Source organism: Halichoerus grypus, chromosome 1 (genome assembly GCF_964656455.1).
Source record: "Halichoerus grypus chromosome 1, mHalGry1.hap1.1, whole genome shotgun sequence".
NCBI lineage: Eukaryota > Metazoa > Chordata > Mammalia > Carnivora > Phocidae > Halichoerus > Halichoerus grypus.
In genome coordinates this window covers 76,039,699-76,320,482 of record NC_135712.1, presented here as the reverse complement: position 1 = coordinate 76,320,482, position 280,784 = coordinate 76,039,699, and the positions used below count along the sequence as shown (strand labels likewise).

General features: G+C 39.5%; 1 protein-coding gene across 2 annotated transcripts; it reads right to left on the bottom strand.

Annotated features, from left to right (window-relative positions):
- Positions 1-38,714: 38,714 nt before the first annotated feature.
- P3H2 (prolyl 3-hydroxylase 2) lies at positions 38,715-204,056 on the bottom strand. 2 transcript variants are annotated; one of them, XM_078068016.1, is made up of 16 exons: positions 199,517-199,586; positions 161,759-161,823; positions 78,158-78,310; positions 76,979-77,168; positions 64,352-64,483; positions 61,993-62,135; positions 61,573-61,662; positions 59,787-59,827; positions 58,611-58,705; positions 51,966-52,093; positions 51,295-51,390; positions 50,616-50,766; positions 49,641-49,758; positions 48,632-48,707; positions 43,854-43,994; positions 38,715-39,703 (listed from the first exon to the last, which is right to left on the bottom strand). In XM_078068016.1, the coding sequence occupies exons 3-16, from the start codon at positions 78,263-78,265 to the stop codon at positions 39,611-39,613; spliced, it is 1,602 nt and encodes a 533-aa protein (XP_077924142.1). In that variant the 5' UTR covers positions 78,266-78,310; positions 161,759-161,823; positions 199,517-199,586; the 3' UTR covers positions 38,715-39,610. The 2 variants fall into 2 exon arrangements, with proteins under 2 accessions (XP_077924142.1, XP_035963837.2); XM_036107944.2 differs by lacking the exon at positions 161,759-161,823 and having other exon boundaries at positions 199,517-204,056.
- Between the last annotated feature and the right edge of the window lie 76,728 nt (positions 204,057-280,784).

Here is a 280,784-nt window from a genome sequence, read left to right as displayed (position 1 = left end):
AAAGAACTGTGACAATGGGGAACTCCCAATTACAGCTGGGAAATAGCCCTTGGCTTAGAGATCTGATCTGTTCTTTCCACCTTCTTCTGGATTCCCTCCCAGCATCAGAAACTCCACTGACATCTACTCTGGCTTCTGCTTGATTGGCCATTGGCTTACCAGAAATACCAATCGTATTGACGAAAAAAAGATTTAGTATCAACAGCCCATGGTGTGTATGGAAGTGGTTTTTTGTTTGTTTGTTTGTTTGTTTTGTTTTGTTTTATTTTAGCATACCTAGCATTTGTACTTGTAAAAGTATGGACAGGTTTTAAAAATAATGTGATACATGTCCACGGAAGTATACCCCAGAAATTATGATTGTTAGCATTTTTTCATAATTGCTACCAACCTCTGTGGGTGTGTGTGTTTATTAATGAGACAGTCCAACAAAGTTAAAGCCCCCTTATTTACCTCCCATCTAACAAGCCTACACATCTCTCCCTGTGACCTCCTCCCATTACCTTGGACCAGAAAAAATCTGAATCACAAATTTAGATCCCATCCATTTTTATGCCACTTTCTGTAGTACAGATAAAAACATTCCATAGAGACAAACAATAATCATAAAAATAATCATAGCATCAGTTACCATTTATTGAGGTTTAATTTTACATCAGATTTTCTACCCTCACGCAGTCCTGTAAGTTTAGTGATGATATTGCCATGTTACAGATTGGATGTGGATTTGTTACAGAGCTTTGAATATTTACAATAATTTGAACAAGGCCACATGGAGAGTAAATAGGAGGACCAGGAGTGAAACACCACTTTTTTTACTTTAAAATCTTTGTTCTTTTCTTCTGATTCTTGTTGCCTCTTCTAAAATAGTTGGATAAAACCTGTGCCAATACTACTGAACTTGAAAGCCCATAACTACTAATGTGTTCCAGGCTCTAGGAGGTATCTTTAGCAACAAAATAGGTGTAAGACTTGGCCTGTGTCCTTTAGGTGCATATAGTCTAGAGTTGGGGAGAAAGTAGTCGAAGATACAGAAACAAACAAATATCTGTAAGACTTTTCAGGGAGAAATTATAGTATGAACTACTTGGGAGAATCTGGAGGAAAGAGAGATGTAAGGCATTGTTGGAGAAGCAGCATTTGGATTCTCTTGTGTGGTAAGTGTCAAAAGCAAAGCCATAACAGCATGAGAATATAGGGAACCAGTCAATCCGTGGCTTTCATGAAGCTAGGGACATGAATTGGTCCCCCCAGTGTCATATTTGTATATGACCAGGAAAGAGCCGCCACTGCATCTATTTCGGAACTTTTGCCTTGGAAAGGATTATAGGATTTTAGAACAAGTCTATTTTCCTGGTACTCTATAGCTCAGTTGAACATTTAAAAATTGCTAGTGGGGGCGGGGGGAGGGGGCGTGGGGACCTGGTTGGCTCAGTCAGTAGAGCATAGGACTCTTAATCTTAGGGTCGTGAGTTCAAGCTCCACATTTGCTTAGAACTTACTTAAAAAAAAAAAAAAAACTAAGGGGGCTAGACACCCTTCAGAACATTTGGACAATTGCTCAGTTACTCCTGGATCAACTTGACAGTTTTTATTCTTTCCAAGATACGGGGCAAAGAGTAGCAAAGCTCCAACGCCCCAGGGAGAATGCCACATAAGGAATTTCCTGGTCTTCTGTGCTGAGGCTAGCTGATACAGGAACCACCCAATGTCCATAAAAACACTGGATACCACTGAAAGAAAGACACGATCATAGAAAAGTGACAATGGTGAGCTGATGGGGACCACTTCATTCTACAGGTAGGGACCCCGTTGCCCAGGTAATTTGAGTCAATCTCCCAAGCTCACGCAACCCATCAGTGATCAACCTAGAGCAACTTCCCAGGTGTCTTCTTCATGTTCACTGCAGTACCCTTCCCATCACTCCATGGTGACAGCATTCCCAATTGCTTCTCTGACTTTCTTGTGCAAAGCATGTCCCAGTTTGGCTTAAGCCAAATAATAGCACACCAGCAAGATCCTGAGAGTGAAAATTACTCCCCAGGATGTTAGGTGAGGGCAATCTGCCCTCGGTGTTCAGGTCTTCCACGGTAAAGAGGCAAGTCTGCTCTTCTTTAAGCCTCCCTGATGTTTGGGAACCCCACCTGGGCCTGGCCCAGTTATCTGATGAACTTAGCTTCTGTCACTGCCCCCATATACTCGCTATTAGGCAGTTAAAGGCACAGAGACTACACAGGGGAAGGTGACTTCCGCGAGCCCCACTGGAGAGACAGTCCACTCAGAGCTCCAAAATACCTGCATTGTTCAAAGGCTTTAAGTGTTCCTGCTGTTCCAATACAGCCCAAGGCCTGCCTTGAAAGGAGACCCAGAATGCTTTTTTGTAGCAAAGTTAATCCCATTGAATGTTTCTTCAATTAAAGCAAGCTCAAGGGGCAAAGAAAAGGACAAGTGAATTAAGCCGCGATGACTCAGCTCTTCTTTCTTCCCTGCACTTGTCGAGGAGCCAGGAATACGGGGCGGAAATGAGTTAGGTCAAATCTGGGCTTGAGCTCCAGGAAGCAAAGAAATAGAATCTATACACACCCAAGGTGATTCTCCTACAAAATGCTGTTTCTTTACAGTGAATCCTCCCTAGCACTTGGCTCCAGTGAGTAAGAATCTCACATTTACAAGTCTGGGAAGAACGTGAGTGGTGAGAAAGGTATGGATGCCTACGGAAAGGCGATTTAGGTGTGGCCAAAGTAGCCTCATTTGCACTAGGGGGGACATGGGTAGTTCACTATCTGAGGTTAGAGTCCTTACTATCAGACCCAGAAACAAAAATTCATAATATACAAGCGAGTTGTTGACAAAGTGCTCCAAGGGAAAACAGTAAGAGAGTGGGGGAAGCAGGACAGGGAAGGGAAGAACGCCAACCAGGCGGGGGTTCGGTGTTAGGCAAAGCCCTGGGCAGAGCAGCTTCAACTTGAACTTGGAGGTGAACTCTGGAATGTCAGGTTGCCTCAAAGAGGGCCCAACCTGAGGCCATGGAGTTTGAGTTTCATAACCTTGTACCTATCAGTTACTGGTAAACGGCAATCCAAGGAGTATATAAACTCACAGGCACTTCTAGCCATCTATGTTTTCCAGTAAAGGGCCCCCTAACCAGGAGTCGTCCTCCAAAAAACAGCCACAATTTCAGACTGTTGGAAGTGAAATATTCCAAAGCCCAGGGCATATATTTAAGAACAAAAGTATCTTTTTTTAAGTCTGCAAACAAACAAAAAACACCTGAAACCAGTATTACACTATATGTTCTATATGTTAACTAAATAGAATTTAAATAAAAACTTGGAATACAAAAAAATTTAAAAAATTAAAAAATATCATTGGTGATGCCAGATATCCACAACAACAACAATAACAAAAACCATTGTTCTGGGGGCTTCTAGACCTTAAACAATGGCATACGACCAGTTATACTCCCCAAAGCTTTCTTTTGACCTGGGGATCCGTGTTCAAGAGAGTTAGCTACCTTCATTTACTAATTTGCAGGCACTGTGCTATCACTCATGTGGTATGCTATTATACAGCATGGTAGTTCCCATATACACTTTATGGTAATGCAAGACCACTGGAGCTTAGCAGTGTTTAACTCTTGATTCATCCATTGCTAGCTGAGTAACTTTACGAAAGTTACTTCATCTCTGAATGACTCAGGGAGTAGGGGAGTGGTTGTGAGGAATAAATGAAATAACTAAGTACAGCCTTTAATGACCCAGTCATGGCACATGGGCCAAGTCCGAATCAATACTGGTTATTACAAATGATGATGATAGTGCTGAATTAATTGAATCACTAGATTATACACCTGAAACTAATGTAACACTGTATGTTAACTCTACTGGAATTAAAAATTAAAAAAGAATGATGATAGCAATAATGATATATTTTTCATTTATTTATTTATTCATTTATACGACAAATATTTATCAAGCCCCTACTAGGTGTCAGAGCCTCTTCCAGGCCCTCAGGACTTAACAGAGGCACTAGACAAAGGCCCCGCAGAACTTCCTTCTAGTAAGAGAAATAAATAATAAGCACACAAATAAATAACTACTACAGTGTCAGTTACTAATAAATGCAATAAAAAATACTGGAGCTAGGCAAAAATAAAGTGAAGCAGTGGGCTTGGAGATGGAGGTGATGATTCCATACCACAGCCAAGGAGCATCTCTTGAGGAAGAAGAATTGAGCAGAGACCTGAATGAGTCGAGGGATGAGCCATGGAGAGATCTGAGGAGTGTTTTGGGAAAAGGTCACAGTTAGAGCAAAGGCCCCAGATGGGAATATACTTGACTTGTTAAAGAAATAGGAAGAATCCAGTGTGGCTACAGTGCAGTGAAGCAGGCCGGGAGTACAAGGAAATCAAGTCAGAGATGGTGGCAAGGGCCAAGCCAGATAGTAGAGAGCCAAGTAACCCATGGTAAGAAGCGAGACTTTTATTTAATCTGACTGTGATGGGAAATCAGTGTAGGGTCACAGTGACACAGAAAGTGACAAATGGGTGTTACATTTTTGAAAGGGTACTCTTTTCCCCATATGCCCACATAGGGCACAAAAGCATCTATGCAAAACGCTTCTTAGGGACAGCCCTGGATCTCACATAATCCCCAAGATCCATGAGCAAACTAAACTCTAATAGTAAACATGGGTTACTCACTCATTCACATGGCTATATTGTCTTTTAGACAATAATAGTAATGATCTGTAATATTTGCAAGACGAGTCTACAGAGACAATCTCTAATATCAACATAAGGCAGTGGATGTACTATCAGAATATCTTTCATCTTTAGTTCCTCTTATTTTGCTGGTTTCCAGTTTGTACTTTCAGTTTTTTTGCCTTTTTGGAGTATTGTCTCTCTCATCCAAATGCTGTAGGTTGATCTTATAGTAACAACGCTGTCTGGTTTGCTAGAAGCAAAATTGCATACTGTTGGAAATTAATTTTTTGACGCATTTCATTTGACAGAAATTCCCTTTACTCAGACACCTCTGATGGCTCCTCACTGACTATGGATTGAAGTTCAGTCTTCAATGGAGTGTTCCACACCTCCTCCTCCCTGGACCAGGCAGACTTCTCCAGTGTGCCTTAGCTCTAGCTATGTTCTAACACATCTGCCAAAATACAGCTATACTCCACAGTCTTTCAACACAACATACACAATTTTACTGCCACATCATTGTTTTATTTGTCTCAGTGTTATACCTCTTTCATGGCCAAGGTGAAGTCCCATCTCTATTGTAGGGCTTTTCTTGACAACTAGCCTTCACTGGTTATTCCCTCATCTGAACTTCTTCTGCAGTTGTTACACTTAGCATATGATCCGTTGGATTATTCCTGATCTTCTAAAGGACACATTTATCTCTACAGGCCTTCTGTGATCTTCTTGAAGGTCAGGATCACATTTTACATGCCTTTGTATGCCAGGCCCTCTGCATATATCACTTGACTTTCCCAACAAACTCATCATTTTTCAGTCATGCTAATTTCACACCTCTTTCCACCATCAGCACACCTACTCTTTTATTTTCCTTTTGGTAGGATGCATGTATCTCAGCCCACAAACTTGAATGTGCAAGAAATTTATTTTCCTTTATTGTTATTAAACCCTGACTCAATTTCTACTTCAAGTTCCCCTTTTGCCAACATGGGAACAGACTCAGTCAATTCCATTTTTTTCTCTTCCTTTGCCTGGTGCTTAGTCTAAATTGCATTGGTGTGTGTGTGTGTGTGCGTGTGTGTGTGTGTGGCACGGGGTGGGGGGGAGGGGGGGCGTTGCTCAGGTACATTCAATCACCTGCCCAGTCTGATATTCACTAAGGACTCCATGATCCCATTTGGCCCTTACTCAACCATCCATGAGCATTACTTATGAGAAGTTTCTCTCTGCCATGCCAATGTCCATCCCTGGCCAGCAGCTCTCTTCATACCAAGCTTAGAAACATGGTAATCTCTCTCATGCTATTTAGGGCTCCACCTGCCAAGACTCACACACATTATTCATACTGAATTCTTACTACTTTCCCAGAGCTCTGTTCTTAAAGAAGGAAGTACATCTCCTTTCTTCAGTACCCACCAATGCCTATATTTTCATCTTTCACATCATTAGATAGGTCCAGGAAAGCCTCTCAAGGAAGAACAATAGAATAGATACCTAACTGAGTTGAAGCGTTGATCCACAGAAAGACCTGAGCAGTAGTGCTCTGGGAAGAAACCATAGTAAGAGCAAAGGGAATAGATGGGAATATACTCTTGCTCTCTCAGTGAGGAAAATCTCCATGGTTTGAAGGAAGCCAAATCTCAGCATTTTTCAAATATTTTGTCTCTGCCCAAATTCTCTGAGTTACCCTTAGAGATTTATAATCAAATCCAGAAAAACACTAGTGCATGGTTTTCTAATTTTACCTTGAAACATCTCTTTCTTAAGTCAAGAAGACTAAAATTAACTATTGTTTTGATTAGGAAGGTAGATGAACATATAGATAAATTGCCAGGAAAAAATAATGATCATGGGCCTAAATTGTTACATTATCACTATTATTTTAATAATAAAAGCACCAACTTTTCTTCTCTTCCACTTAATCCATCAATTTGGGAGATAATTTAGACTTTTTCTTCTTACCCATCAACATTGGTCTTGTTGCGCATAAAACCAATACCAAAGATAGCTCTGTGGCCTAAAATTTGGTCTAGTATTAACACTAAACCCCAGAAGATTCTGCTTGAGAGAAATACATAAATAAACTAATCCAAAAATTCAAAGTAGATGGAGATAAACTATAAATAAAGAAGAGATAGTGTGATCTAGACATTCATATGAGGAGAAATCAATTCCATTGTATGGTCTCTTGTCTTCCCTAAGGCTGACACAACTGCCTACATATTCTAGACATTCAGTAGGCATTTGTTATTGATGATGATAATGACCTTGGTGTCCATTTGAGGATCAACTTGTAATTTTCTATTTTTTTTCTTAAAGTAGGAATCTCGTATTGTTGATATTAAAGAGCATATTATCTTTCCAAACGCCCACTGCATCTTAGAGTTATGAAGATTGAGCCTTGAACACAGGCACAGAATCCATAGTTGTGACCTTGACTATAGACATCAAGACATCATATACCTGTATATTTCTTTTAAGATTTTATTTATTTATTTGAAAGAGAGAGAGAGCATGAGAAGGGGGAGAGACAGAAGGAGACAGAGAAACAGACTCCCTGTTGAGCACGGAGTCCTACACGGGACTTGATCCCAGGACCCTGAGATCATGACCTAAGCCGAAGGCATATGCTTAACCAACTGATCCACCAAGATGCCCCTACCTGTATATTTTTGACATCAATTATGAACAGCTAGAAAAAGAAAGTGCTTTGTTCTAACAAAACCCACATATAATGGCAATTTCCCAACAGGTAGAAGTAAAGGGCAGCATTTTATAATTCACACAGTTGCCTTATGGTCTGAGGGCTATTCTTCCTCCTAAGTATCAAAGAGCTCTCTAATTTGGTCCTCAAAATTTTACTTTTAAGAACCCCTGAGCCTTTGATTTTATTCATACCAGCAGATATTATGAGTACACCATGGGCCATCATTTTTCAGGGACGTCCTCACCTTTTCTCTCCTTCCACAATCATATATTAATCTATACAAAACATGGTATTAGGTAACCACCCAAAAGGAGCCAAAGTAAGATTATAGAACTGCATCAGAACTTGTGTTCACCTCAGAACGCTCACAATCTGATTTATGAAATACCTCAAAGACAAATAGTTACAGCACGATGTGATGAGAGGAGTAACTGGTACAAAGTGCTGAGGAAGCACCCGGAAAGAAGTGACTAGCTCTGCCTTAGGGGATAAGAGAAAGCTTTGGTAAGGAAGTCACATTTGCCCTGGATATTGTGGAATGAGTGGGGACTTTCCAGGCAAGAAAGGGAGGGAATTCTTCCCAGAAAAAGAAAACAGAGCATGCCTATTTCAGGGAAGTGAACGTTGCTTCTATAAAATACTAACTGAGGCTGGACCTTGAGGTGCATGGGTGTGGACAAGAGCAATGAAAGACAAAGCTGGTAAAGCTGGTTGAAGGCTGCTAGAATCACAGAAGGGCCTATCTGCTGGGACCTCGAATTTGATATGAATAGGGAGCAGCAGAATGTAACCCTGTAAAGGAGAAGCTTCTTCAGGAGCCGCTGGGAGGAGTGAGGAACTCTGGGAGCTGAGTTTGAGAAATGTCTCTCTGATGGCCTTGTGGAGATGGAGTAGAGGAATAGAGAGGACTAGTGGAGGTACTATTTGAGGTGGGAGAGGGACAAACCTAACTTCAAGAACCTCCTAGGAACCTCCGGTCTTGCAGGACATGATGGAAAAGCCCTTACTGTCTTGAGAACAAGAATCTAACTCTGACTCCTGTTCTGTCCCAGCACCAAGCAGCTCAGGGTACCCATTTCTGATATGCCATCTACTCCCAATGCCCACAAACAGTAGAGATATTTATTTACCATCCCTTTGTTATTGGCTTTTACAGAATTGTGCTTAATTTTCCACAGCATTTCCTCATATTTGGAATTATTCTTTCATATGTGTACTTGTTTGACAACCATCTGATGATCCTCACTAGACTCTCAACTCTGAAAGATCAGGAATTGTGCCAGTCTTTGGTCATCCCTGTCTGTGAAGGCAAGCAGAGAGCCTGGCATATAGTAGATGCTCAATAAATGTTTGTTGAAGGACTATTGACTGACATCTTAAGAAACAGTTGAAATGACAGCGTTCAGCTTGGGAAAATGTTTGGTTTTCCTTGTTTTTCAAAATGTCAAACAAAATATTCAGCCTGTGGTTTAATTACTGTTTGATCAAGTTTTCCCCTTCAGATCTCAAATTTCCCTCGAACACTGCAGGTGAGCACTAGCTCTGTGCATTAAATTCCAGATCTGAACTCACTTGCAGTGAGAAGTAAATTTGACCAAATTATTTGATTCTCTGGACTTAAAATTCCCAGATAAACTAATACCAATGGCTTAGCTTGGCTTTGATTATTAGTATTTTCTTTCCTCTCTTTCTTTTTTTAATTTTATTTTCTCCTATAACTAAGGAGGACATTTTTTTAACCTAAGGCAAGCAATTTTTCAATCATGACTTTAAATTTGATGAGGTTCCATTAAGAAACTCCGTGCATGTCCTACATCTAACAGGCATACACATAAAGAGACAGTCAAAGCACTTCATTAAAGGCAGAAAGATTAAGGCAAAAGATTACACAACAAAACCACCCACATTCAGTTTTGCAAGTCTAACAGTCAGTTGAATCATCACCCTACAGCGGGTTGCATTCTGTTCCAACTCGTGGCTTAGCTTAATATTCAAACCCAAGAAAGTAAAATATTAGTATTGGTGACCAAAAAGGCAGGTGTGTTTCTCTTTTCCTTGGTTACTCTTGGTGCCCCGGAGGCACCAATTGTTTCTTGTTTTTGATTTAGTGAACACAGCTCTTGGGAGGTAATTAAAGAACTAGCACAAATCTTAAGATCACCAAAGAATAACACTCGGTCCTTTTTCAAGCAATAGAATCACTGGCTTAAGAATCCCAGAAACCAGTGTTTAAATCAGCCTTACCCATCCCCGCTGACTCCCATTAACAGTATCTCCCACATTATTTATCCCATCCTTTACCAGACTCTTCTCTCAAAATACCAGATTTTTCTCTTCTACCTAGTCATGTTGTTACCTTAGTAATGCCCCCTCTCCTGGTAATCCAACTCATTCTTCTCATGCTTACTCAAATGCCACCCTCATGTTCTCCATCATCATTCTAGGCAAACTGCGTTATTCCTTTGTCTTCTTTCCTATGGCACATGGCTTATGTACTGTTAGCTAGTCTTTCTACACTCACACATTCCACTCATCTGTTTGTTATTTTCCTGCCATTAGATTGCAAGCCCCTTTAAATCAGAAACTGTGGAATTCATATGTATGGGCCTACTTAGAGCCCAGTTTGTGCCCTCAGTAGTGTAGACAGGTGATACTAAATGATGAGTGAATGAATTCTAAAAAGTATTTGAGAATCTTTACATTAATAGATAAAGGTACAATAAGAGAACTAAATAAAAAATACAAGAAATATTTGTTTATAAGAATGAAGGACAAAATACAGAGCAAATCGGGGCGCCTGGGTGGCTCAGTCGGTTAAGCGGCTGCCTTCGGCTCAGGTCATGATCCCAGGCTCCTGGGATCAAGCCCTGCATCGGGCTCCCTGCTCAGCGGGAAGCCTGCTTCTCCTTCTCCCTCTGCCTGCCGCTCTGCCTACTTATGCTATCTCTCTGTCAAATAAATAAATAAAAAAAAATACAGAGCAAATCAATATAGTTATTATACTTGAGCATTAAACTGAACATGAACTTCCTGGTGACCAATTGGAAAAGGAGAACTAAAGATTACATTACTCACGTGACTTGCTTAGGAGTCAGGGGAAACTGGAAATAACCCAGTCCTTACAAAGGTTGAAACTGAGCCTCAAGTTATCACAATCCCTTACAGAATTGAGATGATCTATCTATCATCTATCTATGAGCTAAAAGAAAATAAATACCAGTCAGAAGAAAAAAATATACAGAGATGCAATAATTTTAATACACAATGTCAAACTATGAATTCAAAATTACTAGTTAGGCCAGTAATATGATAAAATAATGAGGAGAGGGGAAAAACACTATAAAAAATTTACCAACAGGTGAATCACATTTTAAAAAAAGTATTTTCCAAAACTGACAAAAGAAATTATCCACAAATTCAAAAGGCTCTATGTTTCTCAGTCAGGATAAGTACACAACACAAACACACACCCTCAGACACATCAGAGGAAAACTACTAAAAAACAAACAAATAAACAAAAATCAAAAAGAAAATTTTAAGAGCATCCAGAAAAATAGACACATTTCTTTCAAATATGTAAAAAACTGATAAGGTAGCTCTGTAAAGCAAATGATGAAACCCAGAAGACAAGAGAATGGGATTGTAAAAGTACTAAAAACAAAACTCACAATCTAAAATTTTATACCAAACAAAAATATCTTGCAAAAGTACATTAAAAATAGAGAAAATTTCAAATAAATAGTACAAAAATTCTTTGGCAGCAGACATGCACTAAAAGATATACTAACAGGTGTCCTTTGGGCAGAAGGAAACAATCCTAAACTAAAATGCAAAAAGGAAATTATCCCAGACAGAAATGTAAATAGGAGAGAATAATGAAATGAATACCAATAATATAAAACAATACTGGTGACATAAGGCAGGGTTTAAAATATATCAAAATATTTGACAGTAATATTAAAAAAGGTTGAATGGGGAAAATCGAATTTAAGTGTCTTCAGTTTCTCACATTTTCTAGAAATGGACAAAACACAAATTTTGAGTAGGCACTAATAATTCAAAAGTTCATGTTGTAATTCCTAGGGTAAGCAGTAAATCAAGAGAAAAATAATGTATAACTCATAAGTTAATAGATGGGAAAATGGAATGATAACTTTAAAAATGATAAATCAAAAAGAAGACAACTAAAGAGAAAAAAAGAACAGATGGGGCAAACAAAAACAAATAGCAAGATGGTAGATTTAAACTTAAAAATATCAGTGATAAATAGTCTGTAAACAGACTACATATTTCAGATCTGATAAAAATAAAAATGCACATTCAATTTATGAGTCACACCTTAAATATAAACATGTAGAGAGGTTAAAAATAAAAGAGTGGGAAAAGATATAGTATGCAAATATTAACCAAAATTTACCTACTCCTTTTCTATGACTATCAGACAAAGCAGGCTTTACGGCAAAAAGCATTGTTAGAAATAATGAGAAATAAAATTTGTTAACAATTATACATTTGTCTATATCCAATAGCAGTAAGACTACAAACTATAAATTATTGTTAATGTGAAAGATTTAAAACTTTCCCTCAATAATTGGTAGAATAAGCACACAAAAGTCAGTACAAATAGAGAAGTTTTGAACCATATTATTAACAAACTTGATCTTAATATTTCAAAGTATTAAAATAATATAATGTTCACTAGAATAATATACTACATAGTATTCTAACCAAAAAAAAAAAAAAAGTAAAAATTTCAAATGTTTCCATATCAGTTGGTGTCCTTCTCACATAACTCATGGACTAAATGAATAAGTCACGATGTAAATTACAAAATACTTTAATGGCATGCAAAAATGTGGCATATTAAAATTTGTAGTATGCAGCTAAAACTGACATAAAAGAAAAACTTTTGGCTTTACAGGCATATACTAGAAAAGAAGAAAAGCTGTACATCATGATTTAAGTTTTCATCTTAGGATGCTAGGAAAATAACAGTAAAAGGGGTTTTCCCAGGAATGCGAGATTGGTTGGAGATTAGACATTTAGTCAATGCAATTCATATTATACACAGAATAAATGAGAAAAGATTATCATTTAAACAGATGCAGAGATAACATTCGACAAATCCCACACCTATTCATAAATAACTCTTCTCATATTAGCAATAGAAAACAATTTCCTTAATTTGATGAAGGGCATCCAGTGGAAATAGAAGATAACTTTATGGTAAAGGAGAAACTGACAAAACTGTACTGGTTATAAAGGATTTGAAGAAAATTGTTTTTTTGTTTTGTTTTGTTTTGTTTTGTTTTTTTGTGGGTTTTTTTTTTGTTTGTTTGTTTGGTTTTGTTTTAAGGCCAACTGAGCACTTTATTCACTTCAGTGGGAATATAAACTGGTGTAATCGTTCTGGAAATCAGCAGAGCAACATGTTCAAGGAGATTTAAAATGATCATACCCTTTGACCGAGAATTTTCACATCCTAGAATCTACTAGAGAATCTTATCATAGATATAGGTAAATATTTATGTGTAAGAAAGTTCACTGAATAATTTGTTTTTATTCATAGAACCATATATTGAACTTGAACTTTAAAACTGTGGTAATTAAAGTTCCTTTACTTTCCCTTTAGAGAATACAACCTACTTTCAGAATTATTTAGGAGAGACTCAGTTATTTAGGTACTCAATTATTCCCTCCTCCTCCCACAAAGAGAAAGGAAAGGCGTACAACAATTCCTTTACCTGTCTTTAAACTGACAAAGTTCCCAATGGGTGACAAAACTGGTCAAGGGAGACTCGCAGCTCATAGTCAGATGGGAAACTACAACAAAAATATCTATACTTCTCGAAGAAGAATGTAGCAGGAGGGGAAGAATGAAGGGGGGGAAATCAGAGGGGGAGAAGAACCATGAGAGACAATGGACTCTGAAAAACAAACTGAGGGTTCTAGAGGGGAGGGGGTTGGGAGGATGGGTTAGCCTGGTGATGGGTATTGAGGAGGGCACTTTCTGCATGGAGCACTGGGTGTTATGCACAAACAATGAATCATGGAACACTATATCTAAAACTAATGATGTAATGTATGGGGATTAACATAACAATAAAAAAATTAAAAAAAAAATATCTATACTTCTCGAAGAGTTTCAAAGAAGACTGTCTTCTGTGAAAGTAGAAGTAGCTCGGAGTAACTTGATCAAAGTTTTTGTCCATTCAGTTCAGTAAAGCACTGATGTGACAAGTGCCAACCAGAAGCTAAGCTCCATATTTTACCAGTTGGGTTTTCTCTGTTAACATTAGGGTCCTTTTCTCTCTACATGCTCTTGTGATCACTTTGTCTCTCTTCTTTAGATTCTAGGCACTATCTCAACGTAGTGGCTTACATTTTAACTAATGCTTTTCTTTCCACCGTCTTAGATTGCTGATAGATATACACAGTCCATTAACTAAAATAACTTTGTAATTTCATAATATCAAGCAATATCACACACACACACACACACACACACACACACACTAATTTTATAGCATTGCTAATTGCTTAATGTGAGGTGTAGGCTCAAAGAACCCAGAGAAGATCCTCCGAGGTATGAGGATTTTTCTTCAGATCTTACTCTAAAATAATAGCAACAACAAATGCTAGCAATCTAAATAGTCATTAAAGAGAAATTGGTCATATTGCAGTATTACTATATAATAGAATATTTTTCATCCAACAGTTATGTTTACAAGTAAAGACTGGGGGGGAAATTTCACTATTATGTATAATAGGTGCTTAAAAATATTTGTCAATGTGTATTTCATGTAGTTTATAATATCAATAATATTGATATAATATATGTCAATATAATACTATATATACAACTTATATGCTGCTTTTTTCCCCATTAATCACCTTGAGCATATCTGTAAGCAGTCTTTGAAAACATGACTGTTAAGTGATTACATATTTCATTATATGTTAGTAAACAAATTAGGACTAACTATAATAAAATATATCATGTTGGTTCCAGGATAAAAATATAGCTAACAGTTTTCCAGATTCTACCATATTGATAAATGTTATCAAAGGAATTTTCTCTCAAGATTTACACATCCATCTCTATAGAAAAAAAGAAGAGGAAGAAGAAGAAGAGAAGAAGAAGGAGGAGGAGAGGAAGAAGAAAGAGAGGGAGGGAGGAAGGAAGGAAGGAGAGAAGGAAGTCAGAAAGAAAGTCAGAAGGAAAGAAACCCACTGAGAAGCAAATCTCTAATTCTCCAAGGCCACCAAAGAAGACTCCACTGTGTCTAGTATAAAATAATCATATTTGCACAGAAATAATTGTACAGAATTAATTAGTTTAAAACACCCTTTCTACTGAGTATATCATTTGAAATTTACAATAACCTTGTTACATTGGAGTGGAAGGAATTAATCCCATTTTAGAAATGAAAATACTGAGATCAGAGAAGTTAAGTGACTTGCCCAAAATCATATGGATAATTAATGGTGGAAACATGGCTCAATTCCTCTGACAATAAATTCAATCAATGTTTTTTTCACTATATCTTGTGATCTGCCATGGTACTGTTCTGTAATAAATAAAAAACGTCATTAGTAGTTTTGCATAAGAAACATAAAGTATTTCTTGACTATGTATAACCAGTACTTGTATATCAATATGAAGACTTATTTTGGTTTTGCTGCAGTTCTGTTTTTTACCAGATTTGTCTGTCTGATCCTCAGACATATCGAAATTCTAGGGGAATATTTCTAATGCCTCAACTGTCAGATTTTGAGGAGTGTTCTAGGTTCTTGCTTTACAACAGAATTGCTAGAAAAGCTTTAATGGATTGCTAAAACTTATTCTAAATTCCAGTGCAAGGAGCCACTAGATTGCCATTGGGACAATGGGCAGCTCTGTTTGAAAATTTCACTGTGCAATGTTTCTCTAGCTTCAGTGGATGTAAGAATCACTGTAAAGAACTTTAAAATGCAGATTCAAATGTACCATCTCTGATTGACCATATCAGATTCTCTTGCATTTGGGTTTAAAATCTACATTTTTTAAGATTTTATTTATTTGAGAGAGAGTGAGAGCAAGAGAGATCACAGAGGGAAAGGGAGGAGCCAACTCACTGCTGAGCAGGGAGCCCAATGCGGGGCTAAATCCCAGGACCCTGGGATCATGACCTGAGCTGAAGGCAGCTGCTTAACCGACTGAACCAGCCAGGCACCCTTGAATCTACATTTTAACAAGATCTCCAGATGGATTTAACACAGGCACTCATTAAAAACAATTCTCTGCTAGATTTTTTTTTGAATATGGAATGTTTGACAAAACAGTAAAAAGGCTTCAGAGTTTGAGTATTCCCCCACAAAGAGTAACTTTCATATAATTGTGTCCTTTTAAGCATGAACACCGCTGTCTAACTCTTGTCCATCATTCTCCCCCAGGAGAGCATTAGCTATTAAATAGAAAAAGGTGTAGACTTAGAATGAGGATATTGGCTGCTGACTAGATGTGTGCCCTTGATACATTCGGAAAACGAAGGGAGTAATCTACCTGGACCAGTGCACATAGTAGTTACAGCAATGAGATTATAATAGAAGTGTGACAGCTTTGAAAACCAATTCCCACAATGAAAGGTATTCGTTAAATTAGTTCTCAAACTCTGCTTCATATTAGAACCTGGGGAATCTTTCAGTTTCTGATGCCCAGGCATTAGTAATTTTTTGAAACTCGGCTTTTGATTTCAAAATGCAGCCAAGTTCAAGAAGAGCACATTAGACCAATCTTTGCATTTTTACCTTTTTGAATGGTTCAAATTCATTAGAAATTACCAAGCATTGATAAATTACCACTGTAAAATCAATTCATCGGATTCTTGGGATCAGCTCCGCTCTCACCACAAATCAGCAATGTTTTATGATGGGCAAGAGCACAGCTGCCAAACAGGCCATTTTCTTAATGTCTTTTATCATCGTTTTAGGTACTGACTGAAGTTGGATTAAGGAAATTGGCAACCAAATCAGTGGAGTCTCAGGAAAACAACGGCCATACTGTATATTGCCACAGGGGAAAAGATCAGCCCTCATTTCTGGGAATGCTTAGTCACAGACCCCATGTCATCAGCCTTACCAGCCGCTCAGTTCCATTTCCCTTTAGGTGAGACTGAGTCACTTTTCTAGAACGATGACAGCAGCAGAACATGGGGCGGAAAGAAGAAATGTGTTACCAACACCGGGATAAGGATAGCTTATCGCACTTAATTTATTCAACGTTCACGCCTCTGGGTACAATTGGTTCAGAAAACCATTAAATTTTTCAGGCACCAGCCTAGATAAGGTCCTTTACCTCATAAAAGATTCATTTAAGTTTAAGGGAGGCAATGGTTTGTTTCTGATAGAGATCAACACATAATCCCCAGCCCTATCTTGAAATTAAGAAGAAGTGCCATGTGACTGAGGGAGCATGTCGAACCAGAATGACCTGGCAGGAGAATTTATCACTCTCTGCCTTCTGATAGTTTCAAAGAATTAGGACCTGCAACATTGCTCCAACTTTCTCCATATTTACCCACACCAGAGCATCAATTTTACAATCCACTCCCCTCACTGTTCTGGCAGCTTGGAACCATCCCCAAATCCTCTACCACCGCCACCATCACCATCACCATTAACTCTCATTGCAACACCACAAAATGGCTGCTCTCTTTTCCATATTCTCTTAAAATTTAATTCCAACTAGGAATGTGAAGAACTACAGTTGAATGCGGTCTTAATCTAGCTATATCACTGTTAGTAGTTTACATACTGTTTCTGAGTCTCATTTTCCTCATCTGTAAAATGGAGCTAGTAATTCTGATTCAATGAGGCGTTGGGAGCCTTCAATGTCACATTAAAGGAAAGGGGCCACTTTCTACACAATAAACCTGTTACAAATGAAATGATTATTATCACTATCAAGACACCCAGATAGATGCCCAAGGACTTTCTCTCTTCATTTGGAATATTATCCTTTCATCCTGTCTCCTAAAGGGGTCCCAGTGTGTCTGATTCTGAAACAGAATGCCTCCTGTGTTTGAAACTCTATGGTCCCTTTTGTGCAAGGTGAAGTTAGTATGACATAGAATAAGAACATTGGATAATATCGGAAGATCTGTGGTTTACTCTTTATTATTAGGAATTTGTTTTCTGACTTCCTATTTTCTCACCTGTGAAAATGAGGAACAAGAGATCTACCTGAAAGACTTGTTTTAGGATTTACGTGGGAAGATGTACATGAAAGTGCTTATAAGTCATATTTTAAAACTATGCGAACATCCGATGATGATGCAGGGTAACTGTTCTTAAACATTCTGCTGCTGGATGCCCAGACCAGTATCTGAGATAATCATTTCAAATATTTGGGTTTGGGTGATTATAATATTGAGGGTTTAGGACCCAGATATGGGGTGGTATAGAGTCAAAGTGAATAATCCTTGAATAGTCCCAAACCCACATTCACAGATACACATGCATGCCTTTTACTTCACCAAGTGTCTGGCTTTCTTCTTCCTCCCCTGCTTCCAAGACACACTCAGCATTCTCCAACATCCCTGTTAATCTCTTCTTCCCTGACATTACTTCTTTTTGCTCCCTGAAAGTAATTCTTAACACAGAGTTTGTCTTTAACCCTTTTTTTCTTCTCTTTCCACACTTTTTAAATTTTAAATTAGAGATGCTTAGTTTCATAGCTTTTATTAGGAATGTATCAGCCAACCCTTGTGCTTTATGTAGGTAACTTCTAAATCTCTATCCTTAGTATTTTAATTTCTCTTCTTTTCTACTCTCCTAATTTAAACTCCATGGTAGACATCTCAAATTCCCTTAAGCACTAAAACAAATAAATGAAAACATAAAACAACCCTTAGGATGCCTAACTTGAATCTTCTCCCATGCTGACTTTTTTCACCTCCTGCTCTTCTGTTAGTGGTCCTACAACTTTCCAGGTTATAAATGCATTTTTAATTTAAGTGGTTGCCAAATTTTGACAAGGTCTCCTCCATGATATGTCCCAGACACATTCTCTCCTCTGCATCCCCCCTGAAAAAAAAACTTAATTTATATCATCACTCCCTCTCCCCCAGATTACTGCATAGGCACAGTTAGATCTCCCTGGTTTCAGAATCTTTCGATCTTATTCATCCTGCTCAGATGCAGCAAACTAGAGAGAGAAGTATGATGATTTGATTTGCTAATATAGTCTTGAAAAATTTTGCATCTGTGTTCATGAATGTTAACTACCTTTTGATATAGATTTGAAACTGCAGTTGTAACTGTATCATGAAATTATTTCAAGTAGTGTGCAACTCAGTGTGGATGTATTTTTCCACTAGTCTATTAACAACACAGGAGCATTAACTCTCATGTTCGTTTTTGTGTTATTCCAGAATGCAGCAAACTGTGTGGCAGATAGTAATACATTAATAAATGTTCATTCAGTCAGTTGACCAACTGAATGATTAATCGTATTATAATTAAGTACATTTAAACCTCATGTACCTTATGCCTGGAATGGGGTTAGCTAATGGGGACTAAAGGTAAATAAACCTGGACTCTGTCCTAATGGGCATCACTTGCTATTATATGAGTCACAATAACTTAGAATTGTTATAAATATGATAAGTACCCTAATTTCAGAGTATTGGTAAATGTAAAAATGGGCCAATCAACAAAATCCTTGTTTGAAAGCTAATTCTCTATAATGAAAAGCAAATTTTCCAGTAGATATTCAGGGTATTCAAATAGCACAATTTATGAGTGAAATATTTATCTAGCACACAAATAAAAGAGTTAAAAAGTGCAGCTTGTGCAGTGAGTGTGGGATTTTTCTTTACTTCCGTAATCACTCATTTTAATTTAGTTCTTTCCCAATCTCCCCATTTCACCACTGACATTGATCTAAACTCCATAGTAAACAGTGACATGAATACTTACAATATGAGTAAAGGTCTGGTAAGAAGTGTTTGCAGTAACAAAGGTACGACAAATGTCTATTGCGGGCTTTTCTATTCAAGTGCAACAAAGAACCTTGTCAGGAATCTGAAGCATAGAGACAGAAAGCAATTATTTAAGAATGAAAAAGGTATTGGGTGGGGTTATTCGTTTGTAAAGATATTCCTTCATTCAAGATGTCATTTACTGAACAAATGTTTACCGACTTCTTACTATGTGCTGGGCTATATGCTAAGTACATCAGAGATGAATAAACCACGGGGTTTTCATGCCTTCAAGGAACACACAGTCAATGGAAAAAGGTAGGTATGCACAAAGATAACTAGCAGTGTCTAGCCTAACATAGGTGCTCTTTCAATACTTACTGAGCATCCATCTCTTGCTAGATACTGTTCTAGGTGCTTGGGATATGGCACTGAACCAAACAGACAAAAGTCCCTGCCCCCAAATTACTTCTATTCTAATAGGGGAAGAATTTAAGGGTACTAAGAGAGAGAGAAATTCTAATACAGATAAAATGAGAAATACAGATAAAATGTTACTAGCCTCCTAGGAATGAGAAAGCTGTTCCATTGGATTGGGAAGAGTCAAGGAAAGTGAGCCATAAGTTACAACTCCAATATATGTTGTTCTCTCTTCTTTTTTGGAGATTCAAAAGAAATGCAATTCAAGCAGAAAAGAACAGGTGAGTCACAGTCTTCAGTGAGGCAGGCAGGTGCGTGTGTACTGGATCGTCAAGCCTTTATTGTGGCTGGGTGGGTTGGGGTATGTGGCTGGGAATATGGAGACATAAAGTTGGAGAGTTACATGAGAGTCTAGGGACTTTAAGTGCATGACTATGTAGCTTGGATTTTGTCTTAAAAGCAGAAGAAAGCTAACAGAGATTTTAAAACGGAAGAATGATGTTATCAGGGTGTTGTTTTCAGAAAGATGGATATGGTAGTACCACTGAGGACAAGAGAAAGGGATTGGAAGCCAAGACTTTCTTTCTGTTTATTTAAAATGATGAATAAATGTGCATACGGACCTATTTTAGCCTAAGAACTGAAGCTGATGTTTATCTCCATGGACTATGCATCAAAGTTTTGATCTTGGAGAAGGCACCAAGATGCTGGAGAAGAATATTCTGGAAAGGCATCACTGCCTCCTTTGACACTTATAAAGTTCCTGAGGAGGTTCTACTTTCTCTAGGGAATAAAATAACAGTCATTTAGGAGGATGACTTCAAAGTTCCCGCCGTCTGCTGAGTTATGGGTGGCAATGGGTCCATGCTCAGAGCGGTGTGTGAATATGATGACTCTACCTCTCTACTCGTATCTACCTCTGTGAAAAGGGAGCGCATTTTGGTCTCCCAAGTATCTAGCTCCTTTTCATCTCAGCAGTTATTCCTGCCCCTTATTTTTTTTATCTCTTTAAGCTGAAAAAAGAAGAAGGAAGCATGGAGAATGAATAGAAGGTACCACAGCTTTTCTCGTGATAGTTATTGTCAGGAGAGGGGGAGAAATGGAGTGGAAGCAAATACAGACAAGGTAGTGACAGGCATAATAACTGTCTCCCATAGGTGCCAAACAAGAAAGTTGACACCTTCGTACATACCCAAGGCCAGGGTAAGTTGGGAAATAAGAAAAACAAAAACAAAGCAAAAGATAAAACACAAGGAATAACAACATTAAAAATACACAAACACACAGATGGTTGTTAGGTTGTTCCCAGCCAGCTTAGTGCAAAACCGTATCAAATAATTGAGTTGGCAGATGGAGCGGAAGAATCACCCGAAGCCAGCTAAGGCTAGGCTTCTGACACAGCCTTGAAGATAGAGCGTCCTGGAGCCTTGAGTGAAAGATCTTGGGTTTTGTTTCTTTGTTTGTTTTGTTTTGTTTTGTTTTTTGAGGGTGCCTCATATTGCCCAACTCCTATTTTTTTGTCCCTTTCTCTCCCTCAATTCACTGGACTAGTTTGGGAGACCAATCTTCCTGTGGGTTTTAGGTACAGAGAAACTTCCAAGACAATTTTAGAGAATGACATGGCTGTGGAGAGCTATAGAATATTTGGGAAATGATATTAATTTTCAAAAACTGGATCATTTACTCTGTCTTAGTTGTTCTTATTTACTGAGGCACACTTGTTTCTCTGGCATGCTTTCCACTGTGTGGTGAACTCCTAGACATTCTTCAAGACCCAGTTGGGATTTAACTCCCACGTGAAGCTTTCGATTTCCCTCTCAGCCTAAAGCTACTCCTGATTTTGTAATTCCCAGGCTTTTGTATATATTTTCATTTCTAGAAATTATAAGGCATGTAATATTTAAGATCTATCTTTCCCTCTAACTAGACCAGAGGGCTAGGGCTATCTGATTCATCTTTGTTTTCCCCATAGCAAATAACATAGCCCTTGATACACTAGAGGCAGACAATATACACTAATAAAATAAACAAATGCATAAATAAGTTGATTGATCTCCTCCTTTCTCTTCCTGTCACTATATGTGTAACTAGTACTTTCTAGAGTACTTTGAGGACCTGCCACTCCCATGAACCATCTTTGTGGCTCGTCCCGTGGGAATTTGCCTGGTCTTTGCCATGCAGGTCTCCCCTTTTTTTTGGCTGGAGAGATCAGACCTGGCTGTTGGAAGTCAGCTTTACCACTGAGTCACAGTGCCTCTGGGCACTGTGGTTCTTCTCCGTGTGAAAGGTCTTTCTGCAGCATTCTTGTGAGGTGAGCTTTCTAATTAGCTTTCCCTTATAAGGTGCCAGAGGGGACGATTGGTCAGCATTGGGGCCCACAGATGGGGAAACAGTGGCCAACAGACTTCGCCTAAGGCTCTTGGGTGGGCTGAAGCCTCACAGTTAACGTGTGGTGAGAATGGAATGACTCAGTGTTCTATTTCCCACCCTGGGTGTCCTCACCCATCAGCTCTCTTCATTCCGCCAGGCCTGAACCTCAAGAACATGGAACAGGGTGAGGTGAATCTATGACTGAGCTACCGGCTACATTCTGCACTGGTACAAGGACACACAGGTTACATGACTTTGTCTTTAAATGGCTAGAAGAGTATAGGATGCTTCACTGAATCCCTTAGATTCCTTGCTTGGGACTTCTCCCTAGGCAAAGAGTACCTCAAGGCCTAAGAATTTATAGAATGGTAGAGAAAAGGAGTAATAACTGAAAGCAGTAACACTCTTGCGCATTATACCTTTTGACTATTTAAAAGACTTATATTCCTCTGTGTACAGCCTTATGAGATATGAAGTTTAAATATTATCTCTTTAGGATAAAATTGATAAGGACTTTTGTGTTAAAAATTGGAAAACAAAAGAAAAAAAAAGTTTACTTATAATCCCACCATTTAAAAATAACTACTGTTGGTTTTAAGGATTTTTACTTTACATATTTTTAGCATCGTTGTTCATAGCATAAGAAAAGGATAATTATAATCCTCCACTAATGAGTTACAGGAACTAAGACTGTAAGGTGCCCGGAAGAGTGGTTTAAGAATGGAAAGATTAAGTAGTCCAATCATTTACAATGTGATACTGGCTACATCTTAAAATTTCTATTGACCCTCAGTTTCCCCCCCCCCCAAAGAAGGTAAGAGAATTCAAAGCCAATGTCAGCACTAGCTCAAAGCCCTGAGATGAAAGCTGAGCTTTAAATTCCAAGTATTGGTGTGATGGAAAATTCATGTACATTTAATGGGCAAAGACACCAGCTAAATTAACCTTTAACTTTAGACATGCTGCCAGGATTCTTATGAATTAAGGGACTGTTTTATGAATTATTTACCTGATCCATATCCCCTTCCATCTGGCCCCAAATTTCGCAGTCTAAGAAGGGAAAGGCTGGGCTGGGGGTGGGGATGTAGCTCAAAAGACAGTGAACCAAGTGGATTGGCTACCATTTTGATCCAGAAAATAGCCAATGAATGGATCATGACATTAAGCAGCCATGCACTAATAGTTAGCTGTAGCATAAAAGGTAGTTTTCTGCTTTCAAATGACCTCACATCTCATGATTTGAACACCCATATTCTGTGGGGTTCACACCCTGTCCTCTGATGTCCAGACATCCTGACAAGAGAACTCCACCTGAAATAGGCAGAGTTTGCAAGAGATGGAGCAATGTCCACCCGTGGTCAGAGGAATGGCACCCACCTTCAGTACATACATCTCCAGACTAGGAAAGTGGCTGAGGTAGGAAAAGAAAAGTGTTCTGGGTTCTCATCTTTTCATCGCTGGTCTGTGATCTCTTGAGATTTCTTTCTTTCTTCTCTTTTTTTTTATTTTTTACCATGTATTTATTTTGGTTAGAAGTTTCCTTCTATTTAGGAAGGAACTTTGATTCTGGGGGGGAGGGCAGAGGAACCAGAGTAGGATGTGGAAGAAAAGGGCCCTAGCCCACAACATTGGCTTAGTCCTGGGCTCTGGGCTCAGAGAGAGAGAAAACTTCCTATCTACTACTTGGTGTAGAACTGAGTTTAAGGTGAAAATCAACAGGCTCGCAGGGCAGAAGTTCCATCCAGGAATAAAGACATTAGCTGGGGCATTCTTCATAGTGTATCATATTGTGGATTGGCAGCAAACGGGAGGGAACATCTCAGGTCTTTAATTTACAAACATACCCAAACACTGTTGTTTAAACCGAACTCTGTGGAGGAACCGTGATGACAATGATGGGAGTGCCTATAATTATTCCTAGCCTATCTGGTGTGTTCCATATGCCACTTGACAGGTATCATCCCCTCTACAACTCTGTGAGATCAGTCTTGCATATTCACTTGCCCAGAGGAGAAAGATGATGTTCATATAGAAGGTGAACCAATCTCCCAAGATCTCCCAGCTCCTTAGTAACTGGGCCAGAAAATGGGGTTTTCACAGCCTGTGAACTTTCTTTCATTACTTGCTCTCCTGGTTTTGGGTGAGAGCCTTGCGTCTGGCCCATTGTCTCTGCTGCAGCCCCTCAGCAGAGAATGCAGGGTGCAAAGTCTGGGGTCTCTGGAGACTTCTGCACCTCAAGTGTCAGGGTTATGGACTTGCAAAGCCCTCAAGAACAGATCCAGCTGCATCGGGGGCAGAGCTGGGGTGCAGCACAGGCCACAGCCTGAAGGAGGGCATGTGCCCTCGTCAATGGCAAATTATTTCCTGAGGTGTCCTCGGAGCGGGTGGTGAGGTGGTGGGGGTGGAGAAGGCAGGGGCAGAGTGTCAGACTGCCTGCCTGCGGCGGGGCCTGGGTGGGATGCAGGAGGCCTACAGCTATTTCCTGTATGTGTCAGGGCAGATCAGCGCTCACTTACTGCCTTCAGCCCCAAACAAATACTTGTTTTATTATTATTTAGAAAAGAGATTACCTTTCAACAAAAGTGGCACCAATATCCTGCCACCCTGATTAAAAGCAGGATGAAGATGAAATGATTTCTCTATCCCTTCTGTCCCATGAAGCCGACACCCCCCAGGGAAATGGCCCTCTCCCAGCAGCAGTCCGGCTCACCACTTCTGAAGCTGCTCAAAATCTGTTTGCTTTCAGCGCTGCAGTGGGATGCGCAGGCCTGGAAGGCTGTGGAGCTGAGACCCTGGCTGGCTTCCCTGGGGGGTGAGGGGGTGGAGGGGGGAGGACCAAGACAGTTAATTACATCAGCCCAGTTAGCAGCAGCACTCACCTTGGGCCCTGTCTGGAAATGTCCCCCCCCTGGGCCTTGGTGGAGACGCTGGTGAATTGAGAGGTAAATGTTCAACAATGACCTCCCCTCAGAGCCCTCCTGTCTTGGAGCTAAGTGAGGGAACTGGAAACAGATCAATCTCTTACAGCGCAGTCTGCAAAGCGGCCTGCCCATCATAATGGTTTTCAGATCATTCTATTGGGTAGGAACACAGTCTTCCCTCAGCACCTCGTGAATGATCAGAGGTGGAGCTTTATCAGATTCCGTCTTGGGTAATGAAGCTGTGTTTGCCTTATCTCCATGGAACATGGATAAAGGACAGGGCCCTGTCTGCAGAGGTGGGAGGTGGCCCAGGGAATGAGACAGTTTTCCTTGGCTCCACACTCTCACTTTCCACCCTCACAGAGAATCAGAAGTCCAGGTTCAAAGGCAAAATCCAATGGCCCACTAGCCGCTTATCTTGAGTGAGTTGCTTAAATTCTCTGAGCTTAGGTTTTGTATTTGTTAAAAAATGTGATTATGCAAACTACAGTGATGGAAAACACCCCGTGCTAGGCAGGGTGCTGGGGGGAGGGGGGCATGGCTACAAAGGGTAGCCTGTGGAGGGTGCTGGACCCCTTCTGTGTTGCAATTGCAGTGGCAGCCACAGGGCCTGATGTGGTTGTCAAAACCCATAAAACTGTACCTGGAAAAGGGTGTGTACATTTACAATATAAATTGTAAAAGAGTGATGAAAATACCTTTTCTCAGGTCAGTCACAAGGATAAAGATGATCAACATTTTGAGAGTACCTGGCACAATGAATGGCCCATGTATGTCCCAAATATATAGCATGTTTGGGGTGTTTTTCCTTTCTTTCAGAGGCTTTTTTCCTCATCCATAAAATGGGCATTAACATATTACTTCTTATAAACCTAACAAGTCTTTTCTTCTTCACAAGCATGGTACAATGATAATATGAGATTATGAATACAAATACTTTATCACGCTCAAGATGTAGCCATTCATTCATTCATTCACATTTTTTAATGCCTTTGCTGTGTTATGTCCAGTTGGAGGCCCCACTGGATCAGCATAATAGAGTCAGTCCCTGTCTTAATGCAACTCCCAGTCCAGGGAGGGAGACAGACACGAAAGCAGTGTAGTGAATGTTTCACAGGTGAAGTCCCAGTGGCTACAGAAACATTTCTAAGGACATGTACTGTAGTCCCTTGCCTAAATATTTTCTGAAATGAGGCTTGGAAGACAAGAAGGAGATAGGCCCAAGAAGCAGCTGGGGAAGAGGGAGGGTATTGTAGGCTGAGGAAATTATATGTAGAAAGATCTGGGAAGTGAGGGAGACTAAGGCTCATTCAGGAACAGAGCATCTTTCAGTCTGGTTGGGGTTGGGGATGGTTCATTCTGAAGATTCAAGCCTTGGTCGTGGGGTGGACTGACTATTAAGAAGCTTTCTAATCCCATGAGTATATATTTCTTTTTTTTTTTAATTTTATTTATTTATTTGACACAGAGAGAGAGAGAGAGAGATAGCTAGAGAGGGAACACAAGCAGGGGGAGCAGGAGAGGGAGAAGCAAGCTCCTGGCTGAGCAGGGAGCCTGATGCGGGGCTCGATCCCAGGACCCTGGGATCATGACCCAAGCCAAAGGCAGACGCTTAATGACTGAGCCACCCAGGCATCCCCCCATGAGTATATATTTCTATGACCATCCTTGGCTTCCTCTTTGCACCCACTTGTAGGCAGCTGGGGCCTTGGTTCTCTTTTCCCCTTATGTATCTGGGTCAGAACACAAGAGGACTCTCCCTTGAGGAGTGTGACCTTGTAGTTTCCTTGCATTTGCTTTTGCATATCACCCAGCTTCCAGCCTGAGGTTTTCACCGCCAGGTGGGAGGTAGCAGGAGTCATGGAAGGGATTCAAATCCTCTAAGGCTGCTAGATGATGTCAACCCAATTACCAGAGACAGCACTATCTGCCTGGTGATGGCTCTCAGGTTTCTGCACCTGTGGGGATCTGGGTGGAATTCTTTGATGTGACACTGGGCTGGCAGAAGTTCGGTTCCTCTCTGCCTCTTCTTTCCTCTCCTGGAAAGGAAGCAGCATCAGCAGTGGGACAAAGCCCCAGTGACCTTAATAGAGTTTCAGCAATTCCAAGGAAATCCTGCAATTGTGGGTATTCTGCTGACTTCATGCTTAAAGGTGAGGACTGTTATTCCACTCTGATGCACCACAGTGGATAGACTAGCTACTAAATGCTTCTGCTATTTATAAATAGACATTTCCCCCAGCCCAGCCCCTGGACCACCCCAAACCCTACCACCCTAAGCACCTCAATTCCTTTTCTAGAACCCCTGGGGCAGCCTCATAATCCAGCAACTGATGGGGTAAAGCCTGCCATCAAGAATTTCCCTCAGATCCTGCCCCAACATTTTATTTGCTCCGATTGGTTAAAGGACACTAGTTGTTATACATTGTAAATATCACCTCTCTAAAAGACAAGAGGACAATTGATCAACTGACTTCCCTGTGCAAATCATTCCTTCTTTCTGGACTTCTGTTAGTCAATAAAAATAAAAATTATTATCATTTTATTAGGTATGTGGGGTCTAGACTTGATTTCTCAGTTCTTTTCCACCTTTAATGTTCTATGATTTTGTAAACTTATGAAGAAATTCAGGATCCTGTATCCGCCATGTCTCACTGGTTCCAGAACACGTCCAGGGGAAGGCGTTGATAGTCTACATCTGATATATGTAGGAACTTCTCAGAATCATAGATTCATAGCACTTCAAGCTGGGGGCAACCTGGAGTCCACCCAGCAGGCTATTTGGAATGTTCTAGGGAGACTACAGAGGCAGATGAAGGGGGCGAGTGGACAGGGCTCCAAAGTCCAGACTCCTGCTTCAACCCAAGCAGCCTGATATTTCCTATTTTATACAGTGGTATTCTTCCGAAGAGTTTATTTAAATATGTTTCTATGTCTAGGAAACAAATCCTAAAATCCTTACATCATGGCTTGGCAAGCTGCTTTCACTATGGTTTTGACTAGATTATTTAATGTCTTGGAGCATCAGTTTCCCTATCTGTAAAATGGAACCAATGGTACTAAGCTTAAAAGGTTTGAGAGCACAACAAAGCATTCAACACAAGGTCTGGCACGAACGAGGGGGTTTGTTATCTATTAGTTGGATCTAAATCCAATCCATGCTTACTTCCTTGAGGTGGGATCCAAGTTCCTAGAGCTGCTCTGAGAAGACTCAGAAGGATGGTAAACACACACATACACCGGCACGCGCACACACACACATACACACGCACACACACACACGCACACACATACACACACGTGCGCGCGCACACACATACACACACACACGCGCACACACACACGCACACACATACATACACACACACACACATGCGCACACACACACGCGTGCACACACACACACACACACACACACACACAGAGGTATACCACCAGGAACTGCCAAGAGCTCATTTCAAAAGTAACAATTACACTTGCAACACTTGCTATTGCTGTGTTACCAAACAAGATGACAACAGCAAAAACGTATTCAACCACAACTGCAGAGGGCGATCATGCTGATAAGCACCGCAACACCGTGGATTTGGTTACTGCAGAATAACTGGCTGACCTTCCTGGGCTCAGGTTTGTAGCCACACGGCAGCTGCACAGGAGAGCTGAATAACCGGTCCGGTCCCCCACATGCAGGGTGTGGTGGCTGCAGCACCTTAAATGTCTCTAGCACCTTAAGTGTCTCCTTTGAAGGGACTAATCCAGGGCTTTCCACCCTCCTTCCAAGTACCCTCTCCGAGATGGTCGCTGACTTGTTTCTCCCACCAGAGATAGCGTGGCAAAAGGCACAAAAATGTGCGCATCCTGAATTACTTCCCATTTCTGAAGGGCTGATGCATTCATTTCCCGATGGAACAGCCTAGAACCTCCTAGAATCTCCCTTCTGTTAAACCCTCCGTTCTCATATGACTAATTTGAGAATCCACCCACTCTGGGGGCCATCTGGAGGAAAGATTTGCAAGCGGTGTTCTAATCACAAATTGTATCAGTGCAGGGCTTTGTAATCTGATGGGGATTGGCCCGCCCTTGGTGTCATTTTCCAGGCTGCTGGGACAATTTATCCCTGGGCTGAGGCTCAACGCTGGCCCCGTAATGAACTGTCTGTGTCAGCTCAGCTCAATCATCTGCTCTCTTTGTATTTCCTCACCTATGGAATCCTCAGGTCTCTTGTATGTATTGTATTTTTTTCCTCAATTGTAACTTGCACAGTGCTTCTCTTTGCCTGTCAATGTTTTCTAGCTTTCAAGCACAGTTTAATAAGAACTCTGGATTCTGCTTCTTCCCTAGCATTGACTGGTGGAGAATACCACTGCCTGTAATGTCCTGAAAGACTGAGTTCAGTGCCTTCACTCCGCAGTTGTTTTGATGTCAGCGGAAGGGGTTTAAATAAGGAGTGGTAACACTAATAATTTGGTAGTTCTCTCTCTCTCTCATTTTCTTACTTGTAAAAGAGCTATAAAAAAAAAAAAAAAAAAAAAAAAAAAACATCGTTTGTAAGCTTTTAATCACAAGTGAAGAGCAAGAAATCCATAACCAGAGTAGGAAATAAGTTTGTATTCCAGCTGAGTGTTCAGCAGCGACTGGGAGTCCTCATGTCCCATCAGGTCATCTTCTCTATGGAACCGGTTTATTTTAACCCCCTTTTTTCTCTATTTGAATCACTGACACTGTTTTCCTAGGCTCAAAATCTCAGACTCATGATTTTAATCTTCTTTCCTTGGTGACTGTCAGCCACCAAGTCCTTATTTCTTTTTCTTCAACATGTCTCTCCTTAATCTTTTACCCTTTTGTCCCACTGCTGCCTGCCGGATTCAGGCTGTCCTCATGTTGTGCCTTGGCAGTAATGGACTAAGGGTGTGTGTGTGTGTGTGTGTGTGTATCATGGAGGATTGTGGGTATGGGTGTGGTGGAGGGTAATGAGATTAGACCTCTCCGGGTGCAGGCAATAAGGGGACGTGTTGTCTATAGGGAATTTATTTATTTATTTATTTAAAGATTTTATTTATTTGAGAGAGAGAGAGAAGAGTGTGCGAGAACACGAGTGGGAGAGAGAGGGCGAAGCAGGCTCCCCGCTGAGCAGAGAGCCCGACCCAGGTTAATCCCAGGACCCTGGGATTCTGACCAGAGCCAAAGGCAGGCACTTAACTGAATGAGCCACCCAGGCGCCCCGTCTATAGGAAACTTAAAACCAGTCATTTTAAAAGTCAGTCGGCTTTGTTTCATTTCTACATGCCAGGAATTAATGACAATCATAAAATCTCCTCCCCGCTGGAGCAGAGCACTCCCATCTACTCCCCACCCCTGGCCTTAATTTCTGTAACATCTTCTTCTTTGGTCTCCCCGATTCCTGTCCCTTTTCGTTCAATCCCTCGTATGCAGCTGCAGCATCTAACACCCATCTCTAGCTTCCCCAAACCTCAGAATCCTCCCTGAGATTTACAGGATCAGCCCCAAGACCGCAGTCTAGTCTAGCTCAGGCCCTCGGTAACCTGAAGCCAGCCTGACAGCTGAAACTGATCCTATTACTCTGCGTCCCAAGCTCTCTTTGCTGTAACAGCCTGTGTCACAAGAGCCTTGGTCTCCTGCTGCATGAGCTGGGATGAGATCGAGTTTTGGATCCCAGCACTACCAGACACTGCATGTGTGACCCTAAGCAAGTCACTTTTCCTCTGAGGGCCTCAATTTTCTTATTCATCAAATTCGGATCATCATAGGGGTAAAGCTGAAGTCAGAGGATAGCAGTAAGGGCCAAATGAGATCATGGTTGTGAGAGTGGCCACCCACGGGCGGCACGAGGCTCACGCAAAGCGAGGGAGGTCAGATCTGCCAGGGATATAGTGTTGATGGCCACAGCAGCGGATGACTCTTTGCTTTTACGGTCCATTTTACATTCCTGCTTTGCATTTTCGCCATTCCATATTCTACTCATCCTTTAAAGGAACAGCTCTAGACCAACTCCCTCAAAAATTCCTCCTTTGCTGTTTAAGCCTGCCCCAATCTTGCTCTCTCCCAAAACCACTAGAACATACATCCTCGGCATTTACACAGGTCCCGAGGATCCTCGTAGAGCATACCTCTTCCCACCTGCCCTGTAAGGACCACCTCTTCTGTTTAGTGACCCTCTCGAGGTTGAACACACATTCGACATTAAGTCGAGACTTGTCAAAATGAATGAATGAACGAATGAATGAACGAATGCATCTCTTTTTACCCCTTACTGCAAAGTATGCTGATAGTGCCATCTGCTGCTAAGCTTTGATTCTGTGTTTTCTACACCATGGAAAAGAAAGTGAGAGAATGTTTAGGAAAAGGAATAGGGGGAAAAAATGTGCTTTCCAAAGTGTTGGCTCAGAAAAGCCACTGAAATGTCCCAGTGCAGAGAGGCGAGGAAGTCAGAAGGGCCCGACGAGGTGGCTGCAGGAAGGCCAGGATCTCCTTCTAGGCTGGTGCTTGGCAACCAATTTGGAAATAAAACACCTTTTCAATTTTATAGAACAAGTTTCCCTTCTCCTGTGCCCCTGCCCCAGCATGAAGTGTGTTGTTTGTGGCCAGAGATCATTTTTAAGTCTAACTGTATGAAAATTAACTTTGAAGATTCCAAGATGCTTCATGGGAGAATGCATTAAAAAAAATATCATGAGAGCTGAAAAAGCATTGCTGGAGAAATCATAGTCCTGTTCGTTTTTCTTCTTTTTACGTGTCCTCATGTAGTAAAAATAACAATTGCTTTTTAATGATTGCCTGGGAGGTGTTTGACATTTTCCTCCTACTGGCTCAATTAAATCTTCGGATAACTCAACAGATAAGTATTACTTGCTCTTTTACAGACACAGACATTGAATATGAGGGGATAAGAAACGTGTCCGTAATCAGAGAGCTGGGAAAAGGCTGCAAATATTCCATGTCTTGGTGGCACAAAGCCTGCACTCTTCCTTGCTGCTCTACCCTGACTCCATGATGGAGCTCTGGACCAGGAGTCGGGTGACCCGGGTTTGAGTCCAGATTCTACCAGTAACTTGTGTAGAAAGTTGGGTAAATAAATTTCTTCTCTGGGCCTCCGTGTCCCCAATTCTAAATTATATAAGGGATGTTGGACCTGATGCTCTCCAAACCCCTTCCAACTTGGAGTCTGCTATTTGCAGTGGCCTTGATTTGCTGAATTATAAATAAAGAACTTAATTTTGTCTGTGATTCTCCCTTAAGCTTCCACCACTGGCTTCATCTTTCTAGTCTAAACAGCTCTGAACAGGTCAGACAAACAATGACCAAAAGCACCCTATGCTGAGCTTTGAAGGCCACTCCGATCTCTTTTCATTTGATTTGTAAATCATTCTCCATGTAAATGATGCATTTTTTCCCCACAGCGTTCAAAGCATGATGTATATTCTATGCTGATTCTGAAGGCTGCGTGGTTTGAAGCTTTCAGTATGCCAATTTGTCACCTTTGACACATTTGACAACGGGTCTTTAGTGGTAGGTGCCTTGGTAGGCACTGTGTCCCAGGTCGATGGGCACACCTCGACAGAGCAGAGTCCCCAGAAACAGAAGCTCCATATGGTGCCGAGCCTTTGAAGTGGCTCACTGGCGCTTCAAAGCCAAGTTCATGGTACAGGGAGCAACATCTGATGTACTTTTATTACCCTTAGAGACAAAAATCATTACACAGATGCCAAATGTCTACAAGAAAAATCTGTACCCTGTGCTCAGCCCTGCGGCCTGGAAGTTCAGAGGAGGCTCAAAGTGCTCCCTGGAAGGAACCAGAGCATGTTTGAACAGAGCCATAATCATACCTGGCACACTCAGAGTCAGGGTAGCAACCATCTTGCTGAAGACAGTAGCTTCCTTCTAGATTTCCACTGGGATGTGAGGGGTGGTGAGTCCTGGGGTCACATAGGTCCATATGAGTTCCTCTTGCCTCCTAGTGATTCCTAAAATAAATGGTCAGGACTGCAGAGTGTCCTGAGAGAGTCCAACCACTTAGTTTCCACTCAAGAAACTCACATCTACTGTGACTTTGACTTAAGGCAAAGTATTCATCTACTCCGGGCTTCTTTTTCCCTGTATGTGAATCACGACCTTGTCTACTGGAAGGTGGCCAAACACTTAGTGACCATCATGCTATAAACAATGAAGGAAAGTGGACATTCGTCCAGGAATCTTGACCCTGCCCAGTCAAGGGAGGGCCAACAATGCCTTCAAGCCTGTTCTTCACTTGTACTAAGTAGCTAAAAGCAGGGCATATTTCAAATCATGACTACTCAGAACCCAATTTGCTAAAAAACGTTGTTATAACTTTATTTTGGACACTGAGGGGAAAAAAAGCTAAACAGGCCTCATTCACTTACCAATATTCACTGCAAAGCAGTGTACTTCTAATTCGTATTATCTTGTGAGAATAACAGGTCTTAAGACTCTGAACTTCAAATCGAGTAGAAATACTGGTATCTGTTCAGTAAACGTTGCTGAACGTTGGAGTATCACGAGAGCCCAGGATCTTACTCTGGTGACCAGAAGCCTTGAAGTTGGCTTCTAAGACTCGGGGCTCTATAATTTATTCTGAATCTAAGCAGTGTAATTGCCTAAGACTTTCAAAGACATTTTAAAAGTTGAACAAACCAAAAACAGGTACAGGGACCAGAGTAAGTGTGATTGGAGACTTACAACATGATGTCCTATTCAGCCCTTTGGTTTGAAATGAGGCAAATGGGCCTCATTAACTCCTGTTGGAGATTGCTTGCTTCCAAGGATTCCCAAAGCCTCTGAAACCCTGTTCCCTGTCCGACATTGGAAGAGATGTCCTCACTAAAAGTATTGCATAAATTTCCGGTTTTGCTAAAAGCTTGACTAATTTTACCAAATGCTTTAGGTTTTTCAGACAATGCACCTGACTATTCTCAGGGGGACTGGGATATGCTCATTATTCCCATTTCTGAGATGAAAGGTGAAGAATTTGAGAGCGTGGACTGCCTCCAGGGCATGTGAGTTAGGAAGTTTCTGGGACTTGCAGGCAGAGGGCTAGGCCACCGGAAGAGCCCCCTGAAGGACGCAGTTCACTTCTGCTTCCCCGACACTCGTGGCTCCTCTGCTTTTCAGTAAGAATCATGGTCCTTGGCAGCTTCGCCCCACCCACTTAAATATACCTCCTCATAAGGAAATAAAATAAAACTTAAACTGGTATTTATTTGGATTTTCACAGCATTCATTAAAGTGCTTTCCCAGGCCGATCCGCAGTAAAGATCTCATTCCGCCCCCCTCCCGAACACCAACTTTTATATGAACTCCTCTCTGACAGCCTAACGTTTCAGAACCCCAGAAATCACCCAGGTCAAATCCCGTACTTTCTCGGTGGAGGACACTGTGGGGGAATGAGAGGTCACATGACTCACTTCTGCTTACCGGTGGCAGAGTGCGCACTCAAGACCCAGCCGAAATGTCGCCTTTTCTGTGAGGCTTTCCCTCTCTGCAAACACTCCCTTGTCTCTCCCTTCACATGGCCTTCTTTTGGTCCCTGCTTCTATTATAACCCTTTATCACAGCACTCACTCACCTCATTTTGTATTGTTTCATTTGTTCGTATGTATTTCTTTTTCTACTTTACTTTGAATTCCTCAAAGGGCTGGAATCTTAGTCGTTTTTGAATACCCCCTTAAACCCACTGCGGAGTAGCCACTCAAAGACCATCTGATTAATGAATTCATGAGTGACCAGAGCTTCGCCATAACCCTCCGCAGCGACTGTTCATTTGCCCTGTTCACAAAAAGAAGGTTGCACTGATGTGTCTCTCAAGATAATTGTGTAGTTACATATGATTGCCAAGTGCTTCGAGACCATAAAAAGGCTTTATAAATGCCAACCATGATTACAACCCTTTGAAACAATGGGATGTATGATTTACAAGTGGAAAAAGATGAGACAGAGCAGGTAATGCCTCTTCCCTGGTTCTCATTTCTATCCCCGCCTACCATCAGCTAGTAATTCGGCGGTAGACACGTCAACGTGGGAGAAGAAGGCAGGGTTTAACTACAAGCTGGCTAGGGATTCCAAAGCCTCTACCATCACAGTGCCATCAAGAGGGGAAAGCCCCTAAATCTGACAAGAGGGGCCAAGGGCAAGAGTTCCCAGATAGATGGATGACACCCAATTCACTGCTGAAGTGGAGACTGGCATGAAGAAAGCAGGTGGGTGGCCCTTCCAGAACAGATGACATAAAGTGGAAAGGCTCTCAAACTCTGCCCTTGTCACCTTTTGTCCCCTCCTCTCAGGTACATCATATCAAGTGGCTAGAAAAGGTGTGTTGTATATTGAATGAAAGGAGCATTCAGATTTTCCTCCTAGCAATGTGTGGCCGGGAAAGAGAGGGCAGGAACATTCTGTTTGGTTATTTTTCTTGTGAGCCCTTAACCAGGTTTTTGCAGGCAGAGGTGACTCGTCATGCCAATTTTTTACATGGCGGATGCCATCCATTGAAGAGCAAGCCAAGCTCGATGATCAGATTGTTCCAGACTTGGCGTTGTTTGGTCTCAGAGGTCAGCAGGGGGTACAGAGAACATGGTGATTTTCCCGGGGATAGGAGGTAAGGGGGAAGGTCTGACAGCATGAGTCTGCAGCTCCAGCCCAGCAGTGAGCTCAAAGAGTGGTTGAGGTTACGTGTCTCAATGTGTCTGAAGAAATCGACCAGGTCCCAAACAAAACAGCTCTATGTCTCAAGTTGGAAACATCAAATTATCCGGGAGTAGGGGATTTGCGGGTGGGCTGTGGGACTAGGTTGGGAGGTCACTTCACATCGCAGGCTTCTTGGCAGGAGGAGGAGAGGGATCGTAACCAAGGGCCCGAATTTAACTTGTGGTTTGGAGATTTTGCCAAATGACTCCTGTTTCCCTGAGGAGTTCTGGATGTGGGAACAGTTAAACTTTTCCCCACTTCTCAGCCATACTACTGTCAGTCACCTCGGAGTGTTTCATTATTTGGCATAAGGAATTGGTGAGGTGGCCCCCATTACCTCCTTCCTTGACGTCAGTGAGGGAGCTGTTCCCTGTGGCTGTCTTACGTGAAATAATTCAGCATTTGTACTTCAATTAAAACTCACAGGTATATATTATTAAATGGTAGTGACTCATTCCGTGGCTTCTCCTCAGCTGAATAAGCGCCAAAAAGTGCTAGGTGCCCAGTAATGATGGAGACTGCACTAAAGCTAAAATTTCTTGTCAAATAATCTATAATCAGGGCTCTGAAGAAAGCACCTCACATATCCAAGAATATCACTCTGTCCCGTGTCAGTGTTTCCTCAAGAAGAAATTTGTGCTCAAGATTCTCTCTGCTTTGAAGGAAGAGGAAAAAGACACCTGACTAGAACCCTCTTTCCTTTTGGAGCTTCATGAAGGCAGAAAGCCTCTGGCACATGGTATTTTTTTGGAAGTGGGGCTGATCTCATTGAATTACACAACCTGTATTCAATACACCTCTGAGGAGAGAAGGGGAAATATGCCTTCACATATCACTCAGCAGGAAGATGAGAGAGGAGCAAAAGTTCAGATTTTATAAAAATCGTAGTTTTCTCTTCATATTATTGTATCATTTTATATTTAATATGCCTGAAAGCATGGCCAAGGGAGCAAACAACCCTGGTACTTTGTTTCTCCGTCCTCTTCAAAAGGCTGTGCTCCTAGCTCACACACAGACATTCCAAGCTGAGTGATCACAGGCTCCAACCTCCCTTCCCTGCTGTCCATTTCCTCATCTGGAAAGTGGGCCTCAGGATCTGTGCCCAGAACAACTCCCCGAGTACTAGCGTGGGAGCATGCTCTGTGTTATAAGCACCCAGCGCAGTAAGAGGGTGAAAGTCAAAGCTTTGTGAAACTGCAGGCTTTTCACCCAATGGTCATCAGACAAGTGGTAGTTTCCCAAGTGCAGTTGAGCTGAAGAGGCCTGGGCTTGAGGTCCTAGAATGTGGGCCTTTCAGCCGGGGCTGTCTCTAGCACACAGCACTGCTGAGCGAATCAGAAACATGCACCCTTTCTGTATAGACACAGCCCTCCGGGTCCAGAGACTGGGGAGCAAGCACCTTCTTTGGCCAAATCGAAAAGGGCACCCTTTCCTCTAGCGGCCGCCGCCCTGGGCCAGGACCTCAGTGCCCCCACGCCCCTGGCGGGCCTTCTCACATAACTCCCCTCAGCAGCCCTGGCTCAGATTGGTCTCAAGTCCTCCGCAGACACTCCCTAACTATCTGAATACAATTATGTATGGTTTGATGGGGAGCAGATTAAAAGGTAAATGCTCTAGTGGATACACGCTGTCCCAGGGGTACAACAGCACGGGCAACCTGAAAAACAGGAATCGCTGCTCTGTGCAATCAGCACATGGCACAAGATGCGGACCCGCGCCACAGCTCTGGAGGCTGTCACCCACTTTCCGGGGGGCAGAATCTCCACATCTGTGCCCGAGTCCCTGCCTCTGCCGGAGCTCCCACGGCACCCAGGAAGCGGGAATACACGGAGCCAAAGCCTGTTTTCTTTGTGGATGCCTCGTTGCCAGAAAACAGAAATTAGATCTTGCCCAGATTCTCCTATCAGCAAATCTGCGTGCCAGCAAACACTTCTCGGTGAGACGGCAAACAGAGATCTACCTTTTCAAAGCTCAGGGAGTTTTAGCCCTAAAATTGGGCTAAAGTTTTAAAAATCACAGACACATAGGGAACCCATTCACAAGTCTCAAAATGTTTGCAGAAGTAAATTTGGTTGTATCAGTGCCTATTTCTAAAATCGGCTTTGTTTTTGTCTTTGATTTGCTTTGCGTTGTTATTTATTATTTATTTATTTTTAAATTTTATTTTATTTTATTATGTTATGTTAGTCACCATACAGTACATCATTAGTTTTTGATGTAGTGTTCCATGGTTCATTGTTTGTGTTGTATTTAAAGCAAGAGGCGGAAGGGCTTTTGGGAGCAATTTAACCTGTTATGTCATTTTCAGATAAGGAAACTGAAGCCCAGAAAGGGAGAGACAGTAGCTCCAGGTCACACAGCAGGGCATACTGGATCCAGCTGGGATTACAACCTAATGCTCCTTCCCTTCTCCCAGCTGAAGGTTGAGTGGAAATCAGATGGAAATCACATAACTCACTGTGACTCAATTTTTCAGTCTCAAAGGATGAATGTGCTTAACCATCAACCAAGATCATAAATGGCAACCAATAAATGTGATTTTTCAGAGAATGTTTAGATCTGCTGGTTTTCTTAAGAACTACTACCCCTACTAGAGCCCCTCACAGAGGCAAGTAATCTCCCACCGGTTAGCGGGCTTCCCAAGGCCAGAACAACCCCAGCCCCACCCCGAATAATGTCTCTGCAGGGCTTCCTTAGAATTCTGGCCAAGGACCAGATGTTCTCTGGACGAACACCTCTGCTAACCATTTCCGTGCCTTCAAAAGCAGTGTTTCCACTTTCCTTGTGGCCCTGAAGCATCTGCCAGCCAAACAAGTCAGAGCCCAGTGCTGTCCCTGGGCTGCCCCGAAGTCACAAAACCATTACCTGAGGATACACCAAACGTTTGGGAGAAGAAAAATAAATGCCAGATGTTAGGATCAGGCTCCCTGTATTAAACAATCAGACCCAAGCACGAATCTGTGAACTGGATAGCAGCCAAGATGAGGGGGGACCAAAATACATGTAGCTGAGGATGGGAATCAGTCCAAAATCCATTTTTCTTACAAAATGCCCCTACCCATCAATGGGCCCCACACTCAGGCAACGTGTCGGTGATGCTCCGAGTCATGTGGGATTGGAGATTTTCTTCCAAAGGCACTGGGGTGAGGAGTCTTTCTACTTCAACCCCTTGAACAACCTTTTTTTAAAGACACAAGTCTTCAGGCAGCCCTTTCTGGAGCACCGTGGAGGAGGAATCGAAGCTTCCAGTGTAAATTTGTCCTCAGGTGAAAATCCCAGGGCCAGTAAGTCCACCAAGGCCCTGGCGAGGCTGGGCCCCTCCATCTCCTGCAGCGTTCTTCCAAGTGGATCCAGGGACACGCGAGGCAGTGCAGACCCTGCTGGGGGATCCTGGAACTCCAGCTCATGGCCCCCCCACACTGGGAGAGGGTGTTGCTGAAGGGCACGGGGCCAGAAAGACTTCTGAGTCCAAATCACATGCTAACTTTAGAACTGGAGCATGCAAGAGAAGTGTAGTTTCGCCAAGAATGAACTTATTCTTTCTGCTTGAGCTCTTGGATCTGCAGCAAACGACATGCACGCGTGCGTGCGTGACTGTGCACGGAGGGGAAGGGGAGAGACGACCTGATGAGAAACCAAGACGGACAGGCTGAGGGAGGCAAAGCGAGCGTCCTCAGGAACGGAAGGGGGATCTGGCGACTCGGATTAACCTGTTAATTTATACCGTGGCTCTGTACAAAAATAAAAGGGTTCTCATAAGATTAACAATTTAAATAAATATCTGATAGAACTTTTCTTTCCCTCATCTTTATAGCTCATCTTTGGGGTTGATATTCAGTTCATGCTTCCCTTGCTGTTCCTGATCCAGGATGGCGATCACTTCATCGGCCTGTATTCGCTCCTGCAAAACAGGTAATGGATACATTTCTGTTACAGGAATCATGGTCAGCCCCCGCGGCAGGTGCTTCCCAAACACTTCCGGGCATCGATCTGTGCAGAGATGGGTGCTAGATCCAGTTCAGGATTGACCCTCATCCCCGTCCCTCCAGTGCTGGCTTCTCCTGACTTCGTTATGTCCTAAGCAATAACTTTCCAAGATTTCTCTCTTGCCTGGAAGTCTTGTGTATTCAACTGATGAACACCCTTTCTTTTTTTTTTTTTTAAGATTTTATTTATTTATTTGAGAGAGAGAATGAGATAGAGAGAGCATGAGAGGGGGGAGGGTCAGAGGGAGAAGCAGACTCCCCGCTGAGCAGGGAGCCCGATGCGGGACTCGATCCCGGGACTCCAGGATCACGACCTGAGCCGAAGGCAGTCGCTTAACCAACTGAGCCACCCAGGCGCCCTGAACACCCTTTCTATGCTGGGGTTCAATAGGCATCTCCGACTCAGTGCTCCAATCAGCGTTCCAGCTGGAGTCAGCGTTTTCTGCCCCACACACCTATTCTGGTCCAACTCGCCAATTCTCTCTCTCAGCAAAGACCGCCTCTGCTCACCCATTTGCCCTGAAAGCCCAGCCCATCTGATAAATCACCAAGTTCTGTCTGTTCCACCTCCTGTTTCCACCCCTTTACAGGGCCCATTACTGTTGTCTTAGTTGAGGACAGATTTCTCGACCGTGGCACTCCTGACCAGAGAATTCTTTGTTGTTGGGGGCGGTCCTGCACCTAGTAGAATTTTTAGCAACAGCCCTGACCTCTGCCCACTCCAGGGACCTGGTAGCACCTCCCTCCAAGTTTTAACAACCAAAAACGTCCCTAGACCTTGCCGAACGTGCCCTAGGAAGCAAAATCGCTCCCACTAGAGAACCACAGGTATGGGTTCTCACCATCTCTTAGTTCAACTGCTGCAGCTTCCAAATCATACCCCCACTGCATACCCCACTTGCACATGCTTCTAAGGGGTCCTCTGCATTTCAGTCCCGACCACGTCACTGTCGGGTTTATGCTCACAACCCTTGCATGGGTTCCTGTTGTTTGAGGTTCCAGGCCCAGTCTCCTTGGTGTGCTTATAAGGAGTTGCCTGATTTAGACCCTTCTCTCTTCTTTGGTTCCCCTTTGCCTTCTCTTCTCACCTCACCTTATACTGTAACTTCCCGACTTACCTCAAGGCCCCTTACTCTCAAAGAAATCCCTAGCCCTAGTCTAGGTTAAAGGTCCTTCTGAATGTTTCCATCATATCCAATGCTTTCCCTTCCCCCTACATCAAACCATCAGCAGGCCCAGTTGATCTACCTCCAAATGGCATCTCAAACTTCCATGTTCTTTCACCTTCTCTATCACTACTGTAGTCCATGACATGTAGTCTAGATGCAGCTTCCTATCCTGTACGTACTAGAGGTACCATATTGTCTGTCCTATCCTGTAACTTCCCAGAATGGGGGGAGGGGGAGCAGGGGAGGGCGCATGGCTTTCTTTCCCCAGTTAGAATAGAATTGGTGTTTCTTAACTAGTTTGTCGCATCTTACTGAATTTTACCTTGTGTTTTAATTACTTTAGCCCTCACCTTATGTCTCCATTTTGACCTCAAGCTCCTTGAAAATAGGGGTATGTCTTACGTAGTCCACGCCCCCTATTGCTAGTCACTAGCACAATGCCAGGTGCAGCAAGTTATGGAAAAACTGTTTTATCACTTGAAAACAAGCCCTTCCATTCAAGACCTATCATCGAAAATGATGCCTCCATAAAGGCAACCAAAGGGACTAAATATACTAAACAAGAAAGCTAAATTGATGTCATGCAAAGTAAGATGCCTGAGGACTACTTTATGAACATGGGAACGACAACTTGCTGCTTAACAAACTGATGTACAAAACTGATACAAACTCTCAGATCTGACTGCTGCAAGAGACCCTTACAATCATGTCTCTCCCGAAAGGGAAGAAGTTCCTGAGCTGGAACTCCACGTCCAAAGAACTGAAGCTTCTGTATTGTGCATCTTTCGGAGTTTACAATGCTAACTACACTTTGAGAACTGATAACCTTTAAAACAATCTAGAACAAGCAGGGAAATCTGCCAGCTCTGTTGACTCCTCCATAGGCTTGCTCAGGAATTCAATCTGAGAAGAGGCACCTAACTCAGGACTCCCAAAGTTTATTGCACATTCGAATTACCTGGGGAGCTTTTAAAGCTCTCCATACCCAGGTCACACTCCTTATCAATTTAGCCAGAATGTCTGAGGATGGAGACAGATGTCAGTAGTTTGTAAAACTCTCTAGCTTATTAAAATGCGGAGCGAAGTCTGGGAATCCCATAGGCTAAATTTTCTGGTAGTTGCTGAAGAGGTTCTGGTCATTCCCTCCTGTGACCACTAGATGCCACTACTGCCTGGATTCTGGAGAAGTTTCCTAACACTCTGAATTAGGAAGGAGCCAAGAGAATTTACTTTGTGTCCCTTTATTTGATGGAAAATATCTTGGAAGAGATGGTTGGGATCCTGAGTAATGAAACGGACTCAGTGTTTGCTGAATTGAACACTAAAGGGAAAAGAGTGTGGTGATGTTCCAAGAATTTATCATCTTCCCCATCTGCTCGTTTGCCTAGATTCTCTGGTGCAAGAGCACAGTTCGGGGGCGGGGCGGGGGGGGTGGTTTGCTGGTGTTTTAGAGTGGACAAGCACAAGGAAAGAAAGGAATCACAGCTGAGGGAGGCTGTTCAGTGCTCTTTGAAGTTTTCAGAACTGCGTGCTCTGCCAGCAGCCCTCTCACCTCCAGCCAGGACCAGGAGGACACTCTTGCCCCTTCAGGTGCCTGGCTGTCTCCTCGGTGGGGAGCGAGCCTCTATCAGTCAGTCTTCCTTGATGCCCCCTACAAAATGCACACTGCTGTCCTAGATCTATGTCCTTGTCGACCTCTCCAAGCTCCTCGTGGTCATGGACTGTGCTTTGTCACCCTTGTACCCCCAGGGCCTACCTAGCAGAGTTGCCCAGGCACAGAGATCTTCCATAAACATCTGCAAAGTACGTGAAAGAATGCTTACGGAATGCGGCCTGAAATCTGTGTGAGCTAGATCCAATGGCAAAAAGCATGAGACAGAGGAATGAATTTTAAACAGTTTCTGACTAAATTGGATCCAATTTAGGTATCCAAAGAGAAAACTCGATCGAATGCCATTATAAAGACTAGATTTTCATAGCTCGTCAATACCCGGGGCTGGAGGAGACTGAAGACCCCCAGTTTAGCCCCTGCCGTGAAGTTTCAATTTCAACGTCAGCATCCCATGCCAAGCTGTTGCTGAGGCTTTGACGGGAGTGAAAATGAACTTGCTACTTCTGAGGCGGACGATGCCACCAAGCAGTGGCGACAATTTGAAAGTCATTCCTATGTTGAGCTGACATTTTCCTTCCACGGGCTTATACCCATTGGTCTTAACTCCTCCCTCTGCAGCCTCACAGAGAGAGACCATAAGCTCTGGCCAGGGGCATCCAGGAGGATGGGATCCAGGTTAAGAGTCTACTTCCAATATGATAATAACAATATGTTAATATGCAATGTTTAAGTTAATAATAGTAAATAATAACAAACTTTCAGGTTGACTCACTGTCTCCTACATGTGTCTCATAAATGATTCAGTGCTCTTTTTAATGATTTATTGAGAAAATAAAACAGTCTTCCTGGTGCCCAGTAGAAAGTGGTTCCTCTCTCCTGATGCCACAGTTTGGTAAGAAGCTGAAGACTAACTAGAGACTGCCAGACATCACTTCAATTTCTATTTCCACAAACATTCCCTTATTAGAACCCATCTGATCAAGAGTTGCCTTCCTAGCCCCTCTTCGTTCTCTCAAACTCACACTACACACAGCAGATGTGTTAATTGCTTCATCGTGGATCTGAACAGGAAAATCTATTCTTGCTTAGAAAACACAGCCAGTGTTGGAAACCAGAAAGAAAGGACTCTGTAATAGTTTGATTGATTGATTGATTGACTGATTTTTATGATCTCTAAGATCCCTGAAGGGTTATGGATCAATTCAAGGACTTTTCAGATAAATCAGTTTACAAAGCAGGTCTTTGGAACATCTACTTGGCCTTCTGGGTGGGCCACAGACTCACCAGTTCTCTATAAAGTGGGTCCAAGGTAAACCACAGAGCCACAGCGCACCTCTGGCCCTTGGTTACCGCCTTCACTCCATGTGGGTTCTCTCCTCCAGACGAGAAGCTGATCATACGCCCACACTTTGGTTTGATAGAGGCCTAAGGAAGAATGTGAAAATTAGACTCTCCTTTCCATATTATGAGCATTTCTACAATCCCTTTCTCTATCCTTCTATGGGATTTTTTAGGTCAAGTTTTGAATCAAAGAATAATGGAATCCTGGGACTGGGGTAGATGGATTGGTTCAATTTCCTCACCCGTAAAACAAAGGTAAGTTCAGAACAATGTGTGATTCAGACATAAAAGTGTTCAGGTAAAATGCCTGGCTCCCGGCCTTGAGCCCTAGCACGGTATCTGGCCTATGGCAGAGGCCCATTTAATATTTGCGGAATGACAAAAACAAATTAAGGAGTGCAAGAGTGCTGGTACATTTTTATTATTGATCTAGGTAGTGGCCCTATGGGTGTACCCTTTCCCATGCCTGAATCGTACGTGTTTGGCTTGTGAGCCTTTCATAACACAGAGATTTTTAAAAGCCAAGTCTAATGTCATATGCTACTTTAATTCGTACTACAGTATTCCTGCCCAATGGTCCTCAGTGAATGCTTTAATACCTCCAGTAATGAGAACACTCTCCTCCTTGGGGAGACCTAGTCCGTGGCCTCCAGGCTCTGAAATGATTAACACGGTCCTGCCAACCCTGTGCAGTGCTCAGGTGAAACTGCTCACTAATGTTGAGTAGAAGACAGCAGAGAGAAAAGAAGCACCGCTAGGGAGCCAGCGTGGGAGATCACATGAGCGGGCTCTACGAACGGGGGAACTGAAGCAACAGAAGATAAGGGGCCTGGCGTCTGTATTTAAGAAGTGTCTGGTGTCAGTAGAGTTCATTTTTCTTTCTTGAGAAACACAGACACATTACTCATTCCATAGCAGAGCTTAGAAAAGTAAAGTAAAAGAAAAAAAAAAGTGGTACCATTCTACCATTTGATGAGATGAGCTCATTTTATTTTTTTTTTTAAAGATTTTATTTATTTTGAGAGACAGACAGAGAGTGAGCGAGAGAGCACAAACCAGGGGGAGAGGCAGAGGGAGAAGCCTGTCGACTCCCCACTGAGCAAGGAGCCGGATGTGGGGCTCTATCCCAGGACCCTGGGATCATGACCTGAGCCCAAGGCAGACGCTTAACCGACTGAGCCACCCAGGTGCCCAGGGCTCATTTTATTTTATTTTTTATTTTTTTTAAAGATTTTATTTATTTATTTGAGAGAGAACGAGAGAGAGCACGAGAGGGGGGAGGGTCAGAGGGAGAAGCAGACTCCCTGCTGAGCAGGGAGCCCGATGCGGGACTCAATCCCGGGACTCCAGGATCATGACCTGAGCCGAAGGCAGTCGCTTAACCAACTGAGCCACCCAGGCGCCCAACCCAGGGCTCATTTTAACTAGTTATCTTCTGCATTGACTTGGATTGATACATGCTCATTAGAAAAACCTTTGGTTTCCTTCACCATAAAAGGGGATGGCTATGTGTTTCCACTGCCAGCTTCAGGAGCAATATTTGGAAAATTCCCTGAGGTCCTTGGATGCTACCTAACACGGGGACCCCTAGACGGTAAGATACACATGGAAGGTCAGAGGGAGATGGAGGAGTCAAGAAGTCTGAAACCTGTGTGTGTGTGTGTGTGTGAGACGAGCAGAGAAAAGCAGTCAGCTTCTGGTTACTCTTCTATTCACAATAATTGAGAAATGATTTGTCTTTGCTGGAGAGAGTTGCTTTACTTCTGCAGCTTTGTCAAGGTGACTTCGGATGCAAATCTAGAGAATTCACTCCTTAAGGGTGCCCTTGGTACCAATCTGATTTCATTTTCCTGGAGAAGGAATTTGTTGTAAGTTTCCACATGGAAACAAAAAAAATAAATGATGCTTGAAACATATGAAGTAGGTAGGAAAGCCTTGGTCTACTCGCAGCTTTAAGATCCAGTTTCGAGTTTTCTGGGCAGCTCATTCCCAGGTGCTGGTCAGGGCTCACTCAAGCACATGTGGGCACCATTGCTTCTATGTGATTATCAAGTGTCAGCAGTAACATTTTACAATATTAAACACAGGGTGTGGGGACAACTTGATGCTTTATCTCCGATGGAACTGGATGAACTCAAAGTATTTTTACACATGAAGAACTTGGGAAAGTTTAGGAGAAGAAGCTATCAGCTACCTGAAGCATTTGGAATTGATCATAGGTATGTAGGTTCACAGAAGTCTCTATGACCAGTCTTACCAAATGGAGAGCGTCACCTGTTATACATCAGCCATGGAAAGGAATAAACAAGCTTCATGCATGACATAACTTCTATAGAAAAATATGTCCTGAAGTTTAGATGATTGTAAACATACTTCTGGAGCACAGTTCTACATTGAATTTGATTTTTTGTGAAGCAAATAGAAATTATTTTTTTAAAGATTTTATTTATTTGACAGAAAGAGAGACAGCAAGAGAGGGAACACAAGCAGGGGGAGAGGGAGAGGGAGAAGCAGGCTTCCCGCTGAGCAGGGAGCCCGATGCGGGGTTCGATCCCAGGACCCTGGGACCATGACCTGAGCTGAAGGCAGACACTTAAAGATTGAGCCACCCAGGCGCCCCGCAAATAGAAATTATTAAATTTCACCTCTCTCAAACTTGTACAGTGAAACCCAAATCCCAAAATACTCATGTTTCACAAATATGCTGCTGTTGAACATAATCTATGTATCTTCCAAGTATGATAAAAAAAAATTCCTTTTGCTTTCCATCTAACTGATGATTCAAAGTCAGAGAAGCCTTTGTGCTCTACTCGTCTTGAATGAATGTAAATCTTTAGCCACCATTCAGTCAGTTGTGTAATTCCCAGATTTTTCCAAAGTAAAGAACTTAGAGGACTTTTTTCCTTGTGTAGCCCCAAGTTGGGCCACTTCTCTGCTTCATTTGTCCCTTATGTCAAAGAAAGGAAAGCTGAAAAGTAAAATTATCCATTTCTCTTTGTTATTGGGACTGATTACCTAAGAATTTTAATTATTTACAAAATCCTCTAAAAACTCCACCATATGTATTAATATGAAGTAGAGCTAACTTGGGAAAATGAATCTATCAACTTGGAGCTTTTCAATCAAAACACTGTTTAAATCAGTTTTTCTATTACTTTTTTAGGGGTGGTGGTGAGGGTTAGATTCAGTACGTTTTAAAATAGTTACACCTTTCTCTTAAAAGTACAGCTATATGAAAGCAGTATTATCTGCTTTCACATCTTTAAACAGCAGAATTACAGTTAACTTGCATTCAACAATTAATGAATAACTGATTCTTAATGGTATTCCAGGCATCACTTGCTTTCAAACATTAAGCATTTCCAAATACGACCACTAGATGGAGTAGAAGCAAAGAAATCTTTCAACCACCTGTCTGATTTTCTTTCCAACTGTGTGAGCTGGAAGCATTTTAAAATCTGTTCTAGTGTTAGCAGAGCTCAGAGCTTTCTGCACAGAGACTTTAAAAAAAAAAAATAATTTTGTGTCGGGATTAGAAGCAACCCGGATCATCAATCTTGATTTAGTTTTCCAGATAATGAATCTGTTGATACTTAAGCTTTTACAACAAAGCGTGAGGCATCATAACCTTTTAGATACACATTATTGCATAAAATGGTATGAAATATTTTTTCTTAATTATTCCAATGTTTCTGGACAATTTTAACCTGAATCTCCATAGGGTTCCCTTTTAAATCCAGTAGTACAGAATTTTTTATATCATCTGCTTATACCCCACCAGTATGCCATAAATGATATATGGGTGTCTCCTACAAAATAGGAGAGGGAAAACATAATACTCAGAAAACGTAGTGAAAATAGTATGTATAAGACAAAATCCTTGAAGTTTGTCAGGTACATGCCTCAACTATTTAGATTTTATATGGAGGAAAGATATTTCATAATCTATTTACAATTCAATTATATCCTCAATTGGAAAATATATTTTTCTACCATGGTTTATACTCTTTGGCTTAAAGTCCAAAAGATGCTGGCTAAATGGTCTATAACTCAGTGGACTGGTTTTCCAAAGTCACTGGTTTGCCTAGGAAGACGGTAGTTGAAATTAACTGTTGATTTTCACCTACAAAGGTGTGTTTAGAATCTCATCTATAGTGTGTGTGTGTGTGTGTGTGTGTGTGTGTGTGTGTGTGTGTAATGTGTATGTATCAATTTTCATGTACAGGATTACTTGCAGCCATAAGCATATATATCCATACACACATATATAGTAATTTTGATAACTAGGGGTCTAGAGCCCAATACTCAGTATAAGCATGGAGAACACCAAGTTGCTCGAAAACTATCCTATAGAACCCATTTGTCTAGTCCTAGGCATGGATGACTTAGAAATAGGTGTTTTTATGTTTCCATCAGACTACCTGACAAAGAATCAGAAGACCTAAGTTCTGGTTGCAGGTCTAACACTAACTAGCTATCTAATCATGAGCAGTTGCTTCATATACCTATTCTTTAAATTACCCATCTGTAAAATGGACTGGAAGATTTTATTGATGAGTCCATCTCTAACATTTTAGGATGCATACATTTGCTGGGCCCCTGTGCATCTCTTGAATTCTCAAGCTCAGCTATTAGAAGTCCAATAGTCTGTGAATCCTTGGAAAACAGCAAGCTTGAGATGAAGAAATGCTACAAAAACTTGCCTGTATAGGTTTACTTACGGTCACAGTCTTGGCATCCATCTCAGTGAAAATGAACTCTCCTCCTTCAAAGTCATCATTCATATACAGCAGAGCACTATAAGAAAAAAAATAGAAAACCATTTGTACTATTATGTGCTTACAACAGCTTTGTCAGAGAATACCAGAGATGTAATAAACTGACCAGCCTGATTGGTTAAGTTTCCTTTGAACTGGACATTGAAATTACTGACCCTCCTAACCCTAAAAAGATCAGATATAGTTTGGGTCATACCCCTGAAGTATTTATTTGTTTCACTTATGCTAACATTTTAATCATATTTCAAATTTTATCACACATTTCACTTTTTCCCAAGAAAACCTAATTAGATTTAATCTACCCCTTCGAACCTGCCCATGCTACTTATCATTCTCTTCTTCCCTCTTATGCTTGTAACTTTAAAGGATGTTATTTCCTCCCGAAGGAGCTAGAGAGCTCCAAAAGGTGTAGTCTTGCTTTGTAGATAGGGTTGTTCAATAAATGTTTTTTGTATGGTGCACGCTGCAGTAGTAATTAACCACTATTATATACATGGTGACTTCTCTTTGGGCACTACAATATCATCTAATTTTTCCTCCGAGTTTCCAGTTTCTTGTTTATAAAAGGCAGACATAGGTGAGTGATACTGTAAGATCCCTGTGTGCATTGGGACAGCATATCCTTGGGTTCTCAGACTGAGATACGCAACCCACAAGGGATACACTTCAGTGAAAGCCAAATGATCAACAAAGAAAGCTTTACTTTTTATATGAAAACAAAATGGGATTTTGTGGATTCCGATGCAACAGAATGTGCTTGGCTTTTTAAGGTAAAATCTGAGATGATCAAGTCGCTTCCTGGTTGTGTCAGCTGCTTCAGGAGGGTATTTGAGAATCTCTGCTTCATCAAGATGAATATGATGACAAGCCAAACATATCAGTTTTCTAGTTTCCATGGGTAGTTGGCAACTGTTGGACAAAAGCTTGGTTGTGAAGGCAGTGCTGGTTGTACCTATAGTCCCGGAACGTGTAAGCAGGAGGCTCCTTCCAGCATTCGTTGGCCTCAGGATCCAACAGGCAGTTGTCGGCATGGATGGGGTGACTGAGGTCAGTTCTTCTATCCTGCTGACCTGCCGGAAAAGGGAACTGGTGAGAATGACAGGAGAGCAGGAACCTCCAACAGCAAAGCTGACAACCTGTCTTCTCCCATCGCTGCTGCCCTTTGCAAATTTGAGACACAAGATAGACCCACAGAGATGAACGAACCGACTAAGCAGTCAAGAGACGGGTCCTGCTCTGGTGCAAACTTGATGTAAAACCATGGACAAATCATGCCTGCCTGTTTTACTATAAAAGTTTCTTGATATGAAGATACATAGTAGAAATTCCATGCATTCCATGGGTTGGACCTCATGTGGGGCAGGGAAATGAGAGGGGTGGAAAGAAGATGTAAAAAGAAAAGTCTGATTCAGCTGAAAGTTCATGTGTCAAAGTCTCCTCCCATGACATCCTTCCTCCCCTCCTACTCAACAGAGTGTGGAAGAGAAGATCTAGGGGAGAAATCATGACAGCCGGGAATGAGGCGGTCTCTGCCTTTTTAAGAACATTTCTTTCAACAATCCCTTCATCTTCTAAGTGACCACTTAATGCTTTGGGGCGTGATGGGGGACTATAATAATCTTCAGGTTCCTGGTTCCCTGGAAAGTAAAACCTAAAGCAGGAAAGTCTTTCTTTGTGTGACTTTAACCAAGTAAGGAAAATAGTTTTGAAAGGAAAGACAGGCAGAGCAATGGCCTTCTGGAACTTGAGGGGGCCAAAAAGGAGAAGAGGAAAGGGTGAGAAAAGAGTGAACAAGCTTCTTCTGTTTTGGGAATTTAAAACTTTGCTAAACCATGAGTATAAAATGTAACAGAACTTTGTTTTACATTGTTTTCTTTCTCATTTCACCCTGGGTAGGAGGGAACAAGTTCAGACTCTGGAATCTTACCAGACAGAGCAGTTCGGCAGACCATGTGTGTATAGGAAAAATACAGGGTTGAGTTCAGCATGAAATAGGATTCTACAATCTTTCGAGCCTTCTCGCTGATGTCATAAAACAGACGGGCACTCTTCAGTGGGACTCGGCCTTCGTAACCAAACTGAAGACAAAGAAGAACATGAGATTGCACTGGGTTGATCGGAAGGCTTGAGAAAAACAGACACTAGGTTTCAGTAAGGCAATATAAGGATGGTCAAGTCTGCGTTGACCAGTGGGAATACGACCACATGCTCGAGGATTTTGGTTAGTAAAATAAGCCATTGAAATTCATCCTTCCTAATCACAGCGAGAACACTGAAAGCTACCTCCCCAGCAACCCTTGGTGTGGTGCAGAATCATCATGTGGTTCAGTATGTTTTCGCCATTGCACCAGGAGCTCCTTGAGGACAGGGGGGACTATGTATTATTTGTCAGATATGAATTTAGGAGATAAAAAGTTTGATGAGTTGATAACTCAGTGAAGGAATCAGGAATGATTTAAAACAATGGAGCTGTCATTTCATACTTGCTCCCTTCATCTCTCCTGACAGGTCTACAGCCTGGACTCTCCTCTTTTCTGTACCTGCAATTCACAGAAGGTATCTGATGATGCTTAGGAACCCAAACCCAAAAGAAGCTACGACTTTACTTTGAGTGCTTTCAGGACGGTTGCACCTTCAAACTTCTCATTGGGTGTATGGGGTGAAGTTTTTCCTCTGTATCCATCACCAACAAGCATGATTCCCTGGCAGCAAAATATAAAAAGATGCTCTATTAATGACAGCAATGACTTCATCAGCTTTCCCTTTTTGCCTTGACTGCCAGGAAGCTAAGGACCGCAGTCAATACTCAGAACCATCCCTGTTTTGTACCAGGATCCTGGTAGCATTAATCCTTCCAATCAAAAGAGATATCTTCATTTAAATTTCACTCTACATGTTCATCATGAAATACCAGTTTTTGTAGAAATAGGTAGGCTATAAATGATTAATATATTGGTTAATTATCAATTAAAATAAAGAGATTTCCCAGTGACTTCATCAGGTAGGCAGGGCACATGCTGAATGGCCATTGTCCTATGTATTAAGCCACTAACTATTCCAGATCCATGAGCTGTGTCCAGATCTAGACGAAATTCAAATCAGCCCGAACCAGGCTATGAAAATGCCCCCACATCGAGGTCCTTGTCCTAAAGAAAGTGACGTTTCAGGCCTGGTTTCCTGACTCCAAGTGAGACTAGGACCAGAGAGCTCCAGGGCTCCCACCAGGCTGGCACCCTCAGGCTCCCTCCTCCCCCCACCCCACCTCTTGGGTCCTCACACTGGCCACACTGTGGAGCTCCCGGCACTGTTCTTCCGACAGGACGTTATCCAGGAGAACCCGCTGAGTCCCGTTCAGCTGCTCCGAGTTATAGACAAATGTGATGTTCTCATAGAGCAGAGGGCCACCTGAAGAGACAGAACACATCATCTTCTCTGTTACCTCTGTTCCCAAGGAGGGAAGCACAGAACACCCGCCAGTTTTTAATGAGAAATTCATGAGAATCAGTTTGCTCATGAATACTTAAGAATGCAAAGACACATTGGAAGCTTGCTAAGTACAATATGGATTCAGGGAAAAGACAGATGTCTGAAGACCAGATATCTGAAGATGTTTCTCCATAACATCACAATAATGTCACATTTGTATAGTATTGTGGGTTTGATACACTATCTTTTCATTTGATTCCAGGGATGATCTTGCAAAGCAGACTGGGAATATCACAGGATGCTGCTCGGAGAAGACCTTACAGAATTCTCTCGGCAACTGCACACACCCTTCTCCACAACCTTTGGTTCCTAACTCTGCTACAACATCACATTACTGGATCATGTGTTTGTGCCCCCACATGTGACATACACACCACAGTCTCACTGGTATGGAGAGAAATATCTTCACTAGAAAACTCAGCTGGTAAATGCACCATTAGGACAGTCACACCCAAGCCAGCCACCTCCTTCCTAGTCTTCTTCCCACCAACTAACTGACTCTACACAGTCTTGTTTGTGGAATATTTATCTTTCTCTGTTTTCTGGGCAAACCTTTATATCGCTTTCTTTGCACGGGAAGGTTTCCTATAGGCACCTGTTCTCTCCCTGGATGGAGCCCACAACTTTATGAATTAGCGCATGTAGGCTTTTCAGAAGGTGATGCTTTGGGGTCATGCTTTAGGTGGTTAATTACAAAATCTAGACATGACCAGGCTCTTTCCTCACAGAGGATAGGACAGAAGGACAAAGCCTCTGTTGGTGAGGAAATCTCCAGCTATAACACAGTGCAACCAGCTTGAACTAAAAAACTGAACAGAGAGGAAGAAAGTTTTTCTGCTCTTTATAAGACTCCTAAGGGACCTGACATGTGCCTGTTAATAACAACAGTTCGCCCTGGAGGGAGGCAGTGGGAGGGCTCAGCTGCTCCCTTCTTCCCCCAGTCAAGCAATGGTCCCCAACACACTGGCCTAAAACACATTGGTGAAGAAGGAAGAAACCAACTGAAATCGATGTCCCCTCTAGTTCTTTAAAACAAATTAGTGAAACTAAGGAACAGCATCAAGTTTATTAATAGTCTAGTTAAGATGAAAGATTCACTACAGCCCACAATTAGTGGACTATTAAGATAAAGAGACAGTGTTTCCCAATCTTTAATAATAGATGGTTATTTGTTAAAGGAAAAGTTCCCTAAGGAGAGGCAGTGCAGACACATTACTTTATCACAATTTTATTTCCATACTTGCAATTATAAAACTATGAGCACTGTATTTATTTATCTTTAGAGTTTCATATAACTCTAATACCAAAAGCAATTTACAAGATTAAATAAAAGCAAGACCATAAAACTAAATTTTAGTTAATATTAATGAAATGGTTAATGTTATTTTGCAGAAACCAAAAAGCTACATTCCACATGAATGTTCTACTCACTGATCTGGCCCAGATTCTTTTGAGCCAGCATTCTTTATAGTATTTTTTTTTTTTTAAAGATTTTATTTATTTATTTGACAGAGAGAGAGATAGCGAGAGCAGGAACACAAGCAGGGGGAGTGGGGGAGGGAGAAGCAGGTTTCCTGCCGAGCAGGGAGCCCGATGTGGGACTCGATCCCAGGACTCTGGGATCATGACCTGAGCCGAAGGCAGACGCTTAACGACTGAGCCACCCAGGCGCCCTCTTTATAGTATTTTTGATGTGTAATGACTCATTGCACTGCAACTTTTCTCTACTGAAATTATTATGAAGTCATAGTGTACCATGATAAATTTGGGCCTTTATCTGCTCCTGATACATTATTTATAAGTTTGTTCGACTTCATTTCTTGTTAGTCTTCAGCCCCCGAAGTATCACTAACCGGTGCCAACAGGATAGTAGCCTCACCCACCGTGGTGTGAAATCTCATGGTGGGACTTGACTATCAGGTGGTTATTTACATGACCCACTAGTTACCCCTATTAATTTTTTTTTTTTAGATTGTCATCAAAATCTATAAATACAGAATTTCTTGGATTCCAGGAATATAACCACATGGTATAGTTTCAGTACCAATCTTTTGGATGAATAGAAAAAAAATACACACACACACATACACAATTCAGTGTTTCTCAGCCTTTATTCCACAGAAAGTTTTTGATGAAAAAACAGTTTCTTGATCAAATGTGTTTGGGAAGTACTAGGTTACACAAAATTTAAGAGGACTTCTTAGAACTTTTAATATGTAAATAGGCATTAAGAATATCCTGAGTATTGAGACAGTATAAAGCAGTTCTCACCCTTAATCGAGCATAAAACCAACCTCCCTTCCTCCCTCCCTCCTTTCCTTCCTTCCTTCCTATGACAGAGAGACTCTAAAATGACCCCCTAATGATCACTGCCTCCTGGGATTCATGAGCTTGCGTAATTTGCTTTCCTCAAGTGTGAATGGGGCTTGGAATTTGCTTCCAACAATAGAATATGGCAAAGGTGATGGGATATGACTTCCGTGATTGTATTACATGAGATTGCCACCTCCATGTTGCTAGCAGACTGTCTATTGCCTTCTCAGCTTGCATTGCAATATGTTGCTGCATTAGACAGACTCGTGCAGCAAGGAATGAGGCCTCCTCCAGCCAACGATCAACTAGGAACAGAGGACCACTGTCCACTAAGACTTTAGGAACCAAATTCTATCATCTGAGCTTGGAAAAAGATAGTTCCTCAGTCAAGCCTTAGAAGAGACCTCAGCCCTGATCAACAATTTGAGGGAAGCCTGTCACAGACCCTGAAGCAAGGGACCCCACCAAGCTACCCCCAAATTCTTGACCCCCAGAAACTGGGTGATAGTGAATGTATGTTATTGTAAGCTGCTACATTTGTGCTCCCTTTTTTTTTTTTTGGGTAGCAATAAAAAAACAGTAGACTCACCCTCTCCCCAACACGACCTCTTAACATAAAACACAGGTTATTTGGGAAAAGTTGCTCTAATCTATATAGCTGATTAAGAACCATAGCCAGATTAAGGCAGTTTCTCAAATATTTGGAAAAGTAAACTGCATATTCCATTCCCACTTAGAAAAGTAAAAGAGATGTTCTTTCAACAAGAAAGACAAGATACTTGTTGGTTCACTGAAAAGCAATTTTCTAATATAAAAGTCAAACAGAAATGGATGACAGACCAAGGGTTTAGTGAACTGGGTTGGTTTCTACTATGTCATATTTTTTCCTTTCCTCTCTTGAGAGTATATGAACTTTAAATATAATTACCCTATTTTCAAAAGACAACTTTAACAGTTACTACAACTAAAACATTTAGAAAAATGCCTACCGTTCTTAAGTTCTGTATAAGTATTTGCTATTACTATGTTGATTATTTAGTATTATGTAACATATGCCTGGTCTATTGGGTTAAGTTCTGAGTGAGGTTTCTTAATAAGCATAAAGGAGTATATTTTAAAAAAGGCTACTGGAATATTGCCAATTCCTCCAGTCACACCACATGGAACGTACTAAGATCAGAGGAAGGGACGGAGTGCAACAGGAGCCTTAACTACCTACCCACTCACAGCTTCAGGCAGAATCTTCTAGAAACCTGCCTTTCATGTAGTTAACACAATCACCACTGAGCATTGACTTTTATACAGAGGTTTCCCACACATGCATTTCACAAACCACAGCCAACTACCCGCCCACTAACCAAAAGGAAAAAAGAAGAAGAAGAAGAAGAAGAAGAAGGAAAAACAAACCCTGCCATTGAAACACTCACCTCTACCAGCCTACAAATGACTAGTAGCACACCAGACAGAGGAAAACATTAAAATAAAAATAAAACTGTAGTCCAATAAGTTGTGGTTCCTGGGGCCTGACTTGATGGCTTCAGCCAACTTCTAACCACAGCTCAAGGAGACTTAGCTAAACAACTTAATTCTTCTCTCATTCATAAAGTATGTGCCTCCAGTTGCAATAAAGAGGGATCGTCTAGGAAAATACTCCTTTGTGCTCACCGCCTGTGGCTCACCGGGCAAGAAGGGGCATTTTACTATAAATATTACAGGGTGACACAAGTCACAACAGGCATGTGCTAAGTAACAAGTCCTTATGTGAGCACAGCCCATAATGGTCTACAGAAGACTTTTCACACTGTTCCTCAGCAAAAGGTCGCTGTCCTTCTTTTACAGCTGAGGCTCACAGAGCCCAGAGACCTCGAGTCTCTAGGTGTTCATCACACCAAGTACATCAGACTAACCAATCCTGGAAACTCAGATTCCTGATTCCAAGTTCAATGTGATTTCTACTATACTGACTGGGATGATTATGGAGCAGGACCTTTGGAAATTGGCAGTTGAAAAGAGAACAGATAAGTGATGGGTGTTTTTAGTTTGATGATATGCTTATTCCGTGGACTGGAGTCCATCTGGGACGTGGTCTTGGGTCACTCCCGTAATGCTTCTGAGCCGTCCAGTGTGAATACTACTAATTACTGTTAGGTAACCAGAGTAGATGACAATCCCTTTGTGAAAGAGGACAAAAGCTGAAATATATTCTACTCTGTGAGCATGCATCCTTTCTTGCCTCCCTGACATCTGCTTTCAGCCAGACTAAGATAAGAAAGTGTTTTCTGGTTGGGAACTTGGCCTCTGTCTACCACTGTTTTTAATTTAGAAACTATTCAGATCTCTAGTGACTCCACAGAAGGCTTTCCAGTGGTTTCCAGAGAACATCCTAAGATGCAGTCACCCATTTAACTAAGCAAATTCTACAGAAATGATAAACTCTGGTAGCCCAGCCAATCACGGCCTCTCCCCATACTGTATAGTCTCCTGCTCTATTCTTCGTATTAGTCTTCTTAGTCAGCTGCTCTATATCAGAGTCCCAGGGAGGCAGGAAAAAAAAAAAAGAAGCTTTGACGTTTGGCAACCATCCTGGAGTTTCCCAAACCTTTACAGCAAAGTGCTGGCTTATTGGCACGTACTTCCTGGGTGATTTCTCAGCTTAAAAAGCAACACGAGGGGCGCCTGGGTGGCTCAGTCATTAAGCAACTGCCTTTGGCTCAGGTCATGGTCCCGGGGTCCTGGGATCGAGTCCCACATCGGGCTCCCTGCTCAGCAGGGAGCCTGCTTCTCCCTTCCCACTTCCCCCTGCTTGTGTTCCTTTTCTCACTGTGTCTCTCCCTGTCAAATAAATAAATAAAATCTTAAAAAAAAAAAAAAAAAAGCAACACGAACTCTGGCTGACCATGAAACTTTCTGGCCTTTGTAAAACAGCTTGGGCTTTGTGGCTAAAAACTGAGGTCCAGGTCAGATTAGATGAGCATTTTATCCTGTTCACTGCCTCAAACTGACTTGGAAGCTGAGGAAGGAAAGGGCTGGGAAATGTGACAGCTGTAGAGAACCAGAAGTTTTCATATCAGCTGGAGGAATGTGCTGACACACTCTCTTGTGGGGGAAAGGAGTACTGTACTCCTTCTCAACGCAGGTTTCTAAAACCTTCTTATCTTGCCGTTATTTAATCAATAAAGGATACATTTTGGATCTCTAGACACTTTTATGTTCCATCTCCAGGTGAGTAAGAGAAAATGGGATCTGGATTCAAAGCCTGGGTTCGAATGCCTGCTCTACCCGTTATGAGCTATGAGACACTGGACATGTCACTATATCTCTGTGAGTCTCAGTTTTCTTGCCTGTGAAGTGGGGGCACTTGTCTCACATGATGCTTCCAGTATTCAAATGGAGTGTGTGTAGATTTGCCTGAGGAATTATAAAATACACAGATACCATAATAATTGTTAAGGATCACTACTGAGTTAGTACCACCACTGCTAATAATTTATTATTACAACGTTTAGCTGTATTTAGAAATTACTTTTGACAACATTCGACATATGTTTCTGTGAATTTTGATCTGACATAAGTATGTCATGTTCTGCTCTCTCCATCTCTGTGCCTTTGTTCCACTGTTTTAACCACTAAAATGGGTCCCTCCACACCTCTGTCAATTCAACTTAAATTCTACTGATCCCTCAGAGTCCTGCTCAGATATATGTGCCTCAGGCACTGTAGATGAACTCATCTAATATCCATGTGACCTGTCTCTTCAAGTTCCTCTGATGTGCAATCTATTCTGCACTAGCTAGCACTCACTCACTAGGTGACAGAAGCCCCATGACCTCTCCAAGCCTCAGGTACTCAACTGATCATTCAGTCCCTGCCTGATTCACAGGACTCTTGTGGGAAACAGATAAGGGAGCGAATTTGGAAGTACTTTTGTTGGAAACCAAAGGCGATGATACACAAATCTGAGATATTGTTTTTAAGCCTTGCTTTCAGAACGTTATGAAACGTAGTTACTTAATCTTGTTCTTTAGTTTCCAGAGAAAGTGGGCTCTTCCTTAATTTAAATAACAAGTAGCCAACTCCCACCTCCTCTTTTCCCTTCTTTAAGTAAAAGTGCACAGATACTTACCCTCTCTTAAGTCTCGATCTATCTTGGGTGATGACTTTTTCCCCATTGACAGTCCATGAACTTCTGCCCCTTCCACGTTCACTCCTGAAGGGACCCTGCCCATTAAAAACAGTTGAAATGGAATTTCCCACTGAATGAGGATGTTCAAAGACAAAGGACACCTTACTCAGGTAGTCTTCTTAGCACCTTTTTTTACAGTTAATTGTATCCATAACTTTACCCCCTTGAGATTAGAAATTAAGTCTCCAAAGAGCAGAAAAAAATTATCATGTGCATCTTTATAATGCTCAGTGTTGTATTTTTGTCTTGAGCATAGAGTGCAGCCCAAACAATGATTGAACTGAAATAACCCATGACCTCAGGTAGTGGTTCTTTACTATTCCAAGAAATATGACACAAGTTTCAAACTTGGCAAACATACAAATCACAGCATGATATCCTTTCAATGCACACAGAGTGAACAAATCCAACTGTGCATGTCCACTCTTGGATCTGTTGTAATAAATTTAGGCCACCCGGGGTTGAGGTCTTAATGCCTAGTGAAAGACCATAGGATTTTGAATAGGAATCCACCAGTCCCTTGTGGTGACACTCTAAAAGAGTCCTTTGCCTTGTCAGAACCTCAATTTCTGAATTTGAAAATGTACAGCCTAGACCAGGTCAGCTCAAACATGTAACTCCAACATTCTATGATTCCTCGAACTGCTCATAACATGCAAATTGATTTTTTACTTCTATCATTTTAAAAAATGAGGTCCCTTCATTTCTGATTGAGTTAATGACACCTGATATTTTAGCTTGCAGTGAAACTCTTTGAGCTTCCTGCTTTCAAATGTAGTAAGGGAATTCAACATTAACAAGAAAAAACTAAGCTCTATTCTAATCAAAAACAGAGTCCACAGAATGTGTCACCTTCATAGATCACCTGATCCAACCCCTTACTTGGAGGAAAAATGTAAGATTGGAAAGGATGACAAAGCACTCAAGGTCACACAGAAGTATACAGGAAGAGCTGGGACCAGAAGGCTGAGCTCCTAATTCCCAGTGTGGAACTCATTTAACTATGTATTTTTACCTATCTCATAGAGCTAAGGTCCTTATAGTGGGTATGACTCTTAAGTATTTCTTCTCATTAAAAGTAAACGGAACGGATTGTATTCTGAATGAAGAACTCACCGATTCTCATCCTGTCGTCCTCCATATCGGATCCAATAATTCTGTTTTAAATTAAAAAAAAAAAAAAACAACTCAGTAGCTTTGTCACTAAAACATAATGCACAGAAAGAAAATATACATTTAAAACACTCAAAAGACCTAAAACATTAGGAAACTTGCATACTGTATCAAGATACAATATTTTTTTAATTAATAAAAATAAGAGCTAAAGCCAATGCAATTTTGGCAAAGAAGAAATGATGCACAAATGGGTTTTTAAAAATAGCATGGAATTAGCTTAAGTATTTATATTTTTTGTCCAAGAAGTGATCTGGAATTTAGTGTCAGGAAGACACTTAAAAGATCATTCAGTCCAACTCCCTTATGTTTTTGAATAAAACAAACAAAAAAGTCCAGCTTGATTAATCATCTGTGTAGGATCATAAAGTAACTTTTTCTGAAGTCTCCTGGGAGAATGCAATTAAAAAAATAATAAGTAGGGCTGGGTATAAGCATATTAGAAATGTTATTGAGAATTAGTATATTTAAAAATTATCCTAATTTTTAAAATATGCCAATAAAAACATGACATAACTAAGACAGAAATGAAAAAAATGTTACAAATAGGATACATTACAAGTAGTGCTTTTTATAAACATATGACATGTACATATATGAAGAACTTACATAGTTAACTAACAGATAAAAGAAAAAAAGGCAGGTCCAGATAATTCAAATCACAGGAAAAGTAATTAATGACAACATGTGAAAAGTTTATTTTTGTTGGTCATCAAAGGAATACAAATTAAAACAACAATGATATACCATTTTGTACATAAGAAATATGAATGATTTTTTAATGTTATTTCTCATTGCTGAGATGTTTATTGTCAACTGGTACTTTTATGCATTTCTAGAACCTTCACTGAAGGTATCCGAAAACTCCCTTAGAAAAGCAATTTCAAGAACTTTAGAACTTCTAATATCCTTTGATGGCAGAATAATCCCATTCCTGGTAATTTATTCAAAGGGCATAGTTCAATACAGAGGGAAATGCTTCGTGCATTAAATATGGTAGAAAAAATCAGAAACAAATCAAATATTCAGTGTCAAGAAAAGAGTTAATTTATTTGTTGCACAACAATTCTATATATCTAGCTAAAAATCATTTTAAAAGCTGTAAAAAGGTAGAAATTGCTTATGATACCTTAAATAAAAATCAGAATAGAAATCTATCTATACCATAGTACTAGTTGGGCAAAAGGTGTGTCTTCATATGAAGAACGACCAGAAGTCTACATAGACAAGTGGAGAAAAGTCAGCATGGTAAATAGTACAATTGAGACTGATTTTGTTTTGTATGAAGTCCTTTTAGTTTTTAAAACATGTAAGAGAAATACAAAATGTTGTATCCAGAATTTAAGACATAAAACAATCCTGAGGCAAATGCATCAGGTACAAAACACTTCTCTTCCCCCCAGATATATTTGCTTTTGACTTTGGATCTCAGTGATATGGAGATATATTAAAGTCTTTTAATGTTTATCATATATTGAGTAAATATCCACCCCCACCTCCCCAGGTTTTGTTAATATAAGGCAGGAGATAAGAATCTTCAGTAAACTATATGTTGGCTAACTAAACATAATTAAAAAGTTTTAAAAAATAATAAATAAATAAAATTGGCAAACGGAATTTCAAAAAAAAAAAGAATCTTCAATAAATCAAGCTGGGAAATAAAATCATAAATATGAAGTCCATTGAGTATTCTTTTAAAATACATTTCCTCTTCCATCTTTGCTCTTACCGGTTCCGTGTATGAAAATCCCAGACCCTCTGCAGCTGATTTTATTAGTTCTGATTCCATTTTATGACGCTTCACGAACATTGCCAAATCCTAGAGGAAAAAAAAATGAATGAAAATTTATATTTAAATAACAGTTAAGAAATATGATAAATGTTCAAGTGGAAATATTTTTCAATAGACAGTGACAAATGAGCTAAAAAATATTCATTGCTGCAAAAAAGTCTCCATCTCAACAGATCTTCACAAGCTCTCATGTAGGAAAAAAATATGCTTCTGGCATTAATAATTTAAGTACAAAAGAACTGCATTCTAGAACCTTGACTCAATGGCTAGATAACTTTAGGAGCAGTGCTACATTTTTACCAATTCTGCCCAGAGCATCTAGCAGAATGCAGTTTCTTCTCAGGACCTTGGTCTCACCTCTCTGGCCTCAATGGATGCTGGGTCACTGGTATCATCCAGGAGACTCTCATAGTAATCCATATTGTCTAGGACATCCTCATCATCTGGATGGAGGAGAAGATAGGCCTTGGCACACTCCAAGGCTTTCACATATTCACCAACTGAAAGACCAAGGAGCTGTAGTGTTAGAGTCAGGCTAGGTCCACCTAGGGGATTTTTTTAATTGATTTTTTTAAAGATTTATTTATTTATTTGAGAGAGAGAGAGAGCACAAGTAGGGGAAGCGGCAGGCAGAGGGAGAGGGAGAAGCAGGCTTCTTGATGAGCAGGTAGCCTGATGTGGGGCTTGATCCCAGGACCCTGGGAACATGACTTGAGCCAAAGGTGGATGCTTAACCGACTGAGCAACCCAGGCGTCCCCCATCTAGAGGATTTTTAAGCAATACTTCAACATGTCTGTAGAAGGTCAGCATTAAGCCTGAATAAGAGGGAAGATAAGGTGAGCCAAATAGCATAGGCAGAAATAGTCACAGATAAAAACAGATTCTCAAATATGGAGAACAAACTGATGGCTGCCAGAGGGGAGGTGTGTGCGGGGATGGGGGAAATTAAGGGGATCTAGGAGTACAAACTTCCTGTTATAAGATAAATAAGTCACAGATCTGAAGAGTATAGCATAGGGAATATAGTCAGTAAGACTGTAATAACGTTGTTTGGTGACAGATGGTGACTACACTTATCATGATGAGCCCTAAGTGATGTACAGGATTGTTGAACCATTATGTTGTACACCTGAAACTAATATAACACTCTGTGTTAATTATATTTCAAAAAAATAGCCACAGACAAAAGGAAGGACGTGATTTCAGGTGTTTAAAAGGTACTATCTTTGGTCTGCTTTGGTGCTAGATGTTTTGCATCAATTATTAAAAGTTTCAACCCGAAGATGTTTGTTGACAACTTACATTATTTAATACAGATAAGCAGAGCAGAATTTTGGGAGTTAATTCTGTTTTTGTACTGAGTTTGACAACATGATATTGAAAACTGATTTCAGCAATCCCAATTCTATTAATTGTTTTTAAACATAAGGAAAGATGCTCAATCTCTCTTTCTCAATTAGATAAATAGAAATTAAAACTCTACTGAGAAAAAAATTTTCACCTAATGGATTGGGGAATATCTAAAATTTTCACAATATATTCTGTTAATGAGCAATGAAAAATGTACTATACATGGTAGAAAATTGGGTAACTTCTATTAAAATTTTAAATGAATAAATGATTCCACACAGCAATCTTACTTCTAGAAATTCATCCTATAGATATTCATGTGTGGATGTGAACTAACTTACATAAAATATTACTCATTTGATCCTTGATTGAAATACCAAACAGTGACTAACAACACTATGCCCATGAGTAAGGAGACACTTAAAATAAATTATAGTACAATGATATGTGGATGTAAATAAAAATTAATGAGGAAGATCTCCATGTACCAATACAATTAGGTTAATTAAACCATACAAAATTGCCAAAATTTGGCCTTTACTGACCTAAGCAAATGGTCATTTCATAGGTCCAACCTACTAAAAAAATATTTTTCAAAATTTTATTTTTAAGTAATCTCTACACCCAACATGGGGCTCGAATCCACAACTCTGTGATCAAGAGAAGAAGCTCTACCGACTGAGCCAGCCAGACACCACTGATGTATTATTATTATTATTATTAATTATTATTATTATTAGAGAGAGAGAATCTTAAAAGCAAGCTCAATGCCCAGCACGGAACCCGATGTGGAGCTCGATCTCACGACCCTGAGATCATGACCTGAGCGGAAATCAAGAACCGGATGTTTAACCAACTGCACCACCCAGGTGCCCCTTCCCCACTCATATATATTATTAAGTGAAGAAAGCAATGTAAAGAACAGTGTAAATAATATGCTACCTTCTCTGTATAAGAAGGTGAAATAAGTTGGGGTGTGTGTGTGTGTTTTAAAGAAATATAAATCGGAAACTGGGCTGTAGGGCATGAAATTGGGTTGCAGAAAAAAGCAAGAGAGGGAGGCTTTTATGATATTTGGTCTTTGAACTTGTAAATATATGACCTTTTAAAATTAAGTTGAAAAATCATGTAAAATGTCAGTCTAATAAAACCTTCAGGACATTATCACAGCATTTGCCCACTTGTGGTTTTCACCTGCTCTCCTTGGCCTGAGTTTCAGTGATGTGAAATGAGAGAAAAAAAAAAAAAAAACCCTAAACCCCCATTGCCTCAGTGGTAAAGTGGAAATGCAGAGGAAAATTCAATGTCTGTAATGATGAACGACACCCCTTCCCCAAAGGTCTTCCGGGACGATCCACACTTTACCTCGATAGTAGGCAAACTGTAGGTAGTCATAATGCAGGGGAAGAAAGTTCTCAATCGGAGAGAGGCGGCCAGGGCGAGTTGCAAGCTCCCTCACGCATTCGTGCTGACAGACCAGCACCTGCATATAGTGATCTGGAAGACAAGAGAGGTGTGTCCCTCCCGTCTGCTGGAGTGTCCGGACTTCAAGGTCAGAGCCCCAGTGACACAGGGCATTCCTCACCTCGCCACACTCTTAGCACCATCTCATTATCTTCACTTCATGAGCAGAAACCTTCACAAAGGAAGTAAGTGACTTGCCAAGGCTTCCTGACCAGATTCCAAACCTTGTGGCCCCTGGGCTTTCCTCCAGGCAGCACTTTTGGCTGCTGTTCCCCTTTTTCTACATTTCCTGAAAATGACACAGGCCATCTCAGCCCACTCATGCCCATCTGAATAGATGCCTTCCCTACTGAAGAATTCCGGGGCCTCCCTTTGGATATGTTGGGTGGCTTGAAGTGACCTGGATCAGGATCAGAAGTTCAGATCCCAGTTATGCTAAGGAGCAGCTGAGAGAAAGGACTGCCATGCATATGGGGAGCTTTTTCTCCTTGTTAATATTTTCAAGAACTTTTCCTAAAGGGGAAATAGAAACTATATATATATATATATATATATATATATATATATTTTTTTTTTTTTTTTTTAACATCTATTTATCAGGAACCTATTCTACCCAATTACAAAATAGTCCATCCCCTGAACATTGGAAATCCTAATACTGTAGGACTAAAATAGGATATGGAGTAAAGCTCAAGAATTTAGATACACATTCTGCCTCTTTCTCTTTGTTCCCTTTTCTTTGTCCCCATCCTTCTCACTGTAAACAGGTGAGGATTCTCAAGTGTAGGGCTGTCACGCTCCCTTTAGCTCTCGGCTCTCGCTCATCCATGAATGAGCTGAGGAAACTAAAGTAGCTACTGTCCCAGAGAAGCAAACACATCCTACGTTTTGCTCCAACTTTGATTTTTACAAGGAAGATGGAGATAGTCTTCTCCAGAAAGAGAAGATTTTATTCATGCTTGTGCAGAGTAGGCTTTCTTGAGAATGATGATAAATGACTTAATGACTTTACACTTTAATTTACCACAACTGCCTCCTCTCAAAGGTTCTCTGTTAAGCAGAGTTTGGCTTGCCTCTTGATGACTTGAAGAGGGACCCAAGAGCACAACAGAAAGGGCGTGTGTGTTTTCTGGTGCGTAGGCAAATGGGCCAGTTTTTGCACGACCTGGCTAACTCAACCCAATGCAGCACAGCTAACAGAATCCTTACAATCCATTGGTTCTTAACTGCAGCTGGAAGATGGGAGGGGAAGAAAGAGTTCTGTTTATTTGTTTAGCATGTAGCTATACAAATAGCCAATAAATAGCTGTTTTATTTCTTATGAAAATGACAAACAACCTTCAACTGTTTTCTCCTACTTAGCTGGCCATTGGCATTCCTCTTTACCTTCTAACACATGCTCCTCCTAATTCCAAATGACAAGCAAAAGGAAGAGGTGGAAAACACACACAATAAGAACCCAAAATCTGAATGAAGGTATTTTTCAACACAAGATAAACAAAGAGCAACAAAATGAGAGTCACAAAATGATATTCTTTAGGGCTTCAAGGAGCACAGCCGGTTAATAAATAACTGCATTGAAAAGCCATTTGTATTTTTAATGTTCGTCCAAACTCTAAAATTCAAATATTCTGGCTTCCTAAATACATTCCATATTTTATTTTTTCATTAATTTTTAAAAATTTTATTTATTTATTTGTTATAGACAGAGAGAGGGAGAGAGAGAGAGAGCATACACACAGGGGGAGTGGCAGGCAGAGGGAGAAGCAGGTTCCCCACTGAGCAATGAGCTCGATGCGGGACTCGATCCCAGGACCCCGGGATCATGACCTGAGCCGAAGGCAGATGCTTAACCGACTGAGCCACCCAGGAGCCCCAAAGCAAGTTTCACTTTTAATTTAGAACAGTTTTGTGGGGTTTTTTTCGTGTTTTTTAAAAAATATTTTATTTATTTATTTGACACAGAGAGAGAGCACAAACAGGGGGAGGACCAGAGGGAGAAGGAGAAGCAGGATCCCTACTGAGCAAGGAGCCAGACATGGGGCTCGATCCCAGGACCCTGGGATCATGACCTGAGCTGAATGGCAGATGCTTAACTGACTGAGCTAGCCAGACGCCCCTTAGAACAGTTTTGAATGAGACAAGCATTTACAGAGTTATGATAACACATTTTATAAGTTGTATTTCTTGTCTCCTTTCTATATCAAATGTTATTGAGCAATTACTGTGATTTAATAAGTTTGAGATCCAAGACACTTGTGTGGGAATACTTTTTAAAATTTCCTTCTCATAATAAATTGGATATCTGTCAAATTCTCAAGAAGACTTGCCATATTTCTGTAATATATAATATTTGATTGAGCTTCAGGAGCCATGACTTTTTTTAAATCACTTTTCTTTATTGGAAGTGGGGGTATTGTGGTGATAGTTGTATTAAGTATTAAGATCCTGGAGCAAGATGGCGGAGGAGTAGGAGACCTGGATTTCGTCTCCTCTCAGGAATTCAGCTGGATAGGGATCAAACCATTCTGAACACCTACAAACTCAACAGGAGATCGAAGAAAAGAATAGCAACAACTCTCTGAACAGAAAAGCGACCACTTTCTGGAAGGTAGGACGTGCGGAGAAGTGAATCCGAGGCGATATTCAGGAGGATAGACGGCGGGGGAGGGGCCTCCGTCGGCCGCTTCTGGCAAGTGATAGAGCCACGGAGCACAAAATCGGAACTTTTAGAAGTCAGCTCCGCTGAGGGACGTCACTCTGGTGGCGAAGTGGGGGGTGGAACCCTCGCGGGACAGTGTGGTCTCAGGACCCTCGGGGTCACAGAAAGACCGGGGGTGCCTGAGTGCGCAGAGCTCCCAGGTATCGGAGCAGGGAAGCCGGCTGCAGAGACGGAGCCCAGGCGCGGGCTCTCAGCTCGGGGTTGCCATACACCGTGATCCGCGGCACAGTCGGGCCACTGCTCCTCCAGCAGGGACCCAACAAGCGGCAGATCCGGGGAGACTCACCTTCTTCCCCCGGGAGGAGAGGTGCGGGAGCGCACCGCGGGGATCTGCTGGGTTTGGAGACTCCACCCGGGGTCGGGTGCCAGATAGAAAGGCGCGGTCACAGGCCGGGTGAGCGCGGAGTGTGGCCGGAGACCGGGGAGACGGGAGTGACTGACTGCTTTTCTCTGGGGGCTCGCTGAGGAGTGGGACCCCGAGTTCTCGGCTCCTCCGGGGCGGAGACTGGGAGGCCGCCATTTTCACTCTCCACCTCCAAAGCTGTACGGAAAGCTTTCAGGGAAAAAAAGCTCCGGAGAGCAAACCCGAGCAGATTACTTAGCCCGGACCAGCAAGGGCGGGGCAATTCTGCCTCCGGCAAAGACATTTGGGAACCACGGCGACAGGCCCCTCCCCCAGAAGATCAGCGAGAACAGCCAGCCAAGGCCAGGTTTACCGATCAATGAGAACGGCAGAACTCCAGCGCTAGGGGAATAATGCACATAGAATTCATGGCTTTTTAACCATGATTCTTTAGTCTTTCAAAGTTAATTATTTTTTTTAACTGTTTTTTTTTTCTTTTTTCCTTTTTTCTTTTTTTTTGAATTTTTCTTTTTCCCTTTTTCAACCAACATCTTATCAATCCCTTTTTAAAAAAAAAACATTTTTATTTTTCATTTTTAAAGTCATATTCTATCCCTTCATAGTAGTTACCCATATTTTTGGCATATATATATAAGTTGTTCTCTCTTTAAAATCTTGAGATAGTTTCTTCTAACAGATCAAAATATACTCTAAATCTCTAGTGTATGGTTTTTTTCTACTCCCCTGCCTGATCACATTCTCTCCCTTTTTTCTTTCTTTCTTTTTTTTTAATCCTCTTCTTTCTTTTTTCAAACAACTTATCAAATCCTTTTTTAAAATTTTTTATAATTTCCATCTTTACAGTCATATTCCATCCCTTCATCATATCAACCCTTATTTTTGTACATATATAAGTTTCTCTTTCTTTAAAATTTTGGGAGGGACTTTCTTTTAACAGACCAAAATACACCCAAAATCTAGTGTGTGGCACTGATCTATAATCCAGCCTGATCATATTTGATCACATTCTGTTTTTGTTTTGTTTTGTTTTGTTCTGCTTTTGTTTGTTTTTATCTTTATCTTTTTCTTTTTTCTTTTTTTTCTTTCCTTTTCTTTTTTCTCTCTTTCCCTTTCTTTTCCCACTGCTTCAGGTCTTTTCTGATTTGTTTAGAGTATATTTTCTGGGGACGTTGTTACCCTGCTAGCATTTTGTTCTCTCATTAATCTATTCTCCTCTGCACAAAATGACAAGACGGAAAAAATCACCTCAACAAAAAGAACAAGAGGTAGTACCGACTGCCAGGGACCTACTCAATACGGACATTAGTACGATGTCAGATCTAGAGTTCAGAATCATCACTTTAAAGATACTAGCTGGGCTTGAAAAAAACATGGAAGTTATTAGAGAAACCCTTTCTGGAGAAATAAAAGAACTAAAATCTAACCAAGTAGAAATCAAAAAGGCTATCAATGAGGTGCAATCAAATATGGGGGCGCTAACTGCTAGGATAAATGAGGCAGAAGAAAGAATCAGTGAGATAGAAGACCAAATGATGGAAAATAAAGAAGCTGAGAAAAAGAGAGATAAACAACTACTGGATCACGAGGGCAGAATTCGAGAGATAAACGATACCATAAGACGAAACAACATTAGAATAATTGGGATCCCAGAAGAAGAAGAAAGAGAGAGAGGGGCAGAAGGTATAATGGAGCAAATTATAGCAGAGAACTTCCCTAATTTGGGGAAGGAAACAGGCATCAAAATCCAGGAAGCACAGAGAACCCCTCTCAAAATCAATAAAAATAGGTCAACACCCCGACATCTAATAGTAAAACTGACGAGTCTCAGAGACAAAGAGAAAATCCTGAAAGCAGCTCGGGAGAAGAGATATGTAACCTACAATGGTAGAAACATTAGATTGGCAACAGACTTATCCACAGAGACCTGGCAGGCCAGAAAGGACTGGCAGGACATATTCAGAGCACTAAATGAGAAAAATATGCAGCCAAGAATACTATATCCAGCTAGGCTGTCATTGAAAATTGAAGGAGAGATAAAAAGCTTCCAGGACAAACAAAAACTAAAGGAATTTGCAAACACGAAACCAGCCCTACAACAAATATTGAAAGGGGTCCTCTAAGCAAAGAGAGAGCCTAAAAGCAACATAGTCCAGAAAGGAACACAAACAATATACAGTAACAGTCACTTTACAGGCAATACAATGGCACTGAATTCCTATCTTTCAATAGTTACCCTGAATGTAAATGGGCTAAATGCCCCAATCAAAAGACACAGGCTATCAGACTGGATTAAAAAACAAGACCCATCGATATGCTGTCTGCAAGAGACTCATTTTAGACCCAAAGACACCCCCAGATTGAAAGTGAGGGGGTGGAAAACCATTTACCATGCTAATGGACACCAAAAGAAAGCTGGGGTGGCAATCCTTATATCAGACAAATTAGATTTTAAACCAAAGACTGTAATAAGAGATGAGGAAGGACACTATGTCCTACTTAAAGGGTCTATCCAACAAGAAGATCTAACAATTGTAAATATCTATGCCCCTAACATGGGAGCAGCCAATTATATAAGGCAATTAATAACAAAAGCAAAGAAACACATCGACAACAATACAATAATAGTGGGGGACTTTAACACCCCCCTCACTGAAATGGACAGATCGTCTAAGCAAAAGATCAACAAGGAAATAAAGACTTTAAATGACACACTGGACCAAATGGACTTCACAGACATATTCAGAACATTCCATCCCAAAGCAACGGAATACACATTCTTCTCTAGTGCCCATGGAACATTCTCCAGAATAGATCACATCCTAGGTCATAAATCAGGTCTCAACCGGTACCAGAAGATTGGGATCATCCCCTGCCTATTTTCAGACCATAATGCTTTGAAACTAGAACTCAATCACAAGAGGAAAGTCAGAAAGAACTCAAATACATGGAGGCTAAAGAGCATCCTACTGAAGAATGAATGGGTCAACCAGGAAATTAAAGAAGAATTAAAAAAATTCATGGAAACCAATGAAAATGAAAACACAACTATTCAAAATCTTTGGGATACAGCAAAGGCAGTCCTAAGAGGAAAGTATATAGCAATACAAGCCTTTCTCAAGAAACAAGAAAGGTCTCAAGTACACAACCTAACCCTACACCTAAAGGAGCTGGAGAAAGAACAGCAAATAAAGCCTAAACCCAGCAGGAGAAGAGAAATAATAAAGATCAGAGCAGAAATCAATGAAATAGAAACCAAAAGAACAGTAGAACAGATCAACGAAACTAGGAGCTGGTTCTTTGAAAGAATTAACAAGATTGATAAGCCCCTGGCCAGACTTATCAAAAAGAAAAGAGAAATGACCCAAATCAACAAAATCATGAATGAAAGAGGAGAAATCACAACCAACACCAAAGAAATACAAACAATTATAAGAACATATTATGAGCAACTCTATGCCAGCAAATTAGATAACCTGGAAGTAATGGATGCATTCCTAGAGATGTATCAACTACCAAAACTGAACCAGGAAGAAAGAGAAAACCTGAACAGACCTATAACCACTAAGGAAATAGAAGCAGTCATCAAAAATCTCCCAAAACACAAAAGCCCAGGGCCAGATGGCTTCCCAGGGGAATTCTACCAAACATTTCAAGAAGAATTAATACCTATCCTTCTGAAACTGTTCCAAAAAATAGAAATGGAAGGAAAACTTCCAAACTCATTTTATGAGGCCAGCATTACCTTGATCCCAAAACCAGACAAAGACCCCATCAAAAAGGAGAATTACAGACCAATATCCCTCATGAACATGGATGCAAAAATTCTCACCAAAATACTAGCCAATAGGATCCAACAGTACATTAAAAGGATTATTCACCACGACCAAGTCGGATTTATCCCTGGGCTGCAAGGTTGGTTCAACATCCGCAAATCAATCAACGTGATACAATACATTAACAAAAGAAAGAACAAGAATCATACGATCCTCTCAATAGATGCAGAAAAAGCATTTGACAAAGTACAGCATCCTTTCTTGATCAAAACTCTTCAGAGTATAGGGATAGAGGGTACATACCTCAATATCATAAAAGCCATCTATGAAAAACCTACAGCGAATATCATTCTCAATGGGGAAAAACTGAGAGCTTTCCCCCTAAGGTCAGGAACACGGCAGGGATGTCCACTATCACCACTGCTATTCAACATAGTATTGGAAGTCCTAGCCACAGCAATCAGACAACAAAAAGAAATCAAAGGCATCCAAATTGGCAAGGAAGAAGTCAAACTCTCACTCTTTGCAGATGATATGATACTTTATGTGGAAAATCCCAAAGACTCCACCCCAAAACTGCTAGAACTCATACAGGAATTCAGTAAAGTGGCAGGATATAAAATCAATGCACAGAAGTCAGTAGCATTCCTATACACCAACAACAAGTCAGAAGAAAGAGAAATTAAGGAGTCGATCCCATTTACAATTGCACCCAAAACCATAAGATACCTAGGAATAAATCTAACCAAAGAGGCAAAGAAACTGTACTCAGAAAACTATAAAATACTCATGAAAGAAATTGAGGAAGACACAAAGAAATGGAAAAACGTTCCATGCTCATGGATTGGAAGAACAAATATTGTGAAGATGTCAATCCTACCTAGAGCAATCTACACATTCAATGCAATCCCCATCAAAATACCATCCACTTTCTTCAAAGAAATGGAACAAATAATCCTAAAATTTGTATGGAACCAGAAAAGACCCCGCATAGCCAGAGGAACGTTGAAAAAGAAAAGCAAAGCTGGCGGCATCACAATTCCAGACTTCCAGCTCTACTACAAAGCTGTCATCATCAAGACAGTATGGTACTGGCACAAAAACAGACACATAGATCAATGGAACAGAATAGAGAGCCCAGAAATGGACCCTCAACTCTATGGTCAACTAATCTTTGACAAAGCAGGAAATAATGTCCAATGGAAAAAAGACAGTCTCTTCAACAAATGGTGTTGGGAAAATTGGACAGCCACATGCAGAAGAATGAAACTGGACCATTTCCTTACACCACACACAAAAATAGACTCCAAATGGTTGAAAGACCTCAATGTGAGACAGGAGTCCATCAAAATCCTAAAGGAGAACACAGGCAGCAACCTCTTCGACCTCAGCCGCAGCAACTTCTTCCTAGAAACATCGCCAAAGGCAAGGGAAGCAAGGGCAAAAATGAACTATTGGGACTTCATCAAGATAAAAAGCTTTTGCAAAGCAAAGGAAACAGTCAACAAAACCAAAAGACAACTGACAGAATGGGAGAAGATATTTGCAAATGACATATCAGATAAAGGGCTAGTATCCAAAATCTATAAAGAACTCATCAAACTCAACACCAAAAGAACAAAGAATCCAATCAAGAAATGGGCAGAAGACATGAACAGACATTTTTCCAAAGAAGACATCCAAATGGCCAACAGACACATGAAGAAGTGTTCAATATCGCTCGGCATCAGGGAAATCCAAATCAAAACCTCAATGAGATACCACCTCACACCAGTCAGAATGGCTAAAATTAACAAGTCAGGAAATGACAGATGTTGGCGGGGATGCGGAGAAAGGGGAACCCTCCTACACTGTTGGTGGGAATGCAAGCTGGTGCAGCCACTCTGGAAAACAGTATGGAGGTTCCTCAAAAAGTTGAAAATAGAGCTACCATACAATCCAGCAATTGCACTACTGGGTATTTACCCCAAAGATACAAAAGTAGGGACCCGAAAGGCTACGTGCACCCCGATGTTTATAGCAGCAATGTCCACAATAGCCAAACTGTGGAAAGAGCCAAGATGTCCATCAACAGATGAATGGATAAAGAAGATGTGGTATATATATACAATGGAATATTATGCAGCCATCAAAAGGAATAAGATCTTGCCATTTGCAACGACGTGGATGGAACTGGAGGGTATTATGCTGAGCGAAATAAGTCAAACAGAGAAAGACATGTATCATATGACCTCACTGATATGAGGAATTCTTAATCTCAGGAAACAAACTGAGGGTTGCTGGAGTGGGGGGTGGGGTGGGAGGGATGGGGTGACTGGGTGATGGACACTGGGGAGGGTATGTGTTCTGGTAAGCGCTGTGAATTGTGCAAGACTGTTGAATCTCAGATCTGTACCTCTGAAACAAATAATGCAATATATGTTAAGAAAGAAAAAAAGAAGAAGAATGTAGCAGGAGGGGAAGAATGAAGGGGGGGAATCGGAGGGGGAGAGGAACCATGAGAGACAATGGACTCTGAAAAACAAACTGAGGGTTCTAGAGGGGAGGGGGTTGGGAGGATGGGTTGGCCTGGTGATGGGTATTGAGGAGGGCACGTTCTGCATGGAGTACTGGGTGTTATGCACAAACAATGAATCATGGAACACTATATCTAAAACTAATGATGTAATGTATGGGGATTAACATAACAATAAAAAAATTTAAAAAAAAAAAAAAAAGATCCTTAGTTAGGAGATCTCTATTCTTTTCCAGCAACGAACATGCTCTGGTGACCTCGAGCAAATTGCTAAATATTATTCTGGGGGAATCTGTCAGTTAGTTTTCCTAAATCAGATGTAGGACACTTGCCAAAGCTGTTTGGTGGCCACTGGTAGAGGCAGGTGTAGAGGAGACGGAGGGGGTAGAGACAGGGCACATATCCTTACACAACTACAAGATAATAAACTATAATAAAGGAAAAGCATTCCCAAATAAAAGATTAAGTATAAAGAAATACTTAACAGCTGATAAGTGAAACACGCATAAAACTGACATTGGTATCCATCAATCACATTTCAGATTAAAAGGATCAATAATACTCCATGTTTTAAAAATATAGGTCATAAATTGTTAAGGTCTTTGAGGGGGACAATTAGAAAACATCTTTCAAAATTTAGATTAAGAAGTAGATTGAAAATCAATTTGTTGGATGACCTAGTTGTCATCCATGTTGCCACATACTCAATTACCCAAAGCCAACTTACTTCACCTAAAATCAATACCAATATCTGAATTATTGAGGACGTTTTCGCCAAAGGTTTTATTTTGCTAGACCTCTGGCAGACTCATTTCCCTGCATTTTTGTGAGCACTGTTCATCAAATGTCATTTAGTGATTTGCTCGAGGTCACCACAGCATGTTGGTTGCTGGAAAAGAATAGAGAGGGAATGAAAATATACACAAGTGCACAATCATGAAAGTCTTTATTAAAGGTCCTGGGTTTTATTCCAAGTGCAATGGAAGCCTTTGGCGAGGGGTGGGGGTGTTCTGTGAACATACTTTCTTTTTTTTTTTTTTTAGACCATTTTGTCTGCCTACAGAGTAAAACCTCATCAGGACTGGAGGACCAGCTAGGAGACTATCACAGTGGCTTTGTTAAAATATACTGTGGATTTGAACCAGGGTGGTAGCAAAAAGGATGGAGAGAACCAGGGAATCTCACATGCTCTCAGGAGGTAGCACCTATCAGCATTTGGTAACAAATCAAAGAAGAATAGGAATTAAGGGAAATGTTGGATTGGAAGATAATTTTTTAGGACTTGGTTTGAACTGCTAAGTGAGGGGTGCTTTTCATGGAGACCGAAAACACTGGCATTTGGGGAGAGCAAACTCACTTCCTTAATTTGCCATTCTACACCTATGGGTGAAGTTGAACATTGTTTTTTGTTTTTGTGTTTTTTTATATTTATAACTCAGAACTCAATATGCACTCAACAGATATTTGTTAAACATTTATTACTGAATAGGTTATCCTTTGCCCATTTTTTAATTATGTAGACCTTAAAATATGCACCCTAGACTGAAAAAAGCATCGATTTGATTCCTAGCTTCACCTTAATCACATTGCTCTGAGGTATAAATTCTTCATTTAAAAAAAAGAAGACAGTGGATAACAATACCATCTACCTACCAGAAGTTGTTTAGAGGATTAAAAGATATATAAATATGTAAAATGTTTTGTATATTAAAACTGCTATATAAATGTTGCTTATTATTATGACTACCAATAAATCAGAAATAAATTACTACTAATAACAATAACTTACAAGTTCTGCTTAAATATTATGGATATTAACTCTTTGCCTGTAAATGTTTTGCAACTTTTCCACTTGTCATTTGTAATTTGGCTTGATTTATTGTATTTTTTGTATTTTAAATCTTATGTAAAGTCTATCTTTTTCCTCATATTTCTTGTCTTTTGTCATGCTAAGAACTGGTTTTCCTCTCCTCCCATTATACACATATTTTCTTGCATTTTCTTCTTCATTTTTTTAGAAGATTTATTCACTTATTTTATTTTTTTACTGTGTTTTTTTTCTTTTTTTTATTATGTTACGTTAATCACCATACATTACATCATTAGTTTTTGATGTAGTGTTCCATGATTCATTGTTTGCGTATAACACTCAGTGCTCCATTCAGTATGTGCCTTCTTTAATACCCATCACCAGGCTATCCCATCCCCCCACACCCCTCCCCTCTAGAACCCTCAGTTTGTTTCTCAGAGTCCATAGTCTCTCATGGTTCATCTCCATTTTAAAGAGAGAGTGAGAGAGAGAGCAGGAACACAAGTGCATGCAAGGGTCGGGGAGGGGCAGAGGGAGGGAGAGAATCCTCAAACCTACTCCCCGCTGAGATCATGATCTGAGCCAAAATCACTAGTCAGACCCTTTACCAACTGAGCCACCCAGGCGTCCCTCTTGCATTTTCTTCTAACAGTTTTATTTTCACACCTATATTATTAACATAAATAGAATTTATTTTTGTATGTTTTTCATATGCTTCCCACCATACATGGTTAAGTAGCTAATCTCCCCAATTAATGTATAATTCACATTACCTACTATTTTAAATGACACTTTGTAATATATTAAATTCTCATAGATAACAAAATCCTCTTTTAAGTAACTGAAGAAAACTATACAAAAGTATTCATTACTACATTGTTTATAATAATGAAAACCTGTAACTTCCTTAATATTCATCAGTAAGGGGACTGCTCAAATTAATTATGCTTTCCCCATATACTGGAACATCACACAACCATTTAATACAATAAGGTAGATCTACATGTATTACTTACATGAGAAGTGGTCCACATTATATTGTTAAGCATAAAATAAAACAAAAACAAAAATATGCTCAAAATCAGTATTCACAGTATTGTCTCATTTTTATAAAAAAAGAAATAATAACTATAAATAAATACAGAAACATTTACATATGCATCTGAAAAAGTTTAGAAGCACAGTCACCAAAATTTAAAATAGGTAGATTTATTTACAGGACATAGGATGGGTTATATATATATCTTTCAGTTTTTATAATTTAAACTTCTGTATTGTTGGAATAGTTTTACAGACTGCATTTCCTATAATCAGGAAACAAATAAAGGAAAAAATCAGCTTTACCTGCAATGGCTTCATAGAGACCAGCTTTGTACCCTAGGTACTCATACTCTTCAAATCTATGAGGCCCCTCACACAGGGCTCTGCACTCTGTATCTTCACTGAAATATTCTCTGAGAGCTTGCTCAAAGTACTCGATAGCAAGCTCAAAGTCATCAGCCTCATAATGTTTAACTCCTGCACTGTAACTCTCCTGCAAAGAAGCAGAAAAAAAGAATATATATATATATACATATGTATTTATTTTTTCCAAAGAGCACCTCTGGGGCACGTGAATAGCAGGATTCAGGCAGACTCAGGATCATTTGGGCAGGGGGCCACTGGGCTCTTGTGTTGTAGAAGAATAATGAAGGGTTTTACTGGGAGATAAAAAGTAACTTCCCTGGTTTCAGGGAATTATAAATAAGAACAGAGTTACCAAGCAAGCTGAACGCTGTGGCACCAGTCAATTTCATATTCTTCCTGAACACAAACATGCAAGACAATATTTTCTAACCCCATCTGAATATAGGTATGGGCATGCAACAAAGCCCAGGTAGATTGATGTGGGTGGCCATGACACATCCATTTTCCAGTCCTGGCCCACTTTAATAATAATAATAATAATAATAATAAGGCTTCTATTGAAAATCTTCTCTTATCCTGTTCTTCAATCATCTTGGAAGTCACATGTCGAGAATGGGGACATCTCCAATTGAAAAAAAAAAAAAGCCCTTCCAACTTATTGTGATTTCAAGTAAGCTTTCATTTAAGTGAAAAATTATGTAGGTTTAAAATACCAGAATTTGAAAAGTACAGGTACAATGGAAAAACGATGGACTGGGATTTGTGAAACCACAGTGTGACCTGAGCAATTCATATTGGCTTCAACTCCCATGTGTAAAAATTAAAGGGTTGGAGGTAGCATTGAGGTTCGGAGGGGGCGACAGATGTTTATATCATGTTCTCCTTTTCACCATATCATACTGCTTTTCTAAGGGTATTTTCACCTTCTCTCAATTTTTTCAACCCTGATATTGACAATATTTCATCTGAGAACTCTGAAAGCATACAACTGTTCCTGTATTAGAAATCAAGAATCAACCTAAGACACCCATTCACAGGAATCTGCTTTGAGTCCAGTGAAACTTAGAAACACCTAGCTCCTTCCGGTTAGGGCAAGGAAGGGTCCCCGGCACTCACCAGATGAGGTTTGGCTTCTAGATCTACCAACTGGAGTGCTTCAACACCGGCCATCGTTCTGTAATTCTCGATGTTCTGCTGCATTTCCATGTGCTCGGGGTTGGCCATGAAAAATGTGTGGGCTGCTTCCACTGCCTTTTCCAGCTGGTTAAGCTAGGGAGAAAAAAAGAGGACCAAATGAAGGCAAACATTTCTAACCTGCCTCAGAACTAGTCCAAGGGCTGATGGCTATAGTGGCAGGGCCAGCTTCCAGCTTACATTCACTATGCGCAATCTCTATACTCTAAAGTGGGAGGTTAATAAACAGGGCTCCTAAAATGATATGTGGATATTCAGGTTTTGGTGAAAATAGCTACATGTGCTCTATTCTTTTTTTTGAGCCATCTACATTTCTGGGAAATTGAATCTTTCTGCTTCTGTTTGTTTCATGATTGATCAAAATATAAAGCTGCCAAAGCTGTGCCACCTCTAATTCATATTTTTGACATTTCTTTTATTTTCTCTTTTCTCTTTGTTCCTTTTGCCTTTGATCCTGACAATGGCAGTATAAACAAACCTATGCCTTTCCAAAGGACGGGAATGAGCCTACCTCCCACTCCATCACATTTATCAGGTTTTAGAATGTGAAGAATACAAAACTAAAAGGAGTAAACTGTTCCAATGCATAAGAAATGCTGAATACAACACACAAAATGCTTTACCACACTCCTTTGATTGAAATGTTTGATTCCAGACTTACAACGTTGATGCTCATTAATACAAAAGGAAGAATTTTTAATAACCACTACATAGACACTACAAAATCCTCTCCTAAACCACACAATACACTGTTCTCCGTGTAATGCAATGATGCATTTTTTTAATAAAATAGAATTAAATTTTTTGTATTCTTCACAGTCTAAAGCCTGATAAATGTGGTGCTGAATACAGCACATAAAATGCTTTACCACACTCCTTTGATTGAAATGTTTGATTCCAGACTTACAACTTGATGCTCATTAATACAAAAGGAAGAATTTTTAATAACCACTACATAGACCCTACAAAATCTTTTCCTAAACCACACAATACACTGTTCTCTGTGTAATGCAATGATGCATTTTTTAACAAAATAGAATTAAATTTATTAGATTTAAGACATCGTGCTCTGTGCTTTAGACATAGAGAATGTTTATAGACAGATGTGTTTGCCCCATATCAGAAAAGTGAATATTCATATTAATAATCTTTTTCATGGTAAAATCCAAATTACGTTTGATCTATTTTGGAGTATGAAGACATGAAAACCCATCGTTACTAAAAAGTAAACATAAAATCATGGAACAGCCTATCAGATTCAACAGAGTCTGTTTTTGACAGTCTCACCACTCAGGTTATTAGTAAGAAATAGAAGTACTGAGTTCCCAAGTCCCCAGTTACCGCTATTTGGTGGTATATAAATAATCTTAGCCCTCACCACAGAAAACAAAAACTGCTCTATTTTAAGACCTGAGATCCTTAACTTTCTCTAATAATAGTAAAACCTTCCCTTTTCCCCTTGAATTTGCATACTCTTAGCTACTGGTCTTCCTTCCATTAAATCTTGCCTTGTCAGCTTTCCCTGCCATTTTTACCTAGGTCCTCAATTCTGTGCTCCCAGAATGATTGTGGCTGGCAAAATCACTAATTTTGGATGTGGTTTCTTTCTTAATTTACATTTTGTCAACTTCTCACTCACTAAATATGAATTGTATGGACATCTACACAGTGATGAGTATATAGGTATAGAAGAAAAACAATAGGTTCTAAACTAGGTGTGTGTCTACACTTAATGATCAAGTAAACCTGAAAAAAGTCATTTAAACATTTATGGCTCAGTTCTCCTTTAAGAAAAAGTGCTCATAAAAACCCCATACTACCATCTACTGCATAGGATTTCAGAAGGATTTAATTATGTAAAATATACAACTGTGCTTCAGAAATCACTAAAATCCTTAAAAAATAAACAATAGAATACAAAAGAATACAATTTATAAATGATCTATCCATTTCAAAGATGTAAATAACGATAGTATAAGATGAATGGATAATGAAGATGTGGTGTATATATACATACACAATGGAATATTACTCAGCCATCAAAAGGAATGAAATCTTGCCATTTACAATGATGTGGATGGAACTAGAGGGTATTATGTAAGTGAAATAAGTCAGTCAGAGAAAGCCAAATACCATATGATTTCACTCATGTGGAATTTAAGAAACAAAACAGATGAACATAGGGGAAGGGAAAGAGCACTGAGGGTTATATGCAATTGATGAATCACAAATTCTACCTCTGAAACTAATTTAAAAAAAAAGGAAAAAAATGATGATGGTATAATCTATAACTCCCCTGGACACATAATTTATGAGGACATAGTAAGGTCTTTGTGGTTGGTGGAAACTGTCTTTAGTTAAGAGTAGAACTATAAATTTTGAACAAAACAGATTAGCACTGATACACTCTGGTTCTATACCATAAGCCATTAAAATTGATAGAACATAAACTTATGTTTTTCACTTTCTTACCTTCATCTTTTGCTCAGGCTGTTCCACTGATCGAGAGAGCCTCTGTCCTTTGGTCTTTTCTTGTTGAAACCTAACATATCCCATAAACCCAAGCCTAAATGCTGCCACTCTAAGAGATCCTTTCTCAGCATGATAGCAACATTCAAGTACAGCAATACCATTGTATCCCTATTCCTCTATGAGCACTTATCATACTCTGCTGTGCATTGTACTTCCCTGAGTATATTTGTTTTTTCTAGGAGAGCGCTATGAGAATAGGGACCAGATGACTTCTTTTTGTCTCTTTGTTTTCCACCTACTTTACATATAGATGATGTCTATGATATGTCTGAAAAAAGAGGAAAAAAGAACTTTTTTTTAAAAGAATTTTTTATTTATTCATTTGAGACAGAGAGATACAGAGAGAGAGAGAGAGTAGGAGCAGTGGGGAGAGGTGGAGGGAGAGGGAGAAGCAGACTCCCCACTGAGCAGGGAGCCTGATGTGGGGCTCGATCCCAGGACCTGGAGATCATGACCTGAGCCGAAGGCAGTCGCTTAACGACTGAGCCACCCAGGCGCCCCGGAAAAAAAGAACTTCTAACAAGTAAATCTTTTGCACACAAACCAAAAAGTGTATTACATGTGAGTGTGCTTCAGAAGCTCTAGTGGACTTAAAGAATAGTCAGTTTACTAACAACATCTCCAAAGTCACCATTCACAGAGAGCTTCCAATACTGATTATCAACGAAGACTATGTTTCAATAACTCTTGAAAACTGTCAACCCCCACTGACAAGTTGACAAGGTTCCTTTTCTTAAATTTTACCACAGTTGTTGGGTTTTTGTTTTTGTTTTTTGTTTTTTGTTTTTTTGCATATTTGATGTTTTCCCCATTTATTTTTTTTTTGTTTTCTCCATTTATAACCCAGTATTGAGCATCCTATCATCTTCCCCAATATAAATAATAAAAAGATTCCATGACTTAAAGTTAAACCATAAAACTTATTTATGAACTGGTCATGGCTTTTAAATCACTGTGAGCCAGTTTAGGAAACTGGAATTGGCTGCCAAAGTTGATAAAACAAGCCTTTTTTTTTTTTTTTTTTTTTAAAGATTTTATTTATTTATTTGATAGAGAGAGATACAGCGAGAGAGGGAACACAAGCTGGGGGAGTGGGAGGGAGAAGCAGGCTTCCCACGGAGCAGGGAGCCTGATGTGGGGCTCGATCCCAGAACCCTGGGACCATGACCTGAGCTGAAGGCAGACACTTAACGACTGAGCCACCCAGGCGCCCCAAAACAAGCCATTTTTTTAACTGTGATCTTGATATCTTTGTACTCTATTTTAGAAATCAGATAGACATATCTGAAGTGATAGGAAAAGTCCAGGTGAACACGTGTATGCTGCATATAATGCCATATTTTGGATGGAGATTATTATAAGGCCTTGTAAGTACTAGTTTTCAGTGAAGGAAGGATCTACCCAACACTTCATTGAAACAAACAAAAAGCAAACTGCCCTGAAAGGCTCCTCACTGGACTTCCTTTAAGACCAAGATAAAATAAACCACAGGAGAGGGTAACTCTATACATTAGAAAAATACATTGCAAAATAAAGAGCAACTGAGGAAAGGGGAATGATTTGACGACAAGATGGTATCAAACTTTGAAGGGAGCCGACCGATCTGTTGAAATATGAGAAATACTGGCCAGAAATGCCTGCAAGATGCACTGGGTCATTTCATCTCAGGCTGTGAAGAACTAAGGCAAACATTTTCTCCTGCCAGACCAGAAGCAGGATTGTACGTGGCAGTCATACTGCATGGAAAAAGAAATGAATGCTGATTAAATCAACACCCTGCTGACATTCACAAGTTACTCTTTCCTCTGGTGAGTGAATGAAATTCTTTTGACGCACTAATAGTTTTCCATAGCTAGTAATAAAGAAGCATTTCAAAAGGACACATTGACTATTTAGAAACCTCCAGTAGCTATCCATTGACCACAAAAGAGATTCCAGAAATTATGTACTATGACATTCACAGCCTCCAGGATTTGGCCTCAACTCACTTTCTAGCAGAACTTCCTCATCTCTGCCATTATGCAAACTCTTCCCAGAAAGGTTCTAGAAGAACGTCTCTCTCTTTTTTAAGATTTTATTTATTTATTTGAGAAAGAGAGAGAGAGCTCGAGCACTGGGGGGTAGGGGAAGGGGAGTGGAGGGAGAGGGACAAACGACTCCATGCTGAGCAGGGAGCCAGATGCAGGGTTGGATCCCATGACCCTGAGATCATGACCTGAGCCAAAATCAAGAGTCAGATACTTAACCGACGGAGCCACCCATGCACTCCTAGAAGAACTTCTAGATGTTTTATAATTTACCACCTTCCTGTTCAAGAAAATACACATTAGGCCCAGTGCTCCAGTCATACCCAAATTCTTCATTTCACTCATTCACTTATTCAGCAAATATTTATTTTGTACTGAATTGGTGCCACACACTGTGATAGTTGATAAGAATACCTACATGGCGAAAGCAAAGACCCTGCTTTCTAGATCCTTACAACCTCATCGAAGGGGACAAGTCTAAAGTAAGTAAATCATTAATTAAATTAATTTCAGATTGTGCTGAATGCTATAAAGAAATAAATGAACTAACAACACTATAAGAGCTGACTGGGGTGGGAATGGAAACAGGACTCTATTAGGTAAATTAGTCAGAGAAGGTCCCTCGGCTATATTTTTCAGCTGAGACCTAAATATTGAGAAGCCAGTCACGAGCAGAATGGGAGGGAGAACATTCCAGCCAAAAGAAAGTCAAGTGAAAGGGCCCTTTCCTGGCAAAAGACAGTCAAGTGGAAAAAGTCTTGACATGTTTTAAAGAAGAGCAGGACTAAAGAGAGATATTTGAAGAGCTGGAGAAAGACCAACCACTCGTAGGCTATGGTAGAGTTTCTTCTAAGTGCAAGAGGAAACCTTTAAAGAATTTTAAACAATATCTGATACACATTTTAAAATGACAGTTCAGGGGCGCCTGGGTGGCTCAGTCGGTTAAGCATTCAACACTTGATTTCAGCTTAGTTCCTCGTCTTGGGGTCGTGGGATTGGCCTGTGTGTCAGAGCCTGTGTGGGATTCTGTCTCTCCTTCTCCCTCTGGCCCTCCCCCCACTTGCATGTGCTCTCTTTCTAACATAAAATAAAATAAATAAGTCTTTAAAATAAATAAATAGGGTTAAGCGTCTGCCTTCAACTCAGGTCATGATCTCCGCGTCCTGGGATCAAGTCCCACATTGGGCTCCCTGCTCAGCGGGGAGTCTTCTTCTCCCTCTGTCCTTCCCCTGCTCTTTCTCTCTCCCTCAAATAAAATATTAAAATAAATAAATAAATAAATAAATAAATAAATAAAATGACCATTCAGACTGCTATGTGGAGAACAGATCTTTATTAGCAGTCAAGAGAGCACGGCAGTAACTCAGATGAGAGATAATGCTTTTACTTTCAAAATAAAAACAGGACAAGCATGGGTCAGTACCCTGCCTTTCCCCCCCTCTCTCTTCCATTCCTTTCTCTTTCTCCCCATTTTGCCTATTCTTGCTATAGTGATGTTTCTCAGTTCAGACACATAGTACACAAGAAAACAGTTCTAAAATTTCCAAACATAGTTTAAGGAAAATATGCAAGTTCCCTGTCTTCTGAAATAAGAGAAATATGAAGCTCAAATATTCTGAATATGAAATGTAGGACAGCTTGTAAGACATATGCAAGAAAGCAGATTCTAAAGCACATTTAAAAATATGAAGAACACTGCACTCTGAGACAGAATATTTAGGATCACTTTCTAGCTTCTGAAGTCGTTTTATATAATCAAGGTAAGACATAAAGCCCAAAATAAGTAATTTCCATTCTCTTCTACTCAAACATCCGTATTTTCAATAAAGAAGGGAATTCTCTCTCTGCTTTTACCACCCTAACTTACGGAATTCATCCAACATCATGCATTACATTTTGATGAAGTGCTGTATTTTTTTGCCTTGGCTCTTTACTTAAATTTTACAATATAGCAACTTCAGAGAATTTTTAACCCCATATGAGGTCTCTTAGCGACTGAAAAGCAAGTAAGTAAACACTAAAGACATCTGGTTTCTAGGCCACAGCAGAATTTTTAAGTTTTAGTTAGCAGCATAAACACACTAGCTCGAGGAAAAGGAAGTCACTAGATTATAGCATGTACATCAGGCTAAACACTGAAAATTCATGGGCTAAAAACTAAATGTTCTTTTATGGAGCAGAAAGGATTTTTGTCTTTTGGTGATTTATTTGTTTTTTGTCTGTTTGTTCAATACATTAAAGAATTCACCCAGGGATGCCTGGGTGGCTCAGTTGGTTAAGTGTCTGCCTTCGGCTCAGGTCATGATCCCAGGGTCCTTGGATTGAGTCCCACATCAGGTTCCCTGCCCAGTGGGGAGCCTGCTTCTCCCTCTGCTTGTCGCTCCCCCTGCTTGTGCATGCTCTCTCTCGCTCTCTGTCGCTCTCTCTGACTAATAAATAAAATAAAATCTTTAAAAAAAGATCTATTAAGTTTTGAAGCAAAATTTGAAAGCAATGTTTAAACTACCAGATTAAACTAAATCCTATGAATTACAGTGCTTCAAATGTAAAGACCAGGCTGTTAATGAGAATTCAATTTTATTTTAGAAAATTCCTACACATTTCCATATAATGTAGTCAGATTCTGAGAGAGTCAAAAAACAGCTATATGACAGCAATGTCCACAATAACCGAACTATGGAAAAGAGCCAAGATGTCCATCGACATGAATGGATAAAGAAGTGGTATATATATATACAATGGAATATTATGCAGCCATCAAAAGGAATGAGATCTTGCCATTTGCAACGACGTGGATAGAACTGGAGGGTGTTATGCTGAGCGAAATAAGTCAATCAGAGAAAGACATGTATCGTATGACCTCACTGATATGAGGAATTCTTTTTTTTTTTTAAGATTTTATTTATTTATTTGACAGAGAGAGACACAGCGAGAGAGGGAACATAAGCAGGGGGAGTGGGAGAGGGAGAAGCAGGCTTCCCGGCGAGCAGGGAGCCCAATGCGGGGCTCGATCCCAGGACTCTGGGATCATGACCTGAGCCGAAGGCAGACGCTTAACGACTGAGCCACCCAGGCACCCCGATATGAGGAATTCTTAATCTCAGGAAACAAACTGAGGGTTGCTGGAGCGGTGGGGGGTGGGAGGGATGGGGTGGCTGGGTGATAGACACTGGGGAGGGTATGTGCTATGGTGAGTGCTGTGAATTGTGCAAGACTGTTGAATCACAGATCTGTACCCCTGAAACAAATAATGCAATATATGTTAAGAAAAAAAAAAAGATAGCAGGAGGGGAAGAATGAAGGGGGGGAAATCGGAGGGGGAGATGAACCATGAGAGATGATGGACTCTGAAAAACAAACTGAGGGTTCTAGAGGGGAGGGGGGTGGGAGGATGGGTTAGCCTGGTGATGGGTATTAAAGAGGGCACGTTCTGCATGGAGCACTAGGTGTTATGCACAAACAATGAATCATGGAACACTACATCAAAAACTAATGATGTAATGTATGGTGATTAACGTAACAATAAAAAATTTAAAAAATAGCTATATGAAAAACAACTTTGCATTCTTATTTCACAATCTCTGGAGATGTTACTTTCCCTTAATGTTATTACTATAACTTGTAAAAAGACCCATACATGGAATTCTTTTTATAATTAAGTTATAGAAAGTAATTGCTTGTTTCTCTTGACAAATTGATAAAATTAATTTTACCAGACATTTAGGACTACATAATATAGTGCATTGCCCTTTTTGTCTAAGAAGCTCAGAGCTAAATTTTATTCTCAAATACGGTTTTTTTTATGCTGGGTTTTTAGTATATCAAACTAAAGATGGTATATTTCTCTTTTTTCTTTGACTTTGTTTTTTATTCCATTTCAAAAATCTAATGATATAAACAATTGCTTTTGCTCGGTAATTCAAAGTCCTTTTGGACACAGGAGAGGTATAATTTATTCACAAGATAAACCCTTGTAGTAAGGGACATTTCTAGTAATTAAATTCTTTCCTACATCTTAATGTAGAGTATTTAGAAATTTCTAGCTTTGAAGAATACACATGAATTCACAAGTTAGGTGCTGTGTTAATGTAGAAAATGAACTTATCTTTGCATTTATGGAATGTTAGTCTAAAATGTAGTCATGGATATAAGTAAATATTTATAGCTTTCAAAATGCTATTTGGTAAGGATTAGATGGGAAATGACATTTCTAAAGAGTAACGTTTTCTCTGTGGAGTAAGTTGGAAAGGAAAAATATGTATTTTTAAAGCATTTTCTTTTGCCAAACTGCTTATACTCTTTCCTTCAATCACTTATGGTTCTGGACCGGATTAATAGAGTCTTGCTCTTTGTAAACACTGGTAAGTTTCAAGTTGATGTTTACAACTTAATGTTAAACCCTAATGGTGAGTAACCACTGTCAAATGAGGTTAACCTCGTGAGCTCAGCGCAACAACAGATCCTATCAGCTGACTTTGCGGGAAGGTTTCTTATCTAAATAAAAATCATCTTTTAGGGTAAGGAAACACTAAAGTGAAGAAGCAGGACTTTTAAACAAACCATGTCAGATTAGAGACTATTTAAAACAAAAAGTCCTTGAAGTTTCTGAAAAAGAAGAAGAAAACCTCAGAATATTAGCCAAAAAATACGTGTGTGCTTAATTGGACAAAATCCCCCAAGCCATCTGTGGACTGTATTGTCTAACTTCCTAACAAGAGGACAGCCAAGACTTGGATGCTCCCTGGTAAGGAGAGAGTATACTGTCTTAGTGATGGAATGTGGGCAAGTCATCTCTGCCACAGAGCCAATGAAACTAGAGTGTGTGGCTTATTGGTATGTTACTGTTGTTTTTGGTTCTAAACACGAGGACAGGGTGAGATTGAATAACTGGGCAGGCATCTAAACCTCTGCAGTATTGTCCAGAAGTCTCCCTTGAGGTGTCAAGAGGATGACTAATGGTTACCGAAAAGAAGGTTCGGGCCAAGATCTATCTGACATTTGCTTCCTGCTACTGTTTTTGGAAACACAGCTTTAATCTTCTTCAGAAATTTCTTTGAAGGGCAGATGTCCCTCATTTTGTATTACAGTTTTGCCAGCATCCCATGACTATTTTAGTAGTCATCCCTTTAACTGGTAAAGAATCTTATTTGTGTCTGATTATAAAAAATAAACAGAAATCCAATGTCCCCCTTTTGTGAGCTCAGAACTGTTTTCCTCTCCTTTGTGACCCCCATGTTGATGAGCATGATCTTGTTTGTGAGGTTAAGCAGAATTTACCCTCTGTACTGTTGTATAGTTTGCAAAGCACTTCACAATACAACTAAGCAAAGTAAAAGCAGTAACAACGATCATTTATTGAGTGACTACTCATTTCTTATTTTGAAATTCTTCAAAAAGCTAGAGGATGAATCCCCTACCTCACCTCGGGCCCAGTGCAGAAGTACTTGATCATTATTTTACAAGGGCACATTATGATACAAACAGTGAGCCGTAGTACCATGAGAAGCCAGTGCTGGGATAGACGGAGTGGCCCTTAATGAACTTCCCGGTATGAAAACAAATTTTGTTGTTATAACAGTTCACTCATGCTTTGCTTCTGCCTGGTTTTCATTATGATAAATGGAGATGAATGTTGTCTTTCCCTAGTGACCCATTAAAAAAAGTTCTAGCTGGTCATGACATCCCTGGAGCCAGCAGCCAGCTCCCTAATTGCTCACTCCCAGAGTGATATCTCTGCAGTCATTGGCAGCCAGAACACATTGCCCCCTCCCCGAACTGTATAAACTTGCAATCGTTTGACTTAATTTGTCAAATATGATTGCAAAATGCAATTAACCACGGACTTGGGCTTTCTAACTTCTAAGCGATCCTTTAAAAATCAACAGTGAAATAGCTTAATATAGACTTGGCACTGATTTTTCTGCTCTTGAGAACGTTAAAAAAAAAAAAAAAAAAAGAAAGAAATTTCAAAGCCTTATGTGCCTGCAACATTGTTTTGTGAAATAACAAAGTGATGGGCATAAAATGCTTGTCATGGGCAAGAAGGAACAGGAGCCCCAGGATTGAGACTCAAAGTGCAGGTTTACTTCCTGTTTCTCTCCTAAGTGCCCACGTTTCCTGAGTGGATTGCGGCTGGGGGCACACAGTCAGGGAAATGAAGTAATAAATTGGGCCTTGCCTTGTTAAAAAGTGTTAAAAGTGCTAGGGTGACACTGGAGATAACCTGGCAAAATTGATGATTTTGAGGAGAGCTTTAGAGTTTAGTGACCATACAGAAAAATTGCTGTCATTATAATTTCCAACATATCCCTTCTACTTTGTGTTTTTGAAACAAATTTAACATTCCACCCAAACCACTCCACTGTAAGCAGTATAAGAAAAGCAAACAGGCAAATCAAAAACTTTTCCACTTGTACCTTTTGGTATAAATATGCCACATTCCTCTTTGAAGTACAAACTCTCTCTAGCCCCAGTAAGGGTGGGGAGATTTACTTCAAAATGTATTTCAAAACATTTACTTCATCTCACATCAAGGAATGTACCATGGCTGCAAGCCAAAGGGAGTTTCACTCCAAAGACCCTTCTCGGAGGGGACTTCAAGGGGACTTCAAGAAGAGACTAAAGAGTCCCTTCAGGTATTCAACCTATCAAGCTGACTAGTGGGTGTTCCTAACCTGACAGGCCACATGGTCTTATTAAAGGGGTGGTTTTGATGATCGAGTTCTTTCAGTGTTCCATAAGCTCCCCTGGCATCACACCTGCACTTTTTAAAGCATTCAGCCACAGCAATAACCTTCAGGCTGTATTGTAAATTCAAGATCCCTGCCATATACACAAGTTAAATATAAACACAAGCATTTTCTCTGTACCTCAGCCAAGAGCCTGTACTGGAAAGAAGTTCCAGTCCATCTGAATATCTGAGGAGGTTAAAGCTTGGAGGAAATTCACTTATATACTGAACTTATCAGGTAGCATCAAATCTTGGGTTACTTTTGTGACACCTGCATTGGTCTGTGAATACTAATTTCCATTAGCCATAGATAACCAGGGCTAGAAAAGCTCTTTCAATTATTTACTACCACGGCCTCAAGTGGAAAAAGGATGAGCACAGAAAATTAATGGCAAGGCTGTGGTTAAAATCTAAGTCTTTTATTAAAATGTTCACAAACACACATTTGGGATTTTAATCCCTGTTATTTCAAAGTCGAGGTGAACTCATGTATATTTGGTCCATGTGACAAGTGTTTGCTGATCACCTCTGCCATAGAAAGAACTAAGATAGATGTTCTGCGAGGATATAAAATATTTACAATATCGTCCTTGATCTTTTATGAAACACAGTCCAATAGGTCAAGGAGATGTACACAAACTATTAATACTGAGAACTAAGTTTCTACCAGATTAGAGGGCAGAGTAAGTGGGTAACAGGCAACACAATGCTATAGAAATTAAGTGAAATTTGAAATCACAGTAACCTGGGAGGTTCAGGGAAGGCCTCACTGAGAAAGTGGGACTGAGGCCAGGTCATGAAGAATGAAAAACATGTGGATGTCTCAGATGCAGAACTGGGTGAGCAGCAAGAAATGAGAATGATTCATGTTTTTATAGAAGTCATTTGGCTAACCTGGCTCATATGCAAGGTCTAGATTACAGAGTAATGGGGAAGAAGGATGAACAGGGATATACTATGGGGCTCTTTGAACACTAAACCAAGGTGTTTTTATTCTTGGAAAAAGAGAAACAGATATATCTATGTGTGTATGTACGTGAGTGTAGTCATGAAAATCTCCCCTGCCTCATTCCAAAAGGGATTTGAGAAATACAAACTACAATATTTGAGGAAACTATGGATAACCTTTTTCTTCAGACTTTATTTTTTTTTAGGGTAAGTTTAGGTTCACAGCAAAATTGAAAGGAAAGAATGGAGATTTCCTGTATCTCCCTTACCCCCACATGGACGTAGTCTCTCCCATTATCAACGTCCCCACGCAGAGTGGTCAACTGCATTGACACATCATAACCACCCAAAGTCCATAGGTTTCACTCTTGGTATTGTACGCTCTGTGGAGTGTATAATGTATAATGTATAATGACAGGCATATATCAGTATCATACAGAGCATTTTTGTGCCCTAAAATTCTCTGTTCTCCATCTACTCCTTCCTCCCTGCTCCAACCCCTGATTTATTTACTTTCTCCATAGTCCTGTCTTTTCCAGAATGTCATATAGTTGCAATCCATACAGTAGTGTGTCTTTTCAGATTGGTGTCTTTCACTTAGTAATATACATTTAAAGTTCCTCCATGTCTTTTCATGGCTTGAAAGCTCATTTCTTTTTAACATTAAATAACAGTCCATCATCTGGATGTACCACAGTTTATCCATTCACCTACTGAGGGACACCTTGGTTGCTTCAAAGTTTCCATAATTGTTGAAAAAGAGCTGCTATAAGCATCCATGTGTAGCTTTTTGTGGGTACACAAGTTTTCCTTGGTATTTTCCTTTGGGTAAATACCAAGGAGCAAGATTGCTAGACGGGTATATAAGAGCAGTGTAATTTTGTAATAAACCGCCAAACTGTCTTCTGGAGTGGCCTCACCATTTTGCATTCTCACCAGCAGTGAATGAAAAGTGCTCACCGCTCCATGTCCTCACCAGCATTGATGTTCTCAGCATTCTGGATTTGGGTCATTATAAAAGATGTGTTGCGGTGTTGTTTTAATTTCCATTTCCCTAATGACATATGATGTGGAGGATTCTTTTCATATACTTATTTATCATCTGTATATCTTCTTTGGTGATATGTCTGTTAAGATCTTTGGCCCATTTTTTAATTGGGTTGTTTTCTTATTTTTGAATTTTAATAGTTCTTTACATATTGGATAACAACTCTATCTCAAATGTGTCTTTTGTAAATATTTTTTCCAAGACTGTTTTCTTTTTTGGCTTCTAATGTTCTTGACATTGTCTTTTGCAGAACAGAAATTTTAATTTAGTCCAGCCTTCAATTATTTCTTTCATGGATGGTGCCTTTGATGTTGTATCCAAAATCTACTGTCATACCCAAGTTCATCTATGCTATCTTCAACAAGTTTTACAGTTTTGCATTTAGGTCTATGATCAATTTTGAGTTATTATTTGTGAAGGACATATGTTCTCTATGTAGGCTCACTTTTTGCATGTGGATGTCCAGTTGTTCCTGCACCACTTGGAGACATTGTTCCATTGTACTTCCTTTGGTCCTTTGTCAAACATCAGTGGACTATTTGTGTATGAATCTATTTCTGGACTTTTTATTTTGTTCTATTGATCTGTATGTTTACTCCTTTGCCATACTGCATTGTCTTGGATACTGTAACTTTATAGTAAGTCTTGAAGTTGGATAATGATAGTCTTCCAATTTTGTTCTTCTCCATCAATATCGTGTTGGCTCTTTTGAGTCTTTCCCCCCTCCATATAAACTTTAGAATCTGTGAGTATCTGTGGGTATCTGTGAAATAAACTTCTAGGATTTTGATTGGGATTATACTGAAGCTATAGAACTGACATCTTCCCAACTGACTGCCAGTAGTGAGTTTTCCTTTCCTAGGAACATGGAATCTCTACTTATTTAGTTCTTTGATTTCATTCATCAGAGTTTTGGACTTCTCCTCATCTATATCTTGTACACATTTTTTCATAATTACACCAAAGTATTTCATTTTGTGGGGTGCTAATGTAAATGTTACTGTGTTTTTAAATTTCAAATATCACTTATTCATTGCTGGTATACAGGAAAGTGATTGATTTCTGTGTATTAACTTCGTATCCTGCAACCTTTCTATAATGATTTATTAGTTCCAGGAATTTTTTTTCCAATTCTTTCTTATTTTCTACATAGATGATCATGTCATCTGTGAACAGTTTGATCTCTTCTTTCCCGATCATATACCTTTTATTTCCTTTCCTTGTCTTACTGCATTAGCAAGAACTTCCAGTAAGAAGTTAAAAGTAAGTAGTGAGAGGGGGCATCCTTGCCTGTGTACCTGATCTTGGTGGGGAAGCTTCAAATTTCTCACTATTAAGAATGATGTTAGGGGCGCCTGGGTGGCTCAGTCACTGGGCATCTACCTGGGATCGAGCCCCACATCGGGCTCCTTGCTCAGTGGGAAGCCTGCTTCTCCTTCTCCCACTCCCCCTGCTTGTGTTCCCTCTCTCGCTGTCTTTCTCTCTGTCAAAAAATAAATAAAAAATCTTAAAAAAAAAAAAGAATGATGTTAGCTGTAGGGTTTTGGTAGATATACTTTAGCAAATCACAGAAGTTCCTCTCTCTTCCTAATTTACTGAGAATTTTTATAATGAATGGGTGTTGGATTTTATCTATTATAAGATCATGTGATTTTTCTTTTTTAGCCTGTTAATGTGATAGATTATATTAATTGATTTTTGACTGTTGAGCCAGTGTTTCATACCTGAAATAAATCCCACTTGGTTAAATGATTAAGGTATCATTTATTTCCCAGAATATGGTCTATCTTGGTGAATCTTCCATAGAGCTTGAAAGGAATATGTATTCTGCTGTTGTTGGATGAAGTAATTTATAGATGCCCATTATATCTAGCTCATTGATGGTGCTGTTGAGTTCTACTATGCCATTTCTACCTGCTGCATCTATTTCTGTTAGAGGGATGTTGAAGTCTCAACTGTAATAGTGGAATCATCTATTTCTCTTTACAGTTCTATCAGTTTTTGGCTCATGAGTTAGATGTTTTGTTAAGTGCATACACATTAAGGATTGTTATGTCTTCTTAAAGAATTAACCCCTTCAGCATTATGCGATGCCCTTTTTTTAAATCCTTGATAACTTTTCTTGCTTTGAAGTCTGCTCTGCTTGAACCTAATATGTCTACTCCTACTTTCTTTTTTTTATTTTATTATGTTAGTCACCATACATTAATTACATCATTAGTTTTTGATGTAGTGTTCCATGATTCATTGCTTGCATGTAACACCCAGTGCTCCATTCAGTACGTGCTCTTTTTAATACCCATCACCAGGCTAACCCATCCCCCCACCCCTCTCCCCTCCAGAACCCTCAGTTTGTTTCTGAGTCCACAGTCTCTCATGGTTTGTCTCCTGCTCCAATTTCCCCCCCTTCATTTTTCCCTTCCTGCTATCTTTTTTTTTTTTTTAACATATAATGTATTATTTGTTTCAGAGGTACAGGTCTGCGATTCAACAGTCTCACACAATTCACAGCGCTCACCATAGCACATACCCTCCCCAATGTCTATCACCCAGTCACCCCATCCGTCCCACCCCCCACCACTCCAGCAACCCTGAGTTTGTTTCCTGAGATTAAGAATTCCTCATATCAGTGAGATCATATGATACACGTCTTTCTCTGATTGACTTATTTCGCTCAACATAATACCCTCTTGTTCTATCCACGTCGTTGTAAATGGCAAGCTTTCATTCCTTTTGATGGCTGCATAATATTCCATTGTATATCTACACCACATCTTCTTTATCCATTCATCTGTCGATGGACATCTTGGCTCTTTCCATAGTTTGGCTATTGTGGACATTGCTGCTATAAACATCGGGGTGCATGTACCCCTTTGGATCCCTACATTCGTATATTTGGGGTAAATACCCAGTAGTGCAATTGCTTGGTCATATGGTAGCTCTATTTTCAACTTTTTGAGGAACCTCCATACTGTTTTCCAGAAAGAGAAATTAAGGAGTCGATCCCATTTACAATTGCACCCAAAACCATAAGATACCTAGGAATAAATCCTACTTTCTTTTGATTAATGTTACATGATATACTTTTCTCCAGCCATTTACTTTTAATATACATGTGTCTCTAAATTTAAAGTGGATTTCTTATAGACAATATATAGTTGGTTCCTGCTTTTTTATTCACTCTATCAATCTCTGTCTTTTAATTGGTGCATTTGGACCATTAAAATTGAAAGTGACTATTGATATACGTTGAAGAATATCCATCATATTTGTTGCCCTTGTTCTTTGTTCCTAATTTTGTTTCCACTCTTTTTATTCTGCCTTTTGTGGCTTTGAGTATCTTATGTGATTTCATTTTCTCTCTTTTCTTAACATATCAGTTATGTTTTTAGTGGTTGCCCTAAAGTTTACAATATACATTTATAAAAAATTTAAATCCAGTTTCAAAAACACTGTGTTACTAACAACAAATGTTGGTACCTTATAAAAACAAAATAATCCTAATTCTTTCCTTCTGTTCCTTGTATTATCACTGTCATCATTTCACTTATATATAAGCATACCGAACCACACACATATATGTGTAATATATACATAAGCATACATAATCACTATTGCTATTGTGAACAAAATGTTATTTGGTCGATCAATTATGAATAAGAAAAATAAAAGTTTTTATTTTACCTTCACTTATTCCTTCTTTGGCAATCTTCCTTACTTTATGTAGACCTGAGTTTCAGACATATATGATATTCCTTCTCTCTAAACAACTTTTTAAAACATCTCTTGCAAGGCAGGTTTACTGGCAACAAATTCTCTCAAATTTTGTTTTTCTGGTAAAGTATTTCTTCTCACTTTTGACAGCTAATTTTGCAAAGTACAGAATTTTAGGTTTTTATCTCTCAACACTTAAAATATTTCACTTCATTCTCTTCTTGCTTATACAGTTTCTGAGGAGATGTTGGATGTAATGTTCATCTTTGTTACTCTATAAGTAAGGTGTTCTTTTCCTTTCGTTCTTTCAAGATTTGTTCTTTTTTTTTTTTTTAAAAGATTTTATTTATTTATTTGACAGAAAGAAACACAGCGAGAGAGGGAACACAAGCAGGGGGAGCGGGAGAGGGAGAAGCAGGCTTCCCACCGAGCAAGGAGCCCGATGCGGGGCTTGATCCCAGGTCCCTGAGATCATGACCTGAGCCGAAGGCAGACACTTAACTGACTGAGCCACCCAGGCGCCCTTAATCACAGTTATTTTAAAACCCCAATCCAATAATTCCAACATCTCTGCTATGAATGGTTCTGATTCTTATGCTGTCTCTTCAAATTGTGTTTTTTTTTTTTTAGTTGTTTCTTTGTAATTTTTTCTTGATAATGGAGACAAGACATTATATATCAGGTAAAAGGAACTGCTGTAAACAAACCTCCAGTGATGTGTTTGAGAAGTGTAAAGAGAGAGGAAGGATTCTATAGTCCTTTAATTAGGTCTTGGTCTTTCAATGAGCATATGCCTTTGGACTATGAACATCACAACTCTTTCTCAGTTTTCTTTTTCTCCCTTCCTAGGTGGGAGACAATGGCTAGTGTGGGCTAGAATTGGATATTTCCTTTCTCCCACATGCAAGGGTAGAACTAACTGGAGTTGGATATTTCCCTTCCTCCAGGATGGTTATGCTCTGAAAATACTCCAGTAAGTTAAGCTCTGGTTAACTAGTTTCTCAGGGCAAGTCTTATTAAGAACAGTCTGGCCTACTTCACAATGGTTCCTTTTCCCCTTCTCTTGCAGGAAGCATGAAGGGATCCTTCTCTGATATTTACTGTGAAAGCCTGGTCAAGTTCTTAGAGGTAATTCTCACAATACTGAGGAAGACTTCTATGACTGGGTCCCCCTGGAGTTTTTAACTCTTAGGGTTCTCCAAACTGAGCTTACAGCAATTTGTCAATTAGAGTTCAAGTTTCCCTATCCACCACCACCCCAACTTGTTCTTGCAGTGATTTCTGCTCATGAGTCATTGCTCCATAAGCCATGATAACTTGTATTCACCTCTCTCTTCAATCCTGAGAGGCAGTGGTTTGCCCTGTGTCCTCACATCCTTTATGGATCCTAGAAGGGTTGTTGATTTTTCAGTCTGTTCAGCTTTTTGCTTGTTGTGAGGATATAATGGCAACATCCAAGCTGCTTATATGCAGAACAAGAAACCATAAGTCTGAGATACTTTTCATTTCCCAGAAGGACGAAGGGTATGAGAATGGGGGTATATTATCAACTCTATCTTCTCCCTTTTGGAAAGATTAGCCTGGTTATTGTAGCATAAACTGGGAGTAAGGGGAGAATGGAGAAGAGGCAAAATTCTCGGGGAACATTGTAATACTCTTTCACATAAAGCAGCAGCAAATTGATTATTCTAGTCAGCATGGACCACCATAATGAAATACCATAGAATGGTATTTCCATATTTATTTTCTCACAGTTATGGAGGCTGGATGTCTGTGGTTGGTGTGCCAGCATGGTTGGGTTTTCGTGAGAACTCTCTTCCTGGTTTGCACATGGCTGCCTTTTCATTGTGTCCTAACATGGCACAGAGTGTGCAAAATCTCTTGTGTCTCTTTTTATAAGGGCACTAATTCTATCATAAGAGCCCCACTCTCAAGGCCTCATCTAAACCTAATTACCTCCCAAAAGCCCTATCTCCAAATGCCATCACTTTGGGAGTTAAGGGCTCAACATATTAATTTTGGGGGAAACAATTGGGTCTATAGCATTAGTCCAGAAAATGTAAAAGTTAAGGTTATCTTTAAAATTTCAATGCCAGGCAATTAGGAATATGATAGAAATAGCAATGGAATTCACTATTTCTTAAAGGTGGTTCTGAAATTTGGTTATGGGATAGAGAAAATAATTGTTTCATTTTGAACTAGGTTACATTTGATATAATGGGAAGGCATGCAAAAGAGTACATCTTTTTAGCAGTGAAGAACCTTGACTGGGGAGCTAATGGATTAAGTGTTAGGCAAAGTCTACACCTGAGGCACACCTGAGGTCTTTGGCCCACAGAAAGCAAGACTTCCCGACTTTCCAGAGTGAGAGCATGAACGATTATTCTAATTGGCTCAAAATAACCCAGAAGGACAGGGAAAATGTCTTTGGGATTGTAAGTAACCCTTGCTAGGAAGTGTATTCCCCTGGATGGTCATAAGACTTACTAAAAGAAAAAAAAAGTTTTTATGTGAATTAAGTGTAAGATAAAAGTTAAACATATCTATTTAGGGTAAGACTTTTTAGATTTCCAATTACCATGATAGTTAATTCCCGTGAATCAGATATTGTATTCTATATTTTTCAAACTTTTTTTGACCTGCTTCAGAGTGGCTCAATAGACTAATCACCTCTCTGAGACTCTGCTTTGTTGTATATACACACATACACCCACACACACACTTTGGGTAAACTTCATTAACTTTGATGGAAGAATGGCTTTAGTTTTAAAATCATCACCTAAATGATCCCAGAATCCCAAAATGCTAAGGCTGAAATTGTCCTTAGACATAGTTTGGTATAAGACTCCCTCCTCTGTTACACTTATGTAAATAAGATAACTAAAATACAGAGTGAGAAATTTTTCTTAGGGCCACATGGATCCTAACAGAAGTGCTGGAACCCACAACCTGGTCTTCTAATTCCAAAGTTTCTGATTTTTCTAGTAAACTTCATTGTGTTTAAGACTAAGTGGCCAATCCTCTTCATTCAGCAGGAAAATGAAGACTGTACCATTTTGGACAAGTGCATATAAAAAACACACACCCGAAATACATCCCTCCAAAAGTCATAAAGGAATACCTTTCTCTATGCCACCCAGAATAAGGCAAATTAATGTGGCAAGATGGCTGCTGATGAGTATAGAAGAGAACTGAGCCTGTGTTCAAATGAAGAGACTGGTTTGAATTGAAACACAGCCTAGAAAAATCATATCAGATAGACTGTAAAATTATATTCAGTGGTTTCAAAAACTCAGGCTTTCTAATTTTGACTTTACACATACTGTGAATTTACATTGGCTTCCTTCCCTGGAGATGTTATATTGTAGTTTAGCAGCTGGATGTTTGGTCTGTACTAAGAAAAGAGTACCACTATGATCTTCTATAAATGAAGTCCAATGTTCCCACTTTGTCTACAGAGGGTACTATAAGCTTTGTATATCTAGGAATTCTGAGTCTCAGGCTACTCTCTTTCAGTTCAACCTGATCAGCATTCAATGAGGGTCCTGTGCTGGGTACTGGGCAGGTAGGAATGGTAGAGAGAAAACTGAGATAGTTCTTGCTTTTTAGTAGCTAATCTGGGGGAAGATGTGGGAAATCAGAAAAATACCTATAATTCAGGGTGGAGTAAGGGACCACAAAAGAAGTAAAACCAAACAGTGTAAAGATTCAAAGTAGGAAAAAACACATCTAAATAGGTGGTTTTGGATCTAGAAAGTCTTTATGGAGATCTTATAAATATGGTATTTGTAATGGAGCCTGAAGGATGGATGGGATTTCAACAGGCATAGGTGCCAGGAGTATCATACCAAAAAAGTGTCATCCGTGGGTGAGGATTAGTTTGTTGGGAGTAGAAGTGTTGAGAGTGGGGTTTAGAGTAGCCGAGAATATTTAAAAAGCAGGTTGAGACCAAAGTCCTGTTGGCTTGGAGCTAAGCACATATTGTGTGATATTAGGGGAGACTTGAAAATTTCAGAGGACTGGAGTAAGCTGAATCTTTTGAAACTACCTTCCAGAAACATCACTGTGTCACTGTAGAGGAGTAAGTCTACATTACTAAGTTATACTAGTAACATAGGATGGTCTGGAGTGAGACAGATAGATTAAATCAATCCCGCTGAGCCGCAGGTGCCAGTGTTCTCTACTCCCTGTAGTCTAATTCCCAACTGGTCTTGGATCCTGAGCATTATGGAACCAGGCCACATACTCACATGCCCAGGGTAGTTGGTTGGGCATGCCAATAAAATGCTGAACTGCCACATATCTCGTTTCTGGAAGACCCACTTTCTGTTAATCTAAAGCCTTTTATGTTTTACAGACTCCATAGCAAGTCCAGTTTTCAACCAGAAAGAAATCTCAGCCAAGTCATTAAAATGAACATAGCCTACCATCTGGGAGTTGCCACCTCTACTCTTTCTACCCAGAGGAACATGTGGTCCTATTACAAAATAATCTAAGCAGTTTCCATTCTTTTTATTTGAAAACACTCCCATGAGGCACTAGAAGAATTCTCACTTGCCTCTACCCACAGACAGCAAGGCAGAGGGAGTCTGTTATATTTCCATTCATCTTTGCCCCTTCCCTCATGTGAGCAGAAGTCTTTATGAGAATGATTATATGAACTGACAATTATTAACCGTGTGCTTTCCTATTCAGGAACTGAGGATGATGAGACCTATAAGAATAAAAGGAAGATCTGGGGTGCCTGGGTGACTCATAGGTTAAGCAGCTGCCTTTGGCTCAGGTCATGATCCTGGGGTCCTGGGGTTGAGCTGCGTTTCAGGCTCCCTGCTCAGTGGGGAGTCTGCTTCTCCTTCCCCTTCTCTTGTGCTCTCGCTTGCTCTCTCTTTCCCTCTCAAATAAATAAATTAAATCTTAAAAAAAAAGAAGAAGGAAAGGGAGACCAATGGGAGGCTAAATCCTACTGTTCCTACTCCCAGCTCTCACAGAAAAGAAGCCAAGAGCAAATGCTAGGGGCAACGTGCATATATTCTCAAAGAGAAGAAAGTAAGTGTGTATGTGTGTACCTAAAACAAACAACAGTCCTCTACTAGTTATTTTACAAAGAAAGTTAACATAAATTATCTCAGGTCATCACCATATATAGACTGGGCAAATATTAATATCCCAATTTTATCATGACAAAAAGGAAGCTCAGAGAAGCTAAATACTAAGAGTTTATACCATTATTGAGCATATAGTATGCCAGAGACCTGAAATAAATGTCTTACATATATTTCCACATGTTATGGGCTGAATTGTATTCCCTAAAATTCAGGTGCTGAAACCCTAACCCGTACAAGTACCTCAGGATGTGACTGTATTTGGAGCTAGGGCCTTTCAAGAGGTAATTAAGTTAAAATGAGACCCTTAGTGTGGGCCCTAATCCAATCTAATGTCTTTATAAGAAAAGGATATTAGGACAGAGAGAGAGAGAGAGAGAGACACCAAGTTCACTGGCACATGGAGGAAAAGACCATGTGAGGACACAGCCAGGAGGCAACCATCTGCAAGCCAAGGAGAGAAAAAAACAATCCAGCAGACACGTTGATCTTGAACTTCTAGCCTCCAGAACTGTGAAAAAATAAATGCCTGTTGTTTAAGCCACCCAGTCTGTGGTATTTTTTTATACCAGCCTTAGCAAACGAATACAGCACATTTTAAAAATAAAAATAACCATGAGGTAGAAGTCAATAACTTCATTTACAATTGAGAAAACTGAAAAACCATAAGTAATTGAATCTGACTCTAAACCCAATGATGTCTTATACCAGAACTCAGGCCCTTAATCTGTCTGTTCTATTCTCTCAAGTGATAAACTGATCAAGACAGTGCTGGCAACTTAACTAGGACACTCTAACTTTTAAGTCAAGTTCACTCCACTGACATTATCTCAGTAGACCCTTTGACATTAAAACAGGATGGGAAACAAGATTAAGAAAAAACAGAGTTCCAAGTGAAAATTAAAATACCTGCTCTCCTTTTTATTATTTCTTAGGATAGGACTAAAAATTTCAGGGCAAATGAATCTTCTCTTCTAGGCATTCTGGAGTGGCACATCTGTTTTTATTTATGGTACTTAAACCTCCCATTTTGGTTTATTCTGAAAAGGAGTTTGATCAAGACTCTCTTCCTCTAAGCATCTCCTTTCATTTTTATTGTAAGTAAAAAGTTTTCATAACACAGAAAGCTCCCAAAGGGAAGATACTTTCCTAGTATTATTTTAATTAGCTAGTAAAGTTCCTGAAAAATGCTAAAAACCCATAACACCAGAGAAGTCTGCCTGGGAAATGTCATCTTAATTTTGTGAAGCAGACTTTCTAAGATTCTACATAAACTGATCTGATCAAATTAAAAGTGACGTTTCTAACAACAGGGATGGACTAAATTACAGCACAATCATATGGTAGGATATTATACGCCCACGGAGAATAATAAGACATGCAAAGATGTTCATAATATACTCTTGAAAGAAAAAAGCAGACTGCATAATACTATGTATGGTATGAATCCATTTATACAACAGAAATTCACAAGAAAAATGGTATGCACCAAATGTTCATATTAGCTGTGTTCAAAGCACAGTCAGGGGACTTATTTTAGGACTTAATAATTGTGATTTTTTTATCTTGTTTTCTAATTCTCAAACAAACATATGGTATGCGTGTGTTTTGAAGAAACAGAAATGGAAGCAAAATGAGAAAGTAAGCAAAAGTCTAGGTTTACCATGATTTTCTGAATAAAGAAATACTCCCATCAAGGAAGGGCTTAATCTTGGAAGAAGGTCTGTTAATGACACCAGTGAATTTGATTTATATAATTTAAATAAGTGGAGTTCTGAAAAAGCTCTGTTGTGTGTGTGTACATGCATGTGCAATGTCTGCATGAAAGGCCTAACATCTAAATGCACAAAGGAAAATGGCTGTGGGGAACTTTCTGGTGAACTCCTGCTCCCTTTAATCTCTTTGCCACACTGAAGCCAGAATGATCTTTCTAAAATACAAACCTGATCTTATCCCTCTCTGATTTAAACTTTCAAAGCCCCCCCCCCCCCCCCCCCCCCCGCCCCGGTATGAGAAGAAAGTTCAAATTCCTTAAATGAGTCACCAACTCCTGCCTGACTGGTCCTGGTTTACCTGCCCAGACTCACTTCTCACTACTCTGTTACTTTCTTTTTTTTTTTTTTAAAGATTTTATTTATTTATTCATGAGAGACAGAGAGAGAGAGAGGGAAGCAGAGGGAGAAGCAGGCTCCCAAGGAGCAGGGAGCCCGATGCGGGACTCGATCCCAGGACCCTGGGATCATGACCTGAGCCGAAGGCTTAACCATCTGAGCCACCCAGGCGCCCTATTCTGTTACTTTCTAAATGTGGTCTGGTTAACATTTTGTCTCAGTTCTATTCACTCTCTTCGAGTTTATAGTGTTCCTTTTCTTGGGAAATTCACCTTTCAAATCTCTCCCTGATTGTTTCTTATTTATCTTTAGTAGTTTGCTTAGACATTGTTTCCTCTACTGTGTCTGCCATGAACAACCAAATCTCACATGCCAGTTAGATCCCTGAACTTCTCACAGTACTTCCCTCATATTATTACAATCACCCATTGACATACCTGAATTCTCCATTGGTTCTCTGGAGACAGTTCTGAAGACATTTTTTTTTATCAGCATACAGAAGATTAAGAGATTTTGTGAAAGAAAGAAAGAAAGAGACAGAGGGAAAGAGGGAGAGAGGGAGAGAGGAAGGAAAGAAGGAAGGAAGAAAGAAAAGAAAGAAAAGAAAGAAAGAAAGAAAGAAAGAAAGAAAGAAAGAAAGAAAAGAAAAGAAAGAAAGAAAAAGGGAGGAAGGGAGGAAGAGAAAGAGAGGGGAAGGAAGGAAGGAAGGAAGGAAATAACGAATGGAGGAAAGAAAGAAAGAAAAAGAAAGAAAGAAAGAAAAAAGAAAGAAAGAAAGAAAGAAAAGAAAAAGAAAAAGGGAGGGAAGGAGGAAGAGAAAGAGAGGGAAAGGAAGGAAGGAAGGAAGGAAGGAAGGAAATAATCAATGGAGGAAAGAAAAAAGAAAGAAAGAAAGAAAGGAAGAAAGAGGAAAGAAAGAAAGAAAGAAAGAAAGAAAGAAAGAAAGAAAGAAAGAAAGAAAAAGAAAAAAGGAAGGAAGGAAAGAGAAAGAAAGAAAGAAAGAAAGAAAGAAAAAGAAAGAAAGAAAGAAAGAAAGAAAAAGAAAGAAAGAAAGAAAAAGAAGGAAGGAAGGAAAGAGAGAAAGAAAGAAAGAAAAGAAAGAAAGAAAGAAAGAAAGAAAGAAAGAAAGAAAGGGAGGGAGGAAAAAAGAACAGAACTCATTTGTGGAAAAACAAAAGAGAAACATCTCTTTTTTTTTTTTTTAATTTCAAGGTATACTCAACTCACAAAAAGCTGTGCTTCTGTCTCTCTGATTGGTTATTGTATTCCTGGCAATTAACCCTCCTGGGCACATTTTAGGTTCTCAATAAGAACTTGATGAAAAACTGTTCGTGTAGTTCTTCACTCATGGAACACTTATTGTCACTGTGGGCTAGCCATGGATTGTACATGATAGGAACATAGGGCATGAGTGTGTATCTCAATATACATCAATATAATAAGAGATTATAGCATTGTGAGGGCTACAATAAGTAAGTAAGCAGACAAAAATCAGACAGTGAGTTAAGTGCAAAAGACAGTGATGTGGTAACACACAGAAAGAATGCTTAATTCAAAATGGGTGGCATTTATTAGGTCACCAAATTGTTAAAATTCTGGTAGCTGGTGAAAAAATACAACACTCTCCAGACAACTATTTTTCAAAGAGTTTGATTAAATTGGAACTAGTAGATCATTCTAAAGCATTTTTAAAAAATAAAAATAAACTAATGATAATGTTGAGGCTCTGTTAGCAAACTTTGATTAACTGAAAGACATCTACTTAAGTTGGCACAGACTTAGCCAGCCAATCCTAGGAAGGATGGATTCATCAGTGGAAAGACAAGCAGATCTGTCTTCTAGCCATGTGGGATGGGGCAAGGGTAAGACATGTTAGAAGAGAAAAATAAACAAATAAAATCTGTAAATTCCAGAAAAAAACAGATTCTCCCTATAAATATTTCCCCTTAGGATTTCTGACATCCTTTAGGGAATTGATGGTTTTAACAACCCTGGCTTTGCATGCTGCTGCGTTTTCAAATATCTTTTCCAGAACCAGAAGGTAAATGGAATGGTTCTGGCTGCCAAATGCTGATGGCTTGAAATCCTTCATGAAGAAAAAAAAAAAAAAAATAAGAGTCAATTAAATCATCACCTCATAATTTTTGCTTATGAAATATTGTACTGAGACCAAGATTTTGGTTGTAAGGTATCAGTAAATCTGATTTAATCCCATTAAAAAATAGCAAAAAATGATGTGTTATCTTTTCTTCATATTTTTCTCCAAGAAAAAGACTACTCTGGGAATTTACTCTTTACTGGGGGGGGGATATTTGGTGGCAAAATATAGACAATACATAGCTGATTTATGAGAAACATTTCTTACTTACAGGTGAGGAATTAGGGAAGGATTCATGAAGACTAGAATAGTTGTGCTGGTCTTTGTAAAAGAGATGTGATTTGGATATGAGGAGTGGGTGCTCACTCAGAAAAGGTTTGTTAAACTGAAAGAAAGAATGAGTGAATAAATGAATACCTATTTCATGTCTTCATGAAGTTAGATAATTCCTTGTACTTTCTTGTCATTGAAATTACTTTCTCTAATTTTTATCCAAATAATTTTTATTCTTTCTGAGAAGAAAGTAGACTGGGGACCAAGAGGTATGGCTATGTGAGAAAGCTTATCATTGGGGAAAGAGAAGTAAGACTCCAAAAAGGAGGGGATATTTGGTATGAACCTTGACAGATGGATAGGGGTTGACAGCTGAGGATGGATAGAAAAAGGTGTTCTAGGTGAAGTTACTGTAACTGAAAATAGCATGCTATGCATTGGGAAAGGAGTTTCAGTTGGCTGTAGCTGAGGCTGATGATGGGAAATTGGGCTAAAGGAGAGGTTTACGTTGTGAACATACTTAAATGAACATAGACACCAACCCTGACCCACAACATCTTCCATGGCTTGAGTCAAAATAAGGGGCTCACTGTCTTCTCTGCCATTTCTTGGGGTCTTGTGGCATCTCCAAGACCTTGGCCATAGTATGGGAGCCTTCTTTATCATTCTGATCTATACCACTCTTTCCAATAGACAACATCATGCCCTCAAGTCGATGTCTTCAGAGCTGCAGAAAAATTTTTTTCAAGATTTTATTTATGTATTTGAGAGAGAGAGAAAGAGCATGAGTGGGGGAGGGGCAGATGGAAAAGCAGAATCCCCACTGAGCAGGGAGCCAGATGTGGGGCTTGATCCCAGGAACCCAGGATCCTGACCTGAGCCAAAGGCAGATGCATAACCAACTGAGCCACCCAGGCACCCCAAGAGGTGCAGAAAATTATTTACTAAACAGATGAGGCAGGAGCCACTCACGTAATGAGGGAAATGTGAGGCAAGAGCCATGGATCCTAGTTCTGGCTCTGCTGGTGGCTTGCTGAGTAACCTTAAGCAAGCCAATCTGTATCCCTGAATCTGCTACTTCCTCTGCTGGACAAGATGATCTTTAAGGTGATTCTAGCTTGCTCTGTTTATATATCTAGATTATATAAATTCTAAGAATGAAAGGCATAAATAGTATAATCAAGTTAACCCATTTTAGATACTAAATTGAAAATTTTTTCAAGGGTGCTTCAGTATATAACAAGCCTTACCCAGAGACCCTTTGGCTGTCCCTATCTTGCTTCACTCACTGAAGAATAATTCATTCCCATCCCAGGATCTTCCTCCCATGCCAATAAGAGATTGTGTTCTACAATAGAAATAGCAGTGATCTAGAAGTCAACACTTCAGTCTTTTTTGGGTATTCCTGGAATGAGCTAGGGTTCATCCAGAACCTTCGGAAACCCCTTTGGGCAAGATTATGATTGCTAATTCTTGCCTGGCTTGAAACCCTGCCCCAAGGATAAGGCTCAAGATAAAAAGTCCATTTGAAGTAAGCAATTAGAAAAATTTAGAGAAGTGTGTGTGTGTGTGTGTGTGTGTGTGTGTGTGTGTGTGTGTGTGGTGAGGGCAGGAGGGGCATTTGCTTTCTGCTTCTTGACGAATATGAATATTCTCCCTTAGAGTTCAGGTGTGATGGTAAGTCTCTGTGAAATGCCCTGCTCTTTAGTTTGATGCCCTTTCAATCCTCTGCCTCAATCACCAGTCATTACATCTATGGCTCATTTATCCTGAGGGGAGAAGAAATCCACAACAGATCATTGGGGGGATTTCCTATTCTACTGCTGGCTTGTGTATGTGATAAATCCTAATATGTCTTAATTTAACTGCCTCATATATACAATAGGAATAATAATATTGGTTATTATTTATATTTTATTTTTTAATCTGGAATGTAATTTGTAGAAAGAATGACAAGTTTGTAAATTACAAATCTAACATATATTTACTATATTCCCACTGCTTTTTCCATTCAATCTCAGAGACCAAAAAGACCTTAAGAGTCACTTGGCCAAACCTCCACCCTCTCTTCTGGTGCTTGAATCCTCTTCAAGGTTCCATCAATGGTCATGTGACTTCTTACTGACTACCTCAGTGGCAGGAAACTCACTATCTTCCAGAGCAGCCCATTCTAGCTTTGGGCAGTTTTAGCCTTTCCAATGCCCTTTCTTATGCTGACTAGAACGTATTGTAGAATTTGTAGCAACTGGTCTTCAATCCACTCGTCATGGTCATGACCATTCCAAATAGGTCTTCCAACACGGGGACACTGAATCAATGAGTCCTTTCAGTAGAAAATGTTGTTCCTTTAAGAACTGTTTTATCATGGGCCACAGACTCTTAGATCTGAAGGCAGAGAAGGTGGCCACACTCTCTCTCGTGGCATCTGCCCCATCTTCTCTCTCTGTTCCCTTGCATTTGTTCTTTAGATCCTTTCCAGCTGTCCTGTCAGTCAGGAATGGCCTCTCCATCGTCTACGGGATTTTGTTCAAGGAAGCAGTGTATCATATGGCAATGACATTTCTTGTTCCTTCATAAATCAGACAGCCATGACTGAAGCAGTGAAATTCTACTTAGTAGTATAAATTTAAGCCACCTCAGCTGCTCTCTCAGGAAAGAAAAAAAATTTTTTACTGTTGGTTCTTTAGTTACAAAAGCTTGGGGATCATCCCAGAAAATATTCCAAAAAGAGGCATTATTTCCAGAGACTAAATAGCACACACATGGGATGCAAAAGATTTGTTGACTCTGTGGAGGCAGCAGCAGCGGCATGGTAAATATATCTGACTCCTGACAATAACCAAAACGAGTCCCTCACACAGCTTGGATAATGGGAAATAGATTTTAAAAGAAAAAATTATCCTCTGGATTTCTCCTTAGCTCACTCGCTGCCAGTAGTACACAGTTCTGTGTTTGTCGTGGAGCCACCCCTCTAACGCCACGATGCATTGTGCTGGTGGGGTATGAGATGCTGAGTCCCATGGGGGCTGCAGCCCCTGTTAGTCTTGGAACCGAAGGTAAGTTTTGTTTGTGGATTCACAAGCAAACAATTGAACATTATATCTCTCGACAGCCTATTTCCTGAACGCTTTCTCTCTTTGACTTGAATGATCTTGTCTTTGTGATTAAAGCCAAATGACTCAGGACATTGGAATGGGGCAGACTGGCCCCAAGAGAGCAGAAAAGGGCTTTAATGCCCAAGAAAACTTGCTAATGTCATAGATAGATGCGCCCCCATATACACACACACATTAACCTAAGTATAACAGATAGCGACAAGTCAGTGAAAATAAATGTGTTTAGCTTATCTTTGCCACGAGTTGTCAGGTGTGTGAATAGACAGTGGTCAATGCTACAGATATTTATGAATTGATCCCCTTATTATGAAAGCTTTTACAGGTAGCTGTTCAAGAATTATATGAAACTATGAGGAAGTGTTCTACTCAGCAAAGAGAATTTCTAATAAAAAGGCAGCTACATTAATTTACGCTATTAGACATTGTATTCTGTCTTACTGAACTAACTATTCACACATTCTCAGTTCAATATCACTTGCATACAGATGCACATTTCTGCAAAGTAACAATGATAATAATAGTGGTCACCATGTACTGTACCCCTGTGCTCAGCACTTTAAATACATTGTCCTATTTAGTCTTCCTAACATCACGCCAAGGCAGGTGCTAATAATCTCATTTTGGATGAGAAAACAAAACCTTCAACAAGTATTTCAGGCCTTTCTAACTCTATTCCTTCCCATTGCCAGTTTATTTTCATATAGGCATAGGAGGGAATGAACTCTTAAGTGGTTATGGATATATGTCCGCCTATTGGGGATTGTTGCATTCCCCTCTTTAAATTGTTCATTATTTTAGGACAGAGTAAATATTTTTAACTTTCCCTCTAATACAGATGTCTGCAAACTTCTTACATGGTCATGGGCCAGACTATTATAAAAATAGATGCATAAACCTTAGTGCCGCTGTGACTTATGTAGGAAGAAACTACGGGATTCCATACCACTCATCCGGATCCAAAACACACATAGGAGACCTGGAATCCAGTTTGACCGAGGCCTCCCTTAAGAAAGCCAAGATAACTGCCATTCATTTCAATAACTGGGAAGATTCAGTACAGTCATTTAAGGAAAGGCTAGTTAGACAAACAGAGGAGAGGAAAACCCCAGGGGGACCGGCCCTCCCAGTGTCTATGAACACAGACTCCTCTCAGGCAACAAAGATGAATGATACTGATGTTCCTTTTAACCACATTTTCCCCTGGAAGAAATTTTTATGCCAAAATACAGGTATTTCTTTCTAGTCCAGAAGTACAATGTGAGGATTTCATATTCAGAATACTTGGGAGAGGTGAAGTTTAGTTTCCAGAACTGAAAAATTGTCAAAAAATTCTCATTGGTATTGGTTCAACAATTTATTGACTTACTCTTACATGAGAATGTCCTTCTATCGCCACATCCATACATGTCAGGATGCTTACAGTCATTTCCAATACTTTTATTTATTTTTTTTTAAGATTTTATTTTTTTATTTGACACAGATTCAGTGAGAGAAGGAACACAAGCAGGGGGAGTGGGAGAGGGAGAAGCAGGCTCCCCATTGAGCAGGTAGCCCAATGTGGGGCTCGATCCCAGGACCCTGGGATCATGACCTTAGCTGAAGGCAGATGCTTAGGAACTGAGCCACCCAGGCGCCCCCATTTCCAATACTTTTAATTTGGCACTTTGCAACAGTAAGCAGACAAATGACCTGAGTCTGTCTTCCATTTGCAGAACCTCAGCCAAGTTGCTGCACTGGCCTCTTAGTTTTAGTAACCCCATTAATGAAGTAGCAATGATGATCCCTGCATGGCCTACCTCAAGAAGTTGCTGTAAGGAACACACGGAAAAAATCTATGTAATATTACTTAGAATGTGTGCACGTGCGCACACACACACACACACGCAACTGATGTTGCTATAATTATTTCTATTAAAGTCTGTCTTCTCCACTGTGATGACAAGAACCTTGCATATCGGGGCGCCTGGCTGGCTCAGTTGGTTAAGCGACTGCCTTCGGCTCAGGTCATGATCCTGGAGTCCCTGGATCAAGTCCCGCATCGGGCTCCCTGCTCGGCAGGGGGCCTGCTTCTCCCTCTGACCCTCTCCCCTCTCATGTGCTCTCTCTCTCTCATTCTCTCTGTCTCAAATAAATAAATAAAATCTTTAAAAAAAAAAAAAAAGAACCTTTCATATCTTTCTTGTTACCTTGAGTGTTTAGGAAGGGTAGACATTCAGCCATATCAACGACAATGATGTAAATGGAATTTGCCACGCCTTGCCTGTGGGCACAATTCTCCCACTGGTTCCAATCATGACCTGAAGACTTTTGATTAGAAAGGTTCACAGTTGGTCTACTTCTATAACAAAGTAAAAAGCTACCAAATCAGTTCCAAGTGTTTTCCATTAGCTGTGGTGCCTGCCACCTCCAGAAAGGCTATGACATTCAACACCAGGTTTCTGGTGAAAACAAAGGGTGTGATTTAAGAAAACCTGCATCAGGTATCTTGACAGTACTGGACATGAAATCAGCCCACAAATGTGTCATCTTAATAATGTGAAAGTCAAAGAGATTTAGGAAAAAGTAAACTCAATTAAAATATTCTTTGGTGGGCGGGGGGGAGACCTGGAAAACTTTCTTAATTAAGTGTGCCTCCTCTTCTTTATCTTAATCCAACCTTTTTTTTTAAAAGCAGCTTACTGGATTCCCAAATATAGTAACAGCGGTAACTCCAAAGAAGCCCTGATGAGTCCTTCAAGGACTTTCCTTCATAAGCATCTTTTTCACGGCTGACTAGGTCTGACCTCGGGTCTCATCTTAAAAGTCAGAGCTTTCCCCTTTCATGAAAGCCTGCTATGTCTGATCGGTCTCAGATACACAGCAAAGATAAATAAGGTCACAGTTAAGTATGGGTCTCCAGTGTGAAGCCCATCCAGGGGTGGGGTGATTTTTCCTGCACGTGGTCTGGCTGGGCAGCTACTACAGACACATGATGATTATTTTAAGCCCGCTGAAGTGCCTGAAGCCTAGCTGGCCTTTCAGAAAAGCCTTCCAAGGAGTGATTTTCCAAGGAGGAGTGGACTGCGTCAAAAATGCAAAACAAAAAGGAAGCAATGTCTACAAAATCCCAGTTAAAAGGCTGGAGTGAAAATCGGCTGGTTATAAGGCTGCAAGGAGGTTATGGACATCATTTAGTCCAAATTCCTCAATTTTATAAAGAAGAAATTGAGACCCAGAAAGGGAGAATGATGTTCCTAAAGTCACTTGGGAAACACCAGTCCTCAAGACCCTAACCAGCGATCTTTGCCTTACACCAGGTTGGAGTCCTCCAAATGGTTAGCCTAAAATAATGCCGGCATCTGGAAACCCATGCTTGCACAACACCCAACATGAAATGTTTCCAAATAATCAGAAATTTGAATTAAAAAGTTAACATAAGAACAAAAAACTTTTGGGTGATTTCAGAGATTTCACACCATTTTTGTAAATGCTTTAATCTGGTGGAAAAATAATCAAAGTACAAACGTGATTTCTTTTCTTATGCATCTTTGTAGCTCATGAAATAACAATAATTTGCCTCTGTCTCTGTTTACTTTTTGGCATTTCTTAAACCTGGAAAAGTGAAATTAAATTGGCCTATGTCACTTTGTTTTTCAAGTCTTCCTGTTTATTTTTTTTTTTTTTATAACAATTAGATTTTCAACACTGTTATAATGCATACATCCAAAGAAAACACATTTCTTTCTTTCATAATTTCCTTTTTTTTAAAGTAGCTTTATCTTCTCTGTAAATGTGTTGTTCCTAGATCATATAAACTCTTTCCCATCCAGTTTTTAAAAATAAAGCCCATACTTAAAGCTCAAATTGTACAGATCTGTAATATTCATTCCAACAAACGCCTATCCACCTGGCTATCCATCTTTCTGCCCATCCATCTATCCATCCATGTATCCATTCATAAATCCAACTGTTCATTGACTTCCTTTCTCTTAGCCTATTTACTTAAAAATGAGATTCTTTTATTATTATTATTATTGTTATTCTTGAGAATTCTTACAATTCTTTCCTCACAGTATTGTTGTACTGAAATGAGAAGAATTTTGTAAACTGAACGATCATATAGATATTAATTATTCTATTATCTGGGTGTGGTTTTTCTTTTTTCTTTTTTTAAAGATTTTATTTATTTATTTGACAGAGAGAGACACAGCGAGAGAAGGAACATAAGCAGGGGGAGTGGGAGGAGGAGAAGCAGGCTTCCTGCAGAGCAGGGAGCTGGATGCAGGGCTCGATCCCAGGACCCTGGGATCATGACCTGAGCCGAAGGCAGATGCTTAACGACTGAGCCACCCAGGCGCCCCGTGGGTGTGGTTTTTCAATCAGTGAAAATGCATGTCCTTATCAGAAGCTGAATGAATAAGCGCTGGGTATTTGGAGTGGTAAAATGAAAAAGTTTAGGTAAGAAGAGAATCTCTATGTCTTTTATTTCCAGCATCAGCACTTTCTACAAGCCAAGCAGAGTTTTAAGTGATTTATAAGCACTAACTCATTTAATCCACATAACAATCTTATAAGATAGGTACTATTGCCAGCAAGTAATACTGTCAATATATTGTCATATCTATTTGGGGAAACTGAGGTGCTGAGCACTAAAAAGAAATTTACCAAGCTAATGGGTATAGGGATTCACAGTGCCTGGATAGATACAACATGACTTGTATATGCCTCCCTGGATGAGACTAATTGAAAAGCAAAGGAGGAGTGCCTGGACGATGGGCCTCCTCTGAAGTTTCTTGGCTGAAAGCTGCCAGATTCTTACTATGGCTCAAGGTTCTCATCTAAGGAGTAGATGTTTAAAATACAGGCACCTGTAATGGTCATGTACTTCATGAACTCCTTGCCTTGCACGTGGTGTATTGATTAAACTCAATAAAAGCGGAGACAGAGCATGGCTCGAGGCCTTTTGTCACTAGAGTGTCTGGTCCCCAGGTCTCTCCTTTCTTCTCCTAAGGTGTCAGGAGTAATCCTTTCATTCACCGTCTCAGGGTTTGCTGGCCAAACCGGACAAACGGGGTTAGAAATAACAGAATATAACTCAAACGCAGCAGTCTGGCTTGGAGGCATGTGATTTTTAAGCTATGATGTCTAACTAAATTCTAGCTACTTAGCTCTGGAAAGAGAAACTTCCAAACAGGTAATACCTTACAATGAGGTCGGGAGGAAATAAACATGCCTCGTGGTATTATCCTTCTGTATTCTCCCACAAGGGCAACCAGAAAAAGGATATCACAACCAGCTAATTCCACCCCTATGTAAAATACTGTAATCCTGGATACCTAAAAAGTATTAGAACAAAAGAATTCATTCTGACCTTATAATGTAACATCAGGTTATAGGGAAGGAGGTCATTAGTTGACCCGTAAAAGTGTTTATAAGTATTAGTGATATTTTCACTAAAATAAAATAGATCTCTAAATACAGTACATACTGTTAATATTTAGTGAATCTTAAATGCATAATAGACTACCTACTATTAATTCCATTCATCATTCCTCTCAGGATTTCACTTTGCTGCTCTCCCCCCTCCCAGTGTGATCCTCACCCCCATGCTGGTCCATGTGTTTTGCACACAGGACATCCTCTGTGCTGGGTCTGGGCATCTACCCTCCTCTGCCATCACAGAAAACGGTTCTAAGACCAGGCTTCCGCCACTCTCTCTCCCTACACTGCTCTGTGAGCCCTCTGTACTCTATTCTTTGGCCTTTCATTTGAGGTGGCTTTTCTATTCCTGTCAACAAGTTCCATCTATTTGCACACATTTCTAGAAGCATGATTCATAATTCTCACAATTTCTATGATCTGGAAGCCAAATTTACCGTACCATGCCTAATAAGAGACAAATGATAAATGTGACCCTTATCCTCAAAGGGATAATTATACTATTTAGCAAGAGGAGTTGGAAAGCCATCTCACCCAGGGCACCCCAAAGCAAAAACAGGTGACTGGGATTCCCTTTGACTCCTATTCTCACAGAATGAAAAGTCAGGGTGAATGACTTAATGCAAAGTCAGGATTTGGAGGAACAGGGAAATTCCCATCTGAAGAGCTTTTCCAGCAAAGCTCTGGAATCCAGAACTCCTCCATTCCTGCTTTGCAGTTGACACACTTGAAGAGGAATGTTCTCTGCTACGTGTTTCCACGTTGAGATGTTCTCACAGCTGCCACAGCTCAGACCAATGGTCTTTTCAACCTAATCTTTATAGGTGTCTTGGCCTGATCTTTGTGGGGCCCTGCATAGGGTTTGGTATTCAGTGAATAATACCACCAGAATTAACTGAAATTCTATGATTCTTAGAACGGGAACACTGTGTTCTATTGTGATTGTATTGTTATTTTTATTTTGGTTTGGATTTCTTTTAGTTTCCTTACAAAGTCTATTCTTTAAAAGGCCAAACATATCTCCGCTGATATGAGAGAAGAAAATGATGATGTATCTGGACCTCGACTAAGGGAGAGGAGAAGGAGGGAAGAGAGGGAGAAATTTCCAGGAAGCCCAGATGGAGGTAGAAAGCCTGAAATTATCACTGACTCACAAAGTCATTCACAGGCCTTTTTAATTTCTTAGGCTCTTGCCAACTCCTAAAGTGCTGGCCTGTGCTTCTTAAGTAAATATTTGATTATCTCTTAAGAGCTGGAGTGGGGGTAGTTAATATTTATTGAATGTCTATGGTAAATGTGGCATATTGCGGGTATCTCTTGTACATTATTATCTGATTTAATGGAGTTCTCAATATCTGAATAGAAGCTCATAATCCCCACAGCTAGGATTCAATTCACTATGAAGTTCTTATATCAAGGTAGACCTGTCATTTAATCTCTTACTGATAATTACAAGAAGTAAAGTCTGAGATCACAGAAATCCAGGGATTTTTAAAAACTGCACACTGTTGCCTGTATTTATTCTAAAATAACCCCAACTTGACAATTTCATTTGGTGAGGACTATATATTAACGTGCCAAGTTGAGGTCAGTCTCTCACAACTGATAATCCTCTAGAAATGCCAGTAGGCAAAAGGAAATTGGTGAATTCCTTTTTTCTCTTTTTTCATTAAAGTACCTGATCTGTGCCGTACATTCAATATAGCTTCCGACTCAAAATCATAATGACAAAATATTAGAGAAATCCTTATCCACAGTGTTATTTAACCCTGTTCTAGAAATTTGACCAATAAAACAAGATATGACAAAAAATTATAGAAAAGGAGAGACAAAATTTATCATTATTTGATAAAACCAAGAAAATTTGAATTATTAGACTTATTAAGAGTTCAATTAAGTAGCTGTATAAAAATAGATAACTATATAAAAATGTGTAGCTTTCTTTTATTACTTTAATAAACATTTTAAATGCATAATGGGAAAATAAAATGTCTGCAGATTACATGGACAAAACTTAAAAACTGACCATTATAAGTTATATATTATAGCTACATGAAGAAAATGATAAAATTTCACTAAGAGAAAAGATCTAAATAATTAGAAAAATAAGGTTCTCTTAGAACTTCACTGAATGATTCTGATGTTCACATGGAAAAACGAAAAGGCAGAACAGAGAACATTCTGAAAATCAAAAGTAGTAAGAGTGAGTTGGCTATAATAAAGCCATAGTAATTAAAATAATCAATTAATGAGGGAAAACTGGACAGAATATCAGTGGAACTAACTATATAACCCATAAACAGATCTTAAAATAGAAAGGACTTCATATAGGAAAGGTGAGGCAAAAATGTTCTCAAAAAGTGAGAACAGCACATGAAATCAATAAATGATGTTAGAAAAAACTGGTTTTAGAAAATATCACTTTGATCTTAGCTCAGTATTTTACTACTAATAAACTATAAATGGGTTAAAAAGTTACATGCACTAAAATGTTTTTTCAAATTATATATTTTAAAAAACTAGAAAACACATGTGACTATTTCTGATACCTGTGTAAAGATTATTTCTCATGCTTAGAAGTGATGGAAGACACTACAAGTAAACTACAGATCAATTAAATACTAAATGCCTTAAAATAATCAAACTATAAAACAACTAGAATGCAATATTTCTGATTTCTAGATAAGAGAGAATTTCTCATGTCTAAAACAATAGAGGACATCACAAGGAAAGTTTGTCAATGCAAACACACATAAACTAAGAAAATAAAACCAAATAACCCTTACATATATCGAATGACATACTCATGATGGCAAAAATATTCTTAAACAAGTGTAATTTATATTACTATCTTAATATACAAGGGGCTTTTGTAACTTTTAAGCAATAACTAATAGATATGATCAGATAATTCACAAAGGAACAAATGCAGACTGGTATGAACATTTACAGTTTCAGCTAAAATTTGTGACACAGATTTTATTATTTATTTATTTATTTATTTATTTGAGAGAGAAAGAGCATGAGCAGACAGAGGGGCAGAGGGAGAAGCAGACTCCCCCCGCTGAGCAGGGATCCCAACGTGGGGCTCGATCCCAGCAGCCTGGGATCATGACCTGAGCCGAAGGCAGACGCTTAAACGACTGAGCCACCCAGGCATCCCACAATTTCTAAACTCTAAGAAATACTAATGCAGGGCGCCTGGGTGGCTCAGTCGTTAAGCGTCTGCCTTCCGCTCAGGTCATGATCCCGGGGTCCCGGGATCGAGTCCCACGTCGGGCTCCCTGCTCGGCAGGAAGCCTGCTTCTCCCTCTCCCACTCCCCCTGCTTGTGTTCCTGCTCTCGCTATCTCTCTCTGTCAAATAAATAAAATCTTTAAAAAAAAAAAAAAAAAGAAGTACTAATGCAAACTTATTACTTTTCTAGAACAACATAAGAGGCTCTATCAACAGAGTGCCATCATCTTTATAGGTCAAGAGAGGACATCATTTAGTTGGACAGGAGAAACGCACTCAAGCGAACAGATCAAATATTAAGATAAAATGTTATCAGTTACCAAAAACATAAAAAAAATTACCAAAATATAGAAGAAATATTTTTTTAAAAAAACTTTTTTTCAGATAAGAAAGCTCTTAACTTAAATTCAGTGGTGATATATTGAATCTCAGAGGGAGTGAGTGTGATCAGACAGGAACCTAAATATCTTGTGTTAACAGGCTGTTATATATTATTTACCATATTTCCCCTTTCCGTTTCTTTCTTTTTTTTTTTTTCATATCTATGCTTTTTCTTTGCTGCCTTCTTTTAGTTTGTTCAAAAACATTCACAGAGTGCCTATTAAAGGCCAAACCCACTTCTACATCTGGAGATACAAGAATGGTTAAGACAAGTTCCCTATTCTTGAGGAAGTAAAAAGGTGATTAATTGACTTTAGCTGATATCCCAGACACCTATGGCCAAAGTGATGGCAGATGTACTTCTTTCCCATATTCTATTCTGAGGTGGATTTGTATAAATCATTCATTATCTCTTCAACTCTAGAAATGTTTATGGTAGAACTCCCTGGTCCACACAGTTTATTCTTAAGGAAAAATAATTCTTTTGAGTCACTATAATTCTGTGATCTGGTGTCAAAATGCTGACTCATCTGCTCAAGTACCAAATGTAATATGTGGATTGCCTTAAGATTCTGAGGGGATTCTAAATTCTTTGTCCTCAAGCAACATGTGAAGGTTTCAGTTCCATAATTTCTGTGATTTAGCTTCAAGAAGTTCAGAATAAATTCAATATTAAATTTTTAGTAACAATGCAAAACAAAAAAGAAGAGGAAGGAAGGAAGGGAGGGAGGGAGGGAGGGAGGGAGGGAAAGGGAGGGAAGTAGAAAGGAAGGGAAGAAGAGAAGAACGCTGGCTCAAACATACATTGAAAACGTTGGACACTGACTCAGAAGTCATGGGAAAAGAGTAGCATAACATTAACATTTACATGGTATGTTTGGAACTTTGGATTTGCAAGATCAAAATTTTAGGCTTTCTTATTTCCTCCTAGAAACATTGTCTACAATTAGATTAATTGTCACTAGATTACAGAGGGCACCTAATTACCAAGACAGACTATTAAGTTTTGACCTTTTTTTTGGAAGATGTGACTTAACTAAGCTAGAAATATTGAGGTGTTTGCCTTTTATTAATTATAACAACCAAAATGTAAATCCTAATTAAAAATTAATATTAAACTTGTAAAGGCATACAGAGGAATCCATTAAAGAAAGTAAATACCTAGTTTAATTTGGTACTTTTCTCATACTCCTTGACAGTATATCATTTTTTTTTTTTTTTAGCCTTTTTGGTATTTATGGCCACAAAGAGAAAATCTTAGATGCTGTATCTCACTAGTTGCTGTGGTACTTTTAGTGTATGTCTACTATATTACCTGCATCCATTCTTGTTCTGGAAGGAACATTTCAATTTTCATCTGCAAACCATCCCTTTCCCAGTCCATTCTATTTGGATGTGGCACTTGGCTCTAATTCTGAAAGTTCCCAAAGAAGAAAAACTATTCTTACCGAATTTCCTGCACCTGTTTTTCCTGCTTTTTAGTCCCCATGGTTTAAGCAATTTACCAAAGACTGCAGAAGCCATCTAGCTTGAAATCCCATGTTTTTGATTATTTTTCCAAGCAGAAAGGAGCAATATTCACATTCTATCACTCAAGATGAAGAGGTTCTCTCCCTCTCAACGGTTTTACCAGTTTATAGTCAAACACTCAATAAACAGAAATTTGCATACAATGCCTCAGCAATGAGGGAAGCTCATATTTTCTGCTTTGGGATATACATTTACTTTCCTGACATAGGTGTCCCTACAACTTCAAGCCCACTTTCTAAAACACTTTCTAAAACAATATTCAAACTGAACATGATGTTCTAAAATGCTTTAATGTGGTCTCCTATCAAGTGGCAACATAAGACTCAGCATGATGTAAAGACATCTGAAAATAATTCCATGGAACTCTCTTATAAATAAAGTAGTGCAGAAGGCTGATTAAAGAGGAAGGTGATACACCAAATCACATATCAATAATTATCCTCATAATCTCAATTGAAAGTCTGATTTGATAATGATGGAGAGAGACTCCAAGTGAGAGTCAGACTAGCATTCTTGACGCTGGTATTCCTTTAGACATGTTACGTACAGCCTTTAAGTGGTATAATTTGAAAAATGATTTGCCTCAGATTTTGGACATCAGGTTTCACAATAAACATAGGAATTCAGCAGTTTCTAGGAGATTGCACAGTTCCATATACAAATTTTTAAAAATAGGGAATAATCACATATTCTCCATGTGATTCTTATCACTCACATAAAATATCTGAAAACAGAAAGAAGCCAGACTCAAAAAAACTTCATACTGTTTGATTGCATTTATAGACATTCTGGAATTGGCAAAACTTGAGGAACAAAGAAGAGATCAATGGTTGTAAAGGGCTAGGGGCAAGAGATATAAAAAGGGTATAAAAAGGGGTATAAAAGGGTAGCATAAGGAAATTTTGAGGGGGTGATGGAACTGTTCTGTATCTTAGTTTTGGTGGTGGTCACATGACTCTTTGCACTTGTCAAAAGTAACAGAACTTTACACCACAAGGTGCATCTTTACTGCATGCAAATTAAAAATAAATATATTTTAAATATTTGAAAATATCTGTCAGAATAACTATTTTTTCCCTTGTTTTTAATGTGGTTCTTTGGCAATTAAGAATAATTGGTAAAACAAAGGACTTGGCACGAGCAGACCAACATTTGAGCCCTGACTCCTATATTACTTGTTGCATGAATTTAAGAAAATATTTTAGGGGCACCTGGGTGACGAAGTCTGTTAAACGTCCAACTCTGGTTTTGGGTCAGATCATGATCTCAGGGTCGTGAGATTGAGCCCCATGTTGGGCTCGGCCCTCAGTGCAGAGTCTGCTTGAGACTCTCTCTCCCTCCCTCTGCCTCTGCCCCACTGGCACACTCTCTTTCTCTCAAATAAATAAATAAATCTTTAAAAAAAAAAAGAAAAGAAAACATTTTAACTTCTCTGGGTCATTATATATAAAATAGGTATGAGGATGATTGACACTCTACTCACCCCACTATATTTGGGAATTGAGTGAATTAATGTATACAACATCCAACCATATATAACATTAAAATTATCAAATTTTATATGAATATAAAGTTTATTAAAGAAACATAAAAAGTTTTAACTCTCTAAAGACTACAGAATCTTTTTTTTTAAGATTTATTTACTTGACAGAGAGATAGAGAGAGAGCTCAAGTAGGCAGAGCAGTAGGCAGAGGGCGAGGGAGAAGCAGGCTCCCCACTGAGCAGGGAGCCCAATGTGGGGCTCAATCCCGGGACCCTGGGATCATGACCTGAGCCGAAGGCAGCCGCTTAACCAACTGAGCCACCCAGGCACCCCAAGACTACAGAATCTTAAATCTTTAAAGAACTTGTTTTCTGTTTTGAACCCTTGATTCAATATGCAGGACATTCTATTTGTTGTTCCCTTTTGATCCACTAGCTGTGATCTATATATCAATTCTCTGTCACCCATCAAGGTTCCTATGAGGTTTCCCTTTCACTTCTGCAATTTTACTGATACTGTTATCAGGCCCTTTGCCTTAATTTACACTAACATACAGCAGGGTGGGAGTATTGAGCTATTGATAACTCAAAGTTATTCCCTTTTGAACAAAAGACAAATGACCAAGAACCATCTGTGGAGCTTGAGGGGATTTGGGGAATTGAAGCAAACCCAGATCTCACATTGGAATGTCTTATTGGACTTTTTCCCTTAACATGTGCTGCTAATTAGCAGTGAGATTTGTAGTGGGGGCAGGTACCAAGACGTACAATCAGGATATGTGCCCAACTGTTTGGTAGTTTCATTTAAGTCATAATAGGAAGCTGTGGTAGAGTCCCTGAAACTATCAGTTGCATGAATGTTTCCTGTTAATTATTTTATTCTATTGCAATCACTGTCTGCACTGTTCTAATTCTGAATCAGTTGGCTTCCCATTTTTTCCATGTTCAGAACAAAAGTTACTTCTGGAAGTCCTGGTTGCTTCCACCCCCTCCATTTTGCTGCTTTCTAATACTCCCTGCTAGTTTCTGTCTTTTGACCACATGACTTGTTTTCTTTCAAATTCTTTCTCACTTTTTATTTTGTCTCTGATTTCTTATTTGAGAAATTTGCTCTTAACAAATGATGCATGCTACATATTTCACGGGTCCCCAAACAAATAGGAAATGATGCATACAGACAGAATATATATATATATATATATATTGAATAATAAAATACTAATGATATCCCATCAGAACAAACTCCAAGGGAGTGATCCAATTATTTTGCACTTTGGAATTATGTTGAAATGATTATACCTTAATGACTAATAACATTTAAAGTGGTATATCACTTTGTAGTTGACAAGCTGCATCTTAGAGATATAATTATTTCATGCTTAATATAATCTTATGAGATTATTCTTCTTTATCTCCATTTAAAAAACAGTAACATTGAGTCTCAGAAAGAATATCTGCATGGTTGCATAGAGACAAGATAGGGAATTCAACTCATAATCTAATGTTAAATCACATTCATTTCTGTTCTTTTCTACTTCTTCCTCAATCTCATTCTCTAAACCTACATTTGACCTTTATTCAAAGAAAACGAAATTAGTTCTCCCAAATTCCCTTTGTAGCCTCTGACACAGGCCAGGGACACCCTCTGCTCTGCCCCAGCGCAGTGGTCCACCTGCCCCCACCACACCCACTATGTAGACCAGGAAATGACCATGGTTTTTTAGATACTTAAATTGATTCATTTAAAAACAAAGGCCTCCAGGGGCGCCTGGGTGGCTCAGTTGGTTAGGCGACTGCCTTCGGCTCAGGTCATGATCCTGGGGTCCCAGGATCGAGTCCCGCATCAGACTCCCTGTTCAGCGGGGAATCTGCTTCTCCCTCTGACCCTCCCCCTTCTCATGCTCTCTCTCTCTCTCTCATTCTCGCTCTCTCACATAAATGAATAAAGTCTTTAAAAAATGTAATAAAATGAAATAAAAACAAAGGCCTCCAAAGGCATCGAAAATCTGTGAACTGAAAAACAATCTTTGAAAAACTAAGTTGACCACACTGGCAAGATAGGAAGGGTATATTACTTGGTAATAGAATAAAATTTTCAACTAACAAAGAAAAGTTACCACAGATTAGCCATTGTAGAAGCCCAAACGATTTAAGACAACAGTAATAATCCCTGTAGCCCATACCATCTGACTCTCAGAAGGGAAGGGAATATCCACCCATTTTAGAGATAAAAATATTGTAGGTCACACACATGTGAGGTCACACTGTTAGAAAGGAAAGAATTAAGGGCTGTAATTTGTGCTTTTCCAACCCAGTTCTAGGATCCTTCCACAAAACACTGCCTTCCCTAAAAGAGAAGCAAATTATAAGTCAAAATCTGTATTAGTGAATTTTAATATTACTGGATTATTACTTTTAGAATTTAGTGTAAGCTTTAGATTCCTCCCCAGAAAGATGCTGATATATACACAATTCTGCATATAATTTTGAGGGCTCCACAGACCCCTGGGCCTCAACAAAAAAAATACGGACTCCAAGGAAGAATCACTACTCTGAATAGAGATTGCAGAAAATAATAAAACATCATGATCTCAGATTTTAGCAAATGGACTTCTTCACTCTCTATCAATCTTCATCCCTCAGTCTCCCACACCCATGCATCCTATTTGCATGATACTGCTTTCTTCATGTAGTTATTAATCAGCATGCTTTTAAAAGTTATTTTAGATGGCTGATGCACATTTGAAATACAAATGCTGATTTTATGGTGAGACATTTTGATAAGACCAAGTCATAAGCAATTGAATTATGGATAGTGTGTCTACATTTTTTTGCATCTATTTTAGTGTCACATGTTACAGACACTCAATGTTTGTTCAATGAAATTATGATTTTTCTTAAAATTTAACACAATGGGTTATTCCCATAGCAGTGTGAGCATCAATGTGTGGATTCAAATAATATGATCCATAAGTTGTTACCATTTATTTTCATAACAAGGCCATCTTGCAATGTGTGCTAAATTTATACTTCTCCACTGATCTCAAAGACCTCCAATCTAAGAACATGCCTGAGAATAGCTAGTTTACACTGATGATGGAAACTATCCTTTTGGGAAATAAGAAAAATAAAACTGAATTAAAGTTGGTAGTGAGCTACGTCTAAATGCAAGAGCAAATCAGAGCAAACTTTTGTGGACAAACACTCCATATCATGAACTTTAAAACTTTATATTTTCCTAAATAAAATAAGAGGGAAACAAGCCATAAGAGACTCTTAACCCTAGAAAACAAACTGAGGGTTGCTGGAGGGGAGGTGGGTGGGGGGATGGGGTAATTGGGTGATGGGCATTGGGTTGGGCACTTGGTGGAATGAGCCCTGGGTGTTATATGCAACTGATGAATCACTGAACTCTACCTCTGAAACTAGTGATATACTATATGTTAATTAAATTGAATTTAAATTAAAAAAATTCATATTTTTCCTGCTGCTTCAACATCCCCACAAAGAAGATGTGAATACCTACCTACCCAGGTGGCCAGGTTCACCCGTGTGATAAGACTGTCTTTGCCACAAATTCCCCTTCTTGCCCTCCCCTGATTGTGATATAGTGACATTCAAATACACCAAGGAAATGCTTTCCCGCCTTCTACTTATGTACTTCACCCTGACTCCCAACAAAGACACTTGCCCATGGGTCCTCGCTCTCTCCCTCTCCTCTCCCCAACTGCTTAGTTGAGCCAGATCCCTTGCTGCTCCCTGCTGATGGCCCTCTCATTACATGTGGTGACTCTCTATCTCTAGAACCTGTGAATATAAAACTTTGTTTTCCTGAACCTCTCCCTTATCCCCCCTTGTGGATTTACCTGACTAACCATCTCATGGAAGAATACAAACACAAAGTTTCATAAGATGCTCATCCCCTCTACCCACAAGACCTTGCACCAACATGGAATCCTGACTGGCTCCAAACCTCTTGGAGGCTATGATGAGCAACACAGTAAGACACACAGAACCTGGTGGTACGGGAGCTGCTGAGGCCTCTCTTGGCCTCCTGAGCATCCATTCCACCCCCAAATCCTAGGCATGGCCCTGCAGTATTTCAATCACCCCTGCTGTCTTCCTGGATAAAAACCTGGATATAAACAGAAGAACTCACTCTAGAATGGGAAGAAAAGAAAGAAAGAAAAGAAAGAAAAGAAAGAAAGAAGAAAGAAAGAAAGAAAGAAAGAAAGAAAGAAAAGAAAAGAAAAGAAAAGAAAAGAAAAGAAAAGAAAAGAAAAGAAAAGAAAAGAAAAGAAAAGAAAAGAAAAGAAAAGAAAAGAAAAGAAAAGAAAAGAAAGAAAGAAAAAAAAAGAAAGAGGGGCGCCTGGGTGGCTCAGTTGGTTAAACGACTGCCTTCGGCTCAGGTCATGATCCTGGAGTCCCGGGATCGAGTCCTGCATTGGGCTCCCTGCTCAGCGGGGAGTCTGCTTCTCCCTCTGACCCTCCCCCCTCTCATGCTCTCTCTCTGTCTCGTTCCCTCTCTCAAATAAATAAATAAAATCTTTAAAAAAAAAAGAAAGAGAGAGAGAGAGAGAGAGAGAGGGAGGGAGGGAGGAAGGAAGGAAGGAAGGAAGAAAAAGAAAAAGACACAAGCAGGAATAGAAGAAAAAAAAGTCACCTAAAGTAAAAGCTAAATGTTTTTCAGTTTACATTCCATCTGAAACTCCAGGGATGAAATAAGGATAGTAACTGGCATTGTAGCCTAAAAAAAGTTGTTCCTCTAGGATGTGTTAATCACTGAAACCAGAAATGGAAATAACTGAATAGGCCATTTATTTTTTCCTCAAGACAAGCCAGAAACATACCTTATAGTTTCCCTCCCAAAGTACACACAGTATTTATCATACCCTGAATAGAACCATATGCCACAATAATTCACACTTTATAGACAAGACAGAGGTTAAAAGTTCTGAAAAATAAACTAGACAGTGTGTTTCATTAGAACCTATTTTTTAAATTTATTTTTTAACAAATGATGCATTATAAGGAAAGAAAATTTTTTTTTTTAATTTTTTTTTATTGTTATGTTAATCCCCATACATTACATCATTAGTTTTAGATATAGTGTTCCATGATTCATTGTTTGTGCATAACACCCAGTGCTCCATGCAGAACGTGCCCTCCTCAATACCCATCACCAGGCTAACCCATCCTCCCAACCCCCTCCCCTCTAGAACCCCCAGTTTGTTTTTCAGAGTCCATCGTCTCTCATGGTTCTTCTCCCCCTCCGATTTCCCCCCCTTCATTCTTCCCCTCCTGCTACATTCTTCTTCTTCTTTTTTTCTTTCTTAACATATATTGCATTATTTGTTTCAGAGGTACAGATCTGAGATTCAACAGTCCTGCACAATTCACAGCGCTTACCAGAACACATACCCTCCCCAGTGTCCATCACCCAGTCACCCCATCCCTCCCACCCCACCCCCCACTCCAGCAACCCTCAGTTTGTTTCCTGAGATTAAGAATTCCTCATATCAGTGAGGTCATATGATACATGTCTTTCTCTGTTTGACTTATTTCGCTCAGCATAATACCCTCCAGTTCCATCCACGTCGTTGCAAATGGCAAGATCTTATTCCTTTTGATGGCTGCATAATATTCCATTGCATATATATACCACATCTTCTTTATCCATTCATCTGTTGATGGACATCTTGGCTCTTTCCACAGTTTGGCTATTGTGGACATTGCTGCTATAAACATCGGGGTGCACATAGCCTTTCGGGTCCCTACTTTTGTATCTTTGGGGTAAATACCCAGGAGTGCAATTGCTGGATCATATGGTAGCTCTATAAGGAAAGAAAATTTTATGGGACATATTATGGTTGAGTTCCCTACTAATAACAAGGCCTCTCAGATTCCTTCAAACATCATGGTCAATTGTAGTTCAATGACAACTCACAGTTAAAAGAAAGCACATGCTCTATTTTAATAAGAGTGGTTTTGCATACTCATATAGTGCTTCGTAGTTTGCAAAATTGGATGCATCTAATTCTGATATCATAACTTTATAAGACGTGGCATATATTATCCTCACTTACAGATGAGGAAAGGGGACCCAGAGATACTAGATTATTAGCTAAAAGTCTTACAGATTGTTGGTGGCAAAACCATTGGATCATTCAGTCAGTTTAGAAATATGTTAAGCTCATAGTATGTACTAAGAACTACAGTGGGAACAAGAGATACAAAGATAAGGAAGACACAGTCTTTGCCTTCCAGATGTTCTAAGTCTACCAAAGAGCATAAAAGTAACACACATAAGACTCTCATGTCAGGTAGGCTACAGTAAATCCCCCAAAAGACTTCCAAAACAGCATGGAACTTACAGGAGAGCAAAATTGGTATAGGAAATTATTTGAGTTGATTTTCTACTCATAGGGAACTTGTCAAGGATAGATATTCTTATTCCTCTCAGAGCCTAGACCACTCTATAGGTATTCAGCACATGTTGGTTGAAAGGAGTAAATAAAGTGAAGGCATTAAGTTGTCTGCTCCCTACATTTCATTTATATGATGTAGCTAAAATGATTAGTATACACTCTAGAAATAAGGAACAGGAATGAAAACTTACTAAGAACTATTGAGAAATGAGAACAGTGACTATAGTTGCATTACATATTTCTTAAAGGGATATTTAGCCTTTTAATTCTTTCCACATAATGATTCAACATGTGTGTCATAATGTCCATTGTAACTGGCACTGCAGAAATTTGTCTTAGACTTTATGTGTAAGGAGACCACTAGTTACAGGACAACTGCACATTTGGCAGCATAGATTTCAGGGAAGATTTGAAAGATCTGGGATGGGGCTGTTTGCAAAACATTGCCAGAACCTTTAAATAGTTTTTATTGGGTCTATAAATGATTATGTTGCTCAAACCTGTATGCATGAAGGAGTTAGTTCAGACTTGTAAAACAGAATGTCAACTAATGGTTCCTGAATCTGGCACTTGCAGAATAATTTTGGAAAATCAGAGTTAAGACACATTGTGGACCATGGTTTCATAAGACATGGGAAAGATTCTGATTCCGGTTCTACTATGTGTGGTGGGGGAGTGAAGGGGTTTCCCCACACCAACAAGCAATGCTCTGACACCAGCTGGGTGTCCTACAATTCAAATGAATCCCACAGGTTAAGGGCCCAGTCCCACAAGACTGCCCTCACTGTCCCCCATTTCAGATGTCATGTCCAAGTTGTGGTTGTCACCTGTGCTTCTGACCCAGTGGCTAAAGACCAGAGAGGTTCCAAAGACCCCCTCCTCAGGTTCAATTAACTTGTTAGAGTGGCTCACAGAACTCAGAAAAAAAAAATTTACTTACTAGATTACCAGTTTATTATAAAAAGATATAACTCAGAAACAGCCAGATGGCAGAGAGGCATAGGATAAGGTGTGGAGTTCCCAAGCTCTCTTGGACTGCTCCCCTCTCCCCAAATCTCTACGTGTTCATCAACCCAGATCTCCAAACTCCATCCTTTGGGTTTTTATGGAGGCTCTATTAGACAGGCATGATTAATTAAGTCACTGGCCACAGATGACGGACTGATTCAACCTCTAACCCCGCTCTCTTCCCAGAAATCAGGGGGTAGAACTAAAAGTTCCAAACCTCTAATCAAGGCTGATTCTCCTGGCAACTGGCCCCTGTCCTTAGGTGTTTTCCAAAAGTCATTTCATTAACATAAACTCAGTTTTGGTGGAAAGGGGCTTGTTATGAAAAAACAAGACACCCATTTCACCTTTATGCATCTGAAGTGATTATAGGAACTGAGGAAAACAGACCAAATATTCTAAAAGATGCTCCCATTGCTCTTATCAGTCAGGAAATTCCAAGGGTTTTGGGAGCCATGAGACAAGAACCATAGATTAAGACCAAATATTTAAGAAATATACATTTCTTATAAATCACAATATCACAAGTGGAATCTGATCTGAATGGTCATCAGTACATGGACTAAAAAAATTTATATCAATCGCTTATGAAGGGTCCATGCTTTCATCTTCCTGATCGTTAATATGCAAAGTAGTATTTTTCTAGGAGTGGCGATGGTTTTGACTTAAGTCATCCACATCTTTTAATTTGTTGTCCTTACAGAAAGTGGCACTGATTTAGGACAAACTGATTTATTATCTGTAGAAAGCTACTGGTCTTATAGATAGATTGGATACATTTCTATTAGACTATACACAAAAACTAGGCTGACCAACATGTGATCCATTCAACAAATATTTACTGAGCATCTACTACAAAGCTAATATGTAATAGTCATAAATTAAGCTCCATATGGTGGGTTGTGTGACCTTTAGGTAAACACTAAAGTCTGTGCTCAACACAAGTTCATCATTTCTTATTTTCATATCCTGTTTCCTTTAAGCTTTTTAAGAGTACATTTTCACAAAGAGGGTGGGAGTGAAGAGAAGAAAATGTTACTGCCTAATCAGCAAAATATTTAAAATCTCAGTCCAATAAGTGGTCCTGAGAGGCTCACAGCTGGCTTCAACTTAGTGCAATTACAGAATTAAAACCAGTACTTTTGTCAGAGCCTGCTTAAAAGTTTCCATGCCTGACTTGCAAATGCTGAAAGCCAGTAATAGCTATCCTGCTACCTGAAAGGCCCCAAAGACCCAGGTCAACAGCTCAACATCTGGTCTGGCCATTGTTTGCCCTCCATTAACATTTTAAAACTTAAATAATTTCTCCCAATTGCTTTTATATGACTTTAGATGTCCCCAAGGACAGGGAGAGGGACAAACTGCCTTTATTGGCTGCAAGGAAAATTTTTAATTGGTAAGTGGAAAGCAGTACTGTAAACAGAACTTAAAAATTCATGGTCATGGGAAGTTCAACTTTTTGATATTTCCCAACATATAAGAAAGCAATTACTTCATTTTTCTTACCTAGTTTGAAATCTCTCTCTCTCTCTCTCACACACACACACATTTCCCAGAGGGAAATACCTTAATGATTAAATTCTATAATTGCCTGGATGTTATTTGGCAATTAGCCGCTTTAAATCTAAGCCGGCCCTTATTATCTGAATGCAGTGGTGGAGGAGTAGAGAGGGTGTGGAAGAAATTTATTTATTTTGTTGAAGATCTATCTGGAGTAGGATCCCCTGGTGTACGTACTACTGACCTGATAGACAGGAACAGGAATCTCAGGTTCTACACTGTGTTGGTGGCTGGGCGTCATTGGCACATTTGATGCTTTTTTTTTTTTTTTTAAAGATTTTATTTATTTATTTGAGAGAGAGAGAGAGAGCACATGAGGTGGGGGAGTGTCAGAGGAAGAAGCAGACTCCCTGCTGAGCAGGGAGCCCGATGCGGGACTCGATCCTGGGACTCCAGGATCATAACCTGAGCCGAAGGCAGTCGCTTAACCAACTGAGCCACCCAGGCGCCCGCTTTTTTTTTTTTTTTAACTGATCCAGTCCATAGTCTGTTGCAAATTTCTATGAAATTGCAGTGTAGACAGCAGAAATAGCATAGTATTTGAAATCAGATGATATAATTACAAAAATTTTTATTCATTCACTCTATATGTCCTTGGTCGGAAAGCCCATCAAGGTTAATATATATATATATATATATATATAACTATGTAGTTATAAACTATAACTATGCTGGCCATCTATCTCATAGGACTATTGTGGGATATATCAAAGTATATCAAAGTAGTCTACCAACTTCGAAGCTACTAGCAATATAAGAGATTATTAGATTTGTGAGAGAAGATTTTAACAATTAATTTAACATCTTCCTTCAGAACAACGGTATGGATAAAATGCTGTATTTTCTATTTTGCACCATTTACTGTCCCTACACTAAGCCTTTTGGCCTGAATTCAAAGGAATGGTTCTTATTTTACACTGGTGCAGTTACTGTTCCCTTTTAAGGGTAACTGAGATTCCAGCATGCTGACTGTCTTAGTAACAAGAAGCTGTGAAAATGTGTCCCCAGAGCTCCACATTCTGGAAAAAGTTGGTGAACCCTTGTGTTTGTTTTTCACTCAAATACAGTAACACTTTGGTAGGGAGCCAGAGTAGGAAAGAAGGCTGTTCCACTGTAACACTGAAAATGAAGGCAGATAGGTATTTTCATTTGAAATGTAACCATTAGAGATGGTCATTTTATTTTTCTTCCTAAAATAATCACTAGTAAAAGAACAGAACTGGATACATGGCCTATGAGCAAAAGGTTGTGAGAAAGTAAGCATAGGAAAGTGCTTGGAAATATGCAGAATGAAACAGAGTTCCAAAACCATTTTTATTTATTTATTTATTTGAGAGAAAGAAAGAGTGAGCAGGATGGGTGGGGAAGGCAGAGAGAGAGAGAGAATCTCAAGCAGACTCTGCAAGCCTGCTGTGGGGTTCCCTGAGACCCTGAGATCATGACCTGAGCTGAAATCGAGAGTCGAATGCTTAACCGACAGAGCCCCCCAGGCGCCCCTCCAAAACCATTTTTGTATCATCACTATTATAGAAGAATAAAAATGTGTGTGCATATATGTGTGTATTTGTGTGCATATGCGTGTGTGTGTGTTACGATGCAGCATTACATTTACCACGTTTCTATTACCTACAGTAAAATTTCATCTGAGGCTTCTTGCAGGCTTTCATGAAATGCAGGCCGTTTTCGTCCTCTAAGAACTAAAGCAGCGAATCAAAATGAAGGAAGCAGCCTCTCTATTGTCCAGAAGGCCATGAGGAACACACTGATGTGTGAAGGGGTGCTGATTTGCTATGGGTAATTCACAGCTCTCAGCAACTTCGTACTTTCCTTGAGTTAGTACTGGATGTTGGTGGAAGGGAAGAGGGCTGGGGGCAGGAAGCTGCGAGAGCTTGGCACAATTTCGTCATGCAGGAATTGCCTATTGATTTTTTTTTAAAAGATTTTATTTATTTATTTATTTATTTGACAGAGAGAGACACAGCAAGAGAGGGAACACAAGCAGGGGGTGAGGGAGAGGGAGAAGCAGGCTCCCCGCAGAGCAGGGAGCCCAATGTGGGGCTCGATCCCAGGACCCTGGGATCATGACCTGAGCCGAAGGCAGACGCTTAACTACTGAGCCACCCAGGTGCCCCTCCTATTGACTTTTATTAGGAAAATACAATGCTTCTCTCAAGCCCTCCTCCTGTTCTTGATATCAAGGAGGTGCTCATATACCATGATTCGGAATGAAAATGAGAATAATGATAATTAATCCGGACAGGCTTCCACAAATCCTCAGCCAGCCGTGTCTCCCCGAGTCAGGTGGAGGAACCCGGAGCTGCAGGAGGCACAGTGCCTGGGCTGAAAGGCAGCCCAGAGGCCACAGAAGCCCAACCTTCTCATGAGGACACTGCAGCTCAGGGATGAATGGTGTGAGGGTGGGAAGTTGGTTCAAGGTTCTTGAGGATCAATAGCAGAATTACAGCAAAAACTCAGGTTTAAACGTTTAGCAAAACATTCTTTCCACTGCTCTCAAAGTCCCCCTTTAGATCTCCAGAAACTGCAGAAGAGGAAGGAGTTAAGGAAATCTAATTAATTAGACGGCTAAGGCAGCAAGTTCATTTTGAAGGAAGAGGAAATAACAAAAACAAATTAAAACAAAATAAGCTTTGAAGCCAACAAGATCTCACATTGAATCCCAGTTCTATCAACTATTGGGCAAAATACTAAGCCACTATAATCCTTACTTGCTCATCTCAAGTTTAACTAAAATATAACACATGTATGTGTTCTGTTCCTAGTTTCTTGGGCATTTTGTTTTTGGTAAATACTCAGGAAATGGCAGTACCTGGAGAAGACGTGAAGCCTTAAATCTATGGCTTTAGAAATATTCCCATCAATTTCCCCATGCCTGTTTCTATCTCTACTACCACTGGCCTTTCCAGGCTCCATGGGAACTCCTCCAGGGATGAGGGGTTCATGGAGGAGATCGGACTGTGTTGCACTTCCATCCTGTAAAATCCTCTCATTCAGGGGCGCCTGGGTGGCTCAATCGGTTAAGCATCTGCCTTCAGCTCAGGTCATAATCCTGGAATCCCGGGATCAAGCCCAGCATCGGGCACCCTGCTCAGCGGGGAGCCTGCTTCTCCCTCTCCCACTCCCCCTGCTTTTGTGCTCTCTCTCTCTCTCTCTGTCAAATAAATAAATAAAATCTTAAAAAAATAAAATAAAATAAAATCCTTTCATTTGTACTGGTTCTGACTTCCCCAGCCATTTCTAAGAAATCCCATGTCATTTCTACCTTACAGTCATTCCAGAAATCAAAGACAGTTCTCAAACCATATCATTATCCCTCCAAGTTCAACTTTCCCATTCCTTACAACAAAATGAATTCAGTCTTTTTTTTTCCCTTTGGCAACCATTATGGTCCATGTTTAGTGTATTTTGTAGGTCCAGAACCTGCCCACTGATAACACAAAGCCAATTCAGCATCCCATCTAATCAATGAGATGGAACACTTGGGGTTAGTCACTAGATGACAATTTCTTATCCTGCCCAAAGATAATCCAAAAATCTGTATAAATAACATGCTTGCATTTGGATCTGCATTTGCAGCATTCCTCTCCTTTACTATTTTAGATTTATGCTTACTAAACCAACTTCAGCTAGAGAAGACATTCCTTTTGTAATTTATGAGCATTAGCAAAGCTACTGACTGTGGGTCAAGGTCAATCACTTAAGTAGTAAGCGTATGAAAATAAATATGAGTTGCCTGCCTTTATCTATGCTGGGTGAAATTTTCCAGAAAGAAACAAAACCCAGGCAACTGAATTATTTCATAATTCAAATAATACTGACAATGTAGGTGGTCTTACTGCATTGAGATATAGACAGAAAATTATATTCTTACAACAGTGACTTCATAAAAGCAAATAACATTTGGGGAAACTTCTCCTCTGAAAATAGAATATGCACATCTGCAGAATAGAAATCTTAAATCACAAGCATAATTTTCTGATAATCATGGAAAATATGAGGTGGTTTTTTGGTTTTTTGTTTTTGTTTTTGTTTTTTTGAGTTTTGTTGTACTTGGTTTCCACTGCCTGGCTTGTTGTACATCTTCTTATGTCTATATAAGCGTAAGACTTGGTGAGGTCTTATGCAATGCATTTCCAATTCAGAAATATTCTTAGAGAAGATATAATCATTAATCCATTATCAAAAACTGCCCTAATGATATCCTGATAATCCAAGTAAGTTCATGTTCCTCCTGTTCTTCCTACTAGAAAACAATATAGGCACTAGAGAGAACAGTGCAAAATTTTTCATAAAATATCTGCTAGCTGTGATATTCAAATTTTGAAATTATTATCTGCCCATAAAATAGTGTTACATTTGGAATACACACATAGTGGGGTAAAAAACATGCCTTAATTTTTTTTTCTTAGCAAATCTACCTTAAAATCAGGTCTTTGCTACTAAAATAGGACTTTTAGAATGTTATCTGGATGAATTCCAGAGAGAAATCAAATTAGAACAACAGAAATATCTTGCTTTACTGTACTTCCCAGTTAATAGCAAACATTTTGCAAATAACTATAAAATAAAAAAAATGTTTATATTTTATTTTTAGTTAGCATTTGCACATCTGTTAAAAGATATGCAGGGTCAAACAAGTGTTTACAAAATAAAAGTAGAACAAAAGTACCAACAAAGGAATGAATAGGTGCCCAATTCCATTCTCAAGATTTTGAAAATTATCAGCTAATACTTCTTCAGAATTAGGCAGAAGTAGAATTTATTCCCCAGTACTCACTGCTTTCTCACCACACTTCATAATCCTAACATATGACATATTAGTTTCGGCCCAACCAGATGCCAAAAGGGAGAAATTTTACAGTACAGAAAAGTCAGTGTGGTGGAATGATACAGGAAATTTCAGCCAAGGCACATTCTCTCGGCTCCCAATTCCCTAACCGCTGCCACACCTCTTCTTAGAATTCATCACACACAGACTACAGTTCTGACATTTGTCTCCCTTGTGGTCCCTATAAGAATTCTAAGGCATTGATATATTAGACTCTACTCAGGACTGGAGGGCAAGCAAGACACCTCACCAGGGACACTTGATTAATTCTGCAAAATCACACATTTATCAACAGATCATATACATACAACTTCCAAAAATAATACTATAAGGTAGCTTCCAATAAAAATATACATAATGAGAAAATTCAGTGTCAGAAGGAAGGACAAAGAAAAAAGAATATACAAGGATGAGGGAATAATTATACCTGAAAAGGAAACTGGGATGCATCCATTCCTTCTGTATGTATGGTATAAAGCCTAACTAAATGTCAGATGAGGCCCAAGTCATTGTGATTTAGTGGGGGAAAAAAAAAAAGAAGTCTCTGTTTTCAAAAAGACGCAGATAGAGTTATGTAATAACTAAGAAACTGTGAAGTCACTAAGATTATTATAGAAATAACTCTTCAAAATAAAAATTAAAATTGGGTAGTAAGATAGATTAATTTGGGGAAGAGGGGACTCCTTAGGGTGGCCAGGAAAGGCTCTTAGAGAAGCTGATATTTGAGGTAGGACCGCAATAACAAGGCCTAGAGAAAGAAGACTTGGAGAAAGTAGTCAAGGCAAAAGGAAAACAAGCCCTTGGACATCTTTGAGGAAGAAAAAAACTCTGCTGGTTTTTCTGGAACCCGATAATATATGGTAAGCCTGGGTAAGCAAGCAAGGCCCCGATCAGTGAAGGCATTTGGCCAAGGTAAAAAACTTGGATTTATTTCTAAATGATGAGAAAATTAATGCAACTGGACTTTACAATTAGATCTGAGCCTCCTGGAAGCCAAAATCTCTAAACCTGCTTCTTCTTCAACAAGGAAAAATAAGGCTGTCATTGTAACAAAAGGCATCTGGAGGAAAAAAAAAAAAAAAATCAACTCAAGTTTTCTTCTTCCCAGTATCTTGCTTTCCTGTTTACTGGATTTTATCTTCCCCTCACCCTGCCCCCAAATTCCTTCATACATTCTGGTTCTAATTACAGTGGAGAAAAAGAGAGACAGGGACAGATCATGAAAACTAAATGCAGAGGTGTGATGGTCAGTTTCATGTGTCAACTTAGCGAGGCTACCATCCCCAAACAGTCACCTTGATGTAGCCATGAAGGTATTTTGTAGATGTGATTAAAGTCCGTAACAGTTTAAGTAGATTATCCTAGATAATCCAACTGTGCCTGATTCAATCATTTGAAAAGCCTTCTGAAGATAATTTCTTCTTCCATAAGGAAAAATAAATTCCTTCTGTCTATAGCAGCTTCAGCTCATGGCCAAAAGTTCAAGTCTGCCCTTCCTGATGGTCTGTCCTAAGGATTTCAGACTCTTCAAGACAGCCCCCCAATCACGGAAGCCGTTTCTTTGCAATAAAGATCTCTTTATATATATCTGGTTCTATCTTTCTGGTTGAACCTGACTGAATAAGATGTCACACTTATTTTGAAGTAATATCTTAAAGATAATCTGGCCAAACACCAAAAGGTAATGAGGTAATGATAAACATAACTCCTTCACTTCTGTGACCACAGAATATGGATTTAATTATCTGGAAGATGGGGAAATGAAGAACAGTCAGATCAGGTATAATTCCATTGTTCTGGACAAGGGAACCCATGGTAGATGATGATGGCAACAGGATCAGAACTCCAGAGCTCTCATGCATTTTAGATGACTGGGCCGCTGTAATCACAGATGCTGTTGCTGGAATAGCTTACCATAGTCACTAGGAATGGCAAACAATTCAGTATAGACATTTCAACATAATAACTGCACAGATGAGAATTTACAGAAACAGTAAAGTAGTAATATAAAAATTGATATAAAGGGATGCCCCTCACTAAAATTTATAATTAAATAAAAAGAATTAAACTAATCAAACGCCCAGCATTAGGGTGAATTAAGGAAATATTTGGTAATTTATGTCATGAAACCATATTAAGCCATTCTAATTAGTAATACAGAAGAATATTTAAGAATATTGAAAAACTTCATGACATATTGGAGGTACAAAACATAGGTTACAAACAGTAGTAGGGGAATGATACCAATTTTGAAACAAATGCTCATAAGCATAGGAAAAAAAGATTGAAAAGGTACCTCATCATGCTATCAATTATTATCCTTGAGCTTGAGATCATCTAATGATTTCACTTGTTTCATTTTACTTATCTCTATCTTCTAGGTTTTTTTCCCCCCCTTTGGCAATGAATGCATATTATTCCTTAGAAAAGTAAAAACTGCTCAAGTTATTTTAAGAACCAAATAGTCAAAAAATATATCTTTCATTTTAAAACAAATACGCAGTCTTTGAAGGTAAAAATGATTATGGCTGAGAGTAAGTAGTTATGTCTTTATCATACATCCAGCCATGTTCTGGTCCATCAGAACCATCACGCCAAGCTCATGCCTACCATATGCGTTCTCATACCCATAGCATCTTCAGTCTTCCCAAATTGCCACAGTGTCACCAGCTCAGTGTCAGCTGAGTGTCCTTATACCAACTGCATCTATTCATGTTCCCAGACTCCTTCAACATGAATACAAATCTTCCTCCTAACATAGCTAACATAGCTACATCCCATTCATGTTCTTTGCTTATCGGTATACCATCATTCACAAACATTCACCATCTCCACATGGTGCTTCTGCCTGAGACTTTCAAGAAGAACCCAAACTTGACCACTTGACTGTCACTCTTATGGATCTTCTCTGCTTCTTCTGTGACTTAATCTGCATCAGCCTACTCATTACCCTCCTAGCATGCTATGAATCTCTATCATGTTCATTAGGCTTCCTCTGCTTTAGACTCCTCTCTATATATACTCCTTTTGACACAGCAAAGAAATCTACTCATTCCAAGAAGGACTCACTTATCACTTAACCCATGTTCATGTAATACTTCTAGACACAGTCAGTCTACCCCACTGAGTTCTCACCCAGTTGTGTTTTCACTCTACTATGGTACTTTAAGATAGTCTGCTTTTTGTTTTAGAGAGATGAATACATCTTCCTCTTTAGGGCAAGATTTTGCCTTATTCATTTTTTTTAATCTTGTAAGTATTTTTTCTTATAGTAGATATAAGCAGTGGACAGAATTGACAGCATCTAGAATGTGAAAAAAAATAGTAATAAATTAGGAATAAAACGACAGACTAGACTTTCAATCTTTATTCTCTAGTATCAGCACCATGCTGGTAATCAAAAGTACTATTTCAGACTAAAGATCCAGTGACTGTACAATTCTGTCTTTTCATGGGGAGGGAAAAAAAGGTAACCTAGAGCAGTAGTTTCTAAACCTGGGGGTACAAAAGACTCAACTCCAGAGTTTTTATTAACTACTTAATTTTAATTTTGTGGATGCAGATGCCAAACCCCCCTTGAGATCTACCAATTCAGAGCCTCTGGGACTGTGAGCCAGAAACCTGTGTTTTAAAATGCTCTAGATTATCCTGAAGCATAGCGCTGCTTGGGAAATCTAGCCTAAGAATACACTTTTATGTTTCACTGGTTTGGGTTGTAATAACATTAAGAAAAACAAAATACATGCTAGGCCATATTATTAAAAAACAAGAGGTTTTTTTTTTTTTTTTTTTTTTTTTTTGGTCCTTGATCTAGATTTGCCTTATAGTTCATCACACAGGGCTCACTTCATCCTTCCTAATGCATATAGGCCTTCTGATTTCCCATATTCTAGATCAGTGGTTTCCACACCAAATTCCTGGAGGTACCTCAGAGGTGAATCTAGGACTATAGACACAGAAGGGGCATAGTTTCACCCCACAGCTCTCTCCATTTACTGCTCTTTTCTCTTCTTTTTCTTGCTTTCTTTCCTTCTTTCCTCTTCCATTCCTTTCTCTCTCTCTCTCTCTCTCTCCTTCCTTCTTTCTTCCATTCCTTTCTCTCTCTTTCTAAAATAAATAAATAAGTCTTTTTTAAAAAACGGGGTGGGGGCACACGCCTGCACGGCACAGTTGGTTAAGTGTCAGACTCTTGGTTTTGGTTCAGGTCATGATCTCAGATGGATTCAAGTCCAGCACCCCAGTCAGCGAGGAGCCTGCTTAAGTTTCTCTCTCCCTCTGCCCCTCCCCACCCTGCACACACACTCTTTCTCTTTCCCTCTCTCTCTGAAATAAATAAATCTTTAAAATCACAATCATTCAAAAGATTTCATTTGAAAAATGGATTCTGTTAATTTAAGAAAAATGGTTTGGGGCGCCTGGGTGGCTCAGTCGTTAAGCGTCTGCCTTCGGCTCAGGTCATGATCCCGGGGTCCCGGGATCGAGTCCCACATCGGGCTCCCTGCTCGGCGGGAAGCCTGCTTCTCCCTCTCCCACTCCCCCTGCTTGTGTTCCTGCTCTCGCTATCTCTCTCTCTGTCAAATAAATAAAATCTTTAAAAAAAAAAAAAATGGTTTGAAAATAACACTAGATTTTGTTTCATTTTATTCAAGATCCTTTTTACCTGGTAGATTATTGATGGACTCTGACATTAATAACTAAGTACGTTAAAAAAAAAAAAGAGAGAGAGAGAGAGACAGAGACAGGAAAAGCTAAAATTTCAGCTTGATACCATGTCTTTGGCCTATTTCAAAGCTATTAATTTTCATCTCTTTCGCTAACTGTATTGAAGTATTCACATGTAATATTCACAGAAAATATTCACACAAATATTCTCCTGGAGCAGCTTATCAGATGTGAAGACTCATAGTGTCTGACTGGACTATGGGGATAAGAGCTGGAGATCAACTGCAATGTGTTCTATATTCTGGAAACAACGCTTCTTCTTGATCAGCATCATACCATTCACAAGTTAAAACAAACAAACAAAAATTCTGTAGCGATAGGAAAGGGATACTCCTGGCTGCTTCATATCTACATGTCCTCCCAGTCCTAGAAGGTTCCAGAGGAATAAGAAAAATAGCATTGCAGGTGTGTGCATATGTGTGTGGATAGCATTTCAAGAGCCCAATGGCTGCCTGTCACAGCTGTATTGGAATTTGCTTCAGATTCTGGCTTCAAATTACAGAAGACGTGAGTAAGGGCACGTCCATGACTCAGTCCTCAACCCTAGCCAAAGTAGTAGTTTCTAGAAAGAAAACTACAGGAAAAGAAAAACAGAAAGTCAGAAAAGAGAAGAGAAAAAGAAAGTGCGGTGTACGTTCCTAACTCCTGCTCCTAACTAAAACCTGATGGAGTGATGAGAAGCACGGGGTCAGAGCTTAGGAAAGAGAAGCACACATACACAAGGTCTACCTCATGCTTCAACAGACACACAGTTATTTTCAGTCACATTAATTAAGTTCTGTGCATGGTGCTTGCACAAAAATAAAACCAGATGTTTAAGAAGTGATTCAACCTTGTATTCTCTCACATCCATCCCTGCCTTCCCTCACCACTTTCAAGAAATTGGCTTTTTGCCTAAACGGCAGGGGAGGGAAGGGGAGAAGGAAAAAAAAATAGTTCTGGGGTTATGGCCTTACTTTTCTGTTGATGAGCAGTTGATGATGTGTGCTGAATATATTTGGCTTTCATGACGTCTCTGAAGGAAAGTTAAGAATTATAGTTTTCTTGAAGCATGTGGGATCCTTGAAGGATTATTTATTCATCATGCCATTAATTTATCAACCCTGATGAAAACTATGTTTCAAAATTGTCAGTTATATATAAACACACCTTAAAATCCACCCTCTGATACATGGACACACACACACACATTAATCAACACATGAATGTGTTAGTAAATATGAAGAAAATGGTTTCATGGAATCAAAGCCATCAGATCCACCTGCTTTAATTGTATTCCTCAATGTGTTTCTTGAAGTCCACAACATGTGGACACTGTTAGGACTTAAATAAATTTGAGACATGCTGGGTTACACAAAGTTAAATAGGTGTCACTATCGTGGGACTTTCAGAACCTCTAATATGCTAAAATACATTGTGAATATTTGTGTGAGCAATATTCTGTGCTGTATCTCTCAAAGCTAGTTGACTCCTCTTGTAGAGTATCTCATGAGGGTAATGATCTGCAGAACATGCTGTGAGAAATGCTAATCTAAATGAACCCAAAGTGTTTTTACAGTCTCTGGTTGAATTTCCTTGGGTGAAGAAAATCACTACTTTCCAAAGAAGTCCGTTCTGTCCTATGGAAGATCTAAGTCAAAACACAGTCTTCCTAACATTGAACCATCATCTACTTCCCTATCACTATTACCATTACTTCTGATTCTATACTCAGGAGGAATTAAAAAAAGAGTAATGTAATCCTTTTTTCCCGTGATAGCTCTTCAGATATTTGAAGGCAACAATTATATTCCCACAGTCTTCTATTTTGAAGAAGAAAAAAAACAAAACTCCAGTTCTTAAATGAATCTGTCAAATTATATGTTGTAATCCTCTCTATTTGTATGTCTGCTTTAAGAGAAGGTACCCAGGAGGGTGCCTGGATGGCTCAGTCAGTAGAGCATGTGACTCTTTATCTCTGGGTTGTAAGTTCCAGCCCCATTGTTGGGTGTAGAGATTACTTAAAAATAGTACCTTTTTTTTTTAAAGATAAGGTACCCAAAATGAACAAAGAAATTCGGTTTTGCTTCTTCAAATGCAGTCCTAGATCCCGTTAGTTTTTGTCTGGTGGACATGTCTTATCATTGATTCCCATTACTTTACTAAAACTTCTGAGTCTTTCTCCAAAGTTGTGTAGCTAAATGTGGTGTGTATGTGAGTTTTTTTTGAAAAATGTTAGGAGAACAAGTCCACTGAGTTCCATTTGCCCTCCATCACAGAGATTTCTGTACAATAAATTGGCTCTCCTCTGTTATCTTACAAAGCTATCTCAGTCTTATGCAAATGTTATCACTTTAAGCTACAGCAAGCAAGGTTACTCCTAGAGTCCTTCTTCCAGTTTAGTACTGATTCATTATTTGACTCCTTTCAAGCAGTCATAAACCCACAAAATACCAATCAGAAAACATTTCTCTAGCTGGCCATGAATCTTGGAATCTAATGAAAAACACTGTCAAATGTCTTTTGAAATTAAGATATTAATCGGCAGCAATTTCCTGACCTACAAACCCAAGCAGGCAGTCTCATAGTTGTGGATAACACCATTTATGTTAATCCACCACCATCTATGGCATCAGTAATAGTACCGTCATGTGATGTGATATATTATGGATACTGCAGGTACAGGACAATGTTAATCAAAACTAATGGAGGTGCAGTTTGGGATCTGAAGTAGCTGAGAGGCCACTCTGAATGACAGAAGAGCAAGGATACAACCAAAGACAACAATCACCATAGTCTCAATGATAGGCAACCAGTACACAGCAAGGTTTCTGTTTTCTTTCTCTGTAACAAAATGCGAATGGAGGAAAAAGACATAGAATTTTGTGGCATTAAAACAAACAATGCCATTTCAGTATTTGCTCGAATAATGCAAAATTTAACATAAAATAGGTTAAATAATTTGCTCGACCTTCTGTAACTAGATTCAGTTAAAAAAAAAAAAAAAACAGATAGATATAAACCCTGAGCATTTGGCAGCTGCAATAATAAGATGTTAAAGAAGAGCTGCTTTTGAAAAGCTATAGCTTAGTCTATTTTCTTTCAAAAACTTAAAAGAAGTAAAAGAAATCTGCCATTTGGCAAATCCAAGTGTCTAATTATCACTCACTGATAGGCAAAATCCCCAACAATTTAATTGGAACACAGAAAATAATAAAAATGTGCAATACTTGTTTGTCATTTTAAGAAAAAATATTACTTTCAAATAACTTTCCTTCCCCAAGATTTAATCTGCCAGGTTTCAGCCCACGGTGAATTCTCGCAGCTGGGTTAGGATCCCTCAAGAAAGGGTGTTCAAAACAGAAATGCTGAGGGAAGCATTTCAGCCAAGGGAGGCATTTCAGCTGTGGAGGAGGATGGAAAGTTTCTGAGCACAAGGTTTTCCCTTCTCAGGCCTGTGAATGGCATTTGAAAGGCCTCTTCACCCATCTGTTCTATTCAGGCTTCCCTAAGAGTCAGATTTTGCAACCAAACAAGCAAACAAACAAAAACCAAAACAAACAAATAAATGAAAAACTCCAGAAAATAGTTCTTGAAGAAGCACAATCTTGTTCCTAGTAATTGATGCTCTCAAAAATAAAGTAAAAACAGAGAGGCAGAATAAAATCAATAGGCTTAAAATGATCACCACAGGGTGATAATTTTAGCTAATGTTTATTGAGCTTTTGCTCTGTGCTCAGCACTGTCGTTCTCCACCAGGGAAGTAATATATCACAATTTTACACAAAATCCAACTGAGGGCAGAGAGGTTATTAACTTGACTAAGAACATATGGTTGTGCATGTGTGAATGTATACTTTTAATGTGTGTGTATCTGTAATTGTGTGCATATGCATGCATATACATAAATCTTTTTACTAAGATATAATTGATGACCGATAAGCTGCACAAATTAAAGAACACAATTTGATGAGTTTTGACATATGTGTTCATTTATGAAAGCATACCACAATCAAGATAATGAATCCATCAAGATAATGAATCCATCAAGATAATGAAGCCATCGCCACTAAAAGCTTCCTTCCACCGCTTTGTAATTCATCTCTTTCCCTCTGTTCATTCAGAGGCAACCACTAATCTGCTTTCTATTTTTTATGTTTGTTTGAATATTTTCAAAAAATTATATAAAATGAATTAAACAGCATAAACTTTTTTATCTGTCTTCTTTCACTCAGCAAATATAGTTTGAGATTCACCTACGTTGTTGCACACATCAGTAGTTTATTCCTTTGTATTGCTGAGTAGTAGTCCACTGTATGTCAATACTATAATTTGTTTCACCGTATACTTGTTAATGGACATTTGTTTCTAATTTTTAACAATTACAAATAAAGCTGCTAAAAACATTCATATAAAAGTCTTTAATTTCTCTGATGACAGCAAGCATCATGTCATATACTTATTTCTCACCTATACATCATCTTTGGTGAAGTGTCAGTTCAAATCTTTTCTTGTTTTTTTAAATGGGGTTGTCTTTTCACTGCCTTTTAAGGGTTCTTTATATGTTGTAGATACATATCCTTTGTCAGATAATATTTTGCAAATGCCCTCCTCCAGTCCATGCTGACTTTTTATAAGTGTCTTTTGAAGAGAAATCCTTCTAAATTTTGATGGGGTACAATTTCTTGATTTTTTGTCTTTTACAGTTTGTGCATTTCATTCCCTCTTTAAGAAATAATCACCAAATCCAAAACTACTAGGATTTTGCTCCTATATTTTCTTAGAAAAATTTCGCACTTGCAATTCTTATACTTTGGTCTACAATCCATTTGAGTTAAATTTTGTATATGATATGAGATAAATATTGAGTCTTGTTTTTTTGCATATGCCTATCTATTACCATTTGCTGAAAAAATCCTCCTTTCTCCATTGAATTGCCATGATATCTTAACTGAAAATCAATTGACCATGTATGTAAAGGGCTATAAGTGAGCTTTATTCTATTATGATCTTAACCACTGATACTACATTACACTCTGAGGTCACTGGTTCAACAGTGGGGTCACTGAAATAATGCCTAATAAGAGTCCCTCATCCCCATCCATCCTTTAGTTTCTAAATGCCTAATTTATCATCAATAAAGCTATTTAGGCAATGAAAGAAGCTGGCTTATGTAATTAGGGTGGTCTACAGAAGATCATAGTCAGAGGTACCACATTAGGCATAATCTAAAAGTAGGCTGGCCTGGTCTCTGAGGATCTGGTGAAATCATCACCTGCTACTCAGACTGACCTGAGAGCTCATCTCAGAAGGGACATCTGGCTGGCTTTGTCTTATTGTTGGGGTGTGTGTATAAGGATGGAAGAAAAATCGTCAAATCTCAGCACTGGGAGATATACTACTAACCTGTAGCTCGGCTGTTGTACTAGGATCTTCTTTATCATGTATACTTCCTTCACTCCTCATCAGGCTTTGACTGGGATCCCTATAGAGAGGCCAACATCACTCCCTCCTCTACCCAAAACTGCCCATTCATCTATGAACAGTTCTCACTGCTTCAAAGCTCTTTCTGACATTGTGAAATTTCTATGATCTTGAAATTTTCACCATTAATCTAAATTTTGTATCCCCACAAGGATTCTACTTGGCCATCAGGCATGTGGAGACACTCTCAGGTACTGTTCTAATTTCCCCATCCCTTTAAGCATTATGGGTGAGAACCAAGGGAATTAACCTTAATAGTCTCACTTCTTCACATTATAGAGTTGTATGCTCCCTTACTATCTCATTCTCCATCTTGAATAGTTCTCTGTCTTCAGTATCTACCTTAAGTGGTTATAGAAAAACTGAACACAATTCTCTAAGAGTGGTCTCCCGAAGAGTACAGTAAGAAAGTCAAATCTTATGTTCTTTTGGCTTCCCCAAGCCCTCCCTGCTTCCTCAGCAGTGGGGATGGGATACATACCTTCCCTGTTCTCTGAAAGAGGAGCCTCAATCAATCAGGGCACTCTCCATGTTCCCCAACAGAAAGAGGATGTGTGACCTGGGCACTGCATGGTAAAAAGAACACTGACCTCTGTGCTTATAAACAGGCCTTAATAGTGCATTTTAGAGTTAGGAATAATAACAAGGTACACATAATATGCAGTCTTATGTTCAGTAGTCTCCTTCTTACTCATCCAAGTTTGTTTTGGTTTGGATAAAAACTAGAAATTTCTCAAGTTGATTTTTCTTCTGCCAAAGAGTGATGCTAAATTTAATTTTTGTAAAACTAAGTCTGAAAAACTGAAATTCACATTAATATGTTTTTAATTATACCTTTTTACTCAGATAACAGCCATGATAACAAAAAGGTTTTCAATTGTAACCAGTACCTTTAGATGCTAAACAAAATGTAAGCAAAATTTTGGGATAGGGACTCTTGCCAGATATGAAATGTTATGTTTCCCTTTCCCCAGTTTCCCTAAATACTACAATGCCCAGTACTTAGATATGTAAGGCATCTATTAATTACATTTCAAGAGTCAGGCAATGGTCATAGTTATATTTCACAAAACAATCATATTCTCTTAAAGGAAGACAACAATTATTATGTGGACATTGAAGCAAGTAGGGTTTCCAAAAATGAATACAAAATATACTACCATTCTCAATTTTATCCTCCTAGCTTTACTGATTTATATTTATATTTTTGGTGGATAAAAGCTACTTTTTCCTTCTTGGCATATACCATAGTTTGTAATTAGGTATTATTTGTGTGTTTTTATTATAGACTAAATGTTTGTGTACTCCCCAAAATGCATATGTTGAGGCCCTAACCCCAGTGTGGTGGCTGAATATAGAGACAGGGCCTCTAAGAAAGTACTTATAGTTAAATGAGATCATGAGAGTGGGGCCTAATCCATAGGATTCTCTCTTTCTCTCTCTCCTCCTCCCTCCTTCTCTCTCTCTCTCCTATCTCTATCTTTATCTCTATCTTTATTTCTATCTCTCCCTTTGTACAGGCACTGAGGAAAGATCTTGTGAGAACCAAGACAAGGTAGCTATTTGCAAGCCAGGGAGGGGGTTCTCATCAGAAACTGACTGAGTTGAAACCTTGATCTTTGACTTCTAGGATCGAGAACTATGATAAAACCAAAGGCTATTGTTTAAGCCACCAGTCTGTGGTATTTTGTTATGACAGCCCCCCACACCCCAATAGACTAATATCAATTGTTAAGTGGCTGTCTCCCCAACTAAACTATAGGCAGTCCCATGAGGGCAGCTACCACCTCATTTGGTTAACAACTGTATTCCCAAGTACTCAACACAGAGATTCCACATAGCAATGCTCAGTAAATATCTACACAAAAATTATGTAACTTTAACTAGATTCTCCTCAAATGAATTTTGGGAAATTTTTAAATATTCTCCTTGTGTTGCGAATATGTGATATCGGGACTGAAGTTGCTCTATTGGTTCTGAGACCAATTCCGACATTGGGCTGGGGGGGGCGCTCCCCCATACCAACAAGCAATTCTTTGGACACCCACTTGGTGTCCTGCAATTCAACTCAATTCTGACAGTATCTACCCAAAGATAGCATCCGATTCGACAGGTTAAGAGCTCAGTCCCACAAGAAATCACCACCACCATGTCCCTCCCACTTCAGGCACCAATCTCAAGTCCAGGTTTACCGGTGCTTCTGACCTACTGGCTATGGATTGGAGGTTCCAACAATCCCCTCCTTGAGTATGATTAACTTGCTAGAGTGGCTCACTGAACTCAGGAAGCTTGTTTACTTGCTAGATTGCCAGTTTATTATAAAAGGATACAACTCAAGCATAGCCAGAAGGAAGAGAGGAATAGAGCAAGGTATGTGGGAATGGGCACAGAGCTTTTATGCTCTCCCCAGGCATGCTGCTCACCCCACATATCCATGTGTTCACCAGCCCAGAAGCTCTAGAAACCCAGTCCATTTTGGCATTACATACACAAGACTGATTAAATTATTGGCCTTGGCAACTGAACTCGGTCTCCAGTCCCTCTCCCCTCCCAGGGAGGTGAGATTTGAAGTTCCAACCCTCTAATCACTTGGTGGATTCTCCTGGCAACCAGCCCCCATCCTTAGGTTACCTAAGGGCTTCCAAAAGTCATCTCATTAACATAACAGAAGACCTTTTTGGCTCTTATCACAGGAAATTCTGAGGTTTTAGGAGCTGTGAGCCAGGAACCTTAGACGAAGACCAAATATAGATGAGAAATATATTTTGGCCATCAGAATGACCAAACATATATTTCTTATAAATCACAATATTGCACTCTGAAAGGCCATATCTATGGGGAGCATAATTTCAAGAAGGTGTGGACGAACATCTGGCTAATTCATCCCTCTCTAAGAAACATAAACTCTAAGCTTGTAGTTGCCAACTGAAATGACAGAGACTTTTTTCTAGCTGCAGGCCCCTGGGATGCCTGAAACATGCCAGCACAGAGTCTATTTCCACACGTCCAGGAGGCTGGATTAGAAAAGCCCACGCAGCTGCTCAGGCCCCCTACTTTCTCTGCTTGGGGAATGTCCTCAAATCCAAGCTCTGCCCAGACTCTGCTCTGTCTCACACAGGCTACACTTCGCAGGCCTCAACTTCTCAGACAGAAACCCCCCCACACTTCACCACAGACTAGAAACATGTCTTTGGAAAATGTGACCTCATCTCTGGGTAACTTGGGTTCATTTATAGCAGAGAGGTCTGATGGAGCTGCTGCCAACCTTCAGACAAGGCGGGGGGAGGGGAACTGGAGCAGAAAGAGATGGAATTCGGCACCACCTATAAATCAGTTTTGAAAGTTTGACTTTAAGTATCTTCTTATCCTGCTTCCTTTTACATATGAGCAGTCCGTCCCAGTCTTGCTACTCAAAGAGTGTGAAGTGATCCTTAGACCAGAAGCAAAACATCACTTGGGAACATGTTAGAAATGCTCAACTCAGGGTCCACCCCAGAGCTCCTGAATTGAAACCACATTTGAACACAACTGTCCAGATGATTTGCATGCACAGGAAAGTTTGAGAAGCACCGGTTTTCAGGGTTCAGGGAGAGCTAGAGGAGGCTAAGTCCCCAGGGACATATCTGAAAGCCACTAGTCAGGCCCTGAGAAGGCCTTTGCCCCCTCTCACAGCTCTCTCCTGAGCCCCCCCCCCCCCCTGAGAGCTGCCCCTTCCCTTTCCCCTGGGGACAGAATGCTGCTGCATCCTTCCTCCCTCTGAAGAGAGCACCTGTCCCCTTAGGGGTTTCCTATAGGTGTCCATCTAGATTAACTATGTGGACACTGAGGAGAAGAAAGAAGCTGCCACACTTTACCTCACAGGTCTCTCCTATAGGAGACAAAATTCAAAGTTGCTGAAAGGGGGGCCAACTAGAGATGGTGTGGTGTGAGGTCTTTGTTTCAGGCAGAATTTTTAATTCATCTACATTTCAGTGAAAAAACAAACTTTCACTGTTAAGAGCATTTTTCCCTTAGAAACATGGGAGCGAAGAGGAAAATGAGCTAGGAAAGTATTGGGTGGTATAGACATAGTTTCAGAGCGTGAGGAAGATGCCGAGAGTCATCCACAGGTGCTGTTCTCCCCTCCTCCCTTCTCTTTCTCAGTGACTCTCAGCACTAATGCACAGCTGACCTTCAACCTGAAATACTAACAAATGAGAAAAGAATTCGGGATCTGGCTGTGGAGGATGGGGGTAGTACAAACAAAGAAGCAGCTGGGGCAGGTCAAAAACAGAATGAAAAGCCCTCCCTTCAGCCTCCTCTCCACCCTACCCACCCCCCAAAAGAGTACAGGAAAGAACACGGAAAGTTCCAAGATCACCTCAGCAGTTCCTGGCTTAATACCATTTAGGAGAATGCATATTCTTCTACACGTACCCTAAAGGGGCCAGCATAATGCCTTGGACATAGAAGATTTTAGCCCATGTCTGTCAATCAGCTTGTTGAAGACCTAGTCTTTCTCCATTAATAAGATGGTGGTAAGCGATATTCTTCTGTGTCTAAGTAAGTAGCACGTATCAAATTTTTTAGGGATTTTTTTTTTAACCTCACAGTGAAGATCATGGGTACTGATGACCCCACCGCCCCCTACCACCCCCGGAAGGTAAAAGTATGCTCTGAACAGAGGAAAAAACTGCAGGGATCCACAGGAACTGTAAGGGACAGACTTTTGGAGTTTCACACATGGGTCAAAGTTCTGAGAAGAAATGGGGAGTAAATGATCCCAAGAATATTAGAAACAATTTGGCAACAGAGTAGGGATGAGGGGAAGAAGGGGAATGGCCAGGAGTGGAAAGGGCGATATGTTTACATCAACTTAAAAGAGCAAAAGACACTTTAATTGCCTTGACAGCTTCAACAACATGCTGGAAGCTGGGAGAAGGGCCCCCCCAATCCCCCCCACTTTGCTGATACAGACAGCAAGTTCTAGGGAGGATGTAAAAAGGTCAGCAAAATTTAACCTTCATTTGAGCTACTTTTGTTATTTTAACCCTGTGCAGAGGGTCACAGTGTTCTTCCCTGATAATAAAAGGATGTTGGGAAAAGACCAGAGAAGGCACACATACAAAGGAAACTCACCAAACAAAGGCAGGCTTTTGCCAACAGTTTTTGTAGTGACATACTGTAGCTTTCGTCTTCTCCCGCTGTGTTATTAGCTTAATGGACTGGGGAAGGAGGGCATTCTGATTAGCTCCCAACAATGCACATCCAGTTGTGGAAGTTCTGCTTTGATAACCACCTTTCTGGATTGCCTCCTGCTACCCACCACTTTCCTGGGACAAAGGCTGGTCCAGTGAGGAAGCAGGCCCAGGCAGGTAGCACCTGCTTCCCGGCCACTGGAGAGGCTGCAATGGCTTCCTGCCCCGTGCTTCTGTAGGCATGCCTCTATTACCCCCCAGCGCACCACACTAGCATAATTACCTGTCTTTGTGTCTGCCCTCCCCACTCATTGTGTGTCCTTTGAGCAGCAGGTCTGCGTCCTCTACACTTTCACAAAGCTGGTGCACATCCTAAGTGCTCAGTATGTGTTTGGCAAATGCATCACGTAAGGTTGAGCTCTGTGGGTCAGGGACTCCCAGCAGAGCTGTACCAGGCAGCACCAAAAGCACATACTGTCATCCAACACTGGAGAATGGAAAATTGGAAAGATCACTGTTCTCAGTCACGAAGGCCGTTTCCTTCCCTTGTATCTCCAGCCATGGTGTCGTCATGAGAGAAGCAAATACCAAGGGAAGGAGAAAGCCATGAATTGTCAAAATTGGAAAAAGTGACATTTTCTTATGCATCATTATATCCTTCCTTCACTGCTCCGCTGCACTCCCAGGACAGTTCACCGACACCGGATCCCGCCCTCCAGCAACTACCCTGTAGCTCACACTCTACCAGGGCTGGCCTCCTTGTCCGCCTGGCACTTGAGGATGTGAAAGACATTCTTGAGCTTCCTTGAGTATCTTGCAAGAGCCCTAACCACGCTCTCTTCATCGCATACCCTTGTTCACATGCCTAACTGGCTTCTTGTTTTTCACACCACGAAACTGAAGGTTTCTGCTCATAGTCAGATTTTCTAAGGCCAAGGAGTACCATCATGATTCTAAGTAAGTTACACTGGGAAACCCTAAGAGGCACGGTTCCATTATTTTTTAAAGATGTATTATTTAAAAGAGAAAGAGAGAGAGAGTGTGTGGGTGGGGAGCAGGGGAGGGAAAGAATCTTCAAGGAGACTCCCCACTGAGTGTGGAGCCTGAGGCAGGGCTCCTATCTCATGCCCTTGAGATCATGACCTGAGCCGAAACCAAGAGTTGGATGCTCAAACAACTGAGCCACCCAGGTGCCCCAGCATGGCATGGGTCCGTTTTTAAGAGCAAAGATAATTTTTTTTTTTTTTTTTTTACCAGTTATGACAGATTAATGAAGAAAAAAATCAAAGTAATAATCTTGGACTACTCAGACATTAAGGCTTCAGCCAAAATCAAGAATTTTCTTTTTAAAAACTGGCTATATATAATTTGTTTAACTTAAGAGTTTAAATTTGTTTAACTTAAGAGTTTGATGAGACTGTTTTGCTTAAATAAAATCCAATGCCTGAGAAATACCTGGATTTTGTAACAAATAGCTGGAAATGTTTGCCTTTAAGCAGCCTTTGAGGGAAGTCCCAAATTCACGAAATTCACTGTTTTAGAGGTTCCCAAAATACCTGTAGGTTAAGGGAAAAAAAGTAGCTATTTTAAAAATACAGTAACTACCACTACTAATAAACTATATAGCTAAATCCTAACCTAAGGCATCTATTTTTAAATTAGGCTTAAGATGTATAAGGAAGTTCATATCTAATGCGTAAGTCATTCAACAGCCAAAACTGCCAAGTTTCTGAAAGTTACAAGTGAACACAAAATCTATTCAAGCTCACACATTAATTTTGTGGGAATTAGAGGTACCGTGAATGCCAAATCAGACTTAACAAAAAAATTTCCTGGATATTTAAACAGTCAGTGAGTCATGGAAGTATTTCCCTCTTACTTGCTCTAATTCCAGCTAGTATTTTTTTTTTTTTTCAGTAGTTGTGCGTGCTTTTGGTCAAGTCATCATTTCTCTGTTGTTAAGTAACTGAATGATACACTGTACCTTAGTCACCATAGCCTAATTTAGGCTATGACCTCTACTTCCTGAGACGAAGTATATTCTTAAGGGGCAAAGCAAAGATTTCACATCAAACTATAATTTGTGCTATTTTGTTCCACGGTCTCATAAATGGATGAATTCCGTTATAAAAACTTTAGCGTTTTCTCAGAGTGGATTATAAGCCCAAATCCACCTATTAACATGCTAACAATGGAGGGAAGGGGAGAGTAGGGACGGCAGGAATGATTACCTGGCTTGCTTTAAATCTCGATTACCCGATGCTACAGTGAGAGATGGCTTCATTCCTGATGGTAGGACTCTTAGCTCATCCAGTGCCATTGTTTCTGACCATGGGGCCTTCATAAAGGGATTGAGCTGAAATCAAAAACAAAACTAAAACATCTTCTTTCCCTGTTCTTTCTCCTTCCTTCTTACTTCCCCCACAATTGCCTGACAATCCCTTATCCAGTTTCTTTTCCCTGGGCCTCACGACAACACTCACATAGTATGCCACGTTGGGGACTTTATTGTGTACTAATTTCAACTGAGGGAGAACTGATGTCCCATAAGAACACATATTCCATTGAAAGGTTGATGCAAGGAGCTTAGGGGTAGATTTTACTCAGTGCAATACAGTTCTATGATTTTTAATGAAACACTCTGGTGATAAGCTGCAAGGGCAGGCAAAGGCTCAATGAAAGGTCAGGAATTACAAAGATCAGCAGCAGGAGGATAAGAATGTAGGTTTAACCGCAAAACTCAGAGACAGAAATAGATCACCCAGTTTGTGTTTACCAACCCCTCCTACTGTATCTAAACAATACTAAGCCTTGCAGAGTTTAATTCCAACATGCCCGGCAGGCCATTTCTTAGTTCCCATTCTTCTACTGGAGACCACCAGTACCTCTTAGTTTTGTCTCCTTCCCGATCATTAGGCAAATTAGTGTCTAAGAAGTAAATATATCACGTATTCTTCTCTTAAGAAATCTTTAAGGATTCCTTATCACCTTCAGAAAAAACAGAATACGATGGAATGAAAACAACATGTGTTAAGATTCATGCAAGCCTGGATTTGAATCCCAGCATATTACCAGTTGACCTGGAGCAAGGTTGTTGTGAAAATTACGTGACAAAAAAACATGTCAAATGTCCAGCGTATATTAGGTACTCAATAAATGGCAGATGGACTTTCTTTTTCCTCAAGGTCTTCCACCATATGCCAATTTACTTTTCCAATCTCAGCATACTTTCACTTCTTGATGTGCAGAGTCGAACAAAATGATGTTCTTTCCTCCAAAATGCTCCCCCAGCTGCCTGGCATGCTCTCCATCCTTCATCACAGACATCCTGTATCAACTGTATTCAAATGCTACCCATCCTTCAAAATTCAACCGAAATACTATCTCTTTATTCTGGAATCCTTCCTTATTTCCTTGAATCCTAATCTTTCGCTGTGAATCTCATAGCTTCTTAGGTTTATCTGCCTTTTGGCACTTCCTAATTCTGCACCTTCTGCCATAAACATATGTAGAATACGTATCATATCTATCCCCTTCTGCCGCAATCCTTACTACATCACTTTATTTAACTCTCTAGTCTCAAAATGTTTTGCATGAAATAACCCATTAACAAATTCAAATGAATACATAAAATGATTCTCACTCTCAAGAACTAGCTCTAATAACTGAAACCCCATAAGCCATACATCATTCATTGCTCTATCACTCTACGTAGGATATGTATACTTGTATGTCATGGATTTAGGAGGTTTCCAGTCAATACTTACTGATTAATAACCACGGTACTAGTATCATGTGTGAACATTGCAATTTAAAGCAAAGCTAGACTCTCTGTGTTCAAATCCCAGCTCTTCTGCTTACTAGCTATGTGACCTGGACAAGTTACTTAATCACTCTGTACCTTGGTTTTATAATTTATAAAATGGAGCTAATAATAGTATCTTCCTTCCAGGTGAGTCCTTATTTCAATTTATTAATACAAACATCTATTCCATCTGCGAACCCCATCCTCCAACCCGACCATCACCAATGACTTAAGTAGGGAGCAAGACCCAGAGGTAATGAACTGGTGAGAAGAGAACACCAGCATGGAAGAATAGCAGATGCAGGGGCAAGAATAGGAGTGTGAAGGTAGGCAGTGGTTGAAAGCCATGTGCAAATCCTATTGCACAGTTTTATGTTTAGTTCTGAGCTTCCATTACCATGATCTTTATTTGTTTAAAGAAGTTATGTCAAGCTATTCTATTAAGGTAATGTAATGGGACCAAACCATGTTCTCCAATAAATGGGTCCTGAGATGCCTTATTTTAAAGCTAAGAGCGCTACCTTTACAAATGCTTCATAACCTATGAAAAATGTGCCATGTGTGGAATGTAGCTACTGGTAAAGGACTGGCTGCTTCTAGTTAGTAACAGATAGTCTGCAGATAGCATGAGCTGTGGATTATTAAAATGTTAAACAGTAATCCTGACATGAGAAACTCAGAATTAATCATTTCCACGCCTGAGCCCAGGATCCTACTTCCCAGGATGCCAAGGCAAAAGCAAATGTTTTGGGGACAAAGGCATTTTGCTAAATGCTTGCTGTGGTCAATGCATTTGGCTATTATATTAAGGACAGATTGTAGTATTAATGGCTCTCTTTAAATAGGACAACCATATCAGACACTGCTTGGCAAAAAAAGAAAAAAAAAGTTATTTTTAGAAGTCATATCTGCAGTTGCTTCCAGACTTCTGTTTTGCATTTTTTAGCTTGAAAGGCTCTGATTACAAATTTAATGTTCTTTTAAATACCAGGTATGTTTTATTAGAGATTCAAATAATAATGTTCTATTAAAGTTTCCAACTTTGATGTTCAGTGACATATAAATGTGTCCAAGTCTCCTCCCACCCATTGCCATGATTGTTTTTATAAAGTAAATATTATCCTTGGAGTGGATGAAGCTTGCGTGGCGACCAGCAGAGACCCTCTGAGCTGCCTCTGAAACTCAAACTGTCACCCAAGGATCTGTAGGCAAAGTATTGGAGAGAGAGACGCAGAGGTCTTAAAGAAGGCTTAATATTTTCCGCAAGGAAGGAAACTGAGGAGTCCCCATTCTTTTTTTGTGATGAATTAGATTTGAGACTGCTTATATTCAATGACCTATCTATTTAAAAGTTAAGTTTAAACCAACCCTAACTCAACATTAAAACAAAATAATTTTAGAATAAACACTCTCAATAAAAAAATTCTGGGACACAATTAGGTCATATTGTTTCTGATTCTTTCTGAGAAGTGAGTCATGAGACAAGGCAATGCAGGATGGGCAAGTGAATCACATCAGGATACGGAGATTCAGAGATGGAATGGACAGTCCCAAGCAAGGACGTGTTTTGCAGCTTGATATAAATACAGTTAACAGCTCGGGTATATTTCTGGTCTTTGCGCATTCACATATGTATTTATTTGACCTCTTTTTATTGAGATGCAGAGTGTGAGAGGCACTCTGACAGGCACCGGGAATAGGTGTGGAGCAAAACTGTCCACAGTTTAAAAAGATGAAATTCTGTACAGTTTTGTAAATCTGCCCCCACTCCCCCCAGAAATAAAATGGTATCTTGAGCATGCTCCTGGCAAGAGGAAGTAACAGGATGTCCGTGCCTCAAAACCCCTTGCCCCAGAATGCAAGATGTCCAGGGTCACCAGAAGAGTTTTATGGCCTCCAGGATGGAATCCAGGTTCTCCCAGGGTCAGCGCAGGTAATGTCACTATTTCTGAGATTGTCCAGTTGTTCACTAAACCCGCTTCCTTTCGATCTGGGCACAGAGCTAGAGTCTATTTCTCAGCCCCATTGTATTAACTGTGGCCGCGAGACTGAGTTAGACAATGAAATATGGATGCAGGTGTTGTATGCCATTTCCAGGCCTGACCCAGAAAAGCCTCCCATGAAATCCTGTACTCTTTCTCCTCCTTTTTTACCAACCGGCCAACAGATGCCAACACCTGAGGTGACCTCGAAAGCCGTTTGTTGAAGATGGCAGAGGAACGGTACTCCCCACCACCACCCACCACCACTTGGGACTTTATATGTGAGAATAAGTCTTACTGTTTTAAACCACTGAGATTTAGGAGTTTCTCTTTTACAACAGCCAGAGTTATAGTAATAAAGACACAGAGATTTTTTTTTTTTTCTGTACTTATGCCATTCTAATTGATGGCTTGCTCCTTCTTGCTCTCTCTCCTTCTCTCTTTTCAGTCAAAATCTTGGCCAACATAACATTTGAAAAGAAATATTAAGTTTGAAAAAAAAAGAAATATTAAGTTTGGTTTATACTGCCATTTCCTTAATTTTATAGGAAGTGCAATATAGGGTTTTCATATATGCCTTTGTCACCATGCTATGAGAAAGCTTTCTGGGCTACTACAATAGCCTCTGTCTGTCTTCCATCAGTCTGTCCTCCTGCAATCTGTTGTCTGCATAATTTTATGAAACAAATCTGACAATGAAATTCCTCTGCTTTTTTAAAATTATTTAAGACCTACCATCTACAGTATAAATTTCTTAATATGCCTGCCATTCAAGCTCATTCCCAATCTGACTCCAACCTACATCTCTGGCTTTGTCTATGCAGAGCTTCTTAAAAAAAAAAAAAAAAAAAATAGCTAGAGAGCCCCTCCCCCTGCCATCTCCCAGCTGTGCTTTTGTTCCTGGTATTCCTCCTGTCTAGAATGTCTTCTGAATGCTTTCCCTTCTTACCTTTCAGTTCACATGTCACTTTCTGGATAAAGCTCTCTGACAGTCACTAGCTGAATACTAGTAATTCTTTCCATGATATTCACAAGTGGTTTATCTTTACTTTTAACTATAATGTGTGTGTGTGTGTGTGTGTGTGTGTGTGTGTGTGTGTTGGTAGGTATCTCCACTACCAGATTCTTAGCACTTAGTAGATATGATTGAAATCTGATCCATCTTTTTACCTAGTCCAATGCCTAACATATGGCATTCAAGAAATATTTATTGAACAAAATATAAAGGAAGAGAAAAGAGAAGGAAGAAGAAGAAATACGAATTATTGTGAGATTCTCTTCTTCACTCTAGGAACTTGAGCTCCATGTCTCTTCCTTAGAAGCAAAGACAAAAATCCTCGTGTGATTTCCATATCCCTTTCACTAATCGTTTCTCTCACCTACACATATAAATAAAAAACAAATAGTGACACAAAAACTCCCAATGACAGATCCTCAGGCCCTTTCCACCATTCTCTGAAGGGTTTTTCTTTTGGATAAGTAATGGTTTTGTGTTACTAATGGTTTTGGATAAGTAATGTTTTTGGGTAACTTAATGTTAGTTTACATGCAGGGTTGACACATTTACCTACCATAAGCATATGCTTATGATTCTTCTCACCCGTAAGTATCTGATAAGGTTTTTTCAAAATTATTTATGAAAGCGAAGATAAGTTCTATAAATCACTTATAAAAGATAACAGGAGGGGAAGAATCAAGGGGGGGATATCGGAGGGGGAGACGAACCATGAGAGACGATGGACTCTGAAAAACAAACTGAGGGTTCTAGAGGGGAGGGGGGTGGGAGGATGGGTTAGCCTGGTGATGGGTATTAAAAAGGGCATGTTCTGCATGGAGCACTGGGTGTTATACACAAACAATGAATCATGGAACACTACATCAAAAATTAATGATGTAATATATAGTGATTAACATAATAAAAAAAGGAAAAAAATAAAATAAAATCCTTTCTCAGAACTTTAAAGAGAGTATACTGTCAGTAAACATTCTGAAAGGATTTTAAGAAGGAAATTAACCTAGTGGAAATGCATTAAATAAAACTAAAGTAACAGCTAAATAACAAGACTGGAAAGAAAGGTGACAACCTTGTCCCATCTTCTGAAACATTATAAAACTCCAGATACCACAACCAATCCCACTGGTCACTCTGTAGGTTCCCTGGTAGTCTGGCTACACTGGGGTGATCTGGTCACACTGGGGTGGTCTGGCCCTGCTGGACACACATAGATGGTGAGAAGTTAGCCCCATCTTTTTCTTTCACAAAAGTTGTTGGGTCTTAGAAATGCCAGATTTGGTAAACTGGGCTCACTCTAAACTCTGACTGATGACAAAACTGAACTGTTTCCTATTTTAACATTTCTCAAGACCTGGCAAAGCCACATAGAGTAATACTATGTAGGAGATTTGTTTTCTCTGGAAAACTATTGTTTGATCAATGCAATATTCCTGGAAGAAGATGCAGGCACAGACAGGGCAGTTTTATAAAAGCCAAAATTGCAATTTCCTGAATGAGAAGGTTTATCACTTAACAGGATCACCTATTTTGCTCAGTCTGCTATTTGCTGATCTGAATAATGTATATTTTTTCTTTAGCAGTAATTTTCAGTTCTCTTACTTATTGTTTTCACATCCAAAAATTGAAAATTAAGTATAATTTCTAAGACTTCTATCAAAAAAGAAATGGCAATTAAAAAAAAAATCCATTGATTTAATCCCCTATTATGACTTCTAAATTCTTGCTACATATACCATCCCATGCCCAGTGATATCCTGAGAAACCATAGAAAAAGGTACTTCATTGTAAAAAGGTCAGTATTTTCATAGGTGGAACTATAATTAGTTCCAACAAAAATTCTATTCTCTGGTATATATCTAAGACAGCCTCACCCATCTGTGCCTTCCATATAACAGAAGCTCAATAAATATTTGGGGAATTAAGGAATGAATATCAGCTACCATGTGGATTGGCCCCAGACCCTAGAATAGTATCTTCTGGAGAAAGTATACCAAGAAGAACAAGAAAGTCTATGGTGACACATGCTTGGCTTCTCCTGGGACACAGCTAAGGCTTTGGTTTCCAATAAAAGGACATGGCCACCTTCAATATGGGGCCTAATTAGCTCACCAACCTCACTGAGTTAGCACCCTTTGGCTTTTCACCGATGTCAAGGCTGTAAAAAATGGAGGGTTCACAGTCCCTAGAAATCTGTTCCTAATCTCAATGTAGATATTATATATGGGACATTTTGAGCTCCTTCCATAAATAAATCTCCTCTTCACCTACCCTAAGGTCCAACCAGACAGAACTTCTTCCCTGTAAAATTCATAACCAATTCACCTTTCCTGCTTTCCCAGTCTTCATCTCTGTGTGTTAAAATTCTGCTTCTCTCTTCAGTGACTGAAATGGCGTGGCACTGCATTCAGAGGTCTAGTTAAAAAGGAAGAGCCCACGAGGAGATAGAAAACAGCCTGTTAAAAGAAGGGAAGCCTAGAGAAGGAAAGGTTTCAGATGCAATGGAGGAGAGTGAAATATGGCTGAGAAGTCAAGAAAGCTGGAGGTAGATAACTGACCATTGGCTCTAGCAGGCTGTGCACCACTGAGGACATTTATGAGCGCCACTGCAGTGCTGTGGTCTAGACAGAAACCCAGTTAGCATGAGTTGTGGAGAAAATGGGGGAAGAGGTGGAAGAGACAGCAAGTCCAGACAAGTTTTTGAAGAAAAAGTGAGGTCAAAGGAGGTTTATTTGTTTTAAGATAGGTGCTTTAATGTAGGTTTGTGAGCTGATGGCAATCATCCAGGAGCTATAGAGACACTGATGATGCAAGAGTTAAAAAAAAAGAAGAAGGAGGAGGAGGAGGAGGAGGCAGAGAAGAACTGCAAGCATGAACTCCTTTGGAAAGCTACAGGAAATAAGCTAGACTCAAAGTACTAGCCAAAAATTTTAATATCATATTGATCTTTACACAGCTTTATTTAACTTTATTGTATTTCTTTCACATTATTATTGCTGTTATTGAGATAGAAGGGAAACAGCTGTGTATCTATATATCTTCAGAAGCTGGTGGACTGGAGGAATTGAGGGTGAGAATATGAGATTGTTCTCATCTGATGACATCTATCCCATCTTCCTAGAAGTCATAATACAGGACAAGTTGTAGAAGGGGATCTAGAAATTATCTGGTTCAATGTTTTTCATCTTGCATTTGGGGTAACTAAGTTCTAGGAATGTCAAGGGAGTTGCTGAAGGCACAAACATTGAATGTGTCCTCTGAAGGAGTATGCAGGACTTGCCTGAGTCAAGCTGCCTCCCCTTTTCCTCTCCAGCATAATCAGGAACTGTAACCAAGGAGGGAGGACTCACAGTTACAGCAAGGAGGCAAGAGTTTATAGGACAGTAAATCTTGGTTATACTCATAGCCATTTCTCCTTCCCACATTAAACACTCTTATTTCTAACAAGCCATACTAACAGCCAGACTTCTCAAAAAATTATCTTTAGTAAAAACACATTGTCTGCCTGAAGTGGGATTTCCATTACCTCAAAATTGCTTCAAATTCCACCCTTTTGCTATAGCTTAATGTTTTATGCTTAAATGTTGCCCTCACTTCTTTAACTTCTGTTAACGAAGTCTAAAATGCTCATTGTTAAACTGTCCAGAAAAGAACATCACAATCAAATTATGTATAGACTACATGAGGTCTTTTTAAGTGATTTAAAAGCTGAATAAATTAAATCAAGGAAAATAATTTATAGAGAGATTTGAGAAAGATCATTTTGGCTTTAATTCTGGATTCTAGAACTTTCTTTTCCACTAGCTTCCAAGAGATACATCAAATCTAAGTACCTAATTTCCTCAACAAATTCCAACATGTTGCAGAATGACATATTTGCACTGAAATTCATGAACTCAGCAAAATGCCATGACACTGACTTTAGCTATCATGATTTGTTTTAGGCATCCAGACAGAATCCAAATGTTTACTAGTAAATGCTGAAATAAGAATCCTTTGAAAGGTTTATATTAATTTTGAAGTTTCCTATTATAAACCACAAAAAAAGGCTTTTTTTAGTACTAGTCCCTAAAAGGAAACTGACACCTTGAATTAAACTTAAAATATTCAATAAGTTTTGTTTTGTTTTGTTTTGTTTTTTCCTGGCAAACCAGTTAAATCTGCTTGCAGTTCTAGGGACATGTAAGTCCAGTCTGCTTCTATAATTCCTAATTAATCCTGTATTATACTAATCAATGCGTAAATGTTGGCTGATGGCCACTATGAATTTTTATTAGAAAAATCAAATATAGAACAATGTAATTTATTCCAAATTATCCCAGTGAGAATTTTAAAAGCACTGTTGGGCTATCTTACTACTTTCCATTCCAGGAAAGATTACAGTCATTATCTTCTTGTAGTATTCATTGATCTTTCTAGGCACACACATGTTGAAACAACCAACCAACCAACCAACCAAAAAGTTGTAAACTTGAAAAAAGTCATTAATTACAAAGATAACTTAATTTTCTAGTATTTAAGATTTATTTCAGATTGGTTCTGGGTAAGTCTTCTGATCTCAGGTCTGAGTTTGGGCAATAACTCAAGGAACAATGATGAATTAGGAAAAATATGTGCAGGATTAATATCCTTACCCATAATATAAATCCTATATAGCAATAAGAAAAATAATCAATACCTCGATAAAATGGACAAAAGACATTAACAATGATCCATAAACATATTTTAAAGATTTTTTGTACTGATAATAAAAAAATGCAAGTTAAGACATGATGAATTTTGTATCCATCAAATTATCACAGTTTCCTTTACTTAAGTAAAATCTCGAAAGCTGGCAGTGGTCCTAGAAAACATGTTTGATTCTCAGCTGCATCTGTTTAGAGTATTAAGTGATGCCAATTTTCTCAAGGATGATGTGGTAATATATTTCAAATGTCTTAAAAAGTGTGCATACTATTTGATTTAGCAAGTCTACTCCTAGGAATGCCTTAAGGAAATGAGGGGAAATGAAGATCTCAATAAAGTGATAGCATCCAGTAATCTTGATGAGAGCACAAAACCATACCCAGCTCAAAGAAGTAGAGCACGTATTTGTTAAATAGGTTATAATATATTCATATGATAGTTAACACTACAGCCATTTAAAAATGTAAAAGATTTCATTTTCTACATTCTTAATTAATAAAAATTACAGAACAATATGCACCATATAATTCAAGTTTTGTTGAAATAGACATGTATATCTAGCGGGGGTGTATCTGAAATGGTGCACATTCAAGTGTTATGAATGGCTAGGTCTGGGAGACATTGTTGAGTGAGCACTGATTACTTAATTTCTTATCTGTACTTTGCTTCTCTGTATTTGGCAAATGGTCTGCAACGAACATGTATTATTTCAGAAAAAGTAAATATTATTCCTGAACCACTACTGTAACAGTCTCATCAGAGTTACTGTTTTCCTGTACTATTTTTAAACCGCACTTATAACACTCTGCAAATAGCAAAAACAAAATCACATCAAAAACATGGAAATAATATAAACAGGAGCTTGTAATCAGCCCTGTGAAAGCACTGATGATCAGAATTTGGCACTCATGGGCCGAGAGATCTAATGAGTTCTGAATGGACTGAGGGTGATGGTAAGTGGTCTTGGTTAAATGGATGCATACATTGCGACTTAGGAGCTGTGTGCTTCTCTGTGTGCATGTGATGCTTCAATGAAAAAAATGAAAAATGACTGCAGCCATTGAATGCTGGGTTTCTCAGTACAGACCTGCAGCAGAGCTAGAAGGAAGCCCACGGGGTCATTCACTCTAGCGTCTCGGCGCTTCTTCAGGGCTGAACAGAGAAGAGAGGCCACAATGACTTGGATGTCATTCCACTGTCAGACAGTTTTGATAAAACCTTATTTTTCAAAAGGAACCACAAACAATCTGTCTTTCTTCAACTTCCAGGCAAGGCTGAGCTAATCGACTACAGGCCTGCGTGAGTGTAGACGGCGAGAGGGTCATCAGGCACAGAGAGCCCGCATGCACTCCTTCATCTGGCCTGAGAATGGCAGTGGCCCGCAGAGCTCTTGGGGCTCGGGACTGAAGGACGATGACAGCAGCATTCCCAGACACTGCAGTGCAGTCAACAGAAGGAGGACAAATGCAAAGAGTGGGGCCAGACTGTCTACAGCTGGGCTGATATCCGGCAAGCTGAATTTCTCTTTCAAAGCCAGGGGTGTATGGACGCCCCACAAATGAGAGCCAAAGGAAGAGATGCCTGTGATAATGGAAACGGACCATGTAAGTGCAACCAAAAACTTTTGCTTGTTTTGAACTAAGCCCATACGTCACCCTGAGCTACAAACAAGACTGTGCGGTGAATCATGTCTGCAGCTGTATGAACAATGCCTGAATTTTTAACATGACACACAGAACTTACAAACAATACTTTTGAGCACAGTTTATTTTTTGTGGATAGATCGGCTATTGAAACAGACTATAAAATGAATGACTTATCAATAAATTAAGAAATACTACTGCACAAACAGAAGACAGGACACTTAACCTACAAGTCAGGTTCACTCTTGGGTTTACTCTTGGTTTACTCTTGAGTCTCCATAAAAAAAGCTATATGACTCTAACTAAAACATTCCATCTTGTACTACTTCAATCTATTCATTAAAGCATAACTGGACCACTTCATCCTAAAATCTCATTTATTCCAGCGAATCCAAATCTAAATCTAAGCACTATGATTCTTAAATGTATAATCTCATAGTTAAGGCTTCTCTGTAAAGAGAAAAGAGACGTCTCACTTTTCCAAATACAATTTCACTCTCACATTTGCAAAAGCTGTGTTTGTACGAGTATTATACAACCAATCCCAGCTCCTTACAGCCACAGGGGAAACATAACAAGACAGAGAGGGCGGGGCACCAGGGAAGAAGGCAAGCTAGTGTCTCCTTACCCAGCATCTCTTTCGATTGTCCACTATTGTTTCATGTCTTTTTCTCTCCCTTTTTCATGCACCCTCATATGACCCCTCGAAAATGAAGAAAGGAAAAAACTGACAAGCACGATAGAGAGAGGAACGTACACAGACGCTCCAACTCTTGGACAATCAGAATGGCTCTGACTACAATCACTTCTTTCTAAAACTCCCTTCCTCCAGCTTTGCACAAGCTGCTGTCCACTCACCCTAAAGGACACTTGACAAACAGCCCTTCCTCCAGATAGTGCTCTCACCCACTCCGCTATCACTTATTAGTACCTAATGCGGGCGATCCTTTGATTCCCTTTGCATAGGGAAAACAGAGAGGATCTCTGTTCTCAAGGAGCTCACAGCCCAGGAGTGACAAACAGAACATGAAACAAGTTACGGTCCTCCAGGTTAGGAAAGGATAAAGCCACTGAGAGGAACACACAGAAGGAAAGCATCCTTCCAAACTGCAGGGGTCAGGAAAAGCTCCCTGAAGGGCTCCGAAAAAAGGCTAGGATGTACACATGTGGAGATAAAAGGGAGAGGTACAAAGGAAGAGAGACAAATAGGAGCGAGTTTGGGTTGGCACTTAGGGTCCCCAAAAAGAAGTAGTGGAAGATCGGGCTGAATGATACGATGGGTCAGACAAACCTCGAGAGCCTTGGATTCCAGGCTAAGGTAGGCAGGCTCTTTATACTGTAGAGGGATCGTTACAGATTTTGTATGAGAGGACCAATACAATTGAATCTGTACTTTGTGATGATTCATAGTCAAACTTCCCAAAAATAAAGTATTTCTTCAGAAGTTGTATCAGCTATGTTTCAGAGAAAATCCCCCAGGGATATTTAATCCCAGCTTGGTCTTGTACTGCTCGTGGTCACATAAACTGTTGCTCGGCATGGTATTAGATGTGAATTGAGCAGATTTTATTTCATCTATTCAGTTCATATTTCTTGGACAACTTTGGTTTTATTCTTCCTGGGCTTAACCCTCAATGCCAGCAAGTTATGGCATCCAGCCATTTTAAGGTGTGGTATTATATATATACATACACACACACACACACACACACACATATATATGTATATGTTCAAACTGAAGTAATTAAGGACAAGTGTCCTTAATTTTGAGATATTTATGTGGGGGCAGGAGCACACTCTGGATTTCAAGAGCCAAGTGCTCCCTGCTTCCTGGAATCTTGACAAAAAAGAGGATGTGTTTGACTATAAACTATCAAAAGCTGGAATATTCCCTGAAGTTCTTTCCTGGCTCTAGGAAATGGAATGCCGGGTGATTCTAAACTATAGTGATGTGCTCCCTTAATCGTGTAAAGATGAGGCAGCTATCATAGCTCCAGCAACATGAACTAAAACATGAAAGAAGCTACTGCCATGAAGGTAGAAAAGAATACATGCACTATGAGGGGTATACTCTTAGAAAGTGAGTGTCCACTCACAGATCCACATATCCTCCCGTTCCAAGTTGACCTTGTGACCCAGGTACATGGGATGAACATAAGTTGTTCCAAGTGGCTGACATGTGTCTATGGTCCTGGAATCAAATAAAGCTGAATATTTCATAAGGTGTTGTCATGCACAATTCTGTCCTCATTTATCTGAGGAGAAAGGAAAGCCACAGAGAAAAGATGACAAGCTCAGGGCTGCACCAGCTGCTTGATGCGAGCACACAAGTTAGCAATGAAGTCTTCCAAGTCCAGGTAAGGACACACCATGTTGGTCTCCTCCTGTAAACAGTATGAGCTGTCTTGACTTTAGCTCAGCAATGATGATTCACTTGATCAATAATTGCAACTACCTCAGAGAAACTCTGAGGACAAGCAAGCTAACACTCCCGTTTTTGGAGGAAAGTTTTCTCATTCTGAATGGTGGGTTGAAACACAGTACCATCTACCTCAGAGAGGCGCTAACATTTTCTAAGCATCCCATAGCCATTGTGGGATCTTTAACGAGGAGTCTGTATCTGAAAAATATACAAATATAAAAAAAGAGAAAAAGAAAAAAGAGGTAGGGAAACTTTCTTGACTGTTTTTAGCTCTGGTTGATTCTGACTCAGAACCACTGGCATGCGTGATTGAACGTTTTGTGTATGACACGAATTCCAGCCCAGTGCCCTCCATCCGACATGTTCTCATTCCTGAGCCTGACAGCACAACTGGTCTCCTAGCAACTCTCAACATTTTCTCTGCCTAGTCATCTGTAGCAATTGGCTCTTTTTCATGGTTGTCCTTCTCTCATCCCCTGTCCAGACAGAAGAAAAGCCTTCTATGCCAGCAAAGGGGTCTGAGGTCTGGATCTAGATCTGGAAAATCAGTTGAGATTGAATTTCTCCTCTCCCATCCTAGGTCTCTCCCCCCACTCCCTTTTCTCCCTTCTCTTTTCTGTTTGTCTCTCTCTCTTTCTCTCTCTCTCTCTCTCTCTCACACACACACACACCAGCAAACAGAATGGTCTTGAAATCTATCCTGAGTGATGGCAATATTGTTTAGTACAAAAAAACATGGAATGTTCCTTGCCTAGAGGTGAACTTAAGAATACTGCTTCATCTCATTGGATACCTCATCACGTGAAAGGGGATGGCAAATATCCACCTCACATCGTTATTGTAAGGCTCAAAAGATGTAATGAATGGTAAATGGTTTTGAAACGATAAAGATTTTAGTTATTACATTAACAGTATTAATTTTAAGAGTAAGTAGAGGAAATACGCTTTAGACACACATTTAGAAACAAAAACAAAGAGGAAACCTGGAAAAACCAGTAATCATTCACTGAAGACCAAACTCCAGTCATAACATGATTAGAATTTACCCTCTCTTCATCCAAATTTTAAGTACTGACTGCAACTTACCGAAATATGAGACCAGGAAAACCAAGACGTCATTAAATCTAACAATTTTCAGATGACTTAATACTGCTCCTGTTGGCCCAAGGCAAATCAATCAAGGGCCCTTCCAACTGCCTCCAACATGGCTTAAAACATCATGTAAGAATGGATAGGGAACTCCTCTAAACCCTTTCAATCCTCTTCCTCAAGACATAATAAAGTATAACTGGAGTTTGGAGGTAGGCAGAGCGGAGAAACACCGAAGGGCGAGAAGAATTTAGCTCTCGAAGTCCCTGGATGGTAAGCTCCATAAATCCAGAGATCATGGGTTATTTTGTTTGTTTATGTATTTGCTTTGTTTTAGCTTTTTGTAGTTATCATTTTGTCTTCACTGCTAAGAACAGGCTCTAGTATTTGGTAACCTGTCAATAAACATTTGTTGAAAGATGGAAAAAGTCTGTAGTCAGGGCTATCAAACTGCTACGTTTATGTTTGACAAACTAATGTGATTACCACTAATACAAAAGTCAGAAAATATGTGTCAGTCATTTGGTACTTGTAAGATCTCAATAAATGGAAGGTGTTTTTTGCTCTACTATCCAATACAACCATCATTCATTATCACATATTAAAGGTAAGTGGTTAGGGGGAATTACAAACAAGGAGCTTTACAATCTAGCAAAGGAGAGCGAAGAGCAATAATAGACCCATTGACAAGGAAATACATTTTAAGAGCAAATGACATACATTTTCACAAACTAGAAAGCGCTATAGCAATTTCAAGTGTTACTCTCCTCATTCTTAATTTCACAGGAAAGAAAAAAATGGGCTCAATTCCCTCCACTCTGCATGCCCAAACTTTTCACTTGTTTATTTTTACTTATTCTCGATAAGATCATCACTTCCTTCCTGCAAACTAAGACTCTGCTCTTCTAGGTAAGCTGCAAAGAAACCAGCAGGTACACACTTTTTGGGGTTTTTTGTTTTTTGGGTTTTTTTTTAGTCAAAAGGTGCAAGAATGGTCAGACAGCTCCCATGGACCCTTTGCTGGGAGTTGCAGGGGGTGTGAAGACTGTTTGCTTGGAAGCTGTATGCACAGGGGTGAGGGGCATGGGCTTTGGAGCCTGAATGTCCACCATGCTCCAGTCCTAGCTCAGTCACTCACTATCTATGTAACCATGGACATCACCTTAACCTCTCTGTGCCTCAAAAATACACATCTGTAAAGCGGGACATAACAGTACCTACCAAAAGGGATTATTTGGAGAACTGAGTTAATACATAATGAACCAGAAATTGAACAATAAATAAGCAACTAATGAACAATAAACACGTTTAAATTTTATTTTTAGTAGAATATGATTTGGCAGTATCCCTTTAGATATATGCCCACAGTTCATAATACCGTACTTCCTTAATAACTGATCTTCCTGAGATTGAGAGTCCACTAACGTCCCAAAGACACAGAAAGACTCGGGGCACCTGGGTGATTCCATCAGTTAAGCTACTGACTCTTGATTTTGGCTCAGGTCATGATCTCAGGGTCATGAGATTGAGCCCCACGTCAGGCTCCACACTAGGCGTGAAGTCTGCTTAAGGTTCTCTCTCTCCCTCCGCCCCTCCCTGCTCGCGCACACACACTCTCTCTGGGAGAAAAAAAAAAAAAAAAGACACAAACACACTCCCCCAGTTTGCATCACACTTTCCACCTGCTTAACTGACTACCCACCAACATCATACATGGGGCTAGGAACTGGTACAGAGAAGTAAATAAGACATTGAACTTCTTTAATTCACGGACTTGAGGCAGTATGTTTTAATGGTAAAAAGCCTTGGCTTTAAAGCAGATAGATATGAATTCAAAATACTGTCTGTTACTTATTAACTGTGTAACCTACAGAGTCAACCTGCCAGTGCTCAGTTTTCTCATCTATGGCAGAGGGTGTTAATAGCAATTTCAGAGATATATGATAGGCCATGAAATAATGCATGAAAGTAACTAGGACGGTGCTGAGACTATAAAACTATTCAGTAAGCAACTTCACAGTGATTACAACATAGGAGAAAGGCAGTTTATATATTACTAGTAAAGGCAGACAAAACAAATAGTAAGAGAATTCACAGGCACAGATGGTTTAGGGAAGTGACCATACAGTCTAGAAAACCAGCTAAGGGGATGGGATAGGACTTGCCAGGCAAAAAAAGAAGAGCACAAATAAAATCACAGATACATAAGTGAGCAGAATGAATTCAGGCAATGCCAATATTTTAATTAGAGCTGGAGAAGAAGATACAGGGCGTAAGCTACAAGTAAGCAAGCCTACATTACATGAAGGACTTTGGGTATCATGGTAAGAGTTTTAGTCTTTATCTCATTGTTCCCATATGATCTTGTTGGCAAAGCTGAAAGAGACTGAGATTTGGGCAATTTTTCTAACCCTACTCTAGGTGATCTCTGTAAAACTTAAGGGGAATATCATTAAAAACAAAACAAAATAAAACACTTATCCAGGCAACTTCTGTGATGGAATAAAATTAATGGCCTCCCCATCTGTTGAATTCAAAGACACCTTCTAGAACCTCTTAATTAAGTAAAAAGAAACATGCTGATGTTTCATCCCCACACGAACAATAATTTGCTTCAAAAGAAGTTTAGGGTTTAGATTAGCATGCTTACAGCTCTGGCTCACACTCACACCCAGTCAGGCTATCTACTGCTTACAGTGTCTCCGAACAAACAACTGGCACTTTTGTGCCTCAGTTTCTCCATCTGCCTAACAGTAAAAGGGCAAGTATTCCTATGTCTTTTTCATAAAGCTATAGAAATTATCAAATAATATGATGAATAAAAATTAATCTGTAAATTATAAAACCTTTCTATGTTTTATGGTATCATTTATTAGTATTTTAAGTTCATGTCTTTAAAGTACTTTGACAGATAAAAGACTAAAAATAGAGATTACAGTAATACACATTTAAATAGAATAAGATTTTGTCTGATCTATTTTTCTTACTTTAGTATATAATTAATATGTAAAAAACATATATCTTCATGTTATCACTGACCCCAAAATAAGTGGCTATAAGGGCTTCCTACACTAAGTTGTATATCTTTACAAAACTGAAACTGAACACAAATAGAATGAAAAAGAATGATCTGAAGAAAGGAAAAGGGCCTCAGATTTTTTTTTAGGGAATGTCTGATTGCTGAAGTGAACTATCACCTAGTTTGACCATTTTCTCCTCTTCAGGCCTCCAAGAACAAGAAACCCTTCCCCAGGCCACGAGTCTAGTCTGGAGGAAAGACACTATGAAACATCGGCCATATGCCTGCCCAAGGTACCATCGCCTTGCCCTGAGTTGTTTGCCTCAAAATCTTGAAAGGAAAATTTAAGCCAACTCTATTTGAGAACATAAACTAAGTTACAATGTGAGATGCACAAAAGTTGAAGTGACTCAGAGTAAATAACAGGACCAGGGCAGTAGCAAGAATAATGTGACAATAGTCAGCCACTCACTCATTCTAACAAAATTACAATTCATGGGGTACAAAAATAATCTGAATTGCTAAGGCTTTCGAGACATCCAATTCAAGGCATTCAGCTGAAAGGCTAAACAAATTAATGGCTAAAACACTGACCTTGTGTGATGAACCTGGATATAAATCGTGAATTTGCCTTTTCCTAACTATATGAATATGGAGAAGGTAGTCTTGGTTTCCTCATCTCTAAAAAGATGATAATAAGAATTATAAAGCCTACATCAGAATTCTTATGAAGAATAAATGAGTTTATACAGGAGATGTTCTTGGCAGAGTGCTTAGAAATAGAATAAATACTCAAGAACAATTAATTACCACTACTAATATCAATACATCATTAGGATAAATGGAGAATCACCTTTGAGGAAAGATTACATGCATACACATTTAACAAAAATTGAAGTTTTACTGTCATCATATTTTGGTAAAAAACACAATATTCCAAGTTTAAGTAAGTGAATATGTATATATAACCAGAATCCCATAGCGCAGAGAATCATGGAACTTACCCACAATCACCTAAAGTCATAAAAACCAACTAGTGAATAAGGACGTCCAGGTCTTTCTCTCATGATAAAATTGATTTTCTGAAAATGTGAAAACCCAATTATGAAAATAATTTTGCAGCCTTGCTTCTTCAGCATAATTTTCCTGAGATCATATTTGCCATGAGTCATACAAAAACATCTTATGTATTTTAAGGGAAGACAGGGAGAAAAGATGGGATGCTCAGGGTAAAGTCCCAACAGCAGGAAACACTAAAATCATCAGAAGTGTTAGGGAGGAGGTGTGCCTCATCCACATCAAAGAAAGAAAACCCACGCCCTTTCTATTTTGGGTAAGGAAAGGATTCAACTCCCTGGTGTGTTCTTTTCAACTAAAAACTACAGCCTACATAAATCTTCTCAAGACTGAAAGAAAAAAAAAAATCCGCATGTGCAAAAAGGATCAAACCATTTTTTCAAAGGATTTTTAAATGGTAATCTTTCAACTGGGGAAAAATGAGGGGGTAGAAATTATATCTATCATCGAAGGATCCACCCTTCTAAAAATGTGTAATTGTGGTGTGGCCTGCCCCATTGCAGGCATAAAAGCAGCTCTAAATAAAAGTTCTTTCTAAAATTAACTGAGTATAAAAATTCCCTAGACATCCATAGAGATCTAATCCATTTTCAAATCATGTATAGCCTTTCAGAAACATTTTGGATTAACATCAAACCTTTCTTCCCCTTTGCCAGTTGGACCCAAGAACAACCCTGGGCTCTGCACAAGAGAATCCTGCCTTGTGGCTCCCACTGGGCCTGTAGCAACGTTCAGACAAAATAGCTAACTAGCTTGTTTAAAAATGAACAAATACACAATAACCACAAACTTGGCTAGGTTTTTATAATGAAAATGTGGATGTTTTTGTTATGTAACAATTGATAGGTTAAGGGCCTATTTAATGTACTCCATGCTCATTATTTTGAAAAAAGAATTTGTCCCCAGTTCAGTAGGTATTTGTCAAAGCAACTTGTTAATGAAAAGGAGATTTAAAGAGTGTTGTATCCCCTCAATGACTTAGCCCAGGTCAAAGAGCTCTTAAGGAGCAGAGTTGGCATTTGAATCAATCCATGAGAAGGTCAGGACTCAAATGAGCTGATTGTGTATACTATGCATCCGGGGTATATGGCTAGAATTCCTGAATAATCCCTCACCACTCTCCTCCTTCATCCTGCGCCAAGACCTCCACCGTGTGTCTGCAGCCAACAAGCTTCAGAATAGGAAGAGGACATAAATAAGAAGCCTCTGCTACCAAAAGGGAATCAGAAAGGCAATTAATCTCATGAGTTTTTAACCAAACTTACCCATCATTTAAAACAATGTTTAAACTAATTTTACATAATTTGTGTCTAAATTATTGTGTGTCTAAATTATTGTGTGTCTAAATTATTTTGTGTCTAAATTATTTTGCGCCTAATTATTCAGAAAGCTGTCTTAATTTTCTCCATCTCTTGGCCAGAAGGCGTACCTAGAGTCCTAGTCACATTATTTATAAGTCCTAAAACCATACTGGAAAGGGAGAGAAGCCCCACTGTGAAGACTATAAAATCCAAATGTCAACTGAATAAATGAACAGTTACTGATGCTAAAAGTAAAATTGCTATTCTGACCAATGGTCTTGTAGCTTCAAAATCTCATTAAATGTTAAAAAAATATGAATATATAAAATATGCCAACTCCATGAAATGCCTTTATTCCATTTCTTTATTTTTCTTTCTACGAGACAATATGAAACAATGCAAAGCACACAAGCTTTGGGATCAGACAGACCTCAGCTCTAATCTTTTCTCAATTGAACTTTCTGAGTCACAGTCTCCTCAGTCCTAGAACAGAAGTAATATCTCTCACAGCTTTATTTTTTTTTTTAAGATTTTATTTATTTATTTGACAGAGAGAGATAGCGAGAGCAGGAACACAAGCAGGAGGAGTGGGAGAGGGAGAAGCAGGCTTCCCGCCAAGCAGGGACCCCAGCGCGGGGCTCAATCCCAGGACCCTGGGATCATGACCTGAGCCGAAGGCAGACGCTTAACGACTGAGCCACCCAGGCGCCCCTCTCACAGCTTTAATTGAGATTAAAACAGTAACAACAGCAACAACAACAACATAATTTTTGGAGAAAAAATTAGGATTATATTAACCCCAAATGTGGAATTAGAGAGCATATGTGGACTTGGTTTAAAGACTCGTTTTTGGGGCACCTGGGTGGCTCAGTCGGTGAAGCGTCTGCCTTGGGCTCAGGTCATGATCTCGGGGTCCTGGGATTGAGCTCAGCGTTGGGCTCCCTGCTCAGCGGCAAGTCCGCTTCTCCCTCTCTCTCTGCCATTCCTCCCCACTCCCAGCTCTGGCAGGCATCCCTGAGTGTGCACTTTCTCTCTCTCAAATAAATAAGATATACATATATATATATATATATATATATAAGACTTGCCCTTGGAGTAGATATTGGATTATTCTTATGTTGCTCCTGGTGAAATTCCCTCATTTCAAAGATGTAACAACTGAGGCCCAGAGAAGAAGGGTGCTTTCCGCTGGGTCACAGTAAGTCAGGGGGAAGAGAGAGAGCTACAACCCCGTGCTCTTTCTGCACAGCACCATCTAATGATGCAGTCATTTGTGCTGTCTGCTGTTTTGATTGAGGGTTTTTAGTGTAAGCGTGACATTAATCAAGAGGGCCAAATGAGGACATACTCCTATGCTTGTTGATACAGACATCCTTAAAGATAGCTAACGCCCGGGTGCCTGGGTGGCTCAGTTGGTTAAGCGACTGCCTTCGGCTCAGGTCATGATCCTGGAGTCCCGGGATCGAGTCCCACATCGGGCTCCCTGCTCAGCAGGGAGTCTGCTTCTCTCTCTCCCGCTCCCCCCTCTTGTGCTCTCTCTCACTCTCTCTCTCAAATAAATAAATAAAATCTTTAAAAAAAAAAAAAAAAGATAGCTAACGCCCTGAGATGCTACAGGTCTCTGGATATATATGGTTAAATACACAGGCTTTTGAATGGAGAATGCAAGTGTTGCCACAGCAGGAAGATGATTAATTTCCCAACTGCTAGACAGGTGTTTGCACAAATTAATCTAATCATTTGCAGCTCCACACCATCTAACAGATTATACATGCTCCTTGCCAATGAATGCCTCTGTAGAATTATTACTCTTATTGGAGCTGACTACATTTTTACCTGTTGTAACATATTTTTCATTGTTTAATAGCAATTACTTTTAACCCTTTGTTTGAAACAGGTTAGAAAACCTAGATGGAGAAAATGATGATGTTTATGTGCAAAACTAACTTTTGAATTATTGGCATATTTGATATGTTTGTGAATGTCCTCCCTGCATTCATTCCAATAGACTAAATAGATTATAGAAATGCAGTGTACTTTTACGTTGCTGTTAACGTCCTCTTTACCTTATTTTCATCTTAAATTTTAAAAATCCACACTTTTATATATTCCCAGTAATTTTACAAAATCAATAGTGGTAATAGTGACGGTCTTTAAATTTCCAGGGTAATACTTTTCACTGGACAGGCAAAGAGAGATGAGAATGTTCTGTTGAGTACAGCAAAGTATACTGAAAAGACTTAAATAAAATTTGTTATTCATTACTGCTTTTTTTTAAGATTTTATTTATTTGAGAGAGAGAGAGCACAAGCAGGGGGAGTGGCAGGCAGAGGGAGAGGGAGAAGTAGGCTCCCCGTTGAGCAAGGAACCTGACACAGGGCTTGATCTCAGGACCCTGGATTCATGGCCTGAGCCAAAGGCAGACACTTAACTGACTGAACCACCCAGGCGCCCCCATTACTGCTTATTCTTAATGTTTGTGCCCCTTCCTGCCAAAAAATCCCTTCAGTGAAACCTAATTTCTAATATGATGGTATTTGGAGGTGGGGCCTTTGGAAGGTGATTGGTCATGAGGGTGGAGCCCCTCATCAATGGGATTAGTGCCTTATAAAAGAGACTCCAGAAAACGCCCTTGTTGCTGCTACCATGTGAGGACACAGCAAGAAGACCACCATCTAAGAACTAAGAAGTAGGCTCTCACCAGACTCAATATGTCGGTGCCTCGACCTTGGACTTCCTCACCCTCCAAAACTGTCAGAAATAAATGTCTGTTGTTTATAAGCCACCCAATATGTAGCATTCTGTTAGAAGAGCCCAAACAGACTAAGACAATTACCAAAACTAGCCTCACTAACTTAATTCCCAAACTCATTAGAGTATACTGTTTATTTTGACCAGTGGCAACACTACACCATCACCCAAGCAACACATGTTGAGGTCATCTTGAACTACTCATCCCCCAAATTCAAACAAAATCAGTTTGACTCTAACCTTACTGCAAATTGAACTCACTGTTTCCTCTTATTCCTAAAAATCCCTGTCTTATTTTAGGACTTAATTATCTCTGACATGGTGTCCCTGAATAGTCTCTCCCTAAAAGAGCAAAGAAGATGGACAGCCCAGTGGAATTTCCGGAGAAAGAAAGAATGCATCTATCATTTCATAGATATCTATGAAAGAACCTAAGTACCACAATATGAGGTGTTAGTTTCCCTGGGTGTCACCGGGGTACACTGCCAGCCTCCAGATATCCAGCAGTCCTTCTACCTCCTAACCTGCAACAGAGCTCTTGCTTGCCTCCATCAGCATACAGCCTGAAAGGGATCTAGTAGTGCTGCTTGCACAGAAGAAACTTTAGAACTGACACAGTCATAGTTGTGTAGAGCCATGCAGTCATGGAACAAGATTGCAGAAGACAAACATTCCACAGTTTCCTAAATGTTTAGGACCAGGTAAATTATGAATCCAAACTCTTCTCTGCACAAAGTCAAGTGGGACAAACAGTACCTCAGTAAATGCCAGTCCAGGGGCTGGATATAGAAGATTCCATGAGAATCTGGACAAATCTTCTCCCCTGCTACCAAGAAGTCACATATCTAGAAAGAAATTCTATTGTCATGGAAAGAAGCATGGGGAAGAGAGAGGAAATCTGAAAGACTGAGCATTTTCCCAAAAAGATTGAGCCATTCAAAACAGAAAAAAAACAGAAAAAAACAGAAGGGGATAAAATGTAATCGATTAACAAGTTAAAGTCCTGCTCCACAGTCCAGCCCCTGGCCCACCATTCAGTAGGATAGATGTTTATGAGGAAGGTTAGATCTGTGGAACGTAAGCTTTAACTTATTCATGCATATGAGTAGTAGTAAGTAAATCTGCAACCCCTATATGATAACCCATGTTATCGACTCTCTTGGAAACTCTGCAAACTCTTAGCCATCTACCCAGACCCAGTTAAAGTTATCTCTTATGAGCTCACAGCCTTATGAATGCCACCAGGTGGAACAAATTCCTTCCTATGCATGTTCTACAACACTTTTATTTACCTCTATACAAATAATTTTCAAATTCGATAATTGCTGTTTAAACATTTCTATCACCTGTTACAATGTAAGGTCCTTCAAGGAAAGGTCAATGTGTTATCAATCTACACTCCTCTTTAATATAAATTAAAGACCTTAGTACATTGGAGGAACTCAATATTTGATGAAAAATAATTAGTAATTCCAAATTCACACCTATGAACTTCCATAATCCTCCCAATTTTTGTGGGTTTTGTTAACTTTGTTTTTTGTGATGATTTGTGGGTAGGGAGAAAGTAGGAAGAAAGGGCAGGGGAGTAAAAGAAAGAAGACAAAGACAAAAATTGTCTGGATTATAGTAAATTAAAGACAGAGTTGACCACCCACAGTTTCACAGAAAACTAACCTGAAAGATGCCTTATTATATTTCACACATTTAACAAATATTAGCAATACAGATATCGGTTCAAGTTTTTAACAAGTTCTTAAAGTGAATGTTTTCTGATTCCTCAACACATGAATTATACTGTGAAAGTCAATTTGACTTTATTCAAGGTAAGTTTAACAGAGATCAAACACAAAATTTCCTATGGGACACATGGAAATAATCTTCATTTCAATAGATCTAAAGTCTCACTAATTGATGAACATAAAATTTAATGCCATTTTTAAAAAAGTTCTTTCTTGGGTCCTTAAAATGAATATTTCCCTCAAAAATTTTTGGAATCACAAAAAAATGCTATCTCCTTAGAATATAAATGTACCTAATATTGCATCATGCTATGGGGTAAAATCCTTTAGCAATATGCAGTGAAATAATGGTCTTGGACCACACTGAAAACTTCTCAGATGTCTTAGGAGGAAGGGAGAGAAGGTAGATTATTAATGTAGCTCAAAAGTTCCATATTTCTTTGTTGATCTGAAAAGTGGTGTGAATGAAGTCTCTGCTTCTTTGTACATTGCTGATGCCAAAAAAAAAATGTATGTGGGTCTCTCTTGTGCCTGGATTATAAACAAAATGAGTCAGAGTTGGAATGGAAGGATAAAAATTATATCTAATAACATATCTTTATCTTGGCTCATACTTGGTAACTGCAGTTTGGGGGTAAAAATCAATACAATGTAAGAGACCAGATCAGAAGAGGGGTAAAGAGAAACTGGTTTTTCTTCCCTGGGTAACAGCTATGGACCTGTAAGAATATCAAATAATGATCCAAGGAAAAATTCCTGGGCTTGGATTTTTTCTCACATTTAAAAAAATAAGAAACTAATATATGATTCATTTTTATTAAAATGAAAAATTTTACATAACATTTTTACATATATGACTGCCATGAAAACAGCCCCTGTAATATTTGGAAATGTTCAGGAATGAACCTCCTTCCACCCATGGAATGCGTGAAATTTCACTCTCACCCTTACCACACTTCAGGTCCCCTACATACAATACCCTGAGTACTCAGCATACACAAGAGCCAGAGGGAGCAAGAATTAGACTTAATTTAGTTAGAATTCTTCCCCACAGCCCCTGCAGTGTCCCTAGGTAGATATTGGGAGCCCCACAATCACACCACATGCTCTGTCTCTTTATCTTCCAGGACCCTTGCCACCACCATTCATACAAAATGACCAAGTAAGCCTCCAACAGAGTGAATCAGATATTGAGGTTCATTAAAAACTCCAAAGTAGCCATTTGAAACAAGAGCAATACAGGATGGGCCTCCAAGTCCTGAGACCAGATTATTAAGAACTGCTTAATCTCTCCTTCTTTGTGACCTTCTGCTTCTGTCCTCCTAACCAGAGGCAGGACAAAGTGGATGGTCTCTCCTGACTCTAGAAAGACATCATGAATGCTCACTTTAGTCCCCATCCTCTATCTGCCTTCTTTATGTATCTTATCAGTACAGGGATGCAGTATTTATAGGAATACGCCATGGAGGCTCTGAGACATGTGAGGGGAAGCAAGTCAGAAACTGGGAGACAAGTGCTGGTTGTCAGGCTGGGCCTTCCCAGCCCATGGAGTCATAATCATCTGGGCAGAACAAGATGGGTGTCCAATTTGTGAGGTCTGTTAAAAAAGACTTGGAAACCACAAAGCTACCACCCTAGTGCAATTTGGGTTTTCAATCTCATATTTAGCTCTAGTATTGCCTGATACCACATCACATTTCAGTCACAGAGTGAAGAAATGATGAATGGGGACCTTTGTGGGGAAGGCTTTCTGGGCATGGCAGAGTCTCAGTGGTTGGTGAGGTAAAGTTTGCGGTCTGGTGTCTGTGCCATAAAGTGGAAAGAATCCTCTCTGTAGGTAGATGATCTGGGGCCCTGTGGTAAGTCTTGAGAACTGCTCCCTCCTCTGTGCCCAACAACATCTTTTCATTTCTCATTATGCATCAGGTCAAACAAGTTTCTCACTTAAATAAACAGGGCTATGTCCTCAAATAATTAGGTATTTTTTTAGAAGATAGTATTTATTTCTATTTCTTTTCCCTTCTGGGGTGTACTAGATCATAGGCACTAAAAAAATATGTTGAGTAAAGGGGCGCCTGGGTGGCTCAGTTCGTTAAGCCTCCAACTCTTGATTTTTGGCTCAGGTCATGATCTCAGGGTCGTGGGATCCAGCTCCTGGACCAGCTCCCAGCTCAGTGCAGAGTCTGCTGGAGATTTTCTCTCTCTTCCTCTCCCTCCCCCACCCTTGCTCCTCCCCTTGCTTGCTCTCTCTCTCTCTCTCTAAAATAAAAATATAAAATCTTTAAAAAAATATGTTGGGTAAAGTGCTTACTGAAAATAAAATATTGATCTGGGAAACAGGCAAATCTTTTATTATACATCTATTTCTACAATTCACTGAGCAGATTATAGACTCAACCTTATGAACTATTACCTTAGAAAATGGACCTTACACCCAGTAGAATTCCTCACCAAGCTCTTAACCACCACCAAGTCTTTAACCAGGTTACTCCTTCTGATTTGGAGAACCCGGCCCTGCTTCCTCTGTCTGGGAGACTCTCATTCATTCGAAAGGCACAACTTCAACGTCAACCTCCTGGAGAAGTTTTCCTTGATTCACCCTGAGTTGTTCTCTCTCCAATCAGTGTTTTCATGGTCCTTTTCACAGACTATATTTAAAACTTGACATATGTGTCTGCCTACCCTCTCCCAAAACTATGAACCTTGAAGACAGGGATTCTGTCATGTTTAGTATATGATGTTTGTTCTATAAATGAATTAACCATTGAAACAAGTTTTTATAATACAAATGAAGAAGAATACTGGCCACAAATAAATTAAAAAAGAAGTAATTCAAAATTATGCCTGATCACTTTCATATTAATTCTGATTTGAAGACACAAATTTACCTACTAGGTAAATCAGAGACAACATTAAGCTTAAGTCTGCTGAATGCCTTCTGGTCTGAAATAAAGTTTTCAGGTTGATGGAAGTGGTTCTAGGAGTCACAGGTGCCATGTGGAAACACAAAGTGAACATAACAGTGATTTAATTTAATGAACATATACTCTCAACTTCATGCTCCTCCCTAATTCACAGTTCATGCAATAATATAATAGGCTGCCCCAGGCTAATTCCTAGTTTAAGAAAAGAAAGGAAATGCAAATTATAACATGTGTGCGCATCCACAGACAACTTGGTTAGGAAAAGATGCACATTACACAGGTATTTGGCACCAGTATATGTACCTTATGTTCCATTTGCCAGAAAGTTTTTTTTTTTTTAACATCAATCTATAAAAGTTTAAAAGGAACGACGGCAGAAGCCAGCCCCTTAACAAACAGACTACTTGGATAATATTGAAAACAGTGACGTCAAATGAAGTTTTTAGAGAATCTACAGGCTGGCATAGAGAAACAGCATTCTGACAGTATGAGAGCAAAGAGATGTTGGAAACTCAGTTACCTATTTCTTATGTTTTGACATACTCTGTGAAGTGAGGAAGATGAGAGATACAAAGAGGCTGGAATATTAAGGAAAACACTAGAGAAAGGGGAGAGAGAACCAAACCTGAGCTTTATGGTAGGAACCACCTGGATCCCTCGTGCTCCCAATGTATCACTAAGGACGTGCAGTCACGTTTTCCAGGAGATCTTAGCCAAACTGTATTTCTATCAAAGAGGAAATGTTTCAGCTGAAATCATACACAAGAGCCATGTAGATATTCTGGCCAAGTTGCTACGAAAATAACCCCAGTGCCATGTGTCACTTCCTCACCAACTCTGACAATCTCTGACTTGATAAAAAACAAAACCCTGGGAGGAGACAGTCAGCTTAGCAAAATAGCTGGTGCTTAAGACAAGATATAAAATCTAGAAAGTAGTCCCATTAAGAGCTGCATCTCACTCACATGGCTTTTTTTCTTTTTCTTTTTTTTTTAGGAAGGGCAAAGGACTTATGGCATTTTTCCAAAGGCAGGATACTGTCCTAGTTATCTAACATGAGCGGGCTTAAACCTGACTTACTAAGAGGATTATTCTTTCTGGCCTGAACTCTATTTGGTCTCTGGTATGTGCCCTTTTATTTTAAAAGCTCATTCATTTCAAGCAATATTTTTTTTTCTGTTTTATTTAAGGTAATTAAACACAAATAATTAGACTTTTTAAAAGGCAAAGAGGAACAGAAATGGCAAGGAAAATCACATCCTTCTCCCCACTTTCTTTCCGATATTTCTTGTTTTTGTTCATGAATCACAATCCATCAGTCACCTAGGCTCCAAACTGCTGGGTCAATTCTGATCCTCCTCTTTTACTTTTACTTTCTTATCCATAAGAAAAGATACAAACGCCTATTAATCTCACCTTCTTAGGAACTCATACACATGCCCTCTCTTCTCCTTTCCCAACATACCATCCTAAATTCTGTCCCTTATTAAAACTTGCCTTAATAATGTAGGAAATAAAGTCATGCAAAGAATGAAGAATTGCAGATTCGGGGACTCAAAATGTTTCTGAACATCAACTCTGAGAAAAAATATTGAGGAACAGCAGAAAGCTCCCAAACAACACTGAAGTCCTACCAGTGAGCACATGGTGACAATAAGTGGTAGATCCCAAAGGCATGGCTGTGTGACACTCGTCTGTAATGTTCAGGGCTTAACTACTTCAAAAGCTTGACACGAGAGAGGGTTAAGGAAAAGAGAGACAGTCCATCTTTATTGCAATGCAAATGACCATCTGCCTCTATACCAGTGAATAGTTAAAGAGGCTGGCCAGGGAGATGGTTTGGACAGAATGGTAAATAAAGATAGGGGGTGAAGGCATCAAGGGAAGTTCTGAAATACTAGATAACTAGTAAGGGCAAAATCAGATAAAGAAATTTGTGCACATTAAAGGAAACCTATCAAAGCAGTGTCCTCATCATTGCTGAATTCATAGAGGCTGGGAGTTGGGAGAGCGGACACAAAGCCAGGACCATGCTGAAGCTGAAGCTTCACAAGCCCGAAGCTGAAGTCTTCAAGGAAGGTGTCCGGGGGCCAGGAGAGGGATCAGTAGTGGCACTGGGGAGAATGTGACAGGGGCTGGGAGTTAGAGTAAATAGCTGTACAAGAAGGAGTGTTTGTCTGCTTTGTTCTGGTTTGATTTAACATCGTTGTCACCAGGATTAACAGTAGATACATTGGAAATGATTGAAAAGCTCATGGCCTTTGTTTAAGTTTGGCAAAACTCACCATCATGATCTTTAATGAAAATTCCAGGAAAATTAAAGATCAAACGTTGTAAGCTTATGTATTGTTTACCGAACGATTCCAGTGAAGTTATTTGTTTCCTTTTCCATGACAAAAACCTCACATCCTTTCTCCATTTTCATCTCTACTTCCAAGAAGACAAGTGGTACTGTGAAGCATAAGCCAAAATAATTTCGATGCATTCTGAGAATTTCACAAACACTGATACAGAGCAATGGCTAACAATCTGGTATGCTTTACAACCAGGCTTGAGAATGAGCTGATCTGGAAAATTAATCTCTGTTCTACTGCCTACAACTGTGGGGCTACACACATTGCAAAAAATGCTAATCAGCAACCCAATATTGATGCTATTTCTTCCACCCAGGAAGGAAAATCATTGACCACATCCTCACGTCTGTTTCCACATCCGTTTTGAGTTACAAGCAGGAAATCTCAAGCCTCAGGCTACATTTCCTATTTAGCTCTCCTCAGCACTACAACTAGCCTTGGGATTCTTACAGAAAGCACTACTTTGGGAAATTATTTTCCATTTCTCTTGCATATCTGATGTCCTTCAATTCTGTGACCCTGGTTGCTGGTGGCAACAAGAACCATTCTAGACAGATATGTCCTAATTTATAAAACAGTAAACCAAATTTAGCAGCCAAGCAAAACAGCCTACTGATTCACATTTTCCCTGCAATATCCATGGGACCCAGGCACAGTTCCATACGCACTGGGACAATGGTGGCCTCGGAAGGCTGACTCAAGGTCACCAGCCCTGATGTAACAGTTTGGTTGCACTTGAGAACAATACACCCACCATGACTGCTTGGTTATATCAGAACAATTCTACCAGCTGTCCCAAACCTAATCAATATCACAAGTTTGAAAACTTACTAAGAGAATAAAATCAGTATTTCCCAAAGTGTGATCCATTAGTTTTAACATAAAAGTTAATGTGTACTTCATGCTTATGACTTGCTGGACATATTTAAGTACTTTATATGAATTAGCTCACTTAATATTCATAATATTTCTAGAAGCTGCTCATTCTACAGACAAAACAACCCAGATTTATTATTATGCTCATTTGCCAGATGATAAAACTGATTCATAAATATATTAAATAACTTGCCCAAAGCTACAAAGATATACATAGGAGCTTGAACTTGAACTGTGTCTCAGGGCACCTGGCTGGCTCAGTTGGTAGAGCATGAGACTCTTGATCTTGGGGTCGTGAGTTTGAGCCCTAAGCTGGACATAGAGATTACTTAAAATAATAATAATAATAATAATAAATAAAAAATAATAATGAACGTGTCTCAAAGACAAACTCTCTTAAAGTCCATAAAATATGAAGAATTATTCCTCAGAATGATAGTGTTCAACATTTTGCTCATAATTCCCCAACATGAAAGAACAAATTCCATCCAAAAGTTTAAGAGTAGAGATTTAAGTTGAAAGTGGCAACAACAAGAGAGGGCTAAGTCCATGAAGATATGTCAACTTAGGGGAAAACTGAAAAGCAAAAACAAGTCGTAATTCTAACTCTGCAAGTCAAGGGAAAGACATGTAAATATAGAATAAAAGGCAAAAGCGAAACCAAAACAACAACAAAAAAACCGTGTAACTGTAAACCATCTCTTTCAATGTATTACCTTAGATTCTGAAAATCCTATAGTCCTTTAGCTGATCAGAGGAGATCTAGCACTATCAGTGCTTATACCAAATACAAAGAGAATGTTCCTTTCAATTTTAGAAAAGGAACACAAACATACCCCAAGAACTGGTCACATAATCTAGATCTATGTAAAGGTCATTTCATTTATGTGAAATGGACAATTGGGAGTATTACCCAGAGGGCTCAAGATAAGAAAGAGGACGGGTATGGATTCCACCTCCGATGGGAAAAACTTTTGGTGATCCCACATTCATCTGTACCATCATGTTGGCTGCTGGCTGGAAATAGCCTTCTCACACCCAGCCCCTGTCATGCTGTCATAGATCAGTGAGCACAGACACCCAATGGGGCCAAGAGCTCCCATATATTCAGGAGAAAGACAGATGACTGAATTATAGTTTCTTTAGCTTGGAAATACCACATATCAGAAAAGATAAAGACACAGAAGAATGGCATCATGAGAGCCTTGAAATGGAAACTTTAGACTTTATAGCTTTGTGGCTACAAAGAATGCTTCAAATCTGAACAGAGAACAGCTGTGATACGTTGGCAGGAACACTGGTGTAAGAGCGAGACAACCTCCACTGAGTCACACTGCCATTCTCTCAGTATCTGACTGGACAAACCCAAGCATCTCTGCTTTCTCACACCGCTCCCGCGAGGAAGTGAAGACATGTGTGTGAATGGACTTCACAAATTTCCAGGCATGATGCAAACATGAGATGGGATTCTCTTCATTTCCATGGTAATTCCCACCACTCAACAGCAATGACAACCAGTTCCGGAAGCTAAGCCTTGGGACCTGACTCTGTCACAGATATGTTGCATGCCTTCAAGCAATGAATTGTTCTGCTAATGGTGCTGGTTTCTCACCTACAGACTCGAAAAACAAACAAGCTATTGATAAAAAAACAAAAGCAAACAAAAACCCTAAGGAAGCACAGCACTGGCATAACTTCAGCTCTAGGATCATGCCAGGTATGACTTGAAAATTAATGAGACACCCTCCCCCCCCCACCCTTGTGGGTGCCTGGGTGGCTCGGTCGGTTGGGCAGCTGCCTTTGGCTCAGGTCGTGATCCCAGGGTCCTGGGATCCAGCCCTGCGTCGGACTCCCTGCTCAGCGGGAGCCTGTTTCTCGCTCTCCTCCCTTGTGCTTGTGCTCTCTCTCACTATCTCTGTCACTGTCTCTCTCTCAAATAAATAAAATCTTTAAAAAAAAATGACCTTGCTTGTACATTTGTATAGAACTTGAATACTTTCAAAATACTTTCCTCAACCCTAAGAGTAAATCTGTTCCACAGACAGAACATTAGTAGTATCCCCATTTTACAGAAAGGGAAACTGAGTTTCAAAGAAGTTAAAGTCTTTTTCAGGGATCTATGGAATTAATCTATTGTTTATAATCAGACTGTGTGCCATTTAAGGTTTTAAATGATACCAGGGTCGAGTTAATCTTGGGCTACTAATCAAATGAAAATGGTAAATAAAATTGAATCTTAACTATTAGGTTACAGAATTTCAGAGGGGAGTCTATAGAACTGTATAGCAAATACAACATTTTTTCTAATACTGGAGTTAGAGAAAAGAGATACCGTTTTTGAACTGAGTGTTGGGTCAAAATATTTCTTCAGGACGCTGATTCTACTACAAAGGCCTATTTCTATGATTCCAAAGGGCTTGCCCACTTGACTTTCTAATATTCAGTATTTTATATTGCCTAAGCCTACCATTTTAACTAAATATCAAAGTTTTTCATGTTGAGAGTAAGATGCTAGGATTTATTAAGACCAAATCAAGGAGCAAACAATTAATTGCTGGAAGTTCCACAATTTAGTGACATGTAATGACTTTGTTTATCAGAGGAAATATCCTGCCAAACACTAAACTATACTAAAGCTGGCAGAGATTTCAAGGTTATACATTTCAATCACCTCATTTTATAAATGAGGAAACTGAGGGCAAGAAAGGGGGAGTTCATCATCATATAGCCATACGGCATCTTATAATTAAGAGCCACAGCATTCCAAATCCATCCTCTAGTACTGTTTCCAAAGCATCACACCCAGCTTCATGCTATTAATCTTGTTTCTTCATGTCATTAATCTTAAATTGATGTATAAAGTTGGACCAAGTACAAAGAATCAAGCAGTAATATCAGCTATGCATCAACATCTAGGTCAAAGACTCAGATGTAACAATCTGTAGGACAAGGGAGGTATTAATTATGGTAATGCAATATTTACTCTGGGACAATGGGAAAGAGAAGAGGGGATCATCACTTAGGAGCATTTTTTTTCTTATTTTAAGTCCTATGTAAATTGGTTTCCCATATATAACCTATTAGGCAAATCTTTATTACGTATCCTATTGGGAGAATAGACCAGGATGATCAAATATTTACATATTTGTGAACAGTAAAATCACGGTGTTCCAGAGGGGTCTGCTCTAGGGACCTATAAATAAGTGAAAGGGCAGGCTAGTGGCAACTCACCAAAAGTGCTGGGACTTTTTTATGAGCAGGACTTTTGAAAGCAGGAGTAGGAAAGAATACTCCTAACAATGAACAGTGGCACAGTCCAGTTGATTTACTTAGGTTTGATTTAGTGTTGGTGGAAGAAGGTTGACTAAAGGCTTTTGTCAGAGATCAGGAAGACTCCTCTGTAGTTTCTTGCAGTAAAGGATTGGTAACAGCTCTGCCAAAGTCTTGAAATCAGGCCCATTCCAAATTGTATTCACCATCATCATGATAATTTAAAGATCACTTAAAGAGTCTGCATGGAGACATCTGGTTCTGAACAAGATGGAATAAACTCATTTCTCCATAGATCTCCCCTTAATTACACCTAAAAATTCTGGGCATAGTGTAACGAACCAACACAGGAAGACTGAAAGGTGGGATGAAGAAGGTGGACTGGCTAGGGACATAGCACTTGAACATAATAGTGAATTTTATGGATTTTCTTTTTGTCTCCCAAATATCCCAGATTGGACTCTGGAGAAGCCTACAACCTGGAAATGCCAATGGGGGCAGACAAAAAAAGCCCCCAAAAGCATGCTCTAATTCAAGGACCAGAAACGTTAGGCGTAACAGAATAGAAATGTTTGTGACAGTAAGTGTCCTACTTCAGCCAAACAACAAGGGGAAAAACACCATGCACCCCCCCCCCCAATGGTCAGCTGGTTGAACAGATGAACAGAGAGCCGGGACTTCCACTCCCCTCTTCCCCAGGATTAACAGGCATGATTTCCCCTCCCATCTAGACAGTAAGGGAGACATTTCAGGGAGGAGGGAGGCAGACAGAGGGATTCTATAAATATTTAAGAACACTTACCATATCTTTAAGTATTCTTAAATAGGCAGTCCTGGGCAGACCCCATAGCAACTGACATAGGAAACTGATGAAAAGTAACACTGGCAAAGGTTTGGGAACTGAAAGTACAGTGTGGAATATGGCCAGGTTTTCAGACAGGCTTCTGGATAGCATGGAAGTGAAGCAAATTCGAATAGCACTGCAAAGGCTCTGTAAATGAAACTGGGTTTTCTGAGTATACTGTGAGGCACGTGCTAAGACAGGAGTACCCGCCTTCAGTTCTTAAGCATGGATGTTGTGATCCATTGTTATACATACAATTCAAAAACTTTCAGTGGTACTCTGTAACTGCAACTCAATGCTCTTTAGATGTTACCTCAGAGACACCTGAGCCCGAAATCAGAGAACTGATGTGGAATATACATGTGGATACTGTTACTACTAAATATCCCACCAGTATGTGTTCCCATGGGTGTTTTAAGGCTTGGTATTGTTTGGTTTTGTTTTTTCTCTTTCCTTTTTCACATTATATAAGTTATTTATAGGGAATGTGCTGGTGATCCTAGTCTATGATTACATTAACCAGAAATAAGAAGCAGGACAGAAAAAGGGATGTAGGACTTCTCTAATGAAAAAGTATTTAATGATTGCCCATCTGTGGGTATAAGACAAATTTTCATTTCATAAGATCATGGAGTCTTATTAACTCTGGATTGGAAAAAAGTGTTAAATCTTATCTATCTCAATATCACTTCAGTGCTTGACCCTTAAATGCGGCCACCCCATGAAGCATTTGTCAGACTTGTGTTCAAACACTTTCTCCTGGGGCTCCCAATTATATCTGGATAGCTCTTAGTGTTAGGAAAGTCTTCTGTGTTTGAGCCAAGATCTAGTTCTCTGTAAATTCTGTTACATGGGCCTAGTTCTTCAGTTCCTCGGTGCCATAAAGATCATCGGTGCCATAAAGATCAACAATAATGGTCTCAGATAATGATCTTTCTAAAACCTTTTTTCTTTAGCCTTTTCATCCCTATTTCAATTTTTCTCTTATAAAACATAGTTTTGAGTCTTTTATCTATCTTTGTCCTTCCTGAACATACTCTACCAACTCTTAGAGCACCACCACATTAATACTAGCATGACTTTCTCTCAGGTTCTGCTTTGCAGTGATTGACCATCTAAAGATGAGGACTAGCATCAGACACACTGGGAAGGACTTACTTCCCTGTGACCTTTCAAACTCCTGGTATCTCATTCTATATTATATTCCATTAGAATCTCATCACTTTCTTCTTTTCCACAGGTGGATGCTATCACTGTGCCAGTCCACTAAAGTATTTTAGAATCTCTGGCTGGCAGAGAGAAACCAGCTCTTATAAGCCATCTGGTCCAATGTTGCCCTTGTCCAAAAGGACACCTCGAGGCCTAGAGAGAAACATTAGTGATAAAACTAGAGATAGAGCCAGGGCACCTAGGGGCACAGTCAGCTGAGCACCTGACTTCAGCTCAGGTCATGATCTCGGGGTCCCGGGATCTGAGCCCCACATCGGGCTCTGCTCAGCAGGGAGTCTCTGCCGCTCCTCCTGCTTGTGCTCTCTTCCCCCCCCCACCTCTCTCTCGCTTAAATTTTATTTTTTTAAACGATTTAATTTATTTATTTGACAGAGAGAGACATAGTGAGAGAGGGAACACAAGCAGGGGGAGTGGGAGAAGGAGAAGGAGAAGGAGGCTTCCCACTGAGCAGGGAGCCCGATGCGGGGCTCGATCCCAGGACTCTGGGATCATGAACTGAGCGGAAGGCAGACGCTTAACGACCAAGCCACCCAGGTGCCCCTCTCGCTTAAATTTTAAGATTTTAAATAAAATCTTAAAAAATATAAACTAGAGATCGGGCCTAAACTGCTTGATCCTAGATTAATCACCCTCCCCATTGTTACTTGAGCTACTCGCCTACTCACCTGACTGTTATATAAGAGGCAGTCACATTTTTGGTGTCTGGGATAAAGAGATGTTCTTTTGGATTCCCAAACCTAGGCCATCCCCCAGGGGTACTCAAGATCAGGGTGGGGAAGAGGCTTACAGGGGCTTAAAATTCCCAAGATGTGTTGGACTGTGGGAAGAGATTTTATCTCCTAATAGGAAACAGAGAAGGTTTGGAATGCGTTTGAACAGAGTCAATTTTTTTGGAAAAATACAAAGAAGAGGCCACAATCTCAAGGAAATTGTGAAATCAAAGGCTCAGAAAATGCAGTGGGGAAGAGAGCAAAAGGACTTTTTGCAACACAGTCCCAAGTGTCCGGTCAGAGGATGATTTTTGTTTTAGCCCAGTGGTGAAAGGAGGCTGTGCTCCACTGTATAGAGAATGGAACCTGAAGCCCATAGCTCAAACTGAGCAGGTCAGGTTCTGGTTTTTTGTGCCTCAAGGTTTTCTGAACCTACTGTATGTGTAACTATCATCTCAGTTTATCATGATATATTGGCTTAACTTTTCTTTTGTCTTTCACCTTCCCTCACAAGTTTGCCTTCTGCTCAGATGCCAAGAGGCAGAGAATAAGTACTTTTGTGTCAGTGTCAACCTAGGTAAGCCCACAAACTTTCATTAATAACCTCTCATGAGAGCCCAGTAAAGTAGGTATGACTATCCCATTTTCCAGATAAGAAACTCAGGTTCATCTAGATGAGCTTTCCCAGGGTCACACAATGCATAACAGGCAGGACTTTCTGAACATAGGTCCATTTGATGCCAAAACGCCAGCCATTGAGAAGTACATGAGAACTCAGATTTTGTCATCAGAAAAACCTGTGTTCAGATTCTGACTCCGTTACGTTGGACTAGCTGTATGTTCTCAGACATATTATTTAACCTTTTAGCTTCACTGTCCCTGTAGCAAAATGACAATTACACACTTAACTACTGAACAACATAGGTTTGAGCCGTGCAAGTCCACTTACACAAAGATGTTTTTTTTTCCAGTAAATACAGCATAGAATTATACAGCACAGTATATTTTATCTTCCTTATTAATTTTTCTTTTTTTCAAAGATTTATTAAAGGGAGAGAGAGAGCGCGCACCAGAGAGGGGCAGAGGGAGAGGGAGAATCCTGAGTAGACTCCCCGCTGAGCAGGAAGCCCCACACAGGCTCAATCTCAGGACCCTGAGATCATAACCTGAGCAGAAACCAAGAGTCAGACGCTTAACCCCCTGAGCCACCCCTTAACCCACCCTTCTTCCTTATGATTTTCTTAATAATATTTTCTCTAGCTTACTTTAAGAATACAGTATATAATGCATGTAACATACAAGATCTGTGCTAATTGACTAAGCTATTGGTAAGTCTTCAGGACAACAGTAAACTATTAGTAAAGTTGTTGGGGGGGTCAAAAGTTGTATGAGGATTTTCAACCATGTGGGGGTCGGTGCACTTAACCCCCATGTTGTTCAAGAGTCAACCTTACTAAGATCTGTATTAGGGTTATCATGAGAATTGGATGGGAAAAATTTTGTAAAACTTTTAGCATAATACCTGAAACAAAGTAACAGTAAATCAATAATATCTATTATTACTAAGAATTATAGTTATAAAATATACTGTCTCAAAGCTAAGTCCAATGTTTGGTTTTGGTGGGGTTTTTTAAGATAATTTTATTATCTTTCCACAGAGATAGACACGGAATCATAAAGACAGTGAGTAACTTGGCACAGCATAAAATGGAAGGTTGAGTTACCCTAGGATTTCAAAGAAACCTCAAGTGGAAACCGCAATTCACTTGGACTTAGCCTTGAGGCAGTGTATTTTATAACTGCAATTATTAGTAAAATTTCCTAAAAGGTAGCATTTTGTGTATTACCATATATTGATTTTTTTCAAGCCTCAGACCAGCACACATTCTTTTAAAACCTATGATCAATCAAATGTATTCTTAAAACAACCGGTACTCTGGATTCAATTAATTCTCCAGCTTTTCTACCAACTCTGCTTCCAATAGTTTTTCTTGTGCAGTCCTGTTTTCCTATCTCAAAGTTTAAATCACCAGTCTTTCTTAAATGGTATTCCTCACATGCCACAGATCTTTAAGTTCTGTCTTTTCTCCTAACTATTCCATCGCTCTGATACAGAACATCCCTGAACTGCTCCCACATAATCACATAGGAGTATCATGTTTCTCCTCTGAGGGATTCACACTGTAACTGGATACACACCAATTTCCCTCAATGAACTGTGACCTATTTGAAGGTAGAGAAGATGTTTTATTCATCTTCACATCTCCTCGCAGAGCTTGGAAAATTCTTTAATTGCTGATTGGGAAACCAGTGTAGTTTCACATAAATTAAAAGTGAACATTTTTAATAAGACTCTCTTTTTTGTTTGGTTTCCTGTGGCATTTATTTATTTGAAGGGGATCATATCATTTGGTGATTATTCAGTGCTGTGCATGTAGAATCTCCCCCAAAGGGATGCCTTCCTTCTCTGTGTCACTGAGGAAATGAGCGGCCCTTCTACCCTAGGCTCAAAGCAGAAATGGCTTTACTGAGAATGGGGCCTATAGCATTGCAGGACTGAAGAACAACCAGTATGTTTCCAAATGATTGGTTTTAGGACTGCATGGTGTCAGCGTGTGACACCCACATGTTGCTTCATACAGCATCCTTTCACATGGGGGACTCTGCCTGGACTTTTGATTTCATCGCTCTTGTTTTCCCTTACTTAACTGTTTTCCTCTCTCCATCTTTCTCCCTTTGTCTCTGTATCTCCCTTCGGTGGGGTCTGAATGTTTGTGTCCTCCTGAAACTCTTATGTTGAAACCTAGTCCCCAAGGTGATGGTGTCAGGAGGTGGGCATTTGGGAGGTGATTAGGTCGTGAAGGCAGAGTCCTCATATATGGGATTAGTGACCTTATAGTGTATTAGTGATCCTAGAAATCTTCCTGGCCCCTTCCGCCATGTGAGGTTACAGCAAAGCAGGACTCTCACCAGACATTGAATCCACGGGTGCCAGGATGTTGGCCTCGCAGCCTCCAGAACCGGGAGAGAAATGTTTGCTGTTTATAAGCCACCCAGCTTGTGGTGCTCTCTTACAGCAGCCCGAACAGACTGAGACACCCTCTGACTCTCTGTCTCAATCTCTATGTCATTTCTTCTTTCCTCTGACACCCTCTTATTTATATTCCCCACTTTTCAGACTTCTATTTAGGGTTTGAGTCAAGCTATTCTCTAAGAGTACGTGTGACACAGAGCTAACCCCAAGAAAACTAAGAGTTGCAGTGAATTACTTTTAAATGATTACATTTGGGTACACTCCAAGTAGAAATAGACATATGTTAATTCTGGAGTCTGGAGTTTAGAACTAAAAAGTGTTAGTTTGTATTGCTAAAGCAACCTGTCCTATCACATTCAGTGATACAAGATACAAGCTGAATTAGTGCACCCACAGGGGAGGGCTAGCTATTGGAAATAAGCCCAGTGATTTGCATCTTGGAGAAAGCAGCTCTATTTCCAATGGGTTTCCCCTCATAAAAGGTGTCAAATTATAGCCAAACATTGTCATTTTCATAAATATCCTGGTCAGTGAGCACATTGCTATCTAGCCTATATTGCCAAAAACTTGATTTAGACTTGTCTCACCTTAATGTCTACTTACCTAAAATATGGCTAAATATTTAAATCAGTGGTTCTAGGTGTGCAGTGATTTTGACCCCCATGAGGTATTTTGCAATGTATGAAGACATTTTTGTCACAGCTGGGAGGGCTTGAGTGTGCTGCTACTGCTATCTCGTAGGCAAAGACCATGGACGCTGCCATCCCAAAATGCACAGGACAGCTCATCACAATAAAGAATTATTCATCCCAAAATATCAATAAGCCAAGATTTGGAAACTCCAGCTTAAATGTCTACTGAAACCCTGCGGGCTCCACGGCATTAGTGAGTCCTTGGCAATCCTATAGAAACAATGATTGACTGTGAAGGTCTCTTTCCCTGGTGCCATTTCTAAATGCCATATACTAGAATCAGATGCTGATAGTTGATCCTGGATTCAATCTAAAAAATATTATTAAGAAATAGCTCTTGCTTCAGTGGGGAAATAATCAGTATGGTCTTCTGGGTTAGTCTTTGATACCATAATTTGAGGTCATTCTTTTAAAAAGAGCCAAATCTGGTTTTAAGGTAATTCACTGTGTCTGGAGTCCTAATTATGTGTTGATTTCTTCACGCAAGCCTATTGATCTTGGCAGAGTAAGAGCTAAAAAATTTAGCATTCAAGCAGGAAAAATAAATCAAAATTGGCTCACTTAACATTTCTGTGATTGAAGGTTTGTTAACAGTTTCTCTGTTTTGCTTTGGATTTATTTACTTCATCATATCTCTTGCTTTTCTCCAGACCCTTCCTGAGTTCCAGTCTAATTACACTGCAATCCTCAACAGTATCCCATTACTTGCACAAAAACTGAATCCACTCTTTGCAGATAATGAATTCCAGTAGGATCATTCTGATACCCCTGAACTCCTGGAAAATCTGACATCTTGGGTCTGTCTCTCTCTCTCACTTATTCCTTCATTTCCCTTCCAAAGAAGAGTTTTCACCTCATTCATTTTCATTAGGCTTATTGGGGAAGAGCATTAACCCAGGTTTCTATTCCTGAGTTTTTTCTCAGAAGTAGGCAGAATAATAGTTCAGGGAATAACACTGCATAAGGGAGCTTTATTTTCCAGGTTTATTCCATTTAGCAAATGATGTGTTTCACTTTAATTTGGTTGAGTTTGTGTTCTCAGTGTGAGTCTTACATACAAACAGTGGTCATCAGCAATGTCACAGAGGTGGGACTCAGGGTTCTTGGATTCTAATCCTGGCTCTTCCATTAAATTGCTGGATAAATTTGGACAATTTGATTCTCCTTCAGGCTCTATTTTCCCATCTATAAAATGGGATGGTTGGAACATTGATGTTCCATGAATGTGGCAGTGAGCAGCTGCAGAAAGATAGGGAGCTACGAGGGGATAGGTACATCTTCCCAACATACGCCCAAGTCTTGCATGAGACATATGAGGGAAAGAGACATTTAAAAAGTTTCATAGAACTAGATGCCAATGTCTGTGTATCGAATTAAACAAGAGTCTCTATGGCCTTCATTTAATTAGAGCCAGAAACCTGGTATGACCTCTACCACTACCTGCCTTTCTCTCTCCTCTATCAACCCCCTCAACCTTCTCCTTTTCAGATGTGATTGCACTGTATGGATCACCGACAGGACAAGGAATCAGGGAAGAGAGGCAGAAAGAGAAATAAGTATAGAAAACAATGTAAAGCAGAAAGGGGTGTGGTCAAGTGAAGCCAGCTTCTTCCAACAATAGTCTGTAACCCTCCTCAGTCTTGAAAACCAAAAATCATACACTCAGCACAAAAGCATACCAAATCATTTTTTTAAAGATGTGTTTGGGCCATTTGGCAAGTGAGGGTTAGCTCTCATGGAAATTACATAGCTAGGAAGTCAGACAGCAGGAAAGGAGGGATGGATAAAAGGACAGAAAAAGAATTATAGGAGAAAAGCTGAATGGAAAAAAAGGACAGGAGAAATTATTTTTCCTAATGAGAAATGCAAAATTTTCCACCAGACAACTATGACTCTTGGCTGAGTGGCCTATGTATCATGTGAATGAAAATGCAGGGTGGGCAGGGCAGTCCAGTGTCTGCTCTGTCTTGTGTCTGCTCCGTCTCTGAAGGCAGTAGGTCCACTTCAGGTCTCGGCTACACCATTGATTCACCAGACCGCCCTTTGGGAGGTAGCCATGCCCATTGCATAGAGTCTGGAAAGAACACTGGCCATAAATTAGAACACTTACCTTCTGCACTCAGCTCCACCTACTGACCCTTCTTGATTTGTCATAGAAACTGAGGCCAGTGTCATCAGCTATTAAGTGACAGGGACGGACTCCATGATCGCTGAGGGTCCTTCAAGCTGTAGCATTATATAGTTCCAATCAATAGTACTTGTCGCCCTTGCTACACCACATTTCTTGAGCAAAATATTTATCCCTCTCTCCCAGCTCTAAGATGCGTAAGTGATTCTACGAAATCCAGTTTACTCAATTCCTTGGCAATACAAAGGAACTATTATTATAGCAAATTTTCATTTTAGGTGAACCCACCCACCTTTCAGAACGTGTCAAGATGCCCTCATGAAGCAAGCTGACATTTTATTAAACATTCCCAAAAGAATTCCACACAGCTATCCCTTTGGAGTTTATCAGTGAGCAAATGACATTAGCGACAGAATACACTGGATTCTCAGAGATGGGATCTGTGAAGAGAGACAATTTATTGCTTTCCTTTATTAAAACCTGTAAAGGAATCCCTGATTCACCCGACTAAGGAGAAAATTTATAAGCACTTGCTACTCTCATCAAATTGAATTTTAAAGCTTCTGTGGCACGTACTATTTGTAATCTCAATGGATGACCACTGAAGAGCTGACAAGGCCTCCAAATGGCCAGCCCCCTCCGGGAGATAACTAAGGTTCTGATTCCTTGGCTCACAAGACCTAAAAGCTGCTAGACAAACAATCTCCCATGTTTCCATCCCAAGAAATGAGACAGAAAGATGGTACTAGTGGATTTTGATGACTCAAGCATAAAAAAAGTCTCAATTGTGGGACAAAAAAGAAAGCCTCATCCCCGAGGAAATAATCCCTCGGATAATTTCAGAACAGCTATTTCAGCTATTTCAAGAAAACATAAAGTCAACTTCTTATTTGATATAATTTGGGGATAAAATGTACATAGTCTACCCATAAATAAAAAAAAGATTTGAAAATGGGATACAAAAAAAGGTTTTTATTCTGAACTAACAGTTGTGACCTAGGGTTTCCACTTTTTGTTTTGTTAAGGCATTCATCTAGAAAGAAAAAGAAGTTGATAAAACAATTAAAAGTGAGAACGTTCCTTGAGTTTTCTTTTCTAGAAACCACTAATAAAATAGATTATGGTCAAGAAAAAGGGAGTTTAGGGAGACGACTTCAGGAGGGAGATAGGATTGCCTAACTTAATTGCTATTTCCTTTTCTCCCCCCCCCCACCCCCTTAATCCTGAGAAGAAAAACAAAGGTCAAATGGCCCAAAGCACCAACTCAGAAACAAAACAGGCAGGGGCAAACCAGTTCTAAGTAAAAAAAAATAAATAAGCGCCAGTCGTTTTTCGCTTTTTGTTTTTTGTGTTTTTTTTATTGAATGGCTGGGAACAGTGGGAGAAAAACAGTCACTGTCCCAAGTATTCCTGGTGATCAAGCACAGAGATAAGGGAAAAAACTCTTTTTACATTTGTTTAAATTCAACAAATGTACATAAAGCAGGCACAATGTGTCCAGGGTTTTCTGAAGCACAATGTTAAATAATAATTAAATTGGAAAGAAAGATGGAGGGGAAAGGAACAGAGTTCTACAACATCAGCCAGAACTTACAGGTAGAAAAGAGTGAGAAGTCAAGGAATCTAGTCTTTCTTTAAGTTTCTCCCATGTCTGACCAGCCAGGAAACCAAATAACTAGTGTGAGAACACCTCCTGCCACCACTCAGAGACCTTTCTCCACAATATTTCATACACAAGAAACCAAACTATTATTCATTCAACAAACATACACTGAGCTTTTACTGCTACCGCTCTCTGTTTTAGATATCTGGGGGAGTATAGATGCTGAGGACCAACTCATACCTATGGTACCTAAATCTCTAATTTTAAATCATATTTTTCATGCCCAGATGATTAATAATAATCATCTAATAATCATCCCGATCTGGAAACTCCCACTTTGGTAGATACAAAAGTGAGTAAGTTCTTTGATGTCAAGGAGCTCACGTAAGTGATAGGCAAATACATGAATTCTCAAAAAACAAAGTTAAAAATGAAACATGTTATGAGAGGAAGAGATTCCTTGCTGTGGACATTCAAAGGAGGCTGAAAGGGTGTTCTCGTGGGAGTTGCAGAGGGCGTGAAGGAGGGCCTTACAGAAACAGGTATATTTGTGTTAGGATAGTTACCATTTGAACATGTACAGCAGGAGGAGGAAAAATCTATTGTTATAACCATTAATAAGAAGAAACAGGTCTTCAGTGTTTTTTGAGAACTAGGCCCTGTCCTGAGTACCTTACATAAATCTCTTAAATCTCACCTAAGCCAGTCAAGTAGGTCCTATTATCTCCCCATGTTGCACATGGAGGAAGCAAACCTCAGAAAGTTCATGTAATGTGTTCACGGTCACACAGCCAGAGCCTGAGGAGGTAAATTTCATGCCAGAGCCCACCTGCCTCCCAGAGAATAAACAAAACCCAGGTAGGCAAAAGTATCAGGTACAGAAGACCAAACAGCCATGTTCCCTCTGGCGGGAGGGTGGTGAGTCAGGGAGACAGCGCCAGGAAAGCTAAGGGGGAGCCAGGTTGTGGATGCTGCATTCAGCTATGTGGGCTTTATAAGGCAGCAAGGAGAAACCACTGAAGGTTTCTGAGCAGAGAATACGATGATGAAAGTTCTATCTTGGGCTTTGGGCTATGAATCATGCATGAGTTATATCATACAATCTGAAATGATAAAAATCGAGGTTTTAAGAGTCTCACCCTGTGTTTAAACAGAAAGGCAGGGCTAGGAACCAAGGAGGACCACTGCCTCATAGCTGTCCAAATTCTCAACATGCCGGCTCTCAAGGAATATTCTACAGAGCAGAGCTTAAGATAAACGCAGTGAGTGTCTGTAACACCACAGGACAAGGATCTACTCATCCCTGGAGCTGTCCAAATCTGGCCGAAGGATAGCCCTGGGGACTGCAGCATTCCCTGGGACCTGAGGTGACCCAGTGGGGGCAGTGGGCACAGCACAGCCATGGGCATCAGTTATTGGCAAAAGCCAGACTCCCAACTATCACTCCTGGGCTCATTTCATCAAATCACGTTGGCTCTGCCCTTAAATACGCAACACTGAATGAGCCCCTTTCCCTCTCCAGCTCTCCCTTTCCTCATCAGTGAAATGAGAAATGGAACTTGTCGGGACTCGGATTTCATAATTCTCGATACATCTTCCTCTCCAACACACCAGTAGAAAGGATCTGCTTCCATCAGTGGCTCACTAACTGGGATCTGGCGGGGGAGGCGCAGCTCCTGAGAGCCTCTACGGCTGGTAGATCCTAACATGAAAATAACTGTGCTTCCTTATCTCTAGGAAGCCCACTAGTTCTGACTGTATTATAGGATTCATGGTGCTTGAATTCTGGCTGCAAACTCCTCATTGTGGAGTGGCCCAGGATTATCCTTCTCAAGAGCAAAAGGGATCGCTGAGGTCCAAAGTAATTCAACAACATGAGGGGCCATGCTCATATCCGAGCACATCCAGGGAACTCCACATTCTATCACCAGGGAGCAAACACGTCTGAATCCATACTTGTCAGAGCCTGACAGTACTCTGTTGTTATTTGAGAGTTTTATTTTACTCTCAAAGGATGGTATCTGCATGCATGGGTGCGTGCGTACGTGCATGTGTTTATGATTAAAATTCCCAGGAAGCCAAGCAGAGACTGAAACTGTGGAGTTCTTGGGAGAGGGGAGGGAAGAACCATGGTACACCTTCTTATGCGTTCACGGAGACACTCCTACACACTCAACCATCAGAAATGAATTTCCAAAGAAATACAAATTAATTCCTCCTTAAGAGATTATCAATTATGTAGATGCAAGAAGCTTTGCTTATTAGAAGATACTTGCTCTGTTCTCAGAAACACTGCTGGTCAAACAGAAATTAGCACATGGGTTCACATATTTGGGGGAGAAATTCTTAAACTACGTTGGTTCATGAGATCATACCCAACAGTTCACCCACAGAGGTGCCCATGAGTGACTAATTCCTATAACCAATTCACTGTAAAACTCTGAGGCATCTAAAACCTATAGCTTCACCTTCTTTGACCTCCGACCGGGGGACTGAAGCAGAATGACTGATCAACGTAACATTAACAGTGATGTGAGCTTAATTACAGAACTAAAGAAACCCACATTTTAAGAGTTACCTCATAGTTACTTATTTTTATAAGATTGGAGAAGAATGAAAAAGGAAAATCTCTCCAAGATGTGTGACAGAACTATCAGCAAGACTGCCAACCTCACATCTGTGACTCCGGGGAAGACTGGGCTATTGGGACCAAACTTGACCACCCACGTTCCATCCTGGGAACTGGCTCAGGATATATTCTGCTGTCAGGTACTTAAGGTCTCCACCCTCTCTGCTATTGACTGATTGCTCTAAGACCACCAAAAATTAGGCCATTCAACCAAAAAAGATCAGATTTATACTTAATCCATGGTTTAGCAAATTCATCAAGAGGCAAAAACAAGCAGGAGACAAATCCTGGAAAGGATTCAGGCTTGATCCTTATTTCTTACCCAAAATATTAGTCTAGTGAGCCCCAGCCCCTCAGCCCTATCACTGGGACTTAAGAGTTTGTCTCAGTTGTGATTTCCTGAACTCCACAAACGACTGCACATGTCCAGTCTCCTTCCCACCAGAGCACAGACTTTGTGGGATGGTGTGCCCGTGGATCTGTACATGGTGTGTATTTTTGCTACCCTGGAAATACAGCCTGGTCTACTGGCTAAAGCTAAGGGGGGGCACCCCACAAAGCTGCCAATTCAGCAGGTGTAGAGGAGACACTGATCTATTGACATAAAAAGCCAGAAAGTGGGGGTTGGGGGAGAAAGTAAAAGTTCAGAGCAACGTGGATTGGGAGAGGGGATTTTCCAGAAACACAGACTAAATTCTCTCTGTGAAGCATCCAGATAGATCTTCAAAGTTGCAAAAATACCAATATACACCGTGTACCTCCTGACACTAACTTCAGGCAGGTTGAATTCCCCCCCCCCAACACACACACAAAATAAAACCCAAAGGACAGTACTGGGCATCTGATGTCAAATAACTCACTCCAATACTTACCTCCAGAAATCAGAAGCCCTCTACTAAAGGAGGCAAAATCAGCACTTGGGTAGATACTTTTAGAGAGTTTGCCTCACACAGATTCACCTCTCCCACTACACCTTCTCTTTAACTTTTGATCTTTACTGTTCTGTAGGTGCAGGGGAGAATAGAGGATAACAAATTTGGTCCAGAGCAAGTCAACTTTTAACTCTGCTTTATGAGGATGTTCTCTTGTAAACTTCAGAAAAAAGGTGTAGACTGAAGTGTAGGAGGGATGAGGGAGTGGAGAAGGAAAAGAAACGGGGATGAGGTTAGACCAAGAAATGGAGCAAAAGAAGACCTTATACTAGACCCAGCTCCGCCAAAGCCTCAGAAATTAGTGCTGAATGGGTACTTTAAGCATCATCTTATCAATGCAGTCCTCTTCCAGAGACAAGTTGATGCCCAAGGAGCTAATGGCTTGCGCAGGTTCCACCTACTGTTTGTTACAGAGCCTGGGCCACCAGATACCTACATGCACAAACATGGGACAGGTTCAAGGAGACCCACACTGAAAGGTTAATGAGCAGAGCGCCGGCTCGGGGACTGGGGCGGTGGGGAGGGCTCGAGAGCGCGTCCCGGAGTCGCAGGGGGCGTTAGCTGTGCGCTCTGCGTACCTTGATGTAGGCCCGCTGCAGGTAGTTGTAGGGCACTCTGCGCTGGAAGTCGCTGCGCACATCCTCGCTGACGCGGTGGCGGGACGCGGGGCCCCCGAGGCGCTGGGTCTGGCAGCTGCGGTAGCAGCGCGCCCGCTCCAGCAGCGCGCGGAAGAAAGGCAGCTCGGCCGCCGGGCTGGCGCCGGGGGGCGCGAGCGGGCGGCGCGCGGCGCAGTGGCGGGCGCAGCGCGCTCGGACCTCCCGCAGGCGCTGGTGGCTGCGCAGCGCCGCTTCCAAGTCGCGCACCGCTTGCTCGTAGTCCTCGCTATAGTAGGCGGACACGCCGCTAGCGTAGAGCAGGTCGAAGGGCTGCAGAGGCCCGGGCTCGCGCGGCGGCTCCGGGCGCGGGCTGTCCGGGGGGCCGCCCCACAGCGGCGGCGGGAGCAGCAGCAGCAGCAGCAGCAGCAGCAGCAGCAGCAGCAGCGGCGGCGGCGGCGGCGCCCAGATGCGCTCCCGCATCCTCCGGCGCGGAGAGGCGCGGGACGGCCACGCACCAAGACGGCTCCCGGCACCTGGCGTCAGGGCCCTGTCTCCCACCTCCGCGGTGAGAGCGCCGGCCCCGCCGCGATCCGGCTGCCCCGCGAGCCCCAGGTGACCGCCGGCGCTCAGCGGACTGAGAGGCGGAGGCCGGGTCGGCCGGCCGCTCTTAAAGGGACGCCCACAGCTCACACGCTCCTCCTGCTGCCCGAGCCTCCGCGAGCCGCTCGCCGGCGCTCAGCGCGCGCCCTGCAGGCCCCAACCTCGCCGCCCGCACGCCAGGCGCCGCACCGCCCAGTGCCAGCCAGAGAGCGGGCGCCGCTTAAGGCCAGCCCGGGGCGAGAGCTTTCCACGTGGGCTCCCTTGCGCGTGGCAGAATGGATGGGAATACTCCCTTTATAGAGAGGAGGGAAACCCGGCTTAGTGAGGTTAGGATTCTAATCATTTTCTGGAATTCGTGCATGACCGCAGTTTGCAGTCTTTCACCTTCAGAGGAAGCACTGAAGCTCCATCTCAGGCTGGGAGGAAAGCACCAGGGGACCAATTGGCCCAGGTGCGGAGACTTGAGAAGAAAGGCGGCGGTGAGTTCACGTGTATAGAACTGTGAAAAGGCAAAGGGAACTACTCAATCCTGGGCCTATGGAATCAAAAGCTTGCTGCTCCTTCCCATAGGAAGGGTCCCTCCCTTGTCTTCGCACCCCACATTGCAGGGGTGTGTGTCTGCACTGGAGCAGGGGTAGGGGCAAGAGCGAAGCAAAATAGCCCACCTTTCTGTGCACAGGTCATATCACAGGACCTAGAGAACCTTTGGAAGAAGGTGAGACTGTCCTTACAGTCTGTCTGTTAGTGTACCGACTGTGTGACCTTGTGCGGCTGAGCCTCCCGTTTCCTCATTCCTACAACAGACAAACGTCCCAACACATCAAATGGTTTTCAGATATAAATTCTTATTCTAAGAGCTAAACAAAGAGGCAAATAAAGAGGGATGAGAATACTGAAAGAATCGGCTACCAGACTCCAACACAACTTTCGCTGGAGGCTTTCCTGTTCCCCTGCTTCTCCTCTTCCATAAATACCTTCTGAGCCACAGTGTTCCCCTTTCCTGTTCTTGGCTCCAAACTCTCAGATTCCGGACAGCTTACTCACTGGATCCTTGACTCCAACCTGCCTCCTGAAGGCATTCCTGTGTTCTAGTGCCTGTGGCAATTTCCCCAGTCTCCTTGGCCACTGGGATGGTGAGCAAGGGGGAAGGGGGATGGGAAAGAGCCACACCTCTCATGTAGTTGATATGAATGTTCAAAAAAAGTCTTTCGTGTGGAATCCCCAGTATGCTGAGGAGGTTGCCAGAGTTTTATGCTCATTCCTTCATTCATTTTGTTGGATTTGACCACTCTGACCATGAATAGCCTTGGCTTTGTAATTCCAAGGGACACCAAAGAATCATGCTGTTATTATTTTTCTCCACCAAACCTCACTCATTCTGGCTCATCTCGCTGGTGGAAAATCTCCAATTTGGAGCTGAGTGTGTACTGAATGCTTTGAATGTTCAGTATGTCAGAATTTGCACTTGGGTCATCCACCCAGACTTTTTCTCTAGGGATTGTCTCTCTTTTCAGATAAGACTCAGAGTCCAGAGTTATCAGTGCACTTGTGGAAGGTTCTGGAAGCACACTAGGCTAGGAAGTCCTCCTGTGACTGGGGATAAAGTGCCAGGAGGCTTTGCTATAGATTCTTTCTACATTCTGTGTCATTTCCACATCATTTTATAAATGTCAATTAAATTCCTATCTTTGGATGCCTACTCTCAATTAGGTATTCTAGGGGAAGGGGGGAGATGAATAAGCCAGGGTTCTTATCCCTGGAAGCTCACAATGTTGTATAGGAGACAAACTTCATATAGAACTATAACACAAGTTAGTAAGGGACAGGCAAGGCTAGGTAAGGAGAGACAGGTAGGGCTACATGACTAGGCTCCTGCAGGGGGCTACTTAAGGAGACTCACAAATCCGAGATGTGGGGAAATGTTATACACAAGATATTAACCAGAGAGAAGGGAACACCTTGTTTGTTCTCATGATAGTTACAAGTCCACCTTGTTGGTTCTAAATATAGACAGGATACTCTCATTCATAAATCTACCATGATATTGACAAGAAACTTACCAGGTTCCCTGTTCAGTTTTCTATAAAAGAGGGACCATGAAAGCCCTCAGTGGCAAGCCTTCCAAGACCCTTCTAACTGAAGAGCTTTTTTTTCTTTCTTTTCTGTTCTCACCCTCACTTAATAAGCTTTCACTTCACTTTACCCTTTTGTGTTCATGAAATTCATTCTTCAAATCTGTGAGACAAGAACCCTGCAACCCTGCAACAGTAGAATGTGGTACAGGTTAGATTAGATTCAAAGTACTATAGAAATGCAGAACCTGCAAAGCTAGCTTCTAGTGGAAGGATCCAGGAAAACTCAGGGGAAGCACTAATATTGGCACAGAATCAAAAGCTTAGAGTCTTTAGCCATACCAAACATCCTACTGGTCCCCAAAACTGGCCATGTGTTTTCAAACCTTTTACATATCTTTCTTTCTTATTTCCCTCTATACAAATCCTACATGACTTTATAAGAAGCATTTTGTTGACACCTCAAAATTGCTTGAACATTGGAATCACCTGCAGAGGGCAAAAATACTGCTATCTGGCTCTCAGGGAGATTCTGATTTAATTGGTTTAGGGTATGTCCTCATCATTGAGTTTTGGGTTGGTTGGTTGGTTGGTTGGTTGGTTTTAAGTTCCCTAAGTAACTCTAAGATAAAACCAAGATTGAGAACCACCACTCTAGATTGAATACCATAGCCCAAAGAGTAAGTCTATGGGTCAGGACCTCAGGTGCTATGGAGGATTGATGAGTCTGAGATATGCCATCCCTCAGATACCTGCTCCCCAAGGAGGACAATCTGATCTGCCTTGTAAGGCTGGATCAGAACACATGTTTATGACCATAAGGTGGTAAGAACCATGCAGGATGGAGAAGTTGATTCCAGACAATGCTCTGTCCAATTACATCAACCTGTGTTGAAAAAGTCAATCCTCTTTGGGTCTCTCATACTTCTGTACATCTTGCTGGATGTACCAAGAATGTACTTTTTCTTTACCTGAGCCATTCTTAGACACCCGGGTAGCATCTCAGCATTTTTGACTCCCTAAGTCTAGAATTGAGCCTAAAAATGTGCATTTCTAACAAATCCCTTGCTTCCTTGAACTCTTAACAAGTTCCTGAGGTTCTTTGTGTGAAATCATAGTTTGAGATTCACTTCATCAGTATGATTCCTCATGAACAGTGGTTCTCTAATTTTGTTGTGTATCCAAATACTAGTAAAAGACACAGAGGCCCTGGCTTCTTGAAGTCAAATCATGTATGGGCCTTCATGTTTCTACCACATTCCCCAGGAGTTCTATATTCACCAAAGTTTGAGAACCACCGCTTTAGTTAGCGAATCCCCCCACCCCCACCCCACAGGAGGCCTTATTGGTTGCCACAACTAGGGAAGAGGAGTACAGTTGTACTACTGGCACCTAATGGGTAAAGGCTGAGCTTGATGCTAACTGTCCCACAATGAACAGGAGAGTCTCCTACAACAATGACCCAGCCTAAAGTATCAACAGTGCCCAAGTTGAGAAACGCTGTGATAGAACATAGCTTAAGCACTGCAGATTTTATTCAATGTCCTTATATTGCAAAGGAGGAAGCTGAGGCCCACAGGTCACATAGATAGGCAGTGGCAGGTAGCATGATTCATTTTATATACTGAAATGTAGAACATGCATGCTTCATGTCACGGAGCACTGGATGATGGTAGCTTTGTGAATTTTTTAAGAAAGGGAAAAGAAAGAAAAATGCAGGAAAGTAAGAAGAAAAAAAGATGATGTGGAAAAGGGAGCCATTGGAAGTGGCAGATATTGGAGTGTCTGCTAAGATGGGTATGAACTGGGAGAGTGCAATTTTGCTTTTGTTCCCCATTCCTTAAAAAGTCAGAGAACAGCCAAAGCACAAGAGAATCCATCCAAAAGCTTTAAAAGGGATTCAATCACTTCCTTTTTTATTATATTTGGAATGAATCTTGACAGAAGCTTGAATTTCCTTTTGACTTCTGTTTGCAAGTTGACAGCATCATCATACCCACTTGCTTTAGGGAACCTCCAACAGCAGGAAGGAATTCAGAAAAGAGGAGATCCTCAGATTCTTCTTATTTTCTCCAAATCAGCATAGTTTTTCAAAGCTGACTTCTCTCTTTCCTTCAAAATCATGATGGAACAATAAAAAGTGTCCTCAGACTTCAGCAGGAGACTTAATCAACCCTTTCCATAAAGCAAATCTAATATTTACTTATTTTGATCATGTGTAACCAGGGCTCTTGCTTGTCCCAAATATCTCTGATTCCTTTAAAATGAAAGGAATAATTCTCACTATGCAACAACCCAACCCTGTTCATGCTGTTCACGCTGGCAAAAAGAGAGCTATTTGGAAGACTTTTTTCTTAGGCAAATAGGATCATCTGAAGACTTTTTTTTTCCTCCAAATAAGTTAGTGTGAGAGGCAAGCCACCAACAATCTATCAATGTAAGAAAAAAAAGGCCTCCATGGAGAAAGAGGGTTTTGGTTTTTTTTTTAGAAAAATTAATATTTAACTTACATTTAAAATCAAACAAGAGTTGCCACATTCCAGGACTGTCTGTTCCCTTCTAATTTCCTTAATAGCTCTGTCCCTGTGCTTACCTTAATTCCTAATTGATCTCTACAATTCCAAATCAAACAAAACACTGCAAACACTCAGTCCCCGCACTCCTGTCATGGAGACATTCTAAACTCATTCCTTGGGAGACTCGCATTTTAGTTGAACAAGAAAAAAGTGAAGTAAGAATGCTAATTATTCCCAAAATAATTTAAGCTAAAAACACAATTCAGAATGAAATCAAGAGAACTGGGTATATCCTGTGTGCTGGGTGTTATGCCAGTTCTTTTCACAAACATTTAGACATGTCACTTTCAGGGCTCTTTTTGAGTAAGACATTCGTATTATAATTTTACCAGTGAGAAAAATGAGACTTATAAAAGAACGGTTTGCCAAAGGCCGCCAGCTTACAAGTTACAGGGCCAGGGCTGAAGCCTCTTTACTGTCTCTCCTGCTGTATTGTGTTGCCTCTCCCTGTTACTCAAAAGTCTTCATAGCTCCTGTCAAAGTTCTGCTTTGGTTAAACTTGTACAAAGCACATTTTTTCTTTAGTCACAAATTTTGTTGTATGTTCCTCATTCAGCTAGAGTCACAAAATCATACAATTTTTTTTTTTTTTTGCAAAATAAATACGGACATAGGGTGTGTGTGTGTGTGTGTGTATGTAAAACTACAGACCTGTAGCCCTGAAACAAATAATACATGAAATGTTAATAAAAAAGAAAAAAACTGCATGTATTAGATAGAGGCTGAATATGACCCTGAACTCAACTTGACAGGTGACAACAATGCATGTAGCAACAGTCATGACTATGAGAGTAAATAGGTCTTAATTCATTCCTATGGAAGAGATGCCAGATCACTGTGCAGGGACCCAAAGAAAAACTTACTCATGAGAAATTCTGGGAGAGATTACTCTGTACGTATGGGTGATCCATTATTCTGAGATTATCCTCATATCCTGCCTATCTTTGAGACCCCCTTCCCATCTCCTTCTCTGAGTTCTCCGTACCGGGGGCTCCTTGATCCCACATTTCAGGCTCAGCCCTGCTGCAAGCTCTTGAGACTGAATCTGGGCCCAGTCATGCAGTAATCCAAGGAGGTTTTCTCCCATGAAACAGTCAGCCCCACTTTCTCCTACTGGCCTGCTGGGCCCTTGAAATCTAGTTTAGAAACTGAAGCCATGTCCTCTGCTGTTGGGATATTAGGGTTGATGATTAATCAATTCTCCAACTTCAATTTTAGAACCACTTGAGTAGATGCAGAAGTGGAAGCAATAAAGACCCAAATATTAACTTTTATCGCTGAAAAGCAGGTTTGGAGACTGTGGGTTTTAATATGCAGTAAATGGTCTTTCTATTACTTTTGCCACCCACACCCTCAGATCAAACCTACCTGCCTACTCTCAGCTAGGGAACTTCTGAAGCACTACTCTAGAAGGGCCTGCAGCAAGACAGGTGAGGAAAATAGGACTCCCCTCCAACATTCTACTTACCTAAATAGAACAATGATCAGCCCCGTTTCTCTGAAATGGGGCCGCACCTTGCTCCTGCTCTCTGTAACTGAGATTCTTCCTAAACCAAGCCCCTGTTTCCAGCTGTCACACATCACTAATGCTAGTAAACTGCCTGAACCAGGACTTCGTTCTTGTTGACAGAATCCTGGGGAGTGAGCTTCATTGATCCTCTGTGGTACCCTCTGTCTCGTCTTACAGCTACCCCTGATGATGGTCACCTGGCTGAGTGTCATCTCTTGCTTGCTGATTCTTTGTCCCTAATTCTGGTCCACCAAAGTGCTTGCTCTCAGTGGCCTCCAAGTACATGCTCTGCACTGGGGCCCATCCTGGCTGCAGCAGAGCTGTTGGTGTTCTCGTCTCTCCGGCCTCAGCTTCATGGGGGAAAGGATGGACAAGACCACTTCACATTGAATCGTAGCTTGTACCCATTTCCAGCAAAAACATAGGCTGCCGTGGAACTAGATGGAAAGTTGTATACGGGACACACTAGAAGAAATATAAAGATTTTACTTGGCTGGTAAAGGATCACTAAATTCCCTTATAGCATTAGACTTTCATTTGGGTTCAACTAATACCAGTTGAGGTTTCTGAGCTGGGTACATTTTGTGGTTTTATTTGATCCTTGGGGTCAGGAGATGGGGAGAAGCTAAGGATATAATATTATATGAACTATACAAAGAAATTTGGGTAGAAGAAGTTGGCTTTTTGTTGTTTTCATTTGTTTGTTTAAAAAGTCCACAGAGGAAGTAAGTTACGAGGCAGGATTTGAATCTGAGTCCAGAGCCCACCATCCTCATGATCCCTTTCTTTTCCTGTTAGAGTTTCCAGACATGAATTCTTTTTAGCACCTGCCAACAGAAGCTTTGTTCTAGCCAACTTCTCCAACCTTCTGGTAGCCTCCAGATCATCTTCTGTTGGGATCACAGGGAAATAAAAAGTGCCAAATATTAGGGCAATAAAGCCTGAGCTATTAAAAGTCCCTAATTCTAGAGCTAGGTGCCTGTCTCTCTCATTATTCTAGTCTGTTTTGTCCACATCACTATTTCCTTCTTTTAGGACATTTCTAACAATGTCTGCATCATGACTGGTCAGACCTGTGGTACCTGCATGCTAGCATCCCCACTTCTCTGGATAAAATCTAGATGTACCTCCACCAGGACTGTTGAGCCTCTTCTGTTCTGTTCTCTAGTATCTGATAGGTACAAGCAACCCATCCAACCTGCTGTAGCATAAGGCCTCTCCAAGTCTCAAGAAGATATATAGTCCTTTCCCACCGTAGCCCCAGAAATCTCAGCATCTCATTAACGGCCTTGCCTTGGCACATCTAGGATAAATCCTTGTAAGGATATCATATATACCTTTTTTAGTTTAAATATATATAAAAATTAGTGCATCTTTTACCAAAATCTCATTTGTAGACACAGAGATTAACAACCCATCTGATTTACTATCACCTATAGAGTAAAAGGAAATTAGATACAGAGAAAACTGCATTTATATGTATATATGTATATGTGTATATTTTCTCATATATATGTATTTGAGAAAAAGGTTAGAAAGAAAAATAGTTTTGCTTTATTTTTGAATAAAGAAATTGTTCTCCACAGAAACTTTCAAATTCTTCAAAAAAACCTGGTAATCAAAATAAAATTATCAAAGCTAAAATACCAAAAGTATATCTTAAAATTGATTATTTTGCTTATCATCATGATTTTAAGGAATTCCTTCAAAAACACTGGCAGTACCCTTTTAAAATCAACAATGTGCCTCTGCTGGAGAACTTGTCACTCATCATGCCTAAATACTTTAGATTCTGACTTCACTACTCATTTTAACTCCCCTGAAAATAGATTCCAGCTTCCTGATTATCTGACCACCTGTTCCTCCTCACCAGCCTGGCTGGGTGCCTGCCTGGTGGTTTCTTTAACCATGCTGTCCCATCTCCAGTCCACTCCTGCTGTGTTCGCTTCCAAATTACCTTTCATTCGCAGTAGCTGGCCATGTTCAGATTGCCCAAATGGAAACATACTCAAAGAGATATCGCATGATCATCATCCTCTTAGTCTCCTGGGAAGAAAGAGATTTACTAGATCTCAACACCATGTCTGTGTTTTAGAAAATGCTATTTGGATGAGCGAACAAAATGAATGAATTTGTATTTCAAAAGAGACATGCACATAAAATAACCCTGCACAGGAAATCAGAATGCCCCCCCCCTCTCGTTATGGCTCGGCCATGAACTAAGTGTGATATCGTGGGCCTCTTTTACCCCCAACAGTGAAGGAAGGTAGAGAACAAGACCTCTGAAATCCCTTTCAGCTCTAAGTGTGCTCTGCTTCTTTCATTGTGAAAATACAATGTCATCACATTTCTCATAGTCCCCTAAAGCATTACTTCCCCTCTCCCCACATCTATTTCTGGGAGAAAGTTAAACTTTGGTTCCCAAGCAAATTTCCAAGCTCCCTGGGGGTCATTAAAAGTCTCAGCTTACTGAGAGCTTGTTGATTTTGCCTAGAAATATCAGCCAACCTCAGCGAGTAGAGCAGGAGACTGGTGTAAATGTTTTGAGACAACCCGTAGCGTAGTAACGATTCCAGGCACTGCAGAGTTGATCCATATGCCCCAGCTTCCTGGGGAACCTCCCGCTCAGTCTGTCCAGCACGTGTGTTCTCCTTCTGTCGTCTGTCTTTATCCATAGGAAGGAATCATGAAGCGAATCCAGGATTGAGGGAAAATAAAGGAGTAGAGGGACAGCTACCCTACTTTCCAAATCCACTTGATAAATGGAGAAGGTGAGACACACATGCAGTGATGAAGTGGCTCAAGTAAAAAACAAAAGCAAAAACAAAAACAAAAACAAACTTAATAAATAATTAGTCAAACTGATATCTTAAATCCTCTTTTACTGAATCTGACTCCTTTACCACCGTGTAGAGTTCAGAATGTAAGTAGTAAACGGACCTGGACCGATTTACTTTCAGAGGATAGGACAATTTATATTTAAAAATTAACATTATCTTCAAACCACTCTCAAACTTTTAATAATTACTTTTAAGGTACAGTAAAAATATACACGTATATGCTTAAAAACTTTTTAGATAACTTCTTCCTCTTACTTGATGATGCAAGTTGTATAAATAAAATCTCCATTTTTTCCCCACTTCGATCTTAATATATACACAAGAAAATGTGGGCCACTAACTTGCATTTGGCCTCTGAAAGACTGCCAGACCTCGGGCTCTACCACACAAACTGTAATCATAGGTTGATTTGTTAAAGTAAACATAAAAGAAAGTGTATAGTCGACTTCCTTCAAAGGAGACACCCTGGGATGCCACATGCTGATCCCATTTTGACACCAATGCTTTGGGAAGGACTTGCAGAGATATTTTGCATATTATTGTATAATCAAAACTGAATTTTTACCAAAAAAGAACCTTCCTTAACCTATTTCCTGGAATCAACTTCAGGTGGGGTAGATGCTTCCTGAAGTCAAGTGTACTCTCAAAAGATAAAGAATCCTCATTAAAAATATTGCAGTGACTGAAGCTGATCTTCTAAGGAGTTAGAAGTGTTTCTTTTGATTCAAGAGTGGTCATTTCAGGGACACCTGGGCGGCTCAGTCAGTTAAGCATCTGCCTTCAGCTCAGGTCATGATCCCAGCGTCCTGGAATCGAGTCCTACATCGGACTCCTTGCTCAGCGGGGAGCCTGCTTCTCCTTCTGCCTGCTGCTCCCCCTGCTTGTGCTCTCTCTCTCTGACAAATAAATAAAATCTTTAAAAAAAAAGTCCTTAGAAAAAAAGAATGGTCATTTCATAGACAATAATCACTGTTTTTCAGAAAATAACATCACTTTAATTTTTGTAGCACTTCATCATTTTAAAAGCCCTTCCACACATGTAGGATGATAGATATTATCTCCCCACCTAGTCTGGACTCCTGGACATTCCCTATGTAAGGGCTTTGGCTTATACTGCCAAGTGGAAGATTCAAGATCTCACTCACCCCCAGAACAGATTTTAGATAACCCTGCTCACCCATACCCAGGGACTAGATATTTCAAACTTATCAGTCCCTCCCCTTTTTCCACAATCCCATCTGATATCCCTCAGTATGGAAAACTTTAGCGAGTAGGGAAACAGTTTGATTAAAACAATGTATTTAACTTGCTAGAAGTATTGCTGCACTTTAAGAGATAACCAAAATGATTCTCAAATTTGGGGATATAAGAGTTTCTGTCGAATGTCCCTTTCCTCTATTTTTCCCCTCACTTCATTCCTCATACACCCACAGGGAAACAAGACCAACTAACTTCTACACTCTCCACCGAAAAGACTGCCAGACCTCAGATTCTATCACACAAAATTTGAAATTCTCTAGGGATCTGCTTCTGTATTATTGTAGGATAACGGATGAAAACAAGAGTTAATCCTTGTATTACATTTGCTGCCTCATTTAATTGGCAAAACCTATATCCCTTTCCTTGGAAAATTATGCCATAATACTAAGGCTTTTTGACAAGCCTTGAGGATATTAAGGGCCAAGGATAAATTTTTACATTTATTCATTTTTTTCTACCGTGACATTCTTCTTCGGAGGGCTTCTCATCTGACATTCTAAGGACAGAACAATGAAGACAAATTATGTATTTACTCATAATCTCTGTTCTTTTTCCCATGAATGTAGATCAAAACTTCTCAAATTTTACTGATAATGAAACAGATCAAGAGCCGAGGATTTGCCTTATCCTCAATCCCACAGTAAACCCGGAACTAAGTCAGTGAATGAGATTTCGGTGCCTAGCTTTCTGATGTGGCGAGCCAACTCACACAGCCTCCTACTACCATGCGTATACAAACTTCCCACTACCCCCCTTCGCCTTGCAACCACACACTGCCTTACACTCAAAAGGAAAGTTGAAGAGGGTATCACGAGCATGAATCAGAGACAAACTTGCGTAGTTAAACTCACAGGATGTTCTAGGATGAGAGAACATTTTAAAATCCTCTAGTGCAGATCCCTGATTCTGCTAAAGACCTTTAGGCCTAGATTGAGAAGTGACGTGTTAGTATACAAACATACAGTGATTCGGTGAGTGAACTAGCATGAAAACAACACTTTTGTAGACAAGGCTGTTTTCCTGGGGCAAATTACCTTATCAAGGTTGACTTTTGAACTTTTCCTTGTTGATTTCCTTAAAAATATCATTGAACTGCAAACTGTGAAATCTTTACAGGTGTTGTACAATCCCTGAGACCTTTTAGAACCCCTGCTACCACTTCAGCCGGAGCTCTTGGAGTTTATTTGCACATAATGCATTAGGAAAAAAAAATACTGCAGCTTTGAAATTTTGAAAAACCTTACCTTCGAATATGCCACACTTCCAACCAATATATCCTCCTGAAAGTCCAGCAAAGATGTGGGCAGAAGACGTTCCTGAGGACAAAGAAAACATATAGAAAATTTCTCAAGGTTCAAATTTGAAAATATCAGTATCATTCAACTGCTCAAGATGTTGGAAGTTGCTTTGCTTTTACTTTCCATTTCATTTTTGGTATGCTCAGATTTCCGTGGAAGAGGATATTGTTTACTTTTAGGCTACAGATCAAGATGAGCAAAGGATCTGAATCTGCATCCAGCAGGCCTGTAGAGTCTGAAGATGGATCTAAACACAGTGGAAATTCAACAAAGGGTCAGGGATGGACTCTGAACAATAGTTTTACACCCAGAAGGCAAATTGGAGAAACTTGAGACAACAAAGACAGAGCCACTGGGTAGATCTGACTGAATTGTTTTTGAAACCCCAGAGACAAGAGGAAGTGTCTCTTTATCTCAAACCTCTCCTCGCAATCTCTTTGACTTCTCTCATCTTCTATCATTAAACCCACCAATATCCACCTAATTGCTCAAACCAAAACACTTAAAATTATTTGTGAAATCTACTTTTCTTCATACTCAGTAGCTAATTATTCAGCTTTGTCCATTCAAAATTAAAAACATATCTTTAATTCACCTCTTTTCTCTTTAGTCCAGGCCACCACTCTAGAGCAAACCACCATCATCTCTCAGCTGGTAAATTGCAATGGCCTTCTTTCTGGTCTCCAGCTTTCATGATTGTCCATCTCCAATTTGTTCTCCATACAACAGCTCAAATGACCTATTACAATAATGTAAATATGATCATGTCATTCCTCAACTTAATCTTCTTCAATGATTTCCCACTGTAGTTGAGATAAAATATAAAATCTTTTATTTTTCTGCAAGGTAATGTATGATCTAGCCAATGCCAAACTCAGCCTTACCTCTTGCAAAATTTTTTCCTACTTACTATTCTATTTTTACAGAACACCTTTTACTTTCTTAACCTTGTCCAGATCTCAGATGCTTTCCCCATAATACTCTCTCTCTCTCTCTTTGGAATTTTCCCCCATTCCTCAGTTATTAACTTAAATGTTACATTCTCAGACGGATTTTTGTTTCCTTTTTTTTTCCATTTGCCAGAATGTATTCTTTTTTTCTCACAATAAAATTTACCTTAATTATTTTTTTAATTTAAATTCAATTAGCCAACATACAGCACATCCTTAGTTTCTGATGTAGCATCCAATGATTATCAGCTGGGCACAGCACCCAGTGCTCATCACATCATGTGCCCTTCCCAACGCCCACCACCCAGTCACCCCATCCCCTTTTTAATACCAAATCCATGTCATAATCTATTGTATAGCACACTGCCATTTTTCTTCATGGCACTGACTACAGTGTACATGCTTTTGTTTGGTTTTCATGTTTCTTCTTTAGTAAATCACAAGCTCCCCAAAGGAAGGAATCAGATATTTTGTTTACCACTATATACCCAGAAACTAGAACAGTGCTTAACATATATCAATGCAGTCAATTGACTAATTAATTGAAGGAGCCAATCAATCAATCAATCAATAAAAAGGTAACAAATATTCATCTGACATATACCCTAAAAAACTCCAGAAAGGCCCCTTTTTCAATATCCATGGCCCCTGCAACTTCCATCAGTTTTTTTCATCATCCCTATGACAAAAGAAAAAAGTTAAGTCCATTTTCTTGATATCCTGATGATATTTGAAAACAGTTCTTGTTTCTGAGTACTTTGTCTTTAGCAAGATTCATAGCAACTACATGGAATTAATACATATCTCTTATGTGTCTGTTATGCTCCAGGGACTTACTTGACTTAATGGAGAATGAAAGAATAAATAATAGACCCTGTCCCCCCCAAAAAACAACCTAGGAGTCATAAAAGCAAACACAGTTCAAAGTAAAAGATGACTTGTGTTTTAAGAAATTCCAAAGACCATATTATTTCCAGATTAGGAGTACCAGAGAACTTCATGAAAGAGGGAATATTTGGGCTGAACTATGTAGGATAGGTTAGGATTTCAATACAATGATATTAGGGAGAGATAACAGCGTTCTAGGGAGATAAAAGAATATGACAAGATGTACATTTTTAGAAAACATGGAGCATACTTTGGAAATAGAAAGGAGCCCAGTTTTCTTGGGCCATATGTTACGAGAAGCAGTAAGATATAGCTAAAAAGGAGAGATGACAGTAATGTTTGGAGGCCATTGATTCTCAAGGTTTATATTCTATTGATAGAGAATGGCCATCAATTGAAGCCCTTGCACATAGCAGTTGTGCATTTAAAAGATTAGACTGAAGCATGAAAAACAATTGTATGAAGTACGGAGACCCTGGACCCCTGGATGAGGAGATATTCCTGAGATAGTTTATGCAATTGCTTAGAACATGGCACTACAAAAAAAAATAATAAAAATTAATTAAAAAAAAATGGTACTACAGGCCAAAAGTAGGATGTGGTGAAGGGAAGGAAAGAAGAGCAAAATTAGCTCTTGGTTGTGATAAAACTCAGATATGTTCTCCATTCTATGAGATGTCTCCAGTAGAAATGAGCCTCAACTGGCCACCACAGTAATGTGCTCCATAACACATCCTTCACTGGCTTCCTTCCCTTTACTGTTTCCCTTCACCTCTTCCCTTCCCGTTCTTCCTGGAATCACCTCTCAAATATGCTACTTGTACTCACATCTTTGATTCTGAGAACTCAACCTAAGTCAGATGATATTAATAATAATAGAAAACACAAAAATTAGGGCAAGTTGAGAGTAGGTGTTGGAAGGAAAGGATCAACATCGATTTTTGACATTTTGTGTGGAGTTGGAATTTTTATTATTATCCATACTTAGTTAAATCATATCCATGCAAAACATAAAGTATAATTTGAATTAAAACACACAAATATTTTAAATGATGCCAAATTGTGAGAATTTAGATCTGCAAATATTTTACACCTGTGCATTCAAGTTTTGTTGTTGAACATTCTTTTTCCATTAAACCGATTAAAAATCAAACACCTGAGGGCTCTGGTTCACACACATACCAATATAGCCTAAGATTGAATTCCAAAGATCTTCTGAAATAGCTCCATTTTTAATAGGAATATAAAATCCCTCCCTTTTATCAAACATATACCAAATAAAATTCCAATAGAATCAAAGTTAAAAATAAAATCTATAGCCAAAAGGGGAACAAGAAAAAATAAAAGTCAATATTTGATCTATAAGTGGGGAGAAATTTCAGAAATCTAAAAGCAACTAAGTTACAAAGTAAGAGATTAGTAGATTTAACTACATATTTTTAAATATTAAAATTAAATATAAATAATCAACTGTGGAAAAAATCTCAATGTATATCACATACAAAGTATTACTATCTTTAATATAAAGAGTACTTATAAATCAATAAGATGAATGCTTTAACTGTAAAAGACCAAAAGACATAATAAGGATACCAAAAGAAAGACAATGCAAATGAATAACATTTTAAAAAGTGTTGAAGTGTTTAAAATTGTCTCTTTTTGGGCGCCTGGGTGGCTCAGTTGGTTAAGCGACTGCCTTCGGCTCAGGTCATGATCCTGGAGTCCCTGGATCGAGTCCCACATCGGGCTCCCTGCTCGGCAGGGAGTCTGCTTCTCCCTCTGACCCTCCCCCCTCTCATGTGCTGTCTCTCTCATTCTCTCTCTCAAATAAATAAATAAAATCTTTAAAAAAAATAAAATAAAATAAAATTGTCTCTTTTTGCTTATCAAATTGTAAATTTAAAAATAATAGTGGCTAAAAATTGTATGAATTTCTAAAATGAGAATTGAATTCATTCTCATCCACACTGGAAAGGAGTATAAATTGGTGCGGATCTGCAATCCCTTACCTACACTTCCAAAGTTTAAAAGTTTTTTGGAGCTTTTTGGTAGCAAAACAGACTGGAACTGAAAACAGGCTACTTATAGTTTTTATTTATTTTACTTAATGAGAATAAATGCATTTTGCTAAGGAAATATTAATGTGTTTGATTGGATGTAGTTCTCTATACCTGAGGAAGGATGTTACCTACCATATGGTTAATGCAACCTATTATCATTCTAAAATCCCCAAATTTCTAAATTCCAAAACATATATAACTCTATGGATAAGGGATTGTGGACCTGGACTTTAATTTTTGGGAAAGGAACAATTTGTCAGATTATTTCTAATTATCTTAGAAAGGTTTTACCTTTCCTTAATAATAATACACTAAGGAGCTTATTCTAAGGAAAAGTGGCCAATAACATGCAAAATTACTTATAAGTAAGGATATTCATTGGAATGTTATACCTAATATTAAGAAATTGAACATAACCTGTCTGTTCATCAAGAGGAGAATGTCAGATAAATGATGGTGTCAACATACACTGGAAAACCATAGTAAGAGCATGCTTTCGAGGAAATGGAATGAGAGGTGTCAGAGCTGAGGTAAGAACAAAACACATAAGCATGTCTGAAACACTAATAACAATTGTATATTTATAGAAAAAATACCTGAATGAAATTATTATTTCTGGAAAGTGAATTATAAGTTGTTTTAATTTTTTAAAACTTTGCTCCTGTGTTTTATGAATCTTCCACAAATCTTGTATTATTCTTACAAACAGAAGAAAGGGCATGCTATTTAATTATAAAATTTGAATTATTTTTCATGATTTGAGCTCAGAAAAGAGCTTTCAAAAATAAAGGCCCATGCTTAGACATTTGGACTAGTATTTGCATGGCACAGACTCCCAGACTTGATTAAATCACAGATGATATATGAACCTTTGCAATTAAAATACTTTTCACTCAAATTGTCGACTAGTCACTTAAAGCATATATTTCAGGGTTTTTCCTATTATTTGTTATTTCTTATAATGGAATGTAAAAAGAGCCTAGACACTGCTTAACTCTCAAAATTAAAACTTATGATATGGAGATGAAAACCGCAGCATAGGGAATGCAGTCAATAATATTGTAATAACATTGCATGATGACAGAAGGTGACTATACTTATCACAGTGAGCACTGTGTATCATATGGAATTATCGGATCACTTCATTATGCACCTGAAACTAATATAACATTGTATGTCAACTATACTTACATAAATAATAAAAATGTTTTTTTAAGTTACAATGTATTTGAAACATTACTTTAGGTTTTTAAAGCTTTTTACAGTTTGCCCACCACTGTCACATCTGTTTCCTAATTCATTCTTCATGTGTATTTTTGTGATTCTGCATTTTATTAAAAAAAAAAGTTTCCAAAAAATGCAAAAAAGTACAAAGAAAAACATAAATTTATGAGTTCTCACAGCCTGGTATTAATAACTGTTAATATTTTGTCATTTTTATAAAAAAGGAATGAACACCCTCTGGCTAAAATTAAGTTCTCTCTGACTATTTTCCTCATCCACATTCACACACGTGTCTTGAATGTATGCACATTTATGTAGATGCACATATCTCTCCATGAACAATACATAGATAGTGTTCTTTTGTGTCGGGGGGTATTTTAATTTGCATGTAATTTTATATTTGCATATTTTTCTCCCTTTTTTTTAAATTTAATTTTATTATGTTATGTTAATCACCATACATTACATCATTAGTTTTTGATGCAGTCTACCTTTTATTTTTATTTCAAATTCTATTTTAAGTTTTGTCCATATGGGTATACACACACACATCATTGCATTGTGTAAACTACCAAATTTTATTTTTGTTTGCTCTTCAAAATAATCCTATAAGGTAGGCAAGACAGTGATTTTTGTCCTACTTTACAGATGAGATGTTAAATCATTTAAAAGATGTACAAGAGGCTTAACTGAAATGCTCTAATCCTAGTTCGGTGTTCAAAATTCCTTCTCTGATAAAAAGAATTTTTAGATAAAAAAGCCAGACTTATGGAAACATGGAAATTCATCAAGAGTTACCATTTGATGTTGCCCTTATGAACATCTGGAGACCTGTCTCTTTTCCAGGGACCAGGACAGTTGGAAACAATGACTTTAACTTTTACTAGTATCCCTTGCTTGTTGAACTCATGACATCAGTGAAATATAACTGCATGTGTGTCTCCCACTATTCTTTAAATTTTAATCAGTGGCGTAACTCTTCCCAGGCCTTGGATGAACATCCATAGGCCCCATGGCTTCAGTTCTTAGGTTATAGTTTTATGGTTACTTTCAGTATAAACATAGTCTGGATTTAGATACTATAATGTCTGTCTAAGATACTAGCCAAATTCCTGCACCTGACAGAACAGCTGATTACTGCTCTCCTGGCCAAGTTCTGGGCTACTTCAGGCTGGAGGCCTGTGGTGGGGAAGGGAATGAGGGTGGCGAAGTCCTTCTGCTCTTGCTTTTTCACTTATTAGCTGTTTCCAGGTTTCTTTTCCTACTGGAGTCTAAGCAAGAAAAAAAGGAAAGATGACAAGCAGGACATTTTTTTTTTACTTGATGGGGTGGTTTTCTGCTCTGTGGATATGAATAATAAGATTTAAATCTTTCTCTTGATGAAGTTTTTGTGAATTCTGAGGAGATCCTTTGCTGGATCACTCTCTTAAATTCCCTGGACACCTCTGTTCCAGGTGGTTATCTGTAATTCTTTCTTCTGCACCTGGTTATCCAGGGTGACACAGATAGTTTCTTGCCTCTCCCTCCTCCAGGCAACCCTTTTGGACAGGACCCTTTGGACAGACTCTTTGCTGGCTTTCTTTCACGTGACCCTTATCTGACCCTTGGAAAAATTCAAGCATCCCTTAGCCATTGGGCAGTGATGGATCACAGTGCAGAAGCCCTCTCCAGGCCCTACCCCCAAAGCTAGGCCTGCTTTTGTTCTTTAGAATTCCTAGTTTACAGCCTAATAAAGCTTTCTCAGGACAGAGACAGGCACAGTGCTTTGCAATGCCCTATTTTTGAGAACACATTCTAAAGCTCTTTTATTTATTGTCTTGAAATCCCTCCCCCTATGTTTGCAGTAAGAAGTTCACAGCCTCCCTACACCAAACGGATGGGATAAAGATTTAGAGCATAACAACCTATTTCCAAAGAAGAGTCTCTGCAAATCCCATGATCACACCTTCTCTCCCAGTGTGTTTTTTTTTTTTTCTCTGTCCAAGAGATTCCATAACCCAGGTATCATTTCATGTAAAAATAAAATGAATTGATAGGAAGGGGTTTGTCTTATACTTTGGTAACTAATACTTATCTTATTGGCCCCTTTGTCAAAATAAAGCAGGGAAAATCCCATCCTAATTTCCTGTATTACCTGGCCAAGTGACAAAGGCTAATTGTTTAACTACTGTGCAATCTCCCACATTTAAAATATAGATTAAATGAGGTAATGAGACAATACTACTACTTAAATCATAAGGTTGTTGAGATGATTGAATGAGTTAGTAGATGTTAAATCTTAAAACATGTCTGGCTTGTCCTAAGAACTCAGTAAATGTTAACTGTTATTATTTCTCTTTCCAACTTCCAGCTAGAAAATAAGTCATGGGGAAGTAATGTACAGCATGGTGACTGTAGTTCATAATATTGTATTGCATACTTGAAAGTTGCTAAGAGAGGAGATCTCAAAAGTTCTCACCACAAGAAAATAAAATTTTCTAACTATATATGGTGACAGATGTTTACTAGACTTACTTTGGTGATCATTTACAATATATACAAAAGTCAAATCATTCTGTTGTAGACGTGAAACTAATATAATGTTACATGCTAATTATACCTCAGTGAAAAAATTAGACACTAAAAAAATAAGAAAAATTCAACTTGACTAACATTTCCCTCACAAGTTTTTCTTAATTTATCCTGTCAGTATTAAGCATGTCTTCCCCAGTATTTCCATAATACCATAGATGAATTCTGTCTCTTTGTGTTCCCAAATTCATGTATCATGTTCCTACAAATAGGTGTTTCTGTGCATGTCTTCCCCTTTAACCCTTCAAGCCAGGGAGGTCGATCTATTTATTTTTGTTTCCCAAGCATGTTTGATGGATGAACAAATGGACAGGACAGATAGGATGGCTAGACACTCAAAAATAAATAGTGTCAGTAGATGATCAACTTTACTGAGGTAGATGAATGAACGGATAAAGCCTGAATAGCAAACAAGTCTCTGAAGGCTCTAAAAGAGCACAGAAATATGCACAGTTTACACATGGCTGTGCCAATATTTTCCTATTAAAGCCATAAGAATTTGTAACAAAAACAGACTAAAGAAACATTGGATTCTACTAGATGTTTAATGATACCAGACTGTGTTCAGAAAGAAAAGCAAATATCTTTATAATCATTCCATGTGGATAATTTATTGAAACAATATCAGTGTAAAAAATGTAGGTAACCATGGCTCCCATTGCTGTTAGATAATTCTAGCTGATCATTATGCTTTAAACCTCAAAGAGAGAAAATGGAAATTCACAATTGATCATATTGGCTAGATGATGAAACTGTTGAGTATTAACATTGAAAGGTATAAAATTAGAAATAATCTTTAATTATAATTGCCTTGTAGTACTTACAATGATTATGGATAAAAGACTACAATAGACTTGAATGTAGTACAATTACATTATTTTTTTCTTTTGATTTATAAAGAAGTCCTAGTATTACATTAAATCTTTAAAAAGAATATAATTAATTATATTAATATAGTTAACTGGGACTGAAAGACACCCTAACAAAAAAAATGCTTTCCTTGACATTCAAAAACAACTGAATATTTTTTCAAGTGGGTACTTCCTGCAGTTGTGGAGGCAGCTGCTAAAAACATTAGTAATCATTAAGAGAAAGTAATAGTGAAGAAGTTTCCACTTTTTTGTTTGTTTGTTTTTCTTTTTAAGCCAAAATATTCCATTTATTTAGTTTCATCAGATCTGAAACTTTTGGGATGTTTTAAGCTATGAAAAATAAAGTTCTATCAACCCTCATAATTCTCCATGAATTCCTCCCCATAGCACAGCTTTACAAACTGCTGTGGGAGGCATATTGGAGCTTTGGGTATGTGCTCTTGTGGAACTGCTATCCTACCCACTTCTGTCCTAGTGAGATGAGCAGCCTGTGAAGGTATGGATGGTAATGTGGGGACTGGGGAATTGGTTAGACTTATTCTGCCTTCACCTTGCTATCTGACTTTGCGCAAGTTATTCAAGCTCAACTTTAGTTATAAAATGGGACATCCATTTAATTATTGGTAAATTGGAGATGACTACATTTACTTACTAGGGTTATTTTCAAGCTTAAGGTCAATCTTTATAAAGTGCCTTAAAAATTTCTGCCTACCCTATAACAATAAGATTATTATTTTAATAATAGATTTTGATTGCAGGGAACAAAAACTAGGTCAAATCAAGGGGTAGGTGGGCAATAGTCTTTGTGGTGGGAAGGTGTGGTACCACTCTCCCCTTTCTCAGCTCGGGATATACTAATGTGTTCCAGTCCAGCTCAGAAGTACTCACCCCTTGACTCAGCAGATATAGGCACACTTATTTGATATATGGAAACTTGAAACTCTTTGTCATCTGTGAGGAAGGGAGAGTGACATATTTTTTTTCCCCTTCTTGATACATCAGTAATTGACAATTAGGACTTCTTAGTAAAGCAGCGAAAATCAGTAAATACATACAGGGGCAGTTACCTGTCCTGACATAATACCACAAGCACTTAACCAGATTTCCAAGTGAGGCCTGACACACAGTAGAATGCCAGATACTGAGAAGACCATCACTTAGGGGCCACACTCTTCTTCCCATTGCTTTTTCTCTCTGCATATTTTTGCTCAATTCTCCTCTTTGTTACCAGCTTCCTCGACATATTCATCTTGCACCCAATCTGCTGTGATCATGATCCTTGGCTATACCTCTTAGGTCTAGCACCGACCTTCAGCTGACCGTAGTCTCTGGGTCTCTTAGATTAAAGAGAAAATAGATTGCCCCAGAAAGTGATCTATCTGCTGTCAACTCCCTGGAGATACCAAGATAACCTGTTGACCACCAAAGTAACCTCTTGAAAAAAGAAAGCAGTGTTTATTGCTTAACACGATAAGGGGGGCTGGTATTTTGGCAGTCTCAGTAGCATCTCATAGATAGAGAAGGCAAGGGTAGGATATGTATGAGGATTTGGAGGTCTAATTTAAGGTAAGTCTTTCAATGCTGGAGCCTAACTTGACATTGGATAAGTTTGTGACATAACTGTTTAGGTTTGGTAAACGTAGAGGGGCAAGGGTTTCTAAGAGTCTTGAATAAACAATCTTCTGATAAATGTAATGAATTTACCTATTGTCCTAAGAAAGAGTAAGGAGAGCTAGCTGAGTAGTCTGCTGTTCAAATAAATGGATTTGGGGCATAGTTCTTGAAACAAACAATAAAATTATCTGGAACTTCATCTTCCTGGGCTGGACTTCCCTAAAGTTATGTTAATTAGACAGTAAACTGTATGTTTTAGATGGTTTTCTGTTCTCAGTTCTCAGTGCTGGTTGTTTTTAGAATCACTTGGAGGGGGGCGCCTGGGTGGCTCAGTCGTTAAGCGTCTGCCTTCGGCTCAGGTCATGATCCCAGCGTCCTGGGATCGAGCCCCACGTCGGGCTCCCCGCTCGGCGGGAAGCCTGCTTCTCCCTCTGCCACTCCCCACTGCTTGTGTTCCCTCTCTCGCTGTGTCTCTGTCAAATAAATAAAATCTTTAAAAAAAAAAAAAAAAAGAATCACTTGGAGGAGGGAGGTTATTAAATATATATACTTTATCCCACATTGGGACATTAACCATTTATCTTTAGAAATGGTATTTGGGCATTGATAAATTTATAAAATTTCCCAGGTGATTCTAATGTTCAGCCAGGGTAGTAAACCAATGGCCTAGATAATATTTAGAAACCAGGCCACAGAAATTATATGTATCTGGCCACTCAGTGGCTTTGCCATGTTTGAGCAGATATCCATCTGTGGGGGGAGGGTGGGGGAAGGAAAGGGGGAAGAAGCTGGGATATGTGAAACATAAGATTGCTCCTTCTAGAGACTGTGGGTGGGGCAGGTAACTGAAGTCTCCTAGAGGTATTTGTCATCCCTAGGGAGTGCCTGGTCTGAGATGAACCACAGTATGTGCACTCCACCCACATTACATTTTTTATCCAGGTGTTAGAAGGCCAACGCCCCTGGAAGTCATAGGGGGTTAAACTGCCAAGACATGAGTGTCAGGAGCTTGTGTAGGCTGGATACACCAAGCCATGGTTGCTGTTGATGACTAAAGGTGGGTGGAGACAGCAGAGGAAAGCTTGTTGTTCCTGGGCCATGGCCCAGAGGCTCCAAAAAAAAAAAAAAAAAAACCCAGACCTTGAAAAGATTATGAATCAGCTAATCATTGTGGGAGGGCCAGATTATGGTCAGGAAGAGGCTCTAGGAAACATCAAGGGAATGGAGAAGTGAGAGAATGACTAGTGACCTGTTAGGGCACAGAAGAAGTGTGACAAGAATGTAGATAAGTATCCGATGATACTCTTGTTGGGGAGAGCAAGCAGAGCAGGAACTGGAAATGAGGCACTAGGGAGAGCATCAGGAAGAATCTGGTCACATTTTGGCAGGGAAGAAAAAGAATTCAGTCCAGGGATACCTGCTGGTGATGTTTGATCGGGCTACTCGACAAGAGTAGAACTATAAGGATTCTATATGATGACTAACCATAGCTAGCCTGGAATAGAAGAGGAGTAGCGGCAAATGGGAAAGGATAATTCTTCAGAGTTACCAAGACAAAAACAAAAACAAAACTTGTTGAGACCAAGTGAATAAAGAATACCTCAGAGAGTTGTTGTTCTCAGGGAGGGATCTGATGGCACCTGATCCGTGGAGTTACTGCTTAGGAGCCAGGGAATTTAGAAGGGAAGATAAGCCATAATACTGACCAAAAATAAATAAAACAACAATAAGGCAAATACTGGCATGGCAAGATTATAGTTACACAGCTATGTCATATACTGCTAGTTTATAAAATTCCCTTGTGGAGCAAATGGGTGTCAGAAATGACCTAAGAATTCCACTTCTAGGTATAACTCCTAGAGAAATTCGTACAAATGTCCACAAGAACACATTTACAAGGATGCTCATTGAAATGTTGATTGTAAAAGCGAAAAGTTAGAAATAGTCCCAATGGCTGAAGAATTACCAAATTAATTGTGATACATTTATGTTTATGTTTATCAAAATAAACAACTTTGACTGTAAGAATCGGTATTTACAGGTAATAATTGAAAAAGCAAGTTGAAAGAGGATACATACAGTATGGTAGTATTTATATATACTTTTAAAAACATGCAGAAGATTAATATATTTCATTTATTGATACATGTATATTTAGAAAAGATATGAAAGTGTAAATTGCATATACACCAAATCCACAAAAACAGCTGCCTCTGGAGAGAGACTTGAGGTTTGGGATGGTATTACAATTTGATGTGTAATATTTTATTTTTAAAAATCGAAAGCATATACGATACATTATTATCAGTTTGGTAGTCTCATGGGTGTTGTTTATATTTTCTTTTGCTTTATTGATCTTAAACCAACCAAAAATAAATATGCAATGAAAAGATCAACCACAAGATGCTCTTCACAATAGTTGGTGAATTTTATTAATTCACTTTATCTAATACCATATAGGACATTGAGGATATCAAAGACAACAAGATTTAGTTCATGCGCCCAAGGAATTCACAGTATCTAAAGAACACAAACACACTCACTTATAAAGGTAATTATAAACTCTTATGGAAATACATATGAAGGAGATACTAATTTTTGCTAAGGAAGGGGAGTAAAATACTACAGTGTAGTTAGGAACATTTTATATTGGCCACTAGGAAAAGTAGTTTTTATAGCAGGCAAAGGAAGAAATGTGTGAATAAAAAAGCACAGAGATATAAAGCATGAGGACATTTTAATAACAATGCTTAGTATTGTGTTATTGAATCATATGAATTGTAGAAGGAAAAGGCAGGAAATGGACTTAGAAATTGGGGCTACTTAGTAAAGAGTCCAGAATATCTTACTAAGAAGTGTGGGGCACAAGGGTACATTTCAGTAAAATAATATCAGTGATATGGAAGATAGATTGAATTGATGTTTATCCAGAGGAAGGATTGTAAGAATCCAAATAATAGATACTCACTATACATTCCTGGATGATGGACAGTATTTAGATAGATTCACTGCCAGGTCAGACACTATAAATATAGCCTCAAAACTTCAGAGGTGAACTGAAGGTCAGAGGTGGGAAGATCAGCCTGCTCATGGCAACCCCAGTGAGAGGTCAAGATAGAGGCTCAAAATAAGCAGAAAAGTAGAGCACAAAGTTGCACTTCACCCAGTAGAGAAAGCTTTTTGTTGACTATTTCTCATTTATAATGAATAAATAAATAAACATTTAATTCACACTCTCTAGGCAAAAAGAGTTTTATTTGTTTGTGAAAGTAAAACCAGATTTCTTGAATGGTTCTATTGTAAACGGGAGCCCTTCGTAACTGCACCCTTAAGATTCCGCCAAAGGGTGGGTCACCTTGGCTGGAGTAGCAACACAGATTGGCTCCTTCACAGGAAAATTTAGGATTTGTAATAAACAATCAAGGACCCTGAAAGCACTTGTTTGATATTGATATTAGTACTTCTTGGAGTGGCATTTTGAGGCAGATTTTTTTCTTTCCCCTTCCCCACTCCCCACCCCCCACTCCGGCCCGCTACTCTCCCCACACTGTAGAAAGAACACTACTCTGGGTGTCAGGGGTCTTTCAGCTTGCCTTAGTGACATTTTTTTAATCCCATGAATTATTTATAAACTTGCTTCACCTCTCTGGGTTCTGGGGCCCTCATCTAAAAATGTTTTATTTCTCTAATTGTAGAATGGTCTGGGAGCATGGAATATGGTAACCATATTACTTAGCAGCTTGGCTCAACTTGCTCATTCAGTGTCCTTCTTCAAATCCCTTCCATTAATTCAAGCAAAGGGAGTGCCATGTTTTTGAGGTGGTCTCAAAAACATTCCTGTATGCCTTTTAGCCTTTGAGGGGAATGATGATCCAAATATGGTCTCCCATCTTTATAGGAATTGGCAGAGAGCAGTCATTGAAGGCCCAATTAGATGAAGATGGGTGTAGCTCAACTGATCCCAAAGGATGTGACAGCATGGCACCCAGTGACTCTGCCGTCAGTGTGTGGTGGACTCTCTGGCCTTTTCGGGCCTCCTGGAGAATTCCAGGGACCAGTTATGTGCTTGGCTGTCACCTGTTTTGACATCTGTTTGAATTCTACTATAAGAATGAGCATTCAGGGGCGCCTGGGAGGCTCAGCTGGTTGAGTGTCCAACTCTTGATTTTGGTTTAGGTCATGATCTTAGGGTTGTGGGATCAAGCCCCGTGTCTGGATCCCTGCTCTGTGGGGAGCCTGCTTCTCTCTCTCCCTCTGCCACTCCCCCCAACTTACACACTCTCTCTTGCCCCCCTCTCTAAAATAAATAAATAAATCTTAAAAAAAAAATAATAATAAGAAGAGAATGAGCCTGCAACCTACGAGCTTAGTTAGTAACATCATCATTAATCACAAAAATGGACCACTTTGGGGTATTTTTATCTGGGGCTTCAGTTTAGAAAGAATTAAAAACAGAATAATTAAGCTATTTTTGTTGTTGTATTAATTGCTTATTTTCAAATGGCATATGGGTCAATTACTTATTAAAGCCTAATAAAAAGTTAGGATAAAATGTTGCCTTTTAGAAACAGAAAATAAGATAATTTTGGAACACAGATCATTAGAAATGGAGGCATTTTAGGTTGACCTATTTAATTCCCTCATTTAACATATGTTTCCTCTGTGTCCTGGAGAAGTAAATGATTAAGTATCGTTGACAGAAATGGAACTAGAATTGGTTTTTAAAATTTCAGTCTGGTGATTTTTCTGTTAAGTAATACCTATGCCAACTAGAAGTCTACACATTATTTACACACTAAAATAAGATTATTTTGAATGGAATTCAGAGTAGGCATCATAAAGGTATAAATATCCATACATTTTAAATTTCTTGAATGCTAGAGCAGTGAGCAACTTGGTCTCTCATATTTAGTCAAGAATATCTTTCCACTATTTCTGCATTAAACACTAACGAGCAGATCCCTTTGGAAATTTGGCATTGCTTCCTGAATTAAAATTAAAGAAAGTTTTCTCCTGAAATAACTGGAAACATAGCACATGTTCTATTCATTGCTTCGTACCAAAACCAGCCTCATAATTCCTTTTCTGATTTTGTCTGGACAGGTCCAAATTAGCTACTACATGACTAGAGCCCAGACAGCCTTTCATAATCAAAATTGGCTGGCAAACGGCAAGAACTTTGGCAAAAACTGTGTTTTCCTGTGCACCTAAAAATTGCTTAGTTGAGAGGGAAGTGAGAGTTGGACAATTGCTGTTTTTTATAACGAAGCTTCTTAGAATCATAAAGTGGTAGAATATATTACAACAAAAATGGCTCTTTGGGGACCATTTGGCCCTGTGTTTCTGTGGGAAGGACCACATTTTTGGTTGTTTCAACCCACCCACCACCCATTTGTCAAATACTGATACTTTTAGAAAAACAAAATCAAAATGAATTTCTAGAAAAAAAGATATACAAAATATAGGGCCCATGTTTTATCATACCTCCAGAAGAAATGAAATAACTGTCAAAATGCTGTGCAATGTCTTTAAACATTTGCTCTCAATTCCTGTATTCATTGCACAGCATTTTGACAGAGTAACAATGCCAATACCTTTCATCCTGAAGGCTGTAGAGAACAAAGTGATGGACATCTTAGTCATGTACCCTAGGCCTTGAACTACTTACTTCCAATTAGCTGTAGTTATTTAACAACTGTTCAAGCCCTGTTTGGTCCCAAACCCTGTGCTCTTGTCACCATAAACTACATAAAAGCGTATTTTTGCATAATGGGATTGATATGAAATAATTTCAAGTTATTTGTCTTCTCTTAGTAATTTTGAGCATGCAAGAGTCAATAAAACACTGGATGAAAAGTAATCCATTGGGAAAAGATAAGATGAACAATAAGAAGCCGCTGAAGAGCTTAGAGCAATCCACAAATGTGGAATAAAAATCCTTCACAAAACTCCATTGGTAAATCTAATTTTATAGATTTTTCAAGCCTTCTTATTTTGACTCCTTCCTTCCCTATATAATAAGGGATAAAATCAACTTCTCAGCAGATCAAGGCAGATTTACCATGGAGCTTATGAAGGTAAACTTTCTATAGACTCTTCCTGAAGCTTGGGAGGAGCCCATGCATTGTAACCCTATGGTCTTATGTTGCTACAAAGTTTACAAAATTTTATTTTCGCTCCACTTCCTTCTGTTACACATCCATTCATAAGTGTGTCGTTAGAGTGGCCACAGTGAATTTGAGTTGGGGACGCATTTAGTTTGGGTTCAGTGGAATATATTTATGTGTCATGCAATTAATTCAGTTAAAAGTGTTTAAGTGCTACACATCATTAGCAATGAGCACACCCAGCACACAGATCTTGGCCTTTAACACCATCTCCACTGGTAGGAATCGGGGCTGTCAAAATTATGGATGGACCAGTGTTGGGGCAGGTCAAAGTGAGCTGGGTGAACAATTTGTTAGTCCTAAAAGTAAAGTACTAAAAAAGGTTTAGGGTCATGTACAAGGACACATAGGAATGTGGACTCAATAAATTCATGAGTTCACATGATAATAAATAAGTAAATAATTGGAGAAAAAGGGAGAACGCCTGAAAAATAATAAAGTAACGGGGTAAAATATTAACAGTAAGGGAATTTGGGTATAGGGTAAATAAAATTGTTTACAATTTTCATTTTTGAAACTTCTCTGTAAATTCAAAGCTGTTTCCAAATTAAAAGTTTTAAAAGAAAAAGTAAGCTAGTGCTAATATTTCCCTTGGAATAATTTTCAGGCACACTCCTACAACCATTATGTCCACCCATCCAGCAATGAAGAATAAAGATGCAGAAGCAGAGCTCATATTGTCCTAAAAATGCATCTTGTAACACCCAGCACATGGCATATGGGTTAGTGGAAGGCAAAACAATGTTTGAAATGCATTGATCCAGGAGATAGTGGGTAGGAAATCCTTCCAGACATCAGATGTGCAAAATATAACCGACATTTAAGTTCTCATCAATACCCGAACAAAAGGAAATCTCTCCTTGCAGAAATGTACCTAATATAAAAATATATACATAAACACAGTGTGTTATACGCAAATAATGAATCATGGAACACTACATCAAAAACCAACGATGTACTGTATGGTGACTAATATAACATAATAAAATAAATAAATAAAAATAAAAATAAAACAAAAAACAAAATAAAAAGAGTATTAAGGTTACTATAATACACACACACACACACACACATATATATACACACATATACCTAATATTAGAGGATATGTGATTATAAACATCATCTTTCTTTAAAAATTTGGTTAGGAACTGTGCAAAAATAGAATGTGTCATATAATCTGTGTAGAGTGGAGTAAATCTGTAGCAGTACTACAATAGTGAGTACATCTGTGAGTGAATATTCATGTGATATATCCCAACATATGGGATCATGTCTTGGCATTTCTGCTTCACTTTGCCCTGACAAGTTTGGAGCTTCCAGATGAAACAGCATGCAAAATTGCCTTTGACCCAGAAAAATGGCTTGAAGCAAAAAGTGTTCCTCTGACAAATCTCTTACATTTTTCCATCAGTAAGTCAGTATATGTAATATAGTACTTATTTGATCATGCAATTATGTAGCCTAGTACAACATATAAGATAATTTCAAAAGCCTGATATGTCCTTGAATTGTCCTTATGTATTGATGTATCCAATACTGAGTTATAAAGTTGAAAGAAATTTCTTAAAACTCAATAATGAAAACAAAGTTTGATCAATCATGCTAGAGCAAAGCTTGCATTCTGCCTCTGGCAAGTGTAGTTACAAAGACTAAATTTACTTTTCCTCCCTCTACCACATACATCTGAAATAACTAAACATCTGGACAAAATGACAAAAAAAAAATGTGAAACGATTTTTTCAACACATTGGACTCCAGCAACAAGGAGCAGCAATCACTGAGAGAGAAGCAAATGAGCATTACAACTGCCCCAGCTTACTACCTTGAGAGATTTCTTGACACAGGAGCCCACAGACTGAATGACTGAGGAGACCAAGCTGAAAGTCTGGGAAGGCATTGTCAGTAGAGTTTGCATGGCAGAGAGCCAGTGACAGCTATACACAGAGATAACTCCAGAGATCTGCAAAGAGTCTCCCTCAAGTATTCAGCAGAGTACTAAAAAATGAATGGGCATGAGAAAATGGCCTGAGGCCGGGGAAACAACCACCTAAAAGGATTAGCAATAATAGTACTTGGAGCTCACAGAAGGCAAGAAGAGTGCCATTATCCACATAGGCAGACTAGGAACACTCCTCATTTATGGGGCACTGGGTGGAGTGCTCAGAAGACAGGTCTTATCTCAGTAGTAGGGTAAAATTAGCTCTAGAATAAATACTGCTCTACTATCTCTTAGAAAAGCTTAAAAGCAAGACTCAAAAAGATCAAACTATTTCCAAGTAACTTAGCATACCAGAACAAAGCTCAAGAGACACAAAATATTGAGCACTATATTCATTTCCTAGAGCAAAGTGCCAAAATGTGTGGCTTGAAACAATAGAAATTTATTGTCTCACACTTCTAGAGGCTAGAAGTCTAAAATCAAGGCATCAGCAGGATTCTGCTCTCTCTGAAGGTAATAGAGAAGAAATTATTCTCTGCCTCTCTCTTCACTTCTGGTAGCCTTGGGGTTTTTTTGGCTTGAGGATGCATCACTTCAGTCCATTGTCTTCATACGGTGTTCTCCCTGTGTGTCTTCACATTGTCTTTTCTCTGTGCATTCCTGTCTCTGTGTTCAAATTTCTTCTTTTTCTAAGGACATCAGTCACATTGCATTAGGGTTCACCCTAAAGACCTCATTTTAACTTGATGCCTCTGTAAATATTTTTCTACATAAGATCACATCCTGAGGTACTGGGGGTTAGAACTTAAACATATCCTTTTGGGGGAACACAAACTCATAACACACACTCAACAGTGTAAAATTTATAATGTCTGACATCCAGTCAAAAACTACCTGGCATGCAAAACAAAACAAAATAAAATAAGAAAATATGATCTATAATGAAGAGAAAAACTCACCAGTCAAAACAAAACCAGAACTGACACAGGTTTTAAAATTATTAAAAAGGACATTAAAATAATTATAACTGTGTTTTATGTGTTCAAGACCTAGAGGAAATCCTGATTTTATTAAGTAGAGTCATGGAAGTTATTTTTAAAAGACCCAAATTAAATTTCTAGAGATAAAATGACAATGTCTGCGATGAAAAATACATTGTACAGATTAATGACAGATTACATATGGCAGAGGAAATATTAGTGAATTCAAGGCCTAAGAATAGATTATATCAAAATGAAATGCAAAAAAGAAAAAAAAAATTAAAAGGACACAGCATCAGTGGGCTATAGGAGAATATCAGGCTATTGAATTTACATATAACTCAAGGCCCTGAAAGAGGGAAAAGGTGGGACAAAAAAGAATATTTGCAGACAGAATAACCAAACTTCTTCAAATTTGATGAAAGCTATAAATTTACAGATTCAATTAGCTCAGTAAACCTCAAACATAAGAATCATGAAGACAGCTACACCAAGACATGTAATAATCAAATTGCTCCAAACCAGTAACAAAAGAAAATTTTCTTAAAATCCAGAGGAAAAGGGACACCTGGGTGGCTCAGTTGGTTAAGCATCTGCCTTCAGCTAAGGTCATGATCCCAGGGTCCTGGGATCAAGTCCCACATTGGGCTCCTTGTTCAGCAGGGAACCTGCTTTTCCCTCTGCCTGCTGCTCCCCCTGCTTGTGCTCTGTCTCTCTCTGTCTCTTTCTCTGACAAATAAATAAATAAAATCTTAAAAAAAAAAAAAATCCAGAGGAAAAGGATGGGTTATATACAAAGGAACAAAGAAGGATAACAAAAAATTTTTTGTAGGGAAAAATGCAAAGAGGACAACAATGTTGTAGCATCTTGAATGTATTTAGAGAAAAAAAAAATCAACCTAAAATTTTATAACTAGTGAAAATATCTTTCAAAATTAAGGTTTTTTGAGACATACAAAACCCTAAAGAATTCATTGCCAATAGACTTGCACAAGAAATGTTAAAGTAAGCTCTTCAAAAAGAAAAAAAAAATGATACTAGATGAAAAAAAAGGAATTAAGAAGCCTGGAAATGGTAACTATATGAGTTAAATACATGTGATTTTGTGAAATTATCTCTTAATTCTAGTTAAAAGATAATTAGCTGTTTAAACAAAAATATCACCAATGTAGTTTGGTGTTTATAATATGTATGTAAATAATGTGTATGGCAACAATAACATAAAGGCCAGGAGAAATGGAAGTATACTTTTATAAAGTTCTTGTCTATGAAATGGTATAATGTCACTGGGAGGTATAAATTGGATAAGGTAAAGAAACTACTGGAATAACAAACCAAAGAGTTGTAGTTAATAAGACAACAAAGACAAATAAGAAAATGGAATCATAATAAATACCAAAAGAAGGCATAAAAATGAAGGGAAGAGAACAAGGAAGAGATGAGACAAATAGAGAACAAAAAGCAAGATGCAAAATTTAAGCCTGAAAATATTAACAATCTCATTAAATGTAAATAGTCTAAACACACCAATAAAAAGGCAGAGATTGTCAAACTGGGTAAAAAATAAGTTGCAATTAACTTTAAATATAGAGACAAAACGACAGGAATATATATAACAAGCTAATATCAAATCCAAAGAAAGTTGTAATGCCTATATTAATACCAGACAAAGTAGATTTCAGAGCAAAGGATATTATCAGGGAAAATGAAGACCATTTCATAGTGACAAAGGGTTCAATTAATCAAGAGGACATAACAATCCTATACATTTAGGTACCTAAAAACATAGCTTCAAAATGAAAGAAGAAAAAAAAAAACTGATAGAAAGGTAAGGAGAAATCAACAAATTCACATTTAGTGGAAGATTTTAATTCCTGTCTTTCAATAACTGATAGAATAAGTAGACACAAATCCAGTAAATGTATGTAAAACTTGAACAACACTATCAACCAACTTAATCTGACATTTATAGAACACTCTACCTAAAAAGGACAGAATGCTTTAAATGTTGTACACAAAAAATTTGCCAAGATAGACTATATTCTGGGTCATAAAACAACTATGAACAAATTTAAAAGGATTCAGGTCTTACAGTGTATGTTAATATGACTAACATAACATAATAAAAAAATAAAATAGCAAGTTTTTAGAGCTTAAAAAATATGGAATAAAATTAAATTTAATATAGAAATAAATTAGATATTAATCAGTGAAAGATATCTGCAAAAGTCCCCTGTATTTGGAAACTAAATAATACACTTCTAAATAGCCTATAGGAGTCAAAGATTTAAAAAAGGAAATTAGAAAGTATTTTGAATTGAATAAAAACAAAAACATCCTCAAAATTTGCAGGATGCCACTAAAGCAATATTTAAAGGGAACTTTATATCACTAAACACATAGTTTAAAGGAAATATAAACATATAAGTTGGTGATACTAGAAAGCCTTGGACAAATTACTGAAAAGATTGTCCACCTTCATACCCTGCCATCAATGATAAGACCACATAGAAATGATCCAGGTGGATATTGATTTTTCTTAGTAAATGTTTAAACACATGACTGTTTCAAAACTTCCCTAGTATTTCATATACATTTTCTTCCAAAATCTTCTTAGTGAATCAGTGAGGTATTACTGTTTCCTTTGACAGATGAAAAAAAATGAACTCAGAGTTAAAGTACATTTGAGGCCACACACTCTGTGAGTAGTCACCAATGTCTCTGACTTTGGAATTATAACCCAGTGCTTTTTCTTATCTTAGGTATGAGAAGTTCTGTATTACTGTGAAGCATATACATAACCACAGAATTGCGCAGATGGAGAACTGTAAATGGTAGGAACCTGGCCAATTTTCCCTTGGGAATTCCAGTACTACTGCTCCCTTTCTCTTTATTCTCTCCAGACCATACATGGTGAGGGAGGGCAGTACGTTTATTGAGGGGCTTTAATGGGGACATGGCTTAGGACCTTCACAACAGAGGCATTTTATAAGGTTTGGCCAAAAGACTCCACTGCATTTTCCATGTGATACATTTTTGAACTGAAGATGTGGTTTGAGAATTTAATAGCTCTCAGCAGTTCTTGCTTGTTAAACCACTTTATTTTCTCTGTTTGAAAGGTTTGTGGAATTAAGTTGCAATGACTTGTAGTGAAATACAGAGTAGAGAAAAACAAAGCCCTCGAAGTGGGATACAGATTGGAGAAAAACACATTTTATTGTTTTAGTCACGAATGCCATTGGCTGGAAGCAGATGACTTAAATGAGTTGCTGCCTGCCAGACCACAGCATGTGGCAGACAAACAGAAAACAATGAGGTCATGCAGGAGTAACTCATTATCCCTAACACAGTATCAATTTTAATAGAAGCCTGATTGGTGCTTGGTGTGATGTATAAAATCACTGGACTAGAAGTCAAGATATGTGGGTTCTAGTTCTGCTTTTACTGGTAACCAGATGTATGATTTTAGTCAATTCCTCTTTTTTGGTCTCAGTTTCACTGTTTATGAACAAATAATAAATGGATAAGTTTAGGTGACACCCAGGGCTTTTTCCAGCTTGGCAATCAGTCAGGATATATTTATTTAGCACCAGTACGCTCCAGGAGCTTTATTATGTGCTGGGAATACGTTAATAAACAAAATGAATTTGATTTCTCCCTTTATTTTAGCGTGAAGAAAGAGCCAACAAATTGGTTTATAAGGCCTTCATAGGGCCTGAAATATTATTGAGTAAGAAAGCCCCAGGAGTTCTATCATTGTGCCTGAAGGGGGCTGTATATTTGTATCCAAATGGCAATTTTACTACCATTCCCCACTTTATGTTTTCATTACTTCTTGCTGGAGCAATAGCAATCCTCTCCTCACTGGTCTCTGTCTCTATCCTCAGTCCATCCATATAACCATCAAGATTGCTATTAGAAATTACTGTCAATGTTCCAAGAAACTATTAATATTATTCCCCTTAAAAAAAAAAAAAAAAGATCTTGTTTTCCCCATGCCAAACAAAAGCATGAACATGTTCCTTAAGAGGAAATCTGAAGCCCTTCGTGCTCTGGTCTGAAACTTCCTTTTCAATTTTTGCCCATCATATACATTAGCCTATGCTCTACTGAAGCCAAACTACTTATCCCAACAATAGTCTGTATCAGAATCTCATTAACCAGTGTCAGTTTCTGTCACTACCCTGGGAGCCCTTGGAGAGCAGAGATGGCTTCTTATTTATGTCTGAATCCCGGTGTGTAAACCAGCACTTGGTGGCACAGTAGACACTCAATAAATATTTGTGGAATTGATTGGATACCCTTTTGGCAGGATCTTGCCCTACTTGTTGTGACTCTCACACTATAAGCCCTCAATAAATAACTGTTGATTGTTGCTTAACCAGTTCTAGGCAATGGTCTGTGAACTGCTAGCATCTGCTTCCCTGGAGAGCTTGTTAGAAATAAAAATTCATGAGACATATTCCAAGTATCTTTGATTATGGGGACTAGGGAATCTCCAGGCTTCTCCAGAATTCTCATGCATGCTAAAATTGGAGAAGCATGTCCCTAAACCATTACCAGAAACTAATTTATAGACTCTGACTCATTTTTCATTTAATAAAAATGTGGTTATTTAACCAGTGCCAAAACACTTTGGCCAGGGGTTCCACTGGTTGATAACATCTAAAGACAAAGTCAGAGTAAAACCTGTGCATTGGTAAAATTGAGAAAAATGCCAAGAATTGTTTTTAAGCTGCTTTGTTCATCACAGTCCCACTGTGGTCTTTAGCTCTACTCCCAATGAAAAACAGAAAAAATAAACATTTGCAAAGGTTCTACAATGTGATCAAATTCCCCTATCTTGTGATATTGATATGTGCTAAGCAAGGGCTAGGGAGGTGTCAATCCTTCTAGATCTGTTAATCCTCCTAGATGATATACATAACTTTAATATAACTTCAATTTAATGAAACATCCTTGATATCAATCCTTTATTCACTGGTTAGATTCTTTATTTTTTCAACTAATATTTATTGAAGGCCTACTATGTGCAATCGTGCTAACTATTGTGGACTTACCAAAGAAAAGGCACAGTCTTTGGACTCAAATTGCTAACAGTATAATAAAAGAAACAATGTGCAATTTTAAGACAATGCCATTAGTATTCACTAAGAATAAACATCAGTTGTCAACCGGCCCAGAACATGAGCCCTAACTCAGCTTCTAGGGCTTATCAGGCTTCCCGAAGGAATTGGCACATTAGCTGAGGCCAGAAGCACAAGTAGGAGTTATTCAGGCTAGAGGTGCAAGGAGAAGGGACGGGGTGAGGCATAAGATAAAAGGATGTTCCAAGTAGAGGAAGTTGCATTTACACAGGCCAGAGAACAGGGCAGGATAGAAGCAAGGTGCTTGCATGGGACTGTGAGTTGTTTGGTCTGGATGGAGCACAGAATACACAAAGGACTGTGGAAAAATGAAGGTGATGAGACACAGGGACAAATCATGAAGTCCTCCTGAGCCATATTAAGGTGTCTGAAATTTATCCTAGACAATGGGTGAAAGAAATTCCGGTGAGGTAGGAGGAAAGGAGGTGAGTGTCAGCCAGAAAGAGCTGAAGAGGTTTAGAGCATCAAGATAGCCACAGTCTTATTTCTCTTAGTATGGCTGGACTGTGTAGAACTGATTGGACTGGAACAAGAGTGGAGGCAGGGAGGCCCAACAGAAGCACTGTGACCTAAACCAAGTCACAGGGGCGAAGGAATAAAGAATGGCTTCAAGAGCCTAAGTGCTGAGAAGCAACAGGATTGATGTAATATTGGATGTAGTAAGTCTAAGATGGTATCTAAGTTGGGCCTTGGGACAGCCTATGGCTATGGGTTCACTGAGAGGAAATTTAAGAGATGCAGGGGGATGGCTGTGGGTGTCAGGGTGTGGACGGTTGTAGGTGAGAGATCAATGACAGAGCTTTAATCTCAATGCGGGGATGTTGTTTGAAGGCTGGAGGTCTGTTGCTCTTCAGAGGCATGCTGTGAGAGCACCAGCTCCACTCTGAATGTTGCACAGACATGAATATACTCCATTGCATAGAATAAGAGCCTGCAAAGTGCTGTGGACTGAAGAAGAGGCGTAGTCATAAAACAGCTCTTTGTCGCATTATCCAGTTCAGTGAGCCAAGGAAAGGTCAGAACATGAAGACTCTGCCCCTGAGTTGCTCTATAACCTCGGCATTTTTTTCTTAATTTGTGAAGGGGGAGAAATATTAGATTAACCTTCTTTGTACAGCTTCCCTAAGGAATTCCCATTTAAAATACAGATAAAACATTATACACACTGAACATAGCCATACATGCATAACAACAGACCTGCCAAAATTATAAAAAAAAAAAAAGAAAGATTCCTAATCTGTGAATCTTTTCACCAGTCTGGAACTTCTCTGAAGCCACAAGTCCTGAGTTTTACAAACTGAGTGTTTACTACCTCATCCCTCAGCATAAGCTCAGGGGAGAATATAATATTTTCTCCTATGTAATTAAATGCAAGTAAAATGTTAACCTTAAATACATTTGCCTTGGGAATAGAAACACAGTGCACTTTTCACACCCTGATGCAGCATGTCTAAGCTTTTGGCCACTAGTTCTTTAAGACTACTCTGTTTAAGTGTTCTATTATTCCATTTCGATTTGAAGATCATATTGTGAAGGGAAAAAAATTCCCAAGATTTGTTTCAGAGATTTTGGACTTGAGTCTCAGATTTGATGTTGCCTAGCAGGGTGACCCTTGGCAGCCCTCTGTGTCTCTTACACATCAAATACTTCATCCACTCTATGGAATGAAGGTGAGAGTTCTTGTTTTGCTCTCATCACTGGCAGCACTCAACATTTATTTAGGAAGGATTTACCTAGGGCTTACGGTATGCAGGGCAGTTTGCTAGGTTTGGTGAAGCAGAAAGAATTTGTAGTATTGCTGTGGAGAGGCATATTTAATTGGAAACATTACAAAGTAACATGGCACTTACTATTCATTTCTTTAAACAACTGTAGAAGGGCAAAGAAGGGAATAACGAACAGTCTGGCTGAATCAAGGAAGGCTTCATAAAGGAGGTAGTATTTGAGCTATATCTTGAAGGGTCTAGGTGAGTAAATGTGTGCGGTTGAAAGCCTTTGTTTGCATTTGGAATACCATGTGATGAAGATTTAGAGTCATGCTTGGGGATTATGAGAGATAATTACTACTATTAAGAGTAAATGTGATCTATATGTATGAGTACAAATGAAGAAAAGATGCAAGGCTCTTCCATCAACAAGGCCTATACCTTTACCTATCACTACTTCCTTTACCTAAAGTATCCAGATATACCCTTGCAGCATCCCAGTGTGAGTGCTGCACATGAACTTTGTGGTCTGAAATAAGGGCAAAGTTATTACCCAAAGATATTACCCAAGGAATCCAAGAGCATGGAATTGGAATGATGGGTATGAGTCAAAGTCTTCAGTGTTCAACAAAGTTCAAAGCCAAGGAATCCAAGTTTCCATGCAAAGTCCAAAGGGTAGAAAAGAGGTCACAGGATGGAAACGAAATCAAGGGTTAAGTACAGAATGGAAAGTGGCATAGCACCAGATGATGAAAGAAGAAAAGGTCCTGGAATCTAGTACTGGAATATGGTACCTTTCTTTTATTGGTCATCGAGTACCTGGAACAAATTATAGATGGTTCATTTTATTGTTTCTCCTAATTCTACTTTTGTATTTCCTTAATGCTGCTTGTTTTACTATATGATCTGTACCTTGGTTCATTTGAACATAATAATAAAAAAACAATAAAAAATTTACTCTAAGAATATTAAAGATGTGGAAAAAGAAAAAAAGTTCAGGCTTTTAAATTCACCTTGAATGCCTGTTTATATTTACCTTCATTCTACTGTCCCAGGCATGAATTCATTCTGCAGATAGTCTAATTCCTTCCCTTTTTATTTCTCATAAGTTAACTTTTAGAAATGTTTATCCAAATTTCATTCAAATACCTACTAATGAAAGAAATTAAACCATTTTTTCTTATAAGATTTTCTTTTTTTAAATTTTTAAAAAATTTTTTTCAAGATTTTATTTATTTATTTGACAGAGAGACACATAGCAAGAGAGGAAACGCAAGCAAGGGGAGTGGGAGAGGGAGAAGCAGGCTTCCCTTGGAGTAGGGAGCCCGACGCGGGGCTCAATCCCAGGACCCTAGGATCGTGACCTGAACCGAAGGCAGACGCTTAACGACTGAGCCACCCAGGTGTCCCTAAGATTTTCTTTTTTAAGATTTGATGTGAAGATGGGAAAACATAATACTCAGAATGCATGAAAACAGACACTTTCCATTATTTGCAAAAGGGTGGGGAAAGATTTGTAAATATCTTATAAGTGAAGAATGTGAATACCTCCTGACCAAATAGTTTTACTCACAACATTGAGCAAAATTCTTAAAACTAAAAATCCACTTACTTTCAAAGAAATGCAAAATATAATAAGAATCTGTTTATACTCTAGTAGAATTTTGAAATTTAAAGAAAGAATTTTAATGTTCCATGTTGACAAGGCAGTGAAGAAATGGACATTCTCTAGGACTAATGAGACTTTAAAATAGTCAAAGCTTTCTAGTGAGCAGTATGACTATGCATGTAAGACTTTAATAAATGTCTCATACCATATGTCTTAGAAGATTCACTTCCAGACATTTAGCTTCTTGATGAAAAATATTATGGCCCCATGTTCTGACTGTCCCAGAAACTCATTTCACAATGAAGGAGGTGCAGCAATGAACATACATCCCTGGAATAGGAAGGCCTTTTAAAGTTAGTTTTAAACCCTTTCTGAACTTCAGGCTCTTCGTCTCTCTCTCATTAGAAAAAGAAATCTAAAGTCTAAGCCACACTTTGTGCAAAGACTATACGTTGAACATTTTTAACCCTGCGTTTGGCTCAATGTAGTGAGTCATCAGTTCATGCTCCTCTTTTTTTAATTACTAAATTATATTTTTATTTGAGATTTATTATACTTTTCAAATGGCAATTTTCTTTTAATTTTGTTGGAAAGGAACCACAGGTGTTTACGATAAAATTTGGGTAGCTCAGAGCCTAAGAAACCAATGTGCTCCAAATACCAAAAATACATATATACTATTAAAAAAGTTAAAATGAAATTAATAATTTCCTGTTTCTAATAACATTGTTTATTGAGTTCTCCGGTCTGCAGCTTATATTTTATATAATACCTCAAATGTACGGAAGTCTTTGAAGATGTAATATTATTTCTTTCTCACAACAACCTTGTGGATAAGGCTCTAATTTTGTTCCACTTTGCAGATGGTGAAAATAAGTCTCAGGGTGGTGAAGTGACCTGTGGAAGATTTCAGCTCATAGTTACTAGCTGGGCCTCAGAAGCATGTGTTCTGCCTACAGGACCCGGATTCTTTATACAACACCAGATGCATTCCTAGTCTCCTGTGACTTCTCAGAACTACCCCTGGAATGTATGACAATGCCTCCCTCCTAGACTATACATCTTTTTAAGAGTTTTTTTTTCAATGAGATCCTCTCTCTGTGCCTGAGACAAGAACATTCTATGGCCTCTAGGTGTCCTCTCTCTGAGGGCTCTTTTTTTTTTTTTTCTGAGGGCTCTTGATTCACAGCTGCTTTCTCTAGATCTTCACCTGTGTTCACCTCAGTGCCCTCCCTTATATCAGTTCAGCTTCACTGAGGCCACATTCACGTCCTTGAGGCTCTGGTGGTAGTGACCTTCTTACCCCCAGCCCCACAGGCACACAGAAGCAGCTCGGCTGGACAACTACATATTGCAGTCTGGAAAAATCTTAAAATATTTCTGAATTTAGCCTACTATTTATATTTCTCTTTCTGCACCCTAGAAATGTTATTGCATCTGCTAGACAGTTTTCTAGAGCCCAACTTCAAATCAAGCATACTTGGAAATATAAGAAATATTTACACTGCTTCTGAATCAGTTGTGAAAATGACAGCATATAATATATTGTTATTTATAAAAGCTTTATAGATACTGCCAGATGCAATAAAATTCCCCAGAGAATATTGGCTCTTGCTCTGGTGTCAAAGCAATAAAGAGTGATAATTTACATGGGATAAATTGCTTATTAAATTTAGTAAGCCCTCTGATATTTAAGACCCACAACCAGACTGATTAAACTTGCTTTTCAGTCTTTTCTTGCATCAAACCTCAAGGCTCCAGGTAATATGAGTTATTTGCTTTTTCTCAAACATGACTTTGTGTTCACATTTCATGACTTTCCTCATGTTGATCCTTCGACCCGGCAGAATAATAGTCCAGTTATTAATAAAAGCCTACATTTGCAAAAGCATCTCCATATATATTATTTTGTATAGCCTTTACAATAGCCCATTGCCATTTAACAAGTGAAAATTTCAGAGGGAAATGTTTTACTGAATGCCTTAATGTTACAGATCTGAGATTTGAGGCTTCAAAACTTCACCACTCTCTACTGCTTCTCCTGTTATAATTTTTTTTTTTTTAAAGATTTTATTTATTTATTTGACAGAGAGAGACACACACAGCGAGAGAGGGAACACAAGCAGGGGGAGTGGGAGAGGGAGAAGCAGGCTTCCCGCTGAGCAGGGAGCCCGATGCGGGGCTCGATTCCAGGACCCTGGGATCATGACCTGAGCCGAAGGCAGACGCTTAACGACTGAGCCACCCAGGCGCCCCCTCCTGTTATAATTTAATGGAAATTCAGAGGAAGGTACTTTCAATAAATACAACCACATATTTATGTCATATATTAACAAAATGCTATTAATGTCATTGGGCTAAAAGATTAAAGAAAATAGAAGAATTCAGACTTAAAAAAAACAGCAAAAAATAGGCATCCTTCACCAAAGTATTCACTCAGATTCAAATATTCATTCCCCTCTCCTTTTTCTAATTCTTACTCATCATTAAGATAAATGTTACTTCCTATACAGAGCCTTTTCTGACTTTGTCCCCTTTGGAGACAGGACTAAGCAGTCTTGCCACAGCATCCTATGGCCATGTGATTTCTCTACAATAGCAATGAACACACTTTAGTATCCTTTGTTTAATTTTCTGTCTTTGCTGTTAGATTGAAAGCTCCATAAGGGACAAACACTGTATCTTTCCATTACCCTAGTGTATACCAGAAGCTTACATATCTCTTGGAACATGGCGGCCATTTATATTTCGTGAATGAAAGAAAGAAGAGAGAGAGAGAGGAAAGAAAGGGGTGATAGAAAGCCCTAAGCCTCCAGAATCAGACTTACGAGTTTTTTACTTTGAATAGTTACTCAATTTCTCTCAGCCACAGTTTCTCATCAGTAAAAGGGCCACACTAGCTAGAATAACAGCTACTTATAAGAGGTCTTATGAAGTGCTTGGAACATAATAAACAAATGAAAAGAATTTCTTTTTTATACCCAATCACAGGATGTTCTCTGAAAGTTACGTTGTGACTCTGGAGAACCTCTGCTCCTAGGCTTTTGGTAGCAGTTCCTCTGATAATTCTATTCATGCTCTAACCACGCAGAGAGAGCCCTTAGATATTTCAAAATCAACACCACACACTTGTATTTGTTGTCTTTCCTCTCAAGACTTTTCTTCCCCCTTTGTTCCCTATTTCAGTTCAAGGCTCCACCATCCACACAGAGGACAACATCAGAGCCCAAAACATTGTCTCCTACCTTTACCCCTCCCACTGCTTTCCTTAGTCTCTGCAGTGCTTCTCAAGTAGGCATAATATTGCTGTGCAGGGGACATATGGTGATGTCTGGAAACATTTTTGGTTGTCACAATAGGGGAATGGTGGTGAGGCCATGGATGCTACTAAACATTCCACAATACATAGGACAGTCCCCAACAGCAAAGAATATTTTGACTCAAAATATCAACAGCGTAGAGGTTGAGAAAACTTTGTGTACAATGAGGGGTTAGTAAACTTGCAAAACTGATATTCCAATCATTGGTCTTTGAGACTGCTGAGAGTACTGTGTAATTTGCTGGTGGAAAAAGGGGCTGGCTTCCTCCAGAAAATGCTGTAATTGCCCCCAATTTCAGTAGAATTGTGGCAAGTTTGCTGGTGAGATCCAAGGTTGACTGTTTTGGAAGGAGTTCTCTAGATTCTCTAGATTGTCTCTACAACAGCCATCTCACAGTGTCATCCTGGGAACCCTGGAAACCCCAGAGAAATTTTCAGGGAGTATTCAAGATTAGAGCCATTTTTACAATAATATTAAGGTGTTATCTGTCCTTTTTCGCTCATTATTTTATGGGAGTAGACTGCAGTTTTCCAGAGTCTACATAATGTACAATATTGCCACATATTAAATTCAGAAGCAAGTAGCCAGTACAAGTATCCAGCTGCTTTCTATTAATTTTTTTTTTTTTAAGATTTTATTTATTTGCGAGAGAGAGAACGAGAGACAGAGAGCATGAGAGGGAGTGAGAGGGAGGAGGGTCAGAGGGAGAAGCGGACTCCCTCGATCCCGGGACTCCAGGATCATGACCTGAGCCGAAGGCAGTTGCTTAACCAACTGAGCCACCCAGGTGCCCAGCTGCTTTCTATTAAACCAGACATTAAAGAGATTTGCAAAAATGTATAACAATGCTACTCTACTCGCAAGTTTCTGATTTTCAAAAATATGGTTATTTTTCATTAAAATGTGTTATTTATGTTAACATATAAAAGGTTGTTGTTATTTAAAACACATGAATAAATAGGTAATTTCAAGAATACTGGGTTTTCATTTCTAATATAGGAAATATCAATAGATATAACCATATAAACAAAAGTACTTTGGGATCCACAATAATTTCTAAGAGTGTAAAGGAGTCAATGGAACAAAAAGTTGAGAATTGTTATTATAGTGCAGTGTTTCTCATATTTCATTTGTGCATTATATGTATGCATATGCATAATATGTTAAAACACATACTCTGATTCAGTAGATGTGATGGCTAATTTTATGTGGCAACTTGATGGGGCCAAGGGGTAGACAGGTATTTGATCAAATATAATACTGGGTGTTTCTGTGAGGTGTTTCTGGATGTGACTAGCACTTGAATTCCTAGACTAGGTAAAGTAGATTGCCCTCCCTTAATGTGGGTGGCTTCATCTAATCATCTGAAAGTTTGAATAGAACAAAAAGACTGATTCTCCCTAGAGTAAGAGGGAATTCTTCCAGCCTTGACTGCCATGAGGGACATTGGTTTTTCCTGCCTTCTGAGTAAAACTGAAACATTTTCCTCCAAGGCTCAGCCTCTGGCCTTTAGACTAGAACTACACCAATAGCTTTCCTGGTTCTTAGGCCTGCAGACTCAGACTGGAACTACATCATTGGCTCTCCTAGGTCTTAGGAACTGTCAGCCTCCAAAGTCACATGAGCTAATTCCTTATTAAAAAATCTCTTTATCTGTCTATTTCTCCTGTTGGTTCTGTTCCTCTGGCTAAACCTAATACAGTAGATTTGGGATGGGGCCTGAGATTCTGCATTCTAACATCCTTCTAGATTATGTTAATGCTACTGGTCCATGGATCACACTTCTAGTAGCAAGGGTCAAAGCATCAATATCACCTGGGAATTTATTAGAAATATAGAATCTCAGACATTGCCTCATACCTATAGAATCAGAATCTTCACTTGAGCAAGGTTGCCAAATGATTCACTTGTACATTAAAATTTAAGAGACACTGCTCTAGTGTAGTAGTTCTCAACCCTGACTACATAGTAGAATCACTTGAATAGTTTTAAAAAAAATGCCTGGATTCCACCCTGATTAAATCAGACCAATTAAATCAGAGTCTCACTGAATAGGCCCCAAATCCTTCTTTTTTTTTTTTTTATTAATTTATTTATTTGAGAAAGAGAGAGAGAGCATATGAGTGGAGGCGGGGTGGGGGGGAGGGCAGAGAGAGAGGGAACTGACAATAATCACTATAATCCCAAGCAGACTCTGCAATGAGCAAGGAGCCTGACACAGGGCTTGATCTCAGGACCCTGAGACCATGAACTGAGCTGAAACCAAGAATCTCAACCGACTGCACCACCCAGATGCACCCCCTCAAAATCCATCTGTTTTAAAAGCTGCATAACATTAATGTGAAATCATGAATGAAAACAACTGGTCTAGAGAGAAAAGACTGAAGATCAACAATTACAGTCTTTGAGTCTTTTAATAAAATTTAATAATTAATCATTCATTGAAAATAATAATAATTGATTATTAATGCTAATTAATAAAAATTAATTACCCAGGGTGTGAAATGAAAGCAAAAGACGTCAACTTGCTACTTAGTGTTTCTGGATAAGGAGTCAACAGTTAACCAAGCGGCCAAATGCCCGAATAAGACACCAAAGGAAATGATGACACTCTTCTCTCTCAGGAGAGACTCTACAACTTCTTGTGTGTTTGATGTCTCTTCCTGGAGTGGGAACTTAGCTTTGAGTGTTCACTGAATATTCGAGGTCTAGGGTTGAATCGTTATGTGTTGTACTGGAGAAGTAGACTCAGAGCTGGAAGTGATCTTCCAGAGCTGGATGTAGACTAGAGTATCTAGATTCATTTATAGATGGGGATATTGAAGTTCAGAGAGGGTGATTCACTCACCATAGAGGCAGCACAGCACAGTGCAGGTAACCAGCCAGAGTTCAACCCTCGGCTCTTACGCCTTCTCTGGAGTCATCCTCTCGTTCCAAAGACAAGTCGTATGCTATTACCAGGGCCGCCAGAAATCTAGAAGTACAGTGATCAGAATGCCTGCATTGAAATTTTGCTCACTGGTTACTGGCTATTTTATACTATTATATATATATATTTGTCATTCAACCCTGGTTATTAAGGTTCTGCCAAGTGGTGTCAGGAACTTAGCAGACTTCATTAAAAATAGTGATTTTGTCATACTACAATTATTTGTGGAATTATTTAATAGCGCCAGCTCTCCTGATTTCCACTTCAATATTTACTTAACGGCATGTCATACTGACCTCCTTGGCAGATGAAGAGGGCTGAAAAATTGAACTCTTCACCCAACTGGAAAAGTGGGACTGGGACCTTGATTCTGGACCCACTACAGTGTTCCCTCTGCAAACAGTATGGGGCCCCTAAGAGCAGAAACTGATGTTGGAAATCATTAGCCACTAAAGCTCCTCCCAGCTTTTCCTCCGTTCTCTGAAAATAGTACTTAAAAAGAGAAAGAAAGAAAGGGAAGAAAAGAAAAGAAAAGGCACTCTGTTTGATGTACTGTATGTTGGAGGGTTCTGGAAAAATTTATAATGTGTTCTGAGCTCAGAGACAAAATTTTCCAAAAGGACAGTTATACTATTTTCTTCCAAGAGTCTGCATCCTGTTATACTCTGGAAGAAGTGACCTCATGGTGTTTGTATTTGTCTCTTGCACAAAACCTCTTTTATAGTATTAATGCATGTGCAGATCTTAGGATATGTAATACATGAAGCTCTGAGTTGGGCAGGTCGTTCAAAGAACAGGCTGCTGCATTCATAATGGCGTCATCTTGTTTTATAGCAGCCGAGCCGCTGGGAGGGGGAGAATTGGATAGGAGGAAGTTCTATGCCAAGTTACTTGGAACATGTATATGCCACACCAATCGAAGGAACTTAATAAAAGTGAGCAAATATTAACTAGTGATACATGTTATTAATCTCAGAGGAACTGACAGTAATCACTATAATCCCTTACAGCCTATTAGAATTATAAGGTGATTGCTTGCACATTACCTCATTTGTATAATACTTTACAGCTTATAAAGTACTTCCTCATAGATCATCTTGGCTGTTTCTTCCACCATGCATGTGAGATATGCAGCACCGGTATTATCCCAAATTTATAGGTAAGAAAACTGAGGCTTTGAAAGAAATTAAAAATGTGTAAATTTTTTTACATAGCACTTGACAACATCAAAAGCTTTTTTATATACATGAATTCAATTGATTTCCACAAGAAGTATCTGCAGTAAATAAAATTATTACTAATTCCATTTTGCATATAAGGAAGCCAAGAGAGTAAATGGCTTAACCCAGATTTCACAGCAAATTGTCAGAGTGAGAAGTTAGATCCAGACTGACTCCTTAAAAAGTGCTCTTTCCACTATGTAAAACTGCCTCTTAGGTACAGAGCATGGGCTTTGGAGTCCCAGCCAGACCTGAGTCTAAATCTTGGCTCTTACACAGGCAAACTGTAGGGTGAAGTCTGAGAAACCACTTAACTTCTCAAAGCACAGCTTTCTAATCAGCAAACTAGGAAAAGTAATACCTACCTCATGGAATTACTGTGAGGGAAAAAAAAAAAAAATGACCTAATGTTTGTAAAATGTTTAGCATAGTGCTTGACACATAGAAAGGGCTGTTAACTGCAATAAATTTTATCTCTGGCCCCCACACTTGCACAAGCCCATTCCGTCCCAACAATAGTCCCACCAGCGCTGCTCAAAAACTTTGGAAAATGTTATTTTTCCAACTGAAGCTGCGGACTGCTTTCAGAGCAGCACAGGAAGATCTGCACCAGTGTCTGGAATGGAAGTCAAGATATAAAGAGCCAACGCTTTCATCTGCCTCCTTTCATGGCTCCTAGAACTCCTGCAAACCCCCTCATTTCCAGCCTCTGTTCCCAGATAAAGTGAGAACTATGGTCAGAAGGAAAACAAACCAGAGCTCTGTCAGAACATCTGGTTAACATTCCAGAGCCCAAGACCCCACACTAAGAGGACCCTGCTCTCTCTTTCTCTTTCAGGGGCATCTCCTCAACCTCAGCGGTCTCTGCTGTGCCTCTAAGAAAATCAAGCGCCTGAAACTCAAGGTGGGTTTGAAGCAAAGCAGTGCTTACAGTCAGGGAATAATAAAGACTTATAGAGATCAGCCCTGATCACTTATTTGTTAAACATATTAACATATAATAATTTCTCAAAGCTTTTCTCTCTTCCAGAAACTCGGTACTGTATTAAGGCAGAGCGATTAACAATGACCAGTCCCTGCCGGGCTTTTCAGCCTCACATGCATCTTGCAGCCCACCTAGTCCTGCACTGTGGTCAGTTCTCCGAACACACCTTGCCACTCACATCTAGTGTTTTGCACAAGTTGTTCTTTTTTTTAATTAATTAATTAATTAATTTGTCAGAGAGAGACAGCACAAAGCAGAGGGAGAGGCAGAGGGAGAGAGAGAAGCAGGCTCCCAGATGAGCAAGGAGTCTGATATGGGACTCGATCTCAGGACCCTGGGATCATGACTGGAGCCGAAGGCAAACGCTTAACCAACTGAGCCACCCAGGCATCCAAGTTGTTCTTTTTACCAAGATTTCGCATTCATTGCCTGAATTGTTGCTGCAAGGTGAGTTGTTATTCTTCTCAAAGATGTCGCTCAAGAAACCCTTCTTTTGAGAAATGCCTCCTGGAAGGCACCTGGGTGGCTCAGTTGGTTAAGCATCTGCCTTCGGCTCAGGTAATGATTCCAGGATCCTCAGATCAAGCACCGTGCAGGGCTCTATGTTCTGGGGGAGTCGGCTTCTCCCTCTCTCTCTCTGCTCCTCTCCCTCCCCCCCCCCCAAAAGCTGGTGCTCTCTCTCTCCCTCAAATAAATAAATACAATCTTTAAAAAAAAAAGAAATCCCTCCTGGTTGCCTCTATTCCTGAGAAGCTGTCTGGGGTAAAGTTGGTGATTTTATCTTTGACCACCTCCATTACAGCTCCTAAGTGCTCTGTATATGTTTAATGTTCACACGTCTCTGTCCTTCACAAGTCTCTGAGCTCACTGTGTAAGTTTTTCTGTTGATTCTTGAAGCCCAACGCGAGGCATAATGACTTTTTTAAAAGCCAGGATGGAAGTTGTGGAATCTTAATCATTTTTACATGCTAGACACCTTTGGCTACCTTGGACATCCAATAATACCATGATTTTTTTTTTTTTTTTGGTCATCATTCATAGTTGATGACAGTGTTAAATTTTATTAAAGATAAGTATGAAAATGGTGACTATTTTCTCATCCAGGTTAATGGACCTTTTGAATTCTATCTCACATCCCTAAGAACTCCTAGAAAGTATGTAGTATTTAGAATCAGACTGAGATTCAAATGATCAACGTCTCTCTACAGAAAGGAAATTTGAGCTTTTTGAGATCCTGTTTCAGATTGTTATAATGCCTAGCTGTGTGTGACATGGTATGAGAAAGAGGATACCTACAATGATATCTAGCACATGGCCACTGATAAATAAATGCTGAATGTTTTTAGTTCATTGAGACTTCATGGGACAATGAAAGAAGCCCCAAATACCCTGGATTTGAATCTTACCCTGCCTCTCATTAATCATATGATTTGGGCCTTTTAAAATGTCAGTTTACTCATCTGGGATATGGAGCCAATAATACCGACTATGAAGCCTTTTTTTAACAAGTGATACGGTAACAGATGCACTAGCCTGGGCCTGGGAGATAGGAAATGCTCAATAAACAGTAGAGTGACTAAATGATTGGCATTTAAAAATATAATTAATTCCACTTTTGTAGGTCAAATTTCAGTTCCTAAAGAAATTAAAAATTTTCAAAATGACGGTACTGATTTTACCTACTCATTGGTTATTAAAGTTAATGATAATTTATTGATTTTTTTGAATAAAAAAGTTAAAATTTAAAGATGATATCAACTATATTTTTTGACAAACACCTTTTTTACAGAGGCCAATGATTTTTTTTTTTAAATCTGAAGAAGGGAGATGGTTAAATAAGCAAAATGTATTTCAGTTAAAAGATCAATGCAATTATACAAAGATAAAGTTTTAAATGAATGGAAATAATTACTTATTTCTTAGAAACTGTTTTTTATGACTAAAAACATTTTTACCATATAATATAGGGACATGTAGTTTATAAAATAATGGACAGAAATACAAGTAAATAAATATTTTGAAAAAAAAAACAGCTAAAGAAATATCTAAGCACTTCATGAATGCAAGGACTAAATATTTATTGAATACAGGTGCCAGCAACATATGGAGGAGCTTTTGATTAACTGTTCACTATTGCATTTCCCTGTAGCTTCCCATCAGTGCTCCAGAGTCTCAAAGGCCAGGGTGGATGGTATGTGTTGCACGTGAGCTGCAGAATTCTGGCCACCCCAGAGAGCTCTTCCTAAGTTTCTAGCTGATGTTTAACATGAGAATAAAACATTAACAGATGCTGCGTCTTAACTTTGCCTGCTGTCTTACAGGCTTTTCTCTTGGGTCCCTCTTGGCTGATGATCATCTGACACAACGTTGGAAAGCCGCCTGGTAAAGGGAGGGATCGGGAAATGAAAGAGAGAGAGAAACAGAGAGAGAGAGAGAGGGGTGGGGGAGAGAGAGAGAGAGAAGGAGGGAAGGAAGGAGGGAGAGAAAGATTGAGGGAGACGATTATCTTGTGTTGTACTGGGACTTAAGATATCTGGAATGTAGTTCCACTGAAGCTGTTAATTTACTGTGGGAATTTGGGAAAGAGATACCCCCACGTCTCTGTGCCTCAGTTCCCTCATCTATGAAATGAAGCAATAGGATTAGATGGCCTGAAATCCTTTCTAGAGCTAGCAGTAGTATTCAGTGCTTAAACTGCAGTCTTAATTACAATTGATCCTCTACATTCATAACCTTACCAAAACAATAAAACCTCAATTAATAAGACTAACCTGGCCATTAGTTTTATCATTCCATCAATAAGAGAAGGGAGAAAACTTATGATACGTTTACTATCTGTCATATACTTTCATACCGTTCTCATTCTACACAATGCTAGACCTGTAAGGTAGTCTTTCCCCATTTTAGGAAGAATGGAATTACATTCTAGAGGTTAATAACTTGACTACTGTCAGGATATTAATTAGCAAGTTCAGGATGTGATTGCTTTTATTTATTTACTCATTCCTTCAGTAAATATTGTTGAACACCATGCCAGGAACTGGATTAGAAGTAGGGATGTCGTAGGGAACAAAGTGTCTCCAAAGATCTTATTTCTTTTTCTGTGACAATGAAGGCATATTGTTGCCAGAATATCTTGAGAATGTCAAGGAACCAGCTAATTTAAAATTTTCAAAATACATCAAGTATTTTGGGGAAAAAAAGACTTCTAAGTCACTTGAGAGTAGTTTTCCAACATTTAGGCTCAGACTCTTCTCATTTTACGTTTAAAATGTGAACTTCATAATGAGAAAAAGTGGATTTAATTAATCACATCTCTATAAACACCAGGCATATATATATTTCTCCTTTTTAAAAAAAGGAACAACACTAATACCTCACAGTTTTCACTACAAAATTGTAGAATATAAACGGCACTTTAGAAAAAAAAATAATTCTCTAATATAAAAGGCAAAAATAAGTACTTGAGGAAAATACCATTAAAAGATTAGTTAAATAAAATGAATAATTAGAGAATATTAAGGCACACCTTATTACTGAATGCATCCATGTAGTAGACATTAAGCTACATAGTATGCAGGATCAAAAACTCAAAAGAATTCAGATTTTTTAAAAAGGGAATTCAGATCATACCAAAGTGAATGAAAGATTCTGTTGAGTTTTTTCGGGATTGCTGCTGCTACTATCATTACTACGACTACTAAAAACAATAATTCACATTTGCTCTGTTCTCACTATTTGCCGGACAGAGTTAAGAGCTTTGAAAACATTATAGCATCGTTCTTCTCAACGCCTCTATAACATAAGCACCATCATCATTGCCAGTGCATAAATGAGGATGTGGGAGAATCAGGGTTGCTAAGAAACTTGCATACAGACACTCAGAGAAAAAGTGGTAAACTGGGGTGCCTGGGTGGCTCAGTCGTTCAGCGTCTGCCTTCGGCTCAGGTCATGATCACAGGGTCCTAGGATCGAGCCCTGCATCGGGCTCCCTGCTTGGCGGGAGCCTGCTTCTCCCTCTCCCATTTCCCCTGCTTGTGTTCCCTCTCTCGCTGTGTCTCTGTCTAATAAATAAATAAAATCTTTAAAAAAAAAAAACGGTAAACTGATATTCAAAGGCAGATTCTTTAAAGATATTGATTGATTGATTGATTGATGGGAAGGGGCAGAGGGAGATGGAGAGAATCTCAAGCAGACTCCATGCTGAGCTCGGAGCCCTGAGCCTGAGGTGGGGCTGGATCCCACCACCTGAAAGAGATCATGACCTGAGCCGAAATCAAGAGTCAGTCGCTGAACCGACTGAGCCAGCCAGGCACCCCAAAGACAGATTCTTCTGAATCCAAAGATAATGTTCTTAACATCTAACCTAATAGTCATTTTAAGATCTCAAGCCTAAGTGATCACCAGATAGATGAAGCTGTTAATACTGTAAAAATCAAGATATGAGCTGATCTGGGACAAATAAAATGAGTTAAGTTTCAAATGTGTTCATTTTTAAGTGACATTAAGACATATAAGTGAATGTCCAATGGGATTGTAGCATGAATAGGGTTTAGACCTACTCTTGCAAAACAGGCAAGGAGATAGCCTAGGGCGGTGCATCGAGGCCAGCCTGGAGGAACTCTGAAGCTAATTATGTCAGGAGAGATGGGAGAACTTGACACACCTGAGCACCTATGGAGAGGCGAGGATCTCAAATACTTCAGAAGGACCTCTAGGTAGATTTCATGGCCCCGTACACCCAGAGGCATAGTACAGGAGTTTAATATTTGTGCCAAGACTGAGAAGCTAGACATGAAAGGACCTGTTACAGTCCAGAAAGTGGAACCTTGGGTTCCTCCATTATATTAGGTAAGGTAAAGTCTGAGAGATTCTAGTAGGGTTTCTTTTTTCCTTCTTCAAACATTTTTTACTGTGACCCACGGTAAAAAATGCATTTTTATCACCATCTGGTACACATACTCATATAGATGCATATACTCAGCTAACACAAATATCTAATAGAAGGGATATTTTCCCTTACTATGGTCATTACACTCTAATATTTCTCTACTATATTTCATTTTTTATATTGCTAGATGCAGCTAACTAAATTAATTTCCCAACCTACTAATGGGATACAACCTGCAGCTTGAGAAGTATTGGCCAAGAGATCACTGGAGGAAGGTAAATACTAGCAACCTATCAGCCCTAGAGAAGCCGGGAGTAGCCTCTGAAACATGCTGGTCCATTATTAAAACTATGACTGGGCGCCTGGGTGGCTCAGTCAGTTAAGCGGCTGCCTTCGGCTCAGGTCATGATCCCAGGGTCCTGGGATCAAGCCCTACGTCGGGCCCCTCCCTCAGTGGGGAGCCTGCTTCTCCCTCTCCCTCTGCCTGCCACTCCCCCTGCTTGTGCTCTCCCTCTCTCTATCTCTATCAAATAAATAAATAAAATCTTAAAAAAATAAAACTATGACACCTGAGGATGAAAGTGAGTTCAGAGTCCTGAATGCAGTTTGGGGGTTCTGGGCACAGAGATGATGGTTGAGACTCTGTAATAGTTATGTTATTTGGAGGGAGAAAGAAAAACAGAATGAAGCAGAAAGTAAAAAACTGAACTCTACAGAATACCCACAGTTCTGCTGTGGAGTGAGAAAGATGAATTCAAGGGAAAAAAAAACATGATGATTATCTGAGGACTTTAATACTTTATGGCAATTGTTCTGGAGTCAGGGATTATTGATCTATTTTATATTGATTATTTTATAAGTCACCAGTATATACTGGTGCATTGTGGACTATAAAATAATTTATTCTCAGTGAGGGCGTGAATCCGTTTCTTGTCTAAAAATGTTTGCACAAGTTCTGGAAAGATGGCTTATTCTGCCATCTAGTGGCCTGTTTTCTTACATTGTCAGCTCTAAGTTGACAAGTACTGGACTGGAAAAACCAGAAAATTTACCCAAAGACACATTTTAATTATTGTAAATGTTATGTGAATATTGAAGGCCAGTCAATAGGGCTTGACATATGAAAACCTGAAGTGACTCTCTTCTTAAAGTTGAGATTGGGCACCTTTTCAAAATATTCCTCCTCATAAAATTCTAGGAGAAACTGTAAATTAACTAAGAATAAGCCTAACATTCAATGAATAAGACATTCATGAAGAAAATTCTAGAACCCTATCAAGGAACACGGAAGAATGGAAAGGTAAGCTGTGCTTATTGAAGGAAGATTCATTATTATAAATATGCACACTTTTCCCAAATTTATCTATAAATCAAACAAAATTCCAGGATATTCCCAAAAGATTTTTATTTATTTGTATATTGGAACATTACAAATTGGCTCTAATGTTTAAATGAAAGGGAAAATGTGAAACAATAACCCCCACCAAAAGATAAGATAAAGAACTTGTTTAAAATGTAAAAACACAGGCCCCTGGGTGGTTCAGCTGTTAAGCGGCTGCCTTCGGCTCAGGTCATGATCCTGGGGTCCTGGGATTGAGCCCCGCATCAGGCTTCCTGCATCGGGCTCCCTGCATCAGGCTCCCTGCTCTGTGGGAAGCCTGCTTCTCCCTCTCCCACTCCCCCTGCTTGTGTTCCTGCTCTCCCTATCTCTCTCTCTCTCAAATAAATAAAAAAAATCTTTAAAAATAAATAAAAATAAAATGTAAATACACTATATGTTAATTAATTGAACTTAAATTTTAAAAATAAAAATAAATAAAATAAATAAAAATTTAAAAAGACAACAAAATGTAAAAAGTATCATAAAATAATAGTTATTAAAAGATGTAAAATTATGCAAAAATAGATCTGTAGGCCGATTGAATAGCACACAGAGGCCAGAAACAGAATCATGAAAAATACTGAAATTAAGCTGATGATGAAAATGACATTTTGAATTGGTGGGAAAAAGAGACCAAGTATTCAATGAATGGTGTAGCCAAAATGTGTTGTGCATTTGGAAAAAAAAAATAGCTATTTTCAACTTCAAGCCATATATTGGCATAAATTCCTTATGGCTTAGAGAGGTAAATGTAGAAAAACAAAACTATAAGGGTGTTAAGGAGAAAATGCGGGGTAATTTTTATAACCAGATGGGGGAAAATCCAAGCAAAATACAACCTCAGAGCCATAAAGAAAAGGTTTGACACACTTAACTACATAAAAATTTTCAATTTCTCTTCGATGACAGACAGCATACGCAAAGTTACACAACAAGTGACAGACTGGAAATTACATTCAGGATATAAAACTGCTTCTACATGTATGCATCAATAAGAAAATGAGTCAATTAAAAAATGGGCAAATGATTTGGACCAGGATTTACTGAAGAAATACAAATGGACAATAAACTGATAAAAAGACGCTCACACTTAACGTGGATCAGAGAAATGCAAATCAAAATCAGGTATTTTTTACTTGTTTTTAAAGTTTGGAAATACTAAGAACATGTAATAACACGCGGAAATGAGCACTCTCAAACACTCTAGAAGAGTAAGCAACTGGTGAAGCAGATTTGGAAGGCAGTTTGGCAGAATCTATAAAATTTCTAAATGTACATATTTTTGACATAGTGGTTCTACTTCTGGAATGAATCCTCAGGAAATAGTCACATATGTTCACAAAGATTTATGTTCATTGCCTCATTTTTTTAAAATAGTAATGAAAAATGGGAAACACAGTAAAGCAAACTAACTTCTCTTGCTTTCCAGAACCTGGTACTCTCCTGGCTGTCTCCCTTCCTCCATGGCCACTGAGACATCGTTCCTGTTCATCTCCTCTGACTCTTCGCATCACGGTTCCCCAGTACTGGATCCTAAAACCTCCTTTCCATCTATCCTCATTTCCTTGGTGACCTCCTCTGGCCTCTTGGTTCTGATTCAACATCTGCTACTCTCCACTTGACAATTTGTGCTTCTAGCTTGTATGCTCCTCCTCTGACCTCCAGATGCCTGCTGACATCTCCTTTTCTGTATCTTATGTGCATCCCACACATAACTTGAAAAACAAACTCTTGATCTTCTCTTCTAAACCTGTCCTTGCCTCCATCTCCTAGATCTCAGTAAATAGAAATTTCATCATTCCAGGAGCTCAGGCCAAAATTCTAGAAGCCATATTTGAAACACCTTCCCTCATATCCTCTATTCAATTTGCCAGAAATTCATACAGCCCTACTTTGTCTATAGTCTAAAGACATATGAAGATTCCAAATACCGCTCACCTCCTCCACTCTAAGGACTCTGGCCTGAGCCACTACCATCTCCTACCTGAATGACTGAAACAATCTCCTAACTGGTCTCCAGAGTTCCATGCCCTGCTGTGGTCTACTTTTAACAGAGCAGATAGAATGATTCTTATAAAATGAAAATCAGATCCTGTTTCTCTCCTGCTTAGACTTCTTCCCTGGCTTCCCACTTCACTCACAGTAAAAGCCAGAATTTTTACAAAGTCCTATAAATCTTACCTCAACATCATTTCTCCTCCTCCCAGCACTCCCTCTCCTTGACTTTCTGCCCTCTCCACCCACCCTCCAACCAACACTCTGTCCTGGCTCATCCTACTCAAGACACTTTGCCCTCCTTCCAAATCTTCCAGCTCCAGATAGAACCTTGGCATAGGGCCCATTCACTTCCTGTTCCCTCTGCCTGTATTTCTTCAGTTGGTCCCTGACCTATTTCAAGCCTTTACTTAAATGTCACCTTCTCACTGAGCCTCTCCTGACCACCCTATTTAAAATTACACACTTCGTCATTACCATCTGACATAGTGTGTATTTTATGCTTTACAAATTTGTGTATTTATTTTCTGCCTCCTCCAACATTGTTTTAAACTGGGTTTTTTGTTGAGTTAGTTGGATAATTCTGTTTATTATTATTCACTCATGTACCTCCAGCTCTTAAAAATGGTTGTTGGGCACTCAGTAGGTGTTCCGTAAGTATCTGCTGATTGAAGGAATGATGGAAGTCTACCAATAAGAGAATATCATAAGACACCGATCTTTAAAATTTTGTTCACCTGTTCCTCAAACGGCCTTTGAGAAACTATGACATCAACTTTATTTTAATCATGATGTTTTATTGTGGGGCGCCTGGGTGGCTCAGTCGGTTAAGCATCTTACTCTTGGGTTCAGCTCAGGTCATGATCTCAGGGTCCTGAGACTGAGCCTGGGGTTGGTGCTCAGGGTGGAGTCTGCTGGCAATTCTCTTTCCCTCTCCTTCCACCCTGCTAAAATAAACAAACAAACAAACAAATAAATAAATAAATAAAATCTTTAAGAAAATAATGTTTTATTGAGAAATATATGATTTCTGATGTTTTTAATATGGTACACATGCTTTAAATATATTTTCATCTCAATCTAGGTGCTATAAATTCAGTCATTCAATTTATGAAAAATATCTGCCATGTAATCCAAATAGCAATGATAGTTCTTATATTTGTGTTGAAAATATTTTACTTCATTTTCAATTCAAACGGCATATAAATACCTGGGACAACCATCTCATTTCCAATTCTAAGCTATTCCAATTGCCTAATAAAATCGATGTTATCTCTCAATATGTTAGAACATTCTGTGCCTTGTTCCTCCTGTCCCCTTCCCCCTAGAAGCTATGCATTCTCCAACTGTCTTTTGATTTGCACCCAAAAAATCATTTCTTTTTTTTTTTATTTAAAGATTTTATTTATTTATTTGACAGAGAGAGACACAGCGAGAGAGGGAACACAAGCAGGGGGAGTGGAGAGAAAGAAGCAGGCTTCCCACGGAGCAGGAAGCCCGATGCGGGGCTGGATCCCAGGACCCTGACGCTTAACCAACTGAGCCACCCAGGTGCCCCCCCCAAAATCATTTCTATCTTGAGGCAAATTGCATCACAGTGAATGATAAAGATTAGTGAGAGGTGTGCTTCTCTGCTGTTAAATAGGTGAATGGTGATTGATTGATTGATTGATTGCAAAAGTGGAGACAGGAAAGGAAGACTTTCAGACAACAGGATCATTCTCAGGCAAATCAATTTTAGGGAAAAGTTCATTTGAAAGTCAAAGATCTGGAAATCGTTTCCTTTCTCCATTCCCATACATTCTTGGAAAATCTATGAGCAACCCTGGGTACTCACACACCCATACCTTATTCTAAAGATAAATCATATTGTGGAATTCTATGCAATAGTGATTTAAAAAGATGATGAAAGGATGCAGAAATTTCCAAGAAATCATCATAATTGAAAAAAAAAAGCACAAATTGCTTAGCAATGCTTCTCATTTATCTTTGAAAGATGTACTTAATGTATTTGTATATGCACATCAATTCATAGAGGGGGACCACAAGAATTTACACAAAGACATCCATAGTGGGTACCTCTGAGGGGGGATGGAGGAGTAGTGGCTGGGGGCCATGGAATAAGAGATTCACATTCTGCTGGCTAGTTTTGTATACTTAAATATTGGTTAAAATATTGGTTAAATTCCATATGTCAGTTAAAGAAAATTAATTGAAGTGGATAAAAATTAATGAAGAGAAATACTAGCAGACTCTGATATTATAGCGCTGGTATCATCTTTTAATTTTTTTTCTTAGAGTGGTTTATAAATATTATAGAATATTGCCAATAGCTTTACATAATAACAGTCAGTTGCAACAAACTCCTACTTCCCTTTTCTTTTTATACAGCTGCTATTTTCCTATCCCATACTGGTGATAGTCACTTCAGTCTCATCACCTCAGGTGTTAACAACTATTTGTACCTCTATCAGTTCCTCCCACTAGATGGTTCCTTAAAGGACTATACCATTTTCAACTTTGCAATCCCTACACTGCCTGGGATAGAGTAGGCTCTCCATGACATTTTGAATGAATGAATAAATGAATAAATGAATGGAAGTAAATGCTCTGCCCCCTTTGTCTCATTGATTAAAAAGCAAGACAGGGGGTCATAGGGGAAGGAAGGGAAAAATGAAATAAGAGGAAACCAGAGAGGGAGACAAATCATAAGTGACTCTTAATCTCAGCAAATAAACTTGCTGGAATGGAGGGGGGTCGGGGGGATGTGGTGTTTGGGTGATGGACGCTGGGGAGGGTATGTGTTGTAATGAGCACTGGGTGTTATATAAGACTGATGAATCAGAGACCTGTACCCTTAAAACAAATAATACATTATATGTTAATAAATTTTTTTTTATTTTATCTTGCATGCCTAATACACTTGCATGCCTTTAACACACTTAAAGACATTATCTCATTTTTCTTCCCCTTTTTGTGGTGAAGAACCACGAGTAGACATAGACTCAACTTACACATAGAGAAGTAGAATCTCACAGACAGAAAGTATCTTTCTAAATGCACTGCCACAGCCACTGGGACCATTAGGTTATAAGTATTGATCTGGCAGCATGAAGAGCCATGGATGACTTTAGTACATGACAAGTAGCTCTTCTAATAGAATATCATGATATTTGAGATTTAATCGGTATTTTAAAAGAAGTCTGACACTGGGCATCCCTTCTTTAGTAACTTAGATATCATTTATTAAATCATATTATAGGAAGTTTCTTAAAGATTACATAAAATAGCCTATAGCTAGTTCTTGAAATCTTTTTTTTTTTAAATACCAGAGAGATGGGGCGCCTGGGTGGCTCAGTTGGTTAAGTGTCAAGAGTATTGATTTTGGCTCAGGTCGTGATCTCAGGGTTGTGAGATCGAGCCCCACATTGGGCTCCATGCTCAGCAGGGAGTCTGTTTGGGATTCTCTTTCTCCCTCTCCCTCTGCCCCTCCCCCTGCCCTCTGCCCCCCCAAATAAATAAATAAATAAATAAATCTTTTTAAAAAAATACCAGGGAGAGACATCTCAACAGATGTTATTTGTCAAAGGGAAAAGAAGAATGGCTGTTTCTATGATGTGGCATTTGTTTGTGTGAGCACATTTATCAAAGGAAAAGCAAGGTGGAAATTTACAAAAGCAGAGTAAATTTTTACTTGTGTTTGAATTCTGTAGTGCTTTTGGTATTGAATATCAATAACAGCAGCAGTTAAAGCGATGTCAATAAAACCAAATAACAAAGCCAAGTAAGAAAATGGTAAGAAATTTCAGTACCCTTCTCCCTGCCTCTCTGGAGATAGAGAACTTCTGCTGCATAGAAGCAATAAAGCCATTTCTGGGTTATAAAGAAATCACTACAAAGCTTTATGAGGTGCAGTGTTAAGACAATGTTCTAGGTCCCTAATCGGTACTGTGTTTTCCACATTTATTTCAAGTTGACACAAACAGAAATGTAGTATTTTCAGAGACAGAAATAAATAGAAGGTGAACCGTTATACCTTCAATAAAGTATAGAACCCCTGGACCAACAGGTGTGGTCTAGTTCAAAAGCAATATTATAGTTTTTCTTAAAAAAAGAGACTGCATTACTCATTTGAAATATAATAATCAATTCCACATTTTTCAGGAATATATACCCCCTGCACAAATAGAAATGACCCAACAGGAGAAGCCAGAAAATTTAGGGAAAAAAACTTGATAAATGACAGTTACACACCAGAAATTACACTTCTTTCCATATCAATCAGATCTTCAGATTGAGGTATGAGTGCTATATTAAGGTCTTATAAAAATATCACACTACTCTAATTACTATAACATTAAAATACATCTTAAAAATTATCTTTACTCATCTTTCACAATTAATTCTGCCTTTACCCTTACAAGATAGAGAAGGCTCTACTAAAAATGAAAGTAATAAATTAAATCAGCATGTAAAAGTATCATAGACAACTTGGATAGACAATTGAAAGACTGGTACCAAAACTTCATAGATAATATTAAAAAGAAAAATACAGGCTAAGAATGAATATTTGCAATACATATGACAGGTGAAATGTTCATATAATCAACACACAAAAAGCTCATTTATATAAAAAAAAATACTCTAGCTCTCCAACTGAATAATAAGCAAAAGATACAAACTCACAAAAAAGAAGTATGATTTATCAATTAAACAAACGAAATAAAATTTCAATCTCCCTAATAATCAAAACTCAATAAAAATAACAAGATATTTTTTAACCTAAAACATTGGAAACAATTTAAGCTACTGAAGAAAATTGCCCTCTAAATGTGATCAGAATTTATTTATCATCAATCATATGATTTAAAATAGGAAAAAATATCTAAATGGCTTGAAGACCTTGTGAAACTTTGGTATAATATAACATCCTCAATAAAATAATAAATTTGAAGAATATTTAATGGCATAATGAAATTATCAAGATGTAATATTAAATGGAAAAGGCAAGATTTAAATTGAAAATATTATTTCAACTTCATTTTTAAAATATAATAATGACAAGAAGTACTTGAGACATAGTCATTACTTTACGTTCCCGTACATGTGGCTTGCCCTCTCACTCCCTAACACACACGTACACACACAAACACACACGTTACTTACTAACTTCCCGTCCTATACCGTCCTATCCCGTTTTCACTTCCTTTAATTGCAACAGAAAAGAAGCTTTGTTTTATTTTATTGTTTTTTTAAAAGAGAGAGCGTGAGGGGGTGGGGGGGCAGAGGGAGAGAATCTCAAGAAGGCTCCTCCTGAGCCCAGAGTCCAAGGTGGGGGTGGGGTGGAGCTTGATTTCATGACCCTGAGACCATGACCTGAACTGAAATTAAGAGTCAGTCATGTAACTGACTGAGCCGCCCAGACACCCCAACCACAGAGAAAGCTTTAAGTAAGAACAATCATTCTGAAGTTCTCCGAATGCTACACGCTTGATCTAGTATCTCTTTTTCTGAAAAACAATCTGGGCTAATTCCAACATATCTCACATTCCTGTTTATCTCGACACTAAAGTGTTTCCTCGGTATGTTTTCTAGGAAGCTCTGGTGAAGACAAGTGTTTCCCCTGCCTCTTCCTAAGAACCGTAACTTAAAGATTTCTTCTTCCTTCTTCAGAAGTTCAGCTCCTCTCAGGCTCATACCATCTGTCTGTGTCATTCACAAGGCTTCTACAAAACTATCATCTCCTGGCCTTGTTCATTGAAAACTCTATCTTTTGAATTGCTCTCTCCCCTAACCGTGCCAATCATCATCATCACCATCATCATCACCACTATCACATGCTCATTTTCGTTACTGCCACAGAAAACACCTGTAGCACTTAGTACATAGCAGACACTGTTGTAAGCATTTTACGTGTTTTAATGCAGTTCCAACAAAACCCAATGAGGCAGACATCATTAATATCCCTGTTTTGAAAAGAAAAAAAAAATCATTCGGATTGAAGGTAACCACTTGCTATGAGTCTCATAGCTTGTAAGTGGTAACCTGGCATTTGAACGCCCATGGTCTAGTTCCAGAGCCTATGCTCTAAAACGTGCATCCTGTCTCTCAATATAAAGACTTATTCTAGAGGCCTTCGATAGCCAAGGAGACATTCGAAGCTCTCATCCGCCAGTTCCTTGACCTCCTATTGCTAGAGAAAAACCACATAACCCAGGATAATGGGTTTCTTTTTATATTAATTACCACATTCTGAACCTGGGTTCTTCTAAAACCAGTCTGAGAAAAGGTAGATATGATGGCTAATTTTATGTCAATTAGGGTAGGCTATAGTGCCAATTATTTGGTCAAATACTAGTCTAGGTGTTGCTTTTAAGGTATTTTGTAGATGTGGGTAACTTTTATGGTCAGTTGACTTTAAGGGAGATTACCTGTGGGTGGGGCTCATCCAATCACTCAAAGGCCTTAGGAGCAAAAGCTGAGATTTCCCAAAGAAATTCTGCCCCGAGCCTATAACATAGAAATCCAGCCTGTTTCTAGCCTTCTGGACTGTTCTACAAATTTCAAACTTGCCAACCCCCAAAATTACACAAGTGAATCCTTTAAATCCCTACACCCTTTCCCTTCTCTCCCCCCCTTCCCCTGCTCCAGTATGTATGGACACACACACACAAACACATATTTTATTGGCTATGTTTCTCTAGAGAACATTGACTGATACAGTAGATAGGGAAAGAATGTAAAACATGAGTTTATTATCAAGTTGGTTAATGATGTAACAAAGACTTGAAAGATGAAAGAGAGGAGAAACAGCTATGCAGTGCTTTGTAAATGAAGTAACTAACCTATAGTTAGTTAATGATACTCCTTTTCATCCCAGTGAAAATTTGGGACAGCCAAGAAATAAGAACATATGGCTCTTGCCCACAAGGAGATCACAGAATAAATTCAATAATCATCACATGTAAATGTTAAATGGATCATAAAAGAGGTATAAGTAAGACATGATAGGAGTATAGAATCGAAAAAATGTTACTTCCTGAGTCTGAAAACCAGGAAAATATGATGGAAAGGCTGTAACTGATCTGAGCCTTAATGTATCATTGTAATTTTCAGAGGCAGAAATGGGAGAAAAACATTTCAGCTACTTTCATGCAACTAAGGGGATTGATTCTTCAACAGGGCGTTCTTCAGCTCTCTGTCAGTACCTCAGGCACTAATTTGCATTCAAATTACTGTAATGGTCTCTCTTTGTGTCTTGGCTTTGACATTTATTCATTTGAAAGGATGGCATTGTTGTAATTCTGCCCTATTCAAAGGGTTAACTAATAAAAAATGGCTTCATAAAATCTGCATTCTATAAAAGTTGTTATTTTGTTATAAATATTTATGGTTATTGGTTATTTCCGGCAGGGCTGAAAATGGACTCCAAAGAAATCATAACAAAAATTGTATTTTAATATGGCCTCTAGAGTGTGTGGTCTTGTTAAATTTTTATTACAATGTCTCAATAATACAAGGTCTTTTAATGTAGCTCTTAAAAATAAAATCAGTAGTGATTTCACAGATCTTCAATATTTCTAAGCTAAATAGTTCATTATTCAGGGCAGTGTGTAACACATTTTCCTGGGAGAATATAACCCTCTCAGCTCTGCTCCAAGGTGTAAACTGTCAGAAATCAGACTGTCATTTGAAAAGCCACAGTGACTAAGGATCTGAAAGACAATCTTTATGCCTATAGGTGGAGCCACATGAACATAACTTTTAGAATTACTTACTTACTTAATTTATTTATTTAAACTTAAATCATCCCCAAGCAGATATATTTCTCTCTCCCTCTCTCTCTCTCTCTCATTCTTTTTTCTCTTTAACAGAGAAACCGATTTCTCTTTGCCAGTCTTGGGTTATTTCTTTCTCTTTCAGTTTTTTCTTTCCTTGTTTCTTTCTCCAAATATTCCTTCTTTCTCTCTCCCTTCTTCCTTCATAATAATAAAAAAAATTGCCAAAATATATTTTTTATGCTAAAATACGAGGCTCAGAGTTTTATATTTGAAGGGATCCTTGTGATATTCTACTCTAGTCTCTCCTGCTTGGATTTTTGGGACCAAAGTCTTAGGGATTTCAGGGTTCATCAGAAATCTTACTTTCCCAGTTGACTAGGCGTGTAGCAGGACCCTGAGAAAAAACAGTTTATTTCTTTCCTTTATAGCTCTACTGCTTCTTGCCCCCTCTCTCGACAGTGTTTTTCTCTGTATGTTCGATACACTAAAACTAGCTTACTTCTCAATGCCCTTACACAAGACTCACCTTTCCTCAAAGGGAAAAAAAAGAGTTTTGTGTGGGGTACTGGTGATGGTAATTCAATTCTTTGCTCAGCAAATACTTCCTAAGCACCTTCAAGGTACTATCATTTTATATTAAATATTTATTTTCTCCACTAACAGCTATTAAATCAGTAAGAAGGGATAGGATCAAAAACAAATTCCCACATTTAAAGTAAAAGGAGAGATAAAGTCAGAAAATAGCCTTTCTCATATAAGTTGTCCAGACATCAGACTCCCAACAACACTTCTACCCCGGTCTTAATTATATGGAAATTTGTCACTTTGGTTTCCTGGAGAAATCATAGATTTCTTCAGATCTCTGAACAGGAAAACAAACATTTCTGAATTTACACCTCCTGAAGGCTCACACTGAAAAATATACTGCATTTGATTTTGTGGCAAATTCTTAAGGAAGTGGAAAACATCATTTTTGTTCTTGAGGAATTTCAAACTAAAATGAAGGTGGAACCGACCCCTTTGGAAAAACAAAGAAGGCAGAGGTTGTCATAGAAACATTGCACACATCCTTATACATCGTGACCACACAGAGATAGACTCAATCCATAGGATGCCGTGGAAACCCTTCACGGAAGAAACAGCCATTAACAGTGTTCAGAAGAAAAGTGGCTCCACTCATTGGCCAGGAATGTGGGCAATATGCCATGCAAAAGAGAAAGAATATGTGTAAGCTCTAGAGACAAATCAACTGCTTCATTTACATAGGAAGGTAAATAAGTGTTCTGGTCAGAATAAAGGACAGGAGTTGGAGCAAAGCAAGGTATTTTGGAGATAGTCAGAGGTAAGAGGTAGGAGAAACACTTGTAGTTTTAGAGGGATTCACGTGGTAATTTAGAAACTTTTAAAGAAAATCATTCTTTTACATGTTACCAGGGAAATTTTCAAACCTACATCAGAATAGAGTGGGTATCATAAACCTCCATGTGTCCATTATATTCCTGCTGATAAATATTAACATTTTGCCGAATATTTCAGAGGGTGTTATCACTACTGAACATGTGAATTATTTTATCTCTTGTGAGTGGAGGTAAGTACTTGAATAGGTCATCAGAAAGGAATTATGGATTTTTAAGCCAGAAAGGGCTTAAACATTCATGGTAAGTCAAATAAATTCTGCTTTTAAATTAGCTGCCTATAGGTCAAAACCAAGAACACAATGGCAAGTCCTTCAGAAGTCAGGTGTTTGGCATGAAGGTCTTGCCAAGGAAGCTGACATAATGTAGAGAGGTCTTCGTGGGGACAGTGTCTCTCCCTGAGCATAGAAAGAAATATAGTTTAAATGTAACTAAAGAAGACAAGTATTAGTTCAGAGTGGAACCAGCAATCATAGCCAGATAGTAACTATGTTTCAGATACTCAAAGTGGAAATGACATTCGATAAGAACTGTACCAAATGCTATGGTAGGTGTTTTACCCATGTTATGCCATTTAAATATCACAAAAACAACTTGTAAAAATTGTTTCCCCATTTTACCTGTAAATAACTGGGGCATAGAGCTGCGAAATCACTTGTTCGTGACACGGGGCCACTCGGTGGTAGAGCTAGGACTGCAACCAGCTCAGTGTTTGTTCGCTCATACAACCAAGGAACCAGAAAGAGGAAATAAGGTCTTGTTCCACACCATGCTGCTAAGAGACCCAAGGCCAGAATGACTGCAATGACTTCTAGGGTGAACAGTTTAGGGTGTTCTGACATCCAGAAGAAGAATATGCAGTCCACATAAGAAAGTATCTTCTTGGAGCGCCTGGGTGGCTCAGTCAGTTAAGTGTCTGCCTTTGGCTCAGGCCATGATCCCAGGGTCCTGGGGTTGAGTCCCACATCAGGCTCCCTGCTCAGTAGGGAGCTTGCTTCTCCTGCTCCCTCTGCCTGCCGCTCTGCCTACTTGTGTTCTCTCTCTTTTTCTCTATCAAATGAATAAATTTAAAAAAAAATTAAAAAAAGAAAATATCTTCTTCTTCAAGTAGACTATGGACTGGGCACAACTAAAACCCTATGCTTCTTAAAGTTACTACTCCCCCCTGAAAAAAAAAAAAATACCTCAAAAATAAATAAATAAAGTTACTACTTCATGTGCTTTTTTGTCTTTGATGTATTTGGACATGAAAGGGAATTGTCCACACACTGAACACAGGAAAGGATTCTGAAAGGTGATACTGGAAATTTCCAGAATGGAGTAGATGAGTAGAGCTGATGAGTTGCACAGGTGTTGAAAGGAAATCGGGAGGTGGAGAGTGAGGGCAGACAGGGCGCGGGCTTCATCCTCCCTGGACTTTCCCTCACAGGCCGCCTTTGTCTTCTCGGTTATGAGGACAGGTGTGTTTGTGGGGCACCAGTAGCCTTTGGAAAATGTGTTTCCCAAAGCGTGATTTGTATACAGTTGATGATATATAGGATTTGGGGTACAGGGATAAACATTTTTAAGTTATGCTCTAAGTTTTGTGAGTATTAGGGAAAAAAGATCCTAAATTTGTGAATTCATGGATATGGTGAGTTAGAAAAAATACGAAGTATCACAGGGACCCAGTTGGAATTCTGGCTCTACCTGATCCACGAAGGACTATAAGTGAGGTACTTGATTCTTGGGAACTTGATTTCTACCACGTGGGAAAAATGAAAACCTTATTGCAAGATATATTTGAAGATTTCAGGTATGAAGATCATCAATGTAGCTCATGACATCTAGTAGGTATTCAGTATGTGGCAACTGTCATTACATGTGTGGTGGGGTAAGAGAGAAGAGGGAATGCTATGGAATGGTCTCAGGGCCAGAAACAGGGAGCATTTTGATACCAACAGAAAGTAGATAAGTAGGAAGGAAAAATTGGGTTTGGGTTTTTAGAATCACTTTCAGAGGAGCTGGTAGGTATATGTGTTCTGCTTATATTAGCATCCCCATTCTAGAGAGTGAATCATTTTCCTCCCCCTAGAGGTTTAGGTAGTTATGCCATTTCTCTTAATATTCCCACAAAATACTGGGAATTTAAAAGGGAATTTCCATGGGCCCCTGGGTGGCTCAGTTGGTTAAGTGTCTGACTCTTGATTTTGGCTCAGGTCATGATTTTAGGGTCCTGAGATCAAGCCCCACATTAAGCTCCGTGCTCATTAGGGAGTCTGCTTGAGATTCTCTCTCTCCCTCTCCTGCTGCCCCTCCCCTCACTCACGAACTAACTCTCTCTCTCTCTCTCAAATAAATAAATAAATAAATCTTTAAGAAAAGTAAAATAAAATGGAATTTCCTAAGTGAAAGCTGAACTTCTAGGTTCTGGGTTCCATGAAACGGCAATGTTGACAGCTCTTAATGAACATTTTTGGTATCTGGATTATATCAGCTTTCTTTGAATCATAGATCTTTTTTCTTTCCCACTTTTGCAAAAGCAAATTAATAATATTGTTTCCATTTAGCTATATTTCTTTGCACAGCAGGACATAAAAATGTAAAGTGCTCTGGGAGGAAGCAAATGCATTGTATATGGCTGGTGGTGCCAGCAGACGCCTCCTATGTAATGCACATTTTTCTAAAAGTAAGTCCAAACACATTCTTTACATTTGTATAGCTCCTAATGAGTTTGTGAAGTACTTTTGCACAGATTATTGCACTTACTTTTCATGACAATAGTATGAGATAGGTACTAATATTCTCATATTCTACAAGAGGCAGCAAAAGCTCAGAGTTCTGGTGTCTTTTTCAGCATTACATAGCTAATGAGCAGTTGACCTAGATGATCTGACTCCACATTCAATACAGTTTTCACCATGTAGCTCCATTTCTTCTTTCCATCATTCAATATAAGATGATACATGAAAAATGTTTGTCCCTGTTCTCAAAGAACTCCCAGTTTCATTTGGCAAGGAAATAGAAACACACACACACACACATACACACCCGTGAGTAAAACATCACCACAGACAAAATATCAGTATACGATGCCAAGTGCCTTGTAGGTGTTACTCACAACGGAGTTCATACAAACAGGGAAAAAGAGTTTGAGATCACTATGAGCTGGAGTGGTCAGAGGCATATCATAAGAAGAATATTTTGGAAGAGTAGAAAACCAGGCACCATTCGAGATGATTGTAATAATCAAGTTGTCCTCCACCCCCAGGCTCTCGCTCTCATCTGTAAACATTCCAAAACGAAAAGGACATTGCATTCTTGGCTGGAAATGAAACAAGCAAATGAATCATCTGAAAAGGCAGGGTTGGAGTAGGTTCTCATGTGGTTCGCATGCAAGATACCCATGTTCCCGGGCTCCCTGCTGAGGGTGCACATGCGGTGACCAAATCTGTGATGTCCGGCACCTTTCATCTTCTGCTCCCCAGAGCCTGACTCATCAGCAGGGTTCAACAAACCAAGCAGTCACTTTCCTGGGTCAGGGTGCTAAGTGCTGTGGACAGGGGCACAAAGGAGAGAGGCCTGGATTCAGAATCAGAAGAAAGGGACTTTGTCTTAGTGTTGTAGCAACTGTCTTGAGTATAACCTTGAGCAACTCACTTCATCTCTCGGAGTTCTAGTTTCGTCATCTGTAAAATGGGCCTAATGATACCTGCCCATCTTAACATTTTGTGAAGAATAAATGAGGCCACATATGAGAAAGTGTCCTGAAAATGGTCAAATTTTATATTAAATATTACACAAATGTACAGATTATACCAATACACATGATATACAAATTACAGAATGATCTCCAAGGGATCCTTTTCATAAAATCCCCTCCAAGTCTCTTTGGCAACCTATCAAGCACTTGTTAAAAAATGTTTTTGTCCTCATCATAATTCCCAACTATTTGATGTACACAGAGATGACTGTGAATTAGTGTACATAAATACCTTGTGAAAAACCAGTTTTCCCCTAAGCCTACTCTTCAGTGAAACTGCTGGCTATCATTTTGAGCAAGATTCACTATATTAAGTAAGCATTTGTATAATTACTAGTGTGTGGATTGATGTACAGGGCTGGGGTAGGAGTTGGTGAAGAAGGGGAAAAAGTTAAAATGTAAAGACTAAAGAATATCCTTCTCAGAAAACTTGTTAAAATAGACTAAAAACAACCAATTGCGTATCTGACACTCTACTCTCTGCCACCATGCTCTTCAAAATGTGCCCTACAGACCAGCCTCACCTGGGAACTTGGTAGAAATGCAGATTCCCCAGCCCTCCCTTAGACCTACTGGATAAAATCTGCATTTTAACAAGATTCTGGGTGATCTGTATGCATACTAAAGTTTGAGACTCGCTGGCCCGTGGAGCACTTTCCATTACATTATGTCATTTGATTCTTGAGACCATGCTGTTACAAACAGCATCAATACCTTGCCCTCCCCAAACTCCATTTTCCAGTGAAACTCAGAAAAGTTAAGCCAGAGTCACATGGCCAGGAGTGGTGGCTGAGGGATTTCAACATCAACTTTCTGATTCTGAAGCCTGTGCTTCTTCCGTCACAGACCTTCTCTGTTCCATCTGAGGGCTCCCGAATATTTCATATGAAGACCTATGCTGAAACCAGATCTGACCTCCAGCAATCCTTTCTGACTTAAAGATCCACTAATAAATCTAAGGTACCCCACTCACATAACCCTGCCTGATGAAGGAAACATCACAGAATTAGAGGAAGAACTGCTTCCTTTGTGGCACATTCAGACCTTTGGGGTCTGTGCCAAGGAACTGACAGGGGAAATTCCCACTTCACATTCTTCTTCTTTTACTTGGATAATTGAGATCTTAAATGACATCAGACTTTCTGGGATCTTTCAGGGAGTTCATTCTCGGCTGATTCTGTCATCAGAATACCACTGTTAATAGGGCTCCACCCCTGGGATTGCTCAAACCCAGTGGCTGACTAGGCTTCTTTAGGTTGCCTCAGATTGGTTACTTGGAGCACAGAGTCGGCTTCAGTTGAAGGCCTAATTCAATAGCTTACTAAAGGTTCTTGAAAAATATGACTGGATGTCCTCCTGCTTTATCTTTTTGAACAGATTCCCAATCCTGTCACAGAAAACATATTTGGGACAGTAGGCAATAGGCAGCGGTTTAAAAGTTTCAGCAACAGTGATTTATTTAGAGCTGGAGAACTGGAGGGTTAGCTACATTCCACTTAATGCAATATGCATATGTGAGCCAAAGACTTAAAGAAGAAAACAACCCCCAAGTGAAAACTCCAGCGAATAATGAAGACACTAAGACTGTGCTTTGATTCTGCCTGGTGTAACAAGTGTGCAAACTGCAGTCCTACCCAGAGGTACGGCTTTAACTGTGTTCCTTAAGAGGGAGCTCAACTTGATTTCCAGGGTGGAGAGACTGGGGCCGGCAATATCTCACCCCCTTCCTATCTACCCTAGGGATGCAGCACAAAAAATAGCAACAGTTTCTAGAGACCCTTAAACCAACATCCCACCAAGATCCTCACTATGTAGCCAAACTCAGAGCCATTCTTAAAATGAGCACTAATAGCCAGATGACTGTTTCTGTTCAGTTCATGTCAATGAGAAATTCCACTGTATTCTCCACTAAGCCTCTGTATTCGTCACCAGAGCCCCAGTCGCTCTACGAGATGCATTTAACTCTTGCACTGTTGCACTATCTATCTTCAGATATCCGAAGATCTTCGCTTGGAGTGTTCTTTCAGCCTCAAGTGTTATTCACCAGCTCTACCTTTTCAAATCCCAGCACCATTCAAGGCAATTCCTTCATGAAGCCTCCTCTGATTACTCAAGTCAAATACAACCACAGGTCATAGCTTGCGTCTACTTGAGCCCTTGGGTTTTCTTTCTGTTTTGGAGTTATCTGTATAATGCTCAGTCTCTCCTACCGGGCACCTATCGGTCTGCTTCACTAGAGTGTGTTTCTTGGTGTGATTTTACAAGCTCTTATAATACCTATTTCTTACCCGTTCTGAAAAGTGTGGGTGCAACAATAAATCAGCATTAACAGTAAATCAAAACAATAATAAATCATAATGGGAACATCTGACTCAAGGTTAAAAAAGAAATGTCAGGCCTCGCTCCTGCACTTTGGAGTAGGCATGTCATGATTATAACCCTCCAACCCTTTGAGGTTACCTGTGCACCCCAGAGGCTGTCTTCAAACCTGCAGGACTGGTTCTCCAGCCTCCTTGAAAAGAGCTCTTCACTTCAAAAAGAAGTTCCACCCTTTCTCATTTTAGGAAACCTAATATCATGCTCTAACATAACATAGATATGTGCACCAGACTTTAAGAAGATTTTTTTTTTTATCTTTAAGAAAGCAGTATTTTGGCACACGTTGTATATGAAAAAAAAATCATGAAAATCTTTAAAAGAATAAGTACGATTATAAATACTATTGTTGTCTCCAAATAACTATATTTTAAGTTCTTTTTTATACTACTATATAGATGAAAGCATTCCAAACCCTTCTGAGCAAAACTAGCAATTATTTCATGACCGGGACTTACAAGGGAGATGGCTTTCAAGAGTAGGTACCGAAAACACAAGTATCTTCACACGTAAAAGCTCTGTAAAGGATTCCAAAAAGGAAGAAATGGAGGGATGTTGAAGAGGTCTCCAATAGCCTGAGATTTAAAGGGTAGATGAAAAGAATTAGAAGGAGGAGCTTGAAATGACAAAATATTGCTGGTGGAGTAGCTGATAATGGGGGAGGTTATGTATGTGTGGGGCACGGGTACAGGGAAAAATTTCTGTACCTTCTAGGCAGTATTGTTGTGAACCTAAAGCTGCTCTAAAAAATTAAGTCTTAAAAAAATGCCTCCAGTTACTGCCAAAGGCCCCCTGGAAGGCAGAATCTCCCTGGCTGGGAACCACTTCCTTAAATTTGTTAGAAATGCAAACTGTGGGCTCCACCTCAAACCTACTAAATCAGAAGCTAGGGGAGAGGGGTGTGTTTCAACATGCCTTGCAATTCCTTCTGAGGCAGTTTAAGTTTGAGAACAACACTGGTCTTATCTGCTCCTCAGAGCAAGTGTATCCCAGAGAATACAGACTAGTATTCCCTAGTGCGGGGACCATGAAATTACCTACATCAGAATCACCTTTGTTGTTTGCCAGAGCAGCATCTGGGGGCCCACCCTAGTGGATGGGGAAGATGAGAGTGAAGTGGAAAGTATGCATCCAGCTTTCCTGGGTTTTTTGTTTGTTTGTTTGTTTGTTTTTAATGTAAGCATATTCCAATGACTCTTATGTGCACAGATGTTGGAATACCACTGACTGGTGTTATCTCTTCAGACTTTCTTTATTCGTATCACTAACACCCCAAATTCTGGTTTTATGTTTCCAAAACAACTTTCTGATAACAATTTGGCTTCTGACCTACCTACAGCAGTGTTTCCCAGCTCTGGTAACATTGTTGAACCACCTTGGGAGGTTTTAAAAAAATATCAATGCCCAGTCTTCCAAGTCCAATTAAATCAGAACCTAAGATGGTGATATTTTTTTGAGTCTTAGAGGATTCTGATAGGCAATTAGGCTCCAAAACCACTGCCAACAGGGGGAAATATACTAGTTTTACCAATGGTAATATTCCAGTAGGTTTAATGCTTACACATCTCAGTACAAATCATAAAGGTAACATTCATGCAAATGTTTGCATTTCATTCCCTTTGTGTGTCCCTTCAAATCCATCCAAGTTCTGAGGACCACAGCTAAATACCAGACCCTCGAAAGCAGTGGTATAATTGGGATATTTTCCTCCTTCTCATACCACCTGCTGGCCTTTGCTGTTATTCTTTGTAAGTCAATTCAGGATTTTATTCAATTAATTATAATAGAGACATGGCTGCTAACTTATATCTTCAAAAATAGAGGCACTTTGATGTTAATATAATCAAGTCTTTAGATCTTAGTTCCAATTCATAAGAAATAAGGAGGATAGAAGAACAAATCAAACACCAATAAGGGAGAATTTTTACCAACTGAGAGGGTGAACATTTTATTTTTATTTATTTATTTATTAAATTATTAAATTAAATTATTATTAAATTTATTTTTTAAATTATTTTTTAAATTATTAAAGCATTTTAAAAAAATTTTTAAAAGATTTTATTTATTTACTTGAGACAGAGAGCAAGTGAAAGAGAGAGCATGAGTGGGGAGGAGGGGCGAGGGAGATGGAGAAGGAGACTCCCCACTGAGCAGGAAGCCCACTGCTGGCTAGATCCCAGGACCCTGGGATTATGACCTGAGCTGAAGGCAGTGCTTAATCGACTGAGCCACCCAGGCACTTGAGGGTGACCATTTTATAGAATAATTTGGCTGTCTTTTCAACAAGTCAATATTTTGAAAATCAAAATAATAAACTGAAATCATGTTATGACATTAAAAGGGAGAATATTTTAAACTAAAAAAGAGCTAAGAAACAACAACGATCAGAGGCAATGCCTTAATTGGATCCCAGTTGGATAAATCAGCTATAAGTGAAGTTATGGCAGCACTTGGAAGAATTTGGATATGATTTCGGTATTAGATGATATTAAGGAATTATCCTAAATGTTGTTAGGTATGACAATGTTGTTGTGGTTACGCAAGGAAATATCTTTATTTTTAGAAACATATCACAGAGGGGCGCCTGGGTGGCTCAGTTGGTTAAGCGTCTGCCTTCAGCTCAGGTCATGATCCCAGGATCTTGGGATTGAGCCCCGCAGCGGGCTTCCTGCTCAGTGGGGAGTCTGCTTCTCCCTCTCCCTCTGCTGATCCCCCTACTTGTGTGCTCTCTCTTTTTCTCTCAGTTTGTCAAATAAGTAAATAAAATCTTAAAAAAAAAGATTTGCCTCATCCACATTTAAGAAAAAAAAAAGAAAGAAACATATCACAGAGACAAAATGCTGTGCTATGCATAATTTACTTTAAGCCACTTAAGTCAAAAAATTTGATGATGTAGGGGCGCCTGGGTGGCACAGTGGGTTAAGCGACTGCCTTCAGCTCAGGTCATGATCCTGGAGTCCCGGGATCGAGTCCCGCATCAGGCTCCCTGCTCAGTGGGGAGTCTGCTTCTCCCTCTGACCCTCCTCCCTCTCGTGCTCTCTGTCTCTCATTCTCTCTCTCACAAATAAATAAATAAAATCTTTAAAAAAAAAATTTGATGATGTATATATAGCAAAATATTAACAATCATCCAGTCTAGATTATGGACATAAAAGTATTCATTACACTGTTCTCTTTCCTTTTTTCATTTGCTTGAAATTTTTTATAGTAAAAAATGGGGCGGCAAAAAGGATAAAAAAGGATAGAATATGTAAATTCAGTTTAGATAGTGGAGAAACTTCTGGAATGGGAACAAAACCACCTGAGTCTGGTCTTGCCTCTGAGTAGTGCCCTCTCTGGGCCTCAGTTGCTCGTATGCTAAATGAGGGGTTAGACCAACATCCTTCTTGCTGTAATCCTGTATTGAATATTCTCATACACAATGTTATTAGAACCGGATACAGTGACTGGCACTTTTAAAAGCAAGATACTGCCCTCGAATACAATTCAGAATATCTCTGGGTAATAGCAATTGTGGATGGAGAGGTTTTATTTGACAAAGATTTTTTATTGCTAATATTTTAATAATGAAAAATGTAGCATTTCTCTTTGAAGTCTATGGAAAACTAGAGTCCTGTAACCTAAAGTGGGAAAGCCTAAAACATATCTCTTATGTAGAATTCTTCATAGCATAAAACACTCAGGGTGCAATTGTGTCTAATGTGTGAAAAAGCTTAGCATTTTGTTTTCTTCCAGACTTGACTATGGAAAGAAGGATAAAATTCTAATGGAGTGATGGTACTTTATTAGGGAATCAAGAACAGGCTGTTCTAAAGTTCTGAAGGTGTCAGTTTCCTCTTAAGTGGGAAAGCATCTAAAACAGATTTCAGTGCCATTCATTTGAGCAAATCCTCATTTTTTTTTTTTAAGATTTTATTTATTTATTTGAGAGAGAGAGAGAGAGCACACATGAGAGGGGGAGGGCCAGAGGGAGAAGCAGACTCCCTGCTGAGCAGGGAGCCCGATGCAGGACTCCATCCTGGGACTCTAGGATCATGACCCGAGCCGAAGGCAGTCGCTTAACCAACTGAGCCACCCAGGCGCCCTGAGCAAATCCTCATTAAGCACCCCCTGCGTGTCAGTGATTTTGGGGGGACACACAGGACACATCTTTGTCGGGCACCCACCTGTGTCAGGCATTCTTGTTAATATGGGGGTATTTTGAATTCAGCGTTTCAGGTGCTTATCAAAACAGAATCCCTAGGTGCCTGGCTAAGTCTCTTGATGCGACTCTTGATCTCGGGGTTGTGAGTTTGAGCCTCACGTTGGGTGTAGAAAATGCTTAAAAATAAAATATTTTTTTAAAAAAAGGAGAACCCTGTCCTCTTGGAGCATACACACATTCTAATGGGGAGAGATATTCTATAAACATGTAGATACATAAGTAAATAAGAAAATGTCAGCTACTGAGAAGTGTTATTAAAAAAAAAAAGAACAATGCAAAAGAGACTGGGGGGGCTCTTTTAGGAAGCAATCGGTGAAGGCTTCTTTGAGGAGGTGCTATTTTAATTGAGACCTGAGTAAGAGGAAGTCAGTGAGTGATGCAAAGATAACATCTGAAGATTAACCGGCTGCCTACTGTGTGCAAGGACTGTGAGGGCTCCACTTTTATTAGCTAACTTAAGCTTCATGGCAACCCTTATGAGGGAGGTACTATTATTTATTATCTCCATATTACACATATGAACATACTGAAGCACAGAGACATGAAACCACTTGCCCGATGTGACAGAGCTGGAATTTGAACGAGGAAGCCCAGCACCAGAGCCTGCACTCTTCTGCCATAGCTTCACTCAGTAAGCTGGGCCAGTAGTATCTTCTAGGAAGAAGAAATACAAGTAACGAAGGTCTTAGCAGACAATGAGTGTGATGTGTTTGAGAGACCAAAAGAAGGTCAATGTGGCTGATGCCGAGCAACCAAGGGGGAGAGAAGAAGAAGCAAAAGAGCAAGGGTGGGGCTCCTGGGTGGCTCAGTCACTTAGCGTTTGCCTTCAGCTCAAGTCATGATCCTAGGGTCCTAGGATTGAAGCCCGAGTCAGGCTCCCTGCTCAGCGGGGAGCCTGCTTCTCCCTTTCTCTCTGCCTGCTTGCGCTATCAAATAAATAAATAAAATCTTAAAAAAGAAAAAAAGAGCTAGACTGGAACCTGATGATGTAGGGCAGCATAGGGCTTTATTCTCCTTGCAATAGGAAGCCTTGAAGAGGTTTTAAGCTAAGGTGTGTGTGATGTTATCTGCCTTTTGTTTTTAAATGGTATCTCTGCTGTGCAGAGGATGGAATCTCAGGGGCAAAAGTGAGGCAAAGTGAGCAGTTAGAATGTTGCCGTCACAGGACAAGTAGAACTAAGTGTAGCTGAAGTGTAGTTCACAACTGTGTCATGACAAGACAGAGTTGGACTAGGGCTTATTTCCAGAGACAAATAACAGAAGTTCCTGATATGTTGCATGTGGGATGTGAGAGTAGGACAGAACTCAAAGATGACTCCTAGGGTCTCCGTGTGAGCAACCAGGTGGACGGTGGGATCACTCAGAGCACTAGGGAGTGCTACGTTAAGTTTGACTTGATTGTTAGACGTCTGAGTCTAGGTTTTGAGTTTAGAAAAAGTTGACATGGCTTGTTCTAGCCTGAGAGAAAAAGAAACATTTTGATAAGCATAATCTCTTCTGAAATAAATTCAGTCCGAGCAGGAGAGAGAGGCATCTGTGGAATTTATCAGTCTAGATCCAGAATTGCATTCAGGTGGCCCAAGGATATGTTTTATTTGGAATTCAAAATGTTTTAAAAATTGGATTTCACATAAAAAATACTTCTGGCTTCTCTTTAAAAATCAGAAGGCCAGGGAATATTGATCCAACATTTCTGTGTTTGGAGCTCTCTGCTTTTCCACAGACTTCGCTATTCCCTGTTGTATTGCTCCCGTCTAGACTTTATAGGAACTTGAGTTCTTGGCACTTGAACTAGATTCTAGTCTTCATTCTACCACTTACGGTTGTTTGAGATTTTGCAGTTGTTTAACTTTTTTGGGCCTCAGGTCCTCAACCATCAAATGTGTGCTGTATGTAGTTCACAGGGTTCTTTTGAAAATAACATTAAATAATGGGTATGAAAGCATCTTATCTTGGTAATGTACTCTAAAACAGTAAAATATTATTTCCTTCCAAAAAAAAAGAGTTCAGATTATCAGTTTATAACTGTGCAATGAAAGCTGGCCATACCTAAATTTAATTATTTAGATATTTAGAAAAGTTCAAATTACTTCTAAAATGAAGTCTACTTTAAAATAAAATGGAAATGGGGAGGCATTGGTGCCCCAAAGTGAGGGGAAGAAATTCTCCGAAGGAAGACATATCCACACACTACTGAGAATTTAAAACATTTCGAGGGGACAAAGATGAAAAGGAAAGCAGAAGAACGGAAGGGCAGAGAAACTGGAGTCAGAAACCACAGATTCTTGTCTTAGCACAACTTCTGCTCTGTCTGAACTGAACTCATAGTGATAAAGGGAGTTCATCCCTAGTAAGTGCTATACACACATTATTTCACGCACAATCCTGTGAGGCAGATAGAGCTACTGTCCCCATTTTCCATGGAGGACATTAAGGCACAGACTAGTTCAGGCATCTGCCCATAGTTGTGTAGCGAGCAAGTGTGAGAACTGGATGTGTCATTTTCCTTCTCAGTTTCTTGGAATAAAATGTGAAGAAGAGAAACTTTATTTTACAAAGATTTTCCTAAAGTGCTGCTGAGGTGTATTTTATAGATACATGGATACATACATAGAGAATACATACCTACATAGAAAAGCTATTATTCATTCCAGTGAGGAGCTGCATTTTTATATAATTCATTTAGAATGCCGGTGATGTCTTAGAAGCTGTTCTTATGTGATTTATCAAAGTTTGGAAATCACAAACTAAGTCATCAGGTGGCAATTTATGAAAATGTATGTACTAATATTGAGCTGTGTAATATTTTACTTTAAGCTTATTGATATATGCACCCACTCGAAATGTATATTCAAAACATTATTTCACCAGTACTGTTAGCTAACACAACCTACAATTTCTATGCCCAGTACAGAGCCACACACTTAGGCACTTAATGCAATTTGTGTTGTTGAGGCTCCAAATATGTTGTACAAATGAGATCTCACCTTCCCAACCTCCCGAGCAGCCCCATAATGCTAATACGCTCATTCTTTTGGTAGACTGTAAATACGACATGAGGTTGGGAGATCATTGATGTGAGTTCTAAAACTTGCTCTCCTGCTTACCCACTGAGGGCACTTAGTTTGTCCAGCTATAAAATGAGAGAGTTGGGCCAAATGACCTCTAAGTTCCCTTAGATTCTGGAATCTTTGAGATCTAGGTATAAAGTGAAATGGTGCCCTTTCATTGTTACCAGCTGAGTATTAGTTGAACTCCCCATGAGAAATAAATGACTCTCCAAGAGTTTCCAACAGGACTAGAAGAACAAAAATGAACCACAGGTTAGTCGTTCTTATTCCTGAAGTTGGTGGCTTATGCCCAAATGCAGGTCTTACACGTTTTAATAGGCCAGACGCGCTCCAGTTGAATTGCTAGGCTGAAGGCAGACCAGGGACTCTGGCTGTGCGGGGTGAACCTTGTCTGATTGCATCTACAGGGTGGGCTGGGATGTTCGATTCAGTTCCGAGTAGTCATTCAGCAGTTCAGTGACACATAGAAGGTCATGGACTTCAAAGAGAATGCTGAATGCTCTTGAAGGCCTGTGTGGAATGGTCCGGTTAACGATCACACTTCATAATTTCACGGTGTGCTGACTCTCCCAGACATGGTGTTCAGCCCAACTCGTACTGGTTTGGCTTGGGAATCAGGAGCCTTCACCCCAAGGTCCCTCCCTGATTCCTCAGCATGATTAACCAAGTATTGATCTTCCTTTACAGAATTTCTTTATGCTTAGAGAATTCACCAAAAGAATAATCCTCATCATGTTGGGGCACTTTGTTCCATGATTTGCAAGGCTCTTCTCAAGTCATTAGTCATTTCTCTGAGCATGTGAGGTACACAGGTCACACACAATAACCTAGTCCTTACAGGCAGGGAAACAGAGAGTCAGAGAGGAAAGAGCTTGCCCTGCATCACATGGCTAGTTAAGGGACACGTTTCCTCCCCTCTAATGCTCTTTCTTCTCTGACATAATCCATCAGCCTGATGGGGAGATGTTTTTAAGGCTTTGCATCCTTTATGTATGCTGGAAGAAGGGGTATAATGTCTGATTTTATATGATGCATTTCATAAAATTTAATAATGACCATTTCTTCTCCCTCTGGTATGCCTAATGTAGGTACTATGTTACTGCCCATCTGGTATCCCTTTATATAGTGGTTTTCAAGCAGTGTTCTCGAACAGTGGGTTTCATGGGCCTCTGAAGGACCATCACAATGTGGTGATGGGGAGAGGGATGAATAGGTCAGATCATAGGCACCATCCCCACTCCAGCTGGAACATCTTTGCCATTATCTGCTTTACATAGCAAACTGCCAACTGAAGGAAAACCAACCCCAAAGTAGGTTAGTAAACGCTTTCTTTGTTGTCTTAGCGAGGATGATAGCCTAGGAAGACAGTCTTTCTGATTGCTCTGAAGAACTGCTTCAAAGCTTGTTAGCTACAGGGGATTATACATATGAAAAGGGAAAGGGGTATATGTGTTTACAAGCAGTTTTCCAAATACTTGCACATCACAAAAAGATCTAATTTGTTATGGTTGTAATAATTTGTTCCACCACAGAAGCAGGAGAAAGACCCTTAGGTCATCTGAACATAACGTTATGTTTCTATCACTTCTGAATTTTTAAAAATATTGCTTCTGTGTCTGCTTAACTGGTTTTCCAGTTCTTCCCGTTTTTTATTTCTCCTTGAGGTCACTGGAGACAGTCACAAGAGGCTGACATCAGTCACCCACTGCAGATTTAGTGCACAGAACTTCTTCATTACACTATGAACAAAGGCGTCTCCAGACAAAATGCTTGAAAACTACAGAATTATCATGTTCTTTTCAAAGGGGGCCATATTTTATTTTAGCAACAAGCTCTAATTTGGTGGCAGGAAAAAGTACTGGATTTTGGCTTCAAGCAGATCTGTGCTCAAGCTCCAACTCACTTATGAGTGAGCCTGAGTAACCTCTTCAAGCCTTACTTTCCTCTTGTGTGAAATGTAAACAGGGAGGAAGGGAGGAAGAATTTTCTCTGCACTTCAAGGTCCTTCTAGTTGGAGGAAGAATCAAATTGACAAGAAATTGATTAACAGGAGA

What these genes read in the sequence shown, in the direction of transcription:
- P3H2 (XM_036107944.2), bottom strand. Translation starts at nt 200,014, where the DNA reads ATGCGGGAGCGCATCTGGGCGCCGCCGCCGCCGCCGCTGCTGCTGCTG. An exon ending in AGCTCCACAGTGTGGCCAGT is followed by an intron (nt 51,391 to 51,965) that starts GTGAGGACCCAA and finishes TTTTGCTGCCAG; the next exon opens with GGAATCATGCTTGTTGGTGA. An exon ending in ACCCACTTTATAGAGAACTG is followed by an intron (nt 39,704 to 43,853) that starts GTGAGTCTGTGG and finishes CCTGTTTTGCAG; the next exon opens with GAGCGAATACAGGCCGATGA.